The 288358-nt window shown below is 43.2% G+C and overlaps 1 protein-coding gene and 1 long non-coding RNA gene across 4 annotated transcripts in view; one reads left to right on the top strand and one right to left on the bottom strand.

Annotated features, from left to right (window-relative positions):
* LOC141146149 (uncharacterized) overlaps positions 1–50124 on the bottom strand; it is an 88437-nt gene extending 38313 nt beyond the window's left edge. Inside the window, exons 1-2 of the long non-coding RNA XR_012244731.1 lie at positions 49972–50124; positions 31126–31220 (exon numbers count right to left, since the gene is read on the bottom strand). This is a non-coding gene — a long non-coding RNA (uncharacterized lncRNA). The remainder of the gene's footprint in view (positions 1–31125; positions 31221–49971) is intronic.
* Positions 50125–92683: 42559 nt separating this feature from the next.
* NIPAL2 (NIPA like domain containing 2) lies at positions 92684–269403 on the top strand. 3 transcript variants are annotated; one of them, XM_073632028.1, is made up of 12 exons: positions 92688–93588; positions 127018–127086; positions 146582–146753; positions 166364–166423; positions 199115–199236; positions 215174–215270; positions 219630–219765; positions 233360–233448; positions 237553–237616; positions 252980–253074; positions 260978–261038; positions 265568–269403. In XM_073632028.1, exons 1-11 carry the CDS (start codon positions 93511–93513, stop codon positions 261028–261030), a joined length of 1035 nt encoding a protein of 344 aa, XP_073488129.1. In that variant the 5' UTR covers positions 92688–93510; the 3' UTR covers positions 261031–261038; positions 265568–269403. The 3 variants fall into 3 exon arrangements, with proteins under 3 accessions (XP_073488130.1, XP_073488129.1, XP_073488128.1); XM_073632027.1 differs by lacking the exon at positions 260978–261038 and having other exon boundaries at positions 92705–93588; XM_073632029.1 differs by lacking the exons at positions 252980–253074; positions 260978–261038; positions 265568–269403 and adding an exon at positions 238266–238461 and having other exon boundaries at positions 92684–93588.
* Positions 269404–288358: the final 18955 nt, after the last annotated feature.

Genomic DNA, 288358 nt, shown 5'->3' with positions numbered 1-288358 from the left:
GCTATCCCGGCTGGGAGTGATATCAAGAGTCCACCTGCCATCACCCGATTTATGCAGGAAGATGCTTTCCCTGTCTCCACGACTGCCTAAGTGCTCCGGTCGCCCCTCGAGGGCGCTGTTGGGCCCAGCTGCACGCGCTAATGTCGGAGCCACCGGGGAAAAGAGTGCCGGAGTCAGGTAAGCCTGCAAGGGGTGCAAACAGTGTGCCTATAGAGGAGGTGATGCCTGTGGCCATTAAAGAGGATAACACAGTTGTGCCAATTAAAGCAAGGGCCAAGTGCAACTATATCCTGGCTGAAGAGTGATCCACCATAACCAATTCAGACATCCCATCTGATGGATTATCTGAACTGTTCTCGGACACCTTATCTTGGACAGGGAAGTGAAGCGAAAGTGATGAGGAGCAGATGAGTGAAGTAGAGGAGGATGAAGTTCCCATTGCCACGGCCACTAGTGTAAAAATTGAGCTGTCTGCTAATACAGCCCCGCTGATAAATATTCTTTTCTAAGTCTTTTGAGGAAACCGTTGGGCTAGATGGGTCCCCAAAGTTTGCCCTACCAAGCCAATGCTGGTAACCAAGCCCCATTATAAGCCAGATGTAGTTGCTGGGTGCTCGGTTCAGCGTGCTCCAGATGCACGGGTCCTTCCTGGGTACAGAGACCCTAGAACTCTGCCTCGGCTGTCTAAAGTGCAGCGGATTGTTATAAAGAAAGTAGTGGAAAAATACGGGTATCTATACCTCTATATACTGAGCCACCTGGAAGAAGTCATTTTGGATAAAGAGGTCCAGTGGGTGGATGAAGCTGTGCACAGTTTTCTCCATATCCCTCTCCAGTTGGACTTTCCAAAATTGTCACCCAAGGTGGCTGAAAGGTACCTCTCAGTGCTAAACACCTGGGGCTATGGCCGGAAAATCAATCTGGACGGTGTAATTATCCGTGGGCCAGACACAGCAAATGCAAAAGGAGAGTCCTTAAAGTGGAGGTCCACCCTGAAAAAAAAAAATTGCATAAAAAAATACCTAAAAAAATGGAGGAAAAAAAAAATTTTTTTTTTTACTTACATGAAATGGCTGTTGCTAGGCAGTCATCCTAATCTGCCTCTTCCTACACCGCGGTCTTCTGCTCCCCGTGTTGTCTTCTGGGGAATGGGGCGCAGTGTGTTATGGGAACTGTGTGTGTCCCACAACACATCGCGTCCCATTCACAAAGCGCCGCGCCGCTCGCGCGTGCGCAGTAGGAAACTGGCAGTGAAGCTGCAAGGCTCCACTGCCTGTTTCCCTTACTTAGAATGGCGGTGCTGGGACCCGAGAGCCGAGGGACGGGTCGGCCTCAGGCGGCCGACATTGCGGGCACCCAGGACAGGTAAGTCTACTTATTTAAAGTCAGCAGCTACACTGTAGCTGCTGACTTTTTAAAAAAAAAATTTCGCTGGCCGGAATCCCGCTTTAATCTGGCCCGATCCTGGGTATTACTGGTGAATTCTATGAAAATGCATCTAGTCTATGACTAGACGCTATGCTGTAAGCCACTTCGCCTTTGCACCAAAAGTTGTTGCTAGAGGAGAACATTCCAGGGTTGTACTGCTGAAATTGTGCTGGACAGAATGCTGCCAGCAGATACAGGGAGTGCCTACCTGAGCCACGTTGGCTAGTGATTAAAGTTGTCAGGGTGTTTCACTCTGAAAAGTGACCTGTGATCTTCCGCAGGTTGTTGTTTCTCCAATTGATGAAGAAAATATTCTCAGTCCCCGGCTGTCATATGGACAGATTGAGGACATGCTTGCAATGGGACCTATGTCCCGAAGTGCGGTCCCTTGCACCATGGCCTGGCTGCTTGTTATCTGAATGCAGCTGTGCCTCTTTGTCCATGGAGTTGCCCTTAAGGAAGAAGGGGAACTGCTGGGAACTGCTGTTGTCCACCCCGAGTGAAATTTGATGGCCTGTGACATGACATGGATACTGGGTGTGTAGTTAGTTAGGTAGAATGAGCTGTGGCAAAGGGGCAATTTCTTACCTTCTCTGTGAATAACAGACTAATCATTGCATCAGGAATGTTGTTTGATGAAACATTAGGGAAGTTTATTTTTGATCAGAAAAAGGTGGTGGCATTCTGGGCTGAGAATGGGGCCTGCTTTCATGATGTGTATAATGTAGATATATTATAGGGTGTATTTACACTACTATGCTGTTCTCAGCTGAGGACAACTAAGAAACACTTAATCACATATGTATATATTGCACCATGTTATTATAGGATAGGATGCATTTGCATTGCTGTTTATCTCTCTTTCAGGTGTTGCTGCATCGGTACGTCTTCCTTGGACAAGGAGAGACGGGGATCCAACCTGACAACAACACTAACCCTTTATACCCTCTTATCTCTGTATATATTAGATAGATAGTTAGGAAGGTTGTTGCTTATGTCTGCCTTTAAATATTTGGGTGGTACGTCACCTTTAAAATTGTACATAATTTTTGATATTTATCTGTCATATATGACCTACCATTTCTCATGTGTCTGATACTCATGTTTATTTCATGTGGTGAGCCACATGTACTTTTATCAATGTTATTCTTTCCTTGTTTCCCCACCCATCCCAGTTTATGCCAGGACATTCGCTTTCAGGCTTGAGAGCTCAAATTATTTTTCTGCAAACTCCGAGACATAGTTTTGTAGGCAGGGGAAGGATGTAGCACCCTGATGTCTAGGCAGGGTTGCTCCTAAATTTACCTGCCAGGAATCATTGCCTTGGCCAATTGTTAGGGATCAATTGATTTCACCCGAAGTCTGGAATTGCTGCACTTCTCTCTTCTGTCACTAGATGGCCAATGTCAGGCTAGGAGCATATAACAGGTAACAGTTCAGGTGTTCTAATTATGCAAAGAGTTCAAAGAACAAGAGCACATACCATGAGCAGGTCTGAGCAGAGCAGGTCAGCTGGGACTTGTAGTTCACCGCTGTAGATGTAGGTAGATGTTTGCTGGACCTTGTAGTTCACCGCTGCAGGTGAGGATAGATGGTGTCTGGTGTTTGTAGTTCACCGCTGCAGGTGGGGATAGATGTCTGGTGCTTGTAGTTCACCGCTGCAGATGAAGGTACTAGTAGAATCAGGCAAAACGTAGTCTATGCAAGCTGGTTCATACACAGGAAGATCAGAGTCCAAACGGTACCGAATCAGAAGCAAGCAAACAGGGTCAATTGAGCCGGGTCATACAGGAAATACACAGAGCAGATATCAACTGGATCAAACACAAGGTAAACTCTAACACGAGCAATGACTGAATGCTGATGCAAGTTATTTAAAGGTAAGCTGGCCAATCATTGTTGTTTCCCAGGTAAAGGCTGTGTCAGGTGAGTTGTGCTGGGTCCTAAAGGTATCCTAGTACTGACAGTACCCCCCCTTTCTTGAGGGGTTGCTCCTGCACCCCCAGGCTTACTTGGATAACGAAGATGAAACTTCTTCTTAAGTCGGTCAGCATGAAGATCACGAGCTGGGACCCAAGATCGATCCTCTGGGCCGAAACCTTTCCAATGAACGAGATATTGTAAGGAATTGCGCACTCGTCTGGAATCAAGAATAAATGCCACTTCATATTCCTGACTGTCCAACACAACCACAGGTTCTGGTTCATTTACTTGGAGGCTGGAATGAACAGGTTTCAACAATGAAACATGAAAGACATTTGGAATGCGCATGGATGGGGGGAGTTTTAATCTATAGGATACAGGATTAACAATCTCAGAAATTTCATAGGGCCCGATGAATTTTGGGCCAAGTTTTTTAGATGGAACATGCAGGGACAGATTCCTAGATGATAGCCACACTTTGTCACCAACTTTATATCCTGGTGCCTTTGAGCGCCTCTTGTCCGCCATTTTCTTAAAAGCCAGCACAGAGCGAGAAATAGCACGATTAACATCGGACCGGATTTTGGAGAAATTTTCAATTGTGGTGTTGGCATCTGGCACATCAGAGGGTGGAAGACCAAAGGAGCACACACGAGGATGCAACCCGTAAACACAGAAGAAAGGAGAGGTCCCTGTAGATGTGCTGGCACAATTATTAAAGGCAAACTCTGCCCATGGCAGGACGTTGACCCACTCCACCTCATCATTGGCCATCAGACAACGTACCATCTTCTCTAGAGTCTGATTAGTCCTTTCTGTTTGGCCGTTTGTCTCAGGATGATATACTGAAGAATATGATAACTTAATCTCCAGCTGAGAGCAAAGGGCCTTCCAAAACTGGGCTATAAACTGAGAGCCACGGTCTGAGACAATGTTAATTGGTGCCCCATGGAGCCTGAAAACATGTTTAATGAATAAAGATGCCAGTTCTTTAGCAGATGGAAGTTTCGGAAGCGGAACAAAGTGGGCCATTTTACTGAACCTGTCTATCACCACCCAGATCGTGGAACATCCCTGGGACGGAGGCAAGTCAGTGATAAAGTCCATAGATAAATAGGTCCAGGGACAGGTAGGTATTGGTAGAGGACGTAGGAGACCGGGCGGCTTAGAGGTACTGCTCTTGCTTCTGGCACAAACTTCACAGGCCTGGACGAAGGCTAACACATCCTGCCTAATCGATGGCCACCAGAGATTGCGAGAGATAATCTCAAAAGTTTGTCTAAACCCCGGATGTGCTGCAGGTTTTGATGCATGTACCTGCTGCAATACCTGCAAACGAAGAGCCAGGGGCACAAAAAGCATACCAGAAGGAGTGGAGGGAGGGGCTTCAGTCTGTGCAGGTAACAAGGCCTCAGAGATGTCAGTCTGGGTGAAAGCCAAAATCCTATCCTCAGAGATAATGGGTTGTGGAGGAAGCGGAGGAGGAGACTCTGATAAAAAACTGCGAGACAAGGCGTCAGCCTTAATGTTTTTTGGTCCTGGTAAATATGAAATTGTGAAGTCAAATCTGGAGAAGAACAATGACCACTTTGGGATTGGTGCAGAGGTAAAGGATTCTGCCTGGGCTTCAGTAGTCCATTTAAAGGTAGTCGGAGTCTTCCTGGTGAGAGAGGTGATGGGATGTGCAATGGTGGCAAAGTTCTTAATGAATTTTCTATAGAAATTTGCAAAGCCCAGGAAGCGCTGAACTGCCTTCAGGTCTGAAGGTGGTGCCCAGTCTAAAATGGCTTCAATCTTGGCTGGATCCATGGTGAGGCCTGTGTCAGAAATTAGGTAGCCTAGGAAAGGTACTTGTTTAACATGGAATGAACATTTCTCAGGCTTTACAAAAAGGGAGTGAGCCTTTAATCGGGCCAATACTGAGCAGACATGTTTCTGATGTGTTTCAAGATTGGGAGAATATATCAAAATGTCGTCTAAATATACAAGCATGAAGCGACCCAACATGTCACGGAAAATGTCATTCATAAAGTTCTGAAAGACAGCTGGTGCATTTCTGAGACCGAAAGGCATGACAAGACATTCGTAATGACCATCCTTGGTGTTAAAGGCTGTCTTCCACTCGTCGCCTGCACGTATGCGCACCAGATTTTAGGCTCCCCTTAAGTCCAGTTTGGAGAAGATTTTGGCTCCCTGGATTTGAGAGAACAATTCTGTGATGAGAGGAAGAGGATACCGATTGGGAACAGTTATTTTATTTAGATCTCTGTAATCAACACAAAGTCTCAGTCCCCCCATCCTTCTTTGGGACAAAGAAGCATCCTGTTCCTGCGGGAGAAGTGGAGGGACGGATGAAACCCTTAGCTAGGTTTTCCTGGATGTATTCTTGCAAGGCAAGATTCTCTGGCTCAGACAGTGGAAAGACTCTCCCTCGAGGAGGTGTAGTGTCAGGCAAGAGGTCAATGGGACAATCATAACTGCGATGAGGTGGTAAAGTGTCAGCAATCCCTTTAGAAAACACATCCCAAAAGTCCTTATAACAAAGTGGAATCTGTTCCATTCCCACTTGACAGGTAGCAAGTCGAACAGGGTGCTGGATGCAGTTCTTTTTACACTGATTGGACCAAGCCAGAATATTTCCTGTTCGCCAGTCAATTACAGGATTGTGCTTCTGAAGCCAAGGAAGGCCTAGGATCAAAGGAGTGGATGGAGAGTTAATGACAAGACATGAAATCTTCTCCCAATGCAAAGCCCCCAATTGTAACTGGAAAGGGTTGGTGGCTTGGAGCACTAGATCTTGTGAGAGAGGCCGATTATCCACGGAAATCAGGCGGACTGGGCAATCTAGAGCATGAGTTTCCAGGGACAAAGAGGTAATCAGAGACTTATCAATAAAATTCTCAGCAGCTCCAGAATCTACCAAGGCCAGCAGTTCATTAACCCCTGTCCCAAAGTGAATGACAGCGGGTAAAAGAATACGATTGTCCCCCTGGGGAGATGAGAGCAGACCTAAGGTAACCTCCCCGCAATTACCTAGGTCCTGGAGTTTCCCGGACGTGTAGGGCACGAACGGAGCATGTGACCCTTGAGGCCACAATACAAGCAGAGTCCCATGATACGCCGCCGCGTGTGTTCCTGGGCAGATAACCGGGTGGAGCCTAACTGCATAGGTTCTTCCTCAGATTTGGCACTGGAGGTGGAATAGTCAGGCGGCAAGGGAGGTATATAGTTTGCCACAGCTGTAGTTTGTTCTCGTCTCCTCTCTCGCTGGCGGCGGTCAATTCTAATGGCTAGACTCATAGCCTCCTCCAGTGAGGCTGGGTAGGAGAAGTTGACCAGAGCATCTTTAATTGCATCTGAAAGGCCCATTCTAAACTGGCTGCGGAGTGCTGCATCATTCCAGCCAGATTCCGGGGCCCACCTACGAAACTCTGAGCAATACATTTCGGCTGTGGTAGTTCCTTGCTTTAAGTTACGCAGGGTTGATTCTGCAGTAGCAGCACGATCTGGATCATCATAAAGCAACCCTAAGGCTTCAAAGAAGGCATCTACTGTTAGCAAGGCTGGATGGTTTGGTTCCAGGTTAAAGGCCCAAGCCTGGGGGTCACCCTGTAGTAGAGAGATAATGATTTGAACCCTCTGAGTTTCAGGGCCAGACGAGGATGGCCTTAACTTGAAATATAATTTGCAGCTGTTTTTAAAATTGCAAAACCCTTTACGGTCACCAGAAAACCGGTCAGGCAAAGGAATTTTTGGTTCAGATGGAGTTTTTGTAGCAGTGGTAATAGAAGGAGATTGCACCTTGGTGAGCTCTGTGGCCATTTCCTGAACTTGATGGGATAAGCGGCAAAGTTCCTGTGCAAACAACTGAGCCTGCTCAGGATCCATGATAGGGTTCCTTTATTATGTATGGCTCGTGTTAATGTCAGGCTAGGAGCATATAACAGGTAACAGTTCAGGTGTTCTGATTATGCAAAGAGTTCAAAGAACAAGAGCACATACCATGAGCAGGTCTGAGCAGAGCAGGTCAGCTGGGACTTGTAGTTCACCGCTGTAGATGTAGGAAAATATTTGCTGGACCTTGTAGTTCACCGCTGCAGATGAGGATAGATGGTGTCTGGTGTTTGTAGTTCACCGCTGCAGGTGGGGATAGATGTCTGGTGCTTGTAGTTCACCACTGCAGATGAAGGTACTAGTAGAATCAGGCAAAACGTAGTCTAGGCAAGCTGGGTCATACACAGGAAGATCAGAGTCCAAACGGTACCGAATCAGAAGCAAGCAAACCGGGTCAAACGAGCCGGGTCATACACGAAATACACAGAGCAGATATCAACTGGATCAAACACAAGGTAAACTCTAACACGAGCAATGATTGAATGCTGATGCAAGTTATTTAAAGGTGAGCTGGCCAATCATTGTTGTTTCCCAGGTAAAGGCTGTGTCAGGGGAGTTGTGCTGGGTCCTAAAGGGATCCTAGTACTGACAGCCGGGTATCTGGTGACATTAGATAAGACAAGGACATTGCAAGGACAGATTAGGAATGGATAGGGTATCTCAGCCGACGGGCAGGGATTTTCTTGAGTCCCTTAGCCTTCTGGAAGAGCCTATCTGTTTGGGTGAGGTCAGGTGATCGGGGTTCTGTGCCACTTGGACGGCTGTCTGGGTGGACGTGTGTTGTGCTGCCCAGGCTGCTAGGCCAGAGTTTGGGCCTATCCCAGGTACATCTGGCTGGTAGGCTGTCTGAGGGTCTATCCAGAAGCAAGAGAGCAGCGTAGGGTTGGGATTGCGACTTGCGGTCCAACCAAAAGTGGCAGTTCTACCGGTCGGAGAACCTGTCATGGTCAGAGGTAGAGGGGAAGCTGTCGCCACTAAGGGACCAACCACCATGTTACCAGGGACCACAGTGAGTAGCTCAAGCTATTATCGGAGCAGTATTCTCACCATCCGGGGACGGTGAAGATTCAGGAAATTTCAGCAGGTGTCAAGCCCGGGGACCCAGCCAGTGGGGTGATGCTTGAGGAGTATCTGGAGTAACAAGCCAGGGAACCAGCAGGAAAGCGGGGGTGATGCTTGAGGAAGATACTAAAGTAAGAAGATTAGAAGGGCTCAAGAGATTCAGTGGCAGGGAATCAGCAAGTCTAGTGAGAGAGACTTGGAGCTCAGTGGGCTAAGAGTCTACAAGAAGTGACTATATAAAAGTAAAGGAGCTCTTTACAATCTGTGTTAGGAACTGTTCTAAGATTGTTGCCAATCGGAGACAGCGCTCCTACACATGCAGATGTGGTCTCTTGTTGGATGCCTTTCCCTGCATGGCTGTCTACCTGTAGAAGTCTCGGGGTCTGTTAATTGACATTGCAACTACCTAAGGGTGTCCTGTCCCTAAACCCCTCTCTCCTACTGTTTTGTTCAAGAGAAATAAATCTCTTTGCATTCAAGAAGTGTCTGGTGCCCATGAATCTACCTTGCACTACACCCACTATGCCCTGCAACCCACTCTATACAGAAGGATGTCAGCTGTCCTTGGCTCTGGAGGTTCTCATTAGACTAAAGGAGGCCTGGGACCTTGCTATATAATGTTATAATGAATTATAGGTTCATTTTGAACCTTTTCTTCTTTATCCTCTGCTAGAACACTGTGTTTTCCCAAACATCTCACAAATTTCAAAACTGTGTTACTGTTTTCTCTCTTTGTAAACGGAGTCAGTAGGAGAGTTCATTGTTTGTTTGCTCAGAGATAAATCATATTTAATGCAGTAGAAAATATATAAAAATCTGTTCTTTATTGGATTGGCATTGTTATGCTCAAACGTTAAATTAGATCAGCTTTGCATTTTGACTTCCTCTAATTTCATCCTGGTTTAGATTTTCATTATGAGTAGCTGATGGGCTTTTGATTAAATTTCTTCTGTCTTGTGTACCGAATTTCAAATCTGATGCTAAATTGTTTGTTTGATCTTTTGACCTGTGTTTACTGCAGTACAAATTTGTGAGCAAGCCAAGAGCGCAAACGATAAACAGCCTGCTCATTTTACAACTCATATCTATAAACATGAAAGGAATGTACACTACCAAATCTTACAGTGCTGGAAAAAACCTTAGTTTAGTTGTCAATGTAAACTGACGCGTTATGATGATGACGTTACATTGAGCAGTCAGGGATACTTCCATTCCCTTAGGCTCCATTCACACTAGCGCGTTTTTTGATGCATTTTGCATTTTGCAGAAATGCACGGGAATTTTTTAACATGGGTTCCTATGGAACATGTTCACATCAATGCCTTTTTGTTTCTCTGCATTTTTGGAAAGGGTCAGGGACTTTTTTTCATGCAAAATGCAGCATTTGCATGTAATAGAATTCAATGGACAAGCATCAAAAACGCAAGTGCACCGTTTTTGCAGCGTTTTTGATGCGTTTTTGCCGTTTTTTTTTTTTTTTTTTTTAAATCAGAAAGGTTTTTATTTTGCATAAGAAACAAAATCATACATCATACATGTTGAAGTACTGAATGTATACACATTTTAAAGTTTTAGTGCAGTCTGTCATGAATACAGTTATCAACATTTTAAAGTTGCCAACAGGAGGTTCTATTTGCACTCTAACAAAAGTAAAGGCAATTGCACTCTTATCCTTTAACAATAAATTTGGCGTATAATATGCCTCGTAGAGAGTATGTATCTGGATGTCAGATGGTATACTCGGATTTCGACTGGAATAGTATCTCCCTTGTATAGGAAAACTCCTGTGTTATATGATATCTTTAAACTGTAAAAAGGGGAGACACAGTAATCTTCCAGTAGAATCAGTGGGATCAATCTCAGTGCAATATAGCTCTATTATCCTTGCCTATGTTCATTGTATTTAGTGCGATATAATATTCTCCAGTATAGAGAGGAGAAAGAGAACATTAATCAGTAAAACGAAAGAAGAAGGAAAGAAATAGAAAGAGAAAAACCATAACAAAACAAAGCCAAATCTTGCCATACATTGCAACATTACATATTCTGCCTCATACCTCACAGGGAGCGTATTGCCCTGTCTATCCCTTTCTTTTACATACTTTTATTATCCGTATAATGGTCATGTCTACATCAGCCCAAAAGTAACCTATCTTTGATTAATTGGTGTGGGGCTAGACCAGGAACATCCAGCCACGCTTGCCATATCGATAGAAACTTTTGTGGGACTTTTCTATGTTGGTAAGCAAACTTTTCTCTTATTAAGAGCCTATTGACACTGTCTATCCATTGCTTCTTGGTGGGCACTCGCGGAGTGATCCACCACTGAGCAATTAATTTCCTTGCCATATATAACAGTCGGATAAGCACTATGCGGGTGGGTGGTGGTATCGACTCATCATCTATTCCTCCTAATATACATGTTACTGGGGTTCTCTCAAGAGGTATCATAAATATTTCTGTTATTGTGTCTAGTACATCCTTCCAGTACCTAAATAATTTGGGGCACTTCCAGATCATATGGAGTAGGTCTCCATGATCACGTTCACATTTTGGGCACATGGGAGAATCTCTAATTCCCCACTTATATAGTTGAAGGGGAGTTCTATATGCTCTGTGAAGTAAATAGAGGTGTGAGATTTTCTGAGATGCAGATAGAGAGACCAAGGGGGCGTTCACCAGGCATACATCCCAACTATCTCCGTCTATTGCCCCTATGTCCTTCTCCCAGCGCTGTCTACATGGTAGTCTAGAGGAGTCTTGTATTCGCGTGATAAGGGTATTATAGCAGCGGGATATCATCCCCTTTTTAGTTTCTTCCATGAAAACTTCCTGAACAATCGGATGTTCTGTGTGGTGGATCCTGACATTTCTGCTCTGGGTTTGTAAAGCATGTCGCAATTGGAGATACTTATAAAAATTGTTATGTGGGATCTCAAACTCTATTTGAATCTGCTGGAATGATTTGAGGGTATTATCTTGGTATAGTTGTGAAATAAATTTGATACCTGCGTCCTCCCAGTTCTTAAAACCTTTTAATTTTTGTATTTCCTTAAGTTGTCTGTTTTTCCAAAGAGGTGTGCAGGTCAAAAAACCTGTAACGCCCAGTAATTTTTTTACAAAAGACCATAGCATGATCAACAATTTGACCGTATGGGCCTCAGGGTCCAAATGTAAGAACCCCGCCTCCAAGCTTGCCAATGCTGAATAATCATTTTCGTCCCCTATTGTAAGCATCCGAATCGGGTCTGTGGGGTCCAATAGACCCCATCCTCCCAGCTGTTGCAGTTGGGATGCCAAGTAATACATTCTGGGATGAGGAACAGCAAGTCCCCCCTCCTCCTTGCCATATTGTAGCGTGAATAATTTTATCCTTGCTATCTTTTTCCTCCAAATAAGCTCCCTAAATTGGGTTTCTATCCTATCAAACCATCTCTTAGGTATCCATACTGGGGAATTATTAAAAATATATAGTAGTTGCGGCGCCCATACCATTTTAATAAGGTTAACTCTCCCAGCCACTGACAAGGGTAATTTACACCAAGCTCTGCTTTTTTCCCGGAATTTAGTCAAAAGGGGTGCCAGGTTCTGATCAATATAGGTGGCCGGGTTCGATGTCACCTGAATCCCTAGGTAGCGAAATGAGCTCACCTGTTGTATCATTTCTGCACCCAGGGGCAGTGGAGTATTCAGGGGGTCAAGTGGCATCAGCACCGACTTGTCCCAATTGATGGAGAAGCCTGATAGTTCCCCAAAATTCTTTATGAGGGACATGACCGTTTGTAATGTATCTTTTGTATCTCCTAAGTACAGCAGAGTATCGTCTGCATACATGGATACCACATCTTTATTCCTTCCTCTCTGAAAACCCACTATTCTTGAATCCCCTCTAATTTTGGCTCCCAAGGGCTCTAAGGCCAGGGCAAACAGCAGGGGCGACAGTGGGCACCCCTGCCTAGTGCCCCTAAATAGAGGGAAGGGTTCTGAAAGCTCCCCATTAATTCGGATCCTGGCAGTGGGTGTGGCATACAGAAGCTGTATCCAGCGGATAAAGGTGTCCCCTAGTCCCATGCTCCGTAATATCTTCCACAGATAAGGCCACTCGACACTGTCGAAGGCCTTAGCTGCATCTAGTGAAAAAATTGCCCTATTGCCTGGGTTGTCCACTGGGAGTTGTAAATTCAAAAATAGCCGTCTTATATTTTGGGCCGTGGATCTCGTGGGTATGAACCCCGATTGGTCTCTGTGTACTATTTTATGGATTACCTTGGCTAACCTGTTTGCTAACATCCGAGCCAGCAACTTAATATCGGATGTGAGCAATGATATGGGCCTATAAGAGCCAGGGGAGTTCGCATCTTTACCCGGTTTTAGGAGGACAACAATGATTGCCTCGTTCATCGAGTTTGGTAGGGAACCTTCTTCTAGTGCCTCATTATAAACTTTTTATAATGTGGGGAGCATAGAGTCAGCATAGCGTTTATATACCTCTGACGGGGGGCCATCCATGCCTGGTGATTTGTTATTTTTGGTTTGGGATAAGGCAAGATCCAATTCTTCTGCTGTTAAAGGGGCATTAAGCATGGTCCTATCTTCTGTCGGGAGATTCGGGAGCTCACAACTTCCTAGAAAATCTTCTATTGCGCTGTCAGTGGGTGTCACCTTGGAGGAGTAGAGATTGGCATAAAAATCACTAAAGACTTTCAGGATATCAGAGGTAGAGGTTTTCAGAGACCCCTGCTCATTACTAATGGCGGGAATAAGAGAGGATGATTGCTGAGACCTTGCCATAACTGCAAGCATATGTCCAGTTGTCTCCCCCTCCTCAAAGTGTGATTGTTGCAGAAAAAAGCGTTTATTTTCCGCTAACTGCAGTGCTAATTGGCCAGACATTGTCTGCGCGCTTAGCCATGCTCTTTTGGTATCTTCCGTGGGGTCATTAGTGTAAGTGTTTTCAGTCTCGGTGACCATATTCCGTACCAGCAACTCCCAGGCCTTGGTGTCAGTCTTAATCTGTGAGATTGTTTTAATAAGCTGCCCTCTTAAAAAGGCCTTCGCTGCATCCCAGACCACCCCCAGTTTAGCAGTGTCAATATTATCCTGTAGAAACAGCTTGAGTGTTGTATGTATAGGGTCAGGTTCAGCAAACAGCGAAAGCCAGAAGGGATTAAGCTTCCAGACTGGGTGCCTGATCTTATTTGGCAGTGAAATGGTCACCCAGAAGGGAGAATGATCAGAGATATTCCTATCTGCATAGCCTGATTCCAAAACCAATTGTAGCATCTTATAATTTCCCAAACCCAAATCTATTCTAGACAGTCCGGCATGGGAGGCCGAGTAGCAGGAGTATTTTTTGTCCTCAGGATGTTTGCACCTCCACACATCTATCAATCCTATTTCTTCAAGCATTTTAGCAAAAGGAGTTTTACCTTGTATCTGACATGTATTAGCAATAGGTATAGGTAGTTTATCCTTAATAGTGTTTAAAAAATTATTATAGTCTCCCATTGCCAACAAGGGTACTTCTGGGTATTGGGCCATGAAACTTGCCAGGTGTTTAACAATTTCAGAGGTATATGGTGGGGGAATGTAAATACTAGCAAGAATACATTTTAGGTTTGAGATTGTGCATAGAAGAAATATATATCTGCCATCTGTGTCTATGCGTTTTTGTATACAGTTGAATTGAACATCCCTCCTGATCAAGATACTTGTTCCTCTAGAATAGGTGGAGTGGGTTGCATGAAACTGGGCCACATATAATCGTGGGTTGAGGTTGGGGGTAGGATCCGCCGAGAAGTGAGTCTCCTGCAGGCAGACCACCCCCGCACCCAACGACCTGAGATGCCTGAGGACCGCCATCCGTTTGATTGGATTACCCAGCCCCCTGACATTCCACGTCACGACTGTCAACTTAGCTAGAGACATTAGTCAGTCTAATATATCCCTTAGTAGCACCCACAAGTTGTATAGCAATATGATACCAATGACATAAGAGAAAAACCATATCAATCTTAATTTCCCGCTTCTGGTGACAGTTAGGCATCTGCAGACATGGAATCAGATTACAAAGCAAAGGAAAATATTCCAATATGTTAGGGTATAAGCACAGAAAAAAATAAATTTTTAGCTTAAGATATATTGCTCTGTATGGCATAACTCTAAAGGGTGGTAGTTCACCCAACTGTAACAGTTGCATTACAAACTTTTCCTCCACACAACAGGTGTGGGGGGGGGGGTAAAAGCCTTGAAAACTCCCGGTTAACCAGCAGGTCAGTTCTTGCAGGGGTTTTACAGATGCGGCAGGCACGTAGTCCTTCCTTGCTTGTAATCAAAAAAGGGGGGGGGTAAGGAGGATAAAAAATGGAGAAGAATGGGGGGAGGGGGGAAAAAAGCAAGAAGGGAAGGTTGAAATAAACAGGACTCCTCATCCGCCTAAGCAACGGATATGGGTGCAGGGACTGTCCACATTTATCTGCAAACTCGGGCCTTGAGGCCCGCATCCGGCTCAGGCGCTCTCCCCAAAAAAGGGGGGAGAGAGATAAAGAAGGGGGAAGGGGGGGGGAGAGGAGGCTGGATCCCGTCAGTCCAACACCAACACAAGGCACATCACTTAGGGGGGAACATCTCTTTGCGGTCTAGCAGCTTTAAGGGCTCTGTCTTCTCTATCCAGCCACTGAGCCGCCATATCCGGCCGGTCAAAAAAGCGGGTTTCCCCAAGTGCGACTACCCGTAGGCGAGCAGGATACAACATTGCATAGGGTAGATTCAGATCTCTCAATCTTCGCTTGACATCCATGAACTTTGCTCGCTGTTTCTGGAGTTCAGCCGAGAAATCCGGGAATAGGGATATCTTGGAGTTTTCCACAGCTAGTTTACCTCCCATGGTTCTGGCCTTGGCAAGGATGGCATCTCTATCCTTGTAGTTGAGAAGTTTAAAGAGAAAGGCGCGAGGATGATTGCCAGGTGGTAGTGGGCGAGATGGCACTCTGTGCGCTCTCTCAACCGCAAATAGTGGAGAGAAAGCATCCTTTCCAAATGTGTTGAGAAGCCATTGCTCAATGAAGGTGACCGGGTCTTTACCCTCTATTCTTTCTGGGAATCCCAGTGCGCGTACATTATTGCGTCGCATGCGGTTTTCTAAATCATCCAAACGAGCCGCGTGCTGGTCTACTAAGTGACAATTATATTTTAAGTCCCTCTGCATGGGTACAAGATCATCTTCAATCACACTGACCCTGCTCTCTATTGCAGCTGTGCGCTCTCTGTTTCTGCATGTCCTGTCTCCCATAGGATATCTCAGCTTTGACTCCTTTAACTTCATCCGTCAGATGTGTTATGGATTTGTTACATATAGTCACTGCTGAGAGTATGTCTCTGAGAGTGGGTTCAGTATTATCCACTGGCATACTTGGTATCTGGGTGTCCTGACATGTGTGTGGTGCTGTACTCACTGTGGCCCAATCTGCAGGGGATCCAGTGCCATCCTCCAGTGGGACAGTGTTGTCTAACTCCAGCTGGCCTCCCTCCTCTTCACTAAGGTCGGATGCGGGTGAAGATGGCTCTTTGGAAGTTTTGTTGCCAAACAGGAGTCTCTGAGCGGCCTCCTTGTATTTCTCCTTCTGTGATCTCTGTGGCAGAGCGCCATCTTGGGCCTGAGTCACAGGCGGGCCGGTGCCTTCTTTGCCCCGTTTTGGCATGTTAATCAGCCGCGGATCGAACGGCGATATGGACCGGACTAGTCACCAATAGTGTGCGGTTCCGATCGGGGATGTTATCGGGTCGGATGGGTAATCCGCAGGATTAATTACAGGATTCTCGGCGGAGCAGAGGAGAAGTGCGTCCTGCTACATGCGCTGCCTGGCCACGCCCCCTTTTTTTATTTATTTATTTATTTATTTTTATTTTTTTTTTAGACTGTAAAAAAAAACTGTAAAAAAAAAAACCGCAAAACGCAAATCGCGGCAAAAACGCGGCAAAACGCCGCAAAAACGCTGCTCAAAAACGTGGCAAGCATGAAAAAAAAACCTCCAAAAACGCCCAAAAGCAACATGCATAGGTGTGAATCGAGCCTAAATGGCTGGAAGGCATGACGCTAAGTTTGTTCTAGTTAGTAAATGACCCCCAATGCTCACAATATGCTGACTTTGCATACAAACCTGCTAGAGTAAACTATAAAAAAATGCACATTTATCCTTTATAACATGCACCTAAATTTAAAAAGTAAAGATCTGATATTGTAACATGAAAAGTATATCATTTTGTAGCACCCTCTAACTAGTGTGCTAGGTGTACATAAATTAGTTGTTAGTGTAGGTAAAGTGGCTTGGCTGAGAGCCAGCAGTCGCAGTCGGGTGGAAGATGAAGATGGCTGTGGAAGATGAAGTGTTGAGGAGGCTGTCGGTGGCCCTTGAGGGTGCCCCCTAGTCTGGGGGGACCTCAGGCTTGAGGCTTGGGTGCTGGAATATTCCCCCTACAATAAATGGAGAAAATCCTTCCTGGAGGCACGGGAGCATGTGAGAGGACAACAAGAGCAGGTCAGCACGTCCGGTAGATCTCCTGAAAGTCAGCCGGTTGGGCTGGTGAGTGTCAATCTGGAGGACTGTGGAGAGAGTGTCAGTCTGGAGGCCTGTGGGGAGAAGTTAGCCTGGAGGGCTAGTGAAAGGGGCAGCTGCAGCCAGGTGGGTTGGCAGTGCCTGAAGAGGTGGTACTGGGATCAGTGGCCACATAAAGGAAGTGCTGGGAAAGTGTGAGCTGTGTCACTCTATCTTCAAGTCTAGGGGCTGCAAGTCCCTGTCTGTAATGGACCTTTACTACCAAATTGCAACAAGGTGACTCAGCTGGGTTTTGCAAGCAAGAGTGTGCTGGAGAAAGAAGAGGAGCTGTATATACTGTAGGACTGTATACAGCAGAAGTTTGTTTGAAGTCAAGTGGGCATCCCATAATTTTCTATCCCTATCCAAGTTCATATTCCTCAATAAAACAAACAAAACAAAGTCACAGACTGTTTTCTGACTCTGAGTGCCTGTGGAAGTTCAGTGTGCCTGACTGTGCAGGGTGGGGGATCCCAATATATTTGTGGCTCCTTAAGGGGTGTGCTAAAATTTGTTTTGAACTTCTCCTGAAAAACAGCAGTGTACTGATGTGACAGTACCTAGGCACTCCTGTTTTGTGGCTCAGTAGTTGTATATCTGCAATGTGAAGTCATCTAATATGGCACACATTCACGGCCACACACTGTATTCAACTCCAGTGTGAAATGAATTAAAGACATGCTTCAGATCAAGTCCCCGCCTATTGGTCACGCCCCTCTGACATGTCTCACCCACATTGGGCTTAATTGTAGAAGCCCAACATGGGTGAAACATGTCAAAGTGGTGTAACCAATGGTCAGGGACTTGAGCTGAAGCATGTCTTTCATTCACTTCTGACCGGAGTTGTATACAGTGTGTGGCGGTACCTGTTTGCTTTTTACCAAAAAAATGGTAAAAAGTCCCATTTTGCAGCGCTTTCAAAATGCTTTTCAGGTGCTTTGGAAGCACTGCCCATTCATTACAATTTGCAGGGCGTTTTGGGAGCGCTATTTACAGTGTTCCCAAACTGCCCCAAAGATGCTGCTTGCAGGACTTTTTGTAACGTCCCACAAGCGCACCGCCCAGTGTGAAAAGACACACTTCAATGAATTGGAGGCAGGTTTCATTTGCTTTTCAGAGGCTATTTCTAGCGCTAAAGCGCCTGAAAACCGCCTCAGTGTGAAAGTTGCCTAACAGGAGGGCATTCTGGCAAGATATGGGATCATCACAGGGCTGAGTGACATCAATGGTGCCTAGCCAAAGGGCCCAGAAGCAGAAGTCTATAGTAAGTATCTTTTGCTTTTTGATGCCAATTTCTTTTTAAGTTTTAAGAAAGTAATTTCACATGGGTGGGAGAACTAATAAATAAGCTACTTTAATGCAAGGTACATGTTAAAGAGATCAAGAGGACATTAGTATTAAACTGTACCTTAAAGAGGTTGTACACCTCCAAAATAAATGTAGCACCCCTACCATTTTGGTAGATGCTTAGTGGTGTTTTTGATAGTAGATAGTAGAAGGGGGTGTGGCCGCCTACACTTGGACTCAGGGATACCTCCTCTGCTTGGGAGTGAACTCTGCTGGCAAGAGAGGATGGGCTGAGACCTGAGTGGCAGGAAACCCCATGTGAGAGAAGTGACCAATAGTTAATTTTTGTGGTCTGGAAGGCGGTCTCTCATAAAAAGGGGTCACATGGGCCCAGTGGGATTTTTCCAGGGAAGGGCTCGAGGTCCAAAGGTTCGGGACTGGAGGCCCAGGGGTTCAGAGACCCCGGCGCCTCCGGGGAGGAGGCTGGAAAGCCCGGGAGTTCAGAGATCCTGGACCTGGATAGCCGAAGGCGACTCTAGGGAGGCCAAGGTTGGGTTCCCTGGAGCAGGAGTCATCATGTAACGCAGGAGGAAGTAGCAACTAAGCGGAAGAAGAATACTGGGAACAGCTTTCTGTGAGTAGAACATGGACTGTTGTTGGGAGAGTGCAAAGGGAGTGCAAACCCAGTGGAGCTATGCAGAAAATTCTTTGATGTGTATCCAAGGACCACAGTAGGAAACACTTCTCAGGGTTAGTGGAGGAGGTTGGACACTGCAAGTCACGGAAATAGGTGGTGAGGCCTATGACTTTGAGTTTCAACTTTCACGGCATTATTCAGAGTGATGCTCAGCTGCCCATAGTGAGAGTGTACTTCAGAAATCAGCGAAGGATCGCTAACAGGGGAATTTAATCTACAAGGCTACAGTTACAATTTTATATTTCCCTTTTCTAGTTCAAATATGGGATTCAACGGGGCATCTCATATGCTTCATTCTATTGCCCTACAAATGTGTCCCAAATAAAGCCATTTAAAAAGTTCAGAGTGTGAAGTGCTACTTTTATGGAATCGCATGGGAGGATCGGAAAAGGAACAAGCTGGCACAAGCAGGGCCCTCTGATCCCTCCTGTATTGATTTGTATTGTAAGTGTACTGTCTGCCCTCATGTTGTAAAGCGCTGCGCAAACTGTTGGCGCTATATAAATCCTGTATAATAATAATAAGATAAAATGAACAAAATCAGCAGCTCCCTACATAAAATTAAAAAAAAACCTGCAAGACAAAGGCATAATGAGCTAGTATGCATCGCATAATGAAATACTTACTTATGAAACACATACCTTAGAACGATACCCTGCAGTGCTGCCTGCAAGTTATGGTGCAAGTTACAATACCTACAGGTAAGCCTTACTATAGGCTTACCTGTAGGTATAATTAAAGAGGAAGACTTTACTTCTTCTTTAAAGTGGAAGTCCAGCCTACTCCCACCTTCCTTCTAAAGCTCTGTTCTATCTACCCTGTGAAAGGAAGATTCCAATACTTACCTATTCTGAGAGCGATGTGGTCCACGAATTTACGTTCCCCCAACATTATGCTGTGCCCCACCATGTGCCCCTCCAATTAAAAAAAAAAACATTTTTTTTTTTTTTTTACAAAAAGGAAAGAGGGAGGGCGTCCCCAGTCAGCTCCTGCGGGTGATTCCTTCCCCCTCCCTCTGCTTGCTGACACTGCATAATGCGAGCGCTCACACAACCATGGCCGCCCGATCTGCTCCTTCCCCTGCATCCTCATCGGCAGGGAGAAGAGCGAGTTGCAGGAAGGACTCCACCAGGACTCCCAGTTAATAAAAAAACAGACTTATTTCTCCCTTCCTTAGGACAGGAGAACCAGCCTGTAAATTCCAAGAGATGTCAGACCAGCACTGTCAATAGCAGGGGCAGGACAGCAAGAGGAGGCTGGGGAACCCCACAGTGGCAGAACACCAGGGCTCGGAGGCAAGACAACCTTTGCAACCCTGATAGTTCTCCCACTGCTTTGAACCCTTATATTTTCTTGGTATGCTGATGACATATATCTCTTGCTTTCTGCCACCCTGGGGGGGGCCTCAATACAGTAGGAAGGGAGCTCACTGCAGAACATGTGAAAGGGCCATTGTGGGATAGTAGTAAAGGGCCCCAGGATATATATAGTTGCATTTTATAGTTGCCCCCCTACTTTTGTCCCTGTCCCCCCATGTACCCCCCCTAAATATGAAAGATGGAGACGCCACTGCGTTCATGTATAAAAAACGGTAGTTTACAGTGGGGATGATTTGCTAAAACTGGAGAGTGCAAAATCTGGTGCAGATGTGCATGGTAGCCAATCAGCTTCTAACTTCAGCTTGTTCAATTAAGCTTTGACAATAAAACCTGGAATCTTATGGTTTCTATGCAGAGCTATACCAGATTTTGCACTCTCTAGTTTTACTAAATCAATCCCACAGTGTAGAAGCTCTCTGTGATCCATCGGTCAGGCTTTTGGATGTGTACAAGCAGTCCTGTTAGACATAGGGAGAGCCACAGTTCTGTTTTGAATGAACGAGCAGCACTGCTTGTGCATTCATGATACTAAAAGATTATTTAGAGCTGCGGCTCTGTGTAACTTATCTGCAGCTTCTTGTACAAATGCAGGGCAGATTCTTTACACAGAGCCAAAGCTCTGAATGATCTTTTAGGTTGGGTTCACACTTATGCGAATTGGATGCGGTTTTCATCGCATCCGATTCGCATGACAGGAGCCTGTGACCGACTCTCAATGGAGTCGGTTCACACAGCTCCACAGCTGAAACAGTGAACAGGGACATACCGGACACCCTGCTGTGACCCGCGGCTACAGAAAGTGTGAACCCAGCCTTACTACTGTGAATGAGCAAGCAGCAATGATTGTTTATTCATAATAGTGACAGATCACTCAGCTTAAAATAGGCAGGACTCTGTTTGGGCTGTACCTTCCCCACAGGAATGTTCTTAATTTGATGTTTTAAGGGGACAACAGATCTGAATGGGGACCGACAGCTACATGACCTTATATTTAATATAATTTTTTTTTTTAAATGAATAATAGTTCTTCTTTACAAATTGTATTTCTTTTTTGAAAGATACCTTCAAGGACCTTCTTCCTGACCTTTTAGGCTTGTTGGTGATGCTGCCCAAATATGATAAAATGGCTAATTGAGAAATATATACCCAAGAGTTAGTGCTCTAGTTTTTTTGTTACCAAGACAGCTATTTGTGTTTTGCAACACCATGCAATGAAAATGGAGTGCCATGTGCTATTTTTTCCAAAATTTTTTATTGAGTTTAAAAAGAAAGGTGTCAAAGTACAGATACAGTCACAATTTAAGGCAATGACAAGAATTGGTAGGTATGAGTAAATATAACAAAATAAGAAACAGCAGGATTTCTTCAATACCATGTTGAAAATTTAGGGTTTAGATTTTGTTGTGGAAACCAACTTAAAGTTAAAAAAGGTGTGGGTTGGGTAGGCAGGGCAAGAAAAGAAGGGCGGGGGGTTCTGGGGGTTGTGGGCAGAAGAAAGGCTTTTTCAATTCAGTACATTGGCAACTTTAGTAATCAGGGTTCTAAGTGCATGACGTTGAAGCCTGATGAAAAATATTTTTCAAACCGGGGATGCAAAGTCTGCTAGTTGTCTGCTAGTGTCGCCTTGATTTTGACATGAATCATGGCCAACCTGATCCTTTTTTTAGTTTCAGTTAAATATAGGCTTCAAGGGGTTGTAAAGGTTCGTATTTCTTCACCTTAATGCATCTCAGCCCCCCATTTTACTTACCTGAACCCTCTAACTTGTCCCATGGGGATGCACTATCTCTCTGCTAGGGAGTTCTCGGCTGTTGATTGGCTAGATTGATAGAAGCGCAGCCATTGGCTCCCACTGCTGTCAATCAAATCCAATGACTCGGCCGCCAGGGGCGGGGCCGAGTCCTGCATTCGGCGTCTATGGACGCCGAATGCTGGACTCGGGAGCGCGCCTGCAAGGTAACCCCCGGGAGAGCGCTTCTCCAAGGAGGTTATCTGCTGTGGGGAAGAGCCGCAAGAGCCACCGAGGGACCCCAGAAGATGAGGATCGGGACCACTCTGTGCAAAACGAGCTGCACACTGGAGGTAAGTATGACCTGTTTGTTATTTAAAAAAAAAAAAAAACATGAACCTTTAGTGTCACTTTAACTTCTTCTAGGCCATAGCTATCGTTTGCTTAGCTGCTGCTCAAAGTATAGGTTTAAATTGTACATTGGGGGCGGTCGTTTATTTATGATAAGGCTGAGTCAGCATAGATGGGATGGTCAAAGAGAATAGTTAATATGTTGAATATTTTGGTCCAGAAGGGATATCATAACTTGTGTCTGTGCAGCCTCAGAAACAGTTGGGAGGTAAGCAAGTCTGGAGCAAACCTGTAAATTTAAGCCGGGACTAAATATCATCTGGAGAAGATGTTATATTTAATTTCCAAGGCAGCCACATTGGTCAAAAATGATTTGGTGGATTCCCAGACTTAATCCCAATCATTCTTTCAAGGGTGATGTTGAAGTCAGTTGTTGACTTGGCCATGTAAGAATTTGAGCGAGGAAGCATTTTAGAGATCATGATAAAATACAGGTGCTACTTTTTTAACCCTTAACCTTAAAGGGGTTGTAAACCTAAGCTGCGAGAGCCGCCGGGGGACCCCAGAAGAGCAGGTTCGAGGCCACTCTGTGCAAAACGAGCTGCACAGTGGAGGTAAGTATGATATGTTTGTTATTTAAATTTAAAAAAAAAAAACCTTACAATCACTTTAAAAGGCTGAAGCTCCAATTGTTGGTTACTGCAACAGATGCCTACTGTGAAAGTAATTTCTGCTTTTAGCTTGCTATCCTTTTTACAACTACTAATAAACAGCCTTTTTGCCCACTTATGATGTTGAAATAAAGGGTTTTTGGGGAGAAGACCAATGCACGGCTAATACCATTTACTAAACTGACACCAGTTGAGACTCATATAGAAAAGCCTTTTGACCAACATTTCTTTAAAAACTTTTAGGGCGCTGCTGATGTTCTATACAAACAAAGATATTTTTAAAAAATTTGACATATTGGGGGTTACTATTTGGGGGTTACTATTACTATAGCGCCGGAAAGTACTTGCCGCTATTACATGTAATATCGACCATTTTAGGCAATTAGGATTTCAACAGGCGGACATGCAAATGAAAAAGAGCGCTATCAGCGGAGAACATACGTTAGTAAATTCGGAAATCAGCACTAATTAGCTTTTCCGTTAATATGCAAATGCCAATTTCTACTAAGTTATTATATAGCACTACACTGCAACCATGATCCATGTATGTGAAAGAAACATTTTTATGTGAGATGTGCTCTACCTCGTGTGCATCTATTGATTAGACATGTGCATTCGTTTTCGTCCGAATGCATTTTCGTCCGAATTTCAGGTATTTTCGTTATCGTTTTAACAAACGATAATGAAAGTGCAGAATCCGAAAAACGAAAGATCCAACATAAACAAATGCTTTATTTTCGTTTTCGTTGCTACAACAGTTCGATATAGATAGGAGATTCGACATGATGATGACAATAACAATCTGTGTCCATCAAACCTGTGGTCGAATGTGCCTAACCTTAACTCTATTAGTCCAAGATTATTCTACATAGAGAGAAAAGATTCGACGTAGAGAGAAAAGATTCGACGTAGGGGAGAAAAGATTCGACGTAGGGGAGAAAAGATTCGACGTAGGGGAGGAAAGATTCGACGTACGGGAGGAAAGATTCGACGTACGGGAGGAAAGATTCGACGTAGGGGAGGAAAGATAAATAAAAATAATGATGATGATGAATGTTATTGGCTGATTGTAACCAAAGAGGAGGAGCAGTAAAATAGCTAGAACTAAGTACACACGTACTTTGGCTTATGGTGTCTGTTGAAAGTTCTAAGAAGATTTGACGGAGTAGGTAAACTATACGGCATTGTACAGTTTAGCTGCTCCGTCGAATCTTCTTTGAACATTCGACAGACACCATAAGCCTTCAATGACAGATTCGACCTCAATTTGGATTTTTGGACGAATGCAATTTTTAACGAAAAACTAAATAAATAAAAACGAATTTCGGGAGTAACTAAATAAATTTATTTTTCAGACGAAAACGAAATTCCGAAAAGAAATATTTCAGTGTGCACATGTCTACTATTGATGTATATTGCAATTAGTATTCCTAGTTTTTTTCCTTCTTTTGCTAACAAATGCAGTTATGAATGATTATTACAGAGTAATGTCTGCTATTCTGTAAAGTTACATGTATTGAACATTTAGGTTACCTATTTGTTGTATGTTGTTTTTTTTGCATGTTTTTTTAATTTTTTTATTAGGTGACTGTAAAGCGGTAATTATTTATGTTCATTCTTTAATCATACTACACAATTATGCAGGTCTCAGTGTACTTAGCACAATGGTATGGTGGTCTGCTCAGATATCTCCACAGCACTCAAGGTATGAGTTCAAATCCCAGCCAACCTTCCATCCACCAGCTGTGTTTTTCAGTGCACAAGCGAATTAAAATAAACAAACAAATAAATGTAAACTGCCCGGTAACTAGTGTGTGATGTTTGGAATTACACCCCATAATATTATTGAATACTTACATACCATTGCATGCATTTGAAGAGTTAATATAATAGAATCAGCCTAAGCTGAAAGTTCATGTGGCTAATTGGCATTTGCCTATTTTCAGCATATGGTGGTTTGGCTAATTGGCATTCACCTTTTTTCACCAATGCAATCTTTTAGTATCCCTCTGTGGGATTTGAAGCCATGAGGCCTTCACGGCCTGAGTTTTTCAAGGTAGAAGTGCTGACCACTAGCCTATTGGGCTTAGCACAATCATACATAGAAAATACATTTAATAGTATTTGATGTTTCTTCTCCCCAAGCCGTCTCTCCTCCCGCCGCTGTCTTCTCGCGCTGCTGTGTTTTTGCAGACCTGATTACCCGCTAATAAAAAAAAAGCCACTTTTCTTCTGTGGCAGTCTTCCATGGCCATCTGATGACGTCACCCGGAGAGCCCGCCCCATGGCTATGTAAGAGATGCCACACAGCGTGTGACAACACAGCGGAGGAAGCCACAGAAGAAGAGCCACTTTTTTTTTATTAGCGGGTAACCAGTGACATGGAAGAACCCAGCGGATGGAGAAGACGGCGACGGCAGAAGAGACGGCTCGGGGAGAAGATGGCGGTGGGAGAGACAGTGGCAGGAGACGACAGCTCAGGGAAGAAGACGGCTCAGGGCTATTTTACAATAAAGGACTTGTCAAAAGCCACCTATTGTTTTTTTTTACATTTCACTGCTATTTTTGGTGAATGGGTAGGGGTACGATGTACCCCATACCCATTCACGTGGGGGGGGGCAGGATCTGGGGGCCCCCTTGTTACTTTGAAGTTGGTGTGACTTGAAGTAGCACAGATATGAATGGTTATCGTTGAGAATCTTGGCATTTGACAGGTAAAGATACATGCAGGAGGCATGTATATCCATATAGATAACCCCCATGGCAGTAGTTTAGAAAGGATGACCTTGGGTTTACATAGACTTTAAGGGAGTTTGATAAGAAATGGTGTCCCTGGGATTGCAGCAGGTGAATTACAAAAGACAAAGGCCCAGTTTGAGACCTGGTTCACACTGACAGCGGGAGGAAATCAGCTGAACTCACATGATTTCATTCCCGACTTCGGGGGGAATTTCAGAGACATCTGTGCAGGTTTCTGCATAGATGTCAATGGAAAACGCACCCTGAAGTCACCAAAAGTAGTACAGAAACTACTTTTGGAAATTGCGGCACCACACCGATTAGGACGATGCAATTGCCGCTGATTTGGCATGCGATTTGACATGTCAAATCACACCAATGTGAACCAGGACTGACACATACAACACTGCCTATCCACCAGCTGAATTCATTACCTGCAATTCCCCACAGCTGGTATATATAAAGACTCCACCTCAACACCTTTATCATTTACCTGCAGGTGTGTTGAGGAAATTAAGTTTTTTGGTGCACAATTAGATCCTATAATTTTTATGGGTATAAGTAAGATATTGCACTTCCCCAACCCCCCCCCCCAAAAAAAAAAAAAAAAACTAATTAAAAAGACGAAATAAAAGAGAAGAACAACAGACAAGCTCAATAATGTACTTTTATTTTGCCAGCAGAAACTAAATTATGTACATTCATTTACTAGCATAAAAAAAAAAAAAAAATTACACAGTATATATGGTGCTATATTTATCAAAACAGTTAGCAATTGGGTTTTAAGGGCCCTGCTCATGGGAGCTTACAATCTAAAATTTGACCAAACCTTAGAGTGGACACAGCTTTACTTTCAGTGTATAACATTTCATACTACAACTCACCCACATCACATTTTTGTCTGCAAGATTATAGAAACATACTTAAGTCATTATTCTTACAAAGCATTCCAACATAATGTTAAAAAAGGCACATATTCAAACACCCACCACCACCCCACAATCCACACACACATACATTGGTGACCACGTTCTGCTGGAAGCTGCATTTCTGTGTACATGATTAAGCAATGAGACCAAAGAGTAGAAGGTCAGCACATGCTCCAAAACCATGTTTGCACGGTCAGACAAGAACAATACACACACAACATTGACAGCATGGCCACATAAACCCACTTTTGATGGAAAGAATGCACAAGAATTTCAGCAAACAAACAGCCCTAGTTGGGCGTTTATCATTCTGCACAATATCATTCCTTCTTCCACCCCACAAATCACAGCAAAAAACCTGGCCTTCTCAGGCCAAACAATCCCTCCCTACTGCAGCCCTTTATATAAGGTAGGTTGTATTGTTGGCACACTGACACACGCCCAATAGAAGTACACGCCCACCAGTATCTTTCAATCTGTCTCTTCATGTATGTCTAAAGTGGTTGCCCCTGATGAGCAGGAACACATAATACTATTTGCAACTTAGTTAGCCCTTGGCTATGTGCATCAAATCTCCAACTACAGGGCAAAGATCAAAGTCCATTTGCATCCACATAAACAAAGCAACAGTTTTCTAAGCATATGTACCTGTGCAGTGTAAACCCTTCAATTGTAAATGTCCAAGTCCCTGGGTATGATTAATGCTAACAAACGTTAACATCAATCCCTGGCTGCAATGAGCTTCTAATCTAAAGTCCAAAACTTTCTTACATTAGAGACTATTTTGACAGGAGACAAATAAACTGCCAAAATGTTGAGAAACCCACACATGGAGAACATATAAACTTTAACACAAACATTAGCATGTTGGGGAATTGATCAGCAACCCCAGTGCTACTAGACAGAATTGCTACCCACTTAGCCAGTGGACAGCCTCACCCATGTAGTCTGCATCTCTGTGGTGTGAACCAGCCCTAAGTCCAAAGCCATGCTCAGTGTTACAAGCAATATACAATATATTGTGCTCAGTATTGGGACGCCTGCCTTTATACACACATGAACTGTAATGGCATTCCAGTCCGTAGGGTTCAAAATTCATTTGGCCCACCCTTTGCAGCTATAATAGCTTCAACTCTTCTGGGAAGGCTGTCCACAAGTTTTAGGAGTGTGTCTTTGGGAATGATTGATCATTCTTCCAGAAGTGCATTTGTGAGGTCAGGCACTGATGTTGGATGAGAAGGCCTGGCTTACAGTCTCTGCTCTAATTCATCCCCAAGGTGTTCTGTTGTGTTGAGGTCAGGACAGTCAAGTTCGTCCACCCCAAACTCACTCATCCATGTCTTTATGGACCTTGCTTTGTGCACTGGTCCAAATCATTTGGTGGAGGGTGGATTATGATGTGGGGTTGTTTTTCAGTGATTGGGCTTGGCCTCTTAGTTCCAGTGAAGGGAACACTTAAGGCATCAGCATACCAACACATTTTGGACAATTTCATGCTCCCAACTTTGTGGGAACAGTTTGGGGATGACCCCTTCCTGTTCCAAAATGACTGCGCACCAGTACACAAAGCAAGGTCCATAAAGACATGGATGAGGGAGTTTGGGGTGTAGGAACTTGACTGGCCTGCACAGAGTCCTGACATCAACCCGATAGAACACCTTTTGGCTGAATTAGAGCAGAGACTGCGAGCCAGGCCTTCTCATCCAACATCAGTGCCTGGCCTCACAAATGCGCTTCTGGAAGAATGGTCAAATATTCCCATAGACACACTAAACTTAGTGGACAGCCTTCCCAGAAGCTGTTATAGCTGCAAAGGGTGGGCCAAATCAAATTTTAACCCTACAGACTAAGGCTGTGCTGCCATTAAAGTTCATGTGTGTGTAAAGGCAGGTGTCCCAACACTTTTGGCTAGATAGTGTATCTCGCAAGATTTACAATGGTGGTGGAACCCTCCTACACATAAATACTACATTTAGACATAGTTTTAGGACCTGAGTCAGGAGTTATGTTTAACATAGGGAGATGAGATAACTTCTATACATGAAGCAGCATATTTGGAATTCAAACCCAGACCCTTAGCGATGCTAAGCAGAAGTTCAAACCTCTAAGCCACAGTGCTGCCACATGTGGAAACCTCCTACACATAAATACACATATACTGCATTTCTTTGAACATATAGGTGGTGGAATTACATTACTCAAGAGTTATTCTTCTTGATTTATTCTGTGATATTTGGTGGTTCTTGGTGGGTGAGTGTAGAATAGTGATGTTACCCTGTAATTTTTGGGAATTACATTTTGATTTCTGATGTTGGTACACATATCACATTTTTTGGGTTCAAATTATGATTATTTGGATATAATAAAAAAAACACACAAAATAGTGACTCATTTCAAATTTGCATCAGCAATGGTATTATTTGTGGTTTGTAAAGACACCTGTGTCAGTTTGGGTAAAGATTTTTGTGAGATGAGTGTAACATGTGAAAGTGACAGAGAAAAATATATTTTACCAAAACATTCCACATTCTAGTTAGTAGCATTCTTAAAAACAAAATAGTTGAAGTAGAAGCAACATTGTTGCAAAGGAAAAAAAAATTCAGAGAAAGATACATTTCATCTCAATGTTAGAAGTATCTATTTGGGGAATTTACAATTGTACCGTTAGAATCAATGGCTGAAACTTGCATTGGACTATATAGTGCTGATTTTCACTCTCAAAAACGCAGTCCAGCGCTAATTTTGGTATTTACTATAGCGCTCCGTGAAAAAGCCATGAGAGTTAAAATTAGAGCTATTTGAAGGTCTGAGCATGCTCAGTTGTGTTGGCACCTAGTTGCACAAAAATGGGGAATTTATCTCTTCTCAGACTTTTAAAGATATTTCTGTGTAGAAATCATTTTTTCACACAGTTTAAAAGCAGATTATCTTTAACCACTTCAAGACCGCTGCACGATGATGTACGTCCAAACTTTGAACGGGGATATCGTTGTTATGGCAGCAGCTAGCTGCCATAACCCCGGTATCCCCGTTTTCGTGCTGTCAGATAAAAGTGGTCCCTGCGGCGGATTCACCGCGAGATCACTTTTATCGGTGGTGATTATTGAACTGTTTTTATGGACTTTATGTGCATTTCTTTAATAAATTAGACTTTAATAACCACGTATCACATCTTGGATTTGATATTCACACTCATTGTGTGGCACTTGGCACTTTGTTGTATTTTTTTGCACTTATCACTGTGATATTATTTATAATATTTTTTTTACACTGTAAATTTCAGATTATATAATTTTTCATTTATGATATATACAGTTAGTAGTTTAATCATCGCTACTCTTATTCTAATGGTATACATCTAGTATATTATTTACACATTGCACCTTATAATCACTTTAAAAAAAAAAAAAAACTTTTTTAATACATATATCCTTTGTGCCTTGCTGTGGCTGAATAAGCCGCTTATGCGGTATTTTCAGTATACCTCATGTGCATTAATGATCTCCAGATTGACATTCTCACCTTAGCGCAGCGTATCTTTTGTATACATTGTATTGCACGGCATATGAAACATGTTCTGCACGGGCAGCTAGGTGATTTACACATTTGGGGCAATATACCATTGTGGCTCGCAATATCCCCTTTTATCTATCAAGAAATATTCCAAAACAGCCAAGGGATGACATTGGTCTGTTCCTGCTCTTTCACCATTCATACACAGGCTAGAGCAGGGAAGGTGACCTAGCTGTGTTGCTTAACCACAGCAGAGAAAAGTTGGGTTACCAGGCTTGCTGTACTTTGTAAATCTCAGAACTGGGTGGACAGAACCTGCCAAATCTATCGGCAGATAATACATAAGACAGAAACTATATATGTATTTAAAAGTGATTGTAAAGTCAATATTTTTGTTTTTAAAATAAGAGACTTGTTATACTTACCTGCTCTGTACAAACCTCCTCTTCTCGGGTCCCACGCCAGTGCTCGTGACTTCCCCACTTCTCCGTGCACCACCATAGGAAGCTGCTTCCTATGGGGCCCATATGTGGGCTTGATCCCAAGCTGCGCTGCCTGTGTTTATAGAGGGCGAGAGGAGAGAACACTGCAACCAGGCACAGCACTAGATCGAGTAAGGACTCAAGTTTACCAGGAGGGGGGGTGGTGAGGGGGTGATATTGCTGCCTAAACATTTTTTACTGTAACGCCCCTAGGGAAAGCATTAAGATGCAATGAAAGACGCAGATGAAAAATGTATCGAGCTAGAAGGGTTGGAGCTCCAGCCACAGTGTGATCCCATTAGGGGTGTCTGGATTGCTCCCCAGGATTCTCAGGCCAGATTCTTTCTATGTAATTGCATAGGCTAAATGACCATCAGCAAATGTTTTTCATGCTAACTGAAAAGGAAAATTCATATGTTTTCTTTATGTGATTGAATTGTATCTCACCTTTTTCTACAATTATTAGATTGCCGATTTTTGGCCATGTTGGCCTTGGCGGGACGATTGGTCCTACACTTGTTTCTATTCTGTGTATTCTCCTTCTGAAAGAATAAAAAATTATTGAAAGTAAAGATAAAAAATGTTTAGGCTTTATAACCACTTTAACTACGCATTTGGTTTTGCCTGGGGTTACATAGTTAGGTTAAAAAAAATCCATCTAGTACAACCAATTAAAAAAAAAAAAAGGAAATACATAGGAAACCCCATATATAGAATCCTATACCCACAGCTGATCCAGAGGAAGTTAAAAAAAAATTCTACAAAGAAAGATCCAATTTGCTCCGGCGGGTGAAAAAAACATTTCTTCCTGAACCCCAAGAAGGCAATTGAATATTCCCTTATTCAATAATAACTGGTGTTATTACCTAAAAATGTTAAGCCCTTCCCGATGAGCATATGCATATATATGGCCTCATGTAGGTGGGTCTTTATCCGCAAGTCTGCATACATGTGCTACTGTGTTTGTGCTGAAAGCGCACTGCTTTGCGTGTGCCCAGCACAGAGACCCATAAGTTACTATACAACCTGCCCTTGTTTTTTCTTTGCTTGAATGGAGAAAAAGATACATTGTATAATTTTCTCCTTGCTAGAGGAGAATAATGGAATATTGTGAACAAAAAAGTGTGCGTAAGGCTCCTTTCACACAGGGCAGACTCCGTCAGTTTGTCTACTTATCCCCTCCGAGCAGGCAGATAACTGCTCTGTGTCTGCTCCGCTTATGCAGAGCAGACACAGACACAGCTTGTTCTCCTCTATGGGCGGTTGGATGTTAATGGACCGTCTGTCATCTGATGCACTAGATGGAAGAGGAGGATCCCCATGTGTCTCTTTTTAGCGGATTGAATGAAGGGTCCACCTGAAAAATGGACAGGCGGAACAAAACAGACCGCTAGTGTGAAAGGGACCTAAAAAAACCCCAAAAATAATAAAAAATAAGGGTTTGATCTAGGTCAGTCTTAGGGTCAAAGGTCATGCTCAGAGTCAGAGTTAAGGCCAAAGTGTGTTTTAGGTAGGAGAATAAAACCGAATGTGCAGTGATGTTTCTGGGCCCTATTACAGGTACAAGCAACAAACACACATGTGCTAACACTGCAATCATGAGGAGCACTGAATTTGTTTTGGGTTATTATTTGGTGGTAAGTCATGGTAATAGCAAGAAGTATATAGCAAAATTTCATAAAATTATAATTTTTTTAATATTTTGTGCCAGTTTTCCTTTGATAGCAAAAAAAAAAAAATTTAAAAAAAAAAAAAAAATAGGAAAAATCCATTACTCTTTACCCACAACCAAATGAATGCCCAATTTGTCCAGAAAAAAAACGGAAAATATATAAATGACCTATATGTGCTGATGTGTACAGTTTTAATAAAAACATGTCAGAGTTGCAAAAATGTATTCAGGTGTTAAGATTTGTTTTACTTTAGTCATGAAGGGGTTAATATCCAATATATATGTGCATATATGTACATTTAAGAATGTATTCAGCCGTTTTTTAAAAATAATCTACTGAGTTCAGCGTTATCCCCGTTTACCTCTGAATCGTGGGCAGAATCGTGCGATTCTGCCACTGATTCTGGAACACACTAAAAACATGCCAAAATGCACAGTGCACATTTGGGTGCCATTGACTGTTAATAGCACTCAAAACATACTAATGAAACTGGTGCTTTGTTGCGTGAAAACGCACAAAAATGCACTGCACCCGGGTGTTTGGCTAAGATAGGCTGCAGCTGATGCCCTGTGGCACTGAACTGGATAACAGCTATATCAGCAAGAGGAGGGAGCTGCTGAGCATAAAGAGTTCAATAGACTGAGTCAGGAAGTGCTGCACTGTGGCAACTGTAGTCCAGAGGAGAGAGACTCTACTGAAATTAAGAGCTTTTGAATGGCATTTTCCATAGGGAGATTGTCAGGAGGAGTGGAAAGAGCTGCATTTTCTCAGGCTGTACAAGATACAGCTACCTCTTGCCATCTCTTGTGCACAAATGGTACAACTGGGCCCCAATGCTAGCTGGCTGAAGAGTTTGGACTAAAGTCTGTCCCTTTACAGCTGCTACACAGAGATCTTCACCTAATGCTTTTGCTAAGAGGTACCCCCCGGAGGACATTGCACCATATCTTAGCCATTCTCCTAGAGTGCACTCTAGACTAGTTATAGTATTATTATTCATATTACAGTTAATGCGTATTGTGCAATCTTTATTGCTTTATTATTCTATGTTACCTTGGCAGACTGTGTCTGAACCTTCCTTATCTGTGTTCATTTATGCACAAACCACCATTTATTCTAACCCATACAATACACTGAGTTAATTTACCACTAAACAGTCTTGTGTATATTTCCTGGTACTAATTCATAGCCAAGTTAAAGGTATCTATACTTGTGTTCTTATACTGTAAGCATTTATCTTTCATTTAACCAGGTCAGAGGGGCTGAGGTTGTTCTTGGAGTTGAGGTGCACAACAGAGAACCAAAATTACCAAGCGGCTCCTATGGGGGTATTGCTACAGCATTTCCAAAAAAGGGTACAGGAGCTATTTTGGTGCATTTTTGGGACAGAGGGCAGCCCCTTCAAGTGAATAGTGTCACTCCAAAAACATGCTAAAGAAGCGTGAAAAACGTGATGCTTCTGCATTATTTAGAAGTAAACTTAATATCACCTACTTTTATACAAAAATGCTTTATAAAATATAGCAAAACTGAACAGGAATGTCTATTTTAGCTATTACATACCTAATAATAATAATAATAATGTCATCATGTTATGAATCAGTATCACAGCTGGGCCCCCAGGGGCCCAATAGCAATTGCTACATTTGCCACCCTAATTACCGTGTTGCTGGCTTGCACATTTTCTTTATCCGTAATTTAATCTCCGTAGCTTTGAATAAAGACAACATCAATGCCACCTTTAATTTTACCTAGCATGCAATAGCTTAGCCAGGAGTATCGTGTTCTGCTTTGCGTTCTTCCAATTACTGTAAACATTGCTTGGTTATGCCTCTGCTGTTCCAAGTTTAGATTCAAAGCCTGAAACCCCGTCATTTCTAAGCAGTGAGGTATCCATGTTTTTCCTCAGTACATCAAGCAACAAAAATAGCATACTTGTTGTGTTTAGTTTTAATTAGGGCACGAGCCCAAACTCCAACCATCTACAGCACAAACATACTGCGGGGCCGGTGTGTTCTCCAAAGGCTGTTGGCACCAAGACCGTGAATGATTATTAACAGTGACAAGCACACTTACTACACTGACAAGCACTCGAAAATCAAGGTGATCACTGATTTAAGATGACAATGCTTGTGAAACAGAAGAATGTTGTAAAGAGTGTAATTCCATAGATTATCGTAATTAACAGCAGAGTCTGGCGCCCACTGTGAAATGTATACTATATTTAATTAGGAGTAATTGCAACATTGCACAGATGTGCTTCTATGGTGAGATCCACTGCTCTTCATTTTAGGACATCGAAAAAAGGGTTCTTAAAAAATGCACATACCTGCCCAAACCAAAATTGTGCATAAAGCTCAGCTGTGGGCAAATATGCAGCTGGTAGACTTGTTTTACATGCCAAATGATTTAGAATCTGTTCAGCCTGTCTTGCAATCCAAGTACCCATGCCCTAGAGTAGAACCAGGTCAGCAACCTCATTTAACTCTTAAACTTTGTCAAGGTTAATTTTTTTTGCCTGAAATTTTACCCTAAACTTGGAGCAGACCTACAGTAACCCAATCCAGAAAACCAGTGACCCAATCCACACAAATTAAAAAAGCCCTCATAAATCTGCATGGTAGCAACATGTGAAATTTTTAGACTTTTAATTTAAAAATATATTTTAATTATATATATATATATATACATACACACACATTACACACATACACACACACACAGTATATCACAAAAGTGAGTACACCCCTCACATTTTTGTAAATATTTTATTATATCTTTTCATGTGACAACACTGAAGAAATGACACTTTGCTACAATGTAAAGTAGTGAGTGTACAGCTTGTATAACAGTGTAAATTTGCTGTCCCCTCAAAATAACTCACACAGACATTAATGTCTAAACTGCTGGCAACAAAAGTTAGTACACCCCTAAGTGAAAATGTTCAAATTGGGCCCAATTAGCCATTTTCCCTCCCTGATGTCATGTGACTTGTTAGTGTTACAAGGTCTCAGCTGTGAATGGGGAGCAGGTGTGTTAAATTTGGTGTTATCGCTCTCACTCTCTCATACTGGTCACTGGAAGTTCAACATGGCACCTCATGGCAAAGAACTCTCTGAGGATCTAAAAAAAAAGAATTGTTGCTCTACATGAAGATGGCCTAGGCCAGTGATGGCGAACCTTGGCACCCCAGATGTTTTGGAACTACATTTCCCATGATGCTCAACTACACTGCAGTGTGCATGAGCATCATGGGAAATGTAGTTCCAAACATCTGGGGTGCCAAGGTTCGCCATCACTGGCCCAGGCTGTAAGACTATTGCCAAGATCCCCAAGTAAAACATGACTTAGTACTTGGTGGAGAAACCCTTGCTGGCAAGCACAGAGCTAAGACAATTCTTGTAGTTGGTTACCAGGTTTGCACACATCTCAGGAGGGATTTTGGTCCACTCTTTACAGATCTTCTCTAAATCCTTAGGTTTCTTGGCTGTCGCTTGACAACTCGAAGTTTTAGGTCCCTCCATAAATTTTCTATAGGATTAAGGTCTGGAGACTGGCTAGGTCACTCCATGACCTTAATGTGCTTCTTCTTGAGTCACTCCTTTGTTGCCTTGGTTGTCGTCAGTGTTCTGGCTGAGGGAAGAAGGTTCTTATCCAAGATTTTACAATACATGGCCCCGTCCACTGGCTCCTCAATGTGGCAAAGTCAGCCTTTAGCAGAGAAACTGACCCAAAGCATAATGTTTCCACCTCCGTACGGTAGGGATGGTGTTCTTAGGGTCTAATTCAACATTTTTCTTCCTCCAAACACGGCGAGTCGAGTTAAAGGGGAAGCCCACGCTAATGCCCCATACACATGGTCGGATATTGATCGGACATTCCGACAACAAAATCCTAGGATTTTTTCCGACGGATGTTAGCTCAAACTTGTCTTGCATACACACGGTCACACAAAGTTGTCTGAAAATCCGATCATTCTGAACGCGGTGACGTAAAACACATATACGTCAGGACTATAAACGGGGCAGTAGCCAATAGCTTTCATCTCTTTATTTATTCTGAGCATGCGTGGCACTTTGTGCGTCGGATTTGTGTACACACGATCGGAAATTCTGACAACGGATTTTGGAAAATTTTATAGCCTGCTCTCAAACTTTGTGTGTCGGAAAATCTGATGGAAAATGTGTGATGGAGCCTACACACGGTCGGAATTTCCGACAACAAGGTCCTATCACACATTTTCCGTCGGAAAATCCGACCGTGTGTATGGGGCATAAAACTGAAATCACGACATCTACGGGGATCCACGATCTAAGACTAACCTATCTAGCCCTGTAAAGAAGAAATCGCTATACATACCTTTTTTGAAGCCGCTCCGGTCTGGTCTCCAACGGTGGAAGCTCTGCAGAGGACATGGCCGACAACAGTTGTGCAATCAATGGAAAGTGACATCACCCATAAAGTTACTATGGGGCTTCCATTTTCGGCTGTCTCCTCGGCACCCACCTCCACAGCAAAGCCGCCACTAACAGCTCAGCATGGGACCAGACTGGAGTGGCTTTGGAAAAGGTATGTATACTGATTTATTCTTTACAGGGCTAGATAGGTTAGTCTTAGATCGTGGATGCCTGTAGATGTAGAAATTTTAGTGTTAGGATGGACTTACCTTTTTATGCCAGAGAGCTCAATTTTGGTCTCATCTGACCACAACACTTTTTCCCAATCCTTCTCTGAATCATTTAGATGTTCATTTGCAGACTTCAGACAGGCCTGTACATGTGCCTTCTTGAGGAGGGGACTTTGCGGGCGCTGCAGGATTTCAATCCATGGGGCGTATTGTGTTACCAATGGTTTGTTTTGTGACTGTGGTCCCAACCACCTCGAGATCACTCACAAGCTACTCCCGTGTAGTTCTAAACTGATCCCTAACTTTTCTTATGATCATCCTAACCCCATGAGGCAAAATCTTGCATGGAGCTACAGACTGAGAGTGATTGATGGTTATGTTGTATTTCTTCCATTTGCGAATAATCACTCCAACAGTTGTCTCCTTCTCACCAAGCTTCTTGCTGATGGTCTTGTAGCCCATTCCAGCTTTGTGCAGGTCTACAGTCCTGTCCCTGACTTCCTTTGACGGCTCTTTGGTCTTGCTCATGATAGCAATGTTTAAATGGAAGTAAGAGATTCTGTGGACAGGTGTCTTTTCTACACATAACGAGTTGTTATTAGGAGCACCTTCTTAAGTGGACAGGACTAATCTGTGTATCACATGAGCACAAACTGTAGCCAGTCTGTGGGAGCCAGAATTATTGTTGGTTGGTAGGGGATCAAATACTTATTTTGCTCACTGAGCTCCAACTTGTATCTTGTGTTTTTTTTTTTTCTGTATTTTTGGTTGATATTTTGTCTCTATCATTTAAAATACACCTATGATAAAAATGATAGACACTTCATTTCTTTGTAAGTGGGCAAACTTACAAAAGCTGCAGGGGATATAATAATTTTTTCCACACTGTATGAACTGTGTATATATATATATATATATATATATATATATATATATATATATATATATATATATATATATATATATATATATATATATATATATATATATATATATATATATATATATATATATATATATATATATATAATTAATGGAACTAGAAAGTAAGCAGTTTGAGGGAAAGGAGAGGAGACAGAGGATGGAAATCTAAAATAAAACAAAACAGATCCCCTTCACTACTAACGTTCATGCATATAATAAAAATATATTTGGCATAATTAAAAAGAATTGGCTCAATCTAATGAATGCTTTTCCCTGATATTTGGGAATTTCAAAGACTACCTCTGCAAGCTTTTAGAAGAAATCAGTTTACATGATATCTTACTGAAGTCTGAATTAGGGTTGCCACCATTTCTTTAACCGGTTCCCGACCGTTTTTTTTATGGGGGGCAGAATGGCACCCCTGTGCGAAACCCCGTACCTGTATGGGGTTCCCTTTAAGAGCCGCCAGAGGGCATACACGCACTGCCGGAGGCCCGCACGCCCGCTGCACGGCGGGGGACCCGATGCACGTAGCCGGGGGTTGTGATTGCCGCCGGCCACGCAAGATTGCGTGCACGAGAGCCAGCACGGGGATTTGTGTGTGTAACACACAAATCCTGTCCTGTCAGGGGAGAGGAGACATATTGTTTGTGCCTAGTAAGTAGGAACAACAATATGTCTCCTCCCCCAGTCAGTCCTATCCCCATACAGTTAGAACACACTGAGGGAACACACATTTAACCCCTTGATCACCCCCTAGTGTTAACCCTTTCCCTCCCTAATGTGTAAAAGGTGTTCGATCTGTCCGTCGCAATACTGCTAAAAATCGCAGATCACTGCCATTACTAGTAAAACTATTAAAACAAATGCCATAAAAATGCCATAAATCTTTCCCATAGTTTGTAGACGCTATAACTTTTGCGCAAACCAAGCATTATACGCTTATTGCGGTTTTTTTTTGTTTTTTTTTTTGTTTTTTTTTTTTACCAAAAATATGTCAAAGAATATATATTGGCCTAAACTGATGAAGAAATTTGTTTTTTAAAAACATATTTGGGGATATTTATTATAGCAAAAAATATTGTTTTTCTTTTCAAAATTGTTTCTCTTTTTGTCTATAGCGCAAAAAATAAAAACCACAGAGGTGATCAAATAGCACCAAAAGAAAGCTCTATTTGTGGGAAAAAAAGGATGCAAATTTTGTACAGCATTGCATGACTGCGCAATTACCAGTTAAAGCAATGCAGTGCCAAATTGTAAAAAATGCTCTAGTCAGGAAGGGGGTAAAACCTTCCGGGGCTGAAGTGGTTAAGCAAAACCCAAACACTTTAGTGGCACATAGAAAATGTTTTTTTTTTTTTTCTGCCCACTGCTGGGATTAAAATTCCCCCCCCACGTGTCCCTTTTTTTGAGGCACAGCATGCCGGGCAGACACAGAGGGGTAGAGACGGGAGAAGGAGGAGCAGATTGAGCCCTCTTTCCTCTACCCAGTCGACGTGGGTGGGGGGACTGTGCTGGCTCTGGACAGTGTGAGAGAGACTGTCACAGACACTTGGCTTAGACAACTGCAGCCAGCCCTCGGGATGGTTGGGCATGCCTATGCACTCGGCAGTTGTGGTTACTTGGGAAGCCACAGTCTGATCTGAATAATATGTCCAGGTTTCAGGCTATACTGGACTGTCATGGTGAGATCCAGACAGGTGGCAACCCTAGTCAGAATTCTCTTTACCTCCACAGGTACAAAAAAAAAAAAAAAGGAAATTTCTAGGTCTCAAAAGAGAGGGAATGCAGGTGGAAAAAAATAGCTTTAAAACCACTTGAACCGCTTACCGACCAGTGCACGACGATATAGGGTCGGCACAATGGCACGGCTGCGCAAATGGGCGTTCAGGTACGTCCCCTTTAAGACGCGGCATTGTGGGTGCATGCGTGCTCCATAACAGTGCACATGGGACCCGCGGACTCAATGTCCGCCGGTGTCCCGCAATCGTGTCATGGAGCGGCAGAACGGGGAGATGAACATTTCCCCATTCTGCCTTGTGACACGAGAGAGATCTACTACTCCCTGTCATCGGAAGCAGTGATCTCTGTCATGTTGTAGTGAGCCCAACCCCCCTACAGTTAGAACACATCCAGGGAACACACTTAACCCCCTTGATCGCCCCCTAGTGTTTATCCCCTTCCCTGCCAGTGTCATTTATACAGTAATCAGTGCATTTTTATATCGCTGTATAAATGACAATGGTCCCAAAATAGTGTCAAAAATGTCCGATGTGTCCGCCATAATGTCGCAGTCACGATAAAAATTGCAGATCGCCGCCATTACTAATAAAAAAAAAAAAATTAATAAAAATGCCATAAATCTATCTCCTATTTTGTGGACGCAACAACTTTTTGAGCAAACCAATCAATATACACTTATTGCGATTTTTTTTACCAAAAATATGTAGAAGAATACATATCAGCCCAAACTGAGGAAATTTCTTTTTACTTTTTTTTATATTTATTATAGCAAAAAGTCTAAAGTCTAAAATATTTTGTTTTTGTTTTTCAACATTGTTGCTCTTTTTTTGTTTATAGCGCAAAAAATAAAAACCGCAGAGGTGATTATATACCACCAAAAGAAAGCTCTATTTGGGAAAAAAAGGATGTCAATTTTGTTTGGGTGCAACGTCGCACGACCGCGCAGTTGTCAGTTAAAGTGACGCAGTGCCGAATCGCAAAAAGTACTCTGGTCAGGAAGGGGGTAAAATCTTCCGGGACTGAAGTGGTTAAACTAAAAAAGGAAATAAATAATGGTAGTTTATTCATTATTTGAGATATATAATATAAAATATGTCACATCAATATCTAAATAATATATTTCTAGTTCAGTGAAAATAACCAGAATGCCCTTAGAACAAACAATAAGAACTCCTATATAGAGATTTTCATGCTTATTAAACAGCATTCTTGTGCTCAGCAAGCCCCTTTAAGCAAAAATAATGGCTTACAGATGTATTATTGTCCATTTACAAGTGTACTCCAGGCAGTGCGGTGCTATTGAAGGAACGTGTGTATGACATAAATAGGTTTACTGCCAACAGTGTACCCTAATGCCGCGTACACACGGTCGGACTTTTCGTCTACAAAAGTCCGACAGCCTGTCCGACAGACTTCCTGCGGACTTTCGGCGGACTTGCAGCAGACTTTCTAACGAACGGACTTGCCTACACACGACCACACAAAAGTCCGACGGATTCGTACACCGGACTAAAATAAGGAAGTTCATAGCCAGTAGCCAATAGCTGCCCTAGCATGGGTTTTTGTCCGTCGGACTAGCACACAGACGAGCGGATTTCGGGGTCCGTCGTAGTTACGACGTAAAGATTTGAAGCATGTTTCAAATCTAAAGTCCGTCGGATTTGAGGCTGAAAAAGTCTGCTGAAAGTCCGGAGAAGCCCACACACGATCGGATTACCAGCCAGCTTTAGTCCGTCGGCGTCCGTTGGACTTTTGTAGACGAAAAGTCCGACCGTGTGTACGCGGCATTACTGTAAAACAACGTGAACGTATGAACATCATTTGTTTTCCCATTTAGAATGTCACTCTAATTTATAATCTACAAAACAGGAGTGTTGTTTCTCTTTCTTACTTGCTGAAAGCCTCTAGTGGCCTCTATTTTAAAAAATGAGGCTGCATAATTTCCATGACTGCAATCAGTGCTAATAGAGTATGTTGATTGGAACTGAAATATCCTACTGGGTTTAAGTAAAAAATAATAAGGTGGCATTTTCACGCTCAAGCATCCCAAGTCAGCACACTATGAATTAAAATTCAACTATGCCGAGGGGGCTGTAAATATACACTATATTACCAAAAGTATTGTGACGCCTGCCTTTACACGCACTTGAACTTAAATATCATCCCAGTCTTAGTCCGTAGGGTTCATATTGAGTTGGCCCACCTTTTGCAGCTATAACAGCTTCAACTCTTCTGGGAAGGCTGTCCACAAGGTTTAGGAGTGTGTCTATGGGAATGTTTAACCATTCTTCCAGAAGCGTATTTGTGAGATCAGGCACTGATGTGGACGAGAAGGCCTGGCTCTCAGTCTTCGCTCTCATTTATCCCAAAGGTGTTCTATCAGGTTGAGGTCAGGACTCTGTGCAGGCCAGTCAAGTTCCACCACCTCTAACTCGCTCATCCATGTCTTTATGGACCTTGTTTGTGCACTGGTGCGCGGTCATGTTGGAACAGGAAGAGGCCGTCCCCAAACTGTTCCCACAAAGTTGGGAGCATGAAATTGTCCAAAATGTCTTGGTATGCTGACGCCTTAAGAATTAAGGGGCCAAGCCCAACCCCTGAAAAACAACCCCACATCATAATCCCCCCTCCACCAAATGATTTGGACCAGTGCACAAAGCAAGGTGCATAAAGACATTAATGAGCGAGTGTGGGGTGGAGGAACTTGACTAGCCTGCACAGAGTCCTGACCTCAACCTGATAGAACACCTTTGGGATGAATTACAGTGGAGACTGTGAGCCAGGCCTTCTCGTCCACATCAGTGCCTGACCTCACAAAGGCACTTCTGGAAGAATGGTCAAACATTTCCATAGACACACTCCTAAACCTTGTGGACAGCATTCCCAGAAGAGTTGAAGAGTCCTGTTTACCCCTTGCGTTTGTTTGCTTCAGCTTTACTTCAAAAATGATACCCCATGTTGCTTTAGTGGTGCTTAAAAGCATCTTCAAAGCCTCTATAGAAGTCTATGACACAGCTCACTTGAAGCACCTGCAGCTTTTGAGAGGCTTTAATTCAGCTTTAGCTTCGCTTTGTTTTGGAGAAATTGCAGGTATGAGATATACATACACACACACGCGGCATCTGCCAAGCTACAACAAAGCTTCAAAAGAGCATCACCAAAGCATCACCGAAGCTTCATTAAAGCACCACCGAAGCTCCAGCGAAGCAACAAAATCACATCATAAAAGCATGTTGAAGCGGTAGGCACTTTAATGTGTGTTGAAACTGAAGTAAGTGTAAATGAACCCTAACTGATATTTGAACTGTTACATTTAGCTTGACAGGGGCACCCCAATATGATTCATTTCAACTTAAAAAATTGAGTACCCAGCGGTAAAAGGTCTGAACTGACTGCTGGAGGAAGCAGCCACAGCAGATCTATAAGCTATAGGAAAGAGTGCAGAAAAGCATTTTTAAAACCACAATCTTATGTTCCCTGAACTCCCTCACATCCCCATATTTCCAATAGGGACGAGCTTCAGGTTTGGGCCACTCATGAGCTTGACATGAACCCCAAGTCTTTTACCATATGAGAAAATGGTAAAGTAATGTGACCAGTCACGCCTTTAGCAACCAATTACCAACAATGCACTTTTTGGGTTCTAAAATGTGGTCAGGTGGCTTAGAAGGGTCAATCATGGGGGTTTCTTAAGTGCCAGCCCCCGCCCCATGAAATTCAGGGTTCCCAGCAGCCTTTGTTCAGTGTGCATTGGAGGGAACATTGAGGAGTTAGATAAAGATTACAGATTGTTTGCAGGGAGATGTACTGCTGCTGATTACAGTGTTAATTTTGTTGACGAAAATATTTTCATCCTAATTTTTGTGGGCGGTATGTTTCCAGTGATGAAAGCCAAATGAAAATTACTCAATTGACGAAAACTATGACAAAGATCGATTCAACCAACGAAAACAGAGCGAATATGTGCGAGAGGGGCGTTTACCAACGTGAAATTCTGCTTTCCTCTGAGCTCTGCCTGTAAAGCCTGTGTGTGTGTTTCCCCTCCCAGCAAGCAAGGTAGTGACCATAGTGTGCTAAGTAGCATTGTGCAGCATTACAGACCTCCTCAGACAACTGTCCAGAGCACTGTGTGGATTACAGGCCTCGTCAGGCCACTGTGCATTAAAGGCCTCTAGAGCACTCACTGTGCATTCCAGGCCTCCTCAGACTGTCCAGAACATTGACTGTGCATTCCAGGCCTCCTCAGACCATCCATAGCACTCACTGTGCATTCCAGGCCTCCTCAGACTGTCCAGAACACTGACTGTGCATTACAGGTCTCCTCAGACCATCCAGAGCACTCACTGTGCATTACAGGCCTCCTCAGACTGTCCAGAGCACTCACTGTTAGGGATGAGCTTCGAGTTCGAGTCGAACTCATGGCTGTTCGCAAGTTCGCCGAACAGCGAACAATTTGGGGTGTTCGTGGCAAATTCGAATGCCGCGGAACACCCTTTAAAAGTCTATGGGAGAAATCAAAAGTGCTAATTTTAAAGGCTAATATGCAAGTTATTGTCATAAAAAGTGTTTGGGGACCTGGGTCCTGCCCCAGGGGACATGGATCAATGCAAAAAAAAGTTTTAAAAACGGCCGTTTTTTCAGGAGCAGTGATTTTAATAATGCTTAAAGTCAAACAATAAAAGTGTAATATCCCTTTAAATTTCGTACCTGGGGGGTGTCTATAGTATGCCTGTAAAGGGGCGCATGTTTCCTGTGTTTAGAACAGTCTGACAGCAAAATGACATTTTGAAGGAAAAAACTCATTTAAAACTACCCGCGGGCCGGCTATTGCATTGCCGACAATACACATAGAAGTTCATTGATAAAAACGGCATAGGAATTCCCCAAAGGGAAACCCCGAACCAAAATTAAAAAAAAAAAAAGTGATGTGGGAGTCCCCCTAAATTCCATACCAGGCCCTTCAGGTCTGATATGGATATTAAGGGGAACCCCGGCCAAAATTTAAAAAAAAAATGACGTGGGGTTCCCCCTAAATTCCATACCAGACCCTTCAGGTCTGGTATGGATTTTAAGGGGAACCCCGCGCCAAAAAAAAAAAAAAAAAACGGCGTGGGGTCCCCCCCAAAATCCATACCAGACCCTTATCCGAGCACGCAACCTGGCAGGCCGCAGGAAAAGAGGGGGGGACGAGAGTGCGCCCCCCCCTCCTGAACCGTACCAGGCCACATGCCCTCAACATTGGGAGGGTGCTTTGGGGTAGCCCCCCAAAACACCTTGTCCCCATGTTGATGAGGAAAAGGGCCTCATCCCCACAACCCTGGCCGGTGGTTGTGGGGGTCTGCGGGCAGGGGGCTTATCGGAATCTGGAAGCCCCCTTTAACAAGGGGACCCCCAGATCCCGGCCCCCCCCTGTGTGAAATGGTAAGGGGGTACTTACCAATACCATTTCACTAAAAAACTGTCAAAAATGTTAAAAATGACAAGAGACAGTTTTTGACAATTCCTTTATTTAAATGCTTCTTCTTTCTTCTTTCTTCCTTCATCTTCTGGTTCTTCTGGTTCTTCTGGCTCTTCTGGCTCTTCTGGCTCTTCTGGCTCTTCTGGCTCTTCTGGCTCTTCTGGCTCTTCCTCCGGCGTTCTCGTCCAGCATCTCCTCCGTGGCGTCTTCTATCTTCTTCTCCTCGGGCCGCTCCGCACCCATGGCATGGGGGGGAGGCTCCCGCTGTTCTCTTCTTCTTTTCTTCTCTTCTTCTCTTCTTCCTCTTCTTCTCTTCTTCATTTTCTTCTCCGGGCCGCTCCGCAACCCATGCTGGCATGGAGGGAGGCTCCCGATGTGTGACGGCGCTCCTCGTCTGACAGTTCTTAAATAACGGGGGGCGGGGCCACCCGGTGACCCCGCCCCCCTCTGACGCACGGGACATGACGGGACTTCCCTGTGGCATTCCCCGTGACGTCACAGGGAAAACCCGTCAAGTCACCGTGCGTCAGAGGGGGGCGGGGTCACCGGGTGGCCCCGCCCCCCGTTATTTAAGAACTGTCAGACGAGGAGCGCCGTCACACAGCGGGAGCCTCCCTCCATGCCAGCATGGATTGCGGAGCGGCCCGGAGAAGAAAATGAAGAAGAGAAGAAGAGAAGAAGAAGAGAAGAGCAGGAGCCTCCCCCCCATGCCATGGGTGCGGAGCGGCCCGAGGAGAAGAAGATAGAAGACGCCGCGGAGGAGATGCTGGACGAGAACGCCGGAGGAAGAACCAGAAGAGCCAGAAGAACCAGAAGAACCAGAAGATGAAGGAAGATAGAAGAAAGAAGAAGCATTTAAATAAAGGAATTGTCAAAAACTGTCTCTTGTCATTTTTAACATTTTTGACAGTTTTTTTGTGAAATGGTAGGGGTAAGTACCCCCTTACCATTTCACACAGGGGGGGTCCGGGATCTGGGGGTCCCCTTGTTAAAGGGGGCTTCCAGATTCCAATAAGCCCCCCGCCCGCAGACCCCCACAACCACCGGCCAGGGTTGTGGGGATGAGGCCCTTGTCCTCATCAACATGGGGACAAGGTGTTTTGGGGGGCTACCCCAAAGCACCCTCCCAATGTTGAGGGCATGTGGCCTGGTATGGTTCAGGGGGGGGGGGGCCGCACTCTCGTCCCCCCCTCTTTTCCTGCGGCCTGCCAGGTTGCGTGCTCGGATAAGGGTCTGGTATGGATTTTTGGGGGGACCCCACGCCGTTTTTTTTTGGTTTTTTGGCGCGGGGTTCCCCTTAAAATGCATACCAGACCTGAAGGGTCTGGTATGGAATTTAGGGGGAACCCCACGTCATTTTTTTTTTTTAATTTTGGCCGGGGTTCCCCTTAATATCCATATCAGACCTGAAGGGCCTGGGATGGAATTTAGGGGGACTCCCACATCATTTTTTTTTTAAATTTTGGTTCGGGGTTCCCCTTTGGGGAATTCCTATGCCGTTTTTATCAATGAACTTCTATGTGTATTGTCGGCAATGCAATAGCCGCGGGTAGTTTTAAATGAGTTTTTTCCTTCAAAATGTAATTTTGCTGTCAGACTGTTCTAAACACAGGAAACATGCGCCCCTTTACAGGAATACTATAGACACCCCCCAGGTACGAAATTTAAAGGGATATTACACTTTTATTGTTTGACTTTAAGCATTATTAAAATCACTGCTCCTGAAAAAAACGGCCGTTTTTAAAACTTTTTTTTGCATTGATCCATGTCCCCTGGGGCAGGACCCGGGTCCCCAAACACTTTTTATGACAATAACTTGCATATTAGCCTTTAAAATTAGCACTTTTGATTATTCATGTTCGTGTCCCATAGACTTTAACGGTGTTCGCGTGTTCGAACGAACTTTTTTCCTGTTCGCATGTTCTGATGCGAACCGAACAGGGGGGTGTTCGGCTCATCCCTACTCACTGTGCATTACAGGCCTACTCAGACCATCCAGAGCACTCACTGTGCATTACAGGTCTCCTCAGACTGTCCAGAGCACTCACTGTGCATTACAGGCCTCCTCCGACTGTCCAGAACACTGACTGTGCATTACAGGCCTCCTCAGACCATCCAGAGCACTCACTGTGCATTACAGGCCTCTTCAGACTGTCCAGAGCACTGTGTGCATTACAGGCCTCCTCAGACCATCCAGAGCACTGTCTACATTATAGGCCTCCTCAGACCATCCAGAGCACTCACTGTGCATTACAGCCCTCCTCAGACTGTCCAGAGCGCTGCTTTCCTCGGAGCTCTGTCTGTAAAGCCCGTGAGTGTTTCCCCTAATGGCAAGCAAGGTAGCGACCATGGCGTGTTAAGTGGTATGGCGTACTTAGCACTGTGCAGCCAGCATTACAGGCCTCCTCAGTCAACTGTCCAGAGCACTGTGTGCATTACAGGACTCCTCAGACCATCCAGAGCACTGACTGTGCATTACAGGCCTTCTCAGACCATCCAGAGCACTCGCTGCATTACAGGTGTAGCGTGACCCCTTTGGGGACTACTTGGAATTACCTGCTCATCTGCACCACCATGACCATGGGAACATTCCAACCCACCTGACACTCTGGGTTCAGACACCTTTGCACCACCTTAAAGTAATAAGTCAAACAACTTAATGAGTTTATATTCTATTAACTTTTACTGAGAAACTCAAGGTAGATCTTATTGTACAGAGGAGGTAATAGATCAACTGAACTCTGTGATAACAGTCCCAGCTCGGTGGAAGAATTCCCTCTACAATAATACAGGTTAAGACAATTTGGCAAACAGTATATTATATGCACATATGTACAATGGAGTACAACTTGAACATGATCTGAAAGGATAAGCAAGAGTTGAGCATTAATCCCTGCAAGAGTTCTAAAGGGGATCCCAGGCCAGGCCTATTAAACTTTTAATCCTAACAAAAGATCAATTAAACAAGGACTGTATGAGGGCCCTCTAAGCAGTAATGATAATAATGTCCCAGTTGCAGGCCTGATGGTCTTCGCTAGCAGTCGGAGCTCATTAACTATATCCAATAAGGTGCAGCAACAAGGCAATGGTATTTGTTGCAATGGTTGATGAGACAGGTGTATATGTACAATGTTCAGACAGAAATGCAGCAAAGTGTTTCCCCAGGGTAAAGCTGCCTGTGCACAGTGTCCCAGTGAAGCAACAATGAAAGGTTTGCAAAGGTTGGCAATTGCCCTCTCACCAACGACCAGGCTGATTCAAGGCCTTAAGAACAGCGGTTCCCATAGAGGCATCCTTGCAGCAGGTCAGCTTGCGACAATCATCTGATGCGAAGCATGAAGCACTGGTTGTCGGATGATCAGAATAGTGCTGTATAGATGTCTGACGAACAGTGGTGGGTCCTTCTTGCATTGGAATGTCATACACCACGATGTAGGCCTCGACCTCACCCTTCCTGTACAGAGAGACCGGTCACACACCAGGCCCAGGAGGAAGAGAGTGTGGGGCGGGTCTCTGGCTTCTTTTATAGCTCCTCCCAGCATTCTCCTTGATGGTAGCAAAGATCCCTGGAATATGTAGTCCGGGTGCATAGTTTTACGGAGCAATTACCATTATGAGGAACCACTATTCCCACAATCCCTTTGGTTTGGCTCACAGATATGATGTCAATTAGTGACGCTGGACACTAGTGGAACAATACAGTACATAGAAATGACAGGGAGTCGCTAGGCTTTGCAATTGTAGTCCAGATTGCTACATCGGTCTCCACAGGCCGCCCAGAGCACTGTGTGCATTACAGGCCTTCTCAGACCATTCAGAGCACTCACGGTGCATTACAGGCCTCCTCGGACTGTCCAGAGCACTGTGTGCATTACAGGCCTCCTCAGACCATCCAGAGCACTCACTGTGCATCACATGCCTCCTTTAGACTATCCAGGGCACTCATTGTGCATTACAGACCTCCTCAGACAGTTTTTTTTACTCCAGGAGTATATAATGAGTTTGGAAAATCTAGAGAAATGCTTAAATAAAGCATTATAATTTAACTAAACCCATTAGATTTTAGTCAACTAAAACGTACTGTAGATTTTAGTCAACTACTGTAAAATACGACTCAAGCTAAAACAATTCAGATGACTAAAATATGACTAAAACTAAAATGGCATTTTAGTAAAAAGACTATGACTAAAAGGAAATCGAAATTTGACGTCAAAATTAAAACTGGCTAATTGCTGAAAACGTCTATCTATATTTACATTGAGTCACTGACACACTAATGCCGCGTACACACGATCGAGAAATGCCGCCAGCAAAACTCCGATGAGAGCTTTTTGTCGGAAAATGCGAACGTGTGTATGCTCCATCGGTCTTTTGCTGGTGGAATTCCAGCCAGCAAAAGATTGAGTGCATGTTCTCTATTTTTCGGTCGGGAAAAGTTCCTATCCGAAGATGCGTTCGTCTGTATGCAATTCGGACGCACAAAAAATCACGCATGCTCGGAAACGATTCAACGCATGCTCGGAAGCATTGAACTTAATTTTCTCGGCTCGTCGTAGTGTTGTACGTCACTGTGTTCTTGACGGTCGAAAGTTCAGAGAACTTTTGTGTGATTGTGTGTATGCAAGGCAAGCTTGAGCGGAATTCCGTCGGAAAAACCATCCAAGTTTTTCCTGACGGAAATTCCGATCGTGTGTACGCGGCATTACAGTGTCTTGGACAGTCCTATAGCAAATTAGGAAGAGTGTTTTTTGGGAGAATTAGGATCTGATAATGATTGCTGAAAATATCTATCCAGATTAAGTGTTGGACAGTCCTGCAGCAGATTATAGAGTCACAAACACACTGTGGGGTCTATGTATAAAACATACCAGGTAGCACAGAAGGCAAGTAACAGCTCTCATCCTCTCATAAGATGCCCCTGCGGGAACCGTAGCTGTTCCGGCGTCCATAGCCGACAGCTTCTAGCCGGTCCCATGTCCCCATGCTCCGTAACGTCGAGTGGAACGCACGCCGCACCATCACTTCCTGGTTGCGGTCCACGGGGCGGAAGTGCAGTCATGACGCCACTTCCCGTGCGCCCATTGGCGCACAGGATTGATGTCCAATGATAAACAATAGCCGACATTTTGTCAAGGAAAAAGATAGAGGGCAAAGCCAGACAAGAGTGTCAAGGCGATGAATTAGGGGGAGCACCTAGCTCACAATGGAGCCTCCGAAGGGGGAAAAAAGAGGAATATAATTATTTGCCTAATACTGAACGTACATAGCATTATAAAAATATTATAAAAAAACTATTATTATAAAAAAGAGAGCGAGAGAAAAAGCATGGACAAACCTATATGCAAAGGTTATATAAACATAGCCTAGTTAAAACTTGCACTATAGCACTAAAGTTACATAGTTACATAGTAGGTGAGGTTGAAAAAAGACACAAGTCCATCAAGTCCAACCTATGTGTGTGATTATGTGTCAGTATTACATTACATATCCCTGTATATTGCGGTCATTCAGGTGATTATCTAATAGTTTCTTGAAGCTATCAATGCTCCCCGCTGAGACCACCGCCTGTGGAAGGGAATTCCACATCCTTGCCGCTCTTACAGTAAAGAACCCTCTACGTAGTTTAAGGTTAAACCTCTTTTCTTCTAATTGTAATGAGTGGCCACGAGTCTTATTAAACTCTCTTCTGCGAAAAAGTTTTATCCCTATTGTGGGGTCACCAGTACAGTATTTGTAAATTGAAATCATATCCCCTCTCAAGCGTCTCTTCTCCAGAGAGAATAAGTTCAGTGCTCGCAACCTTTCCTCATAACTAAGATCCTCCAGACCCTTTATTAGCTTTGTTGCCCTTCTTTGTACTCGCTCCATTTCCAGTACGTCCCTCCTGAGGACTGGTGCCCAGAACTGGACAGCATACTCCAGGTGCGGGCGGACCAGAGTCTTGTAGAGCGGGAGAATTATCGTTTTATCTCTACAGTTGATCCCCCTTTTAATGCATGCCAATATTCTGTTTGCTTTATTAGCAGCAGCTTGGCATTGCATGCCATTGCTGAGCCTATCATCCACTAGGACCCCCAAGTCCTTTTCCATCCTAGATTCCCCCAGAGGTTCTCCCCCCAGTGTATAGATTGCATTCATATTTTTGACACCCAAGTGCATTATTTTACATTTTTCTACATTGAACCTCATTTGCCATGTAGTCGCCCACCCCATTAATTTGTTCAGGTCTTTTTGCAAGATTTCCACATCCTGCGGAGAAGTTATTGCCCTGCTTAGCTTAGTATCGTCTGCAAATACAGAGATGGAACTGTTTATCCCATCCTCCAGGTCGTTTATGAACAAATTAAATAGGATTGGTCCCAGCACCGAACCCTGGGGGACCCCACTACCCACCCCTGACCATTCTGAGTACTCCCCATTTATCACCACCCTCTGAACACGCCCTTGTAGCCAGTTTTCAATCCATGTACTCACCCTATGGTCCATGCCAACGCACCTTATTTTGTACAGTAAACGTTTATGGGGAACTGTGTCAAATGCTTTTGCAAAATCCAGATACACCACGTCTACGGGCCTTCCTTTATCAAGATGGCAACTCACCTCCTCATAGAAGGTTAATAGATTGGTTTGGCAAGAACGATTCTTCATGAATCCATGCTGATTACTGCTAATGATATCATTCTTATTACTAAAATCTTGTATATAGTCCCTTATCATCCCCTCCAAGAGTTTACATACTATTGATGTTAGGCTAACAGGGCCCAAAAAACATCCCTGGGAATTACAGACCATTTTAAATATTGGTGCTACATTGGCTTTTCTCCAATCAGCTGGTACCATTCCAGTCAATAGACTGTCTGTAAAAATTAGGAACAACGGTCTGGCAATCACCTGACTGAGTTCCCTAAGTACCCTCGGATGCAAGCCATCTGGTCCCGGTGATTTATTAATGTTAAGTTTCTCAAGTCTAATTTTAATTCCGTCCTCTGTTAACCATGTAGGTGCTTCCTGTGTTGTGTCATGAGGATAAACACTGCAGTTTTGGTTACTGAAGCCCCCCGATTCACTCGTGAAGACTGAGGAGAAGAATAAATTCAATACCTCTGCCATCTCCCCATCCTTTGTAACCAGATGTCCTTCCTCATTCTTTATGGGGCCAATATGGTCTGTCCTCCCTTTTTTACTGTTTACATACTTAAAGAATTTCTTGGGATTTTTTTTGCTCTCCTCCGCTATGTGTCTTTCATGTTCTATCTTAGCCATCCTAATTGCACCCTTACATTTCTTATTGCATTCTTTATAAATTCTGAATGCTGTGGATGATCCCTCAACCTTGTATTTTTTGAAGGCCTTCTCCTTTGCTTTTATATGCATTTTTACATTGGAGTTAAGCCATCCAGGATGTTTGTTCGCTCTTTTAAATTTATTACCCAATGGGATACATTGGCTAATGCCCTTATTTAATATGCTCTTAAAGCAAACCCATCTCTCCTCTGTATTCTTTGTTCCTAATATTTTATCCCAATTTATGCCTTTTAGCCAGGTTTGTAGTTTAGGGAAGTTGGCTCTTTTGAAATTCAGTGTCTTTGTGTTCCCTTCATGTCTCATATTTGTGTGATTTATACTGAAACTAATTGACCTGTGATCGCTGTTACCTAAATTGCCCCGTATTTCCACATCTGTTATCAGGTCTGTATTGTTGGTAATCAGTAGATCTAGTAATGTTTTATTTCTAGTTGGTGCGTCTACCATCTGACCCATAAAATTGTCCTGCAAGACATTAAGGAACTGGCGAGCCTTAAATGAATGCGCGGTTCCCTCCGCCCAGTCTATGTCTGGATAATTAAAATCCCCCATTATGATAACACTTCCCATCCTTGCTGCTAATCCAATTTGTGATAGGAGATCCGTCTCCACTTCCTCCCTCAGGTTAGGGGGCCTATAGCATACTCCCAGTATTATTTTCCCCTTAGCTTCATCCCTTTGGAGCTCTACCCATAAAGATTCCACCTCCTCCCTAGCCCCCTCAGTGATGTCATCTCTCACATTCACTTGTACATTATTCTTGATATATAGGCATACCCCTCCCCCTTTTTTACCCTCTCTATCCTTGCGGTATAGGGTATACCCTTGAATGTTTGCCAGCCAATCATGAGAGCTGTTGAACCAGGTCTCTGAAATTCCCACAAAATCCAAATCCTCCTTGTACAACAGTATCTCTAGTTCACCCATCTTGTCCGCCAGGCTCCTGGCATTGGTGAACATGCCACATAGTTTAGACCGGTCGCATATTGTCCTCGTATTGGGTGTTTCAAGATTGCAACTTGGACTTGCTACTATACTCACCTTGCGTTTTTGTGCTTTGGTTAACCTACCACTAATGCCCCCAATACTACCCTCTGGAGTATCTTCCGTGCTGGCTATCACTGTCTCTGGACCCTCCCCCCCATCGCCTAGTTTAAAAACCCCTCTAACTTTTTGGCCATCTTCATTCCCAGCAGATCTGCACCCTCCTCATTTAGGTGCAGTCCGTCCCTTCTATAGTACCGGTTACCGACTGAGAAGTCGGCCCAGTCCTCCAGGAACCCAAACCCCTCCTTACTACACCAGCTCTTCAGCCACTTGTTTACTTCCCTAATCTCCCTCTGCCTCTCTGGTGTGGCTCGATGTACCGGTAGTATTCCTGAGAACACTACCTTGGAGGTCCTTTTCCTCAATTTAGCTCCTAAGTCCCTAAAATCGTTCTTTAGGACACTCCATCTGCCTCTGACTTTGTCATTGGTGCCAACGTGCACCATGACAGCCGGGTCTTCCCCAGCCCCTCCCAGTAATCTGTCCACAAGATCCGTGATGTGCCGAACCCGAGCGCCCGGTAGACAACATACTGTTCGGCGCTTCAGGTCTTGGTTACAGATAGCCCTCTCTGTCCTTCTAAGAATTGAGTCCCCTACCACCAGAATCTGTCTTTCCTTTCCCTTTGCTGCCCCCCCCACTCTCACTGGAGGAGTTCTTCCCCTGGCAGCTAGGAGAGTCCCTCAACTCCAGCAGTGCTGGTCCCTGACTGGTTACACCAATGTCACTCAATGGAGCGTACTTATTGGGATGCTCCAGTCCTGGATCGGCCTCCCTGGCACTTCCCCCTCTAACCCTCCTGACTGTCACCCATCTACTCTTTGCTAGTGCCTGCACCTCTTTGTCTCCACCCGCCTCTGTGCTGGCCCCTGCTGGCACCTGCCGTGTACGTTCCTGGCTCACCTTTAGTATGGAGGGACTTCTCAGTGCTGACAGTTGCTTCCCCAGATTCAGAACCTGGGCTTCCAGGGAAACAATGTGCTTACATTTTGCACAGCAGTATTCGCCCTCGATCGGATGATCAAGGAACGCATACATGCGGCAAGATGTACAAAGAGTCGCCTCTCCACACCCGCCGGGCATCGTACCTATTAAATTTAGTGAGGATTTGGGGATTTTACCCTGTCCAAATTACCTAACAACTAGCTTCCTGGCACTAATACTCAAGACAATACACAGGTACACGACAAGACAATACACAGGTACACAATACACAAGTACTAACGATCCACACACACTACTCAGACAACACTCAGATACTCACACTACACAGGTACTATGACCCCTGTTATAACCTCCTGTTTTAAACACTTGTTTATAACTCCCACTTAATCCAGCTCCACTTACACCAAGCTCCACAGCTTCAAACTGAGCACGCTCAACTGAGTCCTACAACAAGTTAAATAGGCACCTGGGAGCAATTAACCACACCCCTTAATTGATAGACTGATGAAACAGAAAAAAAAAAAAAAAAAAAAAAAAGCTATTTAAAAAGTGACAGCAAAAGGTAAGTTAAAAACTAAAAGGAAAAGTCCCCAAAATGCAACCCAGCAAACACCAATAGACAGCAGCAATACACACACCAACAGACAGCAGCAATACACACACCAACAGACAGCAGCAATACACACACCAACAGACAGCAGCAATACACACACCAACAGACAGCAGCAATACACACACCAACAGACAGCAGCAATACACACACCAACAGACAGCAGCAATACACACACCAACAGACAGCAGCAATACACACACCAACAGACAGCAGCAAACACACACCAGCAGACAGCAAACACCAACAGACAGCAAGACTTGTATACTCTAACACTTGTTTATAACTCCCACTTAAACCAGCTCCACTTACACCAAGCTCCACAGCTTCAAACTGAGTTAAAGCCTGTACTTTTATGGCACAAAGTATGCATGCACATGTTGGTGGATTTGGACAAGCAGCGAATTGATTGACTCATGTCAAGTTGTATTGGGGTTTTTCTGAGTAAGTATATTCTATCAACGATAATATCTAGCAATAGGGATTTACCTATAGCTAGAGAGACTAATGGACACATGTATCAAAAGATGAGCAAGAGGTGCACTAGAATTAGTAATAAGAAAATTATTATAAAACATTATATATATATATATATATATATATATATAATGAATAATAAAAACGTAACCACTTGCCGACCGCCGCACGACGATGTACGTCCAAACTTTGGCGGCGGATACAGTTGTTATGGCAGCAGCTGGCTGCCATAACCCCGGCATCCCCATTTTCGTGCGGCGGTCGGCTTTCTGATAAAAGTGGTCCCTGCAGCGGAATCGCCGCAAGATCACTTTTATCGGTGGCGGGAGAGGGCCCTCTCGCCGCAATCCGGTGCCCTCTGCCGCTTACCGGAGCCGTCGGTAGCGGCAGAGGCGATCGCGTCCTGTCATTGCTGTGTCTAAAGACGAGTGAGGCTAAGATGGCGCCCACTCGTCTCCATGACACTGCTGGGCGGAAGCGACGTCAAAACGTCACTTCCGTCCACGCCTCTTAAAGGCATATTTTTTTCAATGTCATTTTTTTAAATGACTTTTTTTTTTTTAATTGCATTTTAGTGTAAATATGAGATCTGAGGTCTTTTTGACCCCAGATCTCATATTTAAGAGGTCCTGTCATACTTTTTTCTATTACAAGGGAAGTTTACATTCCTTGTAATAGGAATAAAAGTGACAATTTTTTTTTTAAACAGTGTAAAAAAATAAAATAAAATAATGTAAAGTAAATAATAAAAATAATAAAAAACATTTTTAACCCCCCCCATCCCGACGAGCTCGCGTACAGAAGCGAACGCATACGCGAATAGCGCCTGCATATGAAAACGGTGGTCAAACTACACATGTGGGGTATCGCCATGACTGGTAGAGCTAGAGCAATAATTCTAGGGGTTCTAAGTAATTTTCTAGCAAAAAAACCTGTTTTAAACATGTAAACACCTAGAATCCAAAACGAGGCTGGTACACAACCGATACATCATATAAGGTTATTAAAACCACATATATAATTATGCACATTATTTCAGGTGTAGCTGTAGCTAGAGTACCCCTATGTGTACACACAGAGGCTAATACGTATACACCAAGGAAAAAGATAACAGAATTGTTGTATAAAAATGAAAATACAAATGCTAATTTTAGTATACTTTCTTGGTAAGAAAAGTATATAGAATAAAATGATGAAATAGAATAGAATAGAGCCACTAATTGTACACACATATGTAAAAGCCTGTGTATGCTTTGGTCTAATCTTACAATAAGTGCATACTTTGCATATTCGTAAGGGGCTATCTTGTATACAGGGCATTAAACTAATACGATCTTTAAAACCTAAATCTCATAATTTGCCTAAAAGCCTAATTTAATGTTAGAAGATGGCCTAAAACGCTATAAATGAAGGAGTTCGAAGGAAAATGGTGGTAATATTAGTAATGAATAGTAGATAATAGTCTGACTAGAAATGGTGAATGGATGTGAAGCTGGCTCACTACATTGGCTCTATGTTATTGTTATATTATTTTGTGTATTTCCGGGTCTTCGTTAAGGCCTCCGGGGGGGCGAGACTGCCAAGGGTGAAGATCCAGAAGGCTTCTCTCTTACATAGCCTCTGGTGTCTTCTTCCTATATCCAGCTCGCCTCCAATGGACTCGATTCCAAAGACTTTCATGCCTGCAGGGTCCCCTTGATGGGCCTCTAAGAAGTGTCGGGGGACTGGATATTTGTCTCTTGAATTAATGATACTACATTTATGTTCCCCTATTCTAACTCGCATTGGACGTTGTGTACGGCCAACATACAGGCGCCCACATGGGCAAACGATGCCATAGATCACATATTCTGTTCCACAGTTTATAAATTGTTTAATTTTATGGACCTTTCCATCTCTCCCTACTACGGTTTTCTTTCTGTGCCACATGTACATACATGTGCCACAATTCTTCACACCGCACCTGTAGCACCCTTTTTGTTCAAATATTGTTGACCAACCATTAGTTGGTTTGTTGGTAGATATCTTTACCCTACTTGGGGCTACCAAGCTCCTAAGATCCCGGGGTTTCCGAAAAACAATATTAGGTTTGTCGGGAAGTGCTTGCCTAGCACCGGGTCATGCTTCAGAATATTCCAGTTCTTTTTAATAATATTCTGAATTTCAAACGTCTTGTTGGTATATTGGGTAGAGAAACAGGCCTGTTGGGTATCGAAAGTGATCTGGTGTCGGGATTTCTTGTTATTTTGGTTTTCGCCTAGTGGATCATCATAGAGAGCCAAGCACTTATTAAAGACTGTCTCTATATGGTTCGCTTCATATCCTTTTTCTTTAAACTTCTGTGTGAGAAGCTTACTTTGTTCTAAATAGTTCTCTTTTTTGGTACATGTGCGTTTAAGGCGACAAAATTGACCATAGGGGACATTCTGTATCCACCTGGGATGATGATTACTTTTAGCATGTAAATATGAATTGCCTCCGCTGGGTTTAAAATGGGTTTTGGAAGAGATATCGCCATCTTGATCACCCTGCAGCTCTAGGTCTAGAAAGACCAGGCATTTCTCATCTAGGACATGGGTAAATTCTATCCCAAAAGGATTGTTCCTACAGTGCTCCAAGAAATTATGGAGACTCTGATCTGACCCATCCCAGATAATCAGAATGTCGTCGATATAGCTAGCATATAGGGACCAGGTTTGCCCCAAAGGGATTGTTTTTCCATATATAATATTCTTCCCAAAATCCCATAAAGATGTTTGCGTAGCTGGGAGCAAACCTGGCTCCCATAGCTGTACCTTTTGTCTGCAAATAGTGTTCGCCTAAAAAGGAGAAATAATTATGTGTAAGAGAGAATTCTACACAGTCCAATAGAAATTTGGCCTGCCGAGAATTCAGTCTGTCATCCTTGAGCAAAAAGTGATTGATAGCTCTTAAACCATAGGTATGATCTATTGATGTGTATAATGAGGTCACATCTAGGGAAAGCCATCTGTAGCTGGGTAGCCATTTGTAATTTGACAGGATCTCTAGCATATGACCGGTATCGGTTGTGTACACAGGGACTGGTCCTGATAGTATACGGGAGTCCAAGTGTGCACACCTTTGCACATATATACGGACATTTTTACTATTAAGTTTTTATTATTCATTTTATATATATATATATATATATATATATATATATATATATATATATATATATATATATATATATATATATATATATATATATATATATATATATATATATATAAAAATATATGTTTTATAATAATTTTCTTATTACTAATTCTAGTGTACTTCTTGCTTGTCTTTTGATACATGTGTCTATTAATCTCTCTAGCTATAGGTAAATTCCTATTGCTAGATATTATCGTTGATAGAATATATTTACTCAAAAAAACCCCAATCCAACTTAACATAAGTCAATCAATTCGCTGCGTGTCCAAATCCACCAACATTTGCGTGCACACTTTGTGTACATGTATACCTTGTGCCATAAAAGTACAGGCTTTAACTTTAGTGCTATAGTTTTAACTATGCTATGTTTACATAACATTTGCATATAGGTTTGTCCATGCTTTTTCTCTCTCTCTCTTTTTCATAATAATTGTTTTTTTTATAATATTTTTATAATGCTATGTACGTTCAGTATTATGTAAATAATTATATTCCTCTTTTTTCCCCCTTCGGAGGCTCCATTGTGAGCTAGGTGCTCCCCCTAATTCATCGCCTTGACGCTCTTGTCTGGCTTTGCCCTCTATACTTTTCCTTGACAAAATGTCGGCTATTGTTTATCATTGGACATCAATCCTGTGCGCCAATGGGTGCACGGGAAGTGACGTCATGACTGCACTTCCGCCCCGTGGACCGCAACCAGGAAGTGATGGTGCGGCGTGCGTTTCACTCGGCGTTACGGAGCATGGGGACATGGGACTGGCTAGAAGCTGTCGGCTATGGACGCCGGAACAGCTACGGTTACCGCAGGGGCATCTTATGAGAGGATGAGAGCTGTTACTTGCCTTCTGTGCTACCTGGTACGTTTTTTGACTTTTGATTTTTGTCCTTTGATGTCTGTTTTTTAGTGGGTTCTAATTAATGTTTGGTATGCCCAGGATAATTGGATATGCGGTGTTTGCTGGTGGATCTCGGTCAGCTTGCTGCTGGATGCATGCACTCCTAATGTGCGTGCGCTTGTAGAGCAAAACCAAACCAAATAAAAAATAAAATAAAATAATATAATAAAATAAAATATAAATCTAACAAATTATCATTTTTCAATGATGTGGCCAAGGTCCATCACCTTTGTAGGACCTCCCACAAATTAAGGGAGGGGTTTCAGTACTAATCTGAAGAGTGCTTCTCAGATAGACACATGTATAAAGACTAGCAAGAGACTAGCACGATAAGGCTCTGATGAAGAAGGGACACCTTCGAAACGCGTTAGCAGCGGTTCGTACGTCCTCTTCCTAGGACCTGGAAAACTGCTACCAGTGGACCTATCGCTTTGTGACTGTATATAGTGCGATTTTTTCTTCCTACCTTTTGTGAGTAGATTTTAATCTTGGTTTTAATTAATAAATTTACGTAGGATAATGCACTAAGCTGGTGCGCTCTCTTTCTTTCTTATCATTTACTACTAGGATAATCCCATCCTGGAAAGCAGCAAGGCCGAAATCCATTGTCCTTTCTGAACCCTTGGGATCATCTAGCTAATACACCTGTGCGCAAGAGTATTTTGCTTCTATACGCAGTATAATTTCTCCCTGAGGTATTTCAGAAAACGTTATCGCATTTTGGCCACTAGATCAAGCTGACAAACATAGAAATTAAAACCCCGAACCTAAAATTGTATCTTAAAGTGGTTCTAAAGTTTTGTTTTTTTAAATTAAAATAACAAACATGTTATACTTACCTGCTCTGTTCTGTGGTTTTGCACAGAGCAGCCCCAAATCCTCCTCTTCTTAGGTCTAACTTCAGCGCTCCTGACCTCCCCTTCTGCTAAGTGCCCCCAGGGCAAGCAGCTTACAATGGCACCCAAGCAGGCTTCCTCCCAAGCCGATGCTCTGCATGTCCTTTCACACACAGAGCTGCGGCTTAGCTCCGCCCCCTCTCTCTCCTCAGTGGCTCACTAGCTGTGATTACCACCACTGCTGTCTAAGCCAATGATGAGAGAGAGTCTTTGGAGAGTCGAGGCTCTCGTGAACATCGCTGGATCGCAATGAGGCTCAGGTAAGTATTAGGGGGGCTAGGGGGTGGCTGCGGACAGAAGGTTTTTTACTTTCATGCATTGAATACATGAATGTAAAAAACATTGAGCCATTAGAACAACTTTAAGTGCCATTAAAGGTCAGATTTTGGCCCTGACAGTATCTTCCCAGAGACCAGTTGCTTTTCAATTATTGGCACATACATTTATTCTGGAGTTACCCATATGGTTCCGCCTGTTAGGTCACCCTTGCACCCATGGGACTTTAATGTGGTCTTGTCTGTTTTACAGAATTGGTAATTTGAACCAATTCATGAGATTCCGTTAGACCTTTTGACTAGGAAGGTTGTTTTTTTTTTGGTTGCAATCACTTGGTCAAGGAGGGTGTCAGAATTGGCAGCTTTTTCCTGTAAGGAACCGTTTTTGGTACTCCATCAGGGCAAGGTAGTACTGCATTCCCACTAGTCCTTTTTTGCAGAAGCTTATTTTAAAATTTGACTTTAATCAGGACATTGATTTGCCTTCATTTTTCCCAAGCCTCAGTGGATTGGAGGCAAACCCCTTTCCTACACTAGATGTGATTTGGGTTGTTGAGATATATTTGAAAATGTCTACAACAATCAGGCAGTCAGATTCATTGTTCGTCCTTCCTGAAGGGCCTAGGAAAAGTCAGTCGGCTACTAAGACATTTCACAGTAGATCGATTCATCATCTTATTCCCCAAGCCTATGACTAGGGATGAGCCGAACACCCCCCGGTTCAATTCGCACCAGAAAAATTTGTGCGAACACCATTAAAGTCTATGGGACAGGAACGTGAAAAATCAAAAGTGCTAATTTTAAAGGCTTATATGCAAGTTATTGCAAGTTAGTGGGGACCCGGGTCCTGTCCCAGGGGACATGTATCAATGCAAAAAAAAGTTTTAAAAAACGGCTGTTTTTTCAGGAGCAGCAATTTTAAGAATGCTTAAAGTGACACAATAAAAATGAAATATTCCTTTACGTATCATGCCTGGGGGATCCCCTTAGTCTGTCTGTAAAGTGCTTGCGGCTGTAATGTATTGCCAGGTCCCAGCAATATACATAAAAAATCATTGAAAAAACAGCATGGGTACCCCCCCCCAGTCCATACCAGGCCCTTTGGGTCTGTTATGGATGCAGTGCCTTGCAAAAGTATTCACCCCCCTTGGCTTTTTACCTATTTTGTTACATTACAGCCTTTAGTTAAATTTTTTTTAATCTGAATTATATGTGATGGATCAGAAAACAATAGTCTAAGTTGGGGAAGTAAAATTAGAAAAATATATATGTAGCTCTTACCCCCGAAGGAGCGGCTGATTAATTGTTATATCCGTAATTCACGTTTACCACCTGACCCATCACAGCCCATACAACCAGACACATCCCATATTGCATTTTTCTCTTGCTTTCATTTAATTAACATGAACTAGGATAGGAGAAGGGTTCTTTTGAGATGCTCTTTTGTTGCTTTGTAATCTTTTCTTTTCCTTTCATGCAAGGACCTAGAATCATTGCGGATAATAGGAAATTACTTTATGCGATTTCTTTATCAAGGAGGATGGAAGTAGATTTGATAGAGAATAATTGATAAAGAGTCACTCTGAATAACTTCTTCATCTGCAGAACTTTTTAAGGACAGTCTGTATCTCTATATGTGTACTAGCAGCTTCACCGCCACCTCTTTACCACTACTTCCCATCTGCATGGTACTTCCAAGTTGAGCTAAAGAAAAGTCACTCTGAATAACTCCTCCCGCTTGACTGATTGGAATCCAGGGGCATTGTTGAACCCAAAGTCACAGGCCATGACCACCTGTCTCACTGACTTGCATACCAACATCCCTCAGCCTCTGGCAGTACCCTTCCCTTGGGCTTTCACTCATGTGCTCAATAGTCCATGTACCACTCAAACGATCGATCGCCCAGTTGTCTCCGCTTAGTTGCTACTTCTTCAGCAATGATTCCTTGATCCCTTTTTCTCCTTTATGGCACGCTCCCTTCCCCGCAGGGGCGGCCAACGACATCAGCGACCAGGGCTTTTTTTCAGGAGGAACTTGGTGGAACTCAGTTCCACCACCTCTGGCTCAGACCCTTTGGTGCCTGCTCACCACAATCACTTGTAAACACATAAGTCTGGTTTCTGTGTTTGGGGGGCCGTGGTTAAGTTCCAGCACCTATTGTTTGAGAAAAAAAGCCCTGCCAGCGACTACATGCGGTACGGTGTCATCTACTTCTCTACGGATGCTGGTTCCCCACCCTCCTGGCAAGGGGGGGCTCCGTTGGCTCCCCAGCGGAGGAACCTCTTCCTCCCAGAAACCAGGCTGGGCTTCTCTCCAAGCTCGACCAGGAAAAAAACTCTCACTGACCATGTGACCCGGCTTTTATATGAGAGTCCCGGGGCATTGTCTAACAAATTAATGATTGGCCGGGACTCGCATACAAACTACCTGACACTCAAATCCCAAATTAACAAACAGGCCCTAGAAATTGTGTTATGCTTTATGAAGATTACAATTTTCTCTTTTACATAGACAAGTGTGTTGAGAGTGGGGCAGTACTCATAGTGAAGTCAGTTTCACTCTGTCATTGGCCCCATTCCATACCTGCATCACTAAGAGGTTAATTTGAACAACTTTAATGCGTGTAGTAAGTTTGTGAATAAAATCTGTTGACTGTCACATTACGTTGGTCTGACAGTACAACTGTTCTAATCATTATTCAGAACCAGGTACAGTAAAATATTAATCTTAGTTAAGTCCCATTGTGTGGAGTGTTGTTTCTTTTGAGATTCCTGACCAGGTGCAGAACTGGAGATAAAAGGTAAAGGCAAAAGGTATAATATATTTCATATTTGTGGAATTGTCTTTAAAGTGGATGTAAACCCGAAATTTTTTTTTTATATATATCATACTGTAGAGTATAAGATTTCCTATCATTTGAGCCCAGTCTTGCCACACACAGTTATTCCATCTCTGAGCAATCCTCTTTTATTGTTCAGTGAGAAAAATCTTGACAAACTGAGAAAAACTTTGTCAGATCCTCCCCCTTGCTGTGAGTGACAGGTGATTTACATATCTCGTGCACTAGCCTGAGACATGCATTATTTTTTATTTCCCTCCCCCACTCCTTTCTTCAGCAGCCCTGCAAGGATTGGCTGTCCCACACCTCAGCATGATTTGGCATGCTGAAGTCATGTGGTCACTTTCCTGTCTTTTCACTGGATGTTAGAGATCATAGCAGAAGTTCAGTGTAAGAAATACACAGGAGAAAATGCATATTGACAAGGGGAGTGTAGAGGTGGGCGGGGAGTCTACTGACATCATGACTCCACCCACCGAGCTCCAGACAACAGACCCACCCACAGAATCTGCAGTTTTTCAAGTCTCATAACAGACAGAGGGGAGACATTTGACAGGTAAAGATACATGCAGGAGGCATGTATATCCTTATAGATAACCCCTATGGCAGTAGTTTAGAAAGGACGACATTGGGTTTACATCCACTTTAAGTTTCTGCTTGCCGCCTCTGTCTTCGCAACATCTCCAAGATACGCCCCTTCCTAACCATTGACACCACAAAGCTTCTAATCCACTCCCTGGTCATCTCCCGCCTTGACTACTGCAACTCCCTCCTCATTGGTTTACCTCTAAATAGGCTATCCCCACTTCAGTCCATCATGAACGCTGCGGCCAGGCTCATCCACCACACAAACCGCTCAGCGTCTGCTACACCCCTCTGCCAATCCCTCCATTGGCTGCCACTCAGTCACCGAATTAAATTCAAGATACTAACTATAACTTACAAAGCCATCCACAACTTGGCCCCTAGCTACATCTCTAACCTAGTCACAAAATACCAACCTAATCGTTCTCTTCGCTCCTCCCAAGACCTCCTGCTCTCAAACTCCCTTGTCACCTCATCCCATGCTCGCCTCCAGGACTTCTCCAGAGCCTCCCCCATCCTCTGGAATGCTCTACCCCAATCCGTCCGTTTTTCTCCTACTTTATCCACTTTCAGACGATCCCTGAAAACTCATCTCTTCAGAGAAGCCTATCTGGCCCCCACCTAACAACTGTACATTTATCTTCTCAATCAGCACATCACCCACAGTTATTACCTCTTGTATCTCTTGACCTCCCCTCTTAGATTGTAAGCTCTAAGGAGCAGGGCCCTCTGATTCCTACTGTATCAAATTGTATTGTACTTGTACTGTCTACCCTCAAGTTGTAAAGCGCTACGTAAACTGTTGGCGCTATATAAATACTGTATAATAATAATAATAATAATAAATATTAACATTACACCACAGCTGTGTCAAGGGGACTGAGTCAAATTTAAGGGGGCGTATATCAGAGTACAGACCCAATCAAAATTCAGCAGCTCCTTCGGGGGTAAGTGCTACACCTGGAAGTACTGGCTAGGACATAGCCCTAATACAATATCAGTGGTCATCCACACACCCATTTGCAGACTTTGAAGCAGCAAATGGACCTATATGCTGTGAGCAAGGGATAACCCTTAGACAGGAGCAATTACAGATAGTAGTGTAATAAAACGATTACTTAAAGCACTGTAACTTAAGCAGAACACTGAATTTTTTCACGTTGGCATTTAGACATAATAGGTTAAACGCTTCCTGACTGGCTCACACTGATATACGTCGGCAGAAGGGCACGTACAGGCATATTAACGTACCTGTACATTGCCCTTTAAGAAGCGGCTTGCGGGCGGGCCGCGATCTCCGTGAGTGTGATCGCGGGTCCAGCAGGCTCGATGTCCGCGGGGATACCCACGATCGTCTCACGGAGAGGAAGAACGGGGAAATGCTGATGTAAACAAGCATTTCCCTATTCTGCCTAGTGACAGGACACTGATCACACCTCCCTGTAATCAGGATCGGTGATCAGTGTCATGTCACACGTAGCTCCTCTCCCCCACAGTTAGAATCACTCCCTAGGACACACTTAACCCCTACAGTGCCCCCTATTGGTTAACCCCTTCACTGCCAGTCACATTTACACAGTAATCAATGCATTTTTAATCGCACTGATAGCTGTATAAATATGAATGGTCCCAAAATAGTGCCAAAAGTGTCCGATCTGTTCGCCATAATGTCCCAGTCACGATAAAAATCGCTGATGCCATAAAACTATCCCCTATTTTGTAGACGCTATAACTTTTGCGCAAACCAATCAATAAACACTTATTGCAAATTTTTTTTACCAAAAACATGTAGAAGAATACGTATCGGTTTAAACTGAAGAAATAAAATTTTTTTTTTATATATTTTTGGGGATATTTATTATAGCAAAAAGTAAAAAATGATGCATTTTTTTCAAAATTGTCGCTATTTTTTTGTTTATAGCGCAAAAAATAAAAACTGCAGAGTTGATCAAATACCACCAAAAGAAAGCTCTATTTGTGGGGAAAAAAGGACGTCAATTTTGTTTGGGAGCCATGTCGCAGGACCGCGCAATTGTCAGTTAAAGCACCGCAGTGCCGAATCTCAAAAAGTGCTCTGGTCTTTGGCCAGCCAAATGGTCTGGGACTGAAGTGGTTAATGCATAGCAATCATTAAACACATTGCACCCAAAATCAGACCTTAAACGCATAGCAGCATCATAAATGCATAGTTGTGGCATCCATACTGAAGCATCACTCTGTCATAAGCAGCTCAATGAAGGGTTATTATATCTGGCAGGATCACCTACACTAGGCGACTGCCCTGTAAATGAAAAGTGAAAATTTGCTGCACTTAATGGTAATAAAATAAACAAATAAACAAATAGCTGCTAACACTAGATTGTTGGACACAATAGGCGTAATGTGGGTAAATGGTGTAGAGCTCAAAACAAAAAATAATAAAAAAACAAAAAGTTCATATAAAGGGTTCATCTATGTATGAGCCAAGAGACTGGAACCAATCAGAACAATGTCCACCATGAGTGAAATATCCAGTGATCAGAATCCACCATAGAAGAAATTTATATAGAACCCATCACCTTCACCCAATATAACTGACCCTTACCATCATTGTATGGGTAACACATTAAATTCGTTCAGATAATGATAAGAGCAATCCAAACTTAAATGGTAATCCTCTGCACATGTATTTCAAAGAGATATGCCAAAAAGACGGAATGAAAAGGCCCTTCCTCTCAACAGGATATATAACCAGGTATAATACAAGGCTCAGGTAATGACTCGATCATCATGTAAATACTGTACATGGAGCAGAATAAAAATGCTCATTGCGCAAACATCCAATTAAGAGAAAATTTATTGCACATAAAGAGAATAAAATAAACTCACATTTACAGAAGTTCAAGCAGGCATATAGTAAGAAGCGACCAGTGCTTCTAACCAACTAGATGGCTGCCGCACCTCCGTACGTCCGCGTCCTACGTCACACGTCCCATAGCTCCACCCAACGTTTCGTCATTAACATGCGTCTTCAGGGGCGTGGATATGACGTGCAACGATACTCGTTTATATGGGACGGACAGACGTGAAGGGCGGAAGTGTGCTGCGCTCCAAAGACCGGAAGTAAACACACAACTAAACCGGAAGAGACCATTCACAGTAAGCTCCAGTATGTAAATAGGGATTTGACGTGTTCCTAGGATAAAAAATACATTATAAAGGCAGGGACAATTAACAATCAATATAATCAGCTCCCCATTATCAATGGGAGGACAGATTCTGTTAAGGGGAAAGGACAAGTGTGACATATACTAACAATACAATTTAAAACTTTAAATTACAGACTGCTCTGTAAAGGTTAAAAACAGCAATTCCAAGCATTAGAGCATTGACACAGTGACCCCAAATCTGTAAAGCCGGCATTGCTGAGTTAATAGGAAAGACTCAACTTTGCAGCAAACACCTGATATATCAGTTCATGCATTAATAGTCCTACAGACAAACAAAACCTGTGAAACAAATGAAACAGACAGAACCATACACAGCAGTTTCATCTACTATGACAGCTTGTATATTACAGTAACAGCATAATGATTCAGACACACCATGACAGCCCATGGAAAGCTTACCTGCTCTGTGCAGCACCCCTCCCTGACTGACTCTAAAAGGGGGGGGGGGGGGGGGAGTCTCCATTCCTAAACAGGTGGCCACAAATCCATTCCCAGGCAGCTACTACAGCAGGCCAGTGGTTACCCCAACATTATCTTGCTGTTCCCTGCCAACTGAATGTGCAGTACAGCCACAGGAAGTGAACAAGTAGCCATCTTGGAAGGGGGGCAGCCCTGACAAAAAAATTCCATCATCTTTGCAATGGAAACCAACATACTCAAAGCCAGCCTAACAAAAATGTGTGTGTGTGGTGCCACTACTCACCAGGGAGGAGAGACTGGATCAGTCCCAACCAAACACAAGGCAGAACAGTTTTACCTGCATCCAGAGACCAGTATCCCAGCCTCCCAGTAACTGGACCTGGGGGGGTCTCCCTCATGTGGAAGAGGGGCTTCGTCACAGGTAAGAGGCTGAACCTGTACGGCTGGCCAGATGAATCCGGCAAGGTGAGGGCAAAAATAAAAATCTTTGATTCTTAGCTATTATTTGAGGAACAAAAAAAGAATGCCACCTGGGGGGAGGCGACTCATTTATATATAGTATAACCAGTCCTGCTTGGGTGAGGGGCGGAGCTGATCCCATTCGTGTATGCCAGTGATGGTGAACCTTGGCACCCCAGATGTTTTGGAACTACATTTCCCATGATGCTCTACTCTGTACTACACTACAGAGTTTATGAGCATCATGGGAAATGTAGTTCCAAAACATCTGGAGTGCCAAGGTTCACCATCACTGGTGTATGCTGTCATGCTTGTGTCAGGAAATATCATTTAGTGACAACTTTGTGTAAAAATAACAACTGTAATTTCCCGAAACTTGTGGCAAAATATAAAATATTCCATGGACTCAACATGCCTCTCAGCAAATAGCTTGGGGTGTCTACTTTCCAAAATGGGATCTTGGGGGGGGGGGGGGGTTTGTGCTATCTTTACATTTCAGGGCCTCCAAAACTGATAGGTAGTGAGGAAGTGAAATCACCATTTTACGCCCTTAGAAAGCCTGAAGGCGGTGCTTGGTTTTCGGGGTCCTGTACACGAGTAGGCTCCCAAAAAGTCTCACACATGTGGTATCCCCGTACTAAGGAGAAGCAGCAGAATGTATTTTGGGGTGCAATTTCACATATGCCCATGGCATGTTTGAGCAATATATTATTTAGTGACAACTTTGTGCAAAAAATAAAAAAAGTTTGTAATTTTCCTGCAACTTGTGGCAAAATATAAAACTCAACATGCCTCTCAGCAAATAGTTTCGGGTATCTACTTTCCAAAATGGGGTAATTTGGGGGGGGGGGGGTTGTGCTATCTTGGCATTTTATGGCCTTCGAAACTGATAGGAAGTGAGCAGTGAAATAAAATTTACACCCTTAGAAATCCTGAAGGCGGTGATTGATTTTTGGGGTCCTGTACGTGGCTAGGCTCCCAAAGAGTCTCACACATGAGGTATCCCCGTACTCAGGAGAAGCAGCAGAATGTATTTTGGGGTGTAATTCTACATATAACCATGGCACGTGTGAGCAATATATCATTTAGTGACATTTTTGTGTAATTTTTTTGTTTATTTTTTGTCATTTTTCAATCACTTGACAAAAAAAAATTCAATGGGCTCAACATGCCTCTCAGCAACTTCGTTGGGGTGTCTTCTTTCCAAAATAGGGTCATTTGGGGGGGGGGTTGTACTGCCCTGCCATTTTAGCACCTCAAGAAATGAGATAGGCAGTCATAAACTAAAAGCTGCGTGAATTCCAGAAAATGTACCCCAGTTTGTAGACGCTATAACTTTTGCGCAAACCAATAAATATACGCTTATTGACATTTTTTTTACCAAAGACATGTGGCTGAATACATTTGATGGTATTTGATGGCCTTTGCTATTTTTATTTTTTGCGATATAAAGGGAAAAAGACCGAAAATTTTGAAAAAAAATGATATTTTCTACTTTTTGTTATAAAAAAAATCCAAAAAACTCAATTTTAGTCATACATTTAGGCCAAAATGAATGTATTTTGAGGTGTAATTCCACATATAACCATTGCATGTGTGAGCAATATATCATTTAGTGACAACTTTGTGTAATTTTCAAAATTTTTTTGTCATTTTTCAATCACTTGTGACAAAAAAAATTAAAAATATTCAATGGGCTCAACATGCCTCTCAGCAATTTCCTTGGGGTGTATGACTAAAATTGTATGACTAAAATTGAGCTTATTGGATTTTTTTCTATAACAAAAAGTAGAAATATAATTTTTTTCAAAAAAAATTACCAGTTAAAGCAGCGCAGTGCCAAATTGTAAAAAGTGCTTTCACTTGAGGGGACAATTCTTCCGGGGCTGAAGTGGTTAGACCTGAACACCTGGCAGACAACTACAGTAAATAAGCAATTAAAATGCAAATATGAGTGCTTCTTTACTAGTCAAAAGATTTTCAAGTTTGACCAGTCAGTTGATTTACAGCCCTCATAGCTAAGACAGTCAGCCCGGTGACCTTACTTTTCTCTGCAGTAGTTAAAGCAGAACTACATCACGTCTGATCACCACAAACCAAAAACACCATTTCATTAATTTCTTTTTTTTTTTTTTCTTTTTAACTTCTTAATTTTTATTATATTTCAATATCAAAAAGAGAAAAAAAACATACAACATCATAGAATATTATATAATATTACGTAGTACAAAGAAAGAAAAAAACAAAATTATTGTTGCTATACCTTCCCTCTCTCTCTCTGACTCAACCTATTCCCACCCTCCCTCCCACACACCACTCAGTAGTTAGTTGTGCGTATACTTCAGGGATTGTAAAACCAAAGAAGAAGGGAAAAGCCGTCTCCCTAAACCAGAGAGGTTTAAAAGAGAGACGTATCCAGGGTCACGGAGCACCAAGGCGAGGGGGTGGCAAGGAAAGTGAGAAAATCTCTCACCATCCCCTTATAGAGGACACCTCATCTCGTCCAGCCATGGCCTCCACATTCTTTCAAACTTACTGTAGTTACCCTGCCTGATACATATCACCCTCTCACTCTATAACATAGAATTAATGGTCTCAGCCCAATTCTCCACTATCGGGGGGGTCTGTGCCTGCCATTTCTGTGCTATTAGTTTTCTCGCCTGAAACAGGCATCTCAGCACTACTTCAATGGCGCCGGTCAGGGCTCTACCTTCCTCCAAACTTCCTAATGGGTAAGTCTTGACCTCCGGTTCTAGTGTGGTCCCAAAAGTTTTATTTATCCTAGCTACTATCTCCGTCCAATATCTAAATAGCTTGGGACACTTCCACACCATATGTATCAGATCTCCTGATGCCTTACATCTGGGGCACTCATCATTTGGTCTCCTTCCGAATATAAACATTTTTTTGGGGGGTATAATAAGCTCTATGAATTAGGAGCAAATGGGATACTTTCTGCGAGGGAGAAGTCGAAACCAAGTCTCCTTGTTCTAAGATCCTATCCCATTGTTTCGTAGTTATTGCCCCCACATCTCTCTCCCACCCCACTCTACTCCTAGAGGGTCCTATTCCTCTTATTATTCTAGCCCCCAGTCTAGTATACAGCTCAGAGATTAGTCCCTTAGTTGCGGCTGGTTTAATTATTTTTAAAAGTGTGGGGATCTGGGTCCATTCAATGGTTTGTGACCCAAACTGTGCTTGAATGGCATGTCTGATCTGCAGGTATTTATAAAATGCTTTATTTGATATATCAAATTCCCGTCTTAGGTCCGCAAATGTCTTCATGAGATTGTCTTCATATAATTGAGCCAGTCGGTTAATACCCAGCCTCTCCCATTCCCTAGGTCTCTCTCTACTCCTAGAAAAATATGTGTAATAATATTGCGCCAACTAAGTGAAAAGAGCAGCCAACATAACCAATAGACAGATGGTGAAATAGTAAACAAACAATAATGTGGCGCTAAAAAATAGTGTCCGTTATCGGGCAACCACCAACCAGAATAATCGTCTGGAGGTGTAAGTGCACAATAAAGTTTTATTGAGATGAAACTTCACTGTAAAGAGATCATCAATATTTTCTACTGTGTGAATAAGTGTATTATACTCGTGAAACAGTCAGAAATACGTACTGGGGCACATGTGGCTAGGGAGCAAAATAACTCTCTGTAAAAAGTGAACTAATAACCACACATCTGTATACTCTCAAAAGAACATACTAGAAATAACAGTGTACATAAAATAGTGTACCCCTAAAAAATAATAAGTGACATAATAAGTGACATCCAATGGATCATAAAAAAGCGTTTCCGCATATTCGATGTTAAAGAGGAGTATAGGTTATAAACTGTAAATATAATCAAAACATTTAAAATTAATATTTGTCAGGGAGTTCTGAGAAATATATATCAAATATTAGTAGAGGCCAGCTCCAAAAGTTCCAATATGTCGAATCCCCTTGATCAATAATGACAGGGATAGACTTTGCATCACCCGGATCTTAGGAAGCAGGGATGAACCTTGAACCGACTTGACATCTACAGGTATGTGTGACTGGTTGGATAACCCTTACCGGAATAGGTGGACGCCCTAGCCGAAGGCTGGGAGTCAGATAAGGCTTGTATCAGGAACATCCAAGGATTGTTATCCCGCCAAGGAAAGGTGCAGACCCCTGTCTTGGTGCAGTGAGGCGTGATGACAGCTACTCACCGGTCATCCCAAAATTGGTCTCCCGATCTAAGAATCTCCTTGGTATGGATATGGAGGTGATGTTGTGTGGCAAAGCAGGCATAACGGATCTGACGCGTTTCGTCCGCATGTTGAAGTCCATGCGGACGAAACGGGTCGGATCCGTTATGCCTGCTGAGCCACATTCTTTGTAAAGCGCTTTTTATACTATTTTGTCATTTTATATCTGGCCCTGTTTGTTGGGGTACCGGAACAATTTTTATCTCATTAAACCTTTTGGAAGTGGATTTACACTATGTGGAGGAATTTTCTGCTTCTTTTTTGAGGGATATACGTCCCTTGGATGTACCTGCATTGTGTATATACACAACATCACCTCCATATCCATACCAAGGAGATTCTTAGATCGGGAGACCAATTTTGGGATGACCGGTGAGTAGCTGTCATCACGCCTCACTGCACCAAGACAGGGGTCTGCACCTTTCCTTGGCGGGATAACAATCCTTGGATGTTCCTGATACAAGCCTTATCTGACTCCCAGCCTTCGGGACCCTTCCTCCAAATTAATTTCCTAAGAAGGGATTCTATTCTCTTGAACCACTTCTGACCTATCCAAATGGGAGAGTTATGGAACAAGTACAGTATCTGTGGTAGCCATATCATCTTTATTAAATTACAACACCCTGCTACGGATAGAGGGAGTCGGCTCCAAATATCTCCCTTTTTAAGTAACAATGGGACTAAGTTATCATTAATATACTGGTTTATGTCACTCGTAATCCAGACACCGAGATATTTCCACTTGGTAAGCACCTTCAAGTGGGGAGCTCCAGGTGGTGTCTGGTTACCCAGTGGGTTAACCGGTAGCAGAGCCGACTTCTTCCAACTGACAACCAGACCAGAGAATTGCCCGAATTCACCAACTTCACCAACCATTTGTATCATGGTGTCTAGAGAGGTTTCAACATCTCCAAGAAAAAACAGGACGTCATCTGCGTACAGTGTCCTCCTCCATTTGCCGCCAGAACCTGTGTATATCCAACCGTGATCTAGTCATAATTGCTAGTGGTTCCATTGCAAGAGCGAACAATAGAGAGGACAAAGGACAGCCCTGTCTCGTCCCTCTCTCCAGCTGGAATAATTCTGATTATTCATTGTTAATTTTTATTTTGGCTCTTGCTGTAAAGTATTTTCACCCACCTAGCACCCTCCACAAATAGTTCCATTCTAGGCTATGGAAGGCCTTGGCAGCATCCAAGGTCAAAATGGCCCTAGAACCTGCATTGTCAGTTGGACTCTTCTAATGTTGGTACTAGTTGATCTGTTGGAAATGAAGCCCGACTGGTCAGGGTGTATCAACTTTTGAATACATCTATTTAGATGGGTTGCTAGCACTTTGGCCAAGATTTTTACATCAGTGCATAATAGTGAGATAGGGCGGTAAGATGAGACATCCAATTGATCTTTCCCCTCCTTATGTATTACAATGATGGCGGCTTCCGACATTGAGATGAGGAGTCTCCCATTGGTTAATGCCCATCCCAATGTTTTCAACAATTCTGAGAGTAATACCTTCCCGTATCGTTTGTATATTTCTACTGGGAGCCCGTCCAGGCCTGGTGATTTTTGGCTGGACATCCCAGCCACTGCTCGCTTTAACTCCTCTAGGGTCACCGGTGCCTCTATATCCTGCTCTGACAAGGTCAGAATTGGTATTCCTTGAAGGAAACTGTCCATTCTTTCACTCTCAGCTCCCCTACTGGATTTATATAAATGTGTATAGCAATCACTGAATGTATGCATTTTCTCTATATCGCATCGGTGGATATCTCCTCATTTGGTGTACTAATTGCTGAAACAGAGGAGGGGGGAGTATTAGATTTAATCAAGAGGGATAACATACGGCCACTCTCTCCCCTTCTCCAAAATGGCTCTGCCTCTGAAATATACGTCTGTTCTCCATCCTCCTTGTAGTGGCCATTTTATAGACTTGTTTCTTATCTAGCCATTCCTTTTGCCTATCTGGAGTTGGGTCTTCAACATATCGCTTCTCTGCCTGCATCATCTCATCCCTAATTTCCTTTTCCCACTCTCTAGATTTCCCCTTGGTTCTTGCCACTTGTTGGATCAAGAGACCTCTAAGATAGGCCTTCAGGGTGTCCCAGACCACTCCAGCTGATGCTGTGCCTGCATTGATCTGCACAAATTTGTTCAATCTAGTCACCATATCTCCAGGGTTGCCAAACAATTCCAGCCAGTAGGGACTAATCCTCCATTCTCTAAAATGGGCTTTGCCCCCTGTATTTATTGTCAATACCAGCGGGGAGTGATCCGAGACTCCTCTTGGACCATACTCTATACTGCTCACCAATGACAATACCTCCCTATTACCTAGAGCCATGTCTATTCTGGAGAGAGTAAGGTAGGAACTTGAAAAACATGAGTATTATCTTTCTTGTGGGTGGCGTATTCGCCATATGTCATACAGCCCTAACTCCCCCAGGAATTGAGATAGCCGACCCTCTCCTACCATACTAGGCCTATTTCCCGGTGGGAATCTGTCTAAACTCTTGTCTAAAACTTCATTGAAATCTCCCACTGCTATTATTGGGGTTCCCGTTTTATCCAGTGCAAACTCCAACAGTTTATGTAGAACCTCAAACTTAAATGGGAGGGGGGGATATATATGTTTGCCACCACATATGGTTTATTCTCAGACAAAACAAAAAAATATATTGGTCCTGTTCATCGATACAGCTCTCCCTGCAGGAGAAGGCCACTCCTCTCCCAACCATTATGCTCACCCCTCTTGAATAGGAGGAATGGACCGAATAGTATTGGGATTGGAACCTCCGGCTGTGGAGTTGTACCACCACAACGTCAGTCAGATGCGTCTCCTGCAGGCAGAGCAGACCAGGCCCACTCCCCTCCAATGCCGACAGAACCATGGCTCTCTTAATTGGGTCCCCCAAACCTTGAACATTCCAAGAGGTTATACTAAATGTCCTACTTTGCATGGAAAGATATCAAAAATTTAAAAAGAAAAACAAACGATAAAAAGAAGCACAACAAAAGAAAAAAGATAAACAGTCTGAAATTCTCGCTCTCTCCCCTCCACCTTAAATATTTTCTCCAATCTATATATTCCTCCTTCCTTCCATATCTCACCCTTCTCTCTATTTGTGCCTTCTGTCATGTAAATATTGATATTTGTGGTGTGTATTTCTTGTCCTCCACACTGCTCCCATATCCCTCCTCCCTACCCCCACCCTCTCTCCCATATCCCCCCCTCCCATGCCCGTCTGGGCCTACCCTAGGGGCTTCTCCTGTAACCTTACCATTCCTCCCCCACCATTCCCACCTCTTGTTCAAAACCAGTGACATTAGCTACATTAGTGTAAAACATAACCAGTTTGGGAGCCCCATTTGCTCCCTTATTCTCAAGCTTACATTCATTCAACCAAAAATGTGTCTCCACTCCCTCCAATCAAATCAAACCATCTAATTACAGTGTAATCATATTGCAGTGATATTACAGTGATATTTCAATGCAGTCTTGCTACAGTGACATTACAGTGGCATTTCAGTAGTAGTCAGACAAAAAAAGGGGGGGGGGGGGGGGGAGGGGGGAAAAACCCCACTGATGAACCTGAAAAGGTAAAATAGTCCTCCACTAATCCACCCCCCCCCTCCTCTACAGTCAAAATATAGTTCCATGCACAACATCTTCTACGGGTCCTTCTTATGTTCCTCCAGCTATTGCAACACTTCAGTTGGTGAGCTAAAAAACAAAGTTCCGCCCAATGCTGTCTCCCGTAAACGGACTGGATATAGCAAAGCATACTCAAGTTTGTATTTCTGTAGAGTTCGCTTAATTGGTATAAATTCAGCTCTCTGCTTTTGGAGCTCTGGCAAGAAGTCTGGGTACAATGATACCCCAACCCAATTGTACCTGACATCCCCCATCTCTCTGGCCTTCCGAAGTAAGATCACTTTATCATTGTGTAGGGGCTGCTGATTATATATTATATCCGTAAATCACATTTTCCACCTAGCCCATCGCAGCCCATAGAAATAGAAACAGTCCATTTTGTACTTTTTCTCTTGCTTTATTAATATAACATAAACTGGGATAGGAGAAGGGTTTTCTGAGATGCTCTTTTGTTGCTTCATAATCTTTTCTTTGCCTTCTTATGCAAAGACTTAGAACAATGCGGACTATAAAAAATCACTTTGAATGATTTCTTCAGTGGGGAAGACGGAAGTAGATTTACTAGAGAATATATGGTAAAGAGTCATTCTGAATAACTTCTTCACCTGCAGAACTTTTTAGGAAACAGTCTATATGTCTACTTGTGCTGAGAGCTTTACTGCTGCCTTTTTACCACTACTTCCCGTCTGTATGGTACTTCCAAGTTGAGCTAAGGAAGAGATTACTCTGAATAATTCCTCCCGCCTGACTGATTGGAATCCCGTGGTATTGTTGAACCCAAAGTCACAGGCTAACACCACCTGTCTCACTGACTTGCGCACCAACATCCCTCAGCCTCTGGTAGTACCCTTCCCCTGGGCTTTCACTCACTTGATCAACAGTCCATGTGCCACTCACAAACAATCGATCGCCCAGGTGTCTTCTGCTTAGTTGCTACTTCTTCTGAAATGGCTTCTCCATCCCTTCTCTCCGGTCTGGCGCGCTCCTTTCCCCGCAAGGGCGTCCAGCAACACCAGTGACTACATGCTGTCCAGTGTCATTAGCTTTTCTGCGGGTCCCGGTCCCCCCTCCCTCCCCGTGGGGGGGTGGGCTCCGTTTGGCTTCCCGCAGGGGAACCTCTCCCCTCTCTGGGCACCAGACTGGACTATGACAAAAGACCCTATATCCATGTGACCCCAGCTTTTATGAGAGTCCCGCCTCCTGCCAAACAAATTAATGATTGGCCAGAACTCACACACAAGCTGCCTGTCACTCAGATCCCAAGTCCAACCTCTCTTCCAGAACCATGTCACTGAAAGCAAGAGGAGGCATCTCTGGGCCAAGCACAGGTGGCCACACCCTGCATTATACTGACACTCCCAGCTTTTATGATAAACAACCAGGCATGTTATAATAGTACAAGCCTGCCTAAATTTTGCCTGAAACTGTAAGCTAGAAGAAAGGTCACCTACATGAAAGTAGGTGCCCGCTACAATTGTAATTGACAAGTTTCAAAAGTAGTGGCATGGTGTAACTGGCCGCTTGCCAGTTCCTGACAGGGAGCCGATGGGCTCTTTCAATCGCAAAAAGTGGTGTGAAAGTAGTAGTGCCAAAAATTTCCCTGAACCACCCTTCTAAGAATGTGACGGGGTTAGGACCCTCACTCCGTTCCGGTAGGCCTATCACTCTCACATTATTTCTACGACTTCTATTTTCCATTTCATCAAGTTTAGCTGCCTGTATAGCCATTTGGTCCCTCATTTCCTTAACTTCTTGCTTTAGCGGATATAAATTGTCCTCGACTGTACTTAGTCTCTCTTCTAAAGCAGTAGTCCTTTCTACAGTCTTACGCAGTTCATGATTCATTGATAATAATTCCTCCTTAATGCTTTTTAGCTGGTTTATGAAAAAAGGAAGACATACATAAAAGAGATAAGAAAGGCTGCGCACCCCGAAAATTGGATTAAAGAAAAATAATTTTCCCCATGGGGCTTTAAAACAGCAATGCACATAATGAAAGGAAGTTCTTAATAGATGTATAAAAAGTTTTATCCAATATCATGGTTTGAAGTACAGTACAGAGAATCATCTGGTACAGTAACACACATCTTATTCTCCAGTGCAGTAACAAACACATATTAATACACATAATTAGGTTACATAATGTTACATAAATAGCAAGCCCCGACGCGTTTCGACCTGTATATGGTCTTTTCAGGGGGACAGTTGGATCTAAAAAAGAATTACATAAATTAAATTCAAATAGATAAATATATATATTATTGTGCATCACTTGGATTAGACCAAGATAATGAGTCTTTACCGCTAAATGGTGGAATGGGTGTTCTCTAGTCCAGGATATGTGCTGAGGGCCAATGGAAACACCGGAGGGCTCGGGGGGCCACCCTCACTCTCCCAGGAGAGCCAGCCTCAGGGGGCTTACAAGGAGCCACACTTAGCGCGCCCCCCGGGAGGTGGGGGGGGGAAGGGGAGATGAGGGGGAGGAGCCCACACCTGCAACAGAAACCCAAGAATAGCCATGTATTAGTTAGAGGAAGTTTGATAATTAACTTGGTAATGTACTGAGTGTTTCCAATTTGTCTATGTGGAGACTGGCGTTGGATAGGATTTTTACTATGTAAATATATTGAAATGTTAATTCCATTCCATGAATGTAATCGATAAGATTTAATGATCGTGTGATCCAACAATGCAGTGGTATGGTAGGTCTGTTATACTGTTGTAATGGATAGGTAAATAAGAAGGATAAAATGGGTGAAAAAGAGGGAAAAAGATGTGTGTGTGAGAAAAAAACAAAAAAAAAAACAAAAAACACAGCAACAACGATGGCCTAAATGGAGAGGAGTGCATTGTGTGGTGGAGAATGGTGTGAATGAGGTGGTGCATGGTGTGGTAACATGACATGGTGCTTGCTTGGTGCCTACTGTGTGAAAACAAAAATGAAAAGTGAACTAAAAAAGTGAAAAGTCAATCAAAATGTGAAAGTGTGTGTGTAGGATGGTGGAGAGTGCTGTGTGGAATGAAGGTGAAATAACAAAAAGTTTACCTTATCAGTTGTATAAATCGTGTAGGCTGAAGGTAATGTTGGACTTGTTGATAGGTTCAATGTTCAATGTGATAAGCTTGGTGGCGATCATGCAAAAATAAGGGCTCTAGTGTAGAAAGAACCTGGCAGCAGTAGCATTCATCCTGGCCTGTAGGAGATCATGATCTAATTATCAGGCCTCCAGTCTCCCTTTATATCCAAATTCAGGCAAATGGGATAATCATGTGCAGGTGCAAACCCCCCACCCACACCGCCCCCAAGAGAAAAAAAAAACAGCTTTTTAGCTGGTTATTGAGTCTTTACAGGCATTAACGGCAAACAGCACATCCCTCAATGTGGGTTACACCTCCTCCAATAAAGAACCAGTCACAATGGACACCTCAGCCACTACAGTAGGTTTTGAAGATACAGTTCCTAATTTTCCTCCCCCTGTCCTTTTCATACTCATGGTTTTGTTGCTAGATGGCTTGGTAAGGTTTGAGGACTCCTGGCCCTGGCTATTTCTATCCGCTGCAGAGCCCGTCTGGGTTTTGGCCTGCACTGTCACCTGTTAATGGCTCCCCTTAGCAGGTGACAGGGAAGTTGTATGGGCAAAACACTCCAGTTTAGTTGCTGCAGCTGCCGCCGCCTGGTTCCCCTTCTCTTTTTGCAGAGCGGTCATCTGAAACCCCTCCTGGGATAACTGCTCCTCTGCCGCCCATTTTTTTTTGACACATTGGAATATTTCAGAGATTTATCAGAAGTTTATTGAAGGCCTATTGAGAAACTGCTATTGATATTGTTATTAAGGGGGGAGGGGGTTCGAGCGCTCTAGCGGGACTCCGCAGCACCCTCACCACATCCACTCCCCCTCCTTCTCGGCAAGACAGTTCGTTACCTCAGCTGCAGGTCTCAGCCGCAAAGCCCGCAAAATCCCACGAGATCGCGGGCGGGCCCGTGTGCTGCCTGACTCTCAGCTCAATCTCGGCTCCAGCCCGGCATCCGGTCCAAGAAGACGGAGAAAGACAACAACAATTGTGAGTATCCAGCACAACAGCAATCCCAGGGGAGAACCAAGGAAAATGCTGACAACCTCACAAGTGAGCCCCTCACCAGCCTCCTCGTCATGCCAGGCACTTCAGGATCGAGGGGAAGGTAAGAAGCAGAGAAGCCACACCCAGCACACTCATTCTCTCACGCACACTCTCTCCTGCATCCAGTCACGCCCCATTCCATTTCATTCATTTATAATATTCAAAGCAAACTTCCTCATACAGCCATGTCTCCATTCTTTATTTTGCTGAGAAATCACATAAACCCCCCCCCCCATCATTTCTGACCGTGGCCATCTTGTGTAAGGGCAGATGATTCATGGAGCATTTACTTCCTGGCATCCATGTGCCCTTAGCTCAGGCATGCAGGCAGGAGGGTGTGCTTTGCTGAGAAAACCCCTCCCAAAGGCTCCTGGGATGTATGATATAATTTGCCTAGGCATGGAAACCAGGAAGTGACTGAATAAATAAAAAAAAAAGATGTTTTAAACAAGTAAATATAATATACTTTCCTATCTATTTGCCAATGCTAGCAGCATAAGGATTAAAAATAGTCAATGTTGATTGAGACAGTGACATTCCACTTTAACCACTTAAGGACCGCCTAACGCCGATTTACGTCGGCAAGGCGGCACGGGCAGGCAAAATCACGTACATGTACGTGATTTGCCTCTCGCGGGTGGGGGGTCCCCCCCCCGGTGCCCGAAGCGGTCCCGTTCTGTTCCCCGGCGATCCGAGATGAGGGGGAGGCCATCCGTTCGTGGCCCCCCCCTCGCGATCGCCGCCGGCCAATGGGAACACTCCTTTGCTGCTGTATGCTAAACAGCAGCAAAGGAAATGATGTCATCTCCCCTCGGCTCGGTAGTTTCCGTTCCAGCGCCGAGGGGAGAAGACATCCGAGTAAGTGAAAACACTACACACACACAGTAGAACATGCCAGGCATACAAAACACCCCGATCCCCCCCCCGATCGCCCCCCGATCCCCCCCCAATCACCCCCCCCCCCTGTCACAAACTGACACCAGCAGGTTTTTTTTTTTTTTTTTCTGATTACTGCATTGGTGTCAGTTTGTGACAGTTACAGTGTTGGGACAGTGAATATTACCCCCCTTTAGGTCTAGGATACCCCCCTAACCCCCCCTAATAAAGTTTTAACCCCTTGATCACCCCCCATCGCCAGTGTCGCTAAGCGATCATTTTTCTGATCGCTGTATTAGTGTCGCTGGTGATGCTAGTTAGTGAGGTAAATATTTAGGTTCGCCGTCAGGGTTTTATAGTGACAGGGACCCCCATATACTACCTAATAAATGTTTTAACCCCTTGATTGCCCCCTAGTTAACCCTTTCACCACTGATCACCGTATAACCGTTACGGGTGACGCAGGTTAGTTCGTTTATTTTTTATAGTGTCAGGGCACCCGCCGTTTATTACCGAATAAAGGTTTAGCCCCCCGATCGCCCGGCGGTGATATGCGTCGCCCCAGGCAGCGTCAGATTAGCGCCAGTACCGCTAACACCCACGCACGCAGCATACACCTCCCTTAGTGGTATAGTATCTGTACGGATCAATATCTGATCCGATCAGATCTATACTAGCGTCCCCAGCAGTTTAGGGTTCCCAAAAACACAGTGTTAGCGGGATCAGCCCAGATACCCGCTAGCACCTGCATTTTGCCCCTCCGCCCAGCCCACCCAAGTGCAGTATCGATCGATCACTGTCACTTACAAAACACTAAACGCATAACTGCAGCGTTCGCAGAGTCAGGCCTGATCCCTACGATCGCTAACAGTTTTTTTGGTAGCATTTTGGTGAACTGGCAAGCAAGCACCAGGCAGCGTCAGGTTAGCGCCAGTAGCGCTAACACCCACGCACGCACCGTACACCTCCCTTAGTGGTATAGTATCTGATCAGATCAATATCTGATCCGATCAGATCTATACTAGCGTCCCCAGCAGTTTAGGGTTCCCAAAAACGCAGTGTTAGCGGGATCAGCCCAGATACCTGCTAGCACCTGCGTTGTGCCCCTCCGCCCGGCCCAGCCCAGCCCACCCAAGTGCAGTATCGATCGATCACTGTCACTTACAAGGCACTAAACGCATAACTGCAGCGTTCGCAGAGTCAGGCCTGATCCCTGCGATCGCTAACAGTTTTTTTGGTAGCATTTTGGTGAACTAGCAAGCACCGGCCCCAGGCAGCGTCAGGTTAGCGCCAGTACCACTAACACCCACGCACGCAGCATACGCCTCCTTTAGTGGTATAGTATCTGAACGGATCAATATCTGATCCGATCAGATCTATACTAGCGTCCCCAGCAGTTTAGGGTTCCCAAAAACGCAGTGTTAGCGGGATCAGCCCAGATACCTGCTAGCACCTGCGTTTTGCCCCTCCGCCCGGCCCAGTCCAGCCCACCCAAGTGCAGTATCGATCGATCACTGACACTTACAAAACACTAAACGCATAACTGCAGCGTTCGCAGAGTCAGACCTGATCCCTGCGATCGCTAACAGTTTTTTTGGAAGCTTTTTATTGAACTGGCAAGCACCAGCGGCCTAGTATACCCCGGTCGTAGTCAAACCAGCGCTGCAGTAACACTTGGTGACGTGGCGAGTCCCATAAGTGCAGTTCAAGCTGGTGAGGTGGCAAGCACAAGTAGTGTCCCGCTGCCACCAAAAAGACAAACACAGGCCCGTCGTGCCCATAATGCCCTTCCTGCTGCATTCGCCAATCCTAATTGGGAACCCACCGCTTCTGCAGCACCCGTACTTCCCCCATTCACATCCCCAACCAAATGCAGTCGGCTGCATGAGAGGCATTTTCTTTATGTCCTCCCGAGTACCCCTACCCCACGAACCCCCCCAAAAAGATGTTGTGTCTGCAGCAAACGCGGATATAGGCGTGACACCCGCTATTATTGTCCCTCCTGTCCTGACAATCCTGGTCTTTGCATTGGTGAATGTTTTGAACGCTACCATACACTAGTTGAGTATTAGCGTAGGGTACAGCATTGCACAGACTAGGCACACTTTCACAGGGTCTCCCAAGATGCCATCGCATTTTGAGAGACCCGAACCTGGAACCGGTTACCGTTATAAAAGTTAGTTACAAAAAAAGTGTAAAAAAAAAAATATATATATATAAAATAAAAAAAAATAGTTGTCGTTTTATTGTTCTCTCTCTCTATTCTCTCTCTCTATTGTTCTGCTCTTTTTTTACTGTATTCTATTCTGCAGTGTTTTATTGTTATTGTTATTGTTATTATGTTTTATCATGTTTGTTTTTCAGGTATGTAATTATTTATACTTTACTGTTTACTGTGCTTTATTGTTAACCATTTTTTTGTCTTCAGGTACGCCATTCACAACTTTGAGTGGTTATACCAGAATGATGCCTGCAGGTTTAGGTATCATCTTGGTATCATTCTTTTCAGCCAGCGGTCGGCTTTCATGTAAAAGCAATCCTAGCGGCTAATTAGCCTCTAGACTGCCTTTACAAGCCGTGGGAGGGAATGCCCCCCCCCCACCGTCTTCCGTGTTTTTCTCTGGCTCTCCTGTCTCAACAGGGAACCTGAGAATGCAGCCGGTGATTCAGCCAGCTGACCATAGAGCTGATTAGTGACAAGAGTGGCTCCAAACATCTCTATGGCCTAAGAAACCGGAAGCTACGAGCATTTTATGACTTAGATTTCGCCGGATGTAAATAGCGCCATTGGGAAATTGGGGAAGCATTTTATCACACCGATCTTGGTGTGGTCAGATGCTTTGAAGGCAGAGGAGAGATCTAGGGTCTAATAGACCCCAATTTTTTCAAAAAAGAGTACCTGTCACTACCTATTGCTATCATAGGGGATATTTACATTCCCCGAGATAACAATAAAAATGATTTAAAAAAAAAAAAAATGAAAGGAACAGTTTAAAAATAAGATAAAAAAGCAAAAAAATAATAAAGAAAAAAAAAAAAAAAAAAAAAAGCACCCCTGTCGCCCCCTGCTCTTGCGCTAAGGCGAACGCAAGCGGCGGTCTGTCGTCAAACGTAAACAGCAATTGCACCATGCATGTGAGGTATCGCCGCGAAGGTCAGATCGAGGGCAGTAATTTTTGCAGTAGACCTCCTCTGCAAATCTAAAGTGGTAACCTGTAAAGGCTTTTAAAGGCTTTTAAAAATGTATTTATTTTGTTGCCACTGCACGTTTGTGCGCAATTGTAAAGCATGTCATGTTTGGTATCCATGTACTCGGTCTAAGATCATCTTTTTTATTTCATCAAACATTTGGGCAATATAGTGTGTTTTAGTGCATTAAAATTTAAAAAAGTGTGTTTTTTCCCCAAAAAATGCGTTTGAAAAATCGCTGCGCAAATACTGTGTGAAAAAAAAAATGAAACACCCACCATTTTAATCTGTAGGGCATTTGCTTTAAAAAAATATATAATGTTTGGGGGTTCAAAGTAATTTTCTTGCAAAAAAAAAAACTTTTTCATGTAAAAAATAAGTGTCAGAAAGGGCTTTGTCTTCAAGTGGTTAGAAGAGTGGGTGATGTGTGACATAAGCTTCTAAATGTTGTGCATAAAATGCCAGGACAGTTCAAAACCCCCCCCAAATGACCCCATTTTGGAAAGTAGACACCCCAAGCTATTTGCTGAGAGGCATGTCGAGTCCATGGAATATTTTATATTGCGACACAAGTTGCGGGAAAGAGACAAATTTTTTTTTTTTTTTTTTTTTTGCACAAAGTTGTCACTAAATAATATATTGCTCAAACATGCCATGGGAATATGTGAAATTACACCCCAAAATACATTCTGCTGCTTCTCCTGAGTACGGGGATACCACATGTGTGAGACTTTTTGGGAGCCTAGCCGCGTACGGGACCCCGAAAACCAAGCACCGCCTTCAGGCTTTCTAAGGGCGTGAATTTTTGATTTCACTCTTCACTGCCTATCACAGTTTCGGAGGCCATGGAATGCCCAGGTGGCACAAAACCCCCCCAAATGACCCCATTTTGGAAAGTAGACACCCCAAGCTATTTGATGAGAGGTATAGTGAGTATTTTGCAGACCTCACTTTTTGTCACAAAGTTTTGAAATTTGAAAAAAGAAAAAAAAAAAAAGTTTTTTCTTGTCTTTCTTCATTTTCAAAAACAAATGAGAGCTGCAAAATACTCACCATGCCTCTCAGCAAATAGCTTGGGGTGTCTACTTTCCAAAATGGGGTCATTTGGGGGGGTTTTGTGCCACCTGGGCATTCCATGGCCTCCGAAACGGTGTTAGGCAGTGAAGAGTAAAATCAAAAATTCACGCCCTTAAAAACGCTGAAGGCGGTGATTGGTTTTCGGGGTCCCGTACGCGGCTAGGCTCCCAAAAAGTCTCACACATGTGGTATCCCCGTACTCAGGAGAAGCAGCTAAATGTATTTTGGGGTGCAATTCCACATAGGCCCATGGCCTGTGTGAGCAATATATCATTTAGTGACAACTTTGTGCAAAAAAAAAAAAAAAAAAAAAAAAAAAGTGTCACTTTCCCGCAACTTGTGTCAAAATATAAAATATTCCATGGACTCAATATGCCTCTCAGCAAATAGCTTGGGGTGTCTACTTTCCAAAATGGGGTCATTTGGGGGGGGGTTGTGCCACCTGGGCATTCCATGGCCTCCGAAACTGTGATAGGCAGTGAAGAGTGAAATCAAAAAGTTACACCCTTAGAAATCCTGAAGGCGGTGATTGGTTTTCGGGGTCCCATACGCGGCTAGGCTCCCAAAAAGTCCCACACATGTGGTATCCCCGTACTCAGGAGAAGTAGCTGAATATATTTTGGGGTGCAATTCCACATAGGCCCATGGCCTGTGTGAGCAATATATCATTTAGTGACAACTTTTTGTAAATATTTTTTTTTTTTTTTGTCATTATTCAATCACTTGGGACAAAAAAAATAAATATTCAATGGGTTCAACATGCCTATCATCAATTTCCTTGGGGTGTCTACTTTCCAAAATGGGGTCATTTGGGGGGGTTTTGTACTGCCCTGCCATTTTAGCACCTCAAGAAATGACATAGGCAGTCATAAACTAAAAGCTGTGTAAATTCCAGAAAATGTACCCTAGTTTGTAGACGCTATAACTTTTGCGCAAACCAATAAATATACGCTTATTGACATTTTTTTTACCAAAGACATGTGGCCGAATACATTTTGGCCTAAATGTATGACTAAAATTGAGTTTATTGGATTTTTTTAATAACAAAAAGTAGAAAATATCATTTTTTTTCAAAATTTTCGGTCTTTTTCCGTTTATAGCGCAAAAAATAAAAACTGCAGAGGTGATCAAATACCATCAAAAGAAAGCTCTATTTGTGGGAAGAAAAGGACGCAAATTTCGTTTGGGTACAGCATTGCATGACCGCGCAATTAGCAGTTAAAGCGACGCAGTGCCAAATTGGAAAAAGACCTCTGGTCCTTAGGCAGCATAATGGTCCGGGGCTCAAGTGGTTAAGCAATACAACCAGGTCATCGCCTCCCTGCCCGGAGCCTGTTGATTGGACAGAGAAGGAACAGTAACACACTAATGAGGGTATCTCTTTGCTCACTCTGCCCTTTCCTTCTTTCAGAATGATTCTTGTCATCATATGTGCACTGCAGCAGCCCTAATTGGCTGCTAGTGCTGTCCCTCCCTATTGCAGTCTGAGTGCTGTTGTACAGGAGATGATACAAGACTTATACCAAGTCAAATGTAATTAACTTTTCTAATAAATACATAACTGTGTCACTTGGTGTTTTGTTTATATCTGCCTAGAGTCCAGCTTTAAGTCTACAGGCAGATCTCAGAAGGCAGCAATGGGCAATCTTTTATGTAGGTGCTCAAGTAGTTGACCAATGTTTTGTTTGGGTTCCCTCTAGGTAGGAATGGTACTAATGGTGACTAACTATTAACTTGGGTAATACTATATTAGCATACCTCCCAACTTTTTTAGATGGGAATGAGGGACACCTATCAGCAAAAGTATGCAGGCATAGGACACACCCCTTACCACGCCCCCTTAAAGGAGAATTGTACAAAAAAAAAAAAAAAAAAACAAGATTGATAAAACCCACAAGTGCTTTATTTTTACCACTGCTATTCCTTTATATTGGCTTTTGGAATTTACAGATGTAGCAATTTAGAAATCAGATGAAAGGTTTAGGGCTGGAAAACACTTTTTGATAGATAAAAAGTGAATTTTATATACATTTCTATAGATCAGACCAAAATGAGGGACAAATGAGGAGGAATGAGGGACAGCAGAGGGACATTGCTCCAAATCAGGGACAGTTGGGAGGTATGTAAATGGTGACTATTAACTTGGGTAATACTAATGTTAGTGTATATGTGTATGCTCATCTGTAAAAGAATTACTGAGCAGTTGGATACTGCATACTTGACTTTTGTGCATGGACAGTTTTGTATGGTAATTTACAGCATACTGAAAATGGAGTAATTCCTAACTCACCACTAGAGGGCACTACTACAGAACATTACAATGTATGTAAGTTGTATCTACTTAGTGCAAAGCAACAAAGTAATAATAAAGGCTTATAATTAGCAGGTGGTAATGTTATTCCATGGATTCTTGAACTAGAAATCAGCTGTGTGCAGAAAATGATCTTCCCTGGCTCTTTGGTATATGATTTGCGGCCCTCGGACCTCAGCAGTCTGTAGTGGTAACATTGATCAGGGTAATAGCATTGATCTCTACTACCCTCATGTAACATGTTCCCAGTTTCATATCATCTTCTGCAGCACATCCCCAGCCAACAATGTAGCATGTCTACTCTCTCTGTCCCTCATTTCTTCTACTAGGTCTGTAGTTTTTGTCCTCCTTGTTACTATGCATTATGGCATACTGCTTTAACCACCTCAATACAGGGCACTTACACCCCCTTCCTGCCCAAGCCATTTTTCAGTTTTCAGCACTGTCGCACTTTGAATGACAATTGCGCGGTCATGTTACACTGCACCTTAATTAAATTTTTATCATTTTTTCCCCACAAATAGAGCTTTCTTTTGGTGGTATTTGATCACCTCTGCGGTTTTTATTTATTGCGCTATAAACAAAAGAAGAGGGACAATTTTGAAAAAACACAATATTTTTTACTTTTTGCTATAATAAATATCCAATTTTTTTTTTTTTTTTAACAAATTTTTTCCTCAGTTTAGTCCGATACGTATTCTTCTACATATTTTTGGTAAAAAAAAATTGCGATAAGCGTATATTGATTGGTTTGCGCAAAAGTTATAGCGTCTACAAAATAGGGGATAGATTTATAGCATTTTTATTATTTATTTATTTTTTACTAGTAATGGCGGCGATCTGCAATTTTTATTGTGACTACGATATTGCGGCGGACACATCGGACACTTTTGACACATTTTTGGGACCATTCACATTTATACAGCGATCAATGCTATAAAATTGCATTGATTACTGTGTAAATGTGACTGGCAGGAAAGGGGTTAACACTAGGGGGCGCTCGAGGGGTTAATGTATGACCTAAGGAGGTGATTCTAACTGTGGGGGGAGGGGACTGACTGGGGGAGGTGACCGATCGCTGTCCCTATGTACAAGGGACACGCCATCGGTCTCCTCTCCTCTCTGACAGGACGTGGATCTGTGTTTACATGCACAGATCCACGCTCCTGCTCTGTTACCCGGCAATCGCGGGTGCCCGGCGGACATCGCGGCCGCCGGGCACGCGCACCGGGTCCCGAGTGACGCAGCGGGCACTAGTGGCTCGGGAGGGCGAGGACGTCATATGACGTCCTCCCAGAACAACAGAAGCCTCGTCCAGCCGTCATATGACGGTGGGCGGTGGCTTAGCGGTTAAAGTGGTTCTAAAACTTCAAAAAACATTCAGGATCACCCCAGCCTGATCCGACGTGCACGAGAGCAGCGGCTTTCCCCACGGTCTCCCTTCTCATTGGGCAGATTGATATCAGTTGAAGCCAGTTGCCCGGTCTGTATCAATAGATGCACACAGGGCGGCTGAGGAGCGAGCCTGCATGGGTGCCCCCATGGAAAGCGGCTTTCCACGGGGCACTTGCTAAAGAGGAGGAGCCTGGAGTGGTGGCAGGGGACCCCAGAAAAGAAGGATCAGGGCTGCTCTGTGCAAAACCATTGCACAGAGCAGGCAAGTATAGATATGTTTGTTAATTTAATTTTTTTAAAAAGGAAGGTTTAATATTACTCTGAGCCCCGGTTCACACTATCCTCAAACAGTGGGGGACTGCTGCGTGCTCGCTCCCGAACCGCTTTTCTATGCGTCCCCCTGCTCTTTCCTCATTGGCTGTGATTGACAATGGGCTCCCACTGCTGTCTCAGCCAATGAGGAGGGAGCGTTCCGCACGCCGATATACGTCCTAACTTTGAAGAGGAATATCGTTGTTATGCCATATCCCTGGTATCCTCTTCTTCGGCCGGCCGTCTGCTTTCAGATAAAAGTGGTCTCTGTGGTGGATTCGCCACAAGATCACTTTTATCGGCGGTGGGAGAGGGCCCCCCCTCCCGCAGCGCTCTGGAGCCCTCCGACGGAGGAGGCGATCAGATCTTCTCCCTTGCTGGGTATGGAGACGAGTTAGGGGAAGATGGCCCCCACCTGTCTCCATACCATTGCAGGGCGGAAGCGACGCCAAAACGTAATTTCCGCCCATAGCTCTTAAAGGGCCATTTTTTTATTTTTTTTTTTTTAAATGACAAAATTCTTTCTTTCTTTCTTTTTTTTTTTATTGCATTTTAGTGTAATAGGAATAAAAGTGACACATTTTAAAAAAAAAAAAGAACGTCAGGACCCCCTTTGCAACTTCAACGTCATTTACAGTTTCGAACGGAACCAGACAGGGATGCCCGCTATCACCTCTCTTGTTCGCGCTATGTGTGGAACCCCTAGCGGCATCCATTAGGAATAACCGAGATATACGAGGGATTATGGTTAGAGACAGAGAATTTAAAATCTCCCTCTTTGCCGATGATATCATCCTCACCCTGACCCAGCCCCATGTTACCCTCCCGAACCTACATGCAGAACTAGACAGATTTCGCACCATATCAGGGTATAAAATTAACGCCTCTAAATCAGAAGCATTACCCATCAATATCCCCGAGGCTGAGATCACGCTTCTACAATCTAACTTCCAGTACAACTGGAAAACAACCGCCCTGAAGTACTTGGGCACTTACATTACTCCACAATTTAACACACTATATCAAGAAAACTTCCCTCCCCTCTTCAACACAATTAGATCCTTATTACTTCAGTGGAAGAAACATCGTATCTCCCTCTTGGGCCAAATCGCCTCTATTAAGATGACCATCCTCCCGAAACTATTATACCTTTTCCAGACACTTCCCGTACCCATACCAACTAAACAACTGAAAAAACTGCAGTCAGATTTGCTAGATTTCACGTGGAACTACAAAAGACACAGGATCCCAAGTTCAGTTCTGATGGCGTTGCGCAGTGAGGGGGGTCTAGCTTTCCCAAATATCATTAAATACTATCAGGCTGCGCAACTAAGAGCGGTGGCCTCATGGTTTACTCAAAGATCGTACAATAAGTGGACAGAGATTGAGAAATTATGGCTAGCTCCAATACACCCGAACAACCTATTATGGAACGCAAATGCGGATGTGGCTCCCGACCGCTTGCTGGGTCCTATGGCCCTACTACGGCAGATGTGGCGGAAGATAGCACAACCCAATAAACTGATCTCAAAGAGATCGACCTTAACTTCCTTTGTCTGCAATCCCAGGGTGCCAGATAGTCTCACACACCAGATGTCACACCCCTGGTCCTCTAGGAACCTATTCCACTTCGGAAGTATAGTAGATCCCAGATCCCGTAGATTGCTGCCTTTCTCAGACTTGCAGACCAAATATGACCTACCGAGACAAGCATTTTACGGGTACCTACAAATACGACACTACGCATTAACCATAGAGAATATATGAAAATATAATTTGAGAATATAATTCTAGCAGGCACCACACAGAAGGGTCTCATTTCAGGAATCTATAAGATACTGAATGCTTTCCACATAGAGGAGAAAGGAAAACATTGCTACATGCTCAAATGGGAGAAGATTCTCAATGAAGAACTCCCATTGGAGCTATGGCAGATAATATGGAACCAGGCAGCGAAGAGTTCAATATGCACGCTTTATAAGGAAAATTCATATAAAATTCTTTGCTTCTGGTACATGACACCAGATGTAGTTCATTCAATCTTCCCTACAAGCTCAGACAAATGCTGGCGTTGCCAGAGAGTAAGAGGCACTTTTATACATATATATTGGACATGCCCAATAATCACCCCATACTGGGAAATGGTTCGGGATCTCCTTTCTCGCATTCTGGACACTGAGGTTCAGGAGTCCCCAAAATTTTTCCTACTGGGTCTATCACCACTAAAACTTAGCAAACCCTACAAGAAATTAGTGAGACATATTCTCACAGCGGCACGCTGCCTGGTAGCTCTAAACTGGAAACGTAGTACCCCGCCCTCCCCTGAAGATCTTTACTCTAGAATTAAAGATGTTGAACTAATGGAGAAAATGACAGCTAGAATACAAGACAGGCTGGAGGCCCAAAACAGAGTTTGGGAACCATGGCACCTCCGGGAGGACACAACATGACCAGGTAACAATTCTAGGCGGATGGCTTACTTCTTCTTTTTACCTCTTTCTCTCCTTCCTCCTTTTTCCCCTTTTTTCCTTTTATCTTTATCCCCCCTAAACCTGCACTAATAATGGTATCCAGGACCCTCTCTTTCTGGGGGACTTCACCCCTTTGTTTTTCCCCATATCATTATGGAAGAATGTGCTACACTTTAATACCAGAAATAGGCTTCCATCTACTTCTTTGTTTCCCAAGGGAATTATTAACAGCTAAACTGTACTGATTGTCAGTCTAACATTGTAAGCGGTCATACTGGATATTTTATGTGATTTTTTCATGCTTCTTTATTTTGTATTGATAATACACTTAATAAAATGTTATTTGATAAAAAAAAAAGAACAGTGTAAAAATAAAAGGTAAAATAAATAAGAAAAAAAAACATTTTTTTTTAAACACGCCCCGTCCCGCCGAAGTCGCGTGCAGAAGCGAACGCATACGTGAGCAGTGCCCGCATATGAAAACGGTGTTCAAACCACACATGTGAGATATCACCGCAATCGGTAGAGTGAGAGCAATAATTCTAGTTCTTGACCTCCTCTGTAACTGAAAACATGCAACCTATATAATTTTTTAAAGGTCGCCTATGGAGATTTTTAAGGGTAAAAGTTTGTCGCCATTCCATGAGCGGGCGCAATTTTAAAGCGGGACATGTTGGATATCAATTTACTCGGCATAACATTATCTTTCACAATATAAAAAAAATTGGGCTATCTTTACTGTTGTCTTATTTTTTAATTCAAAAAAGTGTATTTTTTCCAAAAAAAGTGCGCTTATAAGACCGCTGCGCAAATACGGTGTGACAGAAGGTATTGCAACGACTGCCATTTTATTGTCTAGGGTGTTAGAAAAAAAAGTATAATGTTTGGGGGTTCTAAGTAATTTTCTAGCAAATAAAAACTGACTGTGTCACTTCCTGTCTTGGAGATGCAACAGGAAGTAATTGGAAATCTACAAGGTCTCTCGGAGATGGCTGCCAACATAGACAGCAATAAAAACTTGTCTGCTATTCCAATCCCTATATCAAAAGTTTAAAAAATGGGTGAGTATCCAAAGAGCTAGCAATCAAAAGTAAAGCATCGTTTTCTAATTCACCCCAAAAAAAAGAAAAAAAAAGAGGAAACGTCAGCTTTAAATGGAAAAAAATAGAGTTGTAGCTGCATAAATGTCTAATTGGTTTCAAGGTGTTTGATTTCCCAGGAGGCGTCTCTTGCATAGTAAAGAAAACCGGTTTTGTCTCTTGAGCAGCGTAGTCACAATACCTGTGAACACCAGGCACTGTCACTGTATGCCTTTGTCCAGGTCTGCAGCTGAGCTGAGCTGACAAGTGTCATCTATGGGGCTGGCTGCAATGAATAAAGAAGGGGTGTGTACTGGAGATTAGCACTCACACACCCAGCGGAGTAGGAAGTGATTGTACACTGGGGATTTCTCCTGCCAGCAAAGCTAGTGGCACTGTGTACCAGCTGTGATCCCTCGCACCCAGCCAGGGTCTGGTGGCAGCCCTGCGGAAACTGATGACAACTTTCTATGAACAGCCAACCAGTCCGTCCCTTGGCCCCTCTTTGATTAAGGGGAAGTGGACATTGGGGATCCAATGGCTTCCCTACCTGACAACCTAACATTGGGGGACAACAGTACGGGGATAGCCAGCCTCTGGGATGGTGCACACAAGGTAAGCGATGTTACTCTATGGCTTTAATTTACACTTTGTCAGCCTTGTGTAAAACTTTTTGTAAATCTTTGTATCATTGTTACCTTAATGTAACCGTATAATTACCTTAGGCTCATTTACAGTATGTCCCTTGATCAACACAGCCCCAATGCAAGACAGTTGTTTTCTATGTGCTCTGTACATATCATAACGCTAGGTTTAGACCTGTGTTCAAACCCGCCACTCCTCTGCTTTTGAATCGTTTTTCCAGAGGCGATTAACAGGCAGTGAGGAAGCAATGTGATGCCTCCTCATTGTCTGTTTAAACCCCATTTTTGCCAACAAACACACCACAACCTTGCATTCAGTTGCAAAGCATTTGCTGTGTGTTCTCCATTCGTCATTGGTGGGCTTGCTGTCCGCCGATCATGATACATTGTATTGTTATTGCTGCGGTCATAAACCATGTAACCACCCATGCCTGATGCTATTGCAGCTTAAAGCGGAAGTCCGCCCACCCCTTTGAAAATTTAAAGTCAGCAGCTACACATACTGTAGCTGCTGACTTTTAACATTAGGACACTTGCTTGTCCTGGAGTCCAGCGATGTCGGCACCGCAGCTGATGTCTCCATTGGCTGATCGGGTGCTGCCACCGCCATTGCCGGTAAGGGGTCCCAGTAGTGTAGCCTTTCGGCTTCACAGTCAGGTCCCTACTGCGCATGCGTGAAGCACGCTGCACTCACTCACTAGCCCGACAGAAGTGGAGGGAGGCAGAGGAGGAGAATCGAGCTGCTGATGTACTTCACCGCGGCCCAGCCTCCCGGAAGTGGGGACAGGGTACCTGTCAAAGACCAGTATCCGCAACCCCCCCCCCCCCCCCCCCCGAAAGGTGGCAAATGTGGCACCGGAGGGGGGAAGGAATTGGATAAGCGGAAGTTCCACTTTTGGGTGAAACTCCGCTTTAAGAGGAGACACTAAAAATGAGGCACAACCGCACGTCTAAACTTAGCCTTACATTGCTTTGCGTAAAAATGTTATTGCACTTGTGTGGGTTTCCTCTGGGTACTCTAGTTTCCTTTCAAGCTTCGAAGACATGCTAGCGGGTTGATTTTCTTGTGTCTAACTTGGCCTTAGTATAGGTGCGTGTGTATACTGTATATGCATGTGAGTTAGGCTTCATGTACACTGGCTGCTCCTAAGGAGGCGTTTAGCAGCTCCGAGTTTAGGTGAGAATCGCGTAATCAGAAGAATCGCATTCAGGGTAGGAAACGGTGGGAAAACTCAGAAACGCAGTTTGTTTTGCCACGTTTTGCATTTGGCCGTGGTCAGGGTAGGCTAGTGTACATGTAGCCTTAGGCCCCTTTCACACTGGGCTGTCTGTTTTAATGGACTCTGCTTACCCGTTTTCATCCGATCCGCCAGGCGGATGGAAAATAGGGTCTCCATCCGTCTGCGTTTAGCAGATCAGATGTCAGCGGACATGTCACCGCTGACATCCGTCGCTCCATAGAACTGTATGGAGCGTCCGTTCAGGTCCACCTAAAAAACTGACAGGCGGACTTGAACGGTCCGCATGTGTGAAAGGGGCCTTACAGTCTTTAGATTGTAAGCTCCTTGAGGGCTGCATAAATTGTCAGTTCTATATAAATATCTGTAATAAAATATTTTAAAGGAATGCAGTATGTTTTGTGGAGTTCCACTGTTTATTTTTAGTTTATTAAAAGTCAGCAGCTACAAAAATATATAGCTGCTGACTTTTAATAAACAAACACTCACCTGTCCCACGGTCCAGCAATGTGGCCGCCCGAAGCCTCCTTTCTCTCCCCCTCCTCTTCACTGAGCCGCCGCCGACATTGTGAGTGTGGGCGCCCGGCTTTGACAGTTTGCGGCTTCACAGCCGGGCGCACACTGTGCATGCTTGAGCCGTGCTGCGCTCTGTCAATGGCCAGGCAATATCTGGAACCTGTCGGGTGTCCCAGAACATTGCCGGGGAGGGGCCGCCTAGGAGTCGCCTAGGCGGTTAGAAGCCTGGAAGGAGGAAATGGGACAGGAAGTCCCACTAAAAAAACAAGTACCCAGCCGCCCCCCCCAGGGTGCTCATCAGGTATTTTGGTCCTAATTGTGCCCTTCATTTGCTTCATCCTTGAAAATAATTGCTCACATAGACAGGTGCTGCCGAAAATTGATGACATGAATAAGGCGTGATTGTGAAGAGTGAGAGATCTTTCTTTGGGAAGATAAAACTTATAAAAGTCCAGTAGAGAGACACTGTCAAATTTTTCCTATCGTTTTAAGTTCATTTACAATTTTGTGTTGGGCCGCATTCATAGCCGTTTTGGGCCTCAGGTTGGACATCCCTGTTTTAAACCATACCCTACTTTATCCAGAAAACCTTTTGGGTTTGGATAGACATTAAGAGAAAGTGTGTCTGTGATCTGTGGCACCACCGTGTTTTCAAAATATGAGAACAATTATCTGCCTGCTGAAAATTTCCGTCCTCCTCCTCCTTTTTTTTTTTTTTTTTTTTTTTTTTTTTTACTTAAGACCCTGAGGTCAGCAATGGCAGACTGCATGGTTCTCTCATGACATGTGTCTATACCTAGCTATCAGTCACCTGGGGTCTCCTGACCCACCTAAATATGGAAGCCATTCAGAAACGCTTTGCAGCTCATTGGGTCCATGAGGATCCAGAGCAAAAATACAAAATACAGAAATTCACCTAGTATAAAGCTGAGGATGATGTTTTAAGAGAAGTTTGGCCAAAGCTTATTTTGGCCATAATTTCCTGATGGGTCACAGGGGTGCATTTACTTTTGCTCTCCTGTCACGCAGAGTTCACTTATAGTGGGCTATTGTCTGCTCAGAGCTGACATGGCAGAGCCTCTCCAGATTATGAAAGGATTCTAAACCATTTTGTCGGTATCCACCCAAATGTCTGATCAACAACTGACTTAGCCACTTGGTGCGCCACTAAAAGCCAAAACAAGTTGTGCCTGCCCCCTCCCCAGCCCAGGGCTCCACTGAACACTGGAGGACCAGAGCAGTGAGTGGTGGCTGGCAGTCACTGCTCTCCACTCTGGGCAAACCAAGAACTGATCAATCAGCAACCATGTGATCACTTAGCTCTCAGTGTAAGAGCTGACAGCTGCAGCATAGAGGTGAGCATGTGTGTTTGCTTTTTTAAATCCAAAACTTCTCCTTGCAAGTGCAGCTGGGTATCTGCTTTGCTGGGACTTGTAGTTCTACTACAACTACCCAAGGGCAACTTGTCCAAGCCTGCTATGCGGAGTGTTGGACTATGTGAAGAGTTCAGATCACACAGTGACATCGTGGTCAAGCTGTGCTTGCTCTGGTAGATCCATTCATTGTTCTTTAACTCTTGCATCCCATACATTGGACTCTGTGTTGGTGTTTGAGGGAGTTAGGACCAAGACAAAAGGCATTTTGTCAGATGGGCTGTTTATTGCTTGTGCTTGGGGCCAAATTCATTTCCATGCAATCTGTAGGAGCACAAGAGCTCATTGTTGTGCAGATAAGGGACTGCCTTTCCCAGTGGTCATAATCCTTTGAAGGCCTAATCTGTGTTTGTTCATCTGATCCCCTGAATACATGAAATTAAGAAAAGACCCCCGAGCAAGGTCTGTCTGTGCTGATAGATAAAATTTATCTAAAAGGAACAATGCTAGTGCATCTTTTGTGTTTGTCGTATCACAACAGTAGTATTTTCAATAGATAAAATGAAAGTTTGCAATGGAAAACAAAGTTTTCCAGCTACCGCGGACAGATTTGTTCATATTTCATGTGTATGATTGCTCAGCCAGCACCGTAGCTAAGGCTAGCTATACACATAAAGCTAGCATTAATGGGGAAAATCAATAGATTCCAAATACCCTGGATGGTGGAATCTGTCCTGTCGGATATTGTATTCAGGCAGCCACAGCACCCGTGACTGCATCTGATTGGATGCTGTCACTCTTTTGGTTGACAATTTTCCACCCAGCTTCAATTTTTTTTTAAATGGAGTTTTGAGTAGGGTGGTGCTAAGAGAGCTTGAAATTTGGCTGACTCAGCCGGAAACGGTGAAAAACATGAGCCGTGACAGGCCAGCTTTAGTTTTAGCACTCTTGCCTTCCATCCTGCATTCAGCTTCCACCCTGAACACACTTGGAATTGTTTGTTTGCATGGATTTACTCTGTGTGCTCCAAGTTCCTTTAACAACCCAAGACTATTCTCTGAATTGGCTTTAAATCATAATAAGCTATGCAATCTTGTTACATAACCATGGAAGTGGCATTGGATTGTAAGCCTTTTTATGGAGAAGAAGGTCTTGTTCACATGGGGCGTATGTAGCGGTATCCCCATAGGGGCTGCTAAGTTATGTAGCCCACCTGTCACCCTGCCCAGCTTTAACCCAATGTCATCTGAGACCAAGGTGGGATAAGAGATGACGTTGGGTTGGCTCTGGGTTTCTGCTGGAAAGATGAAATTAAGTTAAAACCAGACAGTGCGTCTGTTGCAACGTTGCACTTGCCTGAAATATATTTGCAGTGCCCACTGAACTGATGCTGCAGGGATAATTGTACCAGCTTGCGCAGGAAGGACATAACAGGGAGCGACTTGGACCTGCCCTTGTTAACGATATCAGCCGTGGCCTGGTTGTTGGTGTCGAAGGCCACCGTTTGTCTGGTCCAGGTATGGCCCCAGACCTGAGCGGCTGCCATGATTGGGTATAGCTCGAAATGAGGAAGATTGGATGAACCCGGGGATTAGGAGCATCTCTGGATGTCCTGCAAACCAATGATGGCCAAAAATTGCAGCGAAGCATGTGGAGGCTGCGGCATATGTTACTACCTGCGTTGATAAAGCCGATACTGACGGTATGAACATAGATATGTCATTCCAACTAGTAAGGAACTCATCTCACATAGACAAATCCACTACTGCTGCTGTGTCTAGTCTAAGGATTTGATTGGGGTTCTGTGTCTGAGAGAGTAAGACCAAGAGGCTTGAAATAAAAGATCCTCCCTGGGGAATAATTCTCATTGCGAAGTTGAGCATCTCTAAGAGGGATTGAAGCTATTTCTTAGTACACCCCTGTGCACAGGTAAAGTCATGAAGAACCGACCTGATATGGGTCGGTTTGTCAGGGGGCAGGCTGGCCTGTATGGAGCGAGTGTCAAGGTTGACCCAGAGGAAGATGATAGTGTGCTGGGCCTTCCATTTTGTGCTCTGCTATGGGCACATTGAGATACCCAAACACCACTCTTAATCTATCTAGGTCTACTGGTGGCACACCGGGCTGTTCGATTAGCAGGAAGTCATCCAGACAATAAATGACCATCTGCCACTGGACTTGGTGCAACAGGATCCAAGTGAGGGACTGTGCGAAGGTGTCAAAGAGCCACGGGCTGTTTTTTAGAGCCGAAGGTCAGTTTAGTGGTGAAGTAATATGACGCTTTCCATTTAATGCTGTGCCAGCACCAGAGGGACAGTTGGATGGGTAGAAGCCTACATGCATCTGATATGTCAGCTTTAGAGAGCCAGGCGCTTGTGCCTATTTTGATAATTGCCATGTCGACTGAAGCATATTTCAGGGAGAATTCCTCTGAAGGAATTAAGGAATGAGGCGGGTCATACACCAAACAAAATTTTATGTGAAGCTGAGAAATGGCCAAGGACATGGACTGAAGAGATGCTTGCTGGGAGCTGGGCCAGTCTGTCGCTGGTGGTGGGATGAGGAGCCTGTAGAGCTCTGCTTTCCTGGCTGTAGCGGAGAAGGGCACGCCCCTGTGCCTTAGTTCCGCTGTTAACTTGGGAATGGTCCCCCTGAGGGACTGCACGCTGCCATTCTGAAACCGGAGAGGGTGACAGAGGGGCAGATGTGAGGTCTTCGCTGCTGGCCTGTGACATGACTCTGGGTGACTTGTGCCCTAGTTGCGAAGTCCTGGTTTTTGAGGTCAAAAGTTCAGTCGACCGGAACCTGGGGGAATAACGTTCAACCTGGTGCAGGATGGAAATACCTGAACTCGACTGACCTAGAGGAGAAATGACAGACGGACAACGGAGAGTGGCTTTATGCCATTATAAGTCGCCAGGTCATGCGACTTTGAGATGCATTTATAGCGACTGCAAGGGTAACCTTATCAGGAGGTGAACGATGGTTAAACGAATTAATCTGAAAACATGAATGGAATTTGAAGGAAAACTGCTTTGAGAACAGTTGGTCTGAAGCTATGTGGGTTGATGTGCCTTGTTGCGACTGGATTTGAACTGGACCGTAAGAAGAGCCGTACTGAGGGGTGTCTGTCAATGGCGTGACAAATCATACAGTGATCTGAATTTAAAAGTAAACTATTGCGCTAATAGTAGAGCGTATGACTGGATAAAAGAAACGAAAATGCACGAACGACCCGACACGAAGCGACTGCCGGACCTAAGGAGAACATGACAGACAATATACAAAATAAGATTACTGAACGATTGAAGTGATGGTGACACGAATCGGTGTGCCGCAACTGTGATTTGACAGTGAACCGAATTGTGGAATATGGGATGAAATGAGGGTGAAATGAATGCCATGACAGAGGCACGAACCGGTATGTCGCGATAGCGACTAACAGCAAACCTGTCTGTGGAACCGGAAATAACAATGGCTAACACAAGTCAACGTGAATTAGTGCGTCACAGATGTGACTGAATTCGAATCATAGTGAAGGGTATACAAAATGAACTAATGAAATGTTTGCCATGACAGATGCACGGATCAGTGTGCCGCAATTTGCGACTGACAACGAACCGGACTGTGGAGCATGGAATGAAATAACTAGAACAAGCCGGTACGAATCGGTGCGTCGCAGATGCGTCTGGATTCAAATCAGAGTGAAGGGTATGTGAAATGTAACGAATAAAATGTTTGCCATGACAGTGGCATGAACTGGTGTGCTGCAATTTGCGACTGATAACGAACCGGACTGTGAAGCATGGAATGCATGAGACGGAATGACTAGAACAAGTCAACGTGAATCGGTGTGTCTCACATGCAACTGGGTTCGAATCGGAGTGGCGGGTATATGAGAGGAATGGAATGATTGCCACGACAGAAACACAAATTGGTGTGCCGCAGTTGCCACTGACAACAAACCGGACTGTGGAGCATGGAACTGTATGAGAAGGAATGACTAGAACGAGCCGACACGAATCGGTGCGTCGCAGATGCAACTGGATTCAAATCGGAGTGAAGGGTATGTGAAATGTAGCAAATGAAATGATTTGCCATGACAGAGGCACAGATCGGTTTGCTGCAATTTACGACTGACAACAAACCGGACTGTGGAGCATGGCATGAATGAGATGACAAAACTAGCCGGGACGAAACGGTGAGCCGCTGATGCGACTAGATTTGTCCCAGAGGGTAATGCGAACTAAAATAACTGAAATGATAAACAGTGTGTTTCTTAAGTGAAATGGGCCTACTACGTGGCATGAAACCGCAAAGTACAAGAATGTACGAATGAAACCAATGAAAAACGGCTCAGTGTTTGTGCTCACTAACTGAGCCACAAGTTCGTGGTTTGCACGAGGCTAAAATAAAGCTGCATGCGGAGACTTAACGAATGACTCGCAAGTTCCATAGCGGGGTTTCAGAGACACTGGGTATCTGGCAAACAACGGTGCTGCGTGAAATGAAGAAATGATATATGAATCCTACCTGTGACAGTTTGAGAGACTCGATCTACAAAAAAACACGAACGGAAAACCGAAAGTCTCTGAAAGTTCGGACACGCAGCTCACAAACACTGCGTGAGTTGGAAGAGTTGGCCTAGTGACGTAACGCTTGACGCACCGGAACAGACAGACAACAGTTGAGTGGGCTGCTTAAATACCCCCCGGACTCCTCCCATAAATTCAGGCCACCATAGTGGCTATATATATTCTTTTTATATCTATACACAAAAGTTGTGCCTTTTCATTTCTATTTTAAACTGAATGGGTTGTTTTACAAGGTGGTCGTTTACGATCACTTTAATAATATTATTTTATTGCAGTCCATTTCCCATTGAGTTATCTCCTTTCACTTACTGTTCTGACAGTCATTCAATATACAGGAAGTGAGAGGGAATCTCTCCAAGAATGCCAGACAGCAGTGAACAGTCAGGGTTTTATTCCCTCGCACATGAATAGACGATTGATTTCATACGCATGTGAAAGGACAATTGAAATGACCACTAAATGAGGATGGTTTCATGTCACACAGCCTCTTCCCTCCAGGCCATTTTAGGGTGTTATTTTTCCATTCTTTCTTAGGCCTCATGCACACTGGACATTTTTACAGATGTGGTGTGTGTTTGTTTTTTTTTTTGTTTTTTTGTTTTTTCTATAATCAATAAACTCTCCATGTTCTCCTATGTGTCCATGCACACATAAGCTGTTATCAACTGTTTTTGGCTGGAAAAAAAAACACAAAAACTAGTGGGTTCTGAGTGGAGTTTTTCAGCTGTAAAAAACACTCTAATGTCAAAAAACGCAGATAAATGCTCAAACGCAGCTCACCAGCGTTTTTTTTGTTTTTTTTTTTTTTTGTTTTTTTCAATGTTTTTGATCCCATTGAAAAAAAAAAAAAAAACGCTGAAAAACGCTATTTCAAAAACACTGAAAAACTCACTGCAAAGCTGCTGGCGTTATTATAACATCCAGTGTGTGCATGAGGCCTAATAATAAGAAACCTCTTTGGAGGCTGTAGCTCAAGAGGAGGTGTTACTGCCCAGGATCCTCAGCTGTTCTTGCATTGTAATTCAATTTACTTTGGGAAAAACATTACAACAGCACCTTACATATCCACAGGAGCTGTTAAGCAACAGGATGTGATTGCATTTTGAATACTAATTCTAGAACACTGGGGCAATGGATTTATTACCATGTCGTTTCCCAGCTACAAAAACCTATAGATAGATTGTGCTGCATAGTTTTCGTCATTTCAAATAAAATGTTCAGGGACGCCTTTTTTTTTTTTTTCCCTGTGTAGCCAGAAATACAACACATGTTGTTTCTGCTGATGGATGAAAAGTTTATTTTTGCTCAGTGGCTTGGACAGAGGTGCAGGGGTGCTCAGTGGGCTGGAGAGGGGGCAGTGGTGCTCAGTGGGGTGGATAAGGGGGGTAATGGTGCTCAGTGGGATGGATAGGGGGCATAGTTTGTGGGGTGCAGGAGGCAGAGGTGCTCAGAGGAGGGGAAGGAGATATGGCTTTGGTTCTTAGGGGGGCAGTGATTCTTGGGGCGGCAGGGGTGCTCAATGGGGTGGGCAGAGGGGCAGGGGTGCTCAGTGGGATGGACAGGGGGCATTGTGTTCAGTGGGATGAACAAGAGGAGCAGTAGGTGCTCAGTAGGGGAAGGGGGCATTGGTACTCAGTGGAGTGGGCAGAGGGGCAGTGGTGCTCATTTGAGTGGGCAGGGAGCAGTGGTGCTCAGTTGGCTAGACAGGGGATTGTTTGTGGTATTTAGTAGGGTGGATTGGGGGGGCAGTGGTGCTCAGTGGAGGAGAAGCAAAAGTGGCTTTGGTGCTTAGGGGTGGTAAAGAGTATAGTGGTACTCAGGGGGGCAGTGATGCTCAGGGCGGCAGGGGTGCTCAATGGGGTGGACAGAGTGGCAGGGGTGCTCACTGGGATAGACAGGAGGCATTGTGTTCAGTGAGATGAACAAGGGGAGCAGTGGGTGCTCATTGGGGGAAGGGGGGCATGAATACCCAGTGGAGTGGACAGAGGGGCAGTGGTGCTCAGTAGGGTGGACAGGGGAGCAGTGGTGCTCATTGGACTGGACAGGGGGGCAGTGGTGCTCATTAGGGGGGTAGTGGTGCTCAGTGGGGTGGACAAGGGGCATTAGTGTTCAGTGTAGTAGATGAGGGGGCAGTGGGGGGGGGGGAAGTGGCTTTTTTGGTCAGTAGCATGGAGAGGGGGGCAGTGGTACCCAGGAATGCACTGGTTCTCAGTGGGGTGGACAGAGGGGCAGTGGTACCCAGTGGAGTGGGCAGGGGACTGTTGTGTTTGGTAGGGTGGACGAGGAGAGCAATGGTTGCTTAGTGGGGCTAGGGAGGGTGGGGCAAAGGGGCATTGGTACTCATTTGGTTGGGCAGAGGCAGTGGTTCTCAGAGGAGTGGACAGAGGAGTAGGGGTGCTCAGTAGAATGGACAGAGGAGCAGTGGTGCCCAGTGGGGTGGACAGGGGATCATTGTGTTTGGTGGGGTGAACAAGGGGAGCAATGGGTGCTTAGTGAAGGAAGGGGGGGTGGTGCTGAAGGGGCATTGGTACTCTATGGGTTGAACAGAGAGGCAGTGGTGCTCAGTGGGGTGGACAGAGGAGCTTTGGGGCTCAGTTTGGTGGACAAGGGGGGCATTGGTGTTCAGTGGGAGGGTGGAGGTATTGACGCTCAGTTGGGTACCTGGCTCATGCTGTCCCATGCTGGAGCTGCTGATGAGCTGTTGTCCCTGGTTGGCTCACTGACTGCTGCTGGGCACCGCTAGTTGAAGCTGAGGATGCACTTGACATCAGAATGAGAGAGACAGAGCAGTGTCATGGAAAAGCAAGGGGTTCCTTCTGCTGCTTGCTGTTTTTTGGCACTAACAGCCACAGATTTTGAGCTCTGAAAAGTAGCAGGGACAAAAGCTGGCAGCAGAAAATTTTAAAGTGTGTCATTTTGTGGCTCTGGGACCCAGAAAGATCACCAAAAGATGAGGATCACTTGCCCTGAGTGCCTGGAGCTAGGAACGCTTAGAACACAGCCTGGGATGCAGTTAATGCGGGACTACACGGTAAAATGTGGGACTGTCCCAGCAAATTCGGGACATTTGACAACTATGTGCCCTAACCTATTAGGTGATAATTGAAATATCCCACTTTAAAACTATACAGGATGGAGGCGCTGCCTGTTCTGACTTGCTCTTAAAACATATAAGGTCCAGTTTTTCAATGTGAACGCCCCCCCCCCCCCAACACCTCCCACCTATCATAAAGTGCTGCAATAATCCAAACACCAGGAGAAAAAAGTTTAGATAATATTCTTGAGATCTCAGGGAAAGCTGTCAACCATCAAATCGCTCCATCTTGCCAGGGCTGTTGCCTCTCTTCCTTCCAGTCGAACCGAACAGGAAGTGGGTCCCGAGACCCGATTGGCCGGAAGTCCTAAGACTCCCTGGCCAATCGTGTCTCAGGACCTGCTTCCTGATTGGCCAGGAAGAGAAGCAGGAAGACATTAGCAAATATTAATTTGCTAATGTCACATATGTGGCTGGCCCAAGCGCACCCTTTTTTGAAGCCGATTAGAGCCTCAGGCTCTAATCATGTGCTTAAAAAAAATAAAAACCCATCGAAATCCATTCATCCAGTGCACTGCATGTGGATTAGGGGCCAGGCTCATGGATTCGGGGGGCGGCGCCCCTGCGTCCTTAATGGACGGGCCGTCACTGATGCTGTGTCTTCTCAGTAAGATTTGGGTTACTCTGCATTCTCCAGGCTTTTGCAAGAATGACCGTAAGGTAGGAGACCTGGACCACTGGAGAGATGAGTATAAGGTCTTTTCTACTGCAGAGATCCTGCATGCACAGGAGTGCAGTTATCCCGACACACAGGCACTGTGCTGGAATGCCGCATGTGCATCTACAGAAGACTGTGAGCAGGCAGGTTTATTTTATAACAGAAGAGACATTGAATGCAACAAAGAGCCTTGATGCTCGCAGTTTTGTAATATTAAAATGTGGGCTCTGTTCACACCTCTGCAGGTGCTCACGCGTTTTTGGTCTTTTTTTGCGCAGCCCATTTATTTGAAACAGGCTGCCCTATGCATGAAAAATGCACAAATGAAGTGCATGACCCTTTTTAAAAAAATTGTGCCATGTAAAAATGTATGGAACTTTTTGTTGCTTTGCATTTTGGTGTACAAATTAGCAAGGTGTGTGGGACCCACAATGCACAAAAGTGAACCCAGCTTTAGTTCTGCTTTAAATTCTGCTTTAAATACACCCATCTGAAACTGCCCTTATTTTGACGAAATGATTGTTTTAACATTTAGCAAAACTTGAAAGACTTGTATTCCAATTCATTGCCTGGGGACACATTCTTCATGTGCAATACGACAAGGTGTGTTTGTCTAAACAGACTATGAAATGTTTTTACAGTTGCATATGGCCCTTCTGAAATCTTCCATTGAGAATTCTGCATTATCAGGTAATCCAGATCTATGAGTGATCACAACGTGAAAGATAGATAAAGCGCATCAGACGGACACAGCTCTCAGGAGAATCCAATCAATATCATAACCCCAGAAAAGATTGTATCCAAAAGATCAAATAAAGTGGGGAAAATATGAATTTGATCCTCTGCTGATTTTGTAAGTTTGCCCACTTACAAAGAAATGAAGGGTCTATAATTTTTAACATAGATGTATTTTAAATGATAAAGACAGTAAATACATGATACAAATGTTATAAATTGAGTTGCAGTTCAGTGAGTAAAATAAGTAGTATTTGATCTCCAAGCAAAACATTATTTAGTACTTGGGGAGAAAACCTTGTTGGCAAGCACAGAGGTAATACGTTTCTTGTAGTTAGGTTTGCACACCTCAGGAGGGATTTTGATCCACACTTCTTTACAGATCTTCTCTAAATCCTTAAGGTTTCTTGGCAACTCAAAGTTTCAGCTCCCTCCATAAATTTTCTGTAGGATTAAGGTCTGGAGACTGCCTAGGCCACTCCATGGCCCTAATGTGCTACTTCTTGAGCCTCTCCTTTGTTGCCCTGGCGGTATGTTTTGGGTCATTGACATGCTGGAAGACCCATCCACGATCCATCTTCAGTGTTATAGCTGAGGGAAGAAGGTTCTCATCCAAGATTTTACAATACATGGCCCCATCCTCAATAATACATTATAAGGAACATGGACATTTTTGGTTACTCATTCATGTATTTCATATGGTGTGATGGATGTGACTGTTCCAATCCCTTATGCTGCGTACACACGACCGGCAAACTAGGTCTTACGGTCTTCCCGACGGACTTTTGGCGGAATTCCAACGGACTTTCACAATGAACGGACTTGCCCACAAACGAACGGACTAGGTCCGTTCGTAAGTCCATTCATTTTGAACGTGATGATGTAAATGGGACTAAACAAGGAAGTTCAATAGCCAGTAGCCAATAGCTTCCCTTACGTCGTATTTGGTCCGTCGGACCAGCACTTAGACGAACATATTTCCTGATTTAAGTCCATCAGAATTGAGTCCGTCGGATAGATTTGAAACATGTTCTATTTCTAGGTCCGTCGGATTTTTCCCCCGAAAAACGAACGGATTAGCCCACATATGATTGGATTGTCCGACGGACTAATCCCGTCGGACCTAGTCTGCCGGAAAGTCCAGTCTTGTGTACGCGGGATTAGGAGAAGAGAGTAAGCTCAGAATGTTCCCGGTCTGCTGGGGAATTTTAGCATGTAGCTGATATTTCTAACCCTCACAAGTATATGTTACTACTCGAAAAATTAACCCCAAAATGTCACAACAGATGCTCCTATCTGTCTGAACAAAGAACTAGGGGCTACCATTGCTGCGATAGTTGCCTTTCTATCATGCTGACCTACTGGCTACTTTTTGAGTTTGACCTTGGGCAAGTGCAGCTCAAGAAAATTGGAAAAATGTATAAGTCCTCATCAGCATAATTGTTCTGGGTCAGCAGCCTAAAGTAATGAAGTCTGGGGGTCAGCCAGCCAACTAGAACAGAATATTACAGCCCACACATGCAAAAAAGACATTTACCTCCTGCAAGGCTATTTAAAACACCTAAACATTTTCAAAAAACATTTTAAGCCAGCCAACTAGCACTCAAAATGAGAAGTCAGCAATTATTATTTATGCCTTTCATCATCATTATTGTTATTATACATGATTTATATAGTATCAACAGTTTGAGCAGCGCTTTACAATATAAAGGGAGACAAAACCACAACAATACATCAGGGTTGGGAGGGCAATAGCAAACTCCATACCTCTCTCAGAAAAGATTTACCTTCTAGGAAAACAAAACCAAATTCTTAAACTTGGTGGCTGGGCTGCATTAGTTTTTCTTTTTTAGGCTTTCTTTTTATTTTCACCAGGTGCATTGCAGTAAGTACAGACCAAACTGTCCTGTAGATGTGACAGTTACAGGGATGACCGAAAAATATGAAAGAATAGGAATCCCATCAGAATAGAAATATAGTAGTACTCACCACATATATTAAAGGGGGTGTGATCAAAAAACTATGTATAAAGGAAAAATAAAAAATAAAAAACTAAATGACCAAGGCACACCAAACAGAGTAAACTACAAAAAAGTTTATTAAGCTATACAAAGCTTAACCTAAAAGACAGATATGGTGGAAATACCGGTAAGGGGATTCCACCAATCTATCTGTACCCTCCCTGTAAACAGTATATAATCCCTCATAAAAAAGGTGAGGAAGCCCGCAAGTGGGGGAGGATCCTCCCTACCCCAATAGATGGCACACCCCTATAGCACCTATAAAAAAACCCTACTACCTGAGATGGCAGGCTGAACCATACAGTTCCTGAAGGGACAGCGTGATAATGCAAATGCACTAGATATTCACGCTGTTCCCTTACACTCCTTCTCCCCTTCACACTGAGCATTCTCAACGATAGTGACAAAATTGCATCGCGGTTGGGGTGCCTTTAAGGATGAATGATTATGACACTCAAATGCACATTGCAGATTTAGCACGCAATTCCAAATTGCTGAGTGTGAATGGGGCCTGATTAAACAGCCAAAACAAACTATTTAATATATTGGAATTGTTTTTCCTGCCAAAGGTTTAAATTTTCCTGTCAATCCAGTCTTTAGATTTACATAAGTGCCAGATTGGTGCCCTAATTTATCTCTGCTGCAGTTAAGCATTAGGGATAGGCGAACGGTTCGGCCCGAGCATAAGTCTGGGCCGAACTTTTGTCGTTCGGCGAACATCCAAACGGGTCATTCGACCATTTGTTTGGCCCCCCGAACCGACATCAATGCATTGCGGCGCTGAACAGTGCATTGCAAGTCCTGATTAGCTGAATCGTTCACTGCTTCAGCCAATGAGGGCACTGTCAGAGTCATGATTGGACACTGTCATCATGACTTTATCCATTCATGGCTCATTCCCGCCATACAGTATAAAAGTATTCTTTCAATGGCAGCCATTTTCAGTGTGTTTTCTGTGTGGAGAGAGATAGAACAGGGCTCTGTTCAGTGCTATTAGTGTGCTATACTGTGCTATTTTGCTTCATTTGTCAGTGGAAAATATTAGTTTAGTCTCAGTCTAAGGATAGTGTGAGTGTAGTGAGGAGGATCATCTTTCAGATTTGCATAGTGTGCAGCTAGAGTAGGAACAGCTCAGATAGTTTCACTGTAGTGTAGTGAGACAGTGTCATTCATACATACATTAGGGTAGAGTAGAGACAGCTCATATAGATTCAGTGCAGTGTAGTGAGACCGTGTCCGTAATCTTTACATTAGTGTATAGCTAGAGTAGGGACAGTTCAGATATCGTCAGTGTAGTGACGGTTGAACACCGTCTATTTGATTGCGTTACTGCCAGTTTAAAACCATATAGTTCTGTGTTTGTTACTGCCAGTTTAACGCCATATAGTTTTGTGCGTTACAGCCAGTTTAACGCCATTTACTTCTGTGTGCGTTACTGCCAGTTTAACGCCATATAGTTTTGTGCGTTACTGCCAGTTTAACGCCATATAGTTTTGTGCGTCACTGTACGTTTGGCGCATTATATTGCAGTATATTACAGTGTATCCGTGGAGTGTGTCTGTGTAGTGTGAGTACTCAAATTAAAGTGCACCAAACACCACTTTACATTGATTAAAGTGCATCTACATACAGATTTCCACTTCTTCTTTACATTTGCTTATAAGCACTGCCCCCTCCCTCCCAATAATGTCTGGGGGGATAACAAGGAGAGGCAGACGTTCTTGGCACTGTAAGGGGGGCAGCAACAAATGTGTCCACAGGCAAAGATGGATGTGATGTTCAGTCTTCAGGCAGGGCATCATTTCCTCTGTTTAGTGAGTTTGCCCGTGCTATCCAGCCACAGCATGCAGAGGAGGTGGTGGACTGGCTTACTAAACCTTCCTCAGCCTCCTTACCCTCTGTCAGGCAAGCAGAGACAAATGTGCAGTCCCCTGCAGTTGCCAGAGTGGATAAATCTGCCTCCTTGTCCACATCTTTTCCTGCCATAGCCCCAACAATAGCCATGGAGGAGTCAGCTGAGTTATTTGACCACAGCGTCAGCCACTTGCTCCTTGATGATGCCCAGCCATTACTGGATTCAGATGTTGGTTCTGAGGTTGTGGATGACAGGAACATGAGCCTAGAGAGAGGGGAGAACACTGTTAGACAAATTGGCATTCATGTTCCCGCAGCGTATTGCCAAGTTGTCTCCAGTGGTAATGATGATGAAGATGGAGGAGGTGATGATGATGAGGTCACTGATGCGTGGGTGCCAGAAAGAGTAGAGAGCAGCCATCCTATTCCATCACATTCTGCAGCTGTTATCTCCTGGCCCACTCCCCAAAGCTCAGCTGTCTGGGACTTTTTCAGCACATCTGCAGCAGATCACACTGTTGCTATCTGTAAACTGTGTCTCAGGCACATCAAACATGGCAAAAACACCAGCCATTTGGGTACCACATGCTTAACAAGGCATTTAAAGGCCAACCACTCAGCCCGTTGGCAAGAGCACCTAAAAGCCACACAAAAGGGGCACAATAAGTCCCTCCTCCTCCTCCTTAGCCACTTCAGTCTGCCCCTGCTATACCGAGTCATTACCTCTCAGCAGCCTCCACTGACAGGGATGATGGTATAGCACAGGGTGTCCCAGGTCCTAGCAGCACACCACCAGCTGTAGACTGTAGCCGGCAAATTTATCTGCCCCATCTGCTGCAGCGGAAAAAAAACTACAGTCCCTGCCATCCACACGTTCAGCATCTAAATGCAAGCTTGTCAAAGCTGTTGGCTCTCCAACTTCTGCCTTTCAGCCTGGTGGATTCTGCCCCCTTCCGTGAATTCGCACAATGTGCTGTACCACAATGGCAGGTTCCCAGACGCTACTACTTTTCACGTAAGGCCATTCCATCTCTCTACCATCACGTGGAAGAGAATGTTCTGGCATTGTTGGGCAAGACAGTCAGCCGTAAAAACCACCTTACTGCTGACACGTGGTCCAAGCATGGGCAGGGACGATATATTTAGTTCACAGCACACTGGGTAACGCTGCTTGCAACTCAAAAGGATGCAGGACAGGGCTTGGTGCTGCAGCTTGTTGTGCCCCCACGTCTCTATACAGCTGGTGGTGATGATTTCAGACCTGTGAGCTCTACCCCCTCCTCCTCCGCCACCTCCATGCCCTCCTCTGCAGAATTGTCCTATGAACATCAGGTACCCCCTAAGCGTTCAAAGGGCTTTTCCCAGAGTCAAGCTAAAAGGTGCCATGCAGTGCTTCAGCTGGTGTGAAGCACACCAGGACAGGAACCACACCGAAGCAGAGATTCTTGCAGCTCTGCAAGGACGGGCCCAGAGGTGGTTGACACCATGCCAGCTGGAGCCAGGAATGGTGGTGTGCGATAATGGCTCAAACCTCCTGTCCGCCCTTAGAGAGGAAAAGTTGACACATGTGCCATGCCTGGCACATGTCCTCAATTTGGTTGTGCAGCGTTTCCTAAATACGTACCCAAGGTTGCAAGATGTGCTAAAGCTGGCCAGGAAGAGTCTGTAGCCATTTCAGGCGGTCATACACAGCCAGTGCTCTGTTGGCTGAAATTCAGCAGGAATTCTACATGCCTGTAAACTGCCTGATTTGTGACATGCCCACCAGGTGGAACTCGACTTTAGCAATGCTGCAGCGGCTATACATGCAGCAGAGGGCCATCAATGAGCACCTGTGCGAGTACGGCATGACAACAGGCTCAGGCCGCCTCTGCTTTTTTTCCCATGCCAATGGCTGATCATTAAGGATGCATGCACTGTATTGTCACCATTTGAGGAGGCCACAAGGATGGTGAGCCGTGACAGTGCATGCATCAGCGATGGTCAAGAGAGGAGCGTTGGAGAAGGTGTCCGCCTAAGTGAGGCATTTTGGAATTTTTTTTTAGTCCTCGTCGCCCAGGGCTGTCCCATCGGCAGCATCTGCATCACATGGTGGACAAATACCTCGGGGCCAAAACAGAGATGGAGAGCTTTCCAGCTGACGATCCACTGACTTACTGGGTCATGAGAATAGACCACTGCCATAACTTGCCCAGTATGCTATTGAGCTGTTAGGCTGCCCTGTATCCAGCGTACTTTCAGAACGGGCATTCAGTGCTGCAGGAGGTTTCGTTACTGATTTATAGAACGTGTCTGTCCACAGACTCCGTGGACCAATTGACTTTGACTATTATAAAAATGAATGAGTCCTGGATTACCAGCTATGAAGCCCCTGATGCCGATGTCACTGATTAAGTCTTTTTGGGATGTGGAATCTCTGCAGGACTTCAAGGCTGGCTAGCTTTGAGGGTGTTCAATCATTTCCTCTGTAAGAATGTTTTTGATATAGGTTTTATGGGCACAAATTAAATTTTTTTTTGCCTTCATCAAGAGCACCTCTATAGGGTTATGGTGGGAAGGCGCCCCCCGACATTCAGAGTAATTTTTCTGCACCTGTTTGACAGGTGCAAATCATTGCAATTTTTTGAGCAAGGCCAATTCTTGCTTTCATCAAGAGTACCTCTATAGGGTTACGGTGGGAAGACGCCACCAACACCCAAAGACCAATTTTTACGCACCCGTTACTTCTATCTAAAATATTTTTTTGGCTTTATAAATGCAATTATTGCTGCAGCAGATTCTAGACATGGTACAGATCTGCCACTTTACTATACTGGAAGGAATTTTTATGCTTTCACTTTAAAAATCAAAAAATCACTGCTCATTAAAAAATGATGTTTTTCATAAACTTTTTTTATATTTTTTTTATTGATACATGTCCCCCAGGGCAGGACCCAGACCCCTATAACCACTGTGTGCCCAATTACTTGCATGTAAGCCTTCAAAATAGTCACTTTTGATTTTTGATGTTCGGGTCCCATCAACTTTAATGGGGTTCGTTATTCGGGTCCAGACTTTTGCGGTGTTCGAAAGTTCTGGTGTGAACCGAACACAGGTCTGTTCGGCCCATCCCTATTAGACCCCTTTCACACTGGAGACGTTTTTCAGGCACTTTAGCACTAAAAATAGCGCCTGAAAAAAGCCTCAGCTGCAAACCCAGTGTGAAAGCCCAAGTGCTTTCACACTGAGGCGCTGCGCTGGCAGGACGTCAAAAAAAGTCCTGCAAGCAACTTCTTTGCAGCGCTGTAGCAGCAAAATCAATGGGCAGCGCCGCCAAACCACCGGCAAAGTGCCGCTGCAGCGACGCTTTGCGGGCAGTTTTAACCCTTTTTCGGCAACTAGCAGGGGGTTAAAAGCACCCTGCTAGTGGCCGAAAAGTGCTGCAAAAACGTCAGTAAAGTGCCGCTAGAAATAGCGGCGCTTTACCGCCAACGCCCGGGCGCTGGCAGTGTGAAAATGCCCTTAAGCATTACAATTATAAATGGTAGTAATAAGGCATTTTGCTAAGGCCTGGCTGAACCAGAGTTGGGCCTAACCCTGTGCTAGCTGTACCTGAAGAGTAGTGCTGGAGGAGAGTTTCTAAATTGTCCCAAGCCATGCAAGAATCTTTTCTGGGCATCCCATGAACCCCTTACCCCATCTAAGTTGAATCCCTCACTAAACATACAAAAACAAAGCTGATGGACTTGTTCATTGTCTTGGAGTGACTGGAAGTGAATGCTGGGCAGGGTGACAGGTGGGCTACATCACTCAGAAGGTACCGCTACATATATGTGATAAATACCTTCATTACAGTGCTCAGCTGTCCTCCTCCTCCTCCCTCCTCCTCCTCTCCCAGCTGTCAGCGGGGGGGGGGGACCTTGCCCTCCTCCTCGCAGTGCTCGGAGCGAGTAAGAGAGCTCAGGCGGGCCATGGGAGTGCTGATCGGCGCTCATCTGATCCCCATTGCTCTCTTTTTCTGCCAGCGGGGCATCTCGGGCCCCTCCCTCTGCAGTGCTCGGAGCAGGGAAGACCGGTCTGGCGGGTCATGGAAGCACCGAGTGGCGCTATAAAAAGGTATTTGTCACCAATAGATTACAGAAACATGCACAGTTTACATGATATAATACGGTAATACAGTGCATTAGAGGATTTTACAAGCACTTTTACTCAGTTCCACTGGGGACTCCTGATAGGCAGGGAGGGAGATAAGACAGCACACGACAAGCCCTACCCTGAAAATAAGCCCTGGGCCTTTTGTTGCCAAAATGTAATATAAGACCCGGGCTTATTTTTGGGGGGGATCAGGAGCTGCTCACACCAACTTCCAGTCACTAATATGGACTTGGAGCTGTCTTCGACAGCTCAGTCACTACACTGGAAGCATGCAGCGAGCGCGCTCTCAGCACAGAAAGCTCTGCTGCCCATGGAGCAGTGAGTCTGTGTTGTGTCTGTGCTGGCAGACCAGATGCAGTGTCAGTGTGCCTGTTCTAATCTGTGCCCACATGAGTGAACTCTCCTGCACAGCAGCGTGTCTCTTATCTGGGTTACAGAAGATCCTTTCCTGGGCTTCTCGCCTCCAGTCAATAAGGGGAGGGGTGTGGTCTGAGGTCTAGGAAGAAGGCAAACTAAAAGCTTTGGACTGGATTATAGAGCTCAGCTTGGGCCCTGGGGGACACAAGACGGATTGGACCTGGATTATGTTTCCAGGATTTTATGTTTGAAAAAAACTGCGTGTACAATGACAGCAGGGAGCAACTCCTGCACCCCTTCACACTATGCCAGTGCCTCTCAGTGTTAAATATCTGCGGCTATGGCCATAAAATTAATCTGGACAGCGTGATCCTCCGCAGGCCAGACAAGAAAAATGCTAAATATTATGTTGTCACTGTAAATGACAAGGGAGAAGATGTAACACTTCCAGATCCCAGATATTATTGGTGAAGTCTCATCAGAGTGATACCATTACCTTGTGGATTACAAATATGGGTTGTGTGATGTCAAGGTCGCTACGCTGACAGCCACCTTGCACACCCATTTAAAGTGTTAATGGGGAACACCCCAGAAAGCTGTATTGCCAGGACTGTGCTGTACTGAATGCTGTCGTCAGTTACAGAAATTGATCATCTGAGCTGGGATGGCCAAAAACTAAATTTGTTGGGGTGTTTCACACTGAAGAGCGATCTGTGGACTTCAGCAGATTGTTGGTTGCAAATGATGAAGAAAGTCTCTGTCTTCGGCTGTCGTGTGGACAGACTGAGGATACTTTTGCAAGGGGGCCTGTGTCCCGAAGTGGGGTCCCTTGCATCCAGGCTTGACTGCTTGTTGCTGAAGATGCAGTCGTGCCCTTTGTGCCTGGAGTTTCTTCTTTGGAAGAAGAAAAGGAACTGCTGGGAAATGTAGTCCATTTTAAGTAAAGTTAATGGACGATAACATGTCATGGACACTGGGCGTGTAGCTAGTTAGAATAGGCTATGATAGAGGAATAATTGCCTATCTTCTTCTAATAATGGACTCTTATACATATATATTATCAGTAGTGTTACTGATCAAACCATTGCTGAAGTTCTATGCTAATTAAGAAAGGGGGTGGCATTTTTAGCAGTGCAGTTCAAACTAGTACATTATGACTTAAACTGCCCAGGGGACAACATTTTTATTTTTTTTATTTTTTATTCAGTTTGTCCAGTTCAGCGGGGACTGGCTAAATTTAATCCCTGTGAGCACTGTGATTGTACATAAGTCAATCTACTGATCAACTTCTGTACAATTGCCCTGCTGAAAAATGTACATAGCCTGCAGCTCTGATCTGTGTGTTGTGACGATGGGGAAGTCTCCCCGCTGTCAGAATACAATGACACAGCGGGGAGGATTCTTTCATCCACCTCAAATGTGTGGATGGGGGAATTGGGTCAGTTTTTTTTTTTTTTTTTAAATTTTATGTTCAAAATAGAAAAGCTGATCCATCTATGGGCTGCTTTACTTTGGACCAGCTTGGCTCTGATGAATGATTCTGATCCCACTTCTGTGTGACCAATGGTTTAATCTTTAAAAAATGGAATGATTCCCCACAGGGTTTTTTAGCAGCAAAGTGAATTAGGTCAAAAGGTGAATTATGATTATGATCAATCTTTTTTATTGTATCAAAATGAAATTCAAATTCATGGAAGAGTTTAAAATATGAGCTCGGGTTACAGACCTAAATAAACCATATTCCATCATAACTGGAAAATATAACACAGTGGAGCAAGTTGTAAGTACATTACAAAGTTCCATCCACATGAATAACCTCAACGCATTTCGACCCATGCAGTCGCGGTCTTCTTCAGGGGGATTTACATGTATATTCTAAGGAGATATATAAAAAAAACTCATAATACAGACACTTCATGATATGCAAAATTCTATATACATAATAGTATATTTACTGCTCCAAAGATGGAATTTGAAAACTGTATCCTATAACCAGAGTTTTATTAAAAGGAAATTTGATTCAATGATCTAGGAATCTCCACATGCCTTCTCCACCTCCCCCATCCTATGGAGATTCCTGGATCATTGAATCTAATTTCCTTTTAATAAAACTCTGGTTATAGGATACAGTTTTCAAATTCCATCTTTGGAGCGGTAAATCTACTATTATGTATATAGAATTTTGCATATTTTGAAGTGTCAGTGTTACGAGTTTTTTTTATATATCTCATACATGTGTTTCTCTATTCATGATTTAATCTTTAATTTAGTATTTTGGCTTATGCAACACAGGAAGCAGCTTCCTCTTCTGACAACTGCTATTGTGATGTTCCTCTGCTAATCAGGAGAAGTCTTGTATTTTTTCAATGAATAGAAGGTTTCCTATGATTGACTAAGACGGGTGGATGATGGCAGAATTTCTGTCTTGGCCAATAAGAGGGAGCATTTATTGAAGACATGGAAGCAGGTGTTCTCACTCCCTGCTGTGCCCACCAAGGCAATTCTGCTATTGGCAAGGATCGCCATTGTGCCCAGGTCCTAAGAACTAGAAGTACCCTTAAAGAAACCTATACTGAGGCAAGTACATGGCCTGCTATTACTGATTCTTCTGAAAATGCTGTCATACTGATCCATGGAGTACTGAAGCACAGCATATGGACATGATGTGAATGACGTTCCAGATTTCATGTTACCACCCAGAGACCCCACAGAGGACCTGCCACCCAGACCTCTGTTATTTCTTACCATAGATTACCATGTGTTCCATGTACAGCCTGAAAATGACAGATGTGCTCATTGGGCAGCTGGTGCCTTGATACTTCTCAGGCCACAAAAAGCATACCGTAGCCAATTCTACAATGACATGGTCACAGCTTTGTTCCTGAAAGGACATTTTTAAGCTCCTTGAAAGATTCCAAAACTGAGCATTATCACTAACCCGTAATCACATTATTATTATACTTGTACTTGTATACTTGTACAGCGCTTTACATATACATTGTACATTCACATCGGTCCCTACCCTCAAGGAGCTTACAATCTAAGGTCCCTAACTCACATTCATATACTAGGGCCAATTTAGACAGAAGCCAATTAACCTACCAGCATGTCTTTTGGAGTGTGGGAGGAAACCAGAGTACCCGGAGGCACAGGGCGAACATGCAAACTCCAGGCAGGTAGTTTCGTGGTTGGGATTTGAACCAGCGTCTCTTTTTACTGCTAGGTGAGAGTGCTACCCACTACACCACTGTGCCACCCATTAAAGTAGATGTAAACCCCAACTGCACAAGATTTAGTTTGCTTCATAAACCAATAGCATTTTTTTTAAATAAAATCCTTGTTTTGCCCTTTTTTCCTCTCTTGTTGCATGTCGGTGCTGATAATCTCCCACATCCCCTTTACAATTACTTCCTGTTTACATACACTCCAGTGATTGCTGCATGCCATTCCAGAGGTTTGGTTTCCAGATGGTGACAACAGTGGACCATGGATGCGTAATGTATGTTAGTAATGCCATTCATAGTGGATGAATATGTCACAGGGTGACAATGTTGTAGCACAGTTGGGATATGAGGACAGAGCGTTATTGCACTACAACTGGGGAGTGCCTGAACAAGGGCCTTCATGGCAGGATAACCAGCTATTATTTTAATGAGAGTTACATAGTTACATAGTAGGTGAGGTTGAAAAAAGACACAAGTCCATCAAGTCCAACCTATGTGTGTGATTATGTGTCAGTATTACATTGTATATCCCTGTATGTTGCGGTCATGCAGGTGCTTATCTAATAGTTTCTTGAAGCTATCGATGCTCCCCGCTGAGACCACCGCCTGTGGAAGGGAATTCCACATCCTTGCTGCTCTTACAGTAAAGAACCCTCTATGTTGTTTAAGGTTAAACCTCTTTTCTTCTAATTTTAATGAGTGGCAGCGAGTCTTGTTAACCTCTCTTCTGCGAAAAAGTTTTATTTCTATTGTAGGGTCACCAGTACAGTATTTGTATATCGAAATCATATCCCCTCTCAAGTGTCTCTTCTCCAGAGAGAATAAGTTCAGTGCTCGCAACCTTTCCTCATAACTAAGATCCTCCAGACCCTTTATTAGCTTTGTTGCCCTTCTTTGTACTCGCTCCATTTCTGTACATCCTTCCTGAGGACTGGTGCCCAGAACTGGACAGCATACTCTAGGTGCGGGCGGACCAGAGTCTTGTAGAGTGGGAGAATTATTGTTTTATCTCCTGGAGTTGATCCCCTTTTTAATGCATGCCAATATTCTGTTTGCTTTGTTAACAGCAGCTTGGCATTGCATGCCATTGCTGAGCCTATCATCTACTAGGACCCCCAGGTCCTTTTCCATCCTAGATTCCCCCAGAGGTTCTCCCCCCCCCCCCCCCCAGTGTATAGATTGCATTCATATTTTTGCCACCCAAATGCATTATTTTACATTTTTCTACATTGAACCTCATTTGTCATGTAGTTGCCCACCCCATTAATTTGTTCAGATCTTTTTGCAAGGTTTCCACATCCTGCGGAGAAGTTATTGCCCTGCTTAGCTTAGTATCGTCTGCAAATACAGAGATTAAACTGTTTATCCCATCCTCCAGGTCGTTCATGAACAAATTAAATAGGATTGGTCCCAGCACAGAACCCTGGGGAACCCCACTACCCACCCTGACCATTCCGAGTACTCCCCATTTATCACCACCCTCTGAACTCGCCCTTGTAGCCAGTTTTCAATCCATGTACTCACCCTATGGTCCATGCCAACTGACCTTATTTTGTACAGTAAACGTTTATGGGGAACTGTGTCAAATGCTTTTGCAAAATCCAAATACACCACGTCTACGGGCCTCCCTTTATCTAGATGGCAGCTCACCTCCTCATAGAAGGTTAGTAGATTGGTTTGGTAAGAACGATTCTTCATGAATCCATGCTGATTACTGCTAATGATAACGTTCTTATTACTAATATCTTGTAAATAGTCCCTTATCATCCCCTCCAAGAGTTTACATACTATTGATGTTAGGCTAACTGGTCTGTAATTCCCAGGGAGTTGCCAATTTACACGTTTGTTTTGAAAATTACTTTTGCTTTTCTGAGATTTTAGTATTTAGATCTTCTTTACATGGATCAAGTTTCAGCCAATTCTTGCTGAATTAGCAAAAATGTGTGCCATGTGTCGCCTTGTCGGCACCATCTGCCTCTACAAAAGTTGACCTTTTAAACAACTTTTAAACAGCTTAGACATTGTTCAGTGGACTGAAGGAAAAGAAAAAACACTGACAGCTCAGGTCGGAGCCGCTGTACTAACCATCCAATGTTAGTGCTGAGATCTCCCCCGGCCTGTCAGAACACACCGGTCAGCGCTCTCAGCTATTGGCTGAGAGAGCTAATCGGGAGCTGGTCAGGAGACCTTTTTCTGGTCAAACCCCTTCTGTCGGACTGGCTGCAGTACACACTGCTATTTTTTTTGCAATCAACCCAGTGGGCTGAAAGGGGGAAAGAAAACTGATAGCTCAGGTCGGAGCTGCTGTACTAAAAATCCAATGTTAGTACAGCGATCTCCCCTGCCGTTCTATTGTGTTCTGACAGGGGGTCGGCCTGTCAGTATACACCGGTCAGCGCTCTCAGCAATTGTCTGAGAGAGCTAATTGGGAGCTGGTTGGCAGACCTTTTTCAGTCATACCCCTTCTGTTGGACTGGCTGCACTACACATGGGCCAAATGTCTATAGAAACTGGCTGATGCCGCCCGACATACAGCCCGTGTGTATGGAGCTTTAGTGTATTCGGACAGCTGTAAAAATACAATAGCCAGCACTGCAAAATAGTCCACCCATGCTGTTTGGCGTGGAAGAGGGAATTTAATTATAAATAATAAATTGTTCACTAAGTTTCTTGCAGGATGGAACCATGTTTTTGAAGGGCATATTTTTTTTTTTTTTTAGAAAGTCATTTTGTAAACCTAATGCTTACAGCTGTAGCACGATTGGTGGGAAGTAGAATTGGGGAGAATAATTCTGTGAACTTGTGTCACTGTGTAGCTAGATAGTGTCATGTACGCTGTGCTGGGTGCAACGTGTGCAGACACCACCCTGATGTTTGCATTGCTGTTTAAACACATTACAGGAGCTCCTGGAGGTAAATTCCGAACAGTAAGCTGTGAGTGATCTCTTCTGGTTAGACGATGAGCTGCGCAGATGAGTCTTCTCAGCTGTTTGCTAAAATTGTACATTCGAGGTGCTCTGGTGGATGTTTGTTTTTTTTTTCTTAAGGGAATGTACAATGATTCTTTATATATTTTCTTAACGTTTTATGGTCAAGAATAAAGCAATGAACATTATTGAACAAAAAAAAATTATATCTAGAGATAGATATACAGTATAATCTGTATATACAGTATATGTGTTGAATAAAAGTCTCTAATGTTTACAGAGATCAATAACCCTCTCTCACCACTGCTGCAGCTTGCTTAAAGTGAAACTTTAGTCAGAAAATGAAAGTGTTCCTAAACCCACATCAGTAAAATCAGTCTGTATGTGCAGCATAGCATGCTTGTTATGCTCACTGTGGAACCTAAGTGGGTTAATCCTCTGCATTGTGTAAAAAGTCTGCTTGATCCTGTATGTACAGATCCTCCCCTTCTTCCACTGACTCCAGAACATGTCAAGATAACATAGAGCCTTTGGAGTCAGGCTGCACATGCTCAGTTTGGTGTGTACTGCTAGAGAGAGTTTTTTTTTCTTTTCTTGGGAGAATACACATGATCAGCACAGGGCCAATCAGCACTGTCCAGACAGAGGGTAAGGGGTCCTGAATCCTGATAGGACAGCTCAGTGCAGTATGAAAACTCCTCCTACAAGCTTTATCAGGAACTGATAAAAGTCACAAGACTGCTATATTCTGCTGATGAGAAAGAGTATTTAGCAGTTTATATTTACTAAAATAATTTCATTTCCATGATCTGTGTACTGTGGGAAACTAGATATAGTAGGCAGGGTTCTGGGTTTAGTAACACTTTAAAGGCGCAAAAAAATTACAATCATGTCATACTTACCTGCTCTGTGCAGTGGTTTCAGAGCATCCCAGACCCTCCTATTCTCCTTCGCCGCTGCTCTGCGTGTCCATTCAGACACGGGGCCACGGTTCGCCCCTGTCCCCTCTCTCTCCTCATTGGCACACTGGCTGTGATTGACAGCACCGAAAGCCAATGGCTCCCGCTGCTGTTTCAGCCAATGAGGAGAAGAATTCCCGGAAAAGCCGAGGCTCTCATGCACATCGCTGGATCTAGATGGGGCTCAGGTAAGTATTAGGAGGGGGCTGGAGGGGCTGCTGCACAGAGAAGGTTTTTTTACCTAAAAAACTTTCAGCCTTTGGAACCACTTTAAGTCCTGCTAGATCACTTTCGGCTGGCCCCTTGTGAAGGTAACATTAAAAATAAGTGCCTATACTGTTTAAATCCAGTAATACACTGTCTTGCCCTGATCTGCACATGCTCATTTGCTCTCTATTTTTCAGCACTGTGCTGAGAATCAGAGCCACTAAAGGCCAATCTGCTGCCAGCCTAAAGATTTACTGCTGCTCAGGGGCTTCAGCAAAATGGCAGCCTCCAGCAAGAAGAAACCAGAACCATGCTGGAGACCATTTTTTAGTAGTCACTAATTTCGGTAGCAACATTTATTATTGTGGAATGTATGTTCTTTGCTTAAAGTGGTGTACCGGCCGAAATTATACTTTTTAAATAAAAATACCCCTATAATACACAAGCTTAATGTATTCTAGTAAAGTTAGTCTGTAAACTAAGGTCTGTTTTGTTAGTTTATAGCAGTAGTTTGTCATTTTATAAACTTACAGCAGGCCGTGGCCATCTTAAGTGTGGGCATCTGAAGCCAGACTGTATTTCTTCCTGGATCTCATCTAGGCAGATCTTGCACATGCTCAGTGCAGCACAAGCAATGTAATAGGTTTCAGGTCAGGTTTCCATAGCAACGGCAGTTTCAGAGGAAGTTGCCGCCCCTTCCCAGAAGGCATTGCAAACAGGAAATGATGCGATGGGCCGCGGCCAGGAGGAGGAAGTGAAAAATGAATACAGCAGATATACAGTAGGTGCTGAGGAAAAAAAATGTAAAAATATCCAATTTGTTTACAGTGCACAGTTTAGTGAGGGATGCTGAAGAGTTGTAAAAGTGGGTGGAACTCCACTTTAAGAACATTATTTTTTATCAAGTTGTTATGGGTAAAGTTACACTTTAAAGTGGAACTTCACTCTCTCAATCAACATTGACTTTTTTAATCCTTATGCTACTAGCATTAGTAAATAGATAGGAAGGTATATTGCATTTACTTTTTTTAGCCCTGGTTCACATTGATTTGACATGTCAAACCGCATGCCAAATCGGAGGCAATTGCCGGCAATGGAGGCATCCGAATTGGTGCAATGCCGCACCAATTCCCAAAAGTAGTTTCTGTACTACTTTTGGCGATTTTGGGCTGCAATTTCCATTGACTTCCTGTGCAGACACCCGCACAGATGTCTCTGAAATCGCCCCTGAAGTCGGAACTGACATGCAAAAATGAAATCGCGCAAGTTCAGCTGAACTTGCGCGATTTCATTCCCGCAGTCGGTGTGAACCGGGGCTTAAACTTCTTTTCATTTTTTTACATTTTTTTTTTTTTTAGTTACTTCCTAGAGGGGTTTTAAGAGGGGTTTTCTTAGCTAAGCAAATAATGCCAGGAAGTAAATGCTACATGAATCATTTGCCCTAACTCCAGAAATGCTAGGGGGTGTTTTTCAAAGTGATCTCTCAGCAAATAAAGCATAGAGACATGGATGGATGGGGGAGTTTGCTTTTGTTGCACATATGCTGAAAGTATGGTCAATAATTCCAATGTGTGAAGGGAGCGGGCCCGAATGAAACCAGAAGTGTTTTTACTGAAAAGTTTCTGCAATGACACAAACACATGACCTTCAGACTGATAGAATGGGTAGCAACTGCTATTGTATTCATACAAAATAATACATATCTATAATAATAACATTCACATACACCGGAATAATGTCCTCATAGAAAATAATAACCAATTGTACATATGTTTATTAATCACACAGCAGCCTTTACTGATCACATGGATGTAAATTCAATCACTTCCACCCTGTTTATAGCCTTAAATATGTTCCCTCTTACCTGCAATGACACAAACACATGTTCTGACCAGAAACAAAGGTCAGTCTTTTGGTTCCCCTTCTTATTAGTAAAGGTCCCATTAGAATGTGCTTTATTTCATTCAGGCTTTTCACTCTATGCTGCCATCTACTGGTGATTTAATAGAAATGCCATGAGTTTTACTTTTTTATGGGGTACATGGTTTTGACATCCCTTACACTTTCAATACTAAAAATTAATTAAATAGCGTTTTTGGTTTGTGGTGCTCCAATGCAGTGTAGTTTTGTTTTAAAGTGAACCTGTGTTTTACCTATGCAGGCCAAATAAACAAACAAAAAATAAGAGGAAGAGGGTAAATTAGAGGGGAACTGAAGTTCAAAAAAGTTGCTACCAGGTTGGGGTTGTTGGATTGTATGTCACTTTTTCAATGTAACTCTAGGGGATCACGTACATGAGTTGCATCATCAGCGGTTTCCCAAAGGCCAAAGAAAGAATCCACCGTGCCTAGAAGAGGAACAGGAGAATATGGTAGCAAATAGAGAACAATCTTTTATTTTTACACTATAAAAAAAAAATGTTGTACCTAAAGCCTTCTACCAAAATCCACGAGTGCTGAATGCCAATGTAGTTGAGAACATTTATACCAGGATGCGGGCATAATAATGAGTTGTTGAAAGATTTTTTAATTTTTTTATTCCAAGTTTTTAAATATAAAGAGCTGCTATCGCTGACCTTCTAAAAGCGAGGGAAGCTGACTTTCTCTGGTATCCATACCTTGAGTGTGTCTGTCCCTTTGAAAAAATAATGCCGCTATATACCTGTTTTCAGAGTGCCAACTGGCACTCACGTGACCTGCCGCCTCTCTCCTATCTCGCCCTGACAGCTGCAGCGGGCAGGCCGAGGATCCCCCGCTGACGTCAGTCAGAAGGGGAGAAGAAGAGAGGTGGCCCCGCCCACTGCAGCTGTCAGGCCAAAAGAGGAGAGAGGCGGCGGGTCAAGTGAGCGCTGATTGGTGCTCTGAAACAGGTATATATCTGTTATATTTTTATAGGGGACAAACACAGGGGCACATTACATTACTAAACAGAGAGGATAGTGTAAACTGAATCCTTACTTCAGCAGCAGGAGGGGAGGGGGACTGGGCACGGACACGGAGCTGACAGGCAGGGAGGGGAGGGGGGAGAGAATGGAGGACAGAGGAGAGCTGCAGATGACGGAGGCACGTAAACTGACCACGGTGTCAGGGCTCAGCAGCCATAATAAACCGTGGTCAGTTTACAAATGGGAGGGCAGAACCAGGCAGGATCAGCCAGGTATTTCAGGTGATACAGGGGGCCAAATGACACAGCCGAAGCACTGTGCTGTATAACATGCTTTATTTTTTTAGGTTAACAAACACTTTAAGAACAAACCTACAGAACCTTGTACAGTGTCTTGCAAAAGTATTCACCCCCTTGGCATTTTTCACGTTTTGTTGCCTCGCAACCTGGAATAACATGGATTGTTTGAGGATTTACATCATTTAATTTACAGAACATGCCCACGACTTTGAAGATTTTTTTTATTTATTGTGAAGCAAACAACAAATAGGAAATAATAAAGAAAAAGTCAATGTGCATAACTATTCACCCCCTCTAAAGTCAATATTTTGTAGAGCCACCTTTTGCAGCTATCACAGCTCCAAGTCGCTTTGGATAAGTCTCTATGAGCTTGCCACATCTTTCCACTGGGATTTTTGCCCATTCCTCCTTGCAAAACTGCTCCAGCTCCTTCAAGTTGGATGGTTTGCGCTTGTGAACAGCAATCTTTATATCTGACCACAGATTTTCTATTGGATTGAGGTCTGGGCTTTGACTAGGCCATTCCAACACATTTACATGTTTCTCCTTAAACCACTCAAGTGTTGCTTTAGCAGTGTGCTTGGGGTCATTGTCCTGCTGCAAGGTGAACCTCCGTCCTTGCCTCAAATCGCACACAGAGCGGTACAGGTTTTGTTCAAGAATATCCCTGTATTTAGAACCATCCATCTTTCCCTCAACTCTGACCAGTTTTCCAGTCTCAACTGCTGAAAAACATCTCCACAGCATGATGCTGCCTCCATCATGTTTCACTGTGGGGATGGTGTTCTTTGGGTGATGTGATGTGTTGGGTTTGAGCAAAAAGTTCAATTTTAGTCTCATCAGACCAGAGCACCTTCCTCCATACATTTTGGGAGTCTCCCACATGCCTTTTCGCAAACTTCAAAACGTGCCATTTTGTATTTTTCTTAAAGTAATGGCTCTCTTCTGGCCACTCTGCCATAAAGCCCAACTCTATGGAGCGTACAGCTTATTGTCGTCCTATGTACAGATACTCCAGTCTCTGCTGTGGAACTCTGCAGCTCCTCCAGGGTTACCTTAGGTCTCTGTGCTGCCTCTCTGATTAATGCCCTCCTTGCCCGGTCTGTGAGTTTTGGTGGGCGACCGTCTCTTGGCAGGTTTGCTGCTGTGCCATGTTCTTTCCATTTCTTTATGATAGATTTGATGGTGCTCCTTTCTTATAACCTAACCCTGACTTGTACTTCTCAACAACATTGTTCCTTACTTGTTTGGATAGTTCCTTGGTCTTCATGGCAGTGTTTGGTTAGTGGTGCCTCTTGCTTAGGTGTTGCAACCTCTGGGCCTTTCAAAAAGGTGTGTATATGTAATGACAGATCATGTGACACTTAGATTGCACACAGGTGGACATCATTTCACTAATTATGTGACTTCTGAAGGTAATTGGTTGCACCAGAGCTTTTTATCGGCTTCATAACAAAGGAGGTGAATACATGCCAATTATCAGTTTTTTATTTCTGAAATAGTTTTATGTATATATTTTTCTATTTTTACTTTACCAACTTAGACTATTGTGTTCTGATCCATCACATTTAATCTAGATTAAAAAAAAAAAAACATTGAACCAAAGGTTGTAATGTAACAAAATAGGTAAAAAGCCAAGGGGGTGAATACTTTTGCAAGGCACTGTATGTAACTCGGGGACTGCCAGTATACAGCATATTGAGTCATAACCCTGGAGCTGTATAATAATTCCAGGCCTGTGCCTTCAAGTTATAAAGCCATTGGGTTTTTATGACAGCTAGGCAACAAACATTATTATATAAAGGTCAGCAATCACAGCCACTGCATTTCTCTTGACAGGTTTCCTTTAACATTACTAAGGCAGACCAGACATGCTTCCTTTTTTTTTTTTCGTTCAACCAAGTTGATCAAAAAAATACCCGATTCCCCCATCCACACACTCAATGTGTATGGCGGAATCAATCCCACTAAGTTATTGTATTTCAACAGTGGGGAGGCTTCCACGCCATCAGAATACACTGATCAGTGCTGCCAGCTATAGGAAAAATCCAACAGGGAGATCTTACTAAACTTTGATCCATGTGTGGCAGGCTTTAGTTATTTACACTGCAATGGCTTACAATCTGCATACACAGAATTCCGTTTGGATATGCAGTCGGCCCACGTCTACAGGCTTGCAGTACATTCTTTGCCTTTTGTTCCAAAAAAGTAACATTTAGTAAACAGCGAGGAATCATTTTGCGATTTAATGATTTGTTATACAAATAAGTCTGCCTTGTGTGTATGTAGGTAATAATCAAATTCTTGCATTTTTCTGTTTTTCAGAATGAAATCCTTGGCATCATTTTATCAATTGTTGGAAGTTTCCTAATAAGTATATCTCTTAATCTGCAGGTAAGGAATATTGGCTAAATATTCTTATCTGATTTTGTATTGTTACCTGTAAGAATAAATTATTTGCAGACAGTTTAGTGGCTATTCATGAATAGGACGTTTGCCAAGGCAGCTAATAAGTGCCTGAGAAATGTAACATCAGGAACATGCTGTCCAGCTGTAATGGAAGAAGTCTGTTCCCACAAGGCACTCCAGGACTTGACAGTAGGAGCTGGGACTAGATGGTGACATAGGCCATGGAAGAGGCAATGGAGTAGTTTGGGGGGTCACAAAGAGACCTAGGCAAATGATGTCCTACATCCCAGGAGTCTTCGGGAGAGGAGGAGGAGTTTTCTTCGCTAAGCACACCCTCCTGCCTGCATGCCTGAGATAAGGCCAGGAAGTAAATGCTACACGGATCATTTACCCTAACTCAACATGGCCACGGCCAGAAATGCTAGGGGGTGTTTTTCAAAGTGATTTCTCAGCAAAATAAAGTATGCAGACATGGATAGATGGGGGAGTTTGCTTTGATTATTAGAAATTAATTAAATATTGTTCTTGGTTTGTGGTGCTCCGATGCAGTGTAATTTGGCTTTAAAGTGAACCTGTGTTTTGCCTATACAGGCCAAATGAACAAACCAAAAATAAAGGGGAGGGGGAAAATTTAGAGGGGAACTGCAGTTCAAAAAAGTTGCTACCAGGTTGATTGTATGTCAATTTTTCAATGTAACTCTGGTGATCACGCACAGGAGTTACAGCATCCGCGGTCACCCAAAAGCCACAGAAAGAAGCCACTGTGCCTAGAAGAGGAACTGGAGAATATAGTAGCACATGGAGAACAATCTTTTTTTTATTTTTACACTTTAAAAAAAAAATATTGTGCCTAAAGCCTTCTGCCGAAAGCCACCAGCACTGAAGAAAGTAAAAATGTGTATTTAGTTAGAAGCAGGATAGGCTTCTTTAAAGAGCAGGGTTTTCAGGGATTGTCTAAAGATGGACAGATTAGGAGATAGTCGGACAGATTGGAGTAGGGAGATCCAAAGGATGGGAAAAGCTCGGGAGAAGTCCTAGAGGTGAGCATGGGAGGAGGTGACAAGGGAGCAGGAGGTCTTGGGAGGACTGAAGAGAGCGGTTTGGATGATATTTTGAAACCAGGTTAGTGATGTAGCTGGGGGCAGAGTTGTGGATGGCTTTGTAATTTGTTGTTTTATGTTGTAAAGGCCATTTTAGAACTGATTGGTCACGTGGTTCTATAAGTAAGTGGTTTGAATTTTGAAAATATGGACCACAGATTTTTCCATTTTCTTCACCCCATCAGTTTGATAGCGGTAAATTTGGGGCCTCCTTGGGTTACTTTTGTTGCTTCTAATAATAACCTTGTGTTTACACTGCTTCCACTAGGGAAGCCATCCACTTGAAAGGAGCCCCTTAGAAACCCTAATTCCCCATGTGTCTTCTAGCACCTTTCTTCAGAACCCCTCAACCACCCCCTCTCTCCCTTTATAGCCCCCATTTTCTCAGAGCCCCTTAGTTCACCCCCCCCCCCCAATGTTCTGTTACCCTGAATGGCCAAAGTACAGTTTTTATTTAACTGCAATTGGTTCTAGTTTTGTGCCATTGTGACAGTGGATAGTAAGCTTATACGGGGCAGACACAGATGTAATTGGTTCAATGTTCTCTCTAGTACTGCAGAATAAATACAAGCCCAACTCTAAGCAAAAAGGAAATGTTTAAATATTGCCTTGTGCATCAATGGCCTTACTCCTCAGCTTTGGCTACAATCCCCTCTTCCCAAGCCATCCTGCAGTGTAATGGATCAAAGTCACAGTTTCCTATATGAGCCAAGCTAATTTCTTGCCCTGGGGACCAGACCTTTTTCTCTGATCATTATCTTCTTGGGCACTGGTTCCTTCACTGCCCCCTTTTGAGTTCTCATTCCTCTGGAGCCTTTGAGAGAGTACCTAGTCACTGGAAGTATCACCTCCACTAATAGGAGTTTATCACATCAAGCAGGTAGTGAGGTGGACACCTGAGGGAAACCCTATGAAGTAGGAAAGGAGGACTGCTATGTGGACTTGGCTTCAGGTAAGTAAAATGGGAATTTTGGATAGGGGTGTGTTTTTTTTTTTTTTTTTTTTTTTTTTTTTTTATACCAGCAGGCATTTAGAGGGGGTGGGAGAGGGGTTTAATAATATCCTGGAAATGGTCTTAAAGTATCTTACATTGTATGTGTCCTTGTCTATCAAAAATGGTAGGAGGGCGTTTGACAGGGTAGACTGGGTATTTCTAGAGGAGACCCTGACTGCCTTGGGGCAAAAATGTTGGGCTGGATTATGGCCTTGTATGGGAAGCCTTTGGCCAGGATCAAGGTTCATGGTATCCTCTCCATAAAGAAAGGCACCTGGCAGGGGTGTCCCCCCGTCACCTTTGCTGTTTACCTTGGTTATAGAGGTGCTGTTGTGTAACGTGGGCCCTGTGGAGCATACATTTTCCGTATATGCGGGTGATATTTTATTTTATATCTCTGATCCTTTAATAAGGTTACCCAACCTAATGGCAGACTTAAAGGAATTTGGGGCTTTGTTGAACTTTAAAATAAATGACAACAAATATGTTTTATCTTTTTTTCCTTTACATGAAATAAACACTCTATTAATTTTTTTTTTTTAATCAATTTGGCAGCAGATCTATCTAAGTTATATGAAGAAAATTATATTCTGCTTCTTCAAAGAATTAAAGTGGATGTAAACCCAATTCATGAAATTTGAGCTGGGCACATATATCTGCAGTGTTTTCTCATCTCTTTCCAAAGCCCTAATGGCTTTCTCCTGCTCCTTTCTTCTGTTATCAGCATGATAACTTCTGACAAGTTCTCTGTCAACTGTGATCAAACCAGCCTGAATTTTGTGAGGGAGGTTGCTGTAAATAAATTAGCAGGGAGCTTGTCTATTCACAGCACAGCTCTGCAAGTCTCTGCCTAAGTGTAGAGGGGGTGTGTGCCTTTCATCCAATCAGCTGTTTCACAGTGTATGGCAAGAATCCACATCCACAGATGAATCGGGAAGAGAAAATTCTAACAGGACATGCACTTTCTAAACAGTATATAAAGCCGAAGACAGCAGATATACAGTATCTCACAAAAGCGAGTACACCACTCACATTTTTGTAAATATTTTATTAAATCTTTTTATGTGACAACACTGAAGAAATTACACTTTGCTGCAATGTAAAGTAGTGAGTGTACAGCTTGTATAACAGTGTAAATTTGCTGTCCCCTCAAAATAACTCAACACGCAGCCATTAATTTCTAAACCGCTGGCAACAAATGTGAGTACACCCCTAAGTGAAAATGTCAAAATTGGGCCCAATTAGCCATTTCCCTCCCCGGTGTCCTGTGACTTGTTAGTGTTACAAGGTCTCAGGTGCGAATGGTCAGTAGGTGTGTTTAAATTTTGTGTTATCGCTCTCACTCTCTCATACTGGTCACTGGAAGAGCAACATGGCACCTCATGGCAAAGAACTCTCTGAGGATCTGAAAAAAAAGAATTGTTGCGCTACGTATAGATGGCCTAGGCTATAAGAAGAGTGCCAAGACCCTGAAACTGAGCTGCAGCACAGTGGCCAAGACCATACAGTGGTTTAACAGGACAGGTTCCACTCAGAACAGGCCTCACCATGGTTGACCAAGGAAGTTGAGAGCATGTGCTCAGCATCATATCCAGAGGTTGTCTTTGGGAAATAGACATATGAGTGCTGCCAGCATTGCTGCAGAGGTTGAAGGGGTGGGGGGTCAGCCTGTCAGTGTTTAGACCACACGCCACACACTGAATCAAACTGGTCTGCATGGCCGTCATCCCAGAAGGAAGCCTCTTTTAAAGATGATGCACAAGAAAGCCTGCAAACAGTTTGCTGAAGACAAGCAGACTAAGGACATGGATTGTGGATAAAGTAAAATTGCACAACCAAATACAATAATATATCTGAAAAAATAATACAATTTAACTGATGTGTGTATTCAAGTCCATGTTGTGCTCCAATAAATAAACCTTGATGTTGAACACTCAAGGTGGGGCTTGAAACTTCTGTTCGGAAAATGTGATAAGAGAGGCCGCTTGCCGAATAAGGTGGATCTCAGATTAGAGATCAAAAATCGCTCAACCAAAGATCATTCAGCTCGTGAACACTCCTCCTGGGACTCCTCCAAAGCAGTTATCACTTCCGATACAGCGGGCTCGTATATTCATATGATATTCCTTACAAATGCGATGTCAGCTCCTTCTTTAATAATCTTCAGCATTGGGATATATCACAAGATAAAAAGAAGAGGCTTCATGGTGCAGTACTCCCATTTAAAAGATTTATTAAAAGTAAATATCCAGTCGCAGCTCCATCCAGCCAGCTGGAGGCCTTCGTTCCCTGTCGATGCCTTGTACGGGGAAATGCGTCAGTTGGAGCACCATTTCTTGACGTCACCACGCACTAGCTGGCTGGCTTGAGCCGCGGCTGTTTGAAAATCGTTTCATTGTCTTTGGATGTCAGTGCCTGTGAAGCTTTTAATAAATCTTTTAAACAGGAGTACTGAGCCATGAAGCCTCTTCTTTTTATCTTGTGATATATCCCAATGCTGGAGATTATTAAAGAAGGAGCTGCCATCGTATTTGTAAGGATTATCATATGAATATAGGAGCCCGCTGTATTGGAAGGGATATCTGCTTTGGAGGAGTCCCAGGAGGAGTGTTCAGGAGCTGAATGATCTTTGGTTGAGCGATTTTTGATCTCTATAATCTGAGATCCACCTTATTCGGTAAGCGGCCTCTCTTATCACATTTTCCGAACAGAAGTTTCAAGCCCTATCCTGAGTGTTCAACATCAAGGTTTATTTATTGGAGCACAACATGGACTTGAATACACACACCAGTTAAACTGTATTATTCTTTCAGATATAGAAGGAAAATTTTCCCCGTGGGGTTTTGTATTGCAACCAAAATAATTGAAAAGGTAGTGAAAAGTTATGTTAAAACATGAGCTCTGTCATTGAATCCATTGTCTATACATCATAGTGATACAGACATAAATGTACATAAAACACATATAGTATGGTATATATAATGATACTAAGAGACCCCAACGCTTTTCAACCATTAGTAGTAGAGGTCTTCTGGGGGAAAAAGAGAGGAATACAAGCGCTCTACAAAGAAATATAATGAGAGAGAACATACATTTGAACAACAAAACCTATTTAAGATCAATACGAGTATTGCCAAAAATACAACCATATTTACCAAAAATGGCTGTAGAGGTGGCCTCCAAAGTGCTGTGACCTTCTGAAGCAGAGCATGACCCCCCCCCTTCGGAGACTGAGCTTCAGGGCAGTATTCCAACATAACGACCCCAAACACCCCTCCAAGACGACCACTGCCTTACTAAAGAAGCTGAGGGTAAAGGTGATGGACTGGCAAAGCATGACTCCAGACCTAAACTCTATTGAGCATTTGTGGGGCATCCTCAAACGGAAGGTGGAGGAGCGCAAGGTCTTTAACATCAGCCAGCTCCATAATGTCGTCATAGAGGAGTGGAAGTGAAGCTCTGGTGAACTCCATACCCAAGAGGGTTAAGGCAGTGCTGGAAAATAATGGTGGCCACACAAAATATTGACACTTTGGGCCCAATTTGGACATTTCCACTTAGGGGTGTACTCACTTTTTTGTTGCCAGTGGTTTAGACATTAATGGCTTTGTGTTGCTTTATTTTGAGAGGACAGAAAATTTACACTGTTATACAAGCTGTACACTCACTACTTTACATTGTAGCAAAGTGTAGTTTCTTCAGTGTTGTCACATGAAAAGATATAATAAAATATTTACAAAAATGTGATAGGTGTACTCCCTTTTGTGAAATACTGTACATGTAAAACTTATGTAGTAGGATTTTTTTCATCGTTGTGTATCATCTGAGGCTTTACTGTGTATATGTGAGGGTTTATATCCACTTTAAGGGTGATTTTGCAGACTGGGATAGAGCTACCTTTTCCTGGCTTAGAAGAATTAGCATTTCTAAAGATGAGTGTGCTACTAAAAATGTTTTATTTACTATGCAGATGATACCTATCCGACACCCAAACTCATTTTTTGTTAACGTTCGGTGTATTTTTAAAGACTTTGCATGGCGACAGGCTAAACCAAGGTTGGCAAACCACATCTTTATGAGGTCTAAATTGGATGGAAGGCTGGGACTCCCCAACTTGGGGAAATATTATGGGGCAACTGCCTTAACTAGAATCCTCACTTGGAGACACCATGCCACTCAAAAGGTCTGGGTAGTACTGGGGTCTCACACCTACACAGAGGTTTTTCTAATTCTATTTATTTTCTCACTACCACACCACACTTTAAAGCTTTGGGATTTCATTAATAAACAAGGATCCCTCTCTCTATCAATCTCTCCTCTTCTAACATTGGGTGGTTTCTGTTAGTCCCCACAACCCCCCGGAGAGTCACTGTCTTTTTTTTTAAATCTTGAGAAACTGATGGAGACATCAGCTGCCTTATGTTTATGTGCAATGGGAGACTGCGCCCGTTGGAGGATCTCAGAGAGGTATATGGCGAGTTCCCAATGGATGCCTGGAGATACCAGCAATTACAACATTTTTGTACTGTTCATCTTCGGGGTATCAGAACAGTTGAATCCCTTACCGACTTTGAATCTCTTTGGCATAAATAGCCCATTGATAGAGGTCTGTTCTCTAATTCTTACAAATTGCTGAACAGACGTGACGTCACCACAGGTCTCAGATTCCTTAGGGCAGTGGTTCTCAACTCCGGTCCTCGGGACCCACCAACAGGCCAGATTTTAAGTATTACCCTGGGGAGTTGCAGACTAGAATACTGCAGTCACTGAGCAGCAAGTGATATCACCTGTGATGTATTTCAGCTATCTTGCAAACCTGGCCTGTTGTTGGGTCCTGAGGACTGGAGTTGAGAACCACTGCCTTAGGGAATGGGAAACAGAGTTAGATCAGCCCTTTACAGATTTACAGAAATGTAATATGTTAAGACTGGCACATACCTCTTCGATATGTACCAAAATACAGGAGACTAATTATAAACTCATGTCCAGGTGGTATAGGGTCCTGAAGATGTTGGCTGTTGCATATCCCTCAGTCTCAGGTGCTGGTGGGGCTGCAGGGTTCCCATAGCCATATCTGGTGGGAGTGTCCCAAGATTAGGCCCTTCCGGGCTGAGGTCAGGAATTTATCATCTGAAATATCTATGGTCTCGACCACAGGGTCTCTGCTAAAAAAAAAAAATACATAATGTTTGGCGGTTCTAAATCATTTTCTAGCAAAAAATACTGTTTTGACGAAATTGAACCAGCAGAACAGCTGTAGGACCTCCTGGCAAAAGTCAAATAATAAGTAGGTGTCTGCCAACCCTAGCACTGAGCAGGTGTCTGCCAACCCTAGCACTGAGGTAGGTGTCTGCCAACCCTAGCACTGAGGTAGGTGTCTGCCAACCCTACAACTGAGTAGGTGTCTGATTCCCCAGCATCTGCTGTGATAAATATCCTTTTTATGAGCTATTCCTAATTGGTCTAACTGTTAGTGATCAGATATTGATTGGTCAGTGTGGTGTGCTGTCATACAGATAATGGATCAGGTCTCTTGTTGCTCGTGTTTCTGTAACCGCTAAATCATTATTTCTGCCTAGACTTGTTATTCTTTTATTTTTGAACAGAACCTCTAAAATCGTATTACTCATTAGTGCTGACCTGAGGACAATTCTGGAAAGCAAGGTTAATGAACCCTTTCATGAAGGGGCAAGTGTTTTATGAGCTGAAATCTACTCCGGGGGTTAAATCAAATAAATTCTTTGCATTTTTTCCAATGCTGGTGTTGTACAAACTTTTGGCAGCAATTTATATAATCTAATGGCATTTTATAATCTTAGCGGCATCTAATAATTTGAGGGATTTATTTTTTTATTTTTTTAATCTAAAAAAAAAAACAGAGATACTCTGTTAGTATCCAGGATAACTATCCATTTGCTCTAACCTAATGAATAATTCTAGTTCTAGGATTATGAGACATTATTCATGTTTTGGTTATAAGCTTATGGTGAGTATTACTATAAGGGCTATATATAAAAAAAATAGTTGGATTACCGTCAAAAGCATTTGCCTAGCCTTCGTGAATTCTGGCGTAATACGATGATTTTCAGGTCCATCTAGTGGCCATAATATATACTTGTGACATTCGTCTAACAATTTTTTTTTTTACACGTAGACACCTTGGTGTTAAAATATATTTATTTTAAAAGAAAAAAACTGCTAGAGATTGAAAAGACCCAAGGGGAAGGGAGGGTCACACTCATGCAAATAATTTGAACAGAGGGTGGAAGGTTCAGAACCTCCCTTTTTGTTTATTTAAATGTCCGTGTGCGTTAAAGTGTAATTTCACCCTAGGAGTAATTACTGTACACTAATTGGCCATAAAGTATATGCACTTTCAGAAATGTATTATACCATATTTGGTTTCTGTCCATGCTCCAGTTTTTCTGCAATCAATGCTTGAAACTGCACGCTAGTATCAGCGACATCATGTAACTCATTGTGTCGCTCAGCCCCTCCCTCACACTACATCCTGTGATTTACAAGATAAGGGCTAAGTGGAAGCATGACAGTCACAATAGTCACAAAGTTTTGTAGTGAAACTTTTTCAAGGTGCTGTGTCCTAACCCTTCTGTTGCCTAAAGCCTAATACACACAAACCCGCTGGGTTGAATGAAAAAAAAAAACTGACCGTCCAGATCGGAGCTTCTGAACGAACAATCTGATGTTAGTACAGCGATTTCCCCTGCTGAGCTATTATGTTCTGACGGGGACGGCCCATCGCCAGAGCACTCTGGTCAGGGCTCTCTCATTGGCTGAAAGCGAGAACGGGAGACGGTTGTCAGACCTTTTTCAGTCATGACCCTTCCACAGAAGCCGGCTGTTGGAACTGGCTGCTGTACACACGGGCCGAGCTAGGCATTAGGATGTTCATTTCAGGCAGGGCCGATTCTAGGGTCACAGACGCCTGGGTGCAGAAATATTTCTGGCGCCCCCACATGAGCGTGGTCATCTTACCAACTCCTCCCCTTTACAAATGTTTCTATGGCAACGACTCAAACACAGAGATGCTTCCCTTAGAAGTCTTTGTTACCTTGGGATAGTACAGTAATGAGACCTGGAGGGGAGTCTCTCTGATGCACACACAGAGGGCTGTCTGTTAGAAAGAGCCCCTAGACATAATACGGTCAAAGACTGCAGGCATGTTACAAGAGATGGTCAGAGACTGCAGACATAATACAGGAGATGGTCAGAGACTGCAGTTCCTATGGACGTTAGTAGATAATGGCCGATCGGCCCTCTCACCTGACCCAGGAATACAGCAATGGTTCCTCTGATCAGGAGTCAGCTCACTCTGAATTGCCTGTGGCGACTCCACTGGGTAGCACCCAGACCTGTATTCCTAAAATGACTCCATTCCTTTCTCCACCAGGGATGGTGCTAGGCTGTGTGGCTTTCCCTCTGGTGGTGCAAGGCAGTGGGGTTCTCTCTCTGATGGTGTTCCCTCAGCACTGCCCTCTTCCTCTGGAGTATTGGGTGTACTTTCCTGGGTGTAGACCCACCCCCAGGACAAACCACCCCCCCTCCATTAGTACAGATCCCCCAGGACAAATCCCCTCCATTAGTACAAACCCCCCAGGACAAACCCCCCTCCATTAGTGCAGACCCCCAGGACAAACCCCCTCCATTAGTACAAACCTCCCAGGACAAACTCCCCCTCCATTAGTACAGACCCCCCCAGGACAAACTCCCCCTCCATTACTACAGACCCCCCCAGCACAAACCCCCCTCTCCATTACTACAGACCCCCCCAGCACAAACCCCCCCTCCATTGGTACAGACACCCCAGGACAAACCGCCCTCCCTACATTAGTACAGACCCCCCAGGACAAACCCCCCTTCCATTAGTACAGACCCCCCAGGACAACCCCCCCTCCATTAGTAAAGACCCCCCCCAGGACAGACCCCCCTCTATTAGTAGAGACCCCCCTCTCCATTAGTGTACATAAAACACCCAGGCGGCAGCTAGTGAGGAGAGGACAGTGTGCAGCCGCGCCGCCCGGGTGGAGAGCAGGTAGAAACAGGCTTGGGTGGGAGTGAGAGACATAGGAGGAGAAGACGTCAGGCACGGGCCACCCCCCCCCAGCGATGTCACTGCATGGCTGGTCTCTGTCCACACAGAGACCAGCTGCTCAAATCTCCGGCGGCTGCTCTCCTTCTCTGATAGGAGGGAGGGGGGACGGGCTTGAGCCTCGAAAAATACAGCTGCGGCGGTGACCTGCGGACGGAGCCGCCTCTGGACACAGAGAGGAGGAGGAGGGAGTGGAGCACTCTGGCGCTTCAGCACCCCCACCTCTCTGGCGCCAGGTGCACTGCACCCCGTGCACCCCACCTGGGATCGGCCCAGATTTCAGGCGAAGACTTTGAAGTCATGTGCCCACCTACCTCTTTGCAAGGGCAAGCAGAGCTGACTGCAGACCCAAATGCAGAATGCTGTCAAACAAAGATAAGTGCTCAAATTGATAAACTGAATGCGAATTAGCTTTGACTGTTGCAGCATATTTCCACATTAATATGATTTGCACCCACTTTCATAATGCTTTGACATGCAAGGTTTTCTTTCATAGACATCAGATAAGATCCCGAACACAGCTTCCTCCCATAGTACTAACACTTTTTTTCTTTATGTCTCCAATGGAGAGATTTCCCCTCACTTCCTGTCCACTGAGCCTGTGACATGTAGACTGAAAGTAATGGAAAGCCTCCCCTATTGGTCACAGAGACCAATAAAACCTGATGGAGATTCCCCGAAGCTAAAAAAAATTAGGTCTGGAATTCCAGTAGTCTTTTTAAATAATCTATATAAAAATGTATAAATGTTAGACTTTTTAAAATACAAAGGCATAATGCCTGTAAACCTTGCCTAGATTTGCTATACCTGGGGAGCAATGTGTTCAGCACTGCTGGTTTTACATGTCAGCGTCCTGAATTTAATATAATTAGCTGTTGGTTATCTTAAAGGAGAAGTCCAGCTTGAGCTCTTTAGGCTGGGCTTCTCCTACGGGTCACAGGAGTGCAATCCGTTATGCACTCCTGTGACCCGTTTTCAGCGGAGAGCGGTCTGAAGTCCGCTTTCCGCTAACATCACTGCTATCAGTCGAGGCAGCGCGTCATCCCGACTTCCCAAGTCTGGATCCGCCAGCTGCCTTGACTGATGGCAGTCTCAGCGAGCCGCTGAGATGGCCGCTCCCCGCCCCTCCACAGCTCATCGCTCCAATTAGCGTGGAGGATCAGAGCAGGCGAGATGCTGACTGAAAGACAGCATCTCTCCACTCGGGAGGGGGGAGAACTGAGCCATTGACGGTATTCGGTGGCTCAGTTCTCAGTGCAGAGATGCCGGGGGACAGCTCCAGCATTGGTCTGATCCTGCATCCACCTAGGTAAATATGGAAAAAAACAAAAAAAACATACTTCTCTATTAAGCAAACTGAGCAGTAATAATGTCTGACTGGATACAAGTCCTTCATTTTAATGTATGGTGCCTTGAAAAAGTATTCATACCCCTTGAAATTTTCCACATTTGTGTCATGTTACAACCAAAAAAGTAAATGTATTTTATTGGGATTTTATGTGATAGACCAACACAAAGTGGCACATAATTGTGAAGTAGAAGGAAAATGATAAATGGTTTTCCAAATTTTTTACAAATAATTATGTGAAAAATGTGGCGTGCATTTGTATTCAGCCCCCTCTTCTCTGATACCCCTAACTAAAATCAAGTGGAACCAATTGCCTTCAGAAGTCACCTAATTAGTAAATAGTGTCCACCTGTGTGTATTTATAATCTTAATTATAAATACAGCTGTTCTGTGAAGCCCTCAGAGGTTTGTTAGAGAACCTTAATGAACAAACAGCATCATGAAGGCCAAGGAACACACCAGACAGGTCAAGGATAAAGTTGTGGACAATTTTAAAGCAGGGTTAGGTTATAAAAAAAAATCCCAAGTTTGAACATCTCACGGAGCACTGTTCAATCCATCATCCAAAAATGGAAAGAGTATGGCACAACTGCAAACCTACCAAGACATGGCTGTCCACCTAACCTGACAGACTGGACAAGCAATCAGAGAAGCAGCCAAGAGGTCCACCGTAACTCTGAAGTAGGGATGAGCCGAACACCCCCCTGTTCGGTTCGCACCAGAACATGCGAACAGGAAAAAAGTTTGGTCGAACACGCGAACACCGTTAAAGTCTATGGGACACGAACATGAATAATCAAAAGTGCTAATTTTAAATGCTTATATGCAAGTTATTGTCATAAAAAGTGTTTGGGGACCCGGGTCCTGCCCCAGAGGACATGGATCAATGCAAAAAAAAGTTTTAAAAACGGACGTTTTTTCAGGAGCAGTGATTTTAATAATGCTTAAAGTCAAACAATAAAAGTGTAATATCCCTTTAAATTTCGTACCTGGGGGGTGTCTATAGTATGCCTGTAAAGGGGCGCATATTTCCCGTGTTTAGAACAGTCTGACAGCAAAATGACATTTTGAAGGAAAAATTCCATTTAAAACTACCCGCGGCTATTGCATTGCCGACAATACACATAGAAGTTCATTGATAAAAACGGCATGGGAATTAAACACAGGGAAACCCCGAACCAAAATTAAAAAAAAAAAATTGACGTGGGAGTCCCCCTAAATTCCATACCAGGCCCTTCAGGTCTGGTATGGATATTAAGGGGAATCCTGGCCAAAATGTAAAAAAAAAAAAAAATGACATAGGGTTCCCCCTAAATTCCATACCAGACGCTTCAGGTCTGATATGAATTTTAAGGGGAACCCCGCGCCAAAAAAAAAAAAAACGGCGTGGGGTCCCCCCAAAAATCCATACCAGACCCTTATCCGAGCACGCAACCTGGCAGGCCGCAGAAAAAGAGGGAGGGACGAGAGTGCAGCCCCCCCTCCTGAACCGTACCAGGCCACATGCCCTCAACATTGGGAGGGTGCTTTGGGCTAGCCCCCCAAAACACCTTGTCCCCATGTTGATGAGGACAAGGGCCTCATCCCCACAACCCTGGCCGGTGGTTGTGGGGGTCTGCGGGCGGGGGGCATATCGGAATCTGGAAGCCCCCTTTAACAAGGGACCCCCAGATCCCGCCCCCCACCTGTGTGAAATGGTAAGGGGGTACTTACCCCTACCATTTCACTAAAAAACTGTCAAAAATGTTAAAAATAACAAGAGACAGTTTTTGACAATTCCTTTATTTAAATGCTTCTTCTTTCTTCTATCTTCCTTCATCTTCTTCTTCTTCTGGTTCTTCCTCCGGCGTTCTCGTCCAGCATCTCCTCCGCGGCGTCTTCTATCTTCTTCTCCTCTGGCCGCTCCGCACCCATGGCATGGGGGGAGGCTCCCGCTCTTCTCTTCATCTTCTTCTTCATCCTCTTCTCTTCTTCCTTCTTCTCTTCTTCATTTTCTTCTCCAGGCCGCTCCGCACTCATGCTGGCATGGAGGGAGGCTCCCGCTGTGTGACAGAGTCTCCTCGTCTGACGGTTCTTAAATAACGGGGGGGGGGCCACCCGGTGACCCCGCCCCCTCTGACGCACGGTGACTTGACGGGACTTCCCTGTGACGTCACGGGGAATGCCACAGGGAAGTCCCGTCATGTCAAACAAAACACTGTGTGGCAGAAAACTAACACTGCACATCACCCTGAACACACCATTCCCACCATGAAACATGGTGGTGGCAGCATAATGTGGGAATGCTTTTCTCCAGCAGGGACAGGGAAGCTGGTCAGAGTTGATGGGAAGATGGATGGAGCCAAATACAAGTCAATCTTAGAAGAAAACCTGTTAGAGTCTGCAAAAGACTTGAGACTGGGGCAGAGGTTCACCCTCCCTCCAGCAAAACAATGACCCTAAACATACAGCCAGATCTACAATGGAATGGTTAAGATCAAAGCATATTCATGTGTTAGAATGGTCTAGTCAAAGTCCAGACCTAAATCCAATTGAGAATCTGTGGCAAGACTTGAAAATTGCTGTTCACAGGCACTCTCCATCCAATCTGACAGAGCTTGAGCTATTTTGCAAAGAAGAATGGGCAAAAATTTCACTCTCTAGATGTGCAAAGCTGGTAGAGACATCCCCAAAAAGACTTGCAGCTGTAATTGCAGCAAAAGGTGGTTCTACAAAGTATTGACTCAGGGGGCTGAATACAAATGCATGCCACACTTTTCACATATTTATTTGTAAAAAAATTGGAAAAACATTTATTATTTTCCTTCCACTTCACAATTACTGTATGTGCCACTTTGTGTTGGTCTATCACATAAAATCCCAATAAAATACATTTAGGTTTTTGGTTGTAACGTGACAAAATGTGGAAAATGTCAAGGGGTATGAATACTTTTTCAATGCACTGTATTACAGATTTAAGGAATTGTTGTAAATGGCGATTGTTATTATACAGGATTTATGTAGTGCCAACAATTTGCGCAGCCCTTTACATACAACATGAGGACAGTAAGTACAGTTACAATGCAATTCAATACAGGAGAAATCTGAGGTTCCTGCTTGTTAAAGCATAAAATCTAAACGGGAGGGTCAAGTAATACAAGAGGTAATAACTGTGGGAGATGAGCTGATGGAGAAAATAAAAGTACAGTTGTTAGATTAGGGAGAGATAGGCTTCGCTGAAGAGAACGGTTTTCAGGGATTTCCTAATGCTGCATACACACGAGCGGACTTTCCGGCAGAAAAGGTCCGACAGAACGGTTCCGTCGGACATTCCGATCGTGTGTGGGCTTCATCTGACCTTTTCTGTCAAAAATTCAGACTGACCTAGAAATAGAACATGTTTCAAATCTTTCCGACGGACTCAATTCCTATCGAAAAATCCGTTCGTCTGTATGCTAGTCCGACGGACCAAAAGGGCAGCTATTGGCTACTGGCTATGAACTTCCTTATTCTAGTCCCGGTTGTACGTCATCACGTTCGAAACGATCGGACTTTGGTGTGATGATGTGTAGGGAAGTCCGTTTCATTGGAACTCCGTCGAAAAGTCCTCTGGTGTTCAGGCAGACGAGAAGTCCACTAGTGTGCAAGGAGCCTTATGCCATGTACACACGAGTGTTTTGTAGTAGCTCAAAAAAAAAAAATGCTGGATGAAAAAATGCTGATAATAGCATTTTTGTGCTCGCTTGTAGTAGCATTTAGGGTTTTTAGGAGTATTGGCATTTTATTAGCGCTTTCACAGTACATGAAGAGAAGAAAAAAAGCTAAAAAAAGCCGTTACTAGCATTTAGAAGTGTTTAGGTACATTTAGGAGCATTCAACATTTTTTTTCTGCTGGAAAAATGCTCCAAAAATCTCCACAACAAACGATTTTGTTTCTGCTTCCAGACGCTGAAGTTCAAAAAACGCTAATAGCCTAATGTAGTATGCATGGACACATAGGATAACACTATTTAGCTTCTAGGAGCTTAAAAAATGCTAGTGTGCATGGTGCCTAAAAGTGGACAGAGTAGGAGATAGTCAGACAGATTAGGGTAGGGAGTTCTATAGGATGGGAGAGGCTCAGGAGAAGTCCTGGAGGCCAGCATGGGAGGAGGTGACAAGGGAGCCAGAAAGCAGGAGGTCTTGGGAGGAACAAAGAGAACCATTTGGTTGGTATTTTGAGACTAAGTTGGTGATGTAGCTGGGGGACAGCGTTATGGATGGCTTTGTAAGTTATTGTTAGTATTTTGAATTCAATTAGTTGGGTGGGTGGCAGCCAGTGGAGGGATTGGCAGAGAGGAGTAGCAGACATTGAACAGTTGGTAATTTTGGATGAGACTGATATGTCTGTTAGAAAATTAGCGTGAGAAGACTGATGATGTGAGTTGAGGGGCAGAGAGATAGATTTAGGTGTCATCAGCCTAGAAATGGTATTAGAAGCCATGGGAGGTCATCAGCTGACCTAAGGAGGAGGTGTGGATTGCGAATAGGAGAGGTCCAAGGACAGAACCTTGGGGGACCCCGATAGAGAAAGGAAGCAAGGAGGAAGTAAAATTGTAAGTGATGCTGAAGGTGCGATGGGATAGGTAGGATGAGAACCAGCAAAGACTACAGTCACAGAGACCAAAGGAGTGGAGTCTTTTTGAGGAGGAGCAGGTGGTCAACTGTATCAAAGGCATCAGAGAAGTCCAGGATTAGGAGTATAGAATAGTGTCCATTGGTTTTAGCCATTAGTAGATCATATGTGAATTTTAGGAGAGCAGATTTATATTTATTGAAATCTTTCAGAGACTTGGTCATACGCCACAGGCGCTCAACAGCGGTTGTAGACATAAGTGGCTTGGTTGGGGCAGGACAGGGATGAGATCTTGTCACAGAGGTGGTCAGTAGCAGAGTAGAGAAGAGAACGGTTAAGATGGCGAAGGTTCTTATGGGTAATTGTTAGGCTGTTGGCGGAAGCTCTATTGCAGATTGTATTACAGGGAAGAGACAAATCATTTACCACTGACGGGGTACTTACAATAAATAATCAGTGTTATTTATTTCTGTAAATCCTTTATTCCAAAAGGAAAAAAAGCCTGTTGCTGTAACTGATTATAAAGTGTTAGCTGGAGTTTGGCTTAACCACTTGCCTACCAGGCACGAACACCCCCTTCCTGCCCAGGCCATTTTTCAGCTTTCAGCGCTGTCACACTTTGAATGACAATTGCGTGGTCATACTACACTGTACACAAACACATTTTTCATCATTTTCTTCACACAAATAGAGCTTTCTTTTGCTGGTATGTAATCACTGCTGGGTTTTTTATTTTTTACAAAAAAAAAGACCAAAAATTTTGAAAAAAAAAAAGTTTTTCTACTTTTTTTTGTCAGTAAATTTTGTAACTACGTAATTTTTAGCCTTCACTGATGTGCGCTGATGAAGTGGCACTGATGGGCACTGATAGGCTGAACTAATGGGTATTGATGAGGCGGCACTTATGGGCACTGATGAGGTGACACTGATGAGGAGGCACTAATATGCCACATTTATGGGCACTGATAGGTGGCACTGATATGTGGCATTGATGAGCACTGATAGGCGGCACTGATGGGCACTGTTAGGTGGCACTGATGGGCACTAATAGGCGGCACTGGTGGGCATTGATAGGCATCAGTGCCGGGCACTGAGAGGCGGCACTGGTGGGCACGGATAGGCGGTACAGATGGGCACTGATAGGCATTGATGGGTGGCACTGATGGGCGACACTGATGGGCATTGATGGACAGCAGTGATGGGCAATGATGGGCAGCACTGATAGGCGGCACTAATTGCCAGCACTGACTGGCATGGCTAATGGGCACTGATTTGTGGCACTTGTGGGCACTGACTGCTGCCACTGGTGGGCTCTGATCACTGGCATTGGTGGGCATGGTATTTTTTTTATTTATGGCAATTTATTTATCTATTGTAATCAGGGCACTGATGATCAGTGCCCTGATTACTTCCCTAGCTGTCCCCCTGTGAGGAGATGCCACTGATCGGCTCTCCTCTCTTCGCACTCTCACTCTGTCAGTGTGAGGCGAGGAGAGCCGAATACCGGCATCTCCGTGTTTACATGTGACCGGCTGTGATTGGTTCAAAGAGCCGTGGACGGCTCTTTGATCGCACTGTGTCCTAGCAACACGGTGCGGCCACGATCGCTGCAGTGCAAGTCCCCGCGGGCGCACGCTAGCGGCCGTTCTGTGCCGCCGTCCTACTACGGCGGCCCAGAACAAGAGCTGCACCGCCCCGCCGTCATATGATGGTGGGCGGACAGCAACTGGGTAAATTTGTTAACATATCTGAATCTGCTAGAACATCTAAAACTCCCCTCCCTTCAGACTGACAATGCTGCTGTCCAAAGGTTTCACTGTTGCTCCTTCATCCAGAGTGGTGGAAAACAGAGGGGGGAAAAAAGCCTAAATAGAAAACTGATGCAGCCACCACACCTAATGACTGGTAAGCTGCAATATATTACATTTTTGGTTTTGGGTTTAATGGTGCTTTAGGCTTGGTTTCCATTAGTGAGATTTGTCATGCGACTTGGGACTGCAAAGTCGCATGACAAGTCGAACCCCATGCTTTCCAATGAGTACCATTTATATCTGTGCGACTTCAAAGTAGCACCTGCACTACTTTTGGTCCCACTTTGATGCAACTTGAGGTCCATAGACCTCAAGAATACACTGGCATTGTTTCAAGTCGCATCAAAATCGTGGCAAAATTGCGTGACTTTCAGGTCGCCAAAGTGGAAACCTAGACTTAATGGTATTTTGCCTTCCCTGTCATCCATGTTTCCCTGCTGCATTTTGTATTACCAAGTGGGGGGCACCTCTTTCAGGTTTGCAGCCTTCCAGTGTCCCTTCTCAGGCTCTAGTCCAGCCTGCTAAATAGGCTATTAATCTTCAACAGGGGACACAAAGCTAAAAAGCCTAACAGGGTGCATTGTGAGGTGTGGCTATTGTGTGCTGTGCAGGGTGGATAAAAATCAATGATTTAAAAAAAAATTTTAAAAATCAGATTTTTTTTTAAATTTAAATCGGATTTTTAAAACATTTTTTTAGCAAACTTCTTTTAATAAAATACCTTTTGGAGTAAAATCTAAATATAGTTTTCTATTTAAGATACATTAAAAATTTAGTTTATTCAGCATGAAATGGAGCTTAGTTATGTAGCATGTATATTCTGCAATATTTACATTTTTGGTAAACTCATTCAATGAATCCAAGCTCTGCATATCTCCGCTGAGATAACATGCACTGCATTGATGCATTCACAAAATTTCACAGTAACCATGAGATAAAACAATGTTCAGGAATATTCCTTTATTCCATTGTTTGCGAATCTATGTACACTACAAACTGTATGATTGAATCGGTTCTGATATCGCTGTTTTACCAACCTGACAGCTTATTATTCTAAAATAGGAAACCTTCATTTTGTTTGCTAGTATTAAAGATTCTAACTACCAGCAAGAATAAGTCCTAACATTTAAAGAGCACCTGTCATTTCAGATCCATCATGGCAGCACCTGTTAGCGCCATCCACTCACCTGCTGCCGCCACGTCCCTCACCTTGTTGTGTCACTGCCACATCATCAGCCGTCCCATTAAAGTGAATGGGACTGTCAGTGAGTGAACAGCAAGTCAGAGGAGGAGCCGCTGTGGGACAGAGATGACAGTTGCTCTTTAAAAATTATGATTTAAATCAAGCCTTTTTACTGGTGCTTTGTGAGGGGTGTGTGTGATTCAAAAGACTGGCTGAACAGAATTACAAACCATTTGCAGGTTAATGTTTATATATCTATTTCAAATGTGTACATTGCTGTTTGGATTTCTGCATTCGGAGCAGTAAAAGAAGTTAATTGTTGATGAATATATTATTTCAGAAATACACACATGTACGATTAGCCCGACAGGAGAACCCTATCCCATATTACAGAAGCAAGCTGTGGTGGTGTGGAATGTTACTAATGGGCATTGGTGAAATGGGCAACTTTGCTGCTTACGGCTTTGCCCCAGCAACCCTCATCGCTCCCTTAGGATGTGTCGCTGTTATAGGTAAGTCGTGGCATCCTGATTTTGAGTTTTCTTTATTGTGCATTTGCTCATCAGGTTGCTACTCATGGTTAAGAAAGGTTCGATACACTGATATGTATCCTCAAGTTGCTTTTAAAGCTGAACTCCAGGGAAACTGCTATATACACAGACACAATGCATATGAGGGTGCTTTATCTGCCAAAGGATTTGTGTTTTTGTCCATCAAGTGCTGAGATTTACACTGTACTGTCACACAGCAAAGCCCTGACTGGCAGTGAGTGGGACCTGTTGGGACCCTAGTACATAAAGTTGACAGGACTTTCCCCAGTGGGACTGAGAAGATGAAAATGTGACAGTGATTTATCCATTTCTACTTTAGGCAAAAACAAAAAACAAATAAGTTTTTGGCTTTAGACACATTTTACTAAACCAGCAAATCAGTGCAGAAAATATAGTCTTTTTTTTTTTTTTTTTTTATTTCTACTGCTATGAAGAACTTTTTGGATCTGTGACTTCCCTCTCATACTTTTCTCTGATGCGCTATTTGCCTAGGCCCTTTGTAAGCTTTGTGATGGTCTGTGTTCAATTTTAGGCTGGTCATAGATTTTGGTCTTGCCAGCCTGCTGGAGGTGAGTGGTAGAGGTAAGACAAAGTGGTTCCCAATGCCCAGGCTGGTCTGTATACTCTGGTCGGAACTTAGAAACTTGGATGCACAGTTAGCCTGAGTCACTGCTGGGGAAAACTGAGATCTTTACGGATTACTGCTGGGGATACTGGGATCTGTACTGGCCACACTGGGAATACTGAGATCTACACTGGTCCCTGCTGGGGACACTGACATCTGCACTGGTCACTGCTGGGGTGTTCTGATATTTGTACTAGTCATTGCTCTGGACACTGAAATCTATACTGGTCACAGCTGGGGCCACAGATCTATACTGGTCACTGCTGGAGATGCTTAGATCTGAACTGGTGGTCAGTCACTGCCAAGAAGAAAATAGAGCACCTGTTGTCCTCTGCTACTAGTCATAAAAGTCTTTTTAATGGCCTTGGTGGCCCTCTTCCCTCTCCCATCTCTGATTACTGCACTCTACAAACTATTCTGTACATTACAAAAATCTTTATAATCTCAACAGTTGATGGTTATAATGAAGTTCTTCTTTAAGATAGACTTGGGCAAATAGTTCATTTTTTTTGTGTGCAGAAAAGTAAATGCAATGCAAAAGTTTATTTTTTAATTATTCTTTGTCCTGAGGTTTAGGCATGTCTGTGAGACTGTCACTTGTGTAAATAACTGTGCTTTGTGGGTACAAGTACTGTGGCATATGTTTGCCATGTATACAGGTAATAGGCACGCTGTTATGCGCAGTCTTGTCATACCTACCATTCACCTACATGGCTACGTAGCCACAAGGGCAAATTGAAGACTTGTTGCTACTATGCTCCCTTGACTTTTTTTTTCCTGCACCCCCAGATCAGAAATGTTAGATCTGGCCCTGGCCACACACTGATCAAAATTTGTCCAGTCCCCACTGAACTAGCCACATTTTGATCATATGTGTATTGCCAGCTTAACACAAACTTTCCCCCAACCAATCCATGTGACCGCGCTTAGCTTTGGTGACAGTCCACACTGGCGCTAAACTTTTTATTGAGCAAGGAGGAGGGTCTCATTCCCCCCATACCCAAAAGTACTGGGTATACCCAAGGGATACAGCAGATGGATGTAGCGGAAGGGGGGTGCCATGAAGTATATCAGCGGTGTCCTAACATGAGAACCTGACATTTTGTCCCAAATGGGCAGCACATAGGTTTCCTTTTATAGAGGGGAAAAAAGCCATATGTGTGCATGGTGACGGCCAAGACTGGTAGACTCTGGTCTTTTTTGGCTTTTATTGGGCTTTTCTTGGTTGAAGTCCTGCTTTTAAGAGGTACATGTAGTAATCATTTTGGATACATTGGAGAACCTCTGTCAGACATTTTAACTGCTGGTTGTGTTTCAGTTGGAAATGCTTTTTTTATGCTTCCTCCCTCAGTGACGTCATTGTCAGCAGTGTGGGAAGTGAGGGAAAAGGTCTCAGTTTTGACTCAAATAAGATGATAATAAGTAATAAGATAATAAGCAATAGGAGAACATTTTTAATTGATTAGGGGAAGGCAGGCATCTCAGTCATTTTTTGTTGACTTAAAGTGGACATTCACCCCAAAGAACAAACTATTTGCACTTGGTCCCAGTCTCCTCTCTCTCCTACAATTAGATATTTTTTATTGTTATTTTTTATTTTATTTTTTTTAAGTGTTTTCGACTTTTTTGTGCTTCAGGGCAGCACTTCCTCCCGTCTTGCCTAGGCGAGAATGATGTGCACTCAATTCCACAGGGGCTCAGGTGGGCATTCGGGACCCGTCAAAGACCTTCATCACATCTGCACACACGTGACTTTTCCCCTCATGCATGTGTAAAGATGGCACAAGTAAGGAAGTCTCAGATCTTCGTTTTTATGCACAAGCGAGGGGAAACCTGGTGTATGTGCAGATAGTCCACAGTGCTTTGCCTGGGCCTTCAAAGATGGTGGTGCTGGTGGGGTAGGAGGAACAGGGCCAGCATTAAGGAGAAGTTAATTTTTAACATTTCTTCTCGCTTTCTATTTTCCATAGGGGTAGCTCCCCAGGGGGGACCACAGGTAGCAGCAGTAACCTGATAGGGGACCCTATACATTACTTTTTTAAGCTACTTATGTACTAATGTATGAACATCAGATTCCGGCAGAAAATTCCTGCATAAAAACATAGGCAGTATAGTAAATGCACCCATTTGTATGTTTTTCGAGTACATGCAAGAATGTTTTTAGCTTTTGTTGGAAAGTGCCATACACACGTGTGTTTGTATGTGTGTGTGTGTGTATTTCTGTTTACATACCCGTGTGTACAAGCACATTAAAAACAGTACCTAACCCCAAAACCCTTATCTTTTTATATAGTATTGGACATTTTATCGACAGACCTAATTTATTTTTTTCTATTCTCTCTTATTTTTTTCTTTACATTTAACTATGGTTTTCAGTATTTAATTTTTTCTTGTCAAAAGAAGTTTATTGAGTATACAATATTATAAAGATACATAATGTAAGTTTACAAGGATCTATAAAGTAAGCTCATTGTTTTACAGTAGGGTTTATATAGGTAAATATCATGAAATTTCAAATATTAAACATTGGGTTCACGTAAACCTAAATTAAAGATATATATCATTTCCTTAGTTACTTTTGTAGGTATTTAAATGATTTATACCTACTATACATATTGTTTACAGGTAGAGTGTATACAGGTCAAATAAATTCTGATAATGCGCTTTAATCGTAAGGTGGAGAAAAGGAAAGAGAAAGAAGAAAAAGGGTAGAAAGGCAGAGGTATGGTCCACAAGGTTGTCCCGCTCGTCAGTTTATTATTCTTTTTAGTTCTCTTTGAAGCCTTAGAATGGGTATCTCTCAGTATTTAATTTTTATTGTATATTTGCAATTTTACCTTAACATGTTCTATGGCAATCTATGCTAAGAGCCGTAAACTCTTCATATATATAATATATAAAATACATTTAAGGCACCTATGAGTTCTGTTGGCTTGCTCTTTTCCTTTCTTCATTTTTTTATGATAAAAGCCTTATTAAAGATATTAAGAAACAAGGGGAAAAGTAAAAGGGAGAGGGGGGGGGGAGATGAGGGGAAGGGGAGAGATCCTTTAGGGAGAGGTTGTCGTGGAAAGTGATGTGCCAAATATACTCCTCATAGCTCTGAAAGACAAAACCTGAAGTCAATGTAAGGTAAGATTTTTAAACCAGCACCAGGACCAAGGATATCTTTCATGAAAATCTTTAATTTTTTAACTTTGGCTACCTTAGAACTCTTCAATTTGGCCCCCGATCCCTCCTAATCCTTATGCGTACACACAATCGGAATTTCCGACAACCAAACCGTGGATTTATTTCTGACGGATGTTGGCTCAAACCTTACTTGCATACACACGGTCGCACAAATGTTGTCGGAAATACCGAACGTCAACAACGCAGTGACATACAACACGTACGACTAGCTGAGAAAAAGGAAGTTCAGTAGACAGTGCGGCTCTTCTGCTTGATTCCGAGCACGGAATTGTGTACACACGATCGGAATTTCAGACAACGGATTTTGTTGTCGTAAAATTTGAGATCCAGCTCTCAAACTTTTGTTGTCGGAAATTCTGACAGCAAATGTCCGATGGAGCCTGCACACCGTCGGAATTTCCGACTGCAAGCTCACATCGAACATTTGTTGTTGGAAATTCGGACTGTGTGTACGCGGCATTACTCTTTTTCTGCACAGCAGTGGTCATGTCACTGATAAGTTCATCTCCCTTTTTTTTTTTTTCTTCTTTTTTTTCCTTTTTCCTTCCCTCTTGAGCCCCTGTGTTATATATTTAATGTGGGTTTTTGGAATCTAAAATTTTTAATTTTTTTTCTAACCACCATATCCATGGTATTATTTGTATGCTTTTTTATTCTTTGCACCTATGGGCTCTGTTAATTAAGCTTTGTTTTTTTTTCTTTTTTTGGGGAATTTTTATAATGAAAAATTTAAATAAAAATACATAAAAGAAAAACAAAAAAAAAGAGAACGCTGGGCTGCATTTACATCAGTAAAAAAAAATGTCTGTATGCCTAAAAACATTGCATTTTTAGGTATCAGTGTATCTAGTTCTATATCTGCCAATGTTCACCATCTCTTTAACCCTCCATTTAGAACTGACCTCCCTGGCGACATAAACAAAGTGCTTTTCTCCAAAGTAAAGTGGATTCCCTTTATCTATTAGGCCTCAGGGACCCTAGCTTTCAGCTAGCATGTGGCCTTAAACGTTGAATGACAGACAGCCCCATGACATGCTGAACTGTTGTCATGGAGAGACTGATAATATAAAGGCCTCGCAGACATAATTATGTAGAGGAAAATACGAGTTTATCTTGCCTGTTGTTTTTATCTTTCTATTACATATGACTCGTTTTGCTCCAGAGGTTCGGCAGTTTATGAAGATAATGCCTCAATCAAAAAGTTGTTAATATTGTAGATACATGTTATCAGATGTGAAAACTGGGCTAACAAGGCATTTTACCAATGCTATACATAATGTAATGGGTCTGTAAGCATAGCTCCCAACTGTCCCTGATTCGGAACAAAGTCCCTCTGTCCCTCTTTACTCTTCATTTTTCCCTCGTTTTGGTCTAATATCACTCACCGGCCACTGTATTAGGTACACCTTGCTGATACCGGGTTGGACCCCCTTTGGCTTTATTCTTTGTGGCGTAGATTCAACAAGTTGTTGGAAAAATTACTCAGAGATTTTGGTCCATATTGACATGATAGAATCACGCAGTTGCTACAGATTTGTCAGCTGCACATCCATGATGCCAATCTCCTATTCCACCACATGCCAAAGGTGCTCTATTGGATGAGATCTGGTGACTGTGGAGGGCATTGGAGTACAGAGACCTCATTGTCATGTTCAGGAAACCAGCGGTGAAATGATTTGAGCTTTGTGACATGGTGCATTATCCTGCTGGAAGGAGCCATCCCATCATAAGATGAGTACATTGTAGTAATAAAGGGATGGACATGGTCAGCAACAATACTTGGGTAGGCCGTAGCATTTAAACAATGATCAATTGGTACTAAGGGGCCCAAAGTGTGCCAATAAAATATCCCCCACACCATTACACCACCACCACCAGCCTGAACCATTGATACAAGGCAGGATGGATCCATGCTTTCATGTTGTTTATGCCAAAGTCTGACCTTACCATCTGAATGTCGCAGCTGAAATCAAGCCTCATCAGACCAGGCAACGTTTTTCCAATCTTCTATTGTCCAAATGTGGTGATCCTGTGTGAATTGTAGCCTCAGTTTCTTGTTCTTAGCTGGCAGGAGTGGCACCCGGTGTGGTCTTCTGCTGCTGTATCCCATTTGCTTCAAGGTTCAATGTGTTGTGCGTCTTTAGAGATGGTATTCTGCATACCTTAGTTGTAAAAAGTGGTTATTTGAGTTACTGTCGCCTTTCTACCTTTCGGACCATTCTCTGTAAACCCTAGAGGTGGTTATGTTCAAGCCTTAATATCTTAAATAATATTAGGTTTTTCAATTCAGGAGTATATAGTGAGTTTGGAAATCGTAGAGAAATACCTAAATAATGCATTACAATTTAACTAAACCTATTAGATTTTAGACGACTGAGTCTAAATTAGTTTTAGTCAACTAAAATGTACTGGAGGTTTTAGACAACTAAATTGCAGATGACTAAAATGGGGCTAAAACTAAAATGGCATTTTAGTGAAAAGACTAAAACTAAATAAAAATTTGTTGCCAAAATTAACACTGGTCTTGGCAATGGAGAAAGTCAATAGCCACCTGCATCCTGGCCACAGAGAACACAAATTGGCAATAGCTGTTTTGTAGTAATGGAGGACACTAGGCAGCTTTTCTGAAAAGCCACCTGCGTTCTAGGAGGGGGGCCATTTACGCTGTACTGCTGTACACCTATAAGGCCTCGTTCACACACATCAATGTGTACCCTGTGCAAGGGCTGTGTTTACCTGCAGGTGTTGCATGCATTCCTATGGGGTCAGTCTCATTGATGCCAGTTGGGGCGCAGCAGCTCCACCGTGTGGTGCAGTCACTGCGTCCCATTTGACTGCCTGCATGAGATGCACAGAACACCTGTACATCCCTGTGCAAATAAACATGGCCCTCTCATGGGGTGTGCATTAATACTCCCTGTGTGAACAAGGCTTTAACTATGCTCAAACAGTACAAAAAGCATAAGTATAGAGCACTTTTCTGTGCAGGATTCTGCTGCCAGCCATTGCCAGCAAGAGCCTGCATACTAGTTGCTGTAGTTTCATGTGTCCGTGTCCCTTTTAGCTGCTTGATATTCCTTATTTTCAGGATTACTTTCCATATGCATAGTCCTACCTTTTCCCTATAGCAATGCCCAACCCTTCAAAAAAGTGTGCAAAATCCTACATCCTAAATGTGCACAATGTAACTGTGAGCTTGAATATTCTACTGATCAAGTTGCTGCAGGCACCCACTGTGTTCCCACAAGTAATGGTAATGTATACAAATATCTGGTGTTGCGCAAACTCTATATAATATCTATCTATCTATCTATCTATCTATCTATCTATCTATCTATCTATCTATCTATCTATCTATCTATCTATCTCTATATATATATGTATATATATCTCTATATAGATCTATATCTATCTATCTATATATATATATATATATATATATATATATATATATATATATATATATATATATATCTATCTATATATATATATATATTAGATAGATGGATAGAGCAGTGGGAGCACATACAGTGGAGAGAATGCTGAGTTGCAACCAAAGAACATCATACCTACTGTGAAGCATGGGGGTGGCAACATCATGCTTTGGGGCTGTTTCTCTGCAAAGGGAACAGGACAACTGATCCGTGTACATGAAAGAATGAATGGGGCCATGTATCATGTGATTTTGAGTGCAAACCTCCTCCCATCAGCAAGGGCATTTGAAGATAAAACGTGGCTGGGTCTTTCAGCATGACAATGATCCCAAACACACCGCCTGGGCAACAAAGGAGTGGCTTCGTAAGAAGCATTTCAAGGTCCTGGAGTGGCCTAGCCAGTCTCCAGATCTCAACCCCATAGAAAACCTTTGGAGGGAGTTTTCTTTTCAATCATTTTTATTGAGAAAAAATATAAAGAATATAGAAAATAGCATGTACAAATTGCACAACATATACAGTATAAAATTAAATGGGGAGAGAAGGGGGGGGGGGAGAACGGGGGGAGGGCCATATATTTCAGCCTATGTGGTCTGCAGGGCTCCTATGAACATTCCATATTATGCATTATTTATTTTTACAATGGGGATATCTATACGTCTGTACCCACTCAATCAGATTTCTACAACTTGCATGTGTATCCAGGCTATAAACCTAACACAGTACATTTGGGTATATATTTTGCTTGTCATATTTATTCCTCAATTCAATCCTTTATCTTTCGCTTTACTGCATTGTGTGGAGGGGAGGTGCGCCTCCGGGACCCAACCGCCCACCCCAATTGGGGTCTCTACTGTGGGCCGGGGGCCCCGGCCTCACACCCCCCCCCCCTCGCCGCTAATATATCGGAGTTTCCAAAGCTGTTTCTATGGCAACATCTTAGGTGGGAGAACCTGCATAGATTGTTAAAAGGATAGAGCAGCAAAAGGAAAAGTATAGGGGTAACAGAGAGAAAAATAGAAGAGGGGGAAAAAAGTTTGGGAGGAGTTCGGGTGGAGTGCACCCCAAGGGATCCCTCTCAGGATCCGTTAATTTTCAAAACCTGTGGATAAATAGGATAACCATGGTTCCCAAATTTTATCAAAAGCCTTCTGTTTATCTAGAAGAATCGCTGTGAGGCGTTCATTAATCATGATCCATGTCCGTTTTGCTTTAACCATTTCAAAAGGAACCAGGGGTTTTCTCCAGGCTCCCGCTACCGCTATTCTAGATGCTGTGAATATAAAGGATATGAGTTTCCTGGTGTGACTAGGTATTCCTTCTACTTGGTCCCCCAATAAAGCTTGTTGTGGGGATTTGGTGAGGTTAACTTGGGTCAGTGAATATATGAAATTATAGATCCGTATCCAGAATCGTTTGACCTTAGGGCAGGTCCACCAAGTGTGGTACATTGTGCCTTCTTTGCCGCATCCTCTGAAACACAAAGGAGAGGCATCGGCAATATATGTCGCAATTCTCGTCGGGACCATGTACCACCTTAATAAAACTTTGTAGTTCGCTTCTATCAGAGAAGTGTTAATATAGCCTTTCGCAGCCATCTGTGCCATTTTGTACCATTTATCAGTCTCCATCGCTATCTCCAAATCTTGCTCCCACCTTAGCATATAGAGTAATTTCTCCATTGTGGAGATCAGAATGCTATAGATTAGTGATATGTGGCCTTTATGTTTATCATAAGACCTACATAGGTATTCCATTGGGGTGGAAGATAGAATGTCAGTTCTACGTTGTAGAGTATGTAGGAAATGAGCTATCTGGAGATAACGATAAAACTCTGTGTTGGGTAATTGAAACTTTTCTATTAGTGCTTGTTTCGGTAATATACCTTTATGGTCACACATGTCAGCAATGCGTATCAGACCTTTGTTGGTCCACCAAGCTAGGCTTTGGGGATTAAGACCTGGGGTTAAATCTGGGTTCCCCGCCAAGGGGCCATGGGGGAATGTATGGAGCGGAAAGCAAAGGGTTTTTGTAGTCTATCCCACAGACTCATTGAGAAGGATAATGTGGGACACATTAAGGTTGGTCTGTCTTTCATATTAAGCCACATCATATGGCTAATGGGTTTTGTGGGGTAAGGGGCAGATTCCATTGTCATCCAAGACGGGGCTGGTGCTCCAGAGTGGGAGCGAATTAATTGAGCCAATTGGGCTGCTTCGAAATATTTTATCAAATTAGGGACTCCCAGGCCTCCCTTGGTTTTGGAGGCATTAAGGGTTAGTTTGTTCACCCTAGGTCTTGTGTTCCCCCATATGAACTTCATTATTTTTTTCTGAAACACCTCTAGATCAGGTCTGTTGATAGCAATCGGGAGAGTCCTAAACAAATACAACAATCTTGGTAAAAGATTCATTTTTATGGAGTACAGTCTGCCGAACCACGATGGGGGGCTAGCAGCCCATCTTGATAAATCTGATTTCAACCTCCCATACATGGGGGGGTAGTTGGCTTTATAGAGAGTCTGTATGGTGGGGGTTAGAAATATACCTAGGTATGGAAGTTTGTCTTTCTGCCATTTGAATTGGAATGACGTTTGTAGTTGTTGAACTGTCTGTTGTTCTAACGTGAGATTTAAGGCCTCGGATTTGGAGTGATTAATTGTAAGACCCGAAAACACCGAGAAGCGACGTAGAATTTGGAATAGGTTGGGAAGAGAAACAATCGGAGAGGAGATGAACATCAAGATATCATCGGCGAACAGAGAACATTTCTGTTCGCCATTTCCACAATGTATGCCTCTTACGTCCTTATTGCTTCTTATTTTGATCACTAGGGGCTCTAATGCTAAAATAAATAGTATAGGTGATAGAGGGCATCCCTGCCTTGTTCCTCTGTGTATGTTTATTGTGTGTGATTTATATCCTTTTATCTGGATTTTGGCCGTAGGTGTATTGTATAGTGTCTGTAGTATTGTTAGGAAATGGGGCCCAAACCTGTATTTCCTTAGTACATAATATATATATTCCCATGTGACCGAATCAAATGCTTTGCAAAGATCCAATGAAAGTAGCATACCCTTCCGTATTCCTATATTATCCCAGTTGGAGTTAAGCGCTGCTATGATATCTATCGCCCGACGGGTTTGATCTGAGGCTTGTCGGCCGGGGACGAATCCCACCTGGTCTGGGTGAATATAATTGGCTAGGAAAGTGTTCATTCTGGTCGCTAACACCTTGGTCATCAATTTGAGATCTGTATTAATTAGCGATATTGGACGGTAATTGGCAGGGTCTCCATGATCCTTTCCCGGTTTGGGAATGACTTGTATGAGGGCTTCATTTTCGTATGTACCTAGTGTGTCACCTTTCCTTACTGCATTAAAAAAGGAACATAGATGCGGGGTCAATATGGCTGCGTATTTTTTATAGTAGTGGCCCGTGAAGCCATCCGGACCAGGTGCTTTTGAGGGGTTCAGGCACTTGATGGCTGCTAAAATTTCCCCCTCGGTGAAGTCTGCTTCCATTAACTCTACATGTTCTTGTGCAACTTGTGGTAGTGAGATATCATGGAAAAAAGCGTCCGCTTTAGTTTTAGGAAATGGATTGGGTTTGTTGTATAATTTAGTGAAGAACCTTGAGAATTCTTGTGTTATCAATTGGGGATTTTGAGTATGTTTCCCTTCTCTCGTGCGAATTCTCGGCATGGCTGAGTTAAATGGACGGGGGGTAAGTTTTCTTGCTAAAAAGGTCATAGGTTTATCTCCCCTGGTATAGAAACGATGTCTAGCCCAGCGGAGGTACTTTTCAGCCTTGGTTGTGAGACTATAATTTAGTGCTGACCGTGCTATATCTATTTTATGGCGTAAATCTAAATGGGGGTTAGTTTTTTGTTCCTGGACTATTTTGTGTAATTCTTCTTCCTGTTGCTGTATCTTTTGCATATTGTTTCTCTTGTTTCTAGAGGCTATTTGGATTAGTCTACCACGAATAGTGGCTTTATGTGCTGCCCAGTTAGTGCCGGGGGAGGTGGCGCTAGGATGGTTATCAATGAAATATTGTCGAATATCTTTCTCTAGTTCAGCGTAAACTATGGGGTCATTTAGCAGTGAAGCATTAAGCCGCCAGGATGAGGGTTGTGGTCTCGTCCAGAGATCGGATAGTGACATTAAGACTGGTGAGTGGTCGGACCATGAGTTGGGAACTATTTCAGCAGATGTGATCGATGGCAGTAATGCGGATTGTATGAATAAATGGTCTATACGGGAATATGTTTTATGGACTAGGGAGTAATGAGTAAAATCTCTGGTTGTGGAATGAAAGTCTCTCCATACATCTACTAGATCATGTGAATACAGCATCCGAGCTAGTTTAACGCCTTGTTTGGGAATATGTTTCACAATGGGTTTGTGTATATTAGACCTGTCTAAAATTTGATCCAGAGAAACGTTACTGTCTCCTCCCAGTATTACTTTGCCTTGTATATGTGCGAGCAGGATTTTCAGCATATTTTCGAAAAATGTTACTTGACCTGTGTTAGGCGCGTAATATGATATAAGTGTGAGAGCACTTTCATTAACTGTACCCACAACCATGATATATCTCCCTTCCTTGTCTTTTATGACCATATTAGGGGTGAATGGAACTCTCTTGGCGATACAAATTGCCACCCCTCTCTTTTTATCTGGACCATTTGACAAATAAAAAGTGGGGTATTTAGGACTCAGGTAACGGGGGGCTGAAGTGCGCGAGAAATGTGTCTCCTGGAGGAGTAGGAAATCAGCTTTCAAGTTATGGTAATTTTGAAAGGCTTTAGCGCATTTCGTGGGGGAATTTAAACCCTGGACATTATGCGTTAAAATGTGAGTATGGGATGTGTGTACTAGTGAGCTTAACATCATGGTTCGACAGTCTGTACTTGCCCGTTGTAGATGTCCACCAACTCCGTCCGCCTGAGGGTGTCCTGGTATGATTCTTCGCTGTTCGGACGTTGGGGTGCACTCCGGGAGGGAAGGGGGAGAAAAGAGAAAGAGAGAGAAGATGAGAAAACAATGTTGGGGTAGGGTGAACTGGACCACTGTCCACCCGTCCCCTAGAAAAAACATACATGAGCATCTGATATAGGGTTAAAGGCATATATTTCAAGGTCCTGGAGATCATAATCTCCGTCTAGTGGAGCGAGGTTATCGTCACCCGGTCGGTGACGGCAAGCTCGCTAGAAAGTGGCATGCGGTTCCGCCCCGGCTCTTTCAATATAAAATATTGTTCCTATAAGGAGGGAATCCTATCTAGACTAATAGACTAACGTTTTCTATTGGCCTAAATCTCGCTAGGCTCAACTAAACAAAATTTGAGTAATTGTTTGCAAAGAACAAGTAACGCCTGCATTCTAAGCTAGCAGTTATTAATAGAGGAATTTCAAGCAAAACTCTCAATAAAAGAAGGAGACTATGTCCCTCTAAAAATAAGGAAGTCTCATTAATGTTGTAATGACATAATAAACTGGCTCAACCGTAGCCAACCGTATGAGTTCCAAGTCCCCTAGGGGGTCCATGCAGCGATGGAATTTGTCACTGCAGGAGCAAAAGGGAAAAAATTGTGATCAATAGGATATTCAGATCCATCAGCCGTCTGGTCCTGTTGCTGGGTGTCGTCTTCTTGAGGAGTATCGTGAGCGTTGTTGTTCCCACAAGGGTGAGACTGGACGATCCAATTCCGGTCGAGATTTTGGGGAGGATGTTTCTCTGGAGATTAAGCCTAGGCCCATAAGGATGTCTTCTCCATCTGGAAAATTAGTAAAGGAATGTGTTTTCCCCTTAAAGGTAAATGACAAACGAAAAGGGAATGACCACCGATACTTAATTTGGCGGTTAGTAAGCTGCGCCAATAACGGCTTCAGGGCCCGTCTTTTTTGGATAGTCATTTGTGAGATGTCCGCAAAAATTTGTGTTGGATGACCCATGAGGTTGATTTCATTCTTACCGCGGGCTGCGGTCATTATTTGCTCCTTAATTCTATAAAAGTGTGGATTGACGATCACATCCCTCGGGGGGCCATCTTGTCTTGGAGCTGTCAGTGCTCTATGGACTCTGTCGATTTCCATGTGCTGCGGCGTAATGTCAGGAATCAGATCTTGCATTAATGTATGCACTGCATCTTCCAAATCTGTTACTGTTTCTGGTAGTCCGCGTATGCGGAAGTTATGGCGCCTGGATCTATTTTCTTGATCTTCGATTTTGGCGTTGGCTTCATCTAACTGTTCCTGCAGTGAGGATATCATGTTTGAATTCTGGTTAACTCTCCGAACTGTGCCATCCATTTTAGATTCAATATGATCCAGCCTCTCTCCTATATCATTAAAGTCATGCTTCATTTCAGCAGTGATTGATTGACATGCTTTGGTCAGTTCTTGTTGTAATAGTGCTGAAAAGCGAGCAAGGAGGACAGAATCTCCTGAGTATGGTGCTGGAGGTGGGGGAGGCTGCTCACTTGCTGTGCTGTTTTGGCTCAGGGCAAGTTCAGCTATTTCAGCCATATTTCTCTCCATGGAGGACGCTGGGGAGGTTGCACCATCTATTCCCTCTCCCTGATAAGTATGGGAGGGGGAAAGAGAGAAGTGTGGGGACTCACCCTTCTGTGGCCTGGTCGAATCTTCCTGTGATTGGGAGGAGAAGGGGTCCCGTGCGTCGTCCATGTCTGCAGCCGCAGAAGCTTGAAAGGAGGTTCTTGCAGAGGGGGATTGAGTGTTCTTCGCCCCGCTCACCTGCTTCGCTGCATGTATATCTGTCCTCCTGCCGGTCGCCATCTTGGATGGGGGGGTCCGCGCTGCTGTGTTCCCAGAACGGAACGAATAGCTTGTTTGTGGGGGCTTTTTCTTAGCTGTACCCCCTCCTCTGCGATTCATCGCTTGATCCGCAAACCGGCAGCGAGTGTTGCGGCTTCCCTCCGGCTCGTTTTAGCTGTGAAAAGCCGGCGGCGTGCGGAGCAGGTCAGAACATGTCTGCTCCCGTGCCCGCGCGCATGCGCACTCCTTTTGGAGGGAGTTTTAAGTCCGTGTTGCCCAGCGACAGCCCCAAAACATCACTGCTCTAGAGGAGATCTGCATTGAGGAAGGGAGAACATACCAGCAACAGTGTGTGACAACTGTGTGAAGACTTACAGAAAACGTTTGACCTCTGTCATTGCCAATAAAGGATATATAACAAAATATTGAGATGAACTTTTGCTATTGACAAAATATTTATTTTCCACCATAATTTGCAAATAAATTCTTTCAAAAATCAGACAACATGATTGTCTGGATTTGTTTCCACATTTTGTCTCTCATAGTTGAGGTATACCTATGATGACAATTACAGGCCTCTCATATCTTTTTTAAGTGGGAGAACTTGCACAATTGGTGGCTGACTAAATACTTTTTTGCCCCACTGTAGGTGTCACAACAGGGTTGGAAGTACACAGGATGCCATGCAGAAGTTGATATCTTAGAAGAAAGACAATTGTGCACGTTGCTTCACCACTGGATATGAACTATTATGCACTTTATTATTATGTGTGTACTTTATTATGGACTACACCAATAATATGCACTTATATGTGATTCTATTTTGACTGTTTTGTTACTTATCACGTTTATTTTTTTTTATTATACTGTATATATGTATTGATATTATATAGAGTTTGTGCAACACCAGATACTTGTATACGATTGCTGTTCAATGATTAAAGGCTTTTTCTGAAAGTTGCTAATTGTACATGTAGCACCCTGATGTTTAGGCAGGGTTGCTATTAAATTTAGTTGCCAAGTGATAGTTGCTTTAGCCAATTGTTAGGTCAATTCATTTTGCCCTAATTCTGGAATTGCTGCACTTCTCTCTTCTGTCGCTAGGTGGCCTGGTATCTGAACATTAGATAAGACAAGGGCATTGCAAGGACATATTGGGAATGAATGGGATGTCTCAGCCAATGGGCAGGGATTTTCTTGGGTTGCTTGGCCTGCTGGGAGAACCTATTTAATTGAGCGGAGTCAGGTGATTGGTGTGCTGTGGTACCTGGACAGCTGTCTGGGTGGATGTGTGTTGTATCACCCTGGGCTGCTAGGCCAGAAACCTAAGTCCTATCCCAGGGACATCTGGCTGCTAGGCTGTCTAAGGGCCTATCCAGAAGCAGGAAAAGCAGTGTAGGGTTGGGACACAGTGAGTGAGTGTGGTGTAAAGAGAACTGTTCATGTTGCAAATAGTTGAATACCATTACAGTTAGTAACAGGGGGCGGTCCTCCCCGAGTGACACACATTGGGGGGGGTATCAGGCACTGCCCAGGGACCCCAAGTGCATGTGGGGCCCCTGCACTTTCCCTGTATTGCAGATTTGTAAATAGTTGATCCAATCAGCAGAGAGCCCAGACATGTGGGGGAAGCTGTCTGTAACTCCCCCCTGTCATCTCATCAAGTTAGGCTGTCCTTTGGGGATGTTCATTATCTCCCGAGGCAGCCGGAGGTGGTGGGCGGGGTTGGGGTGTGGCTGCCTCCTCCACTCCTCCTACATACTCCTCCCCTCAGGCTGACCCCCCCCCCCAGCTAAAGAAGATAGAGGAGGAGAGACCACAGCAGCCCGGGAATCTTCTGACATGTTGTAAGTGACTGAGCAATGCACATTGCCACTACATGCAGACCTAACCTGTCTCTATATATATCACCCTAACCTGGCACTCTATACCACCCAGACCTGACACTATATACCCCCCTAACCTGGCTCTATATACCACCCTGACCTGGCACTATATACCACCCTGACCTGGCACTATATACCACCCTAACCTGGCTCTATATACCACCCTGACCTGACACTATATACCACCCTAACCTGGCACTGTATACCACCCTAACCTGACACTATATACCACCCTAACCTGGCACCAGGGGCGTAACTACCACCATAGCAACCCATGCGGGCGCTATGGGGCCCACAGCCAAGTGGGGCCCAGTGAGGATGAGAGCACCGCCGGCACAGTCTCCCAGCCAGGGGAAGAGAAAGGAGAGGAAGAGACAAGCTGTGACCTGTGCCCAATGCAGCGTGACCTGTGCCAATACAGCGTTGCCTGTGCCCAATACAGCCTGGTCTGCCTGTGCCCCATACAGCCTCACCTGTGCAGAGGAAGAGGCAAGCCACCCGGATCAGCAGAGAGCTAAATTGCCCGATGTAATAGCTTTCATTAGAACTTCCAGTGTTCCCGGGGCTCACGTCACATAGCTCCACCTCTTGGCCCAGTGCCTTTGATAGACAGAACGCCAATCCAATGCGGAACGTGTGACGTCATCAAAGGCGTCAGGCCAAGAGGTGGGGCTATGTGACGATGAGCCCCGGGAAGACGGGAAATTCAAATGAAAGCTATTACAGCGGGCAATCCCGCTCTCTGCTGATCCGGGTGGCTTGCTTCTTCCTCTGCACAGGTGAGGCTGTATGGGGCACAGGCAACGCTGTATTGGGCACAGTTCATGCTGTATGGGGCACAGGTCATGCTGTATGGGGTACAGGTCAGGCTGCATTGGGCACAGGTCACGCTGCATTGGGCACAGGTCATGCTGTATGGGGCACAGGTCACGCTGCATTGGGCACAGGTCACGCTGCATTGGGCACAGGTCACGCTGCATTGGGCACAGTTTACGCTGCATTGGGCACAGGTCACGCTGCATTGGGCACAGGTCACGCTGTATGGGGCACAGGTCATGCTGCATTAGGCACAGGTCACGCTGCATTGGGCACAGGTCACGCTATATGTGGCACAGGTCACGCTGCATTGACACTAGGGCAGCTGTGGGGGGGCTGTTTGCAGGGGGGCCCCATACAACATTTTGCTATGGGGCCCTGCTATTTCTAGTTACGCCCCTGCCTGGCACTATATACCACCCTAACCTGACACGTACCTGGTGGTAGAGCCTGATATGCAGAGGACAGCCTCTCTTACACTCGAGGCCCCTGATAGAGCAGACAGGAGGCGCAGGAGTGAAGAGTCGCACGAGTGCCTGACAGGATCACTGACAGCGGAGCTGGACTGGAACTCCAAGTGGGGTTTATGGTGGAAAACCGACACAGCAGAAGACCAGGAAAAGCATCGGCATCAACCTGTTCCAGGAAGCTGGAACAGGCTGATGCTGGAACACCACTGGCTGAGAAGCAGGTGTAGCTGCGGGTGGGATGGATGCTCCCAGAGGGCTGAAGAGCAGGCAGGTACAGGCAGGCTGGGTCATACACAGGTGAGCATGTCAGGAACAGATGCAGAGACTGGAGCGGAGTCAGGGTACAGGCCGAAACGGCAACAGGCTGGCAGCAAGGTAGCAGAGGGAGCAGGCAGGTGCAGAGACAAGCCAGGGTCGGATGCAGGCAGACAGCAGGAAAGTCGGGAACAAACCGGGTCAAACAACTGGAACAGATATCAGGTAACGGGTAGCAGAGACACATGGGTATGCTGTAGGGCAGACAGCATTGATTCTGGGTGCTGACCCAGTTTAAATAGCCTGTTTGGTGCCATGAACTGTGACAGGGCGTGCATGCGCAAATACGCGCATCAGCGCGCAGGCACACCCGTGGCATCCCTCTTACAGGGATTGGAAACCCAAGACGTCTTCTGTGGCCACCATTTTGGCTGCTGTCATGCCCTTCCTGACATTGCCCCCCTCAAATGGGCAGCCTCCAATTTGGCAGGATGGGAATTCTTGAAAGCCTGAATAAGCCTTTTGGCATGAATATTACCTTCTGGTTCCCATGAGTTGTCCTCAGGCCCGTAACCTTTCCATTTTATTAGGTACTGAATCTGATTCCTCCTCTTCCTGCAATCTAAAATTGCTTCAACCTCAAATTCTTCTTCTCCGTTGACAACTATGGGTTCATGTGGACCAACCTTTTGTCCCGGAAAGGAATCGGGGATAGCGGGCTTCAGCAAGTTTATATGAAACACAGGATGGATCCTGAAAGAGTCTGGTAGTTCCAGCTCGTAAACTACATTGTTGATCTGTTTTATTACTGGGAATGGCCCCACAAACTTAGGGCCCAGTTTTCTAGATGGGCAGGCTAATTTCAGGTTTGCTGTGGATAACCAAACTTGATCACCAGGATTCAGGATTAATTCTCCTCTTCTCTTTTTTTATAAAAAATGTCTTTGTATGCCTGCGTTTTGGCCATTGCTTCCTGTAACAATCTGTTGTTAGTGCTAAATAAAATTCATTGTCTCAAGGACAGATGGCACAGAGAACTCTGGTATTATATTAGACAGAAAAGAAAGATGGAAGCCGTAATTGCCAAAGAATGATGACTGCTTTGTGGCTGAGTGAACAGAGTTATTATAAGAAAATTTGGCTAACGGAAGTAGTGAAACCCAGTCATCCAGGGAGAACGAGGAAAAGCAGCGTAGACACCGTTCAAGCGTTTGATCTGATTTGTTTGATTTGATTTGGTCCTTTCTCTCACCTCTTGTATATTGTGATTCTGAAATTGGACATTTCGTTTATTTCCTGGAAAGAACATGTTTTTATAGGTCGGTCCACCCAAAGTTGATCTTTTAATTGTAGACATGAGGAACCTGTTGTGCTTTGTCCACCCCTGGCTTATGCGTCTTGTACACTCCCTGCCATAAATCCCTACTCTATGTCTGTCCATCAGGGAGTTTTGGGCATCCCCGCCCACCTGTGTGTGTTTTAGATTTTTTGGTTTTATTTTCTGAAATATAATATTCACAAATACAAGGAGAGTGGGACCACTATACAGTGGCAGAACACCAAAGGTCGCACCTGCGACCGGTCCTTGGTGTTCCACTACTGTCAGGGGGCCCCCAGCAGGGTTGCTAGCCACAGGGCTCTGAGCTGAGAGTTTCTCTCTTATAAAGCCCTGAGCCTGCACTGACCGTTCCCCCACCCTCCCTTGCAGGGATGGGAAAGGAGAGATGATCTGCTCCTTCTCCTCCTGCCCCTCTCCTTCTGTGTGCACCTCGGGAATTGTGAAGCTAAGCACTGAATTTGATCATTCAGCTGCTTAGCTTCCCACTTCCCATGGTGCCCACACAGGGGGAGAGAGGCGGGAGAAGGAGCAGATCGTCTCTCTCCTTTCCCATATGTGCGAGAGAGGGAGGGGGAACTGTCAGTGCAGGCCCTGAAGGTTCTAGTAATGCCTCTGCCACCATATAATAATTAAGGTATTTGAGCAGACTTGGGACTTCGAACACAAAGATCTTTCCAATACAGTCCCCAGGAAATACAGGCTAAGGTAGTTTTAACTCACCAGCTTCTATTATTATGAATTGTTCTTATATAGATCTTTTTTGTTTTTGAACAGGAAGTGCGGCGATCTCTGTTGTGTTCTTAAAGGAATCGTTGAGGGCCTCTGATGTAATAGGTAAGAAATCCAAAAAGGTTACCAATAAAAGTGTATCCTTTCTTCTAAACTAATATCCATGTCATACAAACAACACAAACACCAGTTCCCCTGGCAGAAAAAAAACGCTCATATAGAACATTTTTTGTACAGAGTTTAGACGGGTTTAGGAGAGTCTTGCGTTTTCCTGCCTCTAAACCTGGAGATTAAAGGGATTGTAAAATCTCATGGTTTTTCACCTTAATGCATTCTATGCATAATGGCGTAATGATAACATGTTTGTTATTTTTATTAAAAAAAATTTGAACCTTTACAACCCCTTTAAACTATGCCTGTAATCGTCCTAATGTGCATGAACACATAGGATAACATTGAGCTGCTTCTAAGGGCAGAACACAAAACTCCTGTTGTAGCAGTGATTGCGGCTTTCCTGCAAGTTTGCTGCACTGAGCCATAGGCTTCTACTATATCCTACATGTTTTGTGCGCTTTCTGAAAGTGCACCACACCCGCAAGATGTAATAGAAGTCTATGGCTCAGTGCTGCTAATCCATAGGAAGGCTGCAGGTGCACTACGTTGCATCTGCGGTGCAGGTAACCACAGCACATGAGTATGAAAGCAGTCTTAGAGGGGGCTCTGGACAGTAAGGGCTTGTTTTTATTTGTGGTTTGGAGGGCAGTAAAACCCCATAGTTCATTGTGACCTGCTACAGGTTACCAAATCACTTAAGTGGCCCTTGCTCTTTAAAAAGTTCAGCACTCTGACATAAGGCCTCCCAACTTGCTGACATGATAAAGCTTTAGCACACAGTATGTAGGCAAAGGACATGTCCCTGCCATGGCCATGGTTACACGGACCAGACCACAAAGATCTAATATGCTGAAAACTAGTGACTAAACAAACCAAACTTCTATTTTTCCTTTTTATATTGGCTTCTTTTTATAATAATAAATATAAATATACAGGAATAACAGAGGTTGGATAGAAAATTTAGGGCAGTATATAACTTTTGGTAGTACAATAGGACATTTTGTATATAGATGTACACATGAAACCAAAAAGAGAGACAACTGCGGCTACATGAGGGACATAGGGGTTTGGCCTCAAGAGGAACAGTTGGGAGCTACGCCAACACTTTAGATAAACGTGCAAGTCATACAGTCTATGAGCCATTGTTGACCTCTTGGCCATTTTTTTCTTTCTCTGGTCCAGCAACCACACCACTTGATTAATTTTGTTTGGCTCAAGAGGATGATTTTTTGCTATGCCCTTCTTTTTACTCCAGCCTATTAATCCGTATGATAGGACTTGTTAATAAATGGGTCTCAATGTGACCCACAGTGAGGAGATCCTTCTGCTTCTGTATAGGTCAGAGGACTGCACTGTTTTCCCCCATACAGGAACTGTTGTCAGTGGCTTCTTTTAGGCACCATAAAAATCATCCTGGTGGCAGGCCAAACTAATGTAATATCCAGTCTAATCATAATGATTCACAGTGTCCTCGAAGTGGCACAAAGAAGATGAGTAAGAAGAGTGCTTGTGGGCAGTCTGAATTATGAGTGTACTGCTGAGGTTAGGACCCGGCATCGCTTATTATGTGTAGCTGTTCAAGGAGCGTAGGCAGTGCTTGCCTTCCATTCATCCATTATCACCTACAAACTAGAATTTGAAGAACGTCCAGTGAACTAACGAAAGGGAAGAGAAAGCATCATCTGCATATTTCTAAGTTTTGTGTGACATTTTTAATTATACGGTTGGTAGGCGTTCCTTATGGAATTTGTTTCTGTGACTCTAAAGGGCAGCCAGTGTGGCATTTCAATGTGACAACAATGGGCAGCCAGTGTAGTATTTTGGTTTATTTGTCTGTTGGGACGTGTTTAATTTTTTTTTTTTTTTAGCATTTAAAATTTCTATGTTATAATAATAGCTTGCAAGTACTTTCTCTTGTATTTTGTCTAATGATTAAGCCTTTGCAATGTTGCTCAGTGCTTAACTGCATCTAATAAAAAGAAGGGTTAACTCCACAAGACCTGCTTTGCTGGTTGTCCTTTATCAGTTTGAGAATTTGATGTGAACACCATCCAGCATTCTTTGGAACCTTACCATTTGCATTTTGCCCAATATTTAAGCAAGCAGAAGTAATCTCTGATTACTACTGTAGCAGTGAATATGATAGACCAACATAAAGCGGCACATAATTGTGAAGCGGAAGGAAAATAATAAATGGTTTTCAGATTTTTTTTACAAATAAATATCTGAAAAGTGTGATGTGCATTTGTATTCAGCCCCCTTTACTCTGATACCCCTAACTAAAATCTAGTGGAACCAATTACCTTCAGAAGTCATCTACACTGCCTTGCAAAAGTATTCACCCCCCTTGGCTTTTTACCTATTTTGTTACATTACAGCCTTTAGTTCAATATTTTTTTAATCTGAATTATATGTGATGGATCAGAACACAATACTCTAAGTCGGTGAAGTAAAATTAGAAAAAAATACATATATAAAACTATTTTTCAGAAATAAAAAACTGATAAACGGCATGTGCTTATGCATTTACCGCCTTTGTTATGAAGCCCATAAAAAGCTCTGGTGCAACCAATTACCTTCAGAAGTCACATAATTAGTGAAATGATGTCCACCTGTGTGCAATCTAAGTGTTACATGATCTGTCATTACATATACACACCTTTTTGAAAGGCCCCAGAGGCTGCAACACCTAAGCAAGAGGCACCACTAACCAAACACTGCCATGAAGACCAAGGAACTCTCCAAACAAGTAAGGAACAATGTTGTTGAGAAGTACAAGTCAGGGTTAGGTTATAAAATATCCAAATCTTTGATGATCCCTAGGAGCACCATCAAATCTATCATAACGAAATGGAAAGAACATGGCACAATAGCAAACCTGCCAAAAGACGGCCACACACCAAAACTCACGGACCGGGCAAGGAGGGCATTAATCAGAGAGGCAGCACAGAGACCTAAGGTAACCCTGGAGGAGCTGCAGAGTTCCACAGCAGAGACTGGAGCATCTGTACATAGGACGACAATAAGCCGTACGCTGCATAGAGTTGGGCTTTATGGCAGTGGCCAGAAGAAAGCCATTACTTTCAGCAAAAAACAAAATGGCACGTTTTGAGTTTGCAAAAAGGCACGTGGGAGACTCCCAAAATGTATAGAGGAAGGTGCTCTGGTTTGATGAGACTAACATTGAACTTTTTGGCCATCAAAGAAAACGCTATGTCTGGCGCAAACCCAACACATCACATCATCCAAAGAAACACCATCCCCACAGTGAAACATAGTGGTGGCAGCATCATGCTGTGGGGATGTTTTTCAGCAGTTGGGACTGGGAAATGGTCAGAGTTGAGGGAAAGATGGATGGTGCCAAATACAGGGATGTTCTTGAGCAAAACCTGTACCACTCTGTGTGTGATTTGAGGCTAGGCCGGAGGCTCACCTTCCAGCAGGACAATGACCCCAACCACACTGCTAAAATAACACTTGAGTGGTTTAAGGAAAAACATGTAAACGTTTGGAATGGCCTACTCAAAGCCCAGACCTCAATCCAATAGAAAATCTGTGGTCAGACGTAAAGATTGCTGTTCAGAAGCGCAAACCATCCAACTTGAAGGAGCTGGAGCAGTTTTGCAAGGAGGAATGGGCAAAAATCCCAGTGATAAGATGTGGCAAGCTCATAGAGACTTATCCAAAGCGACTTGGAGCTGTGATAGCCAAAAAAGGTGGCTCTACAAAGTATTGACTTTAGGGGGGGGGTGAATAGTTATGCACATTTACTTTTTCTGTTATTTTGTCCTATTTGTTGTTTGCTTCACAATTAAAAAAAAAAATCTTCAAAGTTGTGGGCATGTTCTGTAAATTAAATGATGCAAATCCTCAAACAATCCATGTTAATTGCAGGTTGTAAGGGAACAAAACACGAAAAATGCCAAGGGGGGTGAATACTTTTGCAAGGCACTGTATTTTATGTGCTTCATCTCTAAATTGCCTGGGATTTCGCTCAACAACCTTAAAGTGGTTCAAAAGGCTGAAGGTTTTTTTTTTTTTATCCCTCCCCAATACAGTGCCCGAGAGCAATGGCTCTCTCCATTCTTTCCCTCCTCATTGGCTCAGAGACATCAGTGGGAGTCATTGGCTCACAGTGCTGACAATTACAGCCAGTGAGGAGGGAGCAGGGCTGTGACACGCTCTTTGTGTCAATGAACACAAGCAGCCGACTCGGGGAGGAGCTAGGAGCACCAGTGGGGAGAGGAGAATCATGGCTGCTCTGTGCAAGATCATTGACTTTATGACATGTTTATTTATTTTTTTTATTTACCTTTAGGACTTGATGCTGAAAAAAGCTGAACATCGTTTTTTGAGCCATAAGCTTTTGTGGGAGTATAGTTTTGATAAAAAATACTAATGCAAAAAACACTGTAAAACACTAAAAAAACTTGCAATTTTAATGCAGCATTCTACAGCCAAAGCTACTGGTGTTGTTTTATAATGTCCAGTGTGCATGGGGCCTTAGTATCACTTTACATTGTATTTTGAATAGATGGGTTTGTAATCAGTACATTAAGAAGCATTCTTATTTGGTTTAGGTGACATTATGACATTTTTTAGCAGTTTTGATCTCTTCTCTCCTAAACTATTTGAATAATGGTCACTGGATTAACACATAAATGTTTTATTGGTTTCTTTATATCCTGTCCCAGTGCTGTATGCTGTACCCGATTTTAAATGAGCAGAATGGTACCTCTCAATAGCAATGCATGTTAGGCAAAACCTCTGGCATCCTTCTATATTAGAATAAAATTTGTCATTGGGCTTGGCATAGTAATGGAAAGGCATACATTTCTGCTTCAAATGTTTAGTTTTCTATCTATAGTTTCATCAGATGAGAGGCTGAATTTAATTAATACCAGTGGCTGCACCAGGCAATTTTCGGCCGCTTATTCAATTCTTTTGAGTATGGAGCTTGTATTCCAGCAGGACTTAAGTAGGGAAAGAGTTTAAAACCCCATTAATGATCACAGACCTTATTAAAAATTTTTTTTTTTTTTTTTAAAGCTACCCAACATTGTGCACTATACTGGCGATGGAGAATGGATTACAAATAATTGAGTTCAGGTGTTCAGTGGAGGGTATAGTTAATGCTAGAGCATGCAAAGGCTTTTAAGACAACTATCCACTTCCAACCTTGGGCAGTATTTTAGGGAACGTTCATTACGGTCCCACCATGTCCCAGTGCACACGGCCAGCTCCATAAAAACATGGGTTGATCAGTTTTGGTTGCACAGAGCCCTGACCTCAACCTCATTAAACATCCCTGCGAATAAATGAAATGATGATTGCGAGTCAAATCTTCTTGTCCTACATCAGTACTTGACCTCACAAAGTCACTTATGGCAGAATGGGTACAAATTCCCACAGACATACTCCAAAATTATGGGGAACACCTTACCAAAGGGGTGAAGGCCATTACAGCCACAAAGGCAAGCCAACTCCAAATCAATGCCCTTGGTTTTGGAATGGGATGTCCAACAAGTGCATTTTAGATGTGATGACCTAGCTTACATGTTTGGCCATATAGTGTGTCATCATAACTGAAGGAAACAAATGTGCCCCTGCTGCCAATAGCAACTGGCCAGAAAATTACATTTTAGCTGGTTGCTTTGGACAACACAGATAATGTTCTCAGGTTACCATTAATCTGTTTAATGTGAGTACACTTGGTTACAGCGGTCACCAAAAGCCTAAAACTCTTTTAGTCCATCTGCTTTTAATTTAAAGAGGGCTGTCATCACAGTTAAGACTTGCTGAAAATATTTTTTATAAAGCATTTAGGTTTGTTCTGATTTATATTAAGCTGCTTTGCTGGCTTTTTGTGTACTGTTGAAGCAATAATGACACCTACAGGCAATCAAAATGTACAAGAAACATTGTAGCATAATGTAAAATCGAATGCAAAATCTTGGATAACCACACAGAATGAGTAAAGTGTTGGATCTAGATTGCATAATTTTTTTTTTGCTATTTTACAACCCATCTGTGATTTAGGTTGTTAGGTTTTTTAAGCCAAATATTTAATTGTGAGACATTTTAATACAATTTCTTGAATACCAAGAAAAAGCTCATAAGGGAGATTTCCATGAATTGAAGATCACAGAATGCGAATTATATCTCACTGCAGTTCTGAAAGATCATTAACCAATCCTTTGACAGAATGGAGGTCACCAGGTTTGATGTCACCTGTCAGACATTCCCCTTATGGACATTGCTACATATTGACTCCTGGACTATGTACCATTGAGGGAGAAGGGGCTTAATTTCCTGTGAATCTTCAACATCCATGTCTGGAATCTGATGTGCAGCCATGTGTTGGAGAACTGCAGATTGCATTGAAGTCCCTTGCTGGTGCAGGACAATTTTTTTTTCACCCTTTAACTCTTTCATGACCAGAGGTCATTGATGCCTAGATGCCAAATTTACCAGCACCAGTATGCATTGGTTAACTTGTCTATAACTCTACAGGGTTGATTTACTAAAGTCTGTGCACGCTGCAAGTGCAAATACACTAATTTTCAATAGTAAATAGTAATGTAGTAAAGCTTCACTTTTGTAAAGAATACCCAATCGGGTGCAAGGGGAAAAAAGCATTTTTGCTTGCACATGATTGGATGGTGCAAATCAACAGAGCTTTACCACATTTACTAAGCTCTGGGGTAACAAGTGCGCTTGCAGAGTGCAGGGTCTATTTGCCTTCAGTAAATCAACCCCTATGACAAAGATGCCTGCCAAAGTATTTTTCATTGTGTTTTTAAGGACATATAAAGCTTTTATTTGGTACACTGTTTTAATGAAGATCATTCTCAGATTTTTCTGGGGTTTTTTTATTTTTGGTTTTGGTTTTTTTTTTTACAGATTTATTAGAATTTTTTTTTTTCCATATATAAAAGAAAACAGAAGATATGGGCACAGTATACATAGTTAACAAGCTACAAGCATAGTATACCAGGGACATGCTAGATGGCATTAATATGATATAAGGAAAAGCTTGAATCAGTAGACAAGTGCCTCATTGATATGGGCAACATAAGACACAGCATGTAAGCATTTGAATATCAACAGATTTTTTTTTTAATTATAAGCTTTCAAAGAGGGGGGGAGGGTGATAAAAGAAAGTAAATATTATATACAGCATATGTTTATAATATACATATAATAATAATATTATTATAACTTTTTAAATCAATACAGTAAAACCTTGGTTTGAGAGTAACTTAGTTTGAGAGCGTTTTGCAAGAAAGCAAATTGTTTTATTTCATTTTGACTTGATATACAAACGATGTCTGAGACCACCATCTGTGGAAGGGAATTCCACATCCTTGCCGCTCTTACAGTAAAGACCCCTCTATGTTGTTTAAGGTTAAACCTCTTTTCTTCTAATTTTAATGAGTGGCCACGTGTCTTGTTAAACTCCCCAAAAAAGTTTTAGAGGCTCCTCTCTTCTCTTTTATACTCTGTAGCTCCTTCTGGATTTTGCTTCTATTCCCCTTGTGGAGGCTTCCATGTGTGGATGAACATTTTATGGTTACATAACCTGGTCACATTGCTATAATCTTTTTATATGAACTATAAACTGAAGAACCTAGGAATAAATGTTTGCAGAACGAATCATCTGAGTTTCCATTATTTCTTATGGAGAAATTCGCTTTGAAATACAAGTGCTTTGGAATACAAGTATGTTCCCGGAACGAATTATGCTCGCAATCCAAGTTTTTTCTGTACATGTATTTATTTTCTACAGTCTGTATACCACTTAATAGCTGCAACCTTCCAGCTGCTTCTGTCAAGGTGCCAGGTGCAATAGTAGCTGAGCCAGCCAACTCTGGCTTTGTTTGTAAACAATGTGATCCCTAGGATCGACTGTCATGATGGGAAATTATGCTGATTTTTGGTCGCTATAGTTGATAGGACAAATGTATCTATCTAGCCTATTAATCATTAATAGTGTATTTGTATGTTATGTTTGTTATTTATTCAAATGGCGTATGTACATGTGTGTGTGTATGTGTTTGTGCATATTCTATCCTTTTTTTGTTTTTGTTTTTATAAGTCCAGAGTGTGTAACCATGGTGCCCCAGTGAACTTGAGCAAAAACAAGCTTCCTGTGATACTGGGTGCTTGGTAGACATCAAGTGAAAATAAAGATCTTCATGTGGGTGGGATATATAGGCCCAACCAGGGGCGTTGCTAGGTCTACAAAAGATCTTGGGCTAGAGTCCATAGCAGCGAAGTAAAGAAAGTCATACACTTGGGCGGGCATACACATGTATATAATATATGTGTGTGTAAGTGTGTGTGTATGTGTATATATATATATATATATATATATATATATATATATATATATATATATATTAAAATGTATGTATGGTATGTATATATAATAAAATGTATGTATGGTATGTATATATAATTTTCATTCATATCGTTACATATCTGAGTGCAGAGCCTCCCCTTAAATCAGGATCCCAGAGAGCCTCCCCTTACATGTTCAGATATGGGTGCTGTAAGGTTAATTATTAGGAGTGATTTTTAACCTTTTTACTAGGGGTGCACCGAATGTGTTTTTTGGTGCCGAAACCGATACCGAAAATGGAAGATACACTAGGCCGAAAACCGATACCGAAAATGACAGTTTTTTGGAAAAAAAAATATTTTTTTGGATATATAAAATTCTCTAAATTGTGTTATATTCGGTATTATTCATATTCGTCTATTCAACTTATTAAATATTTTATCATGAATTTTATGAATAAAAAAATAGTACAAAGAATCCAGTAAAGTAAATAAGTCCTTTCTTTAATAAAAGTAAGTAACCCACATAAATTGGACACAGAAAATAAAATAGTACACAATTAAATAAAGAAAGTAACTTTAACTTACAGTAATAGTACACATGTGCTGCTGCACATTGCACAATAATTAAATTAATATTATAAAAAAAAAAAACATACCAAAATAAAATATTAACAAAAAAACAGGCATGATAAAATGCCAAAGAGTAGACTCGGAGCCTCTATGTTTGAGTAGACGTACGGTATTTGCACTGTTTACTTTATTTTTGCAAAAATAGAAGAACCATAAAACAAGACAGAGGGCGCATGGGCTATTATACTCATCATACTACTAACTAAGCCGTCAGTTCTGTATCAAAGCTTGTTGTCAAAGTAGTACTGTAAAACATCAGCTTCCAGTCCACGATACATCATCATTCACATCACATAATGGTAGTGGGACAACTGGAAAATCCAACAACAGGCTAAAGTGTTTCAAGGACTTGCCTCTTCCTTAGAGCCAGAGCTCCGAGGAGACAAGGCAAGGCAACTTAGGCAAGTCCTCAAAACACGTTAGCCTGTTGGGTTTTCCAGTTGTCCTAGGCGATAGGTGATGTGATGTATTGTGGACTGGAAGCTTACTTTGACGACACGGTTGATAGAGTACACCTGTTGGTTTTTTGTATGTCTAAGTTACTATTATTAACAAAGAGAGGTCTTTCTTAATGCACTAAGCCGGGGCGCCCTCTGTCTTGTTTTATTTCGACAGTGTAAGTATATCCACTGACTTCCCTAGTCATAACTCATAAGAGAGGGTATTAAGAGAGCATGAAGGCAAGGCATGCCCAGTGAAGCCAGCAGGGAAAAATGTAGGCAACAGTCTGGGGCCCACTTCCAAGCACCAGAGATTGTGGAGTTGATTTACTAAAATTGGAGAGATTGAAAAATATAGCGCAACTGAGTACATTAGGCTAGCCAATGAGCTTCGAAATTCTTTGGCTTGTTCAAAGCTTTTTTTAAAAAAAAATGGAAGCCGATTGGTTAACCTAACCTGGCTTCTATGCATAGCTGCACCAGATTTTGCACTCTTCAGTTTTAGTAAATCAAATCAACCGGTGTGTGTTTTTCTATTCAGTTTCATATCTCTTTACTTTAAATGGCAAAGTTACTGTGCAAAACAAACTGTTATAAATTTAAAGAACAATAACCATATGGCAGAAGACCGCTATTCTGTTCTTCTATTCTCCTGCTGCATAATCCCAGCGCGTCTCTGGAGGCACCAGAATAGTGGGTGTTGTCGCGCCGCCTGGATGGAAAGAGAAATCCAGCACCATGGCCGTTTTCCTGCTGCTGCCCTCAGGAATATCACTCCACAGGCTACAGGTAACAGTGCAGTGGGCTGCGCTGGGCTAGCCAAATCGCACAGAAAGAAAAATACAGCTGCCGCCACTGCTGACTGCCCCTTCATTATACTCAAAGGCTGCACCCACTAAGACACTCGGGGCTAGGGACCCCAGATTCAGGGTTATAGCCTCAACAGCCACTCCCTAGCGACGCCTCTGGGCCCTCCTATTCAAGAAGGTAGCCAGGGTCCAGTCAGGCAATTGAGAGTGTTTGACCAAAAAGAAAAAATGCAGCGCTTATATATAGAAAAAATGACAGTATAAATTGTGACCAAATATACCACAGAGTAAATAATGTCCACCAAGTGAAAGATGATATATAGTGTAAAATAGTTCAAAAAAGTCCTGGCATCAGTGAACGTTGTCAGTGAATTGACATTTCAAAATCATCAATGGAACAGATGATATCAGTTAGAAACATGGTGCAAAGAGAATCTTGTAAAAAGACTTTTAAGAAGAACCACCACCAATTGTATAAACGCTTACCGGAAATAGTAGACTTAAACGGGCTTATACCTCTTAAGTAAAACAGGCTTATGGTGATGATCACCGTATGCAGTAGAAGGCCATCAGGAATCCAGACAGACTTTTAAATGGTGCTGGTCAGCAGCTGGTTCACAATGGACATGCAAATGATGTTCAAATGGAAGGAAGAAGGATCAGAGGATATCCTTTTGTTCACACGTTGAAACCAAAAATCAAAGAAAGGTTCCACACAGTGTAATATCGTTTAAAATTAATTTATTAAAAAAGAGAGACAATGGAACACTCACGTTTCAGAAGTGCATAAAAAGCTCATATAAAGGCATAGAGAGGTGTGGTAACGTTGGTAGAAGTCAACCCAACGCGTTTCGTCTAATTTTCTTTTTGGTCACTGTTTGCTGTTTGTCTGTGGCTGTGCTGGCTGCTCTCTATATATATTTTTTCACTTTTTCACAGCGCAGTATTTCTTTTTGAAATTGAGAGTGTTTGGACCTGGTGGACTGCACTTCTACAGTTGTCCTTTAAAGGAAAGTACACCCAGAAGTGGTGATTGTTTATACAAAAAGCCTGGTGGGTGGAGCTACCCTCTGACTTTAAAAGTGTCCTGGATACTCTAACAGCAAGATCCTCCAGCCAGTGAGATTTTCCCCACTTTGTTCCTGTCCACCTGGGAGGTTTGGGTGTTCACTACCACTGCTGTGTTCCAGTGCTCCAAACCCCCCAAAAGAAAAATTCAAAAATCCAACAGGGAGAGTTGGAACCCTTCATAATGATTACAAAGGGGATGCAAATACCAAAAACTGAAATAATAGTTTTGAGAGGACTGAATAATCGATTTAAAGAAAACCTTTAAAAGTCTGGAATAAAAAACAAAACAAAAAACATAATAATCAATATAGCAATGCTCCTTTTCTTGCACACCAATATAATGTATGTGCATGTATTGGAAATTATTAATTTAATAAAACACAGAGTAATATATATCATAGATGTTAGCAGTTTGCACATTCGTATTTCTGCTGATCAGCAATCAGAGATCTAGCACTGATGCAGAGTCCTCCAGTCATCCCGGAGGAGAATTCAGATGGCATACACATGTTTGGAAGAATGTCAGCCCCCGCTTTTTTGCCTTTTTTTTTTTTTTTTCCATGTCTTGTTCCAGAAATGACTTAGCATTTACTTGGAATAGACCTTTTTTTTACTCCTTTTTTTTTTTCTTTGTTTTTTTTTTTTTTTACTCTTTTGCAGACCAAATTGAATAAAATAAATGAGATGCTCCCTACATGCATGTCAGTATATCCCACTGTTCTTCTCTTACTGCAGAAATAAACAACGGTTAAGCTACATATTCCTATAAGAGAAGGACCAAAGGAGTGGAAGAGATTTAAGTAGTTATTCTTACCATTTAGTTAACTGCTGGGATTGTCATTGTTTACTACCTCTAGACACAGGTCAGGACAGATCTTACAAGTTCCAGCTGCTGAAATTGGCATTGTAAAGATGCATACATGCATATTCTTACTTGCTGAATGTGCATATTGTTCCTATGGAGAGATGAGAGGGAGTGCAGACCTTTTAGCCTTTCACGGGGAAATACAATAAAAGTCTACAACCCCAATTCCAAAAAAGTTGTGATGCTGTGTAAAAGCTACGTAAAAACCAGAATGCAATGACCCAGATTGTATTCACAAAATAAAACAGAAAACATATCAAATGTTTAAGCTGAGAAAAAAATAAGGTAATTTTTTTAAATGATTCTTGACTACTGTTACTCAATGTCAAAAAACAAAATAAGTGTAGCGCTAAGAAGAGGGGTCTAAAAATGGAGTCTATGGACTGACAGTTCCAAGTTCGTGTGCTAAAAAGAACATCCTTGGAGAAAAGATGAAAAGTCCTCTGGAACGGATCTCAACAAGGGTGTAAACCATCTGTGGAGGAAGCCCACACACCACCAATAAAAGTGAAAAGGTTTACCGAACTCGATGGACCCAACAAGGCATACGCCAGGTGGAGTCAATCAGGCTTAGGTGGTGCTGGACTGCAGTTGGCCCGGAAGGGCAGAGTTGGTGGAGTGGCTTCAACGTGGCTGTATTCCTCAAACGTCATCGGGCCCAAAGATATGGGGTGCAGCTCCCATAGATCGTATCCCTCAGATCAGCGTTGGAACCAGCAATAACAGCAGCAAATGAAGGAAGAGAAGGAATGGCCAAATAGTGTAAATCCGTTTAAATGGAGATTTATTAAAAGTAATATACACTCACATGAAAGGTATCTAAAAACAGCGCTGTGAAGAAGTGGCAACAGTGGGGTCCTACCCGACGCGTTTCGTCTGCATAGACGTCATCTGGGGGCGTCATCTTTGCCCCCTATGCAGACGAAGCGCTGTTTTTAGATACCTTTCATGTGAGTGTATATTACTTTTAATAAATCTCCATTTGGTTCCAACGCTGATCTGAGGGATACGATCTATGGGAGCTGCACCCCATATCTTTGGGCCCGATCACGTTTGAGGAATACAGCCACGTTGAAGCCACTCCACCAACTCTGCCCTTCCGGGCCAACTGCAGTCCAGCACCACCTAAGCCTGATTGACTCCACCTGGCGTATGCCTTGTTGGGTCCACCGAGTCCGGTAAGCCTTTTCACTTTTATTGGTGGTGTGTGGGCTTCCTCCACAGATGGTTTACACCCTTGTTGAGATCCGTTCCAGAGGACTTTTCATCTTTTCTCCAAGGATGTTCTTTTTAGCACACGAACTTGGAACTGTCAGTCCATAGACTCCATTTTCAGACCCCTCTTCTTAGCGCTACACTTATTTTGTTTTTTGACATTGTTTACACTTGCTGGTTGTGTTAGCTGCTGTTTTATTCCTCTTTTTGGTAGCGCAGAATTATTGTGTACATATATACTGTTACTCAATAAAAGATAAAAAGATAAATGAATAGTTCTGTGAAAGATAAAATAAAATGACTTTTATTGCATTTTTTTTTTCGCCTGCTCAGAACAGAATTCTTATGCCTGGTTGGAGTTGACCTAAAATCAGCTTAAATTATACCTTTAGGCAAAACTTTTTTTGAAAATTTTGGATAGAGTGGAGAGGGATTACAATGGCAATGCTTGTCTAATTTTATTGCTGTATGTGCCCCCCCCCCCCTTATGGAGATTCACCCTCTCTATGTGTCCTCCTGTTTACCATTATCCTCAAATGTAAAAGTAAAAGTAAATCCCAAAAGCTACAGACCCATATCCCTTCTTAATGTAGACATAAAAATACTAGCCAAGATACTCGCGACCAGACTGAAACACCTAATACCACTAATAGTCCACCCGGATCAAACAGGGTTTATAACCGGCAGGGAAGCTAGGGACAATTCAATCAGAGCAATCCACCTAATTCATTGGGCACGCGCTTCCCCCCGCACCTCCCCCTTACTTGATCCTGTCCACCGATGCGGAGAAAGCTTTCGATCGGGTGGACTGGACCTACTTGCGGGCTACGCTGGAGGCTTTGGGTCTTCGTTCCCATATGCTCACTTGGATAATGGCCCTGTACTCAGACCCCAACACTTAAGTCAAAGTAAATGGTTTCCTTTCCATGAGATTCCCGATCAGAAATGGCACGAGGCAGGGGTGCCCTCTTTCCCCACATTTGTTCGCCCTTGTGCTGGAACCATTCCTGCACACTGTTAGGGCAAACGCAGATATAAAAGGGCTCACAGTGGGTCCCACAGAGCATAAGCTTTCGGCTTATGCCGATGATGTGCTATTCCACCTCACGGAGCCTCTGGTCTCTTTACCTAATCTGATGCGGGAACTCCAAAATTTTGGAGAGCTTTTTTCATTTCAAAATCAATTACACGAAATCAGGGATATTACCTTTTCAACTGACACCCTCCCTGACAGACCGATTAAAAACTGCTTTCCCGTTCACTTGGACTAAATGATCCTTAAAATACTTAGGTATAAGACTGACTGACAGGTTTGAAACCTTATTTACTACCAACTTTCCCTCCCTAATAACAACTGTGAAGAAAGATCTGATCCAGTGGACTAAGACAGCCTTCACTTGGATTGGAAGACCTAATATTATTATAATGAATGTTCTACCACGTGTGCTGTTTTATATGCAGATGACACCTGTGGCTTTACCTAAGAGCTTTTTTACTCAATTATCCAGTATTATATCCACCTTTGTGTGGAATAATAAGAGACAGAGAATCGCAATTCGACTACTGAGACGCCACAGGGTTACAGGGGGCCTGAGCCTCCCAGATGCACAAAACTACTATAGAGCTATGGTCCTTCAAAGGATACTTAATTGGCATTTCCACACTCACTCCAAAGTATGGGTCTCCTTAGAAAAATATATGGCGGGAAGAAATCTGACATATGCCCCGTGGCTGGCCCGGGAGCACAGGGGGTTGTCAACTTTTACGTCTCCATTGACGATCCAGCTTTTGAAAACCTGGGACCGACTTAACACCAATTTGGCTCTGGCGCCCCCTGTGTCCCCACTGGCCCCACTGGGAGGATATCAGTGGTTTCTGCTTGGGGAACAGGCAGCTTTATTTGGTTCCTGGGTGGATGACAGTAGCGCCAGCTGCGGTAAATTGATGGAAAGTGGTAAATTAATCTCCCTAGAAGTCCTCAGAGCCCGGTCAGGGAGTTTCCCTATGGACTTTTGGCGTTATAGGCAACTCCACCATTTTTTCAAACAACACGGAGGCTCCATAAGAGATATTTCCTCCCTCTCACCTTTTGAATGCCTATTCGTAGATGAAGAGCCAATTCCACATATGATCTCTGAACTGTGCCAGTTGCTTAGCTTAGCTCCTCCAGTAGTGAAGCCACCATACATTAGAGCTTGGGAACGAGACCTGGGAGTAGTTTTCACCCCTGTTCAATTATCTGCCCTTTATCAACTCACTCGGTCCAGCTCAATTGACTCAGAAGACGAAAAAGTCAAAAGACGCAGGAAATGAATTATAAAATACTGATGCGCTGGTACTGAGTGCTGGCAGGTTTAGCAGAAATATACCCAGCCACAACGAATCTATGTTGGAGAGGTTGTGGTCACAAAGGCACCCTTCTCCACATTTGGTGGGATTGCCCTGTGATTAAATCTTACTGGGAGGCTATCAAATCACAAATTAAAGATATCATGGGCATTGACATACCTCTCTCTCCGGTGCACTACCTGCTACACATTCCTCCCATGCCTATACACCAATACAAAAAAAGTATACTACCTCACTTGCTTAATGCAGCAAAGCGGCTTCTCCCCATATACTGGAAACGGCCGCAAGTTCCATCCAAGGAGGAATGGCATCGCAAGGTGGGTGATATCCAAGAGGCAGAGGATTGGATTGCCACCTGTAAAGGTGTTCGAGACCGCTTCACCGTGGTGTGGCAACCCTGGACAATATATACTTCAGATCCAAGTCATATACCTTCTAGCTTAGACATAGCCCTCCCTGAGCTAGCTGACCCATCCCTGAAAGGATGCCTTAAAGACCCACAAAGGGGAGCAGTGAACTAGGATCCGAGGTAATATAAGGTGAAAACCGTTTAGGGGAGTCTCTTCCCCTTCTCCTGTTCTATTTCTTAGTGTATGTGGTGATGTCGGGAGGGCCTTGACGGGGGGTGGAGTTGGACGCAGATCCTCAGGTATGTTCCAAACTATCTTTCCTTTTCTTTCTCTCCTTCCTTTCTTACTTATTTATGCACTAAGTCTTATCTGGTTATGGTTGTTTATTTAAAGACAGATAATATGTTGGACATCAGGTGACAAAGAAATGACTAAGTAAAGAGATCGGACGGTCTCTGCAGGTTTATGGCCAGGAGACACCCTGAACTGAGGGGTGTGCTAGCACTATGGTGCTGACATGGTTGAGACACATGATTTTGGGGGGGGGTGTGGAGAGAGGTCAGTAGGAGGCGTATGTTGCCCCCCTCTCTCTGCACGCTCCTGCTTGTCCCACCTCGTAATTTAACATGATCAACTGAACTTAGCTGAAGTACAAAAAACCTGTCAAATCCCTATAGTCCGGAGACTGAGACGAGCTTACTCCAATATTCTGTCACCTGACTGATTTTTGTATTTATTTCTTTGTACTAACACTAGCTACACCAGTCCACTGGTAAATCGCCACCTCCAAGTAGAGCTCTTATTTCATGCAGACAATCGTGCCGTTGACATGTGTTTTCTGTGATCCAAACCACCTTAGACACACTAAGAACACACTGCCACTTACCCGAATTTTGGACCTAGTTTTATGTGGGTCAGCTTGCGCTTGATCAAACAGTAAAGCCGCGTACACACGAGCGGAATGTCCATAAGTCTGACGGAATCTTTTCATCGTCTATTCCGATCGTGTGTATGCCTCATCGGACTTTTTTTTCAAAAAATTCTGACGGACCTAGAAATGGAACATGTTCTAAATAAGTAAATATTTCCGACGGAACCAATTCCTATAGGGAAAACCACTCATCTGTATGCTATTCCAACGGACCAAAAACGACGCAAGCTCGGAAGCAAGTATGAGACGGAAGCTATTGGCTACTGAACTTCCTTTTTTTCTAGTCCCGTCGTACGTGCTGTACGTCACCTTGTTTTGGACGGTCGGACTTTGGTTTGACCGTGTGCAGGCAAGACCGCTTGAATGGAATTCCGGAGTTCCGTCTGAGAAAACTTCGAAGTTTATTCAGACGGAAAAAACGGTCCTGTGTACGCAGCATAACTTGCTCCAGACCACCTTTCCTAACTTGGTAAATAGCTCAGAGACTGATTCTACTCTTTTTAAACCTCCGCTCCTCATTGGATAAATAGCTCAGAAACAAAAGGCAGACATGCTCCTCATAGCGCAACCAGGCTTACATTTGTTTAAAAAGTTTAAAAGTGGAAACTGTAGACTGAGTGGTACAAATTAGGAAGTGATGAACATTAATCATAATTTAGGATTGGCTTGAAACGACCTAATCTTCTCGTAAGAGAACAGACTGGTTATGTTAAATAGATATATGGAGATCTCATCGTTACAATACTTGCAAGACTGTGTAGATGTATGATTTTATTTGATTTCTTATTAGTTCCTTTTATTTCCAGTTTTTCTCACATTTTGTTTACATTGCTCACTCGTTTACTCTACATTCTTGCAAATATGCTGTCAGAGGTACCTCGCAAGACTAAATTTGAGCAAATATAATGAAAAATGCATCTTGCTACCTATTTACCTATCCAAAAAATTTTAATGCCTTAAGATGTTAACTGTACATTTTACTCTTCAATAAAAACTATTGGAATTCAAAAGTTTAAAAGATGCGGTCAAATTACAACTCATATTTGCTGGTGCCCAGGCCGGCACCCAGCGATATCAGCAGTGTCTGATATATCTCCGGCCGCTATTACTGTGTACTGTAAATTGCCTCCAGCATTCCTCCTGTTTTTTTTTTTGCTGGAGGCTGCCATTTTGCTGAAGCTGAGAGCCCCTGAACAGCAGCAAATCATAAAGTGGAACTAAACCCATCGATTTTAAAGGTTCCAAAAAAAATACCGTTGCATTCCTGGAATGCCATGACTGATAACTGTCACATTTACTTGTGTCCTCAGCCAAACTGTCAAACCATCAAATGGCTGCTGTCGTAAATGATCACATGTGCAGCACCATGGCAGTTGCAGATCAAACTGAAATGGCTTCCTTGGCTGTAAAAGATAGGGGGGTTTAATTCCGCCTTAAGGCAGATCGGCCTCTACAAACTCGCCAGTGCCTATAAATGGAGAGCAACTGAGCTTGTGCAGAGCAGGATAAGACCATGTATTACTGTATTTTAAACAGTATAGGTTCTTATTTTGAGTCCTTTACATAGCTATACCTGCAAAAGGGACCAGCACTAAGTGATCTAGCAGGATTCCACTTTAATTCTCTAGGCTAACACACTAGGATTAGATTTCTTATTTTCTAAAACCATGACAAGTATTTTTACACAAGTCCAGTGGGAATTTAAAAATCATAGTCACATGACTAAAATAGTAAATGCTTTGTGATCCTAATGACTGTTTACTTCCCCTAGCTAATCATAAACTAAAGGGTTCTGTCTAGATTTGGGCTTTAACCAGGGATGCTAATCACACAACTTGTTACACACAGGATGCCAGAATTTACAAATCTGTATATGAACATGATTTAAACATTGGCACAGTAATGCCCTGTACACACGGTCGGATTTTCCAATGGAAAATGTGTGATAGGACCTTGTTGCCGGAAATTCCGACTGTGTGTGGGCTCCATCACACATTTTCCATCGGAATTTCCGACATACAAAGTTTGAGAGCTTGCTATAAAATTTTCCGACAACAAAATCCGTTGTCGGAAATTCCGATCATGTGTACACAAATCCGACGCACAAAGTGCCACGCATGCTCAGAATAAATTAAGAGATGAAAGCTATTGGCTACTGCCCCGCTTATAGTCCTGAGGTACGTGTTTTACGTCACCGCGTTTAGAACGATCAGATTTTCCAACAACTTTGTGTGACCGTGTGTATGCAAGACAAGTTTGAGCCAACATCCGTCAGAAAAAATCCATGGATTTTGTTTGCGGAATGTCCGATCAATGTCCGACCGTGTGTACGGGGCATAACAACGCCCCCCCAACGTATCATTTCAGATATCTACAACCCTCCCATGCTTTCAGAAGCCAATTTCCACCAGGTGAGGCCCAGCTGGCGACCTCAGACTTGGAAAGAATTACTAGTTATGAATGCTCTTTATGCCCATCTCCTCAGAGTATCATCTCCTAAGCTATCTGCACTTCGTAAGCGCTGGCTTACTGATGTTCCTTAGTTGGGTTAGGTTTAAAATCCTAGTCTCCCTATGAGATTGCCTCATCCAATTTAAAATTGTTCACGGGGCTCACCTTACCCCGTATAGACTGCACAAAAATGGGACCTGCCCATTCCCCAGCACGTTGGCGCTGTGCCCATCCTCAAGGGGACTTTCTACATATATTCTGGTCCTGTCCTGAAATAGTTCAGTTTTGGACATGGGTACTGCAAGTAATAAATTCACTGGCTGACACCCCATTGCCCTTTCTCCAAGGATTTGCCTGCTAGACCTGATTGAAGAAATAATTCCTAGAATAGCAGAGAGAACCATGACTGGTCTCCTACAATTTTATGCAAGGAAAGCCATTACGCTCTGCTGGAAACAAAAATCCTCTCCCTCCATTCCCTACTGGAAATTGCAAGCTAACAAAGCCCTACCATATTATAAGGATACATATAATAGAGGTTGCCCCAAAAAGTATGACAAGGTATGGGTCAAATGGCTAGCTGAGCCCTCGATGGCGGTGGATGGTTGATCCCCTTATAAATTTGTGCTGAGTAATGCTTACCGGGTGCATAGGGCTCTTTTCTACTCCTGAAAATGCTCACCAGAATGGTCTATGATATACCAGTTCCTTTTAAGTTGTGTTGTATGTGTAATGCCGCGTACACACGAGCGGACTTTATGGCAGACTTTGCCCAGCGGACTTTTCCACAGACTTTACGATGGACTTTCTGAATGAATGGACTTGCCTACACACAATCAACCAAAGTCCGTCGAATTTGTACGTGATGACGTACGACCGGACTAAAATAAGGAAGTTCATAGCCAGTAGCCAATAGCTGCCCTAGCGTGGCTTTTTGTCCGTCGAACTAGCATACAGACGAGCGGACTTTTCGACCGGACTCAAGTCCGTCGGATAGATATGAAACATGTTTCAAATCTAAGTCCGTCCAACTTTTGAGAAAACAAAGTCCGCTAGAGCCCACACACGATCGAATTGTCCGACGAAATCCCGTCAAAGTCTGCCGTAAAGTCCGCTCGTGTGTACGCAGCATTAGAGTTCTTGAGGCTACATTATATATCAGTCTAAAATCCTTGCTTATGTGCCTGTGACTGTTATGTTATGGTTGTTGTGTGCATTATTTTGTACTGTACTAAACACTAATAAAAAGAGTAAAAAAAAAAAAGAAACATTGGCACATATTAGCAAGTAACGTAAAAATTGTGTCAAAATTGCTTTTACATAAATGTGACTGTAGATTTTTTATAGCTAACGTGTACACACTGAAAGTATACAATATCTTCCCTAACCCCTCCCAATCCCTGTATTATTGTTCCTCAATAGCCTTGTTCTGAGGAACATTTTTCTTTTGAAAGCTAGCAGCCAACACTTTAACACTTTCCATGGTTTATGGCTATCACATCCAGATGTCATGGACAGCTTTGGTTCTAGATCCAGACTGAATGGCTCTGTTTAATACTGAAATTGTCTGATACAGTTATAGTATTAAAAGTAATTTCAAATGTTTAAAACAATATTAAAATTGCATGTTGTAAATACTTTATATATTTTTTCTCTCTTTTTTATCCACTATATTAGCCTATCATAAAAATACAGAGCAGGATTTTCATACTTCATATTTTACACACATTACGAATATACACTCATTGGCCACTTTCTTAGGTACACCTGTTCAATTGATTGGTAACAAAAATTGCTAATCAGCCAATCACATGGCAGCAATTAAATGCATTTAGGCATCTAGACGTGGTGAAGACAACCTGCTGAAGTTCAAACCAAGCATTAGAATGGGGAAGAAAGGGGATTTAAGTGACTTTAAACGTGGCATTGTTGTTGGTGGCAGACGGGCTGGTCTGAGTATTTCAAAAACTGCTGATCTACTGGGATTTTCATGCACAACCATCTCTGGGGTTTACAGGGAATGATTTGAAAAAGAGAAACTATCCAGTGAGCGGTAGTTGTGTGGATGAAATTGCCTTGTTCAAAGGAGAATGGGCAACAGTAGCTCAAATAACCACTCATTACAACCAAGGTATGCAGAATATCATCTCTGAATGCGCAACACGTCGAACCTTGAAGCAGATGGGCTACAGCAGCAGAAGACCACACCTGGTACCACTCAGCTTTCAGCTAAGAACAGGAAACTGAGGCTACAGTTCCACAGGCTTACCAAAAATTGGACAATAGAAGATTGGAAAAATGTTGTCTGGTCTGATGGGTCTCGATTTCATCTGCAACATTCAGATGGTAGGGTCAGAATTTGGCGTAAACATGAAAGCATGGATCCATCTTGCTCGGGAGATTTGCATCATGGATGTGTAGTCGACAAATCTGCTGCACCTGCATGCTGCTATCACGTCGCTATGGACCAAAACCTCTGAGGAATTTTTCCAACACCTTGTTGAATCTATGCCACGAAGAATTACGACCGTTCTGAAGGCAAAAGGGGGTCCAACCCGGTACTAGCAAGGTGTACCTAATAAAGTGGACGATGAGTGTACTTTGGGGTTGATTTGCTAAAATCGGAGAGTGAAAAATCTGGTGTAGCTGTGCATGGTAGCCAATCAGCTTTTAACTTCAGTTTGTTCAATGAAGCTTTGACAAAAAAAAAAAAAGCTGGAAGCTGATTGGTTTCTATGCAGAGCTGCACCAGATTTTCCACTCTCCAGTTTTAGTAAATCAAAGCCAATGCATATTTAAAACTGTCGTACCAAATAAAATCATTATGTCCATAAAAAATGGAAAACTTATTTGCTGAGGTGGGCAAATTAGTCTATAGTCAAGTTAACTGACTGCTGCTAAATTTGGCCCGGGCATCCAGACTTCAATGACCTTTGGACATGAAGCAGTTAAACAATGGCACCAGTGTCCTGATGTACCGATCTAACTTGGAGGTGGAGATCCCCATTATGTTAGCCAGAGAAGTCAGATACGGGGGGTAAAGGCGGAAAGCCTTTCTTGAATATAATATCACTCTTATGTGTTCTTTTTTATAGAAGAAACAGATTTATAAAACACATGCACCTTTTAACAATAAATATTTTTCTAATATAATGTTCTTTTAACATTCTTGCCTTCGTTAAAATCTGGCCTGCTGTGAGGAGCTCAGCATTACCCCTCCTGGCCACCCTTCCGACCAGACATGTGAAACGCATTCCCATCATTCGGGTGGAACGGCCTGCCTGGTGCCCCACAGCTGGCATTAGCCGCTTCTAGCCTGTTCTCATTTAATCGGTCGGTCCAGGCCAGTGGCTTTGGAAGACTGGCTGAAACGTTCTTATCAGACAGATACTGTCATATATGGAAGTAATTATTTCATGTTGAAAGGACTTTGTCAGTTTGTATAATTTTCTTTTCCTCTGGGAAGGGTGTAAGCGGAGAGAACTCGCATTCCAGATGTATCATCTCTTAAATATTTGTTTGGCTACATTTGAACAAGTATATCATTCTGCATTGAAATGCATAGACATGCATCGTGGGCTCATATAAATAGTGTAACTGACGCTGTAATTGCCTTAAAATAAATGTTTCACTTACCGCATTTATGATGTGTGATCAATTAATGCACGCCGTACCTTTCACTAGGATTCTATCAATTCTTGCTGGTTGCATACGTCTTATTACTTTGTAAACACATGACAAAGCAAGCATCATGTTTAGTAGTAGAAATGATTAAAGTGGAACTACACTGTATCTGTGCACCAAAAACCAAAGAGTCTATTTAATTCATTTTAAATATTCGAAGGAAACTCGCCCAGTTATCCATGTCTCCATGCTTTATTTTGCTGAGAAATCACATAATTCTCATGGATTTGAAATGGGATGACCCACAGGATCATATAGGTGGCATGCTCAGCTGTCCACAAACTTTTGACCATACAGTTTAGGTATACTTAACCGCTTCAGCCCCGGAAGAATTTACCCCATTCCTGACCAGAGCACTTTTTGTGATTCGGCACTGCGTCGCTTTAACTGACAATTGCGCGGTCGTGCGACGTGGCTCCCAAACAAAATTGACGTCCTTTTTTTTCCCACAAATAGAGCTTTCTTTTGGTGGAATTTGATCACCTCTGCTGTTTTTTTTTTTTTTTTTTTTGCGCTATAAACAAAAAAAAGGGGGGCACCTCTCCTGACACCGATGAAAGTGATCTTGTGGTGAATCCGCCGCAGTGACCACTTTTATATTAAAACGGACCGCCTGCTGTTTAAGAAAATACCAGGGTTATGCAGCTACCTGCTGCCAAAACACCAGTGATTAAAGTCAAAGTACAAACATATAACGACAGCAGGCGGTCCGGAAGTGGTTAATACAAGTAAATATGATATACTCGCCTATCTATTTACTAATGCTTGCAGCATAAAGATTAGAAGACATCACAGAGCTGGTGGATGTTAGAGACCTTCCATTTGAGGATGCCCCACAGATGCTCAATAGGGTTTAGGTCTGGAGACATGCTTGACCAGTCCATCACCTTTACCCTCAGCTTCTTTAGTAAGGCAGTGCTCGTCTTGAAAGTGTGTTTGGGGTCATTATCATGTTGGAATTCTGCCCTGTGGCCCAGTCTCCGAATGGAGGAGATCATGCTCTGCTTCAGTATGTCACAGTACATGTTGGCATTCATGGTTCCCTGAATGAACTGTAGGTCCCCAGTGCCAGCAGCACTCATGCAGCTCCAGACCATGACACTCCCACCACCATGCTTGACTGTAGGCAAGACACACTTGTCTTTTTACTGCTCAGCTGGTTGCCGCCACACGTGCTTGACACCATCTGAACCAAACAAGTCTGTCTTGGTCTCATCAGACCACAGGACATGGTTCCAGTAATCCACGTTCTTAGTCTTAGTCCTCAGCAAACTGTTTGCGGGCTTTCTTGCGCATCATCTTTAGAAGAGGCTTCCTTCTGGGACAACAGCCATGCAGACCAATTTAATGCAATGTGCAGCGTATGGTCTGAGCACTGACAGGCTGACCCCCCACCCCTTCAACCTCTGCAGCAATGCTGGCTGTACTCATATGTCTATTTCCCAGACAACCTCTAAATAGGACGCTGAGCACGTGCATTCAACATCTTTGGTCGACCATGGCGAGGCCTGTCCTGAGTGGAACATGTCCTGTTAAACCGCTGCATGGTCTTGGCCACTGTGCTGCAGCTCAGTTTCAGGGTCTTGGCAATCTTCTTATAGCCTAGGCCATCTTCATGTAGAGCAGCAATTTTTTTTTTAAATCCTCAGAGTTCTTTGCCATGAGGTGCCATGTTGACCTTCCAATGACCAGTATGAGAGAGTGAGAGCGATAACACCAAACTTAACACACCTGCTCCCCATTCACACCTGAGACCTTGTAACACTAACGAGTCACATGATACTGGCGAGGGGAAAATGGCTAATTGGGCCCAATTTGTTGCCAGCGGTTTAGACATTAATGGCTGTGTGTCGAGTTATTTTGACAGCAAATTTACACTGTTCTACAAGCTGTACACTCACTACTTTACATTGTAGCAAAGTGTCATTTCTTCAGTGTTGTCACATGAAAATTTATAATAAAATATTTACAAAAATGTGAGGGGGGTACTCACTTTTTTGAGATACTGTTTATGGAAAATATATTTTATCTACCAAAGGCCTTTACCTCTATACAGTCAGCTTTATCATTCAGTCTCCCCTGCCAGACAAAACAGCATCGTTGATGTTCAGTAAGCCCGGGTTCACACCTATGCGAATTAGATGCGGCTTACACCGCATCTAATTCGCAGGACATTTTAAAATACATTCATATGAATGCATCTGGTTCACATATGTGCGTTGCATTCGCACTGCGCATTGCACAAAAAACGTGTGCGTTTTTTGGGCATTGCGGTGCGAACTACAAGCCTATTATCTCCTATGGGAACGCATCTGATTCGCAGATGCATTGCGTTCTGAACAAGGATTTTCTCTTTCTCCTCACTACACCTCCCCCTCTCCCCCCCCCTCCCTCCCCCTCTCCCTGCTCACTGATCCTGAGCAAAAACGCAATGAATCCGTTGAACAGGAGATTGTTATCTCCCCAGTGAAACCTGAGCTTCAATTCGCACCGCACATGTGTGAAACCAGGCTAAAGGATTACGTATACAGTGCCTTGAAAAAGTATTTATACCCCTTGAAATTTTCCACATTTTGTCATATTACAACCAAAAACGTAAATGTATTTTATTGGGATTTTATGTGATAGACCAACACAAAGTGCCACATAATTGTGAAGTGGAAGGAAAATAGTTTTCAATTTTTTTTACAAATAAATCTCTGGAAAGTGTGGCGTGCATTCAGCCCCCTTTACTCTGGTACCCCTAACTGAAATCTAGTGGAACCAATTGCCTTCAGAAGTCACCAGTGTGTAATTTAATCTCAGTATAAATACAGCTGTTCTGTGAAGCCCCCAGAGGTTTGTTAGAACCTTAGTGAACAAACAGCATCATGAAGGCCAAGGAACACACCAGGGATAAAGTTGTGGAGAAGTTTAAAGCAGGGTTAGGTTATAAAAAAAAAAAATATCCCAGCTTTGAACATCTCACAGAGCACTGTTCAATCCATCATCGGAAAATGGAAAGAGTATGACACAACTGCAAACCTACCAAGACATGGCTGTCCACATAAACCGACAGGCCAGGCAAGGAGGGCATTAATTAGAGAAGCAGCCAAAGGGCCCATGGTAACTCTGGAGGAGCTGCAGAGATCCACAGCTCAGGTGGGAGAATCTGTCCTCAGGACAACTATTAGCCATGCACTCCACAAATCTGGTCTTTATCAAGGCAAGAAGAAAACCATTGTTGAAAGAAAGAAATAAGAAGTCCCATTTGCAGTTTGGGAAAAGCCATGTGGGGGACACAGCAAACATGTGAAAGAAGGTGCTCTGGTCAGATGAAACCAAAATTTAACTTTTTTGCCTAAAAGCAAATGCAGCGGAAAACTAACACTGCACATCACCCTGAACACATCATCCCCACTGTGAAACCTGGTGGCAGCATCATGTTGCATCATGCTGTCTTCGGCAGGGACAGGGAAGCTGGTCAGAGTTGATGGGAACCCGGATTGAGCCAAAGACAGGGCAATCTTAGAAGAAAACCTGTTATGCCGCGTACACACAATCACACATTCCGACAAGAAAATCCATGTTTTTTTCTGATGGATGTTGGCTCAAACTTGTCTTACATTCACACGATCACACAAATCTTATCGGAAATTCCGAACGTCAAGAACGCGGTGACGTACAACACGTACGGCGAGCCGAGAAAAATGAAGTTCAATAGCCAGTATGGCTCTTCTGCTTGATTCCGAGCATGCGTGGAGCTTTGTGCGTCGGAATTGTGTTACACGCAATCAGAATTTACAACAACGGATTTTGTTGTCGGAAAATTTAAGATCCAGATCTCAAATTTTGTTTGTCGGAAATTCCAACGGAAAATGTCCGATGGAGCCTACACACGGTCGGAATTTACAACAACAGGCTCCCATCGAACATTTCCCATCGGAAAATCCAATCGTGTGTACGCGGCATTAGATTTTGCGAAAAATGGGGGGAGGTTCACCTTCCAGCAGGACAATGACCCTAAACATACAGCCAGAGCTACAATGGAATGGTTTAGATCAGGGGTAGGCAACTTCGGCCCTCCAACTGTGGTGAAACTACACGTCCCATGAGACATTGCAAGACCCTTATGCCCCATACACACACGATCGGACTTTCCGACAACAAAACCGTGGATTTTTGTTCGAAGGGTGTTGGCTCCAACTTGTCTTGCATACACACGGTCACACAAATGTTGGCCAACAATTACAAACGTAGTTATGTACAAGACGTATATGATATCTCCATTACGAATGCTAGTTTTACAAGAACGAGCGCTTCTGGCTCGTACTTGATTCCGAGCATGCGTGGACTTTTGTGCGACAGACTTGTGTACACATGATTGGAAAGTCTGGCAACATACATTTGTTGGTGGAAAATTTGAGAACCTGCTAGCCAACATTTGTTGGCGGAAAGTCCGCCAACAAATGCCCGATGGAGCATACACACAGTCGGACTTACCGCCAACAAGCTCACATCCAACATTTCCCGTCTGAAAATCCGATCGTGTGTACGCGGCGTAACAATCACAGGCATGACTCCTAGAAAGAATGATGATCACCGCACATGTGTTTAGAATGGCCCTCTCAAAGTCCAGCCCTAGTTTCAATTGAGAATCTGTGGCAAGATTTGAAAATTGCTGTTCAAAGACGCTCTCCATCCAATCTGACAGAGCTTGAGCTATTTTTCAGAGGAGAATGGGCAAAAATGTCACCGTATAGATGTACAAAGCTGGTAGAGACATCCCCAAAAAGACTTGCAGCTGTAATTGCAGCGAAAGGCGATTCTACAAAGTATTGATTTAGGGGGGCTGAATACAAATGCATGCCACACTTTTCACACATTTATTTGTAAAAAAAAATTGAAAACCATTTATCATTTTCCTTCCACTTCACAATTATGTACCAATTTATCTTGGTCTATCACATAAAATCCCAATAAAATACATTTACGTTTTTGGTTGTAGCATGATAAAATGTGGAAAATTTTAAGGGGTATTAATACTTTTTCAAGGCATTCCCTGCCCCACAGCCGTACGTATACATGCCCCACGCATACATGTGGCTGTGGAGTCTCGGCCGCCTATGATTGGCTGTTGGCTTTGACAGCTTCCCAACAAGATAGCTCAGACAGGTTCATACTCATGGCCGAAAATGCCTAAGCTCATCACTAGTGATAATGCAGGAGCAGAATTGAGAACTGTTATTACCTCATTATAGGAAGTGCCTGAACAAGGACTTCTGTGGCAGGATCATCAAGTGTTATATTAATTTCAGCTTTCGATTTTAAAAGTTAAAAAACAAATTCTGAAATTACATTAACCTGTTAAAACTTAATTTTAGTGATTCGGCTTATCTCTGCTTTATTTTTGTGTAGGTTTGGGGCCTGGTTATTCTATTGTTTTGTCTGATAATGTATGATATTGCAGCACTGGCCATGATTTATGTATACACAGCTGTAAATGCTGTTTTCTTTATTATATCTTTTATAGGTTTCATGATCCCTGCTTGGATTTTAGTTTTCATTTGATACAGTAACAATTTAGCACCAAATGTCACTTGCTTGAGATGAGATGATACAGATTTAGGAAATAAAAATGCTCCAAAAGAAATGCAGAGACTGTCATTGCTGACCTGGAGCAGAAGGGGACAAAGGCAGCATCAACACTTCCTCTGTACAGGTTTTCTTAAACTCTTAAGGGTTCATTCACATATGTGTAGTTTCTGCACAGAACAGAGGTTCTTGCTGGCAGACCCAGCAGAAAATACACACCTAAAGTACTTAGGCTCAGCATACAATTCTTCTAATGACTTTACATGTGTATATACATTCAGTGCCAGATTAACATAGGGGGTATTGGAGCTGCAGATCCAAGCCCCTTACCTTAAGATAGGCCTATTTCCCAAAAAAAAAAAAATCACAAAAAAAAAACAAAACGATCGAGTTTCGAGGGTCGTAGAGACCCCAAATTTGGGGGGGGTCGGTAGCCGAAGACCTACCCCACCACTGGGGCTCTTAGGACCTATGGTTCTGGAGATACAGGACTCCTTGTGCTGCCTGTCAGAAGCTATATACAGAATGGCCAGTTTAAATACAAGCTGGCACACTCTGTTTGCAGCAGACTGAGAGGATGAGCTCACAGTGCCTCTCCTCACTTCTTGTCAGAGGCACTGAGCTCAATGGACAGCTTGGAGTCTTGGACCAATGGTAAAGTACCATTGGCCCTAGCTGTCTAATAAAAATGTTGCAGTGGAGGCACGCTTCTCACACGCCTCTCACTGCAGTGTCATAGAAGGGGGCATGTGTCTGTGAAATTACTGGTTGGAAGTCATAACTTCAAATTTCAGTAATTTTTCAGTAATTTGTCCGTTAAGCCACCTGCTTGCGTACAGTTTTTAAAAATATAGTAAATTACCTTAAAACAATATATAAAAATTATTTGTATATAACTTGTAGTAATTAACCCCTTGCCACCCAGGCCAATTCTGACACTTCTCTCCTGCATGTCAAACATTTTATGTCAGTACTTAAAAATCTCCATACTTTACAGGTTACATGTTTAGAGTTACAGAGGAGGTCTAATGCTAGAATTATTGCTCTCACTCTAACGTTCACGGTGTATGTAACCCGTGTGTATTTGGCTCTGATACTAGCCAGTGCCTCACCGGCCACTGACCTCACCGCACATCCCTGACCCAAATCTTAAAAATACATTTGGACAGGGCTGTACGAATGCCATAGCCGTTACTTCACAGCTGTAAATTCAGCAATGTAAAAAAACAAGGAGGCGGCAGTAGCACCTCATGAACGCCTGTCAGCTGCTGCTATACCACTCGTTGAAAACCAATACACTACAGATCACTTTTCAGAGGGCAGTAAGCATTCATCCATTTTACACTCGCCACCAACCAGATCACTCCAAAGCCACTTCCCATGTTAGCCACCTCCCTTTAACTTATATCACAGGTGACCATTTCCCAACCTGCAGATGACAGACCCTACTCCAAAAGATATCACTCCCAGTTACTCCCCCCACCGCTGATTGATATCCCTCCATGACCACCTCACACCCACCTTCTGGTTGTACACAAGTCAATCTATTAATCGACTTGGCTGGTTGTACTCAAGTCGATTCATAGATTGACTTGTGTACAACCAGCTAGCCCGTACATAGATTGACCCTCCACACTCCTCTCCTGTACGTACTTCTCACTGTCATACACTTCTCTCCTGTACATAGTGCCCACTGTCGTACCCTCCACATTCCTCTCCTGTGCATACTGCCCACTGTCCTATCCTCCACACTCTTCTCCTGTACATACTGCCCACTGTCCTATCCTCCACACTCTTCTCCTGTGCATACTGCCCACTGCCTTACCCTCCACACTTGTCTCCTGTACATACTGCTCAGTATCATACCCTCCACACTGCTCTGCTGTACATACTGCCCACTTTCATAAACTCCTCTACTGTACAGCTGTCATACCAAACACACTCCTCTCCTGTACATACCGCCCACTGTCATACCCTCCACACTCCTCTCCTGTACATACTGCCCCCATAATACCTTCCACACTCCTCACCTGTACATACTGCCCCCATCATACTCCCCACACTCCTCTCCTGTACATCCTACCCAACTGTCATCCCCTCCACACTCCTCTCCTGTACATACTGCCCATTGGCATACCCTCCACACTCCTCTCCTGTACATACCGCCCACTGTCATACCCTCCACACTCCTCTCCTGTACATACTGCCCCCATAATACCTTCCACACTCCTCACCTGTACATACTGCCCCCATCATACTCCCCACACTCCTCTCCTGTACATCCTACCCAACTGTCATCCCCTCCACACTCCTCTCCTGTACATACTGCCCATTGGCATACCCTCCACACTCCTCTCCTGTACATACTGCCCATTGGCATACCCTCCACACTCCTCTCCTGTACATAGTGCCCACTCTCATACCCTCCACAATTCTCTCTCTCTCATCCTACCTCCCTTACTCCTCATCCCTCTCTCATCCCCTTTCCGTCTCTCTTATCCTCTCTCTCTATTTTATTTAATTTGCTATAAAAAAAATTGCATTTTTATTTATTTATTTATTTTATAAAAAGCCCCACCAAAATCCTCAGCACCAGGCCCATGATGTTCTTAATCTGGCCCTGTGTGCATTTACATGGGTTTAGAAATGTACACACATAAAATCTGCAGACATGTACGGCTCGGATGCACCACTAAGCGTTGCACACATTTTCGTTTGTAGGCGCAGCTTTGTGTATAACCCCATTGATTCTTATAGTGCTGCATTTAGATGCCTATAAAACTATATGCCGTACACATCTAAATGCAGTGATTTAGACAACATGTGAATGGGCCCTAAATCAACACAAATTCGATCAATACAAAGAGATTTGTATAAATTGCTTCCCTCCGCAAAGAGGATGTGCATTACTCACATCACCTGCTGCCTGCACCACTGATCACGGTCCTCCGCCACCTTCTGTAGTCCCTTCCCTATGTTCCTACAGAACACAGTAGTAACAGGGGTGAGCAGATGGAACTGAAGAGTGCAGAGGAAGATATTTATTTTTTAAACCTCTACCTATGGGCCACAGCCTTATGCATACAGTAGATATAGAAAGAATCACCCCCCTTTTAAAATAATCACATTTTGTTGCTTTGCAGCCTGAAATGAAGACAGACACAGTTTTTGTTTTATCCAGCTGTATTTACTAGTGCAACTTATAACATAGAAGTGAAAGATATAACCCCAACATGTCAGAAAAAAATTCAAAAAATCAAAAACAGGATCTCTGAGTTGGAAAAAGGATCACCCCTTATGTCAGTATTTTGTTGAACCACCTTTTTCTTTAATTACAGCCTTTAGTCTGTTGGGATATGTCTCTACTAACTTTGCACATCTAGACTTTGCAATATCTGCCCATTCTTCTTTGCAGAACTGCTCAAGTTCAGTTACATTTGATGGTGACTGCAGTCTTCAAGTCATTCCACAGATTTTCAATGTGGTTTAAAGCATTCCACCCAAAAGTGGAGGTTTGCTGATCTGTCCCCCCCCCCCCCCCCAGATGGCACCTTTCAGGGGGGGAACGGGTACCTGTTTTTGACAAGTACCCATCCCCACCTCTGGGAGACTGCACCCTGGTGCCGTCTATCAGAAGTTTGCTGTCTGTCAGGATCCCAGGACAGGTAAGTGTCTAAAAGTGACTACTTTTTTCATATCTCTGTACATTGCACTTGCTAAAAACACATTTAAAAACCTATGTTCCCTGCTGACACCACCAACTGTGGAAGGGAGTTCCACATCCTTACCACTCTTACAGTAAAGAATCCCTTAAACAGTTTGGGATTGAACCATAACTACACTAAAACAGTATATACTCCATAGATTGTTTTGTGTATAGTGCTGAACTACTTTGCTCTAAGGTAAACAGCTAAATCCAGATGTCTTTTTTTATCTATTTTTCTAAAATTCTTGTTTGCTTTGACAGGTGGGGCCTTAGCAGTTACAGGAACATATCTTCTGGTGACATTTTCACCTAATGTATCTCAGGATATAACAGCATTGAAAGTACAGCGATATATTATGAGCTGGCAGTTCTTAATTTACTTGGTAAGTTTCTTTTTATTTTATTTTATTTATTTTTTATTATTGTTATTAAAAACTCTAATATAAATATTAATGATGACAGATCAGAATTTTGAACATTTTAAATTAAAATGTATTGAAGCAAGTCTTATGCATAATATATTTTATTTATGGTAGTTTTTAGCATCCTCAAAACTCCAGGATAAACTCCTTTTTTTTTTTTTTTTTTTTTTTTTTTTTTGTTAATAATGTCCCTGTGCTATTTAAAAAAAACAAATAAAAAACAAAACCCTCTGGCTGCAATGTTCACCTGTAATCTGGAGCAGTCCTCCACAGTGCCTCTTTGTCTTTAGTCTACTAGGCTGAATGATGCCCAGTGTTATTCACCCTGGAAGACTGAGGGTTCTACTGAGAACGCAGGGTGTCACAGCTCTACCCAATAGAGAGATGTCATCCTGGCGCCATTCATTCACAGTATATTGGTGCAGAGAGTGGTGCCGACTTCATTATGCTATTGCTGCAATTAAAACTAGAAATGCAGACATAAAAACGAATCTCTCACAATTGACAAACTGGAACACTGGGAATTAATCTGTGCGTTTTTCCCACAGATTGCCTGTTTTATAACACAGCATCTCATGGTGAAAGTTTGAAAGGTGGCTGTAATGACGTCAGAGCCTTCCCGACCATGAGCGATCATCAGGTCCAGGCCAGATACCATTGGCCTGGGGATTGATCAGTTCTGGATTTAGTACTGCTTTAAACGTTTCTTATGCTGAAACTTTTTTCAGTATAGTTAAAGAAGGGAATGTCTAAAACCCTGTCATCTCTTATACCCTATAGTATTCCCTATTGCAAGACGGCTCCTCTTTTTCTGCTCTGGCCACAACTCCCAATTTTAGATTTTCCTTCACGTTTAGTGTTGACACTATTCATAACCAGGACAAGTATGTATGTATGTATGTGTATATATATATATATATATATATATATATATATATATATATATATATATATATATGAGAGAGAGAGAGAGACTATACACTCAATATAGCCAGCAGTAAAAATCTGACCCTAGACCATTCTGTCCAACAAAGTTTTGGCTTTGCGTACAGTTTAATTCCATGTCCCCATCATGGACATAGGGAGTAAACACACTTTTTAAATCTTAGGCATGTGTCTCCCAACAAGTCCACCGAGACAAGAACTCTGTTCCAGAGAATTTTGTTAGTTCAGATAGCATATGACCTCAATCTGGGAAATTTGCACTTTGGAAAGCAGCATTTACAAAGCTGCGTGTGAAGATACATGCTTGATTTGTAGTTTCAGGTATATTTATAACCGTATTACAAATGCTCCTATAACCACTTCAGCTCTGGAAGGTTTTACCCCCTTTATGGCCAGACCTTTTTATGCTATTCAGCACACTGTACACAAATGAAATTCGATATTTATTTTTTTTCACACAAATAGAGCTTTCTTTTGGTGGTATTTTATTTTTATTTATATAAATAAAAAAAGACAGAACATTTAGAAAAAAAAACATTTTTACTTTCTATTATAAAAGATATTGAAAAACATTTTTTTTAAAATGTAATTTCTTCATAAATTTGCCGAAATGTATTCTTTGGTAAATAAAATCCAATAAGTGTATATTGATTGGTTTGCTTGAAATTTATATTGCCTACAAACAATGGTATATGTACTGGAATTTTTTTGGGGTTTGATACTACTAATGATGCTGATCAGCAACTTATAATGGGACTGCGAACGTGCGGTGGGCAATCTGACACTGGGAGGAATTGACTAACTGCCACTGACATCACCAGTGACACTAATACAGCGATCAGTGATAATAATATACACTGTCACTGTACTAATAATAATGGCTGGGAAGGGGTTAACATCTAGGGTCAAGCAAATAGTTAAATGTGTGCCTAACAATGTGTAATGTGTGCTGCTTTTTACTAAAGATCTCCTTGTTTCTTATCCCTGCTTTTCAGGGGTAAGAAACAGAGATATGGTTCCATCTGTACAGAGATCTGTGTTGATTGTCAACACAGGGCCCTGGGCTGTGATTGGGCACAGCCGATCAGCAGGTCCCGGCCACAATTGCACAGAGCAGGTAGTATAACATTTTTTTTTATATATTTTGCCCTTTACAATTACTTTTTAATGTATGTAGGGTCCTTGAGGGCACCAGGGACATAGACATACAAATTTAATTTACAACAACATGAAGTACAAAACCAAAGAGATGCAAGGCTTTCTTGATTGGATGAGGGTAAATGTTTAAGGGGCTTAAATATTTTAAGCAACAGACAGCATGGATTTATGAAAGACAGAAGTTGTCAGACAAATCGGATTTCTTTTTATGAGGAGGTAAGTAAAACCTTGGACAGGGGGGTGGCTGTGGCTGTGAACGTGGTATACTTGGATTTTGCAAAATTCCCACACACACGGCTAATGTGTAAGTAAAGTCTACAGGCCTGGAAAGATCAATTTGTAAATGGATAGAAAACTGGCTAAAAGATCGTATTCAGAGTGTAGTGGTCAATGATTCTTATGCCACTTAAACGAGTGGACTTTTTGACCGGACTGGTCCGACGGACTTTCCGAACGGACTTGCCTACACACAATCACACCAAAGTCCGACGGATTCGTATGTGATGACATACGACCGGACTTAAATAAGGAAGTTGATAGCCAGTAGCTGCCCTAGCGTTGTTTTTTGTCCGTCGGACTAGCATACAGACGAGCGGACTTTTCAATAGGAACTGGGTCCGGCGGAGTTCCGACATAAAGATTTGAAACCTGTTCCAAATCTAAAGTCCGTCAGATTTTTGACCGAAAAAAATCCGCTGCAGGTCCGATGAACCCCACACATGGTCGAATTGTCCGCCAGACTCGGTCCGTCGGACCAGTACGGTCGAAAAGTCTGTGTACGCGGCATTACTCTGAATGGTCTAAGGTTATCAGTGGTGTACCCCAAGGTTCAGTGTTGGGACCCTCACTTTTTAATATCTTTACAAATGATATAGGGTCTGGGATTAAAAGTAACATTTCAGTGTTTGCAGATGACACCAAGCTATGAAGTGGAATAACGTCCTTACAGAATGTCTCCAACAAGCCGACCTCAATGCACTGTTTAATTGGGCAAATATGTGGCAAATGAGGTTGATTGTTGATAAATGTAAAGTTATGCAATTGGGGACTAAGAATATGTATACATCATACATACTAGGTGGGTACAACTGGGGGAATCAATGGTGGAGAAGGATCTGGATGTTCTGGGAGATCACAAGCTCAATAATAGCATGCAAAGCTAAGCTGCGGTTTCCAAAGCAAGCAAAGTCCTTTCTTGTATTAAGAGAGGTATGGACTCCAGAGAGAGAGAGATATAATTTTGCCCCTGTACAAATCAATAGTAAGACCTCATCTGGAATATGCAGTTCGGTTTTGGGCACCAATTCTCAAAAATGATATCGGGGAACTGGAGAAAGTGCAGAAAAGGGCAACCAAACTGATAAGAGGCATGGAGGAGCTCAGCTATGAGGAAAGATTAGAGGAACTGAATTTGTTCTCTCTTGAGAAGAGGAGATTAAGGGGGGATATGATCAACATGTACAAATACATAAGTGGTCCATATAGTGAACTTGGTGTTGAGTTATTCACTTGCAGGTCATCACAGAGGACAAGGGGGCATTCTTTACATCTAGAGGAAAGGAGATTTAATCTGCAAATACTGAAAAGCTTCTTCACAGTAAGAGCTGTGAAAATGTGTAATAGACTCCCTCAAGAGCTGGTTATGGCCAGCTCGGTAGATTGCTTTAAAAAGGCCTGAATTCTTTCCTACATGTACATAATATAACTGGATACTAACATTTATTGGTAAAATTGATCCAGGGAACATCCGATTGCCTCTTGGGGGATCAGGAAGAATTTTTTTCTCATGCCGGTGTAAATTGAAACATGCTTTTGTGAGGTTTTTTGCCTTCCTCTGGTTCAACTGTGGGTATGGAATTGTGTATATAGAATTGTGTTTTTTTTGTTTTTGCTTTTTTGTTTGTTTTCCCCTTTTTATTGGTTGAACTAGATGGACTGGTGTTTTTTTTCAATCAGCCTAACTAAGCAACTTTGTAACATCCATCTGCCCCTCTTCTCTACCGCATCCAGTGACACTTTAACACTCTGAGATAAAATCAGGTTCCATCAATTCTTCCTCTGCATTTTACTCTTTCTATCCCTTATATGCTGTCTTGATTGGATAAGGGTAGAATGTGACATCATCTGCCCCTCCTCTCCACCTTGCCCTATAAGACTCTAAAAACTTTTTGATGAAAAGGTGTACATTGCATTGATTTTTCCTCAACATACCTGAGATTCTTCCCAGAGAACTTAAGCTGGGCATAGACATATTGATATTCAGCTGGTTAAGAAGAGACTAGCCAAATTTTGATCTGTGAGGCCCTCAATAATTAGGTCAACTTCTGTTGGAACGGACACACTGGAAAACTTTTGTTGATCAGCGGCTGATCAGTGTATTCTGACAGCAGTGGGAGCCACTGTCAGAATATAATTTCCTGGTTGGGCAGGTGGAATGGAGGAATCTCTTAGTGGAGTAGAACGAAACGAGTAAACATGATGATTCACATATGACACACCAGTGAATATATCAATGTACCCCACAGAAGGATATAGATAAAAAACAGTAATGTGAAAATGAAACAATATACCCCACAGGCAAATGTGAAAATAACCCGTGCTGTGAAATTCACTTGATAAAAAAAAAGATATAACATGATGGATATGCGCATATGAACGCCAGTTTCATCAAAACGTGTCAATAATTAAAATTAATCACGAGTGCAAAATCATAAGTATTTATTTATTTAAAAAATTATTGAAAAAATAAGTCCCAATATACTTGCAAAAAAAGAAACAAAAAACAGTCACTGGGAATATGTTTCCGTGATTAGAGGAAAAGATCCCTTATCCAGTGAGAAACAAAACACCCAAGGTGAGTAAGTTGGCTTCTTACCGGATAGAAAGACCAATATGTTGGTCTCACCAGGCCCAGGGAATTAGGTCTCCCAAAAACCATATGGACAAATGAGAGCTGAAGCTTTAGTATTGCCAGAGGGGACCAAAGGCACCAGGGCTGCTCCATCTGTGGTTGGTAATATTACTCAAAATAGAAAGTAAAAAGAGCTCCCATAGTGCAGTATGTAGATGTATTTATTGAACACAAACAAAAATTGCACTTACAAGAATGCAGCTGGGTGAAGGCAGTCACAAGCGAGCATAACAACAAGGTCAGTGGATCCAAGCGGTGGCTTTTCAAGAGGCTTCCTTTGCATGCGAACCACTGTTAGATCTCTGTTAGAGTGTCTCCTCCAAAGAGGGAAGCGTGATGACGTCGGAGATGCAGGCTCCTCCCTACGTGTTTCGTCACTAGCGGACATCGTCTGGGGATTGGCTGCAGTGCCTTAGTTTTCTGTGCATTTTGTTTTCACCACATGCATTTAAGATCTAGCGCTACACTATTATTATTCTTATTTATGATTTGGGGTTTTGTATTGTAACTTTTGGTGTGGCTGCTTATTTTTTGATTTTTCATTAAATCTTTGTACAGTTAGCAATTTTTAGTGCAGCGTTTGGCCACAGGCCCTTTCTTTCTGGATGGAGGAATCTGTCTTTATTTTTTTTTATTCAGCCAGCAGGTTGTCTACGCCCAGCTATACTTTGCTGCTTTCTTATATTCATTCTTGACGACATTTATTATTTTCCCAAAACAGATTTTTTTAGTGTTTCCAGAATAATAACGCTGCATTTTGCATCTCTAAGCATATTTCATTAGTATTCCATGCACTGACAGCAGAGTGACATCAATTAATGCACAGTTTGGCTCGTTGCCATTACATTGGTAATCTGTGCTGTCCTCTTTGTGACATTGTTCATATTGATTTATCCTAACATAGACACAGCAACCACTGATTTATCCTATCTAATCCATTCAAATGTCAGTGCATAAACAGATTTATGGAAGAAAAAACACTGTGACTAAAACACCCCGATGGCATGAGAAGCAGAGAATGTCAGAGATTTCCAATTACCGGTGTAGATAGTGAGAATCTAAAGAATTGCTCAGCCCTGTGCACCTTATAAATTCACTGTTACTGTGACAATTAATTTAATTCTTAATTAAATGATGTCATACCTTCCATAACCATCTGTTCTGTGTGTTTCCACAAGTAAAAAATAGAAAACCAATTAAAAAAAAAATTTGCTCAGGAGTTAATTATTATCATCATTTTGATTAACAAATCTATAAAGCAAAACATTATTTGTTTCCTGCCAGTGGTTTTGCAGTATATTGTTATTATTTTATTATAAAGGTCTGCCTTCTGCTAGTATGCAGTTGAAATAAGGATTTGCTGGCTTATACAGAGGGAAAAACTAACTGCTGCAATGCATAGGTACTGATCTGCAAGCATCTTTATGATGAACTCTGGGATCTAAAACTTAATTTGAAGTATATTTCCTAATAGGCACAAAGGATGTATAAATCCACATTGTGAATACCAAATGCCTTTACAAACTCAGATATCACCTTGTAAAAGTAGCTGTGGCATCTTCACTGTGCTCTACATAGCCAGTGCAGAGAGCAGAGCTGTGGGAGGGGGCCAGCAGGCCCCACCCATTACAGGCTACCTGCAGAAGACTTGAGGAAGGGGCAGAGCCCAGACCAGTCACTTTGTGTCAGGGAATCCCTGTGAGACATCTGGTGCACAGATATGCGCATGGTATTTCCTACAGAATGGTTACTAGGAGCATGCATGCATGTAAGAATTTGTGAATGCGCACCCGCACAATATCTGTCGGTCTCAGACAGGCTATTTAAAGGATGCTAATGCCCATGTTGTATACTGACTGATCTTAAGCTGTGTCCTGTATGATTCCCTTGTTGCTGACCCAGCTTTGTCCTGACCTGACCTCGGATTCTGCTTCTGACCTTTCGTTTGTTCCTGACTTTCCTCATGATTTGGAACCTCTCTGCCCACCTGTTGATGACCCTGGCTATTCCTGCGACCACACTTCTGTCTCTGATCCTGGCTTCATGTCCTATTCGAGTGCCTGTTTGGCTGTCTGCTGTACCAGCTCTTTGCACCCCTGTGTGTTCCTGCTGAGAGTTCTGTCAAGCTGCACGTCCTGATCCAACAGTGTAAGCAGAGTGCCTCTTTAACCTGAGCTGGAGTTCTGAACATTACTACTGTTCCTGATCCATTGGTTTGCCAGTCTCCTTAGGACCACATCTCCTGCTGCAAGTTCTACCATTAACATTTGCAGGCACTCAAGTCCCTCGGTACCTTCACCTTCAATGGGGCCAGGGCTGGAGACATAAGAAAGGCCAACCTCTTCATTTCAGTCTCCTATCATGTATGTGACACTTTGCAGAAGCAGGAGAGGAATGACCGGTCTTTATTACAGGAAGCTTTTACAAAGAGGCGACATTTCACACTGCATTAATTCACAGATCTGGAAGAAATACACAAAGCACACCGGGGTTCCAATAAGAATACACATGCCTCTTGTATTTAGACAAGATTTGGTTATAGTGGAGTTCAGCTTTAATCTGCTGTAACATGAAGAAAGGTGAAATATGATTTCTAGGCATTACGGATGTTGGAGAAAACTTGTAATAAAGTCAATTACCACTGATTTCCTTCTCTAATGGATGTCATAACATAGTGGAGCATATTTTGATGTGCGCTAATGTGTGTCTCTGTCATGTGTTTTATTGACAGGCATTATTATTTTTATTACAGGTACTTATATAGCGCCATCAATTTACACAGCACTTTACATATGTATTATATATTCACATCAGCCCCTACCCTCAAGATGCTTACAATCTAAGGTCCCTAAGTCACATTCATACATTCACATACTAGGGCCAATTTAGACAGGAGCCAATAAACCTACCAGCATGTCTTTAGAGTGTGGGAGGAAACCGGAGTACCCAGAGGAAACCCACGCAGGCACAGGGAGAACATGTGAACTCCAGGCAGGTAGTGCCGCGGGTGGGATTCGAACCAGCGACCCTAGTGCTGCTAGATGTTAAAGTGGTTGTAAAGGCACAAGGTTTTTTACCTTCATGCATTCTATGCATGAAGGTAAAAAAAAACCTTCTGTAAGCAGCAGCCCCCCATGTCCATGAGAGCCTTGCCTCTCTCCAGGTACTCGCACTCCTGATTGGCTTTTTGCAGCAGCAGGAGCAATTGGCTCCCGCTGCTGTGAATTGCAGCCAGTGAGCTAATCAAGACGGAGGGGACAGGGCTGAGTGGCGGCTCGGTGTGTGAATGGACACACAGAGCCGCAGGTCAGGAGCATGTCTGCTTTGTTGTGGGGGCACCAAGCAGGAGGAGTGCCAGGAGTGCCAACGTGGGAACCAAGAAGAGGAGGATCCTGGCTTCTCTGTGCAAAACCATTGCATAGAGCTAAAAAAAAGAGACTTTAGTATCACTTTAATATTCATTCAAGGTCTTATAAATAAATGTCTCGTTTTTTTTTTTTTTTTTTTCTTTTTTGAGAAATTCTCAAATTTTTCTACATGCTTAAAATAGAAGTAATTTTTTTTACATTTGTTACTGTGAAAGTGTTAAAACCCGTCGTCAGAGTTTTAGTGTTTTAGTGCTGTCTGTGTCCCCGCTAGGGAGGAGGTTTTAGAGAAGTCAAGGGAAAAGAAGGTAATCTTTCATTGGGGAAGTTGTGGCTGGTGCTCAAAATTTTTTTGGGGGGGGGGGTGGGGGCACAAACAAACTGAAAAATTCTGAAAAAAAACCCATAAATTGCAGCCTCACTGTACCATCGATTGCAACCACCGTGCCATCAAACGTAGCCACTGTGCCCATCAATTGCCGCCACTGTGCCCATCATTTGCCGCCACTGTGCCATCAAACGCAGCCACTGTGCCCATTAATTGCTGCCACTGTACCATCAAACACAGCCACTGTGCCCATTTGTTGCCGCCACTGTGCAATCAAACGCAGCCAATGTGCCCATCAAATGCAGCCACTGTGCCCATCAAATGCAGCCACTGTGCCCATCAAACGCAGCCACTGTGCCCATCAAACGCAGCCACTGTGCCATCAAACGCTGCCACTGTGCCATCAAACGCCACCACTGTGCCATCAAACGCCGCCACTGTGCCCCATCAAATACAGCTACTGTGCCCATCTTATGCAGCCACTGTGCCCATCTTATGCAGCCACTGTGCAGCATCTTATGCAGGCACTGTGCCCATCATATGCAGCCTCACTGTGCCCCATCATATGCAGCCTCACTGTGCCCCATCAAATGAAGACTCACTGTGTCCCATCATATGCAGCCTCACCGTGTCCCATTATATGCAGCCTCACCGTGTCCCATCATATGCAGCCTCACCGTGTCCCATCATATGCAGCCTTACCGTGTCCCATCATATGCAGCCTCACCGTGCCCCATCAAATGCAGCCTCACCATGCCCCATCAAATGCAGCCTCACCGTGGCCCATCAAATGCAGCCTCACCGTGACCCATCAAAGGCAGCCTCACTGTGCCCCATCATATGCAGCCTCACTCAGACCCATAATATGCAGCCTCACTGTGCCCCATCATATGCAGCCTCACTGTGCCCCATCATATGCAGCCTCACTGTGCCCCATCAAATGCAGCCTCACTTACCTTACAGGAAGCTCCACTCGGGCCGTGCGTTCCACTGAGCTGCCGACGTCACTTCCGGTTTCCCTGTTACCGGAAGTAACCTCTTAACTAGAAGAACAAAGCTCCCGTCTGTAGTAATACTACGGGCAGAAGCTGCTCGGCGCTTTGGATTGCACTGCAAAGCAGGTCAAAAGCCTGCAAATGAAGCGCCTTGTCTTCAATCTCGTGATTGCATTGATGTGGCACTTCCCATAGTGCACTGTGTCCGGCGCCCAAACACAGTGCACTTAAAGAACATTTTTTTCTCTCTTTTTTTTTTAAAGGAGCCTTTTTAAAAATAATTTTTTATTTAATTTATTTTTTTTGTGATTGCCTTGTGGGGTGGGGGGGGGGCGCGCCCATGCGCCCCCTATGGATGGGCCGCCACTGCATTGGGGACATCTGTTCTAGTGGCAACTGTCTAAAAAGAGATTTTTTTTTCTTCCTATTGAGAGACTTTACAGTATCTTACTTCCTGTTGTGATTTTGGCTCAGTAATATGGACAAGTTTTACATTGACCTAATATAGCCATATTGGGTCAGTCATGTCATGAGCATCTCTTTTGTAATGTCTGTAGTGGGGTGGGGAATACAGCACCTGAAGCTCATTGGTCCAGGAATGATTGATGGCTTTCGGGTTCTGAAGAAATGTAAGCTCATTCCAAACCAAGAAGTGATGGAAAATGTCCATGATGGGACAAAAACCGCTAAAAATAAAAGAAACATTTTTGCCTTGCATACACTTTAGGTCTGGATGCTGGTTTTACTAACCTAAGATCCAAGAGTGCGGGGTTCCCAGGACGTTTATTACCATTATTGTATTCCATGCACTGCTCAACTGTTGTTGAAACCACCTCTTGCAAGTACTGGACAACTGTAACAGAATAGTTTAAAGTAGAACCAAACTCTCCCCCAGCGATGCAGCTCCCTTCCAGGCACTTCCATCTTTGCCCGGACTTCTTCTGTGTTTGGCATCTTTGGCCATCTTGATGGGCTGGCCTTGGAAGATGTAGCCCCCGTGCATGTGCATCGGAGTTAATTAATCCTGGCACCAAGGCATAATGAGATTGCACACTCAACTGTGTATGTGTGGCTCAGAAGAAGCATTGCTGGAAGCATGTAAGACATCTCTATTGCATAGATTACATACATAGTTACATAGTAGGTGAGGTTGAAAAAAGACACAAGTCCATCAAGTCCAACCTATGTGTGTGATTATATGTCAGTATTACATTGTATATCCCTGTAAGTTGCGGTCGTTCAGGTGCTTATCTAATAATTTTTTTAAACTATTGATGCCCCCCGCTGAGACCACCGCCTGTGGAAGAGAATTCCACATCCTTGCCACTCTTACAGTAAAGAACCCTCTAAGCAGTTTAAGGTTAAACCTCTTTTCTTCTAATTTTAATGAGTGGCCACATGTCTTGTTAAACTCCCTTCCACTAAAAAGTTTTATTCCTATTGTGGGGTCACCAGTATGGTATTTGTAAATTGAAATCATATCCCCTCTCAAGTGTCTCTTCTCCAGAGAGAATAAGTTCAGTGCTTGCAACCTTTCTTCATAACTATTATCCTCCAGACCCTTTATTAGCTTTGTTGCCCTTCTTTGTACTCGCTCCATTTCCAGTACATCCTTCCTGAGGACTGGTGCCCAGAACTGGACGGTATACTCCAGGTGCGGCCGGACCAGAGTCTTGTGGAGTGGGAGAATTATCGCTTTATCTCTGGAGTTAATCCCTCTTTTAATGGATGCCAATATTCTGTTTGCTTTGTTAGCAGCAGCTTGGCATTGCATGCCATTGCTGAGCCTATCATCTACTAGGACCCCCAGGCCCTTTTCCATCCTAGATTCCCCCAGAGGTTCTCCCCCCCAGTGTATAGATTGCATTCATATTTTTTCCACCCAAATGCATTATTTTATATTTTTCTACATTGAACCTCATTTGCCATGTAGTTGCCCACCCCATTAATTTGTTCAGATCTACTTGCAAGGTTTCCACATCCTGCAGAGAAGTTATTGCCCTGCTTAGCTTAGTATTGTCTGCAAATACAGAGATTGAACTGTTTACCCCATCCCCAGGTCGTTTATGAACAAATTAAATAGGATTGGTCCCAGCACAGAACCCTGGGGGACCCCACTACCCACCCCTGACCATTTTGAGTATTCCCCATCTATCACCACTCTGAACGCTAAAGGTTTATGGGGAACTGTGTCAAATGCTTTTGCAAAATTCAGATGCATACAGGGGTTGATTTACTAAAGGCAAAGACGCTTTTCAAGAGTGTTTTGTTTCCTTAGTAAATGTGATGAAAAATTCACTTTGCAAAGAATACCCAATCTGATTCAAGTAAAAAAAAAAACGAAATTTCTGCATGCACACAATTGAATGGTGGAAGTCCGCAGGGCTTCACCTCATTCACTAAGCTATGGGAAAATTGCCTTGCAAACTGAACAGCCTTTGGCCCCTTTCATATAAATGGTCTGATCGGGTCCGCCTGTCCATTTTTCAGGCAGACCTGATTGGACCTGCCATTTTCCTCTATGGAGCAGCAGATATTTACACCCGCCTACCTCTAAACGATCCAGCAAAAACAAACGGCAGGGGAACCGTTACCTTCCATCTGGCCACATCTGATCAGCGGGCAGTCCGGTGTAAATGGACAGCCAATTTGTTTACATAAAACTGCCCAGAGAGCAGAGTGGGCTGTGTCCATGTTCGCTCTGCATAAGTGGAGTAGACACAGATGTGTCATCCGCCCACTCCACTCAGTTTAGCAGGGAATCGGCGGACAGATCCCCTGCTGAGAAAAACAGATCCAGCCCATGTGAAAGGGGCCTTTTTGTCTTTAGTCAATTAACCCCACAGAGTCTCTTCTGTAGTAAAAGCCTGCCAGCAGGGGCGGGCCCGTCCATTGGGGGCGCCCAGGCACCACCCCCTCTCTCTACGCCACCCCCTGTATGCTATGGATAGTCATGCATAGCATGAATCTATCCATGGTTGTCGTGGCCACCCCCTATTCATGCATCCGGCCCCTTTCAGGGCACCGGGCACATGAATTACAGCGGCGGGATTTTTTTTTTTAAGCACCTGATTAGAGCTAGAGGCTCTAATAGGTTTCAAAATAGGGTGGACTTGGGTTGCAGAGAATGCGCTGTGATCCCACCCAGCTGTGTTACAACAGCGTATGAATATTCACTCTTGAAACACTGATCCTCAATTCGGCCAATTTGAGACCCATTTTCCGATTGGCCGAAAAGAGAAGACTCCTGATTGGTCACCAAGGAGGGGGAGGAAACGCCGAGCAGGGGAAGCTGCTGGTGATGGGGTAAGTGCTATCAACCGACCGGGGGGGGTGGCATACTGTTTGCCCCCCCCCCCCCCGAAAAAAAATCTCTAGGCCACCACTGCCTGCCAGCAATGTTTAATTTGCAAAGATCCAAAGTTCTATAGATTCACTTTACCCACTGCACTAGAACCAAAATGTAATGTAATCCATTTTCAACTTAGCCTTTGATCATCAGAATGAATTTAAACATATGTTTGGAGTTCATTTCCTTCTCCAAAATCAGGATGCCATGTAAAATTGTGTTTTGGATAGCACCCCACCATTAGAGATTCATTAGATTAAGGATCTGAGTCTGAATGTTCTGGCCTTTGCATGGAAATTTTGTGGAATGGATTATTACCAGTCTGTTATATGCCAGGCAGGCTGAGAAATTTGGTTTATGCAGGGCTGAGAATATTAATAAAATGTTGAACAAAGTGATAATCTAAAGGAATCTTGCTGGTAATTGTGTGCTAACGTGGATGTTCTTAATATGGGCTGTATATCTGTTTATGATTTTGCATTCAAGATTTTAAATGCTGTGCAAAGTGTGCTGGTACAAGCAGGAATAACCTATCAGAGATTAGGTAAATTATTACTTTTATAAGTGGTCTAGGCATATTATTAATTTGACATTGAACCCCAGCCATATTATTAGATTTTTAATAGAGTATTGAAGGTTTAAAAACTGTTACATTTTTATTGCTGTCTACTTCTCCACTTGAAAGATTTCCCCTCCTTTTTTTTCGAAGTCATCATCTATCCAAAGAGAACTGAAGCAGTGATGAGCTCACAGGTGTCTTCATTGAAAATATAATTTCTGCTCCTTCTGATTTCTTCTAACTTTCTGCATTGTCACCTGGACAAATAATGGGAGTAGATCTTCGCAACAGACACACAGACTTCTATAAATCCCGACAGAAGCACAGACAATTCTGGATGTTTGATTTAGAAGAGCACCTAATTTGCATATTGGCAACCTTCCCAACTTCAGAGATCAAGAGGGAAATAATAATGATTAGAATTGGGCTATTTAAACTTCTTCTGTGCCATTATAAACTATAGAAAAGTTTTCATATAGAACAGAGTTGTTCTTTAACAATAATAATTAAATGTTGAAAATGTATTTCCAAATACCATAGCATGGGATAGAAGTGTTGGCCAGCTCTGAGCTCTATGAGCTCATTAGAGTTTGGGATGATTGGGGATTAGTGGAATCGATGAACAGCAAAGCCTTTGGTCTGCAAATGGCCATGTAAATATCAGGGGAGTTCATTAGTGAAGTGTCAGATCTTCAGTGCAGTTCAGAAACTGTGTAAAAAAAATGTGATGTACACTGCAAAACAACATGACACTTGTTTGGGGACATGGAGACCAAAAGACTGAACTCTGATTTGTGTGGATGATGACAAACTAACTATCTCATATATCTCCTTTTTTTAAACTATGATTTATGTTCAGAAAGAAATCACTAAACTAGGAAAAAATTGACAAAGTTGGGTTTATGTATATCATCAACCTCAAGATTACAAATGACTAGAGGTGAAAACTCAGTGGGTAGATTGATGTGACTTCAAATACTGTATCCATGGATTGATCGACCAATAGATTTGATTAAGTGTTACTCCCAGTTTAAAGTTTTTTTATAAAAAAAGATATAGATACACATAGCATTAAAGTGTAAGAAAAATCATACAAATACAAAAGTGATACAAATGCATACAATCAATTTGTTTGTACCCTGCTTCTAAATTAACCAACGCTGGGACATACTTGGTACACACACATATAAGAAGTCTTCAACCCCCATGGGGAACTGCCATTCAAAGATATGTCACGTGCTGCTCTGCATGGAGCTCAGAAACTAGTCCAATATAAGTCCAAGCTGGAACAACGTAACATTTGTAAATATCGCCATACCTAAACCTAAGCTTAGTTGAGCTGCCTGCTATTTATTTGGCAATTAAAGTGGAAGAAAAAACTAGTCTAACTTTTCCTAAAATTGCCTTCCCTCCAACCTATCCTGCCTAACCTATATAAAAGAGATGTATACCTACCTATTTTTAATCTGTTCCAGTCCAGTCATGTGATCCTGCAGCTCCCCTGTGTCAGTGAGTAGTTACTGCAGGGGAGACTGTGCTGGGTTGTCGATTAGACTGATCTGGAAAAAATAGATAAATACACAGATCTTTAAGCGAGACTGCTGGGGGGGGGGGGGGGGGGGGGCATTTTTAAGAATAGTTAGACTTGGCCTTTTCTGCCACTTTAAGAAAAATACATTGTACTTTCAGGTAAGCGTGGGTATGTGACTCTTTCCCGTGTCACAGCACCAATATTTGGTTATTGTCCACTGAAGCACTGAAGCACTGTCACATGAGGGCAGGGCCAACCTTCTAATTTTAAAACAGAGTGGTGGGAGTGAGGAGGTAGATATTTTCAGCTGGTGGCACAATTATTAAAGTTAACATATTCCTCTACGCTGCCATGCTTTGTAATGTCACTGATCACCTGATAATGAAGTAGTATACATCTTTATAAGGTGCTCACCTAGTAAAGGAGGCCTAGTCCTTCTTTATCGGGCCTGAAATGTCACACAGGGAATGTTCCCTTGCAGGTGGTTTGCTGCTTAGAGAGGTAGGGCCCACTGCCACTCTATTATGCCCAATCGGGCTGTGCTGCACAGATCAGTTGGGTTAATCCATTATGTTTAGAACAAACTGGTCCAATTTTAATGTGAGTTGTGATTCCTTTTATTTTTTTGTAAATACAAAAAGTCATGAGATCTACCGACTGCCCCATTCCCGCTGTGCAACCATGGCACCAAAGCTGTAGCTGTCAAGCTCACTAAAATGTGAAATCAGAGGATTGAATAATGTTCTTCTCTTTCCAGATCCTAGAAGTGATTGTGTTCTGCATCTTGCTCTACGTGTACAAGAGGAAAGGAGTGAATCACATTGTGGTTTTGCTACTTCTGGTAGCTTTGTTGGGTAAGTACAGGGTCTTCTGATGGTATCTAGGTCTGCGTGTCATTTTCTTCTCTCCTTTCATTAGCATTTGTTTAAATCAAAATCTTATTGGAAGACATCTGCTGTTATGTTTGTTTTTGTGATTCATTTGAAACCATTTGGATGATATGTAGGGACATGTGTTTTCTCTCTAGTGCAAGATTGCCCAATACTGAAGATATTGCATATTGTTTGATTTAGAAGTGTATATCGGTTTGGAACAATGGGCTAAAGACAGGCTCTGCACTCTTCTAGTACACTTCCGTGATTATGGCAATTTTAGTTTAATGGGGCAATCCACTGAAAACTAGTATTTCAGTTTTTGAGAGATGCTAGGAAGTTTAAGGCCAATTTTAACATGCCCAACAATTTTAATTTTAATTGCTGCATACATACCATTTTTCAAGGAGGGGTCTTCTGTCATATGATGTCACGTGTCCTTTGCTTCTCTTGATGGTGGCCTGGTTCTAGGTTATGAAGAAACATCACTCAAGTAATGGCTTGAGTGCTGTTTCTGTAGAGTTCTCCTGTGACCCCCAAGAAGGATTGATGATGCATCCATAAAGACATGTCCTGGGCTCACAAGATGAGGGTTTAATGACAATGGAGAGTAGAGAGACGAGTCTGCAAGGGAGAGCACTGGGTAGAGGTCAATTCAGCGTGTGTGTGTGTGTGTGTGTATATGTATGTGTGTGTGTATATATATATATATATATATATATATATATATATATATATATATATATATATATATATATATATATAGTGCCTTGAAAAAGTACTCATGCCCCTTGAAATTTTCCACATTTTGTCATGTTACAACCAAAAACGTAAATGTATTTTATTGGGATTTTATGTGATAGACCAACACAAAGTGACACATAATTGTCAAGTGGAAGGAAAATGACAAATGGTTTTCCAATTTTTTTACAAATAAATATGTGAAAAGTGTGGCGTGCATTTGATTTCAGCCCCCTTTACTCTAATATCCCTAACTAAAATCTAGTGGAACCAATTGCCTTCAGAAGTCACCTAATCAGTAAATAGAGTCCACCTGTGAGTAATTTAATCTCAGTATAAATACAGCTGTTTTGTGAAGCCTTCAGAGGTTTGTTAGAGAATCTTAGTAAACCAACAGCATCATGAAGGCCAAGGAACACACTGGACAGGTCAGGGATACAGTTGTGGAGAAGTTTAAAGCAGGGTTAGGTTATAAAAAAAAATATCCCAAGCTTTAAACATCTCTCGGAGCACTTTTTAATCGATCATTCGAAAATGAAAAGAGTATGGCACAACTGCAAACCTACCATGGCCAAGACATGGCCATCTCCACCTAAACTGACAGGCCGGGCAAGTAGAGCATTAATCAGAGAAGCAGCCAAGAGGCCCATGGTAACTCTGGAGGACCTGCAGAGGTCCACATCTCAGGTGGGAGAATCTGTCCACAGGACAACTAGTAGTCATGCACTTCACAAATCTGGCCTTTATGGAAGAGTGGCAAGAAAGTCATTGGTCAGATGAGACCAATATGAAACTTTTTGGCCTAAAAGCAAAACGCTATGTGTGGTGGAAAACTAATACTGCTCATCACCCTGAACACGCCATCCCCACCGTGAAACATGGTGGTGGCAGCATCCTGTTGTGGGGATGCTTTTCTTCAGCAGGGGAGAAGCTGGTCAGAGATGATGGGAAGATGCCAAATACAGGGCAATTTTAGAAGAAAACCTGTTAGAGTCTGCAAAAGACTTGAGACTAGGGCGGAGGTTCACCTTCCAGCAGGACAATAAACAGACAGCTAGAGCTACAATGGAATGGTTTAGATCAAAGCATATTCATGTGTTAGAATGGCCCAGTCAAAGTCCAGACCTAAATCTAATTGAAAATCTGTGGCAAGACTTCAAAATTGCTGTTCAGATGCTCTCCATCCAATCTGACAGAGCTTGAGCTATTTTGCAAAGAAGAATGGGCGAAAATGTCACTCTCTATATGTGCAAAGCTGGTAGAGACATCCCCCAAAAGACTTGCAGCTGTAATTGCAGTGAAAGGTGGTTCTACAAAGTATTGACTCAGGGGGGCTGAATACAAATGCATGCCAACCTTTTCACATATTTATTTGTAAAAAATGTGGAAAACCATTTATCATTTTCCTTCCACTTCACAACTATGTGCCACTTTGTGTTGGTCTATCACATAAAATGCCAATAAAATAAATTTAGGTTTTTGGTTGTAACATGACAAAATGTGGAAAATTTCAAGGGGTATGAATACTTTTTCAAGGCACCGTGTGTGTGTATATGTATGTATGTGTGTATGTATATATAATATTGCACTTTTGGGAAAAATAATCTTCCATGTATATTGGTCAACGCTACAGATGCAAAAGGTTTAAAAGCACTTATTTTAGATCAGGGGTGTCAAACTCAATTTAATTGTGGGCCACATCAGCATTATGGTTGCCCTCAAAGGGATGGTTGTATCTGTAAGTCTAGATGTCCAGAGCACCCCACCCCCCTTACATCAGACGTCAAGAGTCCCCCACCTTCCCTTACATCACAGTGCACCCCCATTACCTGGGAAGCAGAAAGTGTAGGGTCTGGAGGAGGATCAGAGAAGGGCTGGAGTCTGCTGAATGCTGAGACCATGGGAGGCGGAGGTGAGCTGCAGGAAAGGTGCGAGGGCCACATAAAATGGCCTGGAGGGCCAGATTCGGCCTGCAGGCCTTGTGCTTGTCACGTGTTTTAGATGATTGCAAAATGATCAAACAGTGTGACCTCGTAGTGAAGGAGGTGAACAACAATCTGGCGTGCATCACTAGGAGGTCGATTCCCCTATTGGGATCTTTCATTATATCGCATTTAAAATACTGTGTCCAGTATAACCTCAATTGCAAAATTATACTGATCAGATAAAATGAGTCCAGAGATGGGTGACAAAAATGGTGACAGGTCTGAGTGCAAAAACCAATCAGGAGAGATTGCAGGAATTTACTATATACAGTGTTGAGGAAAGAAGGGAAAGACCTGATTAAAACTATTAAATAAGGTTCAAGAGGACAGTATCTTTCCAATATGAAGCTAAATAAAAAAAAACAGAACATGACCTAAAACTAGCACAAGCAACATTTAATACTAACGTTACAAAGTATTATTTTACTAAAAGAGTTGATGCTTGGAACAGTCCTCCAGCAGAATAGTGGGTCAGTCAACAATAAGTGAGTTTAGATGTGTTTGAGAAAAGCAGAGACCTATGATTAGGAAAAATGGTTAAAAACAAAACAAAAATAGGGGCAGGTTTGACTTGGTCTTTTTCTGCTGTCACTCTTTTATGTTTCTATTAAAAAAAGTTTATGGAGAGTTTAACCTGACAGTAAAGTGTACTTATACTGCCCTGTATCTGGTTTTATCTTTAGTTGTTAATAAGCAACAAAGATTGAATTGGCTGACTCACAGATGGCTATAAGAAGGTGAATCGAAGTATAAGAATGGGGGCTTCAATATGTTCTCAGTCCCTGACCTGGAACAATCAAGAGAAGCCCGTAGTAAGACGCAGGCTTAGGCGTAGGACTGGCATGACAGGGTAGCAGGGCAAAACAGCATTCATAGGGGTTAAATTTGGGGGGGTGTAGCTGGCCAGGGTAGGGGGTGGCCTTAAGAGATTTATTCCCATGGGTAGGAGGGGCCTGGATCCGGTGGTTAGTCAGAGGTCACTGGAGGAAGAAGGAGCACCCAACCTAATAATTTGTTTTGACTGTATGTATGTCGGTTATTGTGGTAAGGGATGGCGGTTGGGGATCTTTGGAGGCATTCGAAAGTAAGACCAATATGGCATAAGTCAGGAACCATCATGGTATGGGATCCTCGGTTGATGTCAGTTAACCAAGATTTAACTGGCATTGGGAGATGGGTATCAGTGTGGGAAGGTGCAGAGTGGTATGGTCCTCGAGTCGGCGTGCGGCAACTGGGGACCTTGTGTGGACAATGTGATACGAAGAAAAATTTGGTCAGTGCCTTCAATGATCCTCAACATGGTTACAACGTATCTGTGAAAGGATTGTTTGTAAATAAATTTTATGGTTAAATGCTAATAAAATTGCCGGTGCGGCCAATTTACTCCAAAATGGGTGTCGTCTGGTTATTGATAGGTGAAGTAGGGTTATGGTATTATAGGCATAGGCAGTTTGAATCTGTCTTACCATAGTCATGCAGCTGAGAAAAAAATCAGATTGCAGTCAGAACTCCTGATCTGCATACTTGTGTATTCTCATTGCTTTTGCCTGATCCATATGTTATTATTTCATATTATATACCTAAATGCTCACATAGCTTTCTTTCTCTTTTTCAGCCTCGGTGGCAGTGATTTCAGTTAAAGCAGTTGCTGGCATGTTAGCGGTGACCTTGAAGGGGGAAATGCAAATGACGTACGCCATATTCTACGTCATGGCTGTTCTAATGATTGTGTCTTGTGTCTTCCAGGTCAAGTAAGTTGTGGCCTTTTTAGCTGGAAAAGTGTTCTTCTGCCTGAAAGCCCTTATTTGTGTACAGAACCAGACAGGACCAGCTTCAGTAGAATTTTAATGATGATCCTTTTTTTTTTCCCACTGCGTAGTGGAATTGTAAATGATCTAGGCTTAGCTTTATCTGTAGATTGCATAAAAGATCACTACGGAATTCAGTATTGTAGTGTCCCGTACACACGGTCGGATTTTCTGAAGGAAAATGTTCGATAGGGGCTTGCTGTCGGAAATTCTGACCGTGTGTAGGCTCCATCAGACATTTTCCATCGGAATTTCCGTTACACAAAATTTGAGATCTGGATCTCAAATTTTCCGACAACAAAGTCCGTTGTCGTAAATTCCAATCGTGTGTACACAATTCCGACGCACAAAGTTCCACGCATGCTCGGAATCAAGCAGAAGAGCCGCACTGGCTATTGAACTTCATTTTTCTCGTCTCATCGTACATGTTGTACGTCAACACGTTCTTGACGTTCAGAATTTCCGACAAGATTTGTGCGACCGTGTGTATGCAAGACAAGTTTGAGCCAACACCTGTCTGAAAAAATCCATGGATTTTGTTGTCGGAATGTCCGATCATGTGTACGGAGCATAACACTTTTTGGAAAATAATTTTTTTTTTAATTATCAACAAAAGAGTTCCTGCTGAGTACTATAAAATTACTGGAAAAAGCAGTCAATTAAAACTCTACTTAAAAGTCGATCTTTAGTTAAATTTAAAGTGTATGTGTAGCCAAAACTTTTTTTTTTTCTTCATTTCAGGAAATAGTAAGACATCTCTACAAAGTGAGGAAAATTCCCCTCACATTCTGAATTATAACCGGAACATGTGTTCCTATTGAAAACAATTATTTGATAAAATTATTTCCTATTGCTTTTTCTCTTATGCAGGCCATACATGGGTTGAATTCCAAACAGATTTTCTTTCGAAAAGCAGAAAATGTGTGCGTTTTGTAATTTGATGTTGCCACTACTGATTTCAAAACTCGACCAACCAAGCCTTCAATTTCACCTCGTGTTGCTAAAGAAAAAAAATGTTGTGGCCAGGAAACTTCTTTTATTTCCGGGTCACAGCTCTTGCGTTTTTCTTTTTCGATTATATTTCTCGCACGATTCTCCCATCATTGCTTAGAAATTTCCAACATGCCAAATAACTCAAATTCAGTGGCCACACGAAAATCAGCCGTTGCTGCAGCCCACTAATGGTGCGAAATTTGAACAAAAATTCTTAGTTATGATTTTCGAAAGAAAATTCATCTGGAATTCGACCCATGTATGGCCGGCTTAAGTGGCAATTATTACCAAAACAGAGAGAGTGAACCTACATAATGAGAAGGGTGAATCTGCCAGCAGGAACACAGACTCAATAAAAAGCTGACAGGCATTCAAATCCTTCTCCTTCTATCGAAAAAAGACAAAAAAAATTGGAATTACACGCCCCTGTTAAACAGGGGCAGAAAATTTGTGCCTTCGGCATTGGTGGTGGTGCAACAACACTGCAACCCCTCACAGATACTCTAGTTGAGCGCAAGAACGAGCCCTGCTGCAAAATATTACAGCAAAAATTATAATTATACGCCCCTGTTAAACGCAGAAAAATTGGGCCTTAGGCACTAGTGGTAGTGCCCTGAAACAAGAATGGTCTTAGAAGCTATCCACATAAACATTGAGGAGGAATAGGATAGTCACTCAGCATAACAGGATAGTCACTCAGCACAGGCAGTCTTCAAGGTATCTCACATTCATAGAAAAATTAATCTGTTACATCAGCATCAGGTGCTTGGTAGCTGGTGATCCAAGACTGATTCATTTTTATGAAGTTGAGCCGATCAACTGAGTCTGTGGACAGGCACACTCTGTGATCGGTTACAAAGCCTCCAGCAGCACTGAATGCGCGTTCAGAAAGAATGCTGGATGCAGAACAGACCAGTAGCTCAATTGCATATTGTGCAAGCTCTGGCCAGTGATCCATCCTCAAGACCCACTAACCCAGTGGATTTTCGGTTGGAAAGGTCTACAAGTCTGATCTTGCCCCTAGGTATTCCTGCACCATGTAAATCAGATGCTGGCGATGGTTGCTGGAACCGATCAGACCTTGGGGCTGCGGACTAAAGAATTGTCTGAACGCATCGGTCAGACGGCCACCTTCTCCACCACTCCTTCTGTGACTGACCGAAGCCTCAGCAACACGTTGTCCAGAAGGACCAGGAAATTGTAACCTCCCAGGCTCTGGAAATGCTTTGCACAAACCTTTCTGCAAGGCCTCCCGAAGATGTTTCATCCTCTGCTCCCTCTGCGAAGGCTGGATAAGTTCCGCAACCTTACCCTTGTAACGTGGATCAAGAAGGGTTGCCAGCCAGTAATGATCCCTCTACTTGAACCACGAATCCGAGGGTCCTTTCGCAGGCTTTGCAGGATCAGGGAGGCCATACAACAAAGGTTTGCTGAAGCATTTGATCCGGAGTCCTCTGGGTCACTAAGGATAACACAGCCACCTCCTCCCAGCCACGTACAAGTCCATGGGTTTCTGGGGACTGAAAACGACCCCCTGAAGACACAATCCTCCTCCTCCTCCTCTTCCTGTGTGATTGGCGGGCCCGCAGAAATACTGTCAGGATAAAGGGGGCCTTGAGAGGTAAGGAAGTCCTCCTCTTCCTCCCTCTGATCTGCCTCAAGTGCCCTGTCCATTATTCCAGGAAGTGTGTGCTCCAACAAGAAGACAAGAGGGACAGTATCACTGATGCATGCACTGTCACTGCTCACCATCCTCGTGGTCTCTTCAAATGGTGACAGGACAGTACATGCATCCTTGATCAGTAGCCACTGGCGTGGCGAAAAAAAGCCAAGCTCCCCTGACCTTGTCCTGGTGCCATATTCACACAGGTACTCATTGATGGCCCTCCACTGCATGTGCAGCCGCTGCAGCATTGCCAACATTGAGTTCCACCAGGTGGGCATCTCACAAATGAGGTGGTTGCATTCCTTGGGCAAGTTGCATTCCTTTTGAAGGTCAGCCAGCTGAGCACTGGCATTATATGACCGGCGTAAATGCCCACAGACTTTCCTGGCCTGCCTCAGGAGATCCTGTAAGCCCGGGTACCTGCACAAGAACCGCTGCACCACCAAATTTAGGATGTGAGCCAAACAGGGAACATGGGTCAAGTGTTCCTGTCAGAGGGCGGAGAGGAGGTTGGTGCCATTGTCTCAAACCACCATTTCTGCCTGAAGCTGGTGTGGCGTCAACCACCTCTGAGTCTGCCCCTGCAGAGCTGATAGAATCTCTGCCCCAATGTGGCTCCTGTCCCCTAAGCAGACCAACTGAAGCACCGCATGGCATCTTTTTGCGTAGTCCCTTGAACGCCTACGGGGCACCACTGGTTCAGAGGAGAAATCTGCAGAGGAAGAGGCCGTAGAGAAAGAAGAAGAGGAGGGGGTGGAGGAGAGGTGTGGCAGAATTACCACTACTAGCATTTTGGAGGCAAGGTGGAGGAACAAGCTCCAATAATACTGCACCCTGTCCTGCATCCTTCCCAGTTGCCAGCAGACTTACCCTGTGTGCCGTGAAAGAAAGGTAACGTCCCTGTCCATGCCCGCTGGACCATGAGTCTGTGGTAATATGCACCTTACCGCTGACCGCCCTATCCAACGAGGCCAAGTCATTGCCTTCCACATGCCGGTAGAGAACCGAAATGGCCTTCTGTGAAAAGAAATGGAGTTTGGGAACCTGCCACTGAGGTACTGCACATTCCTCAAATTCACGAAAGGGGCAGAGTCTACCAGCTGAAAAGGCAGCAGTTGGAGTGCTAGCAATTTAGCCAAGCTAGCATTCAGCCGCTGAGCTTGTGGATGGCTGGGACCAAATTTCTTTCGACGGTTTAGCAACTGGGGTAGGGAAATTTGCCTACTACAATCGGATGTTGGTGTAGCGATACCAGATTGCCCGCAAGTACTTGGTACACCTAATTTTACACCTTCATTCCTCTCAGTGCAGGTTTCTGAGAGGACTGAAGGTATGGTGGGGTTGGAGATCTCAGCTGATGAGGAGCAAGGAGAGGTCCGCCTTGTTCTTTGGTGTGGGTCTTTTAAGTACTGTTGCCAACAGTCTGCATGGGAGGTCGTCATATGTCTGGTCAAGCATGTGGTGCCCATGCAGCTGCTGTTTTGGCCACGCTTGATACGCTTCAGACATATGTTGCAAACAGCAACGGTGCGATCTGCTGCACACATATCAAAAAAGGCCCACACCAAAGAACTGTTCAAAATACGTGGGGAGTCAGCAGCGCCCTGCACATGTGGAGCTCTGTGGTGTGATGCAGTCGGGTGGCTGCCCTTAAGCTGGCCCCTTGAGGGCATCCTGCCTCATTGGAGATGTGCCTCTCCACCTCCTCTCTTCTATCAGGCACCCATGTAGAGTCAGTGACCTCCTCATCCCCTCCCTCCTCATCACTGGAGCAAACCTGGCAGTATGCTGCAGCTGGGGGAACATGACTGCCAGTTTCTTGTCCTTCTTGAGCACCCCCTCTCTCTGGGCTCACGTTACTGCCTTCCTCAACCTGGGTACGATCATCGAAGCCTTCAAAACGCTGCGCATCCTCCTGCAGCATGTACCCGACACTGTGGTTGAACAGTTCAGGGAACTCCTCCGTGCATGATGGTGGGGCTAGGGAAGGAGTAACTGATGACATTGAGCCGATGGAATAGGCCGCTTTGGCAGCTGCATTGGCAGGCAAACTGCTCTGAGCCTGGGTGACAGAGGATGAGGATGAGGAGGATGAGGACGGCTTAGTTATTCACTCTACCAACTCTTCTGCATGTTGTGGATCAACACGGCCGGCTGCTGAAAAAAAGGACAAGCGTGCCCCATGTCCACGTGCTGAGGATGCACCGTGTCCACGACCAGCACTGTTGGCTGTAGACACAGAGCCTGCTTGCCCTCTTTTAGTGGCCTGTGAGCATCTGCCTCTCCTTGGTCGCCTTCCAGACATGCTGTAAAATTTTATTTAAACAGGTAAACCGCGCTACAAGTGAGTCCAGTGAAAATAAAACAATTAAGTCCAGAAAAATACAGTAAATTCTTCTATGCGATGAGGTGAAGAAATTGGAGGATAACTATGTGGTGAACTGCTTACTAGAACGTAAGTCAAGTCAGGCAGATGGCTCAAAACCCAGCCCGGGCCTTTAGGAGCACTTCACAGTGGGCAGAATCTGTCGCGCTCATACGGCAGAACGGATCCACATAGGGTTTAATCAAATAAAAAAACCATAGCGTGATACTGACAAAAACATATTGCATCAAAAAAGAAGGGGGGGGGGTGTGTTCACACAAATAATCATAAAATCATAAATGCACCCTGAATGAGTAGCCAATACAGGGACGCAAAAAGAAAGTGTCATGCAGCATGCAATAAATGGTGTCCTTAGGATCTGATACAAAACACCAAATATATCTGTTTACCAGAAAATCAGGTTGAACCAGCAGACCAAAAGTTAAACAGCAAAGAGAACACCCGGTGCACAGACACAAGAGGCCGCTTACCAGATGGTAAACTGGTGAGAATATAAACAGTAGTAGGCTTGAAGCCTCTGTGTAACCCAGAGTGTAGACTTGAATAGACCTATAGGGGTTCCTGCTCACCAGAAGGACGACCAGAAATAGCCCAAATCGAAGCACTGGCGGAGTCACCGCGATCCCGTCCTGGCAGGCTCTTCATAGGCTCGGATAGGTGTATATGTTCAAGGAGGAGAAGCAGCCAATAGTGTAATAACGTACGACTCTAATTTATTAAAAAAGCAAGCACTTACATTTAAAAAACGAATAACAGCGATGCCGGCCGGCACTCAGACAGCTCCCGTCCACTACAGAGCAAGCGTGGTGATGTCAGCACGTCCCTCCCAGACGCGTTTCGTCACAGGTTGACGTTCTCAATGGGTTCCCCATTGAGAACGTCAACCTGTGACGAAACGCGTCTGGGAGGGACGTGCTGACGTCACCACGCTTGCTCTGTAGTGGACGGGAGCTGTCTGAATGCCGGCCGGCATCGCTGTTATTCGTTTTTTAAATGTAAGTGCTTGCTTTTTTAATAAATTAGAGTCGTACGTTATTACACTATTGGCTGCTTCTCCTCCTTGAACATATACACCTATCCGAGCCTATGAAGAGCCTGCCAGGACGGGATCATGGTGACTCCGCCAGTGCTTCGATTTGGGCTATTTCTGGTCGTCCTTCTGGTGAGCAGGAACCCCTATAGGTCTATTCAAGTCTACACTCTGGGTTACACAGAGGCTTCAAGCCTACTACTGTTTATATTCTCACCAGTTTACCATCTGGTAAGCGGCCTCTTGTGTCTGTGCACCGGGTGTTCTCTTTGCTGTTTAACTTTTGGTCTGCTGGTTCAACCTGATTTTCTGGTAAACAGATATATTTGGTGTTTTGTATCAGATCCTAAGGACACCATTTATTGCATGCTGCATGACACTTTCTTTTTGCGTCCCTGTATTGGCTACTCATTTAGGGTGCATTTATGATTTTATGATTATTTGTGTGAACACACCCCCCCCCTTCTTTTTTGATGCAATATGTTTTTGTCAGTATCACGCTATGGTTTTTTTATTTGATTAAACCCTATGTGGATCCGTTCTGCCGTATGAGCGCGACAGATTCTGCCCACTGTGAAGTGCTCCTAAAGGCCCGGGCTGGGTTTTAAGCCATCTGCCTGACTTGGCTTACGTTCTGGTAAGCAGTTCACCACATAGTTATCCTCCAATTTCTTCACCTCATCGCATAGAAGAATTTACTGTATTTTTCTGGACTTAATTGTTTTATTTTCACTGGACTCACTTGTAGCGCGGTTTACCTGTTTATGTATTTTGTTGGTGGGCCCCACTTATAACCGCAGCTTATTGAATTTTATTTATGATACTTGCATAAGGTGTCACCTCACTCCTATTCACAATTTTTTGCACCGTTATTTCTATATATTTTTCTTAATTTTTTATTTTATTTATCCAAGCGCAATTTTGTTTGTTTTTATTGTAAAATTTTATTAGCAAAACACCGCCTGAAGATTACTAGAAAAATTACACCAGGAACGGCCTGCAGTCAGGTATAGGCTTGGCTAGACTAGAATGCAGTGGATATATATATGTAGGAGACTGTATATAAATTTTATGCACTGCAGATCACTGAATCACCTGCCTGCCTGCCTGCCTGCCTGCCTGAAGGTGTATTTGAAAACATACACCAGGAACGGCCTGCAGTCAAATCTAAGATTGGCTAGACTAGAATGCAGTGGATATATATATGTAGGAGACTGTATATATATTTTATGCACCGCAGATCACTGAATCACCTGCCTGCCTGAAAGTGTATTTGAAAACGTACACCAGGAACGGCCTGCAGTCAGATATAGGCTTGGTTAGACTAGAATGCAGTGAATATATATTTTATGCACTGCAGATCACTGAATCCCCTGCCTGCCTGCCTAAAGTATATTAGAAACAGTACACCAGGCGTGGATATATATATATATATATATATATATATATATATACTAGACTGAGTGTGTGTGTGTGTATGTATGTGTATATATATATGAAATACACTGCAGCTAACTGAGTCACCTGCCTGCCAGAAGTATAGTAGAAACAGTACACCACCAGGAACGGACCGCAGTGAGATCTAGCTAAACTGTATGCAGTATATATATCTATATATATAGATATATATATCTATATATATATATATTAGACTGACTGTATACATTTATATGAAATACACTGCAGCTAACTAAATCACCTGCCTGCTAGAAGTATAGTAGAAACAGTACACCAGGAATGGACCGCAGTGAGATCTAGCTAAACTGTATGCAGTGGATGGATATATATATATATATATATATATATATATATATATATATATATATATATATGAAATACACTGCAGCTAACTGAATAATCTGCCTGCCTGCCCAATCTAAATGACACTCTCCGTACACGCCGGCAACAACACACTACACGAGGCCGACGTGCAGTCAGCCTTATATAGTGTGGGCGTGGACTTAGTCCCCCTGAGCCGTGATTTGCAAAAGGCACCCTGCCTTTGGCCAATTATGGCTCTCTTAGCTGAGGGCGCTGTGATTGGCCAAAGCATTCAGGTCATGGTACATGCTCTGGCCAATCATACAGCAAAGCACTGCGCTCACACAGTGCATTATGGGCCTTTACGCGCCGCTCAAATTTGTCTCGAACGGCCCATAATGTTCGGTTTTCGACGAACGGGCGAACAGCCAATGTTCGAGTCGAACTCATGTTGGACCCGATCAGAAAGCTCATCCCTACTTACATGTTATGACACCCTTACTTCTGGGTGTGATCTCCTCTAGTGATGTGAGTTCCACTTTGCACTTGCTGGTGCTATGTCTTCTTTTTCTTCAAGGTCCACCATCTTTTTGATTCACCCATTGGGCAGACAGGCTGCGTGCTGGAGTTATATTATCTTGGCACTTGGCTCCATTCCCAGCCTCCGTAAAGTGCATGTACATTGTACTGCTCATGCGCAACAGTCAGTGTACAGATTTAAATTCATTTTCTAGCATATAAGTTAAAGATTTTTTTTTTTTTTTTGGTAGAAGACACTTCTAAATTATTTCCTACTAATAGACCCTACCTGCTGCAAATTTATTATTGTAAGGGCCAGTTCACACCACATGCAGCTCAGTGCGTTTTTTTTTTTTTTTTGCATCAAAAACGCATGGAAAGGAGATTATATGGTTTTCAATGGCATAGTTCACACCAGTGCTTGCATTTCCAGTGCGTTCCAGTTCCAGAAAAAAAGTAGAACATGCTGCATTTTTCCTGCACTGGACTGTACTAGAACACTATAAAATGCATCAAAAATGCACTGGAACACACCTAAACGCGCTGACACACACATGTCCTTATTTAACCGCTTCAGCCCCGGAAGATTTTACCCCCTTCCTGACCAGAGCACTTTTTGCGATTCGGCACTGCGTTGCTTTAACTGATAATTGCACGGTCGTGCGACGTTCCAACCAAACAAAGTTGATGTCCTTTTTTTTCCACAAATAGAGCTTTCTTTTGGTGGTATTTAATCACCTCTGCGGTGAACAAAAAAAGAGCAAAAATTTTGAAAAAAAACGCAATATTTTTAACTTTTTTCTATAATAAATATCCCCCAAAAATATATAAAAAAACAATTGTTTTCCTCAGTTTAGGCCGATATGTATTCTTCTACATATTTTTGGTAAAAAAAAATTGCAATAAGCGTATATTGGTTTGCTCAAAAGTTATAGCGTCTACAAAATAGGGGATAGTTTTATGGCATTTTTATTTTATTCTTTTTTTTTTACTAGTAATGGTGGCGATCTGCGATTTTTATCGGGACTGCGACATTATGGCGGACACATCGGACAATTTTGACACATTTTTGGGACGCCAATTGGCAAATGCATTGATTTTTGTAAAAATGTCACTGGCAGGGAAGGGGTTAACACTAGGGGGCGATCAAGGTGTTAATTGTGTTCCCTAGGAGGTGATTCTAACTGAAGGGGGGAGGGGACTGTGTAGGGGGAGATAACAGATCGCTGTTCATACTCTGTATGAACAGACGATCAGTCTCTTCTCCCCTCAGAGAACCGGAAACTGTGTGTTTACACACACAGATCCCGGTTCTCCTTGTGTGAGTGTTAATTTTGGCAGCAAATTTCGATTCAATTGTAGTCTTTGGCTTAGGACTAAAATGGCATTTTAGTTTTAGTCCCATTTTAGTCTTCTGCAATTGCTTTAGTTTTAGTCGTATTTAGTCGACTAAATCTCCAGTACATTTTAGTCATCTAAAATCTAATAGGTGTATTTAAATTGTAATGTATTAGTTAACATTTCTCTACAATTTCCAAACTCATTATATACTGCTGGATGAAAAATCTAATATGTGCTTACTGAAACCAAAAAACTCTCCAAACATGAATTCTCATGGTCAGGCCGCCTGGCAGCCTTTAAAATGATGGTATTGCCACGGTTGCTCTACATATTTCGCACGCTTCCTATACCACTTTCATCTACCTACCTGAAATCTCTCCAATCCATCCTAAGCCAATTTGTTTGGCAAGGGAAAAAATCTAGATGTAGTCACACGAAACTTATTAAACACAGATCCGCGGGGGGGAATGGGATACATAGACATCAAAGACTACTACAATGCCACCATTCTATCACAAATGAAAGAATGGATGAATACCTCACCCAAAACTCTCTGGAGTGATATAGAAAATCACAAGACACCGGGCACAAACCTCGCCAACTGGTTATTTAGTACCTCTACACATAATCCTCACATTTTCCACTACTCACCCACTGTCCAAGCCTCAGTTAAAGCGTGGCATACACTACACAATACCATATGGTCATATATACTGACGAAACCAATACACATCCCTTTAAACACCTTAAAGCTTCTTACTCCTGACTTAACACTCCCATCCTGGATTACTGACCGGGTAACATACACACAAGAACTTCGCGATCTAACAACCTGCAAATCCTTCTCACAAATCGGCAAAGACCTCAATACACCCTCCAAAGACTTCCTCACCTACTTCAGATTACAAAACTGCTTGAAGGCACACACATCTCTAGAAGGAAAACTACCCTTGAAACTATGGAACTACTTCTTTACAGAACACTCTAATGCCTCGTACACATGAGCGGACTTTGCAGCAGACTTGGTCCGACGGTCTTTCCGACGGACTTTCCGGCGGACTACCTGAACGGACGGACTTGCCTACACACGACCGGACTTTCCGGCAGGCTAAGTCCGCCCGTCTTTCCGACGGACTTTCGCCGGAGTTACGGCGGACTTTCAGAATGAACGAACTTGCCCACACACGGACAAGTCCATTCATTTTGAACGTGACTCAAGTACGACGGGACTAGAAAAGGAAGTCAATCTCGCCGCTTTTATCAGCGAGATTGACACCTTGACACCCACCCCAAAGCACATTGTCCCAATGTTGATGAGGACAACGGCCTCTTCCCGAAAACACTGGCCGTTGGTTGTCGGGGTCTGCGGGTGGGGGGCTTATTGGAATCCGGGAGCCCCCTATAATAAGAGGGCCCCCAGATCCTGGCCCTCCACCCTATGTGAATGATTATGGGGTACATGGTACCCCTACCCATTTACCTAGGGAAAAAGTGTCAATAACAAAACACACTACACAGGTTTTTAAAATAATTTATTAAACAGCTCTGGGGGGGTCTTCCTCCGGCTTCGGGGGTCTTCTTCCGGCTTCGGGGGTCCATCCGGTTCCTCTTCTCCCAGCGTCCGGTTGGTTCTTCTCCGCTCTCTCTGGCCTCTTCTCCCGGTGTTCCAGTTCTTCTGCCGGCTCCACCGTTGTCTTCATGCCGCTCTTTTGCCAGCGGAGGTCTGGACTTCTGGGCTTCTTGTCTTCTTGGCTTCTTCCCTCTTCTCTTCTCCAGATGTTGACACGACGGTCTCTCTGGCTGGACTGCTCTCTGAGCACTCCGATGTGACTTATATAGGCAGAGACCCCGCCCCCTTATGCCGGGTGATGTTGACCACGCCCCCTAAAACGTCACAGTCCCAGCATGCCCAGGGACTGTGACGGCATAAGGGGGCGGGGTCTCCGCCTATATAAGTCACAGCGGAGCGCTCAGAGAGCAGTCCAGTCGGAGAGATCGTCGTGTCAACATCTGGAGAAGAGAAGAGGGAAGAAGACAAGAAGCCCAGAAGTCCGGACCTCCGCTGGCAAAAGAGCGGCATACTCATTCACATAGGGTGGGGGGCTGGGATCTGGGGGCCCTCTTATTATAGGGGGCTCCCGGATTCTGATAAGCCCCCTGCCCGCAGACCCCGACAACCAATGGCCAGGGTTGTCGGGAAGAGGCCCTTGTTCTCATCAACATGGGGACAAGGTGTTTTGGGGTGGGGGGGCCCCGCAGGGCGCATGGTCGGACATTGATCGGACATTCCGACAACAAAATCCATGGATTTTTTCCGACGGATGTTGGCTCAAACTTGTCTTGTATACACACGGTCACACAAAGTTGTTGGAAAATCCGGTCGTTCTGAACGCGATGACGTAAAACACGTACGTCGGGACTATAAACGGGGCAGTGGCCAATAGCTTTCGTCTCTTAATTTATTCTGAGCATGCGTGGCACTTTGTGCGTCGGATTTGTGTACAGACGATCGCAATTTAACCGATCGGATTTTGTTGTCAGAAAATTTTATATCCTGCTCTCAAACTTTGTGTGTTGGGAATTCCGACGGAAAAAGTCAGATGGAGCCCACACACGATCAGAATTTCCAACAACACAATCCGATCGCACTTTTTCCGTCAGGAAAATCCGACCGTGTGTACAGGGCATTAGTCTTTTGACTAAAATGCCATTTTAGTGGTATTTTAGTCATCTCAGTTATTTTAGTTTTAGTCATATTTTAGTCGACTAAAATAATATTCATTTAGTCTAATAAAATGTTTTAGTCGACGAAATTAACACTGGTGTGTCAGCCGCGATCGCGGGAGCCCGGCGGTGATCGTGACTGCCGGGCACTCGCATCGGCTCCGGGGGTGAGCAATGGGCTTCGCCCAGCCGTGCCTTTCTGTCGCAGTACAACTGCGGCGGCTGGTCAGGAAGTGGTTAAGGGGGCAAATCCTTCCGCGGCTGAAGTGGTTAACACACCCTTTACATGAATAATTGCAAGTAGTATAAGTAACTGAATTTGTTTTGGTTTTAGCCATTTGAAGCCCCTGTCTCTGGTGTAGTGCTGATAGAAGGAGAGAGCAGAGTAGCAGTCCAGTCCAACTGGGGCTGGAGAGGAGATCTGTAAGCATTACATAAGCAGGCAGAATCCAGGTCTCCTCCCCTGCCAGACAGGGCTGTGTGGTGTGGCAGAGCTGTGTGAATCTCAGGACTGGGTGGATAGGAATACATAACTTTTGCTATATAACCCCCCCCCTCTATGTATTTCATCCGTGTACCTAGTTATTATCCTGAAGCTCAGCATTAAGGGCATCTTTTAGTGTAATCTGTCTTAAATTCTGATAAATGAAATTTCATTTCTAATATAGACTGTACTGTATAAAGACATCACTTCAAACCAATATTCTCTAACCGTAAATGAGATTTCTGCACGCTGGCTGTGCTTATACTTGTTTTCTTAGTTTGTATTTCAAACCTAACGTAAGTTTTCATAGCTCACAATAAACAGAGAACATAAAATTTAATTGTGATCATTTTTCACAATCCTGCAAGCACATTTTACATAGATTAATTTAAAATTGCGTCTGCGTTTCCTTTTTTTTTTTTTTTCTTCGTCTTGCGTTTGTTCTCATTTATTTAGACTTCCCAAGTACATTATGGAGTAATTTTAAGTCCCGCTGAGCTCTCTTCGCTATAAATATTTATGAAGCTACTAAATCTTACAGCGTCTTTTACTATTAAACTGTCTGCAGCATTGTTTTCACTTGTTATTTTAGTCTCATTTCTTTATTTATTTACTTATTTGTTTCTTCGCTAGGTTCTTAAATCAAGCAATGCAGCTTTACAATGCAACGGAGGTGGTGCCAATTAACTTTGTTTTTTTCACAACCAGCGCTATACTTGCAGGTATGGATCGATGAGCTAATGTTGATGAAGACTAGGAAAGAAATGGTTACTTTTTTTTCTTTTTTTTCTGCCAAAATTGTATTACATATCTGAAATCAGCCTGAGGGTACACATTTATTGCAGGTGGTATTGTTTTAGATCTTTGCTTAACAGTTTGTACAATTTGTATAATGTTATCTGCAGTAAAATTCCTTTTTTTTTCATTTTTTCATTTTTTATGTTCATTGCTTACTCAGAACACATATTTTCAGATTTTCTGGAAAGTTTTCTTTTCAAAGTATTTTTTAGCCCATATTTTAACTACTTTCCTACAGGCCAATTCGGACATTTCTCTTCTACATGAAAAAAAACCATATTTTTTTTCCTAGAAAATTTCTTAGAACCCCCAAACCTTATGCATTTTGCAATTTTTTATGTCACATAGTATTTGCACAGTTTTTTTTTTAAAAAGCCAACTTAAAAAAAAAATACACTTTAATAAATTTTAGTTTACACATGGCTTCCAGTTTCTTAGACCATAGAGATCACCTGGGACATTCTGGTTCTCAGTAATCTCTATGGTAAGCCGGCTGAACCACCACCTTTAGTCCCGGGCTCCCCGGTGGAATGGGAGAGCCCAGAAAAGCGGCTGGAGGCTACCAGAATTGCTTTAACATTAAACAGCATTGCCGGCAGATAAAAAGCACCTACTGCGTTTCCCCGAAAATAAGACCTACCATGTATTTTCAGGGAAGAGCTGCAATATAAGCCCTCCCCTGAAAATAAGCCCTAGTGTAGAGTGCTGGAATCCACTCCATTGCAGTAGTGTATAGTGTAGACCAGGGATATGCAATTAGCGGACCTCCAGCTGTTGCAAAACTACAAGTCCCATCATTCCTCTGCCTCTGGGTGTCATGCTTGTGGCTCTCAGAGTCTTGCTATGCCTCATGGGACTTGTAGTTCTGCAACAGCTGGAGGTCCGCTAATTTGCATATCCCTGGTGTAGACTGTGTGTGTCTGTGTGATCCAAAGTACCTTCGGAATACTGCTGCTCTGCAATCAGCTGATCTCCTGCTCCTCTCCTCCTCTCCTCCCAGCTGTCAGCGGGGGATTTCGGTCCCCCTCACTCTGCAGAGCTCCGGCAGGTCACGGGTGCTATAAGAAGGTATGTGGCACTAAACTATTAGCATTGTGTGATACTGTAACGGAGTGGATTCCAGTATTATACAAGCACTTTTACACAGGGGATTCCTGACAGGCAGGGAGGGAGAGAGACAGCACATACCCTGTTTCCCCGAAAATAAGACCTAGCGTGATTGTCAGTGATGGCTGCAATATAAGCCCTACCCCCCAAATAAGCCCTACCCTGTTTCCCCGAAAATAAGCCCTACCCTGAAAATAAGACCTACAAGGACTTCAACTAGGGCTTATTTGGGGGGTAGGGCTTATATTGCAGCCATCACCGACAATCACACTAGGTCTTATTTTTGGGGAAACAGGGTAGCATGATAAGACCTACCCTAAAAATAAGCCCTACTGTGTCTTTTGTTGCCAAAATTAATATAAGACCCGGGCTTATTTTCGGTGAAACACGGTATGAACGAGAAGTGGTCAAAGGGAATGGATTGTATTTTTGTAGGTAGTTCATAACACAAAATACAATTTTTGCATATTAATTTTTTAATGTGACAGTGTGACCAGTGTTTAAAAGGAACTGAACTCTGTAAGCTGTACCCCCCCCAAAAAAAGGCAGGCATACGGCAAAGGACCAGTCACTAGTATTGCCTGTGGTCTCCCTGCCGCTGATCTCTCCTTATTAGTGACTTAAAAGGTAACTCTACTGCCGTAGAAAAAAAAATTGGTGATTATATATATATATATATATATACACACACACACAATTGCTATAGAAGCCATATTGTAATTTAATATTAATAAAAATGACCTTTCCTTTTCAATACGCTGTTGCTATAATTTTCTATAAATGCAATATGGCAACCTGGAGGCTTTCTGTATACAGCTGGTGTATAGAATGCCTTCAGAAATGTCATTTTTTGAGTGAAGAAGTCTGCACTAAGGTACAGGTTAGGTTTTAGTTATCCTCTGCAGTCTGCAACAAAAATGTTGTTTTTGGCGAGATACTCCCTAAGGGTTAAACACTCCTAAGGCTGGGTTTACACTGGTGCGACACGACACTTGTCCTACTTTGGATCCGACTTTGCCCTGCGACTTAGAGTCAGAGACGCGTCCGACTTCAGTGAACGGTGATCCGACTTGGATCCCCGCCAATACCAGGCACTGTGTTTAGTATGAATCTTGAGGGGGAACTCAATGGCAAATGTTAAATAAAAAACTGGCATGGGTTCCCCCTCCAAGAGCAGACCAGTACCTTCAGTCTGATATGGATTTTAACTGAAACCTCCTACGCCGAAATAACGGCGTGGGGGTCCCCCCAAAATCCATACCAGGCCCTTATCCGAGCCCGGCCAGTCAGGAAAGGGGGTGGGGATGAGGGAGCGCCCCCCCTCCTGAACCGTACCAGGCCGCATGCCCTCAACATGGGTGGGGTGGGTGCTTTGAGGCAGGGGGGGCCCTGCGGCCCCCCCACCCCAAAGCACCTTGTCCCCATGTTGATGAGGACAAGGGCCTCTTCCCGACAACCCTGGCCATTGGTTGTCTGGGTCTGCGGGCGGGGGACTTATCGGAATCCAGGAGCCCCACCCTATATGAATGAGTATGGGGTACATCGTACCCCTACCCATTCACCTGGGGAAAAAAAGTGTCAATAAAAAAAACACACTAAACCAGTTTTTAAAGTCATTTTTTAGGCAGCTCCGGGGTCTCTTCCAACTTGGGGGGTCTCTTCCGACTTCTCTGCTCTCCCAAGCCTCCTCTCCCGCTCACCGGCCTCTTCTCCCGGTCTCCGGTTCTTCTCCCACTCTCCGGTGTCTTCTGCCGGGCTCCTCCACTATCTTCTACTCTTTTGCCTGCTCTTTTGCTAACGTTGACCCGGTCTTCTCCGTTGTCTTCTTCTTCCCTCCGGTCTTCTTCCGATGTTGACACGTTGTTCTCTCCCACTGTAATGCCATGTGCGCGGTGCGCAACGACTTATATAGCCATGAGGCGTGGTCACCGGGTGATGTCATCAGGTGACCCCGCGCCTTATGATGTTACCGCCCCAAAACCAAAGGTACATTTTTAGGACACTATTTCAGAACAATTATTATTTCTAAATGCTCCTTATAACATAGCAAATCTTTATTTTTAGGTTGAGAGAATGATTATATGTAGCTCACAGATCTTTTTAAGGATCCATATTTACTTTCATTGTTTTGCCTTTTTTCAATACCATTTTATTTCTATTTATTGATACACTAGAAAGGAACCTAATATGTAAGCCACAACAGAAATATATATTTACTACATCTTCTCAATACATGCTCATTTCCACTTGTTTTATCACTTTAAAATGCGGTTGGTCCTGCCAGAAATCCAGTGAGCTGCAAATATCTGTTTGTGCTGACAACTCTGCTGCACTAAAATTCTGAGCATTGATATCAGCCCTGCTTGAGCGCTCTTTTGCTGAACTATAGAACATGTCACCGATATGTTTTGGAAATAAGGAGTCCACCTTAGAAGAAATGGGCAGGAATTACATTGCTTTGGAGTTCAGTGCAGCATAGGCGCTGTGTTGTCCGCCTAAAACAGGATGATCTAGATCAGTGATGGTGAATCTTGGCACCCCAGATGTTTTGAAACTACATTTCCCATGATGCTCAACTACACTGCAGAGTGCATGAGCATCATGGGAAATGTGGTTCTAAAACATCTGGGGTGCCAAGGTTCGCCATCACTGATCTAGATGATTTCTGGATGATCAACAGGTATTTATTATTTGCAGCATTTTAAAGGGATAAATATGGGATAATGTTTATTTGCCCAGACATACACTTTAGTCCACTAAATATTGTTATTATAAAAAAACATGCCTGCCGAGAATTGGCTACACAAAAGCAATACAAATAATAATCAAAATTTTAAAGAAAAAATAATTAAGATAAACTCCAAATTATATTCATCTTCTTAAAATATTTTTAATTCATGCATTCATTTCTGTCATTGCAGGTGTAATATTTTATCAGGAATTCCAAGATGCAGCAATATTAAATATATTTATGTTTATTTTTGGGTAAGTTTTACATTTATTTCTGGAAATGTTACACAATTGTTTTGATGGCATGAAGGAATTTTATTTGGTACAATATTTAAATATTACAGTATATATTATAAATTATTTACAGTATAAACATTGCCCCTTTTATGATGGGCTGACAAAAGAAGTGTGTGTATGTGTATAGATTTTTTTTTTGTTTTAATATTGTAATTGTATCTGACAATTGCAGTATTTATGCAGTGGCATCTGCCAACTTAAGATTTATTTTGTGTCATAGTGAGCACGTTGGAAACCACACTGAAACCATATTGGTTCCTAAGCCTTTAATAAGGATTCCTACCAGTCCTTTATTCATGACTGTAAAAAGAAATGTAGTAATTATGATGTTTCCGAGTGATAACTATGTAAAATATTTATTGTAGTAGTTTAATTTTCTGGATATCTTTTTTACACTGTGTTTGTACATGGAAAATCTAGAATCAGTTAACATCTCCATTATGTGACACACACAGCTCCCATCTTTCTCTAGTTAAGTCAGCAATAAAAACAATTTTATGATTCTTTACAAGTCTAGCTAATTCCAGGCTATAAAAAAGCACTTTATAAATGGGCGATCCATTAATTAGTCTAATGTTCTGTGGTAATGATGTCTGCTTTATTTCAGAGTCACTTACACAGAAAGTGAGATTGCATTTCGGTCCATTTATGCCTCTTCGAGAGTGAAGTGCTGCACAAGACAATGAATCTATCTAGTAATTAACGGGGATAATTGCAGTAGAAAGCAGCCTGGTGTGTAGGAAGATGAGCCTCTTGCATATTAATGGCTGGAATTACAGGAGACATAAAAAGTGAAGAGACATAAAACAACCTAGTAATCTGTTAATCTTTTACACTTTATAGGAAGTGGCTTTTCAAATTAAATTATTATTTTCCTAGTATGATTAGCATAAATTGCAAGGTGTTTTTTCTTTATCGGGAAGCTGTGTGGCGGCTGTATTGTTTGGTAAAAATGTCACCTACAGTTTTCTTCTAGTTTGTCTTTCAGTTTTTGCACATATAGGGGTTTTGCTAAGACGCACCCACAATCTGACAATGAATTCTGCAATTAAACCAAGCTATGCATATTTTCATTACCTTCAACCCTTGTAAAGATCAGGACAGTTTAGAGATGCGCCAGTACATTAAGAAGGTCTCTATCTAAATAATGGAAAAAATGTTTTCACATATTGGAGAATGTTTCTCAGATGTGGCCGTTTTTACAGCTGATAAATGTGTTTGTATGGGTGTAGGCCACCATCCACCAGCTTTAAGATAAACACCTCTTATGCCGTGTACACACGGCCGGACTTTTCGACCGAACTGGTCCGACAGAACGAATCCGGCGAACAATTCGACCATGTGTGGGCTTCAGCGGACCTTTTCTGTCGAAAATCAGAAGGACTTTAGAAATAGAACACGTTTCAAATCTTTCCGACGGACTCGAGTCCGGTCGAAAAATCCGCTTGTCTGTATGCTAGTCCGACAGATGAAGAACGACGTTAGGGCAGCTATTGGCTACTGGCTATGAACTTCCTTATTCTAGTCCGGTCGTACGTCATCACGGTCGAATCTGTCAGACTTTGTTGTGATTGTGTGTAGACAAGTCTGATTCAACGGAACTCTGTCGAAACTCCGTCGAGAAGTCCTTTGGAATTCAGTCCTTCGAAAAGTCCAGTCGTGTGTACACGGCATTAGGCTCCTCTTGGAAAAGAGATGGCTGGAGATGATTAAAATCTTAGGCAGCCTAAAAGACATCTTCCCTAAAGGTGTTGAGGCAAATGAACATGGCGCAGAAGTTTGAAGAAGAAGTTAGTGGGTAACAGCTATGGACTGTGCAAGCAGAGAACTACTGTAGTAGTAAGCCCCATCATAGTGATAGCCATGGTCTTCCAGGTCTTGTGCAGGCCCTTCAGCATAGTGAGCACAAGGGGTTGCTTGTTCAGCAAGGCTGTCATTCACAGAATGCAGTGTATTTTTTTTTCAATAAATACAAGACTATCTCTGACTGCACAAGAGGGATACGCAGTGTGATCCCAACTTCGTCCAATCAGGAATCACTTTGTATTCCTTATAAAAAAATATGATGTGTTGTGTAAATGGCAGCCATGCCAAACCATCTTCCCCCTGTGTTCCTTATGCAGAGGGGCAGCTGCTGGGCACAAGACCCCAAAGACCGACACTATCACCTTAGTAGTGTCAACTACTGCAGCGATTGTCGTCTTGCACAGAGGTACCACAGGTTTGAAATATGCATACATAAATTGGTCCAAGCTTGGCCAATGTAACTATGCAATAAAAAAACATACCTGGAGTTCAGCTCTTTTTTTTTTTTTTTTAATTTATTTTTATTCAAATTTTCCTTATAAGACACAAAGACATAAAGACATATACAAATTGGTTGTCTAGCTTGTACAGGTAATATCGCAAGTACATCAGGTAAAAAAAAAAAAAAAAAAAAAAAAATGAAAGGGAAAGAAAAAAAGAGAGGAATACATCCATGCAATACAATTTTAACATGTAAGTGAAAAGGGGATTTTTGGAATTTTTGGGCCGCCCCCCCCACTGCCCATAAAGGCCTATACCTATTAACTAGGAATTACATTTAATCGTCGATTCTTGGTATCGTAACTGAAGCTAGTCCAACATTAGTAAGCAATGTTCATTTCCTCCAGCCACCCACTCCAAACCTTATTAAATTTCAATTGGCAGCCTCTATTAAGATAGGTATCTTTATATAGTGGAAGATTATCGTTAACCAAACGTTTCCACTGGACATTTGTGGGGGGATAGGGCTTCTTCCATTGAAATGTTATGGTTTTCCTAGCGTAAAATAGAAGCAAGCCAATCATCGTGCGTTTAGCTACAGCAGGAACTAATTTTTTTATAAGGCCCAACATACAAATCTCCATAGACAGTGGTAGATTAGTGGATGCAATTTTATTGATTAGGCCTAGTACCTCCCCCCAGAATTGTTGTATCTTTGGACAATGCCAAAAGATATGGGAAAAATCTCCGGGGGTGTAGCTACATCTCCAACACTTAGGGGAGTGGGCAGGATTTATCAAATGAAGTCTGTGGGGAGTGAAATACGCCCGGTGGACTATTTTAAATTGGACTAACTTGTCACGTATAGAGACTAGCGAACTAAAAGGGAAGTCCCAAACACCATCCCAATCTTCGCCACTCAAAGCTGGAATGTCACGCTGCCAACGGGACAAAAGGCCGTCCAACGGAGGCAAGGACTCATAGATTAAATGCTGATATATGTGAGATATAGGTTTTTTTGTACAGCCGGATCTAAGAGTAGTCTCCAGTTTAGACTGTATTAATATACAGGACGAACGTGGGAATTGGGCTTCGAAAGCATGCGAAAGTTGAAGATAACGGAACTGATAGTGCTGCGGAAGATTATACTGGGAGGAAAGCTGACAAAAAGAAAGCAGTGAGGTGCAAGACACCACTTGTGAGATTAATTTTATACCATATCTAGTCCATATCTGGGGGTCAATAGATTTGTAAAAATGTGGTAAATTGGGGTTTAGCCATAGGGGTGTATTAGGGGAAATTCCCATCTGGCTGTGTTTTTCAATAGCCAAGCCCATTTTCCAGGCCCGTAAAGTAGTAAGCATAGACGGAGTTAATAAGTGTGGGGCACATGGGCCTCTGTAAATTAGGTATTGAAGAGATTCCCAGGAGCCTGCCACAGTGGCCTCCAAAGCGGAGGCCACATTGGTTTTATCAGGATTTAGCCACCAGACCACTGTCACCAGCTGTGTCGCCAAAAAGTACTTATAGCAATCTGGAAAGGCCATACCACCCTGCGATAGTGGCCTCATTAATGTAGTTAACTTATATCTCGGTGGTAAGGAGCCCCAGAGAAACTCTGAAAAGCGTTGGTTTAGTTTAGTAAAGAAGGATTTAGGAATCCACTGCGGGGAATGGCGGAATAAATATATGAATTTGGGGATGACCTTCATTTTAAGCAAGTTGACCCTTCCCCATACCGATAGGGGGAGATTATTCCATGCCTTGAGTTTAGCTTTCATATCCCCCACTACCGGATCCAAGTTTAATTTAAGAAAATCTGAGGCTTGTGCAGAGACACAAACCCCAAGATATTTAAAGGAGTCAACCCACTTTAATGGGCTATCTGGAGAGGATGTCAATTTGGCTGCTTGATCTATTGGAAATAGAGTAGATTTTGGCCAGTTTACCCGGAGGCCCGTTACCATGGAGAAAGTGTTGAGGAGTGACAGAGCACCCTGAAGTGATGGACCCGCGTCCCCCAAAAATAAAACCATGTCGTCAGCATACAGGGCTGCTCTCTCCTCCAGCATGCCTATCCTAAGCCCCTTAATATGAGGCGATGTACGGAGAGCCTCTGCAACTGGCTCTATAGCTAGAGCAAATAGAGCCGGAGAAAGAGGGCAGCCCTGTCTAGTTCCCCGAAACAGTTGAAATGGAGTTGAGAGTCTGGAGCCCAAACGAATCGATGAGATGGGACACCTATAGATCACCTGCAACCATGATATAAACCGTAGTGGAAAACCCATTCGACGTAGAGTCTCCCACAAAAAGGGCCACTCCACAGTGTCGAATGCCTTTTCTATATCTAGTAGGGCAATAGCTCTGGTACCGGAGTTATTGTGTTGGGCATGAATATTGGTAAAGAGTCTCCTAAGATTAACGTCGGTTGACCTTTTAGGCATAAATCCTGTTTGATCAGAGTCAATAACCGAAGGTAATAATGGATATAGACGGGTAGCCAGCAGTTTGGTTAAGATTTTCAGGTCATTATTCAATAGGGCTATTGGCCTATATGAGGCACATAGCTCTGGGTCCTTAAGGTCCTTATGGATCAAAGTAAGATAGGCCTGGTGCATTGAAAGGGGCAGATCACCCTTGGATAGGCAGAGGGTGTATAATTGGGCCAGGATGGGTGCCAAAAATGCTGCATGTGCCCTATAAAATTCTATAGGAAGTCCATCCGGCCCTGGCGCCTTGCCCAAAGGGAAGGACCGTATAATTTTTAAAACCTCTAAGGCCGAAATAGGGCGTACCAACGATTCTCGTTCCTCATTCGACAGCCAGCCAAGTGCTAGTGAATCTAAAAGGTTTTGCAACATCTCTGGCTGGAAGTCGGGGGGAAGAGCAGAGGTATAAAGAGTTTGGTAAAAGGCTTTAAACATTTGTAAGATTTCTACCTGAGAGGTCACCTTATCCCCAGTTGAAGACCGCAGGCCCGAAACCACTGTGGATGGATATTCATGCTGTGCCAACATGGCCAGGAAACGACCATTCTTGTCCCCCTGTTCAAATAGTCGCTGTCTACCTTTATGCATATCCAATCTTGTAACTTCCGTTAAATGTAAATTTAGTGAACTGCGGGCGGCATTTAATGCGTCAAAATGAGCTGCTGTAGGATCTGTACTATAGATTAATGTTTGATCCTCTACCATCTGTTGTAACCTGTAAGTTTCCCGGCCCTGCTGTTTCTTGACACTAGCGATAATAGAGATATATTGCCCTCTTGTATAGGCCTTGAAGGTGTCCCAGACCGTCTGTGGGGTCGAGGAGCCTTCATTAAGTTCCCAAAACTCAACTAGTCTGGGTGGGATAGTGTCAGCCACCTCAGGGTGGGAAATCCACTGTGCCCCCAGCCTCCACAGGGCCGCATCTCGGCGTGCAGGCGAGCGAAGCTCGATTACCAGTGGGCTATGATCGGACAACCCACTGGGTAGATATTTAGCCCCTATTACATCCGTCAACAGGATTGAATTAGAGAAGGCTAGGTCAATCCGTGAGGCAGTCCTATGTGAGGCCGAAAAGCATGAGTATGCCCTAATAGCCGGGTGTTTCCATCTCCATATCTCCTGTAGCCCCATTGCCTGTGCCCATATAGATAGTTCAGAGCTATAGTTTTTTGATGGGACTGGTCTGTCCAAATCTGGGGAGATAGTAGAGTTGAAATCCCCCATCACCAGCAATTTCGCTGGATAAAAAGGAGCTGCTTTTTCCAAAACCTTATATAATAAATCATGTGTAAAAGGTGGAGGAATATAAACATTTATGATTATATATCGCTGAGACCAGTGTGAAAACACCACCATTGCAAACTTGCCCTGGGGGTCCGTGCACACGTCCTCAATAACACAGGGGAATTTCTTGTGTATTAGGATTGAGACCCCTCTAGCATAAGAGGAGTAAGTCGCATGGATGGCCCTCTGAATCCAGGGTTTTTTTAGAGTTAAAACCTTGCTGCCTGTGAGGTGGGTTTCCTGTAGGAGAATAAAATGTGGAGAGTGGGTTTTTAGATATCTCATCAACAGTGCCCGTTTAAATTTAGAATTAAGACCTCTCACATTCCATGAAAGGACCGAAAAGGTTTCAGCTAAGGAAGTGGCCATATAGGTTTAGGAAGCCATGGCCAAGTAAAATGACTAGGGGAACACCATTTGGGGTAACTCACAAGCAGCAAGATTTTTACAATATACCATGTACCAGCAATGTTAATTTTTAAGGCAATTTTTGAAACAAGCTTATACAAACCATGACAAAGACCAACATAAAACAACAAAAAAATATATATACCCAAGCACGAAGTGCTTATCCGACTAAGTCCCATCTCCTCTCAAAAAACAAAAAAAGGAGGAGGAGAGTTGGGATTAGTTTTCTCCCAAAAAAAAAAAAAAAAAAAAGAACACACACGCAAGCTGCAACTGTATTGCAACTATATTGCAGATATACCCCTAAAAGGGGATATCGTACTACTACTACTATTTGTTCAGGGGTTGGTGGAATCCTATGCGCCCTCTCTACCACGAATGTAGGGGGCATAGCAGGTAAGTCCAACAATGATATAAGAAAGGATTCCACAAACTCAGCTGGTTTATTACCTTCTGTTTTTTCCGGTAGGCCTACGATCCTTAGATTGTTTCTCCTCATGCGATTTTCTGTGTCTATCGACTTATCTTGTAGGGCTTTTACCTGCAGCTGCAAAGCGCGAAGGTTCCTGGAGTCTGCACTGGTAACGTCCTCCAGTTGTGAGATCCGATTCTCAGCCTCTACGAAGCGGGATCTAAATTTGTCCATATCATGCCGAATTAAGCTGATATCTGAAGCCAAATGGTCTATTTTAAACATCACCTTTTCATTTCCAGCTTTAATTGCTGCCAGCAGCTCAGCATGGGAGGCCGCGTGAGAGGCTACAGGTGGAGACGGATCAGGGAGCGTCTGCGTGCTAACTGACATGTTTGGTATGGGAAGCCTCGGAGGTAATATCGCGGCGGCAGCAGGCACAACAACAGCAGCAGGCTTAGCAGGCTTAACAGAGCCAAGAGCAGCAGCAGCAGAGGCAGCAGAGGCGGCAGGGGTGGTGGTGGAGACCGCAGGCACTGTGGAGGACCGGAGCCTACCCGGAGATATGGTGGGACCTCGCGGTGCACCGAAAGCCTTTTTCTTTCCCAGGGTGCCTGTATACGAACGGATCTGGTGAGAATCGGAACTGAGAGTCGCTGGAAGTCAGAGAGTCAGCCCGGCCAGTGCCAGAGAAATTTCAGGATGAATGGTTGGAGCGGAGCTCAGCCCGCACACGTCCTCTCACTCACTCACTCTCTCTCACATCCCCACAGTCGATCACAGCTCTTAGTCTGATCACAAAACTAGCATGTAGTTTTGCCTTAAATGCTACCATGCATAAATCTGTAAGCAACCTGAACTAAAATTTCCTGATTTCCTAACAATATTCAAATATGTCAGTTGAAGTAAACCCCCCTCACCCAATCTGTTTAGATTCTGAACCAAGATGGATGAAGGATCTTTCTGCTTAGAGTAAAGATTCATCTCAAGGGCATTTTATTTAACTAGCTCATGCCAGATGTGGCTGAAAATCTGTTGACCAATGGTTAAGGCCCATCCCGGTGTCAAGCATGTGTACTTGTGTGTGTATATATGTGTGTGTGTGTGTGTTTGTGTATACACTGTGTGTGTTTAAATATATGTGTGTGTGTGTGTATATATACAGTATATATCATTTTTATCTTTATTTCAGTGGATTCTTTAACAAGTAAATCAATTTTGCCTTGTTCTTGAAAGTCTTTGGAACTTACTGTCACGTTTGAAGCCATCCCTTCTAAAGATCGTTCCATGGAAATGTGCCCTGAGTCTTTCTGCCAGATTCTCCTAAATTCATTGTGACATATCTAAAAGAGAACAAATGTGCTTGACAACCATTTCTTCTGGGAACAGACAGTGTTGGCTAAAGAGAAGCCTGTCATTCTTGTACTCAAATTTGAAAGCTTGGTAAAAACTTTAAGTCAGGCAATCAATAGAATAAACCAAGGATTGCTGAGTAAAAAGGGTCCACTTTTACCTTTGCCTTGTTCACGTCCTGAAATGGTTGTTTCAGTTTCTAACAGATGAATCTGCTGAGGTTTTTTTTCACCCAGCCTTGTAAAAATGGCAGAAGGTATGATTTTTTGTCAAAATGTCACGGTAGAGATATTAAAATGGCATTATGTGTGGAAGACAGTTGATGCTGAAGGCCCTCAATGTTGGATGTCACTTTTCCTTAACCACTTCACTACCAGGCCATCACCCCCTTCCTGCCCAGGCCAATTTCTAGCTTTCAGCACTGTCACACTTTGAATGACAATTGCGTGGTCATGGAACACTGTACCCAAATTAATTTCTTGTCATTTTCTTCACACAAATAGAATTTTATTTTGGTGGCATTTAATCACCACTGGATTTATTTTTTGCAAAAAAAAAGAAAAAATTACCAAGAAGATTGAAAAAAAAAATGTTTTGTCAGAAAATGTTGTAATTAAGTAATTTTTCTCCTTCACTGATGTGCGCTGATGAGGCAGCGCTGATGAGGCAGCACTGATGGTGTGGCACTGATGAGGAGGCACTAATATGCAGCACTGATGGGCACTAATAGGTGGCAGTGATATGCAGCATTTATGAGCACTGATAGGTGGCACTTATGGGTAATGATAGGGGCACTGAAAGGCAGCACTGATGGGCACAGATTGGCCTCACTGATGGGCACAGACTGGTGTCATTTATGGGCACAGGGTGGCATCACTGATGGGCACTGTTGGGGCTGCATTGTAATCAGGGCACTGATGATCGGTGCCCCGATTACCTTTACATGTCTCTCCTGACTTTCACTGTGAGGCGTGGAGAGCTGATAAACGACATCTCCTTGTTTACACGTGATCAGCTGTGACTGGACACAGCCCCTCCCATGGGTAAAGAGGCATGGCTCTTTGCCGAGATCTGGGTCACGTTGTGTCCCAGGGACATGGCGCGCCCGCGATCACCACACTGGGTCGTCCCCCCCCCCCCCCCCCCCCCCCCAGGGCGCACAATCTCGGCTATCTCGGCTAAACTGTTTTTTGACAACTATTTACACCTTCAGCCATACAATCCAAGAATTAACACCTATGAAGCCTTCCTGACACCAAGGATGGAATTTTGTAACTAGAACAAGATGGTTCCACAACATTCACGCCTATTATCCTGTTCATGGACAATAATATCTGCCTTTCCATGGGGAGTGGATTAAGGTGTTGGTGCTACCTACCTGTGTGGATTTAAATTCTAGGATATTTTCTTGACACTCAGAACTTAAGGAGTGGCTTGGATAAACTATGAAACGTCTTCAACATTACAGAACAAGTCCAGTTGAATCAGGTGATCTTGCGCCAATTGATGTTAGTAAATACACTAAATAAATTATAACACTATAAATAAATGTGTCTTTATAAACATCTACATAAAGTGACAATGCACAATGTGTGATATTACATGAATGTACAATTAATCAGGTGATGGTGAATGCCATATAGTGAATGCTTCCAAAGTATCCTAAAATTAAAGAAATTAGTGAAAAAATGTCAATAAAATGACACCGTGTGTGAAAAATATGTCAAAAATAATAAATAATAATAAAGTCCTCTTATGTGAGCAAATATATGGATAAAACTTCTGCTGCTGTCAAAGCTTGAACATGTAGTTGGCAAATAAGAGTGTCCATATATTATCCTAATATGGCTTCTTCAATATTATAGTCTCCCAAAACTATCACCTTAATGGTACGAATAAATAGCAGTCAACATCCAAGATCTCTACTATCCTCCATGGGTGGGCAGACCCTTCGGTCTTCCTCCTATGGGTGCGTTGATTCGCTCCAATATCCCCAATATGTATAAGGGAGAGAGTCAATGCACCCATAGGAGGAACATCGAAGAGTCTGCCCACCCATGGAGGATAGTAGAGATCTCGGATGTTGACTGCTATTTATTTATAGTATTATAATTTATTTAGTGTATTTACTAACATCAATTGGCGCGAGATCACCTGATTCACCTTAATGCCCCGTACACATGGTCAGATTTTCCGATGGAAAATGTGTGATAGGACCTTGTTGTCAGAAATTCCGACCGTGTGTGGGCTCCATCACACATTTTCCATCGGATTTTCCGACACACAAAGTTTGAGAGCAGGATATAAAATTTTCCGACAACAAAATCCGTTGTCGGAAATTCCGATCGTGTGTACACAAATCCGACGGACAAAGTGCCACGCATGCTCAGAATAAATAAAGAGATGAAAGCTATTGGCTACTGCCCCGTTTATAGTCCCGACGTACGTGTTTTACGTCACCAGTTCAGAATGATCAGATTTTCCGACAACTTTGTGTGACCGTGTGTATGCAAGACAAGTTTGAGCCAACATCTGTAGGAAAAAATCCATGGATTTTGTTGTCGGAATGTCCGAACAAAGTCCGACTGTGTGTACAGGGCATTACAGTTTAGTGGTATGTGACACACTTAGAGATTTTGCTGCATTTTGATTTTACACTGGAGTTCTGTATTAGTTTTGTTTATTGCTCCCTGATAGTGCTAGAGATTTATTTAACACAAGTCCAGTTGAATGTGACTAACTTGTGATGGGCCGTCCGTCACAGAACTACTACTACAGAAGATATACCTTGGCCTGGATAAACAAACCTATGAGAATTATTGCTTTGCATATTTCCCAAGCTAGGATAAAAGCAAAGCTATGTTTTCCCTAACAATCAATGAAATATATTTTGTTCTCTACCTACAGAGACATGGCATAGGGCTGCTAGGTAAAGCACATTTATTTATGCTTTTAAAGAATAACCAAAATATCTAAGTGATTTGTGTTGGAAAAACTGTGATTTGGAAATTGATGCACCATGCAAAAGTGTCCACAACAAGGTTTATTCAAAATGTTAATTGGGTAAAGTAGCCAATGCATTTCGGGGATCCGAAAATCACCCCTGTTATCAGGTCTGGAATAATAACAATTTCCTTGCTGATTTTTGGGGTTTTCTAAAAGCTGGTAAACTTCAGTATAAATGACTAAAACTGTCATACTGCCATAGCCATATAGCCAATGAGCATTATTTTTACAATCTTGCATATTCCTTTGGAGAAGTTATGAGGAAAAGCACAGTAAAACGGCACTGCCAAATTCTGATCTCACGCTTATACAAAAAAAAAAGTCTTCTCTTTATTTTTCACTGTTATCCTCTTTTCAGGATAATCCAGCATAGTGGCTTTTATTACTGGTCTGTGATATAAACATGCCTGCTGGGCACAAGAGAGTTTTGATCAGAGTAATGATCTGTTTCTCTATAGCTCAGTACCACTACAGCAGAGACTTCCCTCTCCCATTAAACTGGAAATACTGCCTGGCTCTGTGCAGGTTACTGCATCGGGCCAACTCTGTGTCTTGGGTATACATACTTGTTGGATGAGGAGGCTGGGGCAGGGGGTGCAGGATCATTAAACGATGATTAAATAAAAAAAAAAACACAGCATTGTAAAAAAAAAATTCCAGTGAAAGATTGTTTTCCAGAACTTTAAAGCATCTGCTTTTAAGAAATCTAGAAATATCCTTTTAGAATAGTGACCTGGGATTTATCAAGCATGTCCACCCTATGCAATCTTTTATTGTAGGAATTGCAATGGTACTGTGTTTGTGACTCTTGTGCCTGGAGTCAGATTCATGACTTTGACAGATTCACAAATACCTATCGTCATACTGGCAGCAAGCTTTTGGCCAGGAATATGTTTTTTATCTACACAGTGCTACTTCTGAGAAGAAGTAAAGGGAATGACTGAATAAACATGTTCCGCTCCTCTTGAACTGCCTCGCTGTACAGCAGAAAATGATAAACATCTCCCAGGCTGCTCTGTTGGAGATGCAGTATCTTCCTCCAAGATATGTATAATATATGTATGCTGTCACTACTGTCATCCGGGAGAATTGCTGCTTATATCTGTGTGTGTGTGTGTGTATGTATATATGTATGTATATGTGTGTATTTATTAGGTACACCTGTTCACATGCTTGGTAACACAAATTGCTAATGAGCCAATCGCATGGCATCAACTCAATGCATTTAGGCATCTAGACATAGTGAAGACAACAACTTACTGAAGTTAAAATCGAGCATCAGAATGGAGAAGAAAAGGAATTTAAGTGACTTTGAATGTAGTATGGTTGTTGGTGCCAGATGGGCTGGTCTGAGTATTTCAAAACCTGCTGATCTACTGGGATTTTCACACACAACCATCTCTAGGGTTTACAGAGAATGATGAAAAAAAGAGAAAATATCCAGTAAGGGGCAGTTGTGTGGAGGAAAATGCCTTGTTGAGGTCAGAGAAGAATGGGCAGACTGGTTTGAGATGATAGAAAGGCAACAGTAACTGAAATAACAACTCGTTACAACCAAGGTATGCAGAATACTATCTCTGAATGCACACATCGAATCTTGAAGCAGATACAGCAACAGAAGACCACACCGAGTGCCACTCCTCTCAGCTAAGAACAGGCTACAATTTGCACAGGCTCGCCAAAATTGGACAATAGAAGAATGGAAAAACATTGCCTGGTCTGATGAATCTCGATTTCAGCTGCAACATTCAGATTGTAGGGTTAGAATTTGGTGCAAACAACATTAAAGCATGGATCCATCCTGCCTTGTATCAACGGTTAAGGCTGGTGGTAGTGGTGTAATGTTGTGTGGGATCTTTTCTTGGCACACTTTGGGACCCTTAGTACCAGAGGAGGGAGAGGGGGAGACAATAGGAAAAAGGAGAAAACTAGAAGGGGAAGAGTTTAAAATGCACAACCTGGGGCAGAAACTCAAAATCAAAGGAGATCATATCCCATTCACCGCATTACCCCAAGAATCTATTCATGCCATCCATATCTTATCAAATTTCCTGGGACAACTACGACTAGCATTGGTAAGTTTATATAAGGGCAACACTGTTAATGGCAGCATGCCAGGAGTCAACAGTGGTGGGGGGGGGGGGGCGACTTCCATTTAAGAAGTATTTCTATTCAGGCATAGAAAAATGCAAAGAAGACAAATAGCTTATTGTAACGGCTGAGCTTCACACCTTCCAGCGCTCCCAGAAGGAGTATCTTGGGGTCCAGGGGTAGAGACAGGTCCAGTGCACCATTATTAATAGTTCATAGGACCAAGTCCCAAAAAGCACCAAGCCTGGGGCAAGTCCAAACCATGTGATAGAAAGTGCTGTCAGCTCCTCGGCATCTAGGGCACAAGAGACTGACCGTGGTATAAATATAAGCTAATCGGACAGGTGTATAATATACTCTATGCTAAAATTTTACTTGAATAAATCGATCTTTAACTGAGATCATATTTGTGATATAGTAAGACATACAGACCTCCATATGACAGATTTACTACAAGTCGCCCACAATAAATGCTTAGTGGCCCCCGCTCAGGCTAACAAAGTTCGATGAATTGGATGCCGCTGATTAGTGAGGGTGCAGGCTGGGGAAAGGTTCGTCTATATCCAAAGCACGTAGAAGTAGGAAGAGATAGCTTGGCCATAGCCCAGCTTTTTTGGCCATATTTCTCTTGCGGGTCACAGGAGTACAATTTACTTTTGTCCTGTAATCCAGAGTCAGCTGATGGCGGGTCATCCCGTACCTCTATGAATCTGAGCCAGCTACTGGAGGAGCAAAATGGAGAGCGGTGACCGACAGTCACTGCTCTCCACTCAGAGCTGACCGAGAACTGAGCTATTGAGGTATTGTGGTATTTAACATATTTTTATTGTGGGTGGAATTTTTGTTTTTTCTAATAAAGAATTCTATATAAACTTTTTGTATTTTTGGGTGTTTCCCTCTGAAGAATCCTTGTCCAGGCCCCTTTGGGGTCCCTTTCCCATCTTTTTCCCCCCCGTCCCGGGGTCTTTTTTATATGACCGAGAACTGAGCAATCAGTGGTCATGTGACTACTATAGTCTTAGAGCCAATGTCAGACAGCTGCAGCATGGGGGTAGCTAATGTCTGTTTATTTTTTTAAATCCCATACTTCTCCTTTAAATTGATTGTAGCTATATGAGTGCGTTTTCAACAGCACAGTTGAGTACTGCCTGTTATACCTTTTTTCTTGCACTAACCATTACATTTTCAGGAAAAACTTTCTGAAGTCCACCCCCTTCTTGGTCCAAACAGTACTGATACAGAAAGCCTTAGCAAAATGTTTAGAAAAAAAAAATGACAAACATAACAGTCCCTCCTAGAGGAATAAAAACACACAAATAGTACAGACAATACACAACTGTATTTTCAGACTTTCGCTAACATGTCGCAGTTGGCTGCCCAGGATTACAGGCACACAGGTCACAAATACACTATAAATCTGTCGCCAACACTTTGCTAAACATTAGGCAGTTTGATTTGCATCTAATTGTGTTGCTGATTTGCTTGATAAATGTCCCCACAGTGTTGCAATCCTTGATATGAAAAATGAATGAGTTTGATTACAAATATTTTTGTGTAAAATAACAAAAAATCAATTTTTATGCATTTTTCGGTGTTTGTCGGCTTCTAATAAAAAGTTTGAGTGGAGTATGTATTAACATAGTGTACTAAATAAATTCTTAAAAAAAAAAATTGTAAAAAATAGTTTAAGCCGGCAAATTAGTCACAGTTTACAATCATGTTTACTGATGCATACTGAGACTACTAAACTTTGTCTGGGCATAGACATCAATGACCTCTGGTTATTAAATGTTTAAAGTTGTCATCATTATTAAATCATTTGCTTTGCTTGGATTTACACCACCTGGTGCTATATGAATTCCTTCTCATTGGCTTCCCTTTGCAAGGTTTATTGAGCTCTGTGGTCTAGGGATGATTCAGCTATGTGGAAATTATTAATTGTATCATGGATTTTCAGATTGACCATATTTGTTTTATGAGAAGCGTGTAACACGGTTCCAGCTTTATGTATAATGCATTTTATTTCTGCAGGTGCTTTTTATCTTTCTTTGGGGTTTTCTTAATTGCAAGAAACCAAAAGAAGCATTCTTTCCAAGAACCGTATATAAACTTTGGTGAGATTCCCGGTGAGTATACGTATGACAGTCTGGGTGTATACTGTACATTAGATATTGGCATACTATACTATAGTCCCTATAGGCAAAGATGCTTTTATTGAGTTAAAAAAAAAAAAAGTCAGCCAATCTATTGTAAAATATTGAACTCAAACAGGCAATGTGCAGGTATCAGAAAAGAATGGCGGATCTCCACTGCAGGAAGTGGCATACTTTTATACCTCACCCATTTTTGACAGGGTGTTCTATCAGATTACGGCTACCCATCAGATTGTGCAACAGAGGTGAAGTTCAGGACCAAAAAATACTTACTGCGCATGCGTGATGCGTTTCATACACTTTATGATCTGACGGATAGCAGTATTCTGATAGAACACCCAATGCGGACATCTTAGTCTTAGTCGGCTACGTCTTGAGTTGCAGAGTAATTTTAGCAATAAAATGAGTGTATATAAATCAAATTGAAATTGAAGACGTAGCTGGGTGTAGTAAAATGTACGCATGGTGTCTATTCCACTGCGGAGCTAGAACCACCACTAGGGGGCGAGCATGTCCCCAGTGTTTTATCAGAATACTGCTATCCATCAGATCATAAAGTGTGTGGAACGCATTGCCCTGTGGAATGCATGGTGGAACACATCGCGCATGCGCAGTAAGTATAGTTTGGTCGGAATGTCACTTCCATTGCACATCTGCATCTGCATCTGATGGGTAACGGTATTCTGATAGAACAAGGGCAAAGGGAAGAAATTTCACAGCTCTGCAGTGCCACCTGTAGGTATTTTGCAAACAGAAATTTGAAACGTAATGACAAGTTCAAACAGCAAGGCAGTTGAAAGCACAGTAAGGTCAGCCATACAAGGTTCAAAACTTGGCCGGTTCAACAGGAACGGGCCGAGATTCGAACTGTTAATGGGCAGGATAAATGCAGAGCCGATCCGCCCTATACGCTCACTACGCAAGTTATGTAGGGCCCCACAAATTACTCGAGGCCCCGCCTCCCCCTCGTGTCATAGCATGTCAATTAATGTTTACAACATCCAGTGGCGGAACTTTAGGGGTCGCTGCAGTCGCATTTGCGACTGGGCCCTTCCGCTATACCGCTGTGGGGGGGGGGGGGGGCCCAAAGCCCAGCATCCTCGAGTGTCAGTGTACACAGTGGAGAGGAGAAGGGAGGAGTCTCTGACCTGGGCAGGTATCAGTTTCACTTTCACTCTGCTTGAACACTGTTGTTGATGCCCGGGTCAGAGGCCCCTCCCCTCTCTGCTGTATACATTTGGAGATAGAACTACTAGCCCCAGGGAGATCCCCCTGCCTGTGAACACCATAGAGCTGCCGATCACCGCCTCCCACCTCCACCAGCCAGGTACAGGGGAACCTCTGCAAGGGGGGGAGTCAGCTGTTTGGGGACCCTGATGTAAGAGGGGGGCTTTCTGGGGACACTGATGTAAGAGGGGCCCTCTGGGGACACTAATGTAAGAAGGGGGGCTCTCTGGGGACCCTATGTAAGGAGGGGCTCTCTGAGGACACTAATGTAAGGGGAGGCTCTCTGTGGACCCTGATGTAAGGGGAGGCTCTCTGTGGACCCTGATGTAAGGGGAGGCTCTCTTGGGACCCTGGTATAAGGGGGGGCTCTCTGGGGACCCTGGTGTAAGGAGGGGCTCTCTGAGGACCCTGATGTAAGGAGGGGCTCTCTGAGGACCCTGATGTAAGGAGGGGCTCTCTGAGGACCCTGATGTAAGGAGGGGCTCTCTGAGGACCCTGATGTAAGGAGGGACTCTCTGGGGACCCTGGTGTAATGGAAGGCTCTCTGGGGACCCTGGTGTAAGTAGAGAGGCTCTCTGGGGACCCTGGTGTAAGTGGAGGCTCTCTGGGGACCCTGATGTAAGGGGAGGCTCGGTGGGGACCCTGACGTAAGGGGAGGCTCTCTGGAGACCCTGATGTAGGGGGAGACTCTCTGGGGACCCTGATGTAAGGGGAGGCTCTCTGGGGACCCTGGTGTAAGGAGGGGCTCTCTGAGGACCCTGATGTAAGGAGGGGCTCTCTGAGGACCCTGATGTAAGGAGGGGCTCTCTGAGGACCCTGATGTAAGGAGGGGCTCTCTGAGGACCCTGATGTAAGGAGGGACTCTCTGGGGACCCTGGTGTAATGGAAGGCTCTCTGGGGACCCTGGTGTAAGTAGAGAGGCTCTCTGGGGACCCTGGTGTAAGTGGAGGCTCTCTGGGGACCCTGATGTAAGGGGAGGCTCGGTGGGGACCCTGACGTAAGGGGAGGCTCTCTGGAGACCCTGATGTAGGGGGAGACTCTCTGGGGACCCTGATGTAAGGGGAGGCTCTCTGGGGACCCTGGTGTAAGGAGGGGCTTTCTGTGGACCCTGATGTAAGGGGAGGCTCTCTGGGGACCCTAATGTAGGTGGAGGCTCTCTGGGGACCCTGATATAAGGGGAGACTGTCAAGTGTGGCTGTGTGGCAATGGCAAATGGTTTACATAGCTCACGGCATCACGGGTCAGGTAGAGGGCCCCTTAGCAGAATTTTGCTTAGGGCCCCAGGGAGGTCAGGATCGGCACTGGCTAAATGTACCAAGTTGATCGATCGTTTGATCAGTTTGGGTACAATCAGCTTGCCGGATTCTCTTGCGATTATCGCTAATGGCTGCTATAGCCGCTAGAGATATAATCACTGTCTTCTCCCGACAAGCAGACAATGGCTCGGCAGGAGGGATTCCCCTATCAGCACTGTGTTGATGGGAGGATCGTGCAAATTTCTCACAGGTTGCAGGAAAGAAATTTGCACCATGTATGGCCTGATAACTCACAATAATTTAGACTTCAGTGAAAGTGATTAATAAAGGTTATTGAACTTTTCTGACATAACGGTTTGCACACTCCTATTCCAAAATAACATTATTGCGCAGCAGGATTGCATGATTCCTTCGGAAGGTGTTAAAGTAGCAATACGTTTTAAAATGAATATTCGGGGAATTCACAGGTGAAGTGCATACATTTCACCTGTGACATTATGTTTCAAAACTATTTTGCCAAAAGATTTTGTGATTGTGTTCAGATTTCCAATCCAAGCACCCCTGCAAGACCAATTAGATATTTCAATGACTATGGGGGGTCATTTACTAAAGGCAAATCCACCTTGCACTACAAGTGCAAAGTGCACTGAAAGTGCATTTGGAAGTGCAGTCGTTGTAGATCTGAGGGGAAGATCTGAAATGAGGGGAAGCTCTGCTGATTTTATCATCCAATCATGTGCAAGCTAAAATGCTGTTTTATATTTCCCTTGCATGTCCCCCTCAGATCTACAGTGACTGCACTTCCAAGTGCACTTGTAGTGCAAAATGGATTTGCCTCTAGTAAATAACCCCCTATATTCTGAATGCAGTTAAAGGTTATCTCCACCTTTTTAGCAGCATGTTACATCCATATTTAGGGTGTAACAAATAACATGCTGCTAACCACCCCAAGCCCCACCTATGAACCCCGAACCATAACAGGGGGCAGAAATTCCTCTCCCCTGAAGTTGCTGTCCCTTTTCAAATCTGTGTGGCTGTGTTTGGCTCCACCCACACAGCTGCATTATTCATTCACAGAGATCTGAGAATTAATAAACTACAAGTCCCATCTTCCACCACGGCAGACTGCTTTGTAGTTCTCATAGGACAACGAGTATGCGCATCAGCACACTCCTAGTCCCTTGACACGTCCTGCAGCTCAATGGCTGGAAGCCTTTTATGGAGGTATGGGCACAGAGCTGTAGGAAGTGTATGCATGAGCCTGACATTGCACCCGTGATCCGCTGATTGCAAGTGCAATACTTTGCAGGCTCCTGTGTAAAAAAAAAAAAAAAGATTTTTTTCCTTTTTATAATTTTTTTCTTGGGCACACAGAACATTTATTTAACTCTCCTAGAAGCCAGCAGCGTTTTTGCAGGAAAAAAGCCTGACTCCTGTTTGAGCATCTACTTTTTTAGACGTTTTCTGTTTGTATGTACTTGCGCTTATTTTTGCGCATATGCGTTCACGCAATTTTCAAGGAAGTGTGCATGCGTGAGCGAAAACGTATTTTCGCGTTTTTGTTTCTGCAAAATGTAAATGGGCATTTGCACACACTTTTCGCGCAATCGGGCACATTTGTGTGCAATTGAACGCATGAGGCGTAAATTACTGACCAGAAATGCAGATTTAAAAAAAGGTTTTTTTTTTTTACTGAAGAATGCACAGCTCTTCTTTACACACTGGTGTGCATAGGCACATTGCAATTAATGGGCTGTATTTTAGCTCAGTGGGAAAAAAAAAAAAAAAAAGCTGTACTGAGCTTTTTCTAGATGCAGTGTGCAAGAGTCCTAAAGCTTTTACAAGCTTTTAGGAGCTTTTACAGGCATTAAGCTCTTGGGCATAATATATAAATAATTTATTCTGGTCATTGAAATAAATGAACGCTCAAGCACTAACGTTTAGCAGCTTTTAGTTTAGCTTCAGTCGTTTTTTTTTCTGCCCAAACTGCTGCTCCTGGACGCACTGGCAGTGGGTTTTTTTCCTGCTTCTCAAAAACTCTGCCACTAAACGCAGTAAAAGCCTATGTGTGCATGGACACATAGGCTAACATGGAGGGGAGTTTAGCGGCAGGAAAAGAAAAACCTCAGATGCCCCTAGCAGCAGCTGTAAAAACATCTATAGTGTGTATGAAGCCTTAAAAGCAAACTTTGCCTTTAAGGCTGGGTTCACAAGCATTGCTGTGCACATCACATGTGGTGTCTGTGCGATGCTATGAATTCAGCCATACAAACTGATTTCACCCCACAATGGTGCAGGAACCTTTATTTGGTCTGCACTGTAATGTGTATGAACACCCATGCAATCCGATTCCTGTACCATTTTACAGTTCGCACTGAGATCTGCTAAGCGATTTGGGGGTCATTAACTTTACATTGACACCCGCAGCCGTTCGCAGATGTCAGTGTGAACTTCCTGCCATTCAGGTGCGATGCAGGAACCTGGACAGGAATCACACCAGTGTGAACCAAGCCTTAAAGGGGTTGTAAACTTTCGTGTTTTTTCACCTTAATGCATCCTATGCATTAAGATGAAAAAAACACCTGTCAGTGACCGCCCCCCCGTTTTACTTACCTGAGCCCTGGAACATAAACCTCTGGGGATACACTGTCTCTCTGCCCGGGGTTCTCGGCTCTTGATTGGATAGATTGATAGCAGCACAGCTGCTCCCACTGCTGTCAATCAAATCCAGTGACCCAGGCGCCGGGGCCGAATCATACATTCGGCGTTTATGGATGCCGAATGCTGGACTCGGGAGCGTGCCCGCAAGGTAACCCCCTCGGGGAAGCGCTTATCCAAGGGGGTTATCTGATGTGAGGAGGAACCGCGAGAGCCGCCGGAGAACCCCAGAAGAGGATGTTCGGGGCCACTCTGTGCAAAATGAGCTGCACAGTGGAGGTAAGTATGATATGTTTGTTATTTAAAAAAAAAAAAAACCCTAAGTGCCGGTTCACACTGATGCGAGTTCATAACAAATGTGATGCGTCAAAAACATTCTAAATTCGCATGTCATCCATAAAGTCATTGTTTTCAATGACGGTCGTTCACATACATGCGTTGCGATTCCTCCACGAATGCGATGCGATTAAAAAAAAAGGGTCTTGTGCGAGTTTACAGCGCTGCGTTGCGAATTTAGCCTCCATAGACATCAATGTAAATCGTTCTTGAATCGCATTGTTGGTTCAGATATGTGCGAATTCCACCACACTACTCTCCACAAAAAACAGGAAGTACACAGGAAGTTAACACCTTTTTTTTTTTTTTGTACATTATGATTCCATTGGCTAGAACATCAATCGCAGCTTTGTCCAACTCCTGAAATTCGCGTTAAAATGGCGTCAAAATCGCAGTAAATTCGCAGTAAAAATCGCACCTCACACGGGACAAAAAAATTGAACAAATTAACAGCGCAACAGTGTGAACCGGCACTTACAATCACTTTAAGCAATACAGCTTGGTAATTTTTCTCCCCTTGGTCTGCTGATTGGAGAAAATCACTCTGCTATCAATCCAACACTAGAAGGTTGTTAGCAGGAGAAAAGAGCATTCTCCCACTCCCAATTAAATACTACTCTGAATGGGAATTACAGTAAGCTAATATAAAGGCAGATCTGGATAGTTATACTTCACAAACTGTATTTTAAAAAATATAGATTTGATTTTTTTAATATGCTGAATGCTTAACTGTATCTCTTATATCTTCCTGGAATTCATCTTGGACTTTCTAAGCTGCAAAACAACCATCTAAACATAAAGGAAGGTGTGACCTGGCACAGCCAAATGGCAAGCCTCCATCCCTGATATAGGTTCCAGGAGAAGAGAGGAATTGGGACTTTAAATGAGGCCCACCATATCAAATAGAATGAGAATGGGTACATACATGTATATATATAAATGAGTTTATTTATTATTACAATATAAAATTCATTCAAACTCGTAAAAAATACATTCTATCAAATAATTTGGTAGTCACATGACTTACACTTAAATTATACTGCTCATAGCATTATTATTATTAATAGTGCTCTCTAAAAAAGGGAGAAAAGTAATTTTCACAAAAATTTGTGACAGATCAATAACTTACAGCTCTGTCCCAAGGGTGAGCCTAACCTCTGTACGGGAACTAGTGGGGATCTCAGGTAGAGGGGGAGACACCGTACCTGTGATCCCCACAAGTTCCCGTACAGAGGTTGGGCTCAGCCTTGGGACAGAGCTGTAAGTTATTGATCTGTCACCAATTTTTGGGAAAATTACTTTTTTCCCTTTTTTAGAGGGCACTATTAATAATTTATATTTCTTTACAGTATACTGTCATACCACACTCCTGATGAGTGGCTGTAATGCCATGAAACGCGTGGAGTGCTATTTGATACCAAGATATATCTGGTTCCATTATGTTTATATATTCTCTGTATCCATTCTACTATTTATGTCTATCATGTCAACTCATTAATTGTATTTCATGCTATGAGCAGTATAATTTAAGTGTAAGTCATGTGACTACCAAATTATTTGATACAATGTCTTTTTTAAGAGTTTGAATGAATTTTAGATTGTAATAATAAATAAACTCATTTATATATACATGTATGTACCCATTCTCATTCTATTTGATATGGCGGGCCTCATTTAAAGTCCCAATTCCTCTCTTCTCCTGTAACCATCTAAACGTGTATATTTTATTAATCTCTGCCGGTGTTCAATAATAGTATATGCCAAACTGCACACAGCAGCCACTTTGTTAGCTAAACCAATTTGTGATTAATACATGAACCGAACCAATGCAATGCTAAACCAATTTATGATTAATATATGAGCTGAAGCTAAGCACTCCCTGAGAACATGCCTCATTTTTACAGTAATGTGCCTAGTTAAATACAGTACTTCAGGCCATAAGATGGCTTCCTCCTAGCAGTGATTTGAACAAATTACCCAAAAATATGTGTTTTTTGTAGAAAGAAATGACTGTAATGTGTTATAATTGCTCTTCCTCAGGCTGCACTCTCACAGGTGCTGGTTATAGCAGAAATTCCAGCACCGTTGGGTTTGGGTCTGCAACTCTCTGTTGTCAGATGTTTTCCCAAGTTGGTGGAAAGACAGGGAAGCATTAAAAATGTGAGAGAGTTCAGCATCCAACAGGAGTAGATGTTGGGGCCTGCATTCATTTTGGTCTAGCATGAACTTGACTCTTCACCAACAACATGTGTGTTTGGCATAATATACTCTATAGACACAATATACTGGCCTGGAATAACTTGATGCCTGTACGGGGCATATGTAAAAGTGGAAAGGTATCCTTTCAATGTCCACAACTGCATGTGCAAACTGTCTCTTCCTTTATTTCATTTGCATAGTCTGCCACTGGTATCACAGAGAGGCAGCCACAGCAAGGCAGGGAAGACACTGAGATGAAAGGTAAAAGGGGAACTAACCAAATAATAATTTGGTATGGGATCACTCATGGTATACTAATCGGTTGCTGTGTGATAAAGAACTCCTCATTGACCGGAATTGTGAGAGCTACATGGTCTTCGTGAAAATTTGCTGGTTTTTTTTGGACCCCCTCGTGAATTTGGCCCCCTTGTGTCATGGGCTACTGCAAGGGCAGGGCTTTTTTTTTCTCAGAAAATAGGTACAGGAACTCCTTTCCGAGTCACACCTTTTCTCTGCCCCTACACACCTTCTGCACCACTTCCTTGGTTCCATCCCCTACCCACCTCCCAGTACTGCCCTATCAGACAATATAGAACCAAGTATCATTTTGTGGTGCTAAATCCTTTTTATGGAATTTGGTAATGATCACAAGAAAAGCAGTAAAATAGATCCCCTGCAGCCAGCAACAATAGATCCCCCTAACAACAATAGACCACCTACAACAAAATTTCCCCTCCAGCAACAATAGACTCCTGGCAGCAACAACAGATCTCCCCATAGCCAGCTTCAATAGGCTCTCTGGCAGCCAGCAACAGACCCTTCCCTCAACAGTAGTTCCTTCTCAGCAACAATTGACCCCCCAGCCAAACAATAGGTCCCCCACCAGTAACAGTAAACCTCCTCAGCAACAAAAGACCCCCATGCAAAAATGGATCCCCTCCAGTTAGAATAGATCCCCCAGCAGCAAACATAAATAAACCCTGCAGCATCCCATTTCATACAGTCAGTCCTGGAGTTGCCGAAATTGCGTTCCCCCACGTTCCCACTGAAAAAAAAGCCCTGTGCAAGGGTGTTCAGGTTCAGGATGCTAGTGACAGAATTTCTATTAAAGTGTATGATGTACACGTGTGGTTAGCAATGCACCAAATTTTAAAGAGCTCAGTAGACAAGCCGTACGGTGCCAGGCTGTACAATGCCAGGTAGGCCTCACAATGAAGATCTCTCAGTAGTAGTGTTATAGGCAAGTATAAGCTTTAGCCTTGTGAATTCAAGTCCCTGGCAAGGCATCCTGAGAACTGTAGTTCCACAAACACCAACTCATAAAAACTTTTATGGGATTTTCTGAGTCTTAAAGTTTGTACTGTTTATTACCATGTCTACATATGTTTGATCTTCCTGCATGAGAACATTTCCATGCCATCATGTTTATCCCAATTAGAGACCTCAGCAGACAGGGAACTGGGAACATTGCAGCATACTACAGGAATCCCAATTAGACCTGGGCCAGGAGAGAGTCCCCTAGGTTGAAGATTATCTAATTTTATCCTATGAATCATTTCAGCTGTATTGAGAAGGGTGTGACCAGCAGATGTATCAAACTGTGAAAATAACTAATTTATACTGTAATGCCGTGTACACACGGCCGGACTTTTCGACCAAACTTGTCCGACGGAATGAATCTGTCGGACAATTTGATCGTGTGTGGGCTTCGTCAGACCTGCAGCAGACCTTTTCTGTCTAAAATGTGACGGACTTTAGATTTAGAACATGTTTCAAATCTTTCTGTCGGACGAAAACCGACGCTAGGGCAGCTATTGGCTACTGGCTATGAACTTCCTTATTCTAGTCCGGTCGTATCGAATCCATCAGACTTTGGTGTGATTGTGTGTAGACAAGTCCGATTCAACGGAAGTCCGTCAAAGTCAGTCGAAAGTCCGTCAAAGTCTGACGTGATTCAGTCCGTCGAAAGTCCGCTTGTGTGTACACAGCATAACTTTAACTAGACTATCCGTGTACTAAAAACAAGCAAGTGTTAACAACCTAATGATAACTGCATAAGTCATTAACATTTTTCCATGTGATTTCCATTCAACTGATTTATGAACTGCTTGGAGAGAGGACTAGGGAACAAGTGACCATGAGCATTTTTGATTATATATAGGAGGTTTAAAAGTGATTATAACCATAAGAGAGTAATCACCCAGACACAACCTATCCACCTGGATGAATGTCTGTTAGCTAAGGCCCTCTAAACGTGTGTGCTTTGCTCCTCTGAGCACACATATCAACATTTTACAGCAAGTGGAAGCAGGCAAATGGCTCCTGGTTCAACTTCTATTTGGGGAAACAGTAGCAGTTGGTCAAGTTTTTCAAACTAATGTAGTCAATTATTTTCTCTGTTTGTGATCAAGTGGGGAAGGGGAAGACATAAACAAGAGATTGTTGTCTGTCCTGATCTGGTGACTGTCCCTCCATGGCTGTGATATGTAGAAACCTTTTTACTCTCAAACCATTGACTGTCCTGAAGGAGGAATAACTCTCTTAAAGCAGAACTCTATAAAAAAAATGTCTCCGATGTAGTGAGGCTGTTCCCTCACTGCATGGGTTAACAACTCATTTTGTCCAGGGGCACATCGAAAGGCTATACTTACCCGATCCTTCAGAAAACATCACTCCCCCTCGTGCAGAAGCGGACTGTTCCTGCTGTCCTCATGTCCAGAGCCAGTCTATGGTCGTGATGACATCAGGAACGGTCCATGCACAAGATCGCTAGTGTGTAGGGGGGGGCAGGAACTGGTTTTGCACTCGGACTGGTAGATTAGGTAAGTTTATCTCCACTCTCCTCAGCCCCCACTGCATGGAAATTTTTTTTGTGTTCTACCTGGAATTTTTCTTTTAACCAGTTCCATGGTTGCAATGGGGTTGATCTACTAAAACTGGATCACTCAGACTCTTGTTCAGCTGTGCGTGGTAGCCAATCCGCTTCTAACTTCAGCTTGTTCAATAAAGCTTTGACAATAATACCTGGAAGCTGATTGGTCTCCATGCAGAGCTGCAACAGATTTTGCACTCTCCAGTTTTAGTAAATCCCCCCCAGCATGTCCTTGATTTCCAAGGACCATCTCATAATGTTCAAATTTTGCTCTGGAAATGTATCTAGTTTTAATACTAAACAGCAATACAATAAAATCCTATTCTTGATGATGATTTTAGATATTGACATCCTCTGCCATTTTAAGTTCACATTATTGATCAGCAGAACACAAAAGCAAAAAGATCTTCTGAATCGCTAAGCAAGCCATAGGTCTATGTGGCTACTGACACGTTTTGGTATGCAGCAAGCTTCGCTGAGCCAGATTAGCAGTTAGCCCTGTAAATAATTTTAAACGGTTAACAAATATGTACCTTTGCATTAAATGCCATTATCTCTTTTTCCTCTTTGAATGTAGCTGGCAATTCTGTACAATGGGTTGCACAGTACTGTTACCTTTTAGCTTACAAGAAGAAATTGATTTGCTGTTTATAGACAAAACTGGCTGTTTGCTACACATTTTCTTCACGTCATTTTTATACATGGGAAAACAATGGGAGGGATTTACTAAAACTGGAGAGTGTAACATTTGGTGCAGCTCTGTATAGAAACCAATCAACTTCCAGGTTTTTTTTTCAAAGCTCAATTGAACAAGCTGAAGTTAGAAGCCGATTGGTAACCATGCTCAGCTGCACCAGATTTTGCATTCTCCAGTTTTCGTAAATCAACCCCTATATAATACATCACAGTGTGTCCTTCTATATGCTCAGATAGTGCGGACATACACATGCACACAGGGCACAAACCCTCAGTACTCACCAATTTCTCCCCCCCCTGCAATTCTGTAAGAGGACATACCTGCTAGTCCCTGCTGTATGGCATGTCTAGAACTGCACAGCCTCTTATTCAAAATCTAGGGCATGCAAGTTTATGAGATGCAGGGCCTGTCTGTAAGGCCTTTGAAGAAGGGGTTGTGAGGCCCTAGGAAGGCTACACAATGAAGTTCTCACCGAAGATGGCCATGTACTTACAGGCTAATTCAGAAGTGCTAAGAGAGGGGATTAGGGCCCAGTTAGATAAGGGCAATAGAAGTGACCAGAGCCATCAGTTTGATTATCTTCACGGGCCTGAAAAGACCCCCAGCACTGTTCCAGCACTGTGCACTGAGTTGTCATGTTCTACAACCTGAACTTTGCATCCAACATTAAAGCCACCTGCGCTGTCTCCTTGGGCTGGCAACCCTACCAGGACATCATGCTATGGGGGAGATTTTCTAAAACGAAAGTGTGTAAAATCCGGTGAAGCTCTGCATAGAAACCAATCAGTTTCCAGGTTTTATTCTCAAAGCTTAACTGAACAAGTTAGAAGCTGATTGGCTACTATGCAGAGCTGCACCAGGTTCTGAGTGCATCGGTTTTAGTAAATTTCCCCTTGTGCTCTGAGCATATACCTGTAGGTGAACGCTCTGCTTTAGCATTCACTTTTAGTTGAGACCTTGCCTACCTATTGAGTTATTGACCTGGAAAAAGCATGCAGTAAAGTATAAAAATCTCAAACTCCCATCATGCATACGTGTTCTAGGCTAGTTCATCTATAGCTAGTAAAGCCTGGAGCGGAATGATACAACCAGAGGCTCCTATTTTCCTTATTTTTAATATTTTGTTTTCATTGAACATGTTGTCGAAGTAACTCACTAATTTGTCTGGAAAATATCAAATGTAGATTTCCCTTTTAATTTCCATTTTTTTTGTCTCTGCAGGAAAGGAAACGGTGGATAAAATCCAACCAAATTCAAACAGCATTTCATATGGGACTCTGCTTAATTAGTTACTCACACAGCAGCTAAAGCAAAAGAGATGAAAGTGAGAGAAACAGGGTCACAGAGAGGAAGCGTTTATTTATTGCACAAGATTTTCAACACTGTGTCATGTCTGCGTGTCAGATCATTTTCTGCTCCCTTTTTTATGCTTTTTTTTTTTTTCATGAAGCTTAAGTTTTCTCTGGACCCTTTGATGTCTTTACAGTTTCAAATCTCCAATGCTGTACAATCTCAAGTGCTTGGTCTGGTCCTGGTTTACTAATGATAAACTCAAAAGAGTTTTGCAGATGACTTTTTGTCCTGTAAAAAATGGTTTATTTCTGTAACATCTTCTCAGGGAGATGGAAGTTTTGGAGTTTTCAGATGGCTCCAAATGCTAAAAATACACAATACAATGGATGTAATAAGCGTTTCATGATACCTCAGGGCTGTAAGGACGGATGGCGACACTGAGCAAATGTTCTGTTTAAAGAGATTGCGAACATTTCATTAACATGTTTCCAGTTTTGGGATCATCGAGAGTTTATCTAGTGTGCCTCTCATTGTTCATGTATAATTTTATAAACCGTGCTTTATATAATCCTCAAGTGTCCTTATTTGGCTGGACAATTACTAAGGCTGAGCAAAAAAAGGTTTTGCCCAAATAAGTACAAATAATGTTGGAATTTCAGCATATTGGCTGCACAGCTGAACGGGCCAAACTCCACTCTTTACAGCAGCTTTTCTAAACCATTTTTACCACAGAGGAACCCTTGAAATATGTTTGGGGTCTCAGGGAGCCCCTGGTAAGATTAGTCAAATGGAGGTCATTGGGAAAATGCCCCTTACACTGGTGTAGGAAGTGGGAAGAATGCCCCCTTACAGGTTGGCCAGAATGACACCCTTGGAGTCATGCTCCTGGCTCTGCCAAGTAGTGTTGAACCTGGAACTATGCAGACCAGGCACCATCAGATGGGGGGTCAGTTAGCCAGAACTCAAGGAACTCCTAGCCACCACTGGACGAACCCTATTGTTCCATGGAACCCTGGTTGAGAATGGCTGCCTGTACTCAAGTTCCAAACCCCAAAAATGTAATATATTGCAGCTTACTGGTCCTTGATGTGTTTTTTTCTCTTTATTTTCACTGTTTCTATGGAGGGAGCCCTGGTTGTCACCCTAGACTGCTCTTCTCACGTGGTCTACAACCATGTCTGTATTGCTTAATCACCATTACTTGGGGGTCAGAGCAATTGGTAGTTTACAGGGGATGCAGGATCAATAGGGTTTTTCTGTATGTGCTGAATAGGTTCTTAGCTAATAAAACAAATAAAAGCAACCTCTACATCTAAGGCCTGTAAGCTGCAATATTTGTTCCTGGGTTCAGTTATCCTTTAAAGCTAAACTCCAGGCAAATCTCTAAACACACACATATATATATATATATTATACATTATACCTGTCGAATGGATTTGTATTCCCAATTTCCCCCCAGACAGTTATGAGGTCTACATAGTCTTGTCAAACATCACAACCAATGAGAGCGGTCTTTCCGACGGACTTTCGACGGAGTTACAATGGACTTTCGGACGACCGGACTTGCCCACACACAAACAGACTAAAGTCCATTCGAAAGTCCGTTGGTATGAATGTGATGACGTACAAAGGGACTAGAATAAGGAAGTTCATAGCCAGTAGCCAATAGCTGCCCTTGTGTCCTTTTTTGTCCGTCGGACTAGCATACAAACAAATCCACTCTCATTGTGCTAAATGGCTGCAAAGCACAAATGTTGTCTTTGCAGAGCCATCTAAATATCTTTTCACTTCTAGTAGATTTGCCAAACAGTTTAGGTGTTCTTACAAGCTGCAATTTATTATTTTTTTATTTTTATTTTTAGTGCATGCTAGAGAAAGCATGATAAATTATGTCTGACTAAAGTTCAGACTGTATTCAATAGTATGAAGTGCCTTTGGGACAGTGTTTCTCAAACTGGTCCCTGTACCACATATACAGTATGCCAGGTATCCACATGTATGTTGTGGTCTCTAACCCTTTCCCTGTATGTGGCTGCCATATATGCTGCCATTTTTTGACAGTGGTTGGTTAAGGAAACTTTAAAGTGTACCCCCAAAAACAAAATCTTATGGAAAGCCCACAAGTTATTCCTAATGAAGAGTATGCTAGGACAGTGCTGGGTACTGTCAAAATTACAGTTTAATTCATGCCAGATATTACATACAGTGCCCTTCTTTGAGTCCTGCGACTGATAGCTGTGGATCTCAGACATTAAAGAGATCCTGTCATTCACTCTCCCATTCTGCTCCCCAATACCATTCTTGAAAATACTTTGTTTTCTTTTCAGGAAATGCAAGGTATCTGTAGTCTAGGTGGGATGAGAGCATTTTTATGGTAACCAAAAGAGCTGTAGTCCTTGTATACACTTTATTAGAGGTAAATTATTTCACTTGTGGTGTTCCTAAAAAAAGTTTTCCGTGTAGTTCCCCTTTCACTATGACTGGTCTATACTTAATGTGCTGCCTCCTAGCTATTTAGAGGCGTACAATTCAAATCCATGAGACTGAGCGGGATGAACAGTGCCCAAGTAGGAGCTGGGTGCTGCAAGGATTTTTTATTTGCTATCCAGGCAACGGGACGATCTCCAGAGCGGAGCTGAAGAGAAGTATTTTGGGTGGTGGTTTCAACAGAGGAGGAACATTTTAAAAGGCAACCTCACTAAAAGTGAAGTTGTCTTTTTAGGTGTTTGCTGCTACTGTCTCCCCTGACTCTGCCAGGACTGTGTACCAGAACATGTCATATTCTTTAGGTGATGTAGATAGATGGTGACACCTGGGAGAGAACATTTTTCAGTTACTCCACTGGCAGTAGCCAAAGCTTACTTTTATTCACAGATGGAGCCACTGGTTGACACTAGGGCTGCACGAAGTCCCAGGCACCATGCTACAACTGTGATTGTTTGGAGAGGGCATATGGCATGCAAAGAGCAGAAGTTTGGTGAGAAGGAGTCCTGCAAGAGCTGATGCACTTGGAACAGAGTGGTGATATCAAATAAAAATAACAGTTGAAAAGCAGTGCAGATCAGATTATGTAGAGCCTGATAACACAGAGTGGCTGGATGGCTTCAATCCAAGGGAAGGAGTGAGGATTTTTGCAATTACATCTATAATTGATTTTAAAATAGATCTAGACCCAATTCCTGAACTATCGTGTAAGCTTTAAAATGTTCTAAGTTGCTTTCAATCTCCTGATATCTGTAACTTTAATTAAAATAATGTCATCCAGCCATAAAGGTCCTTGTTTAGTTTTTTCCTCATATGGGGGAACACTTTTCTTCAAGTTGTGCTCCTGCATTGTCACCCTGTCAAATGGATGGTCCACTAGAGATTAATAGCACAAAGGATGAAAAAAGGTGAACCTTTTTAATGGCAATTGTTTGACACATGTTGCTTTAGCAAAATACATTTGGTCTATTTAGGGTTTAGGTCTACTTTAGAGAGGCCCATGGACAATAGATCTCTGAGACCCCACTGCTTTTGGATTTATGAACACTATGTATTGTGCATCTATGTCTTATTGTTTACACAAGGTGCTGAAATAGTCAAGTCATTTTAGACTTCTTCAATGAAACTGTTAATATATAACATGCAATTGTGAAATTCCACATAACCAAACCTGTTCATTTATTACGGACATGTTCATTTTCTACCCATACTGTACTTATGATGGGTGACGAACCTTGACATAGTGTGAATAGATTTCAATAAAATGATTTTTTTTGTGATGTGTTTGTCAGATTTTCTGCTATTTTGCTCTCTGTTCACCCTTCTGCACTGAATTTGCCATATGAGTTTTGTGGATACCAAATTTTGAACTTTTTTTTTCTTTTTTAATCTATAGTCCTAAATAATATAAAGTGATTGGATAAGAAAAATGTTTACTTTGTAAGGCAGTGCATGGATCAATGAAGTGCTGATTGCAAAAACCTAGAGCAACAAATTAGATTTCTGTTGTCAGATGAATAAAAAATGAGCTTAGTAGAATATGGCATAGCTTATTCTACTTTGCATAATAACAATGCACAAAAATTGGATGACTGCTGAGAAGCATATGCTCATACAACCAATTAACAGACTAATATCTTGCCCAAAAATGACACGGAGGCTGAAAAAGTTGGAAAGGTCAAGGCCACAGCTTTATTTAACTTTTAACAAATAACCAATGCCAGTCACATGGATACTGTGAGCACACATAAACCAAACATTTAATTTAAGAGACCTGTCCTTACCATCAGAGCCAGACAGGCATTAAACTGACCCCAGAATTTAACTTGAGGGCATAGCCCATTACAACAAGTTTAATTGCTGGCAAGGTCAAAACAGCCAATAAAGCTGTGCCAAAACATCAGAACGGGTGGGTGGGCGGGCAACTCTTCTGTCAGCTGAATCTCCTCATGTCAGAGGGATGTGCCTCAGTGTACATTTTCTGGAATTCGGGCTCCGCCCCATCTCCTTGTGTCCTGACTCCCAATCCTAATGGAGCCACTTAACCTCCTTGATTTAGATCAACTGCCACTGTAATGCAATGCATCCATCAGTCAAGGTTCCCTTTCCCTAAAGCGGTTCAAGGGGCCTTCATTCACAAACTTGACACTATTGGGTGTGTTGGATGCCTGCAATCGCTGCTTGCTTTGGTGACCTGTGTGTCCCACAAGCATCCATCCTACTGGGGCACTGGTACACTAGCAAAAAACTGAGACATGCTGGTAGCAGCATGTTATTCCAGGGCTGGCCCACAGTTTTTTTGTTTGCCAGTGTCCAATCCTCCTTTAGGTGGACGTATAACTGAAGGTTTAAAACTTCCTGTGTCCATAAATTAATAGAAAAAGAAACACATTTTATTACTCTCTAACATTTTCAGTAGGCTTGTAAAATCCTTGCAATGGCCGTTGCTGAGAGCTAAGCACACCTCCCAGAACTACATCTCCCAAGAGTCATTTACAGTATGTATACCTCCTGGAGGTCAAGGCTGCAGCTATGGGCATCCCCTGAACTTTTTTCAGGGGGGGCATCATTTTAAGGTCATCCTCTGCCCCTTTTTGATACTGTCATGAAGGGGAGGGGCTTATTTATTATCACATAAAGCACAGGCCAGGCTAGGGTCCCCCATATAGATCCCCCTTGAGAGCAGACCAGGCCAGGGCAGGTCCTCCCATAGACTAGATCCCCCTTTACTTGGTCTTCTTTTTTTCACCTCACTGTGCCCATCAATGCAGCCTCATCAGTGCCCATCAAATGCAGCCTACCAGTGCACATCAAATGAAGCCCCATCAGTGCCCACCAAATGCAGGCTTTTTTAGTGCCCATCAAATGCAGCTTCACTGTGCCCATTAAATGCAGCTTCACTGTGCCCATCAATGCAGAATCTGTCTGTGCCCATCAATACTGCCTCACTGTGCCCATCAATGCAGCCTCACTGTGCCCATCAATGCAGCCTCACTGTGCCCATCAATACTGCCTCACTGTGCCCATCAATGCAGTCTCAGTCTGTGCCCATCAATGCAGACTCGGTCTGTGCCCATCAATGCAGTCTCAGAGTGCCCATCAATACTGCCTAACTGTGCCCATCAATGCAGTCTCGGTCTGTGCCTCGCAATGCAGTCTCATCAAAAATGACTTGGTTTGTGCCCATCAAGGCAGCCTCACAGTGCCCATCAATACTGCCTAACTGTGCCCATCAATGCAGCCACGGTCTGTGCCCACCAATGCAGCCTCGGTCTGTGCCCATCAATGCAGTCTCGGTCTGAGGCCACCAATGCAGTCTCGGTCTGTGCCCATCAACGCAGACTCACAGGTGCCAATCAATACTGATCAAATTGGAAAAATTCTGTGAGCCACAATGATCTTATGCCTTGCTTGTGCTACCTCCAGCTGCATGCGCTAATCACGCTTCATATAACGTGCATAGGATAGATTTACAAGTTATGCGCTGCGCTTGGGTGACCCCAAAAACAAAATTAATAATAACCAACTCTGTGCTTACTAGTGCGATAATATTAAATACAAATAATATGAATGTTGAATAAATAAACAAGGTGTGAAAAAACAAGTGCTTGTTACACCATAAATTAGTGCTTAATAGTGCTTGTTACACCATACATAGTGTCTTAATCAACATAAAAAGTGCTTTGTGCTCAATATAAAGTATCCTGCTTTTTTTTAAATGAAAAAATTAATACATAATAAATAATGAAAAAAAAAAAAAAGTTCTCTTTGGCTCTCTAAATAGTGCGTGCAAATAATGTCCAGCAGTGATAATAAAACAATGTGTGCAGGTGGTGTTTAACTGTGACAACAATCATGCCGAAGATATCCTGAGATATCCTGAGTGCTGCAAAACATGCTCCTGTGCTCCTTCGTGACCCCCTTAAGCTAATGTGCTCACCTCAGAGCGTGTGACTCAGCTTCTACCCTGAGTCCAAATACGCTTTGGAGCCACCCCTGGGCTCAGTCTCAGTGTCTGCTGCACTCCTCCAGCTGGAAACAACGTGGCTCCATACATATAAATGAAAAGGAAACTATATAGTGTAATATAGTCAAAATACTTTTATTAAAAGAAAACGCTCCCCACACCGGGGTACTCACATGGCACTGGTGCGTCAGTGCACCATACTATAACAGCTTTCTATGCAAAATCACTGGATGTTTGGTGCGGTATGCTGTCCTTTTCATTTATATGTATGAAGCCACATTGTTTCCAGCTGGAGGAGTGCAGCAGACACTGAGACTGAGCCCAGGGGTGGCTCCAAAGCGTATTTGGACTCAGGGTAGAAGCTGAGTTACATGCTCTGAGGTGAGCACATTAGCTTAAGGGGGTCACGAAGGAGCACAGGAGCATGTTTTGCAGCAGTCAGGATATCTTCAGCATGATGTTGGATTGTTGTCACAGTTAAACACCACCTGCACGCATTGTTTTATTATCACTGCTGGACATTATTTGCACGCACTATTTAGAGTGCCAAAGAGAACTTTTTTTTTTCCCATTATTTATTATTTATTCATTTTTTCATTTAAAAAAAGCAGGATACTTTATATTGAGCACTAAGCACTTTTTATGTTGATTAAGACACTATGTATGGTGTAACAAGCACTATTAAGCACTAATTTATGGTGTAACAAGCACTTGTTTTTTCACACCTTGTTTATTTATTCAACATTCATATTATTTGTATTTAATATTATCGCACTAGTAAGCACAGAGTTGGTTATTATTAATTTTGTTTTTGGGGTCACCCAAGCGCAGCGCATAACTTGTAAATTAATCAATACTGCTTCATTGTGCCCATCAATGCAGACTCACCAGTGCCCATCAATACTGCCTCACTGTGCCCATCAATACTGCCTCACTGTGCCCATCAATGCAGCCTCACTGTGCCCATCAATGCACTCTTGGTCTGTGCCCATAAATGCAGACTCAGTCTATTCCCATCAATGCAGCCTTACTGTGCCCATCAATGCAGACTCACCAGTGTCCATCAATACTGCCTCACTGTGCCCATCAATACAGACTCATCAGTGGCCATTAATACAGCCTCACTGTGCCCATCAATGCAGCCCCACTGTGCCCATCAATGCAGCTTCACTGTGCCCATCAATACTGCCTCACTGTGCCCATCAATGCAGCCTCACTGTGCTCATCAATATCGCCTTACTGTGCCTATCAATGCAGCCTCGGTCTGTGCCCATCAATGCAGTCTTGGTCTGTGCCCATCAATACAGTCTGAGTCTGTGCCCACCAATGCAGTCTCGGTCTGTGCCCACCAATGCGGTCTCGGTCTTTGCCCATCAATGCAGCCTCGGCCTGTGACCATCAATACAGACTCACCAGTGCCCATGAATACTGCCTCACTGTGCCCATCAAGGCAGACTCACCAGTGTTCATCAATACTGCCTCACTGTGCCCATCAATGCAGCCTCACTGTGCCCATCAATGCAGTCTCAGTCTGTGTCCATCAATGCAGCCTCGGTCTGTGCCCATCAATGCAGACTCGATCTGTGCCCACCGATGCATCCTCTGTGCCCATCAATGCAGACTGACCAGTGCCCATCAATACTGCCTCGCTGTGCCCATCAATGCAGCCTCACTGTGCCCATCAATGCAGTCTCGGTCTGTGCCCATCAATACAGTCTTGGTCTGTGCCCATCAATGCAGCCATGGTCTGTGCCCACTAATGCAGACTCGGGTCTGTGCCCATCAATGCAGTCTCGGTCTGTGCCCATCAATGCAGTCTCGGTCTGTGCCCACTAATGCGGTCTCGGTCTGTGCCCGCCAATGCAGTCTCGGTCTGTGCCCATCAATGCAGCCTCACTGTGCCCATCAATACAGACTCACCAGTGCCCATCAATACTACCTCACTGTGCCCATCAATGCAGCCTCACTGTGCCCATCAATGCAGTCTCAGTCTGTGCCCATCAATGCAGTCTTGGTCTGTGCCCATCAATGCAGCCTCGGTCTGTGCCCACCAATGCATCCTCAGTCTGTGCCCATCAAAGCAGTCTTGGTCTGTGCCCACCAATGCAGACTCACCAGTGCCTGAATCACACAGCGGGTATCTCCCACTGTGTGATAGAGCTTGAGTCTGAATGCTTCGGCGGCGCTGTAACATAGTCCAGCCTCCTAGACCTCCTGTTCCGTCTATCACAGGAGGAGCCACCGGTCTAGAAGGCGGGACTTTGTTACAGCGCAGTCAAAGAATTCAAAGGCAAGCTCCATGACAGGAGGAGGGAGAAGTGGACTCTGCACTTGGATCAACCCTGGGTGCCGCAGCAGCCACAGTTCAAAGCAGCCCCCAGGGGGGCACATGACCCCCCTTGCCCCTCCCCCCCCCCCCCCGTGGGCTGCAACATTGGTTTTGCTGGGAAAGAAGTAGTAGGAATGTGGAGAGGAACAGAGAGGAGTAGGGATAGGAGGAGCTCTGTAGTTCCACAGGCAAGGTTGATAGCACTGTTTGGAATTTCAGAGTAACAAAGACACTGTGTATTTTTTTGTACTTACAGATTTTTTTAATCATAAATTGTGAAAATATGTAATGATTTCAGAGATGTTTGAGAGATGTTTTTGTTTTATATTTTAACCTGACCTACAGCCATGGCCAAACATTTTGAGAATTACAGAAATATTAATTTTCACAAAGTCTGCTGCCTCAGTTTTTATAACGGCAATTTGCATATAGTCCAGAATGTTATGAAGAGGGTTCAGATGAATTTAAATAAATTGCAAAGTCCCTATTTGCCATGAAAATGAACTTAATCCCATAGAAAAAAACATTTCCACTGCATTTGTGAAGAAGGCTTCATGGAGCCCAAGAAAGTCCTGCAAGCGTCAGGACTGTTTCCTACAGTTGATTTAGCTGCGGGATCGAGGCACCACCAGTGCAGAGCTTGCTCAGGAATGGCAACAGGCAGGTGTGAGTGCATCTGCACGTACAGTGAGGTGAAAACTTTTGGAGAATGGCCTGGTGTCAAGTAGGGCAGCAAAGAAGCAACTTCTCTCCAGGAAAAACATCAGGAACAGACTGATATTCTGCAAAAGGTACAGGGATTGGATTGCTGAGGACTGGGGTAAAGTCATTTTCTCTGATGAATCCCCTTTCCGATTGTTTGAGGTATCCGGAAAAAACCTTGTCCGGAGAAGAAAAGTTGAGCGCTACCATCAGCCCTGTGTCATGCCAACAGTAAAGCATCCTGAAACCATTCATGTATGGGGTTGTTTCTCAGCCATCCATCCAAGAACAATTTGGTGAGGAACAATGCCTTTTCCAGCATGATGGAGCATCTTGCCATAAGACAAAAGTGATAACTAAGTGGCTTGGGGAACAAAACATGGACATTTTGGGTCCATGGCCAGGAAACTCCCCAGACCTTAAACCCACTGAGAACTTGTGATCAATCCTCAAGGGGCGGGTGAACAAAAAAACCCCCCACAAATTCTGACATGATCCAAGCATTGATTATGCAAGAATGAGCTGCCATTAGTCAGGATGTGGCCCAGAAGTTGATTGACAGCATGCCAGAGGTTTTGAAAAAGAAGGGTCAATACTGCAAATATTGATTCTTTGCATAAACTTAATTTATTTGTCAATAAAAGTCTTTGACACTTATGAAATACTTGTAATTATACTTCAGTATATAGTAACATATGACAAAAAGATCTAAAAACAGCAGCAGACTTTGTGAAAATTAATATTTGTGTCATTCTCAAAAAATTTGGCCACGGCTGTACACTTTAAGATAAACCGAGCCCCAAACTTTGTTTCTGTTAGTCTTCAAAATGCCTGCAGATCAGCAGTTTTAGAACACTGTGTTAGTTACCTGTAATTCTGCAATAACACAAAATTCCACCTTGTCAAGTAGAAATTCTATGTGCTCCGTTGGGTCTGTTTCTCATTGTTCCTCTGTGTACATGGATATAATCAATCAGAGCAGCGGAAACTTCCGTTCTGTGGTTTGATCTTTTATTCATCACCACTATATTTTTTTCCTTTTGGGAAATCAAACAGATATTGATCTGGAGGAAACCTATTAGCTGGACAGCTTTTTAAACGTTCACAGAAGGTTATGTGATATTAAGAGCCCTGTGTTCCCTGGGGGAGATCATGATTTAGAAAAGGGTTTTCAGATTAAATTGGCCAATTTGTAGTGTATGCTGCGCTACAGCCACATAGACATAATTTAACACAAAACTTCCATTAAGTTATTTTATCACAACATTGTCATACAAACAGGTCATAACAGCTTGAAACTTTTGGTCTTAGTTACCTGCTACTCAATTGTATCCTATAGCTTGCAGCACTTGTATATTTTTTTATAATTATTAGTGTACCTAACAAAGACCATGAATTTAAATTGATACTAAAGGCAAAATCAAAAATGACACATAAATCACAGTCTGTCCCTAGCATTTAAGTGTATCTATGGTCAAAATGTAAAATCATATATCCATTTACTCATTGTATTTCAATTCCTTTTAGGCTACTTCTATTAATCTGAACGATCTTGAAGTTTGTAAAATTACTTTGTGAAGAACGCAACACATTTACTTCCTGGAATTCTATGATAGATATGTGCAGATTTTTTTTTTCATTTCAGATTAATTCTTTAAGTCAATCATTTTGATTTGTCATACTCACTATTTAAGAATAATTTGTATAATCAGAATTCATTTTTATATATTCGGATTTGTTTCGTATATTAGTTGTTCCTAATTGATTTGTATTTTTAGAAGTTATTTCGGTAGAATCAGGTTAATTCGTTATGCCTATGTTATTTTGGCAACTTGCTAGCGATTTTCTTGTGACTTACTTGTGATTCTGATGTTTTGCGATTTTGGCCACTGATAACAATACAGAGTGTGACACATATTATTGAACTTACAAAACCCTCTGAAGTCGCAAACAAATTACAGGTATATGTAGCACCCTCCTAGGTAGGAATGGTATAGAATAGTTTTTCGTTTCTCTGCTTAACAGAGGGACGGCTAGCTAAATTTAATGACTGTCTGCTTAACAGAGAGCTGTGATCGTCTAGTTTAGCTTGCTCTGTGTGCTCTGGTGTGCCTCATGCTGTCTTGAGTTTCCCTGTATCCAAGCAACCAGGGAAGGTTCAGGATAATAGGCAGAAAGCATTCAGATGGGAGCATGAATATTCATACAGCCCTAGTCAGTTACAAGGGGAGGCGCCCCTATGCATGCTGGGTGCATGTGTGTATATATATATATATATACAAGGAGCACATGGGCTCTGGGTCTTTCCTAGAAAAGCATTGCACCAGTTAGAGGAGAGGCTGCTGCCTCCCCTGGCACTTGCTGCCATGTGGCCTCAGGTGGGAGACTAGAGTGCCTGAACTGAGAGCGAGTGTGCTGTCATGCGGCCTCAGGTGGGAGTCCTGAGGGATTGGCGTTAGTGGGAGTGACCTTGGTTCTGCAGAGAGCTGGCTGAAGGGGCTATCTATTCAAGATCTGGTATCACTGGTATAGAGTGTCGCTTGGAAGTTGGAAGGAGGCTACCAGCTGTACCTGGACATTTTGTGAGTACAGACAACCTAAAGGATCCATAGACTTGTGCTTTTAACCCCCTTCTGGTGTGCTATATATTCAGCTGAGGGTTTGAACAAGGGAACATTGACTAGTGTTCTGAAGAGCTTGTCCAAGTGATGCTACTGCATAGGACTTTGCTCAGTTCTACTACTTTTGGACTGCCAGTCTGCCACAATTGGCTTGTACCTGAGGAGTTTTGCCCTGCTACTGCTAATACTGAGGGACTTTGCTTACTCCTGAAACTACTTTTGTGAGAAGTCTTCTATTTACTTCCAGCAAGGACTTCAGAGCTTAACCGAGAGGTCAGTTAGATGTCCTCAAGTGTGAATAAACCAGAAAACAAAGATGCCCCAGAGGGGATATTGCGGGCAGCAGACCAACAAGGGTCAATAAATTATAGATGCAAATGGAGTAGCGAGAAAAAATGTATAAAAATATGAACATTTTTTATTCAATGTACAAAAAGCATACTGACATCTAAAAACATTGATACAGTGGGAAACAGTAGTGTCACAATACAACTGCTAAAGTGCTGCAGCAGCCAAGAATTGAGGCAAAACAAAAAAACAAAAAAACAAATTGGAGCTGCAACACAAACCCTACATGTTTCAGAAAAACACAAAAAGATTAATTTCTTTTTATGATATGTACTTCCTTCTTCAGGGGTTTCGGTAAAGCAGATTGTTGCATTTCTATCAAAAGAGAAATATATGGATACATGTATATAAGTAAGTATATCTTGCATCTATATAAACAATACATAAACAGTGACATAAACAAAAAGACAAAGTTTGACTTCAAAAAAGGCAAAGAAAGCATCACAGTAAATGCTAGGTCAAATGTTACTCACAAGACATCTGTTCCTCTATCATAGCAATAGTACACAGCAAAGGTATGAAGAGATGGATTCCCACATCCATAGGTCCACTGAGTAAAAATACTATTCAAAACTGAATCCAATAGGATAGAGATTGATTGAAATATAAATCGAGCCTTGGTTGTAAAATGGGGCTAACCTAGTATCAACAGGCAGGACGGCAGGTCAGGACTCATGAAAACCGCCAAAAAAGAGGCATGGAAGATGCAGATCTAAAGAGTGGCGAAGAGAAAAAGAAATATATAGGTATATATACCATAAGCGAATGCGCGTATAAGTATACATCAAAAAATCAAGGGTCAAAAATCAAAGATAGGGAGAGGGAAAACATTTTCTCTCAAATAGTAAGAAGACAATTAGAAAAGCTAAATTGTGGTCAAGTAAATTGAAAGGTAAATAAAAATGGGTGGAAAATGCAACAAGGAAGAGGTCCCCTGCCATTGTTTTTAAACAAAAAGAGTAAATGAGAAACCTTATCTGGGCAGTTCACTGAGGATTATGTGGGAGCAAAGCTCATCTCGTCTGTGTAACAGAAGTATGATGTGCTTACCTGAGTTAAATAATCGATGTAGTGGGAGTGACATGAGAAGGCAGCCAATCCTGCACATTAAGTGTACCTGAACCCAAGAGAAGGGAATAAGTTTTAATGAAGAGTAGAAGCTCCGGGTACTCGCACAGAGACACAGCTGTGTGTTAGGGGCATCGACCAATCGTGGTTCCCCGGCCTGCACGGCGTCCGGCGTCACCGTGCAAATTGGCACGATAACGTTGACGGAGGCCGCCGACACGGAGGGAAGGCAGCACATCAGGGCAAAGATGAAAAAAAGCCTAGTGCGCAGGCGCGAGACACTCGATCGGGTGCATGCGCATAGGTGCTGCAAAGAAATGCCTCCGTCTCCAATGGAAAGAAACGGAGGCCCTCCCGTGTCGGGGAGTACCAACGAGCCATACCGACAGGGACAACCAGGAGCAAGAAAGAGAAATCTTTAAGCCCAACCAGCTCAATCTTGATTAAATGAAAGTATTAAATGTATTATGTATTTTGTTGAAGAATTTTCGTTGAAAGTACTTGGACTGAAAGGACATGGGATAAACATCTGTACAAAATGATAATGTTCCTAGAAAATTTAAATTAGAAACAAAATCTATAAACAATAAGAGACAAATGCTATTTCGATAATGGAGTGAATCAAAATGACATGGCAACACAATGATAATACATACAGTATAAATCATTTTAGAAGAAAATAGAATAAACCAATACGACTAATACACCTAAGATGATCTTGAAGTTGGAAAAGATAGGAAACAAGAGAGAAGAAAAAAAAAAGAGCTCATTGATCAAGTTGGAAGTTCAAAGTTCCTTATCATAGCCACCTGTAGTGAAGCCTGGAAGGAAGGGTTTAAGCTTAAAGGCTTCATTGAGGCCGGGTGGAAAAGTCGCATTGAGATTTGATATCCAGCGAAGTTCTCGCTGTAGGAGAATTTTGTTAAAGTCTCCGCCGCAAGAGCTGGGGTGTAGGTGATCCAGCACAAGAACAGATATTTTTGGACAAATACCATCATGTACTTGGGCCACGTGTCTTCCTAGAGGGAGATCTGGGTCAGCTGTCTGCATAGCCCTAATGTGGCGGTAAAGTCTCTGATATAATTTTTTCAATGTTTTGCCCACATAGAAACAGTTACAGCTACATAATAGCATGTAAACTACTCCCATGGTCTGGCAATTAGAATGGTGTTTGGGTACAAAGTGCATGCCATTAGGTACATAGATGTTTTTTCTAGTGTCCATGTATTTGCAGTAGGAACAAGATCTGCATTGGAAGGTGCCTACTGCTGTGCAAGGATCGCCTCTCTCTGGGCCTCGGAATTCGCTCTGAACCAACAAATCACCCACAGAGGTAGCCCGTCTGTAGGTGATTAAGGGCGTTGGGGGCACAAAAGGACCTATAATGGGGTCAGAAGTTAGTAGATGCCAATATTTTTGGCATATATGCCTGACTTTACTATGATCATTGGTATAGGTGGTAATTATTCTTGAACTTTCATTGGAGATTGTGGTTTGTTTGGGAACTAATAGGTCATGTCTATCCTTAGAGTTGGCACGTTGAAAGACTTTTTTGAGGCATTTGTGACTATAGCCGCGTTCAAGTAGGCAGCTTTTAAGTTTGTTGGCCTCATATTTGAAATCTGAGTGGTCAAAACAGTTACGTTTGATCCGAAAAAAATATTGACCATAGGGAATCGAGTTGATGAGTGGTTTGGGATGGAAGCTGGACGAGTGCAGTACCATATTGCCTGCGGTGGGCTTCCTAAAAAGTTTGCAGGTTAATAGACTGGATTCATTTATAGAAATGTCAATGTCCAAGAATGCGGCCTTGGACAAATCAGACATCATAGTAAATTTGAGATTGAATTTGTTCTTAATGCATCTAAGCATTCATCCAGGAGGGATGGGTCCCAGACGACGAAGATGTCATCTATGTACCTGTGCCACATGACAACGTGGCACAGGTACATAGAGAGATTGTCATTGCTGAAAATCATATTTTCCCTCTCCCCCAGGTACAGATTGGCGTAGCCAGGGGCACAACAAGTGCCCCTGGCTACGCCCTGCACCTGGAGGAATAGCCAGGCATCAAAAGAAAACACGTTATGGTTGAGTATGTAGTCTAAAGAGAGAAGCATGAACTCATTAAACGAGGCCTTGTGATGACTAGTCTGGGACAATACTTTTTGGATACAGGCTAGCCCTCTACAGTGTGGTATTGAACTGTAGAGGGCCTCCACATCAATAGTTGCAAGAATGCATTTGTTAGGAACTTGAATATTTTCTATCATTTGTAAAAGATGAATGGTATAACGAATAAAAGATGGAATGGCAAGAACGAAGGGTCTAATATGTTCATCTATGAGTTTCAACAGGTTTTTGGTAATTGATCCATTTCCGGAGAGAATGGGTCTCCCCAGTGGATATAGACATATTCAAGTGTGAATATGTCTATTTCTTAGAGTATCCCACTAAATTCCCCTCTCTATCCAAGTTCTTCAAAAAACAAAACCCCCTTGAATGGTGATTGAAGATAACGAGTGGAAGTGTGTGTGCACCTAGCTGTGTGAATCGACCTTGTGCCTGTCTGGGGGACAAGAAGGGAAAAGCCCTGGACAAACTACCAGGAGCTCCTATGGGGGTAGCACTAGATATAAATATTAATGAATTTGTTGTTTTCATTATAATTTATTTCAGATTCATTTAAATTTGTTACTGTTGTGATTCAGAGATTTGGATACATGGAAACCTCAGAATCATGAAAATTTCATCCGAATTTCGACTCGTAAAGAAACAAATCTCACATGTCTATGGCACCTATGCACTATGCCCTTGTGAGCAGGCATTGCTGTGTCACACGTTTCACAGAGCCTGCCTTCTTAACTACAGAGGAGCTGAGGGGGGGAGTTTCAGGAGGTGGAGTCAGAACAGGAATCACTGCTTACAGGTAGCAAGGTACCATGGGATATGTAGTCATTAGAAACTGAAAATAAACAGCAGAGGCAGAGGAGAAGCTGCAAAGCATGCAGGGAATCCAGGAAGTTGTGGAAAGTAACAACCAGCAGACAGGTAGAACTCACACTATGAAAGGAATTCTTGAAGTAAAATTATTATCAAAAGTAACTTGACATTTAAACACTTATGAGTGGGCGGATCTGCACTCCTGCTCTCTGCACAGGCTATGTATAGCACAGTGATGATGTCACTGATAATTTTACAAGGTAATAACGGGGTTTGCAAAGGTATTTGCTGCTCAAAAGTCGATTTATATTTGTTATCACCATTGAGGAATATATTTGAACAAAATTTGTTGTGCCCGGAGTTCAGTTTTAAAAATTCATCAACTTGTTAGCATGCTCGGCAGAATCTGGCAGAGAAACTCTGTGCTTAGGAACATTCAATAAAGACACACAGGCTGACGGCAGCTGACTGCTACCTACAAATGAAGGAAAAATAACAAAAAGGGAATTGGGAAAATACTAAATTCCTACATTTGAAACACCGCTTTTAAAACCCTGTGACCCTCTTAAAACCAATCTCGACTTTCAATTTGACAACCACAAATTACTTCTAGTCTCATTTGCAACTCCAGGGGCAAAAAGCTGAAAAGTTTTGCCTTTATTTAAACTTGTGATTAAGAATGATTTTCATGCTTACAGAATGATAGATTAAATATTTATGAGCTGTCTGGTAGCTGGTGTCTAGAAAGTCTTCTGTGCAAGTATGCACATACTAATGGGGATTCACAGCTCCATCCTCTGCTGCAGTTTAATGGCTCAGCTGTGCACTTATTAATACATAGTTAAGTCTTATTTGTTATCTGATATTATGTAGAACAAGGCTGAGCTGGCTTAACAGTAGTCTAATGAATAAAAATGAATATTGTTATTTTTTTATGTTAACCTGTTTTAGTTGTTTTAGTAGTGTGTTTTTAGGGAATACAGTGAATTATTTTCAACCTATTGACTGAATTATAATTTTTGATGTTTGATGTTTTTGATATTTGTTTTCCACTCATAGATACACTTTAACTGCTTCAGGTCCGCCCTATAGCATAAATTGGGATACACAATATAAATTGGGTATCTGGCCCTCTAGGAGGCAATGCCCTTAGTTTGTAATAATGTACATTTGATTAGTCTTTAGGTAAAAACAAAGTTGAACCACGGTAAGGGGGTGATTTAAAAAGAGGCAGCCATCCTCAGAGTGTGTCCAGCAACTTTGCAAAACTTATAAAAGAAACAGGGGGGGGTAGCCTCTCTAAGTGTAGTATTAAAACAGTAACATATATTACACAGGATTAAAAACACTTACAAGATATAAGTGGGAGTCATGCTCATCAAAAGTATGTAGTCCTGGCAGTTCTACTGCGACCCACAGGCTCCTTGCACGATCCTGGTAGCTGGGAAAAGTTCTGGCGTGATGTTGTGCTGAATAGTTGTACATTCAGGAAACCAGGAAGTAGTCAGCTCCATGCTGGCCAGCTTGAACCGGAAGCGCGAATGACGTCACCAGCACAGGGCGGGAGGAAGGTGTCAGGACTGTCTCTGTGGAATAAAAGACTACGCGCTCGGAGCTCACAGCTCCTTCTACTGGCCTGTTCTCTGGAGGAGAGCATCATTAAAATGCACTCTCCTGGGCATGACGTCTGCGGACCAAAGGCAATAGGATGAAGGCCTTTCGGAAAAATAGTAAATTATAAATAGTTGGGCTTACAAAGGTTGACAGCTGATGCAAAACAGAGCACATATTGAGCTAAGGGTGCAAGAAAATCAAACTAAGGGTGCACGATCTGAATATCAATATTAAAAAATCTATTAAAATAATTATATATATATATAAAGGGGGGGAATATATAAAAAAAATATCGGCGAGATTTGACACCTGCGAGCCCATCGGGAAAGGAAAACAGTTTTTTTCTTTCGCGATGAGCGACGGGCAGTGCTGACAGCTGTCTTGTATGAATCATGAGGGGGAATGCCGCGCCAAATTTTAAATAAAAAAGGCGGTGGCCCAGCCTTCTCCGCCGTCTTGTTCCTCCTTCTCTTCTTCCAATGTTGACACGACGCTCTCTCCCGCTGTAATGCTGTGTGAGCGTTGCATGATTACCTATATAGGCATGGGGCATGGTCACCGGGTGATGTCACCCGGTGACCCCGCCCCCTTATGACATCACAGTCCCGGGGCATGATGGGACTGTGACGTCATAAGGGGGCATGGTCACTGGCCTATATAAGTCATCGTGCACGCTCACACAGCATTACAGTGGGAGAGAGTGTCGTGTCAACATCAGAAGAAGAGAAGAAGGAACAAGATGGCGGAGAAGACCGGGCCACCGCTAGCAAAAGAGCGGAAGATAGTGGAGGAGCCCGGCAGAAGATCCGGAGAGCGGGAGAAGAACCGGACACCAGGAGAAGAACCGGACGAAGAGGCCGGACACCAGGAGAAGAGGCTGGAAAGAGCGGAGAAGTCGGAAGAAGACCCCCGAAGTTGGAAGAAGACCCCCGGAGCTGACTAATAAATGACTAGCTGTACCCCATACTCATTCACATAGGGTGGGGTGCTGGGATCTGGGGGCCCCCTTATTAAAGGGAATTCCAAGTGGTGCAGCACAGAAAATGGGCACAATGTTCGCGTGAAGGTAAATTGGGTATCTGGCAACCCAGATGGCAATGCCCTTAGTTTGTAATAAAGTACATTTGATTAGTCAGTCTTTAGGTAAAAACAAAGTTGAACCACTGTAAGATGGTGGTTTAAAAAGAGGCAGCCATCATCAGAGTGTGTCCAGCAACTCTGCAAAACATATAAAAGAAACAAGGGGGGGGTAAAAGCCTCTCTAATCTAATCTCTAATCTAAGTCACGTACAGACGACGGAATTTCCGTCAACAAATGTTTGATGTGAGCTTGTTGTCGGAAATTCCGACCGTGTGTATGCTCCATCGGACTGTTTGAGAGCTGGATCTCAAATTTTCCGACAACAACACTTGTTGCCGATAATTCCAAGTGTGTGTACACAATTCCGATGCACAAAAGTCCACGCATGCTCGTAATCAAGCAGAAGAGCCGCACTGGCTATTGAACCTCATTTTTCTCAGCTCGTCGTACGTGTTGTACGTGTTGTAAGTGTTGTACGTCACCACGATCTTGGCAATCGGAATTCCCGACAACATTTGTGCGACCGTGTGTATGTAAGACAAGTTTGAGCCAACATCCGTCGGTAACAAATCCACGGTTTTGTTGTCGGAATGTCCGATCGTCTGTACGCGACATTAGTGTAGTATTAAAACAGTAATATTTATTGCACAAGATTTAAAACAGTTACAAGATATAAGTGGGAGTCCTGCTCATCAAAAGTATATAGTCCTGGCAGTTCCCACAGGTTCCTCGCACGATCTGGGTAGCTGGGAAAAGTTCTGGTGTGATGTTGAGGTCAAAAATCTGCAGAAAATCTAATAGTATGTATGGGGCCTTAGTTTGATTTTTGGCCTTTTTTAGCATAATATGTGCTCTGTTTTGCATCATGCCCAGGAGAGTGTATTTAATGATGCTCTCCTCCAGAGAACAGGCCAGTAGAAGGAGCTGTGAACTCCGAGCGCGTAGCCTTTCATTCCACAGAGACAGTTCTGACCCTTTCCTCCCGCCCCGTGCTGGTGACATCCTTTCTGCTTCCAGTTCAAGCTGGTCAGCATGGAGCTGACTTCTTCCTGGTTTTGCTGAATGTACAGCTATTCACCACAACATCACACCAGAACTTTTCCCAGCTACCCGTATCGTGCGAGGAGCCTGTGGGACGCAGTAGAATTGCCAGGACTACATACTTATGATGAACATGACTCCCACTTATATCTTGTAAGTGTTTTTAATCTTGTACAATAAATGTTACTGTTTTAACCAGTTGCCTACCGCCGTATTGTAAAATGATGGCGGCAGGAACCCTTCCTCCCTTCGGGCAGACGTCATATGACGTCTTTGTCTTCCTGGCATTGTGGAAAGCGCGTGGGTCCCCAGTGATGTGGCAAGCGCGCGTGCTTGCCACATCACTGGGGACCCAGTGCGCGTGCCCGGAGGCCGCAATGTCATCCGGGCATCCGCGATTGCTCATCACAGAGCAGGGAAGAGGAGAACTGATCGTATGTTCCTTGTATATAGGAACACTGATCGGTCTCCTCCCCTCATCAGTCCCCTCCCCCCACAGTTAGAATCACTCCCTAGGATGCACATTTAACCCCATTCAGCGCCCCCTAGTGTTAACCCCTTCCCTGCCAGTGACATTTATACAGTAATCAATGCATTTTTATAGCACTGATCGCTTTATAAATGTCAATGGTCCCAAAATAGTGTCAAAAGTGTCCGATGTGTCTGCCGCAACGTCACAGTCATGATAAAAATCGCAGATCGCCGCCATTAGTAGTAAAAAAAAAGTTAATAATAAAAATTACATAAATCTATCCCCTATTTTGTAGACGCTATAACTTTTGCGCAAACCAATCAATATACGCTTATTGCGATTTTTTTTTACCAAAAATATGTAGAAGAATACATATCGGCCTAAACTGAGAAAAAAAAATTGTTTAAAAAAAAAAAATGGGGGCTAGTGCGCATGCGCGCGGCACCGAGCTCGTTCATGCACTGACTAGGCTCCGCTCACCTCCGGCCAGAATAGCTTTTAAAAAAAGCGATAGGGGACGATCGAACCGCCACCCGACCGATATCTCGGTACTCGGGAGGAGAACATGCAGCGGAGAGCGGCGGGAAACATAAACAACAGCCACAAACCTCCCCAGCAACTCCGCACGACCCGTGCTTCCAAGGCCCAGCAGCAGCCCTCCTCACCTAAGATGGCGCTGGGGAAGGGAGACACTGCACGCGGCGATACACAGACACAGCGGCGGACCCCGCAGACCACAGTGAAGCAAGGAGGGGGAGACACAGAATGCAGCAGTCCTCAAGCCCACTATCAGAATTGGGTAACTCAGCAGCCGAACCGAGGTTAGTGCCCAGACACAGCAGCGGACCCCCCAGACCAAGATGGCGCCTGGCACAGGGGATATATCATGCGGGGGAGGCCAGGCACAGAGGACAGAGCTAACCTGCCCAGCAATTACCTTTCTAGCTGAAGTACACAGAGATCCCTTCTCATCCCAATCCCAAGAAGGGCCTCCATCCCCACAGAGTGAACACCCGCAGATGTCCCCCTTGTCGGGCTCTTCGGACAGACCCCTATTGTTTACTGACTCCCCAGCCTCCTCCACAGATAGGCAAATGGCTGAAATTGCTGAAATAGACCTGAGCCAAAACAGTGCGACTTTTTCACAGCCTCCTGCCCCTACTACCGGGTACTCAGGAGACACTGTTCTTCTTGCTAGATTTTCAGCACTTCTGCAACAAGAACTATCTAAAGCATGCACCATAATCACTACGGGTATGAAAGATGACTTTCAAAACATAGGGGCCTCCCAGAATCAGAAATGGACCTAGAAGAATCGATCCACACCCTAATGAAGCAACTGATACCGGACATCGCTCCTCACCAGTTAGAATTGGACAGGGTGCACTGTGCCCTGACAGCCCACAGACCAAATGGCCTGCCACGCGATGTGATAGTTAAGCCTCATTTCTTTCGCATCAAAGAAAAGATTATGCTAGAGGCCAGAAACCAAGGAGACATAACTATCTCAGGACATTCGATCCAGATTTTTGCGGACATAGCCCAGATAACGATCCAGAAAAGGAGAGCACTGAAGCCGCTTCTTAATCAACTCATCAACCGACAGATTAAATACCGGTGGTCATTTCCATTTTGATTGTCATTTTCCTACAAGTGCAAATCCCATTCCTTTGCTACCTTCCAGACCGGTGAAGCTTTACTCCAGGACTTAGGTCTTATTTCATCAGAACCACAGGGAACCAGTGCCCAGATTGACGAAGGATGACATATCTCCCCCCTATGGTCTCAACAGGGAAGGTCCAGAGCCAGGAAATCTCTGTCAGTCACCTGAATCCTACCAAAGATGCAACTCTAAAATTTGATCCTAGAGACCGAGTTCCTTACAGGTGGTTAGTGACCAACTTTTGAAAACCCAGATATCTACATCTGACTGTTCCTGTTGTTCCTGTTCTACACAGACTCGAATGAAGATATTGTTCAAGGTTACAAGTTATGATGCCTATGTTCCCCAGGAGGGAATTCTGCTGCTGACTGTGGAATTAATACCTT

Source organism: Aquarana catesbeiana, linkage group LG05, assembly GCF_042186555.1.
Source record: "Aquarana catesbeiana isolate 2022-GZ linkage group LG05, ASM4218655v1, whole genome shotgun sequence".
Taxonomy (NCBI): domain Eukaryota; kingdom Metazoa; phylum Chordata; class Amphibia; order Anura; family Ranidae; genus Aquarana; species Aquarana catesbeiana.
The sequence above is the reverse complement of the archived record's forward strand: the minus strand, read 5'-3'. Positions and strand labels throughout refer to the sequence as shown.

Coding starts and splice junctions, on each gene's coding strand:
- NIPAL2 (XM_073632027.1), top strand. CDS start 93,511: ATGGCTTCCCTACCTGACAACCTAACATTGGGGGACAACAGTACGGGG. Junction 166,424..199,114: donor GAGGGCCTCTGATGTAATAG/GTAAGAAATCCA, acceptor TTGCTTTGACAG/GTGGGGCCTTAGCAGTTACA. Junction 215,271..219,629: donor ACTTCTGGTAGCTTTGTTGG/GTAAGTACAGGG, acceptor TCTCTTTTTCAG/CCTCGGTGGCAGTGATTTCA.